Source organism: Leucopleurus acutus, assembly GCF_964270905.1.
Source record: "Leucopleurus acutus genome assembly, chromosome: 1".
Taxonomy (NCBI): Eukaryota; Metazoa; Chordata; class Mammalia; order Artiodactyla; family Delphinidae; genus Leucopleurus; species Leucopleurus acutus.
In genome coordinates this window covers 143,170,245-143,455,366 of record NC_139142.1, presented here as the reverse complement: position 1 = coordinate 143,455,366, position 285,122 = coordinate 143,170,245, and the positions used below count along the sequence as shown (strand labels likewise).

Here is a 285,122-nt window from a genome sequence, read left to right as displayed (position 1 = left end):
GAAGGCCTGTCACCTCCCACATTCTGGGTGCCCTGCTCCTTGTGATACAGTCCAAGAGGCCATCTACTCTGCTCACACAGAGCCAAGGTCACCTGGCCACCAGTGCTTGTCACAGGCACACACCTGGGGCTGAGCCTCATCCTGCCCTGAAGGTGTGCGGATCCACACACTGACTCTGGCCTGAAGCCCCATTAAATTCCACACGTTGGAGCCAGTGCCAGCCTCTTGACAGTTTCCTGGACCCTGATTGTCTCCGTCCACACGTTCCCACTCCCTCCTGACCTAGAGTCATGCACACATTTGGTCAGCGATGGGACAGAACCAAGGACAGAGCCCTTCAGCTCACCGTTAGAGACATGCCATGCCACGTGGGAACCCAGCAGCCGGCACACCCGTGAGACCGCGTCACTCAGAAAAATGCCCCCGGCTTCTAAGCTGGCTGCCAGGGCCCTGCCGCAGCAAAAGCACTACTGGGAGGTGGTCCAGCCAAATCAAACCTCCTGGACTTGAACTCACGTGCAGATGGAGAGATGGAAACACCCCCCGGAAAGACTGCCCCTCGATGGCCTTCCCACAGCCTCTCCCTTGGGGACACCATATCCACCCCCCATGGCCCACGCCAGCCCCGCTCTCCCAGCGGCCCAGAGCAGCTTCTTACCTCAGGTCAGGCAGGCGTTCGGGGAGTGCAGCTGCTGGGGGATCAGCCTGGTTTGACTCGGTCTCTCTCTGTGCCTGTGGGCACAGGAGCCTCAGGGCCTGTGGGAGCAGGAGGCTGTGGGAAAAGGAGATGGGCCGTCAGCCAGAGCGGAGCAGCAGAGGGCAGTTCTGGGGAGCAGCGGGGGGCCATGCACACATGGAGTCTGCTCCCACCCGGCTGGGCAATAAACACTCACACATCTCACACACACACACACACACACACACACACACACACTCTCCCTCTTGCTGACACACTCACACTTGCACACTCGCACGTGCCCTCACTCATTGGCACACTTGTGCTTATACACACTCACGTGCTCTCACATGTACACACACATGCACTTAATCTGACACACTCACATATCACTCACACACTGGCATTTACACACACATGCTCTCACTCACATGCACTCACATGCACTCACATGCACTCACATGCCACCATCTAGGGCAGGTGGGGCTCTGGGAATGATGGAGCTTCTGGCAGCAGGCAGAGAGGGGGGTGTCTGAACATGCCTCCTCCACCCACTGGCTCTGTGACCTTAGGAAAGTCAAGTCCCTGAGCCTCACTTCCCTCATCCGTAAAATGGGGATACCGTCCCTCCCGCCAGGACTGCTGGGAAGATACAAGCAGACAAGGGATGCACGGCCTGAGGCACAGCAGGTGCCCAGCCAACACCAGGGCCTGCCTCCCCCCCAGCCTGGCTCCAGGAAGCAGGCCCTGGGTCTGGCCCCTGAGGGCGGGCACAGCAGAGCACCAGGGGTGCCTCTCCCTGGGCCTGAGCCCCAGCTTCCTGGTTCCCAAGGATGCCCTCTGCTCCCAGCCACCCACCTCCCCTCCTTCCTTCCCCAGCCTCTTCTAGTTCATTCCTTCACCAAACACTCTCCAAGAGCAGCTCGGGTCCCTGTCCCCCCACCCTCCATGAGTGGAGGAAGACACTAGGGAGTCCTGTCTCCTTGGCAAGGGCCCAAGACACAGGCCTGGGGCTGGAAGTCCGAGGAGGCAGGTCGACTCCCAGCTTCCTCACTTGCTGGCTGTGTGGCCCTGGGCCAAGCTTCCCCCTCTGAGCCTTAGTTTCCTCAGCCTCTCAGAGCAAGACCCAAATCCCCCTCTCACATAAAGACCTAAATCCCTTTCTGAGCTATTGCCAAGAGGTTCCAACCCCATCAGCGATTCTCTAAGCGTGGGACACGCTGCTGGAGGCACATAAGGGGATTCTAGGTGGGATGTAGACAAACATTTTTATTTTCATAGGTGTGTGTTTATATTTCTGTGTATTTTTTTAAAAAATGACAAGTATATCACGGCTGTGATTTCATGGATGTGTGGCGTGGGGAGCGCTGGGTAATCCACCTTCAAACATGAGTCAACGCAAAGACAAGGGTTAAGAAAACGCGAGTGCAGGTAGCACCCAGAGGTGGCTGTAACCATGATGGTGAAAGGGAGACACAGAAAGTCGGCATCTAATAGGGTCTGGCTCCCAGCAGCCCTCATGAGGGTTAGCAGCTCCCTTCTTCCCTGACAGGCCAGGCAAGCCCCTCCGTTTCCTCTTAATTGCCCACATGGCACCAGAAAACACAGGCCTAAGTCCCCAGGGGGGTTCACAAGGCCTTCCAGATGGGATGGATGGACGCGTGGATGGAGGGGGCTTGGAGGTAGTTGCCATAACGTGGGCGGAAGATGGCAAAGGCCTCTGAGTCTCTCCCAAAGTCAACATTCCCTCAAGTCTAACACGCAAAGATGGAATTTCTAGCTACATGGTAGGTGAAGTTGGAGGGACTCTCTAAAGGCAAGTCTTCGCGTTTCATGGGCTGTAAACTTCTCCTCCAAGAAAGAGGCAGAGAATTGGGCGGGTTTCAGGGTCCACCTTGGCTTTCCTCTCCTGACAACAGAGCCACAAGCAGTGTGGACCCAATAAGAGAGGCCTGCCTAGCCCCACAGTTCACCAGCCCCAAATTATGCCCCCTGCTGCCAGCAGGTCCCCAGGGTGCCTCCCAATGGCTGCTGACCCTGGAGGACAGGACAGGACAGGACATAGTGATGCTAGCCTGGGACAGAGGGGTAGCCAGAGCCTGGGCAGTTCCTCAGGCCTGGGTCCTCCAAGCCAGGTCTATCCAGGCAGGGGTACCCTGAGTGGACGCCCAAGCTGGCTCCCAGTAGACTGGCACAAGTCAGCAAAGCCCTGTCCCGGGCAGGCCTCCGGACCACCTGGCTGGCAGCCCTGAGCCCATTTCCACCTGAGCTGGCAGGACAAAACATAGTCACAGCTCCTCTCCAAGCACCCAGCTGCCATGTTCCATGATAATGAATGGGCCTCCTGATCCCTTCTTCCCAAACCTTCCTGAAGCTCCCACTCTCCACGGTGGCATCACAAGGAGTTGCTATGGAAATGCAACCACAGGCAGAGCATGACAATGATTTGGGGCAGGGGAGGAGACACAGTGGGAGCCGTGAGCTCTCCTGGACACGAGGCCTGCCTGTGTGCTGAGTCCTAGAAAGGACATGAAATCCCAGCTGCAGGCCTCACAGCCCAGGGGGGTGATGGGGACCATGGCAGAGGTGGTGGTGGGGGGAGGTGCTTCCAACCTGCCCTCCTGGCTCCTTACCCCCTCAGTGGAGCCCAGGGAGCCCTGGGAATCAGATGCCTGCGTCTTCAACAGAATTAACACATGCCCCGGGGAATGTGAGACTTCCACAGAAACAGCTACTTCAGGATGCTGCTGAAGTGGCTTCAGTACTATGCGGGGCTGGCACCAGTAGGTGCTCAGCGAACACTGTGATCAAAGAGGATAGTACTGGCGTGTGTATATGCAAGTGTGTGTGTGTGTGTGTGTGTGTGTGTGTGTGTGTGTGTGTGTGTGTGTATAAGAGAGAGAGATAGAGACAAGTGCCTGCTCTGGTCAACACAGTCACAGAATCACAGAGCTTGAAAGGCCCATTGTACAGATGGAAAGACTGAGGCCCAGTGAGGGTCAGGGTCAACCCAGCAAGTCAGCCAAAAAGTCAAGTCCAGAACCCAGGTCTCCTCTTCCCCAGACCTGAACCCTCTACCTAATACCCCTGGTTTTTCATTCATTCATTCATTCTACTTTTGGTAAGCGCCTACTATGTGCTTGGTGACCGGGATAAAGAGATGTGAAGGACACCACCCCTGCCTGCCAGAAGCTCAGAGAGGAGAGAGGCCATCATAGTCAGGGGGAGGGGGCTGGGACAGAAGTCCAAGGGGCTGCAGGAGCCCAGGGAAGTTTACCTCAGAGATTTCAGTTATGTGCTTCTGAGTCGTGCTTCAAAGAGACCCCGACTTGTCTCCCAACTGCTCCCTCAGCCCAAGGCCCCCTACAGCCCCCACACAGAGGCCTGCAGTGTGGGGCAGTACTGAGCCCACCTGCCCTCCCCTCCAGGAGGTCATGGGCTATTCCCCATTAGCACCCCCCATCCCCAGAAATAAGGAAGCATGAGAAAAGTACCTTGCTACACAGAAGGAGCTCAAAGAAAGTTGGTGCCCTGGCTGCCCTTCTGCTCCCCCAGGCTCAGCATCCTCCTGCACTATTCACTCTTTCCTTGTTCATTCTTGCTTTCCTGGGCACCTCCCATGAGCCAGGCATAGCACTGGGCCTGGGGTGGAGCAGAGAACAAGTGAGCGCTAGTCATCAGCCATCACACTCGTGGAATTCAAGTCCCCATCTCTGTCAGCAGCGCACAAACTCTCTCCTGTAGTGGGTTTTTCGGAGGGCGTAGTACTGAGAGAGCAAGAGGGGACACCTTCCAGAGCTTGGCTTGGAAGACCTGCCAGCTCCGCTGTATCCCACACGGGCCACACCTCCCAGCAGCTGTTACATATGCCCACAACCAATTTCACACAGGCGGAAACCAAGACCCTGAGAGGTGGCCAGGTGGACCCCAGGTTGCTCAGCGCTGAGAAGGCAGGGGACAGGGAAAGAGCAGTGAGGACAGAAGGGAAAGGCCAGGTCCAGGGCTGTGGAAGTGGAGGAAGGGGCTGTCTGGGATGACTTCCTGGTGGAGGAGGGAGGGGAGTTAGCTCAGAGCCTTCTCTCAGCCTCCCAACAGGAAATGAGTTTCTGTGAGAAAGAGAACTGAGCCAGGGGCCGTTCTGCCAGCCTATGTGACTTGGGGCTGTGCTGGCAGGAGGAGGATGAGGGGGGCATGTTCCCTAACAGCCACTGTCCCATCCCAACCCACTGAGGGCTGCCACAGCCACCATCTCACATCCCTAATTACCGCTGCTCAATGGGGAACCAGCTGGGGATGGGAAAACAGTAGAGACACAGAAAGGGAGGAACAGAGCACACGAGAGACAGAGGCCCGAAGAAAGAGCAACTGTCTCCCCAAAGCCAGAGGACAGAGAGAGAGTCAGAGAGATGAAATGGATGCGCCGATGGGGCCATCCCTCCCTCCCCCAGAGCCAGTGCTGCAGCTGCCAGGAGGAGCCCATAAACCAGGGCTTTGCAAAGATTTCTCAGCAATAAAATTCTTATTTGAAATGAAACCTTACGCAGTGGGGGAAGCCTTCTATGCCAGACATTAAATCCAGAAGCCATAAAGTGAAAAGTTGATAAATCCGACTATATAAACACGTAAAAACATCTGTACAGCAAAGACACTATAAACAAAGTTAAAAGGCAAGTGAGACACTGGAAGAAAATATCACTAATATACAAAGAGCCCCTACAAATCAATAAGAAAAAAAGACAAAAGAAGAGAAAAATTGGCAGTGAATTAGAAATCCGTAGAGGAGGAACTAAATTGGCCAATAAACATATGAAAAGATGCTCTATCTCTATAGCAATCAGGGGAATGCAAATGAAAACAACACGATATCATTTTTTGCCCATCAGACTGGGAAAAATTAAAATGATTGATAACAACCAGTGCTGGCAAGGATGTGAGGAAATGAGCACTCATGGACCATCGGAAGGAGAGGGAATTGGCTCAACCTTTGGAAGTGTAACTTGGCAGTACTGAATAACGTTGTAAACCCACACACCCTACCACCCAGTAATCTCACTTCTAGGAGCTTCTCCTACAGAAATGACAGCATAGGCACTCACATATAAATATTCTAGGATGCTCATAGCTGCATTGCTGGTAAGAGTAAAAAAGAAATGGCCTAAATGTTTATCAATAAGGGACTGTTTAAACAAAATACAGCACATCCATACTAGGGAACACTCCACAGCCACGCAGCCCTTCGACAGAAGGAGGCACCTCTATGTATAACAATATGAACAAAAATCAAGCTGTATAATGCTATTTCAGAAGGAACCCATTTTTATAAAGAGCAGATTGTTGGTTTAGGCCCCAAAAGGCTGGAGGATAATATCCAGACAGTACAGCGATCGCCTCTTAGGTGCGGGACGAGGGGGCTTTCATGGTCTCCATTGCCTACAAGATGTGTTATTGAATTTTCAATAAAGAGTTAATTTTTTTCTTTAAATCCTGCCAGGAACCCAATATAAAATGCAGATCTGAGCAGATCTGCTGTGGTTGAAATGGGAGGGACCTATGCAGCCCCACCACCACCCCCATAGCCCCCAGGCCCCTTCAGGGACACCAGGGCTCTAGGACCAGTTTGAGAACCTCAGCTGGAGAATGTGGAGCCCATACCTTCACTCTCCCAAACCAAGGCCAGCGGGGCAGAGGGTGGCCCAAGTCACACAGGCAGTACAGACAGGTCGGGGCTAGAGGCCTCTGGCTCCTCGGCTGGGCTCCCAGGGCTGGGGCGGGAGGTTTCCCTAGGTGTCCAGGAAACCCTGGAACGTCACAGTCTTGGGAACCCTAGGCTGAGGCTCAGGGGAGCCCAGGCGGTGAGGGCAACACGGGAAGGGCCTTGGTAGAAAACTCCAGGGGAGGGGGCTTTGAGGTCCAGGTCTGAGCTCTCACAGGGCTCCTGTGCTAGGGAAGGAGAGGGAGGGAAAGAGGAGAAGGGAAAGCAACAGGGAAGCTGTGGTGTGCTTCCTTCTGTGCAGAGAGAGGCTGGGGCGAGCCCGTGGGTACAGGTAGAGGGCACTGCTGTGTGCAGGTGTGCGGTGCTCGCAGAGAGGGGGCTTGTGTGGGTCTGCAGCAGTGACTGTGAAGGGCGTGCGTGTCGTCGTGTCTACATCTAGAGTCTGTGTGTGTGTGTGTGTGTGTGTGTGTGTGGGCGTCTGGGCAGCCAGCAGGCCCGTAGAGAGGCCAGGAGCAGGTGGCAAATTCCAGAGACCCATCCCCAACTGGCCCTCAGCCTCATGCCCGACCCAGTGCCTCCCAATACTGCCCTACCCTCCAATGAGAGGAGGCATAAAGGACTCAAGTTTGTGGAAAGAATGAATGGGTTATCACAGCACTCAGGCCCCAGCCAGGCACCGGGTGGGGCCGCAAGAGCGTGGCCACGGGACTGACACGCCTAGCTTCCCATCCTAGGACAACGCGACAGGTCACATTAACCATGTCACCTGGGAATCGATTAAAGCAGAGCTCTTAACAGGGGTCCCCTGGGACGGGGAACTTAGGAGGTCTATGAACGCTGAAACTGCACAAAACTAGATGTGCATTTATGCATATGGTGCAGGCAGGGGAGGGTACATTGTTTCAGGTCGAGGGCCCTGGCTTGCATCAGATTCCCCAAGTGGCCCACAGACCAAAAGGACTCAGAACCATCGAGCAGGAAGGGAGCAAGGCTGGGCGTCCGAAGGACAGAGGTCTCAGGTGCTCGGCGTCTGCCTGTACGTCCATGGGGGGTGTTGGAAGGCAGGGGCTAGGACAGGTTCTGCGGCTCCAGGCCCCAGCCAGGACCCCCGCGAGAGTCCCATGGGGTAGATGCTAGCTCCAAGCAGGAACGAGAGCCGTCCAAGGTGAGCGGGGCTGCCTCGGCAACGGGGAAGCACCTCGTCGTGCAGGGGTGAGAGCACAGGCTGGACAGGCAGAGGTCAGGGTGAGCAAGTGGCGACCCTGAGTCTCATTCTCAGACTCTGCGGGCCTCAGTATCCCCATCTGACACCCCAGAGCTACACAAGGTGCACCCTGGGAGTCCATTCTGAGCATGTGAAAGGAAGGGCCAGGGCCATGCATGGGTGAGGCTCAGGCTGTAGGGCTGCGTGTACAGTCCTGCATTTGGGAGTCCTCCCCCCTGGTGTTGGCCTCAGACCCTCTTCCCTCCTGGGGTAGGGGGGCAGGCTGCCCCGGCTGCCCCACACTGCTGACTAGGTCTGCAGAGTCCAAGACCTTCTTGGGTGTCACCACCTCCCACATGACAGTGACCCCAGAAAGTACAGGAATAAGAGGTTTCATTACAATCCTGGACTGGGGCCAAGGGAGCCCAAGGGCTGGACAGAAGCACTGAGCAGGGCTGACAGCAAGGCCAAGGCATATGAGCTCAGTGGAGCCCGCCGAACTCTCTCTGAGCCCTCCAGGGGCCTCTCTCAGCCTGGCCTGGGGAAACTGAGGCACAGAGAGAGCCCTCTGTCCTGGGTCACACAGGGAGTTGGTGGCAGCTCTGGGCCAGCATCCCAGGCCTCCCGCCCCTGGCTGGGCTTACTCTGGGCACAAACGCAGCTCGTCCCCCTCAGGTGACTCAGTGCCTGTCTCAGCACCCCTACTCCTGCCAGAAAGAGGCAGCTGGCACTGGGGCTCCAACACACTGATTCACATGCAGGCCGGCAGGGCCCCCTGGATCCAAACACCCTGAGCCTCAGTTCCCCCCTCTCTAAAACACAGGTACAAAAACTCCTCTTGTGAGGATTAGAAGAGCACAGATGCACAGGCTGCTTAGGGGCACTTTCCAACCTCCCATCTCTGGGCCTCAGTTTCCCCATCTCTAAACAAGAGGGTTACTCTGAGTGATTCCCCAGGTCCCCAGAGCCTCTGAGGCTTCTGGAAGACTTGCCGGGGTGCCCAGTCCATACCCATGTCTGTGGGGAGACAGGCTGCAGGGGCAGAGACCAGGGCCTGTCCTCAAGGAACTCCTTGCTAGTTGGAAAGGGAGAAGTGTGGGGACTTCCCTGGTGGCACAGTGGTTAAGAATCCACCTGCCAGTGCAGGGGACATGGGTTTGATCCCTGGTCCAGGAAGATCCCACATGGCATGGAGCAACTAAGCCCGTGCACCACAACTACTGAACCTGTGCTCTAGAGCCCGCGAGCCACAACGACTGAGCCCATGTGCTGCCACTACTGAGCCCGTATGCCACAACTACTGAGCCTGCGTGCCACAACTACTGAAGCCTGAGCGCCTAGAGCCCATACTCCACAACAAAAGAAGCCACCACAATGAGAAGCCCGCGCACCACAATGAAGAGTAGACCCCGCTTGCCACGACTGGAGAAAGCCTGCGCGCAGCAATGAAGACCCAACGCAGCCAAAAATAAAAAATTTAAAAATTTAAAAAAAAAGAAAGTGAGAAGGGTGACTGTGGAGCAAAGACTACTTAGCAGAGCTGGGTGTGAAAGCGTCCATGGAAGAGCTCCCAAACATGCCTGCACACTGCCACAGTCTCCACCTCTCCCTTTTGCTTCACACCCAGCCTGCTCCACTCATTACCTGCCCATCCCCTTTAGACCCCTGCTCCAGGGGCCACAAGAAGCTTGAAAATAGAAAACCCATTGTGAGCTGGGCAGTAATCAAGGAAGGCTTTCTGGAGGAGACAGGACAAAAAGAATCAAGTTCACACAGGGTACCTTGAATACCCAGACGAGAAATCCAGACCCTGAGGAGCCACTGGCAGTTTCATATGGGCCCCCCCACCCTGGGCAGAGATGCCAGACCCCACCCCAGACTGGCCTCAGAGCTGTGTCCTCAGCAGAGGGCTTGAGGGGGTGGGGGACCTAGGCACCAGGCCCCCTCCACCCCTCCTCCACAGCCATGGACTCTGACTCCATCCCAGAGAAATCAGTCCTGGTCGGTGATGCCCAGCGGCCGCGGAGGCCTCATTGCAAACAGCTTTGCTGCTGGTGAATGCCGTCTGGCCAGTGAGGGCTCCCCGACTGATTAAGAGCTATGCCGGCCCGGGACTCATTCATATTCCGGTCTGGCTGCTGGCTTCAATATGGCTGAGAGACGCGAGGGCAGAGGCGGTCCTCCGAGAATGCCCGGCGATGATTCCACTCCGATTCCAATTTATTTTCTATCATTAATGCTTTTGAAAAGCCCCACATGCTCTGCAAACAGGGAAGGAGCACGGGGCTCGGGAGGGGAGGAGAGGAGAGGGCTGGGAGTGGATGGGGGCGCAACAGAGGTGGTGCGGGCAGCCGGCGAGGGGCCCTGAGACCTGGGTTCAAATCCGCACCCCATCTCCACCTGCCTAGAGAACCCTGGGGGTAAACCTGGCCTATACCTGGCAGTGGGGAACGGCCCCTGCTCTGCCTACCTCAGGGCACAGTTTCCAAGATCTTCTGAGGGGTCAGAGGTGAGCAGGCTTTATATATTGTGAAGGGCTGTACATCTTGAGGAACCGAGAGCGAAGGAAACCTGACTGACCATGGCAACAGAGGCCTATGAACTGGACGCCTGCCTCCCCAGCTACACTGGGGGACCCCCACCCCAGGGTGCAGGAAAGGCCTGGGCTGCCTCTCACCCCAGCACAAGCAGAGGAGATAAGGATTTGGGTCCCCTGTCCCCTGCCTTGTCTGTCTCAGACTCACACTGCCAGCCGCCCTACACCCCCTGCCCCCAACAGGCTTACCAGGACCAAAAGGCCCTAATCCCTCCCCCCCCCCCAACCCTGCAAGAAGAAGAGAGTTATAAGCTTCCCAGCTGAGCCACATAGAAGACTCTGATTACTTTTTCTTTCTTGACAGCTCTGTTTTCCCTGGAGCTTATAACTACCCTTGGGATCAAGTCCAAACTCCCCACCTCCATGCAAAGCTCTCCCAGGTAACTCAGGCCCATCTGGGCAGCCTCAACTCCTCCCTGGCCTGACCCCACCCTCAGTTCCAGCGCTGACCACCCCTGGTCTTCGCACATGTTATTTCCTGTCTGGAACTCCCTCCTCCTTGGCCACAGTTCAAACTCCTACTCCCTCTTCAAGATGCAGCCCAAGTTCTCCTCTATGCAGCTTTTCCCAGCTTCCCTGGCCAGCCCTGCTCTGTGCTTCTAAGTATCCTGTACCCACCTATGTTACAACTCAGCAATATGGTAATTATGTTTGTGTGGCAGCTCCCCTCCATTCAGCCAGTGGCCAGGGGCTGCGTCTGATTCATCCCCTGCATTCCCAGTGCTTGGCAAAGTGCCTGGCTCACAGTAGAGCCACTGATTCAGTCAACTGATCTTCATAGAGCACCTACTGTGTGTCAGGCTCTGTGCTGGGTGCGGGGGATGCAGCAACAAAGACAGAGCCCGTGCTTGTCCTCAAGTTCTTCCAGTGGATGTACTCAGGGTAATGTCTGTTGAATGAAGAGACATACGACCACCTTGTAAATGGGAAAACTGAGGCCCAGAGAGGCAAAATGCCCTGTCCAAGGGTGCCCCTGCCTCCTTGCCCACACCTCTTTCTACTCCATTTCTCTCCCAGAACCTTAGCAGCAGTGAGGAGGAACTCAAAACTAAAGGTTAGAATCAAAAAAAAAAAAAAGGAAGAAGAGAACGTGGTGGATTTTCCTCCTTTCTCAATAATGTAAAGAAAACTGCTTTTGCCAACTACGGCAGCTTAAAAGCAATTAGAGTTTTTGGAGGGGACTCTGGGCACGAGCAGAAGAGACAGAGTGAGCGCCCGGCACAGAATTTTTCCAGCATTCGTTTGTATCAAGCAAAAGGGGGAAAAAAAGTGTTAAAAGCAGCAATTTCTAGCAGCAGAGATGGTGGAGATAAAATATTTACAGCCTCCAAGGGAGGGGCCTGAGAGGGGCCAAAGACCCCCACTCCTACTTCTCTGGAGGCAGGAAAAGGGAGGGCAAAAAAATGGGAGACAAGGAGAGATGAGTCACCTCCCCACCGCTCCTGTCCCGACGGGAGCCGTGGGGCAAGGAGGGGAGAAGCCCCCAGATGCCCCTACTCTCTCACCCCTTCCCCACCATTCATGGCCCACAGCCACTAACCAGCCCCCAGACATCAGAGATCCATCCCTCCAATCCTCAGACCTGGCTCCGCTCAAAATCCAGAGAACATCACCACTCCGAGCTGGCATTTGAGGCCTGCACAGCCCAGGCCCCTCTCCAGCCTCTTCTCCAGATGCTCCCTACGGGGCACACTGCCCTGAATGTTTTCCGAGGACCCTCGCTCAGTCCCACCTCCAGGCCTTAGCCTGAGGAGGGACTATAAGGAGTGTGCACCCCTCCCCTCAGGGGAAGGTAAGTCAGGTTGGAGGGTGTAGACCCTGAGCAGATGACGGAGCCAAGGACACACAGCTCTAGACCACACGCTGGACTTCCAATCACGCCTCTCCCACTGAACTGTTCCTTCCCTACCTGGACCCTTCACTTGCCCCTTGTCCTCCTCTCTCCAAATACACAGCAGCCTCCAGCGGCATCTTCCTGAACCCTAACTTCCTCCGTCCCAGCTGCAGCACAGACTCCCCTCGTGTGGCACACAAATGACATAGTCTCTGTTAGAAGCAGACGTTCTTAGATTCAAATGTCAGCTCCTCCACTCACTAACCGTGTGACCTTTGCAAGTCCCTCAATCTCTCTAAGCCTCAGTTTCCTCATCTGATAAACGGGAATAGTAATAGTACATACCTCATGGGATTGTTTTTAGGATTAAATGAGGTAATGTATGTAAAGCACCTGGCACTATGACTAACATTTAGTAGGTGTTCAATGAACTCACCTCTGCCCTACTTCATGTTCAGTCCTCAAGTGTGACTCTCCAGGCCTCAAGATGGCCCATACAGTTGCACACAGCCTCCCGCACCATCTCGTCATCACCTGATAAATGCACAGAAGGCACACACCAGCTGAGAGCAGAGGGTGGAGGAGGTGCTGAAGGGCTCTGCACACTCAGAGGCCCAATCCCTCTGCACAGAGCCAGGGAGCCTCTCACTTTGCTTAGCTTAGGAAGGATTCCTCCAAGAACAGCAGGAGGCCTCAGTCAGAACCCTGAGAATTTGCCAAGCCAGGAGGAGGTGACTGGAGGCTCAGCCTTCCCTCCAGCCTGTGGCTGCAGCGCATCCCTCAGCCATCCTTCCAGCCCTACTGGACAAAGGCAAACACCAAGGCCCAGGGAACAGCAGCTAGTAGTAAATCCCAGAGCAGAAACCAAGTCTCGAAGACAGTGTGGTCCAGCAAAGCTGGGTAGTTCTGGTCTCAAATCCCAGTCCCACCGTTGACCAGCTGGGTGACCTCTCTAATCCTCAGTTTCCTCATCTGTAAAATGGAACCCATAAGGCCCACTTTGCAGGGCAGTTGTATGCACTAACAAGGGCAGCGCTCTTCCAACACCCTGCCGAGGTTCCAGCATGCAGTCAGTCAGCATGGGGACGTGTGCTTGTTCTGTCCCACCTGCTCCCTGGACTCCAGGCACGGTGCACTCCCTACCCCGCAGCACTGGGAGAGCAGAGGGAAGGCCTGGAGGTGGGGGCAACAGGACCTGCCCTATTTCCTGTGATCCTTCCCAGCCCATTGCCCACCCAGCAGGGGGCTAAAGGACCAGCCAACAGACAAGCCAACAGCCACGGCCAATCCTCCCTGCCCCACTCTCAGAGCAGAAGAGGTCCATTCCCTGCCTCATTTTATCCAGGAGAGGTAGTGGCATGTCCCAGGTCATACAGCCCCCATCAAGCCACTTGGTGGAAGTTGGGTGTCTTCCTCTCCTTCCCCAACTTCGGAGAATACACAGCCTCGATATAGGATCTGGCAGTGCCACAGGGCTGTAGACCAGGAATCAGAAGGTGTTTTGAGGTCTCTGTCTCTTGCTTCCCCTCCGATTGCCTTCCTCCCACGGGGCTCTCCTGGCCACTGCCCCTACTCCTGTCCTCAAGAAAGAAGCCCAGCAGTAGCCTGGCCCTAATCAGGGCTCTCCTCATTGTGGGGGCAGAGATGGGAGCACGTGAAGACCCTCTGAGCCCTGGATGGCTGAGCCTCAGGACACCCTACTGCAGCCTCCTCCCCAGCCTACATACCCATTCTCCCCACTGGTAAGTAACTGGGGCGGGCGGGTGTGCGTGTGTATGCTGACAGGATCACGGGTTCTAAGAACCTGGGGCCCACCCCCAGGGTGACTGATAGCCCTTCCCCAGCTGGGCCCGCCTCCACCCCTTTGCATCTAGGGGAGAACTGGTCTGTCTGAACCACAAGCCCACAAGGCCCAGGAGCTGGGGATCCTGGGACTGAGAAGCCGGATGCCTGACTTAATTGCCTAGGCTCTGCAGTGCTTTTCTTTTGAGACCCAAGATGCAGTTGGCCACTCCCTGTGCCTCAGTTTCCTTATCTGGAACCTAAAAGAATGAGATCATCTCTGAGCCTGCCTTCTCCTTCCCACATTCTCCAATTGCATACCTATGACCTCTGGGACCCTCACAGAGTCAAGAGGTGCTCCCAAGTCACCAACGGCACTAAGGGCAGAAAAAGGAGTCCCAAGCATTTGTGGGTGCCGGCGGGGGGGGGGCAGGATCACCCTGACCCCAAGGAGACAAGGAATCCCAGAGAGACCTGCACCTACCCTAGGCTGGCAGAGGACACCCATCCTCCCTCCCCAGGGAGGAAAGTGGGCCCAGGCAGGAGAGCGAACATGGCTCCTCAGTGAGGCTAGAGGCAGCCAGAGCCCTCTCTCCTTTCTGCACGTGCCCCAGCTCACCCCTCCGTGCCTCACCTCCCATCTCTGTTCTAGGCTACAGAAGATTTAGCCCAGCCCAGATCTCAGGCTCGGCCCCAAGCTGTCCCACATGCCCCCTGGACTCCAGGCACAGTGCCCTCCCTTCCCTGCAGCACATACAACCCCAGTTCCCCCAAAGCCCCTGGCTGCCCAAGTTAGAATCCTGAGCTCTCCCTCCAGGCAGCCCTCCCCATGCCTTCCCCACTGGCCTCCAAGGCGGCTGGTGGGGGCAGCCCTACTCCTTGTGCCAGCAGGGGCTCCCCTGGCCCTGCATGGCCAGAGCCTGATAACAGTCTCCTAAATTAAACAATAAACAAGAAGTTGTTCTAGATTTTCCTGACGCTGCAGTTCCTGAGTAATCCCCGTAGCAAACAAAAGGAAAAGAGCCCCAGTTACTCTAAAAGAGACTCACTTCCTGTTTCCAGGCGGAACCTCCAGCCTGAGCCAGAGGAACCCCCAGAGGGGGATTCTGCTCCAGCCACCGGCCCGGCTCCAGACCACTTACCCCCTCCCTTTCCCCCCACCGTCTCAGCCAATCATGGGTTGACACCCTGAGCGGCCTCCTAGATCCCATCTCTCCTCCCCTCCCGCTCTGCGCTATGTGACCTTGGACAGGGCAGGTCACCTCACAGCCCTCAGTCTCCGCATCTCTCAAGCATCCTCACCTCTCAAGGATAAAATGAAATATGTGACCACTTGAGGTTAGAGAGAAATTTTCTTGTATTTTTTAGAGATGGATGCTGGAATATTTAGGGGTGAAATGTCATGATGTCTATAATTTACTTTAAACTACTTCAGAAAGAAAAAGATAAAGCAAAATGTGGCAAAATGTCAACAACTGTTAAATCTAGGTGAGCGGGTATATGGGAGTTTCCTACACTATTCCCTCTATCTTTCTGTATGTTTGAAAATGTTCCTAACGAAAAGTTAAAAAAAAAAAAAAAAAACGTTGGTCACATGAACCAGAGCCCCACGAATAATGCCTCATGCTCCTGGCAGGCCTGAAAGGCAACTGGATCTCTTAAGTAGGTTAAACGTCCCCCCTGCCATCTCCTTTATGTGGTTTCCCTAGAAATCGCTTTTGCACAAATTCCGCTGAGTCCTAGCTCAACATTTAGAAGCCTTAGCACGTTCAGGAGCCAGACACAGTGCTTTACTGAAGCAACTGTTGTCGTCTTTTTTTTTTAATTTCGTTTATTTATTTATTTTATACAGCAGGTTCTATTTTTTTTTAATTTTTGAATTTTATTTTATTTGATTTTTATACAGCAGGTTCTTATTCGTTATCTATTTTATGCATATTATTGTATATATGTCAAGCCCAATCTCCCAATTCATCCCACCACCGCCAGCGACTGTTGTCTTCTGACCCACCACCTCCCTCCGGCCCACCACCTCCCTGTCCTTTCTGCAAAGCAGCCCTGGGCTAGAGATCGTGATGCTGGCTCCATCCTCATGTGGCCACTACCCTCTCTGAGCCTCTGAATGTCGCCCCCCACCCCGCTTAAGCACAAATGATAAGTCAGTGACTGCCTAGCCTTCTCATTCAAAGGCACAATGTTACCGCACAGAGACCGATATCCCCATTTAACAGATGGGAAAGCTGAGACTCAGGCCAGGAGAGACTGGAAGCAGAACACAGAAGGTGGGGACAAAGGGAGGGGGGAGTGAGCAAAAGCTCCCTGTCTGCCCCCTCCCCACTCCTCCCCATTCCTCTATCCCAACCCTGGCAGCACAAATCAGAGAGAGGATGGCCAGCACCTCCCTTTCTCTGGTTCCTATGTACAAGCTTCCTGGTCAGGAATAAATGGCCGTGATCACAATCTCCCAGCCAGGCCCAGCTGACCCACGCCGGCGTTGGCCAGGTCCACCTCTGCCGATAGATAATGGAAGAGTTAACAGTACCCCAAATAATCAATCGCTAATTGCGGAATGCCATGCAATTCATCAGGGAGAGCTACGTGTGGCCAGTGACTGGGCATCCCTGCCCTGGCCTGGTGGAGATGGAGAGGCAGAGGCAGAGAAGGCCTCGTCTGTCGCGAGCACCTCAGCAGAAAAGCCGCCCATAACTTGGAGCTTCACAAACAGGTGTCCTAGGCCCAGCTCACATCCCCAGGCGCAACGGAGAGGCGGAAGAGGCAGTGGCCGACGAGGCCCTGAGGGATGGGCCACATGCCCCTGGTCAGCTCATCTGGCCCCAGGTCCCCTGGAAGTGCCAGGTACCCAGTCCCTGTCACCAAGGCGTTCCCAGGCCATGAAGAGAGACCAACTGCCATGTATCACGGGCCTTGCACACAGTAGGCCTCACAGCAAACGTTTGCAAAATGTAAAGCAGATATGCTGCTCTCAGAGTTCTGAGGAAGGAGCAGCTACTCCCAGCTAGAGTGACCAGGAGGGGTTTCTAAACATGGCATTTGGGCTGAGTGTTGAAAAGTGGGTGGGATCTATGGGCAGAGACAGAGGAAGGAATCAGGCAGAGGGGACAGCAGAGCGAAACCCTGGAGGAAGGAAAGCCAGAGCGTGTGTGAAAAGGAGAGTGAGTGGCATTTGGCTGGAGCCTGGGTGCACAGAGGAATATGGAGGGAGATGGCTGGGAGAGAGAATCAGACAGTGCAAAACACTGAGGGGTCCAAACGCCAGTCTGAGGGAATAAGAAGCCCTTGAAGGGTGCTGAGTAGGAGCATGACAATGAGCATGTGTTTGGAGGGACCGTTAAATGCCATGGCGTCCACAGTTACTGCCAGGTCGCACGCCCTAAGAGGGCGGGGGCTGGTCTTATTCATCTCTGTCCCCATAGCAGCCAGCACAGCCAGGCCCAGAGGAAGCACCCAACACGTGAATCGCTGTATGATTACAGGACCGTCAGATGTGGGACTGGGGACTCCTGGACTCACAGCTGTGGAAGATGCTGTTTGTATAAAAATACATATTTATAGTAGAGTCTCAAACACAGCCTTTTGAGGCAGGCTGGGAGAGAATTATCTCCAGTTTACAAAGAGGGAAGCTGAGGCTCAAAGAGGGAAACAGTGACCTGGCCAAGGTCACACAGCTGGCAGAACCCAGTGCTCTCCCCACCCGGCCCAGAAGGCTGAGCCCTGCTTGCCTTGGCATGGCCCAAGGCTGCCTAAGATGGGCCCAAGGCCCATCCCCTCCTCATTCCCTGTCACCGCCACCGCTAACCTGTGCTGGCCAGACAGAGAAACGCAGCAAATGCTGCCCCATTGAGCATCCCGCATACTAACTCCAGCTGGGACTGGCTGCTGTCACCATGGCAGCCTGTCCCTGCACCTATAATATCAACAGGGCTAGGCAGGGAATCTCTAGAATCCCCAAGCTTGGTCTAGACAGACCTTGTTGAAGACAGACCCACTTCTCCCCAGCCTCCGCCCCTCAAAATTTGGGAAGCATACCAATGGAGCAAGAGTCCTGGACCAGGAATCCAGAGACAGGGTAAAGGCCAACTCACTGTGTGACTCTGGAGAATCACTTCCAAGCTTCCTCATCTGTGAAATGGGTCGGTGCTCTCTGCCTACTTTATAGAACTGCCATGAGGACTAAATGAGGAAGGGAGTATAAAAACTTATGGAAAACTAGAAAGCAAACTTTGTCCTGGAAAATAATAAGTCTCCTCTCTACTTCAGCCTGGAGATTGAACCTCCAACAGGACTCACTTCCCTCTCCCAGCAGAGGGCAAAACATGAGCTAACATTTACTGAGACTCTTCAGTGTATCAAGCTAGTGCACGGTTTACCTGTGTTATTTCAAAGTACACTAATGACACCCCTACAAGGCAGGTATCGTTCTCCCATAATAGATGAGGAAACTGAGGCTCAGAAAAGTGATTTGCCTGAACTCATCCCACTCAGAAGGAGCTGAGTCAGAATTCAAACTTGATTCCAGATGGCACCCAAGCCCAGGCCCTTTGATTGAGGGGTCCATTTCCACACCCCAAAATCTCAGAGCTACAGAATCAGTGCTCAGGGTTAGGCTGCATGTCCACACCTGAGCTGCATGTAACACACATATACTCCTGAGGCCTGAGACCCTGACATCAGATGTGCCGTGCCCACCCCATGGCCTGTGGACCAGCCGGGCCATCGGAGTGGCATGGGGAATGGGGGTGGGGATGGGGGTGGCTGGCACAGCTGGTCTTGAGCCAACTGGATCAGTCCTGGGCATGGAGCCGCCTGTCCGGCTGCCCTGGCAGATGGGTGTCAGAACTGGAACACCTGCCAAGGCTCCACCTCCATGTCCAAACCAACCTGGACACTGAGGTCCCATTTTGGCCCCCTCCCGTCCTGACCCTGGGGGCTGGCAGTGCCTACATAGATCCGGAAGGTCAGGGTGGCAGCCGCTATCTCTCCTTCAGCAGCTGGTGTCTCCCCTGATGTGGCCATATGGCCCCATACGCTCCCTGACAGCTGGACTGCCAAAGCAACTGCCTGAGGATGTCCTCTGCAGAGGCCCCGAGGCCCCAGCCTCCCCGCCCACCACTGCCCTGGCAGGCCACAGGCGCAGCCAGGAAAACCCCAGGCTGGAACGCCCTGCCCCCAACTTGCTTTATGACCTTGTGTAAGTCACTGCCCCTCTCTGGGCCTCAAACTCTTCCTCTGTCAAACAGTGATGCCGACCGCCCCTCTATGCCTTTCCTTTGTATTCCACTTCCAAGGTCACTAACTTCCACCCAAACTCACTCCAGGTACCCAGGGAGAAAAACGTATCCGTTTTATAGACATAGAAACTGAGGCCCAAGGGACCTCAGGGACTTGCTCAAGTGTGCACAGTGGGAGGGCCAGTAGTAAAGGCTCATTTTATGACTCCAGGATGCCTGCCATCTCTGTATGCCCAGGAGGTGGGAGTGGTGATCACCGAGGCCCTGCCCCACTCTGATGGCCTACATCACCCCACCTGGCTCCCCACCCAGTCCAAATTTCTCTCCATCCTCCATCAAAGGGGAACCACGCACGGCCACTTGGCTATCAGGGCGAAGGCTGACAAGGTGCCTGTCCCTGCTGCAGCCCGCAGCACCAGCCTGGATTCCCAAAGCAGCCTCAGAACTGCCTCCCTGCCTCCGGCTCTCCTGGCCAACCCCTCCCCCGACCACCAGAGGGAGAGGTTGAAATTGCAAATCTGATCGCGTCCCTCCAGAACTTCAACCCTACAACCCCTGAATACGGAATCAGCCCACACTCTTCAGTCGGGCACTCAAGATCCTCCTCCGTCTTGTGCCAATCTGCTCTGTGCCTGCTGTGCCCCTGCATAAACTACTCCATTGCAAACATGTTCCACCCATGCCTGGCGCCTCCCACCTCCGTGCCTTTGCTAACACTAAGCCATCTGCCTGGAAAGCCCTCACTTGGTCACATGCTCCATTCATTCACTTATTCAGCGTATTTACTGAGCATCTACCAAGTGCCAGAAACATCCCAACAGGTCAAATTGCAGCAGCCCTTCCGGTCCATCTGAAATAACCCCTTGCCAGCCTCCCTGCCCCATACCTCTGCAGGGGCCCAGCCCAGTCTGCCTCATATCCAGGGGTGTGGGTCAATGTCTGTGACCCCTTTCAGGGACAGCCCACCCAGGGAGGGGCCCAGGTTTGTCATCAGTACCCCCAGTACTCAGCCCAGGCCTCAAACCAGGAGATGCCCCCAATGTGGAGTGAGCCCCAAGTGAAGGGTTCCAGGCAGTAAAGAGCAAGGCCAAGCAAGACATGGTTCTTGGGAGCAGATGTCTGGGCCCTGGAAGTCCGCAGAAGAGACTCTGATTGGCCAGGGTGGCCCCCAGTTCCCTCAAAAGGAGGCCTGAGTGGTCAGGGGTAACTTTACCCTTTCAAGTCACCCAAGGGCCCAGCCCAATCAACAACTTATCACTGAATTTGTTATAATTTAAAAACACAGGGGCTTCCGTGGTGGCGCAGTGGTTGAGAGTCCACCTCCCGATGCAGGAGACACGGGTACATGCCCCGGTCCGGGAAGATCCCACATGCCGCGGAGCGGCTGGGCCCGTGAGCCATGGCCACTGAGCCTGCGTGTCCGGAGCCTGTGCTCCGCAATGGGAGGGGCCACAGCAGTGAGGGGCCCGCGTACCGCAAAAAAAAACACAAAAATGGCAGGGTCAGGGCCTGGCTGGACACGGAAATTAAGGGGGCCACACTGAGCACTACCCATTCCCAGTCAGGATGTTTAGGGAGGGGAGTGGCTGTCTTTAAAAAGACAGTGGGGGCTGCGAGCACCTGACTGGGATTTTCACCCCTAACAAAGAGATCTGGGGCCAAAGAGGTACCATGTTCTCTCCCTCTCCATGGCTTGAGGTCCCATATGGAGGGCTCATCCTGCTGGAGTCAGTTGGGGGCAGTGGGGGGCGGGGGGGGGGGTGCGAAGTAGACATCTGGCCATGCTCCAGCCACGTGGGTATCAACCAGGGCATCAGTCAGGTCAGCACACAGGAGGCAAAAGTCCAGACTCAGGGAGCCACACAGGGACAAAGGGGTAAAGAGGTGGGGAGAGAGAGAGAGAGAAATGACAGCTAAGAAAGACTGAGTCAGCTAGAGCTGGCAGAAAGGAAGGGGTAGAGGCAGAGAGAGTCTGCCCCAGAGTGAAGCCAGCAAAGAGGCTAAGGGAGCCGCCACAGGACCCAGCAGGCCACCACCACCACCCCCAGCCCCAGGATGAGCTTTGGTCACTCCTGGGCAGCAGCCTCCCCACCAGAGGACTTCAAGGGCCTGAGAGGCCCTGGGGATGAGTCCAGGCTGTCATCGGGACTGGGCTGGGGGGAATGATCACAGAAGCCTGCCTGGAGTCAACAGCTACTCCAGCTGCCTATGTCTCAAGTGGGCCATTTGGGAAGGAAGTGGTCCCAGTAGTCATCAGACCCCATCCCCGCCAATGCACATTTAGACCTCTGTGTGGAGAACCCATTCACCTGAGGGTGAGCTCTTTGCCCCACAAAGGGACTCCAGGGTAGAGATCCTGAGACAGTGGGAAGGGTTCCAGGGCCCAAACAGGAGGACCTAGAGTGCCAGGCTGGGGTTGGGAAACCACTCTGATTCCCAGAATGATACCGACATCCCAGTGCCAGAACCAGGTTTGCAAACCATCAAGCAGAGCCCAGGCAGACTCTGGCCCCAGATCCAGGAGGCAAAGATTAATGAGGCTGGGGTCAAGCCAGGGAGAATCAGGCTGAGAGTGGCTGCACCCACCTCCCTGCCCATCTGGAGAGGGTGTTGGTCACAGGCAGCAGGAGAGCTGCCCTGGGGAGATCTTCCAGCAGCAGGCCCCCAGAGCCCTGCTGCCCAGTCAATAAAGAGGGCTTGAGGGCCCTCCCTGGCCCCCTCCCCACCTCACCAAAGACCAGGTTTAAAGGATACCTTCACAGTGAAAGGGGCTGCCCTGAGACTGCAGTTCTCCTGTCTCCATCTCTGCCTCAAAATCCTCTTCTTACAAGGTGGCAGAGAGATTCCAGAAAGGGGAGTGGAAGTAGAAGTGAGGTCTAAGCCTGAAAACTGGTCAAATAAGATATTACCATACCCCAGAGACCCAGGTAGATACTGACTGGCCCAACATCACGATCCTTCACCCAGCATCTAGGTTGAGAACAAGACTTCTGACCCCACAGGCTCATACACTGAGTCCCAGGAAGGAGGGCACACGGACAAGGGCTGCTGGGGAACTCAGCTGCTCCAGCCCGGAATCCCAAGCCAAAAGGAAGGATTGGGAGCAATCAGAGAAGGCTTCCTAGAGGAGGAAGAACCTGCCTGGAAGCAGGGAGGATTTGATAATGCGGAGGGGCCTGCAGGGGGCCTGAATACTGACCCTTTCTTGGGCCTCTCACTCCTGGGGACACTGGCCTCCCTCCCTCTCGGGGCACCATCCTGACCACATCTCCCCATCCTAGCTTCTGCAGGGGCAGGGCTGGCATGGCCGGGTGGTGGGGGGTAGCTAGGAAGTTTCCTGAAGTAGTCAGCAGTGGACAGGAATGCGGGAGGAGATGCAAGAAGATGGAGGTGGGGACCGGGGTACAGCACAACCACAATCTCATCACACTGAGTGAGGCACGCAGGATCATAGCTCCAAGCAAAGCAGGGATAGGGGGCGGGGGCGGCACTATGCTGGAGCCCTAGAGGTTCCCCTTCCACTCCCTAGCCTCTTGGGAGCTCCTGCGGGCCAGGGCTGATGGGATGCACTTTGCCGGCAGTTCCCTTTTTCCAGCCGCCTGTCCCACGGAGCAGAAGGAGCAGACACACACACACACACACACACACACACACACACACGGGAACGTCTCCCAACTCTCCCCACCTCAAACCCGTGTCCTCAGCCTGGCTGCAAAGATGACCTCGCGGCCCTGGGACCTGGAAGCCGTGGCTGTGCCTGACCCTGGAGGGGTCCAGGGGTCCAGCGCCCGGAGCGGCTCTAGAGCGGCGCCGCGGGGCTGGACGGGTGTCCCAGAGAGCCGGCGGCTGCGCTGATGGGGTGGTGGAGATGCACCCCTTGGCCCGCCGGGCGGCACAACCCGCGCCCCCGCCCCATTCCTCCCTCTCTCCTCGAGAAAGAAAGGCCGGAGTTCCACCACTAAAGAGCCTCCATCCTCTCCCCCTACACGCAAAGTTGCTCCAAGTCGCCGGGGTTCCCGCGACACGCGAGGGTTAGGCGGGGCCGCCCAGCGGGCGAGAGCGCGGTCACGAACAGGGGTGCCGAGCGCGCCCCCCTGCAGCTCCGCGCGTGCACCCTCCCACAACGGGCGCGCACCCAACACCCCACCCCCAACCCGCGGCCCCTGAGGCTCCCGCCCAATCAGAGGCCGCGCACGCGGCGCTGCCGGCAGGCAGAGACACCCCCAGCTCCCTGGCCTGCGCCCCCGCGGCCCCCGCCCCGCCGCGGTCTCTCGGCCCGGCCACACTCACCGTCCCGGGCGCGCAGTCTGCGCGCAGCTCCTCTCCGGGGCCGCATTCCCCGGCTCCGTTTCCCTCCTGTTCCCGCTCCGGCTTGGGTTCCCGCTCCGCAGGGCTCGGCTCTGAGATGGTGGCCGCGGCAACGAGCGAGGCAGGGAGGGCGTGTGCGCGTGTGTGTGTATGTGTATGTGTGTGTGAGCGCGCGCGGTGTGTGTGCGTGTGCACGGGAGGGCCCCGCGCTCCCCGCTCCTGCCTCCTGCTCTCCACTCTGCGATACCAGCAGAAACCCTAACGCGCGCTCCCACCCTCCTGGGCGCTCACACTCGCGCACACACGCGCACACCCGGGCGCGCACACACCCCCGCCACCGCACACCCGGCTCCGCACTCGCGACTCTCGCCCTCCTGGGGCGCTCACAAAGGCCCCTGGCCCCGGCCTGCCGGAGCCCCCAGAGCGGGGCCTGAGGAGTGGCCCTGCGGTCCTACCGGGCTGGCCCCGCCTTAGGTCCTCCGGTGCTCCCAGAGGGGCCCCCTCGGGCGTCCCTGCTCCTTCACCCTGCCCTGCCGGGCCGCGGCCGTGCTCTAAGCCTGACCCCCGGCCGGGGAGCCCGACTCCGGCTTCCGGCGCTCCCACCCAGAGGCGCTGGCTCCCTCCACCTCGCCTCTCCGCCGCCTGCAGCCGCGTGCTCTCCCGCTCCTTTCTTTCCCCCTTTTCTGTCACTGCCTATCCTTTTATCTTCTCTCCTTTCTCCCACCTGCAGCCGCCCCTATCCCTGTCCTCAGTCTCTCCGGCTGCCTCTCTATCTTGCCGACGCCCTCTCCCGCGCCTCCTCCCCACCGCCCGGCGCTGCCCTCACATTCTCCGCATTACATGGGGTGCCGCCCGCCACTCGCCGGGCCCAAGGTGCGGACGCACTGTGGGCGGCGAGGGAACCCGCCGAGCCCGGGCCCCACCGCCCCCTCGGCTCTCCGCTTGCTCCTCGCTCCTCGCTGCGGCCTGGCGGGCGGCTACGTCCCGCGCTAGCCTCGGCTGTCGCTGATAGCTCCCATCTCGCCCGGGCTTAAAGGGATAGCGCACCGGGCTCGACCTGCCCCACCTGGGGGCGCCGAGGAGGGCGGCCTCCTGCGCCGGCACAGTGCGGGGCGGTGGCGCAGCCGGGGCGGTGCGGGCGGCGCCCTGTCCGCCGCTGTTGAGCCCAGCCCTCCCGGGCTGGAGGTGAGTCAAGGAGAGGGCGGTCGGGCCTGACCACGCCATCCAGGGGACGCTCCGTGCTTGTTGGCGGCTAAGCCTAGGGGCAGGCTGGAGGTGTGAGGCAGTGCAGGCTGGGCGCCCAGCACTGCGGGGCGGGGAGAGGAGGGATCAGGGAAGCAGCTGTCCGGATCTGAGCACAGGGTGAGGACACCTGTCATGCTAAGAGGACAGGGCTCACAGGATGGCCTCCCGCTCTTGCTGTGTGACCTTGGGCAAATGCCTGCCTCTCTCTGGCCTCAGTTTACACTTCCTTGGAAGGGCATTGGCTTCCATCGTCTCTGGGGCTCTGATTTGGTGGTAGATCCCTCCAAAAATGAGAGAGCAGGAGGTATGACGGAACTTCGCGGCGGGTGGGGGTGGAGGAGGTCCAGGAAAGCTCCTGGAGGAGTTGACACTGAAGCTAGATATTGAAGGATGAGTAGGAATTGACTGGGCAGAAAGGGCATCCCATGGTAAGAGAAGAGGATATACAAAGACCTGGAAGCGGGAAACAGGGAAAATGCGTGTGTTTGCGGGGAGGAGAATCTGTAAGAGCCTTGAATTGAGGAGTTTCAACTTTGTTCTGGGGCAGCAGTGGGGATGCCACTTAGTTAATCTAGGCAGAGGCCTCCCCATCCTCCAGCCATCACAGAGGCATTGCTAAGGGCTCCCCAAATCCAGGAGCTTTTGAAAGAGGCCTCCTCACCGCTCCTGTCTTCTCCTCTCCTCTCCTCTCCTCTTCTCTCCTCTTCACTCCACCCAGTCCCAACTTCACCCAATATCTCCAGCCAGGCGCAGCACAGCCTCCCCCTGCTGACCGGAGCTGGAAGTGGGAGAAGCCCAGGCCTCGCTGTAGTGGTGCTGTGAGTCCCAGAAGGGTCAGACTTTAGCACCCACCAACCAAGGTGCCCTGAAAAGACCCAAGCCTTTGTTGTCAGGCCATACCCAGTGCCAATTCCAGCTTCACTGTCCTCTTCTGTACAATGGGAAAAAAAATACTCAGCCACAAAGGAGGTTGGCGAAGAATTCATGAGAATTCACACACAAGAGTGACCCAGCACGCAGGAGGTATTCAGCAAATGTTCTTTTCCTTCTGCACACCTGGCCTTGGCTCTGGGGACCATCCCAAAGGCCCTTACTCTCTCCCTTTTCCCTTCTTCCCTGGCCATTTTCCTCCTGCCTTCCTACCAGACTTCCTGGGGGCCTCAAGGGAAATGAGCTCGCGGCTGTTGTCTGCTCTGGTTCAAAGCACCTCCTGAGGAGTCTTCCCAGGGCTTCCAGGTGGGCCCTAGGGAAGCCAAACAGAGACAGCCTTTCCCCAGAGTCCCTGACGTCCAAGCAAAGCAGCAGTCTACAACCCCATCCATTTCTCCCACTCTCCTATTCTGGGAGCCACACAGCCTTTGTGTTTGTGCTTGGGAATTTATGCCCCCAGTTTTGCTGTGCAACCTCAGATAGGCAGCACACCCTCTCTGAGCCTCAGCTTCTTCCCTAAGTATGGAGACATGCTGGTGTGCCCCACAGGGGCAATGAACATAAATCTAGGTCATTTATTTTCCCTCAGCAGGCCCAGGCCATGTCCCTCTATCCAGGAACTCTGCACAGAGGCAGGCAGGTACAGAAGATTCTTTGGGACCCCCTTATGTCCTGCCGTTGTGCTAGTGACCAGGAACTGTTACCACCTCTGCCTCCCAGCAGGCTTTACAGAGAGGCAAGGTATAAATATGAACAGACCCGCTTGGAGGAATCACTCTCCACTGCCAGAGCAGCAGAGGCCAGGGGCCAGCCCGCTGTGGGCAGCTCCAGGAAGGAGCTCCTTCACGAGAAGCTGAGAACTCGCTGCTTCCTGCCACAAGGGCTGAGTCAGTGCCTCTGCTGATGTCTGCTCAGGGCTCCTCTGCTGTTTTCAGCCAGGTCTGCAGGCCAGTGGGGGAGACCTTGGCAATGTCCCAGACCCAGTCACTAAGCCAAGTCCAGCCGGGGGCTAAGTGGCCCACATGGAGTCCCAGGAGGCAGTGGGCATTTCCTGCCTGCCTTCTCAGCCAATCCCTGGCTTCCTGGATCAGGCTGAAAAATAAATAGGGTCACTAAGGCGTTCAGAGGAATAGCCCATCCAGGCAGGCTGTCTCTGTGCTGTCTCTCATCCCATCTCCCCACCTCCAAGTCTTTTCCCACCTGTTCTACGGCCTCTTGGCTTCCACACACCCATCCACCTCTCAAGTCCTTGCATCCCTAAACAGCTTTCCTCAAGTACCCCCGCCCACTCCCATCTCCCTCCTCCTCTTTACTCTTAACCTACTATGTGTCAGGAGTTTTCATACATCGGTTCATCTTTACACTAATCCTGGTGTTATCATTCTCATTTCAGAGAAGAGAAAACCAAAGTTTAGTGTGCGGTTCCAGGATTTGAAGTGAGAGCCACTGTTCTTCATTCTTTCCATGAACATTTGTTGAGGGACTGCTCCATGCCAGCCTCTGTGCCAGGTGTGGCAAATACACATCAGAGGACTTAGAGTCTGGAGAAAGAAACAGACAGAGCTCAAACAGACAGAACTCTTTACATTGCAAAGAAATGTAAAATTACAACTAGGACAAGTGCCATGAAGATCTATGGGGCTGTTAGGTTGAGGCCCAGGCTGGTCTTGGGAGTCAGGAAAGGCATCCTGCAGGATGTGACATTTGACCTAGCACCAGAAGGTTGGGTAGACATTAACTTAGAGAAGTAATGAGCTCCAGAGAGAGGGACTAGCACGTGCAAAGGCCCTGTGGTGGGAGGAAGGAGAGAAAGCCCATGTGGCCAGAGCATAAGGAGAGGGAATTGGAGATGGGGCTTCATGGGGCCAGGACAACAGGTTCTGGTGGGCCCTGCAAGGAGTTGAAGGTTTAGCCTGATGGCTCTGGGCTGGCCCTGGAAGTTTGAAGCAGAGGACAGTGTCCCACTGTTCCTCCAACTGCTTCCCAGACCACCACCCAGCACCTTTGTACCCAGGGACCACTTCTACCGCCTTCTTCTGACGCCCCGGCCCTAGCACAAGGTGGGGCACGCTGGAGGCTCTTGGTAGCTGAGCTGGCAGCATGGTGGGGGGAGCAGGAGGCCTTGGTTCACCTTCACTGAGACTCCGACTGAGTGACTCTCAGCAGCCCCGCCCCTCTCTGTCCCTCATTTAACTGTAAGGCAGAGATTAAGACTGATTCCCTCTGCCATCTCTGGTTGATCTTGGGCTATAGCCCATAGCAAGGGAATGGAGAAGACACAACAGTCAAAATGACCCCACCTGAGCCAGATTCCAGGGCCTAGAGCCCCGCAGTGGGGACGGGGGTGGGGGCTGCTTGGGGCCTGCTGCTGGCCTAGTGCCTTCCCATCCCACCTCTCCCCCTGAGCTCACCCTCCCCAGCCCTTCCCAAATGAAGCACTCTAAGGGGCTTTCCTCCTCCCCTCCACCCCCAGCATGGCCCATGCCCTCACCCACTTCTCCCCCATCAGATGTCTGTTGGCCTGTAAGAGCTGAATTGGATTCTTTGGGCCTTTGGTTTTCCCATCTGTAAAAGGGTGTCATTCTTTACTCCTCCTGTCTCCCCGGGCAGGAGAGAGGATGAAGAAGTGAATTCTTGGTATAACCTCCATCTACTCCATCAGGGGCGCTGCTCCCTTGTCAAGCATCTTCCTGGGACCTTGAAGTCAACAGCACCGGGGGAAACAGACACAGCAGCGAACATTCTAAAACCTACTCCTGGCAGACCGTAGCCAGCTGCCCCTCCTTAAGGACACCACATACCTTCCAATAGGACTGCACCACCCTCATGAGTGCCACTGGACAGAGACCGGTCTGTGGGTCCCAGGTATAGATGGGAAAGTGAGGCTCCAGAGACAAGAGGCTGGCCCTGGTCATCGCAACAAGCCCTCCTGCCTTGCCTCACCCCAGCCACCTGGGGGGAGTTCAGGGAATGGGGACTCTGTGGAGTGCCACCTCCCCTCCCCCAGTGCTCCCTTGTGCGTCCAGACAGCAGCCGCAGGGGGGCTGCTTCAGAACTTGCTCCCTTCCTGGGCAGCACTGCCCTCTGCCCTGTGGGAGGCTCTCTTCTCTGAGTTGTAATAGCTGCTTCTGAGCTGGCCTTATCTTTTTAAGGGCCCATCCTAAGGATGCTGGGATGGCCCTGCAGGAACTGTCCCCAGGTCAGCAGGGACCAAGCCAGGTCAATCCACAGTTCTGTCACATCAGCTTTTTCTACAATAATCACACCTACCTATAACTGGGGAAGTACTTTGCTGTCCAGAAGACTATCCCGTGTGCCTTCTCAGCGAAGGCATGCTACAGCCTGGAGAAGTAGGAACAAGGATTATCCTCATTTTACAGATAAAGAAACTGAGGCATAGAGTTAAGGCCAGGATGGACATGGGGGACCTGCAGTCCAGCACAGTCACGTGACGGGGTGTCAGGAAAGGATGGTGCCAGGGGCAGCAGGAGTGGTGGCTATTGGAGATCTGGGCAGAGCGGTGACCCTGCCTACTACTGAGAGCTGGGGTTGGAATTGCAGTTTGAGAGGCCAGTGGGGCAGGGGGCAGTTTAGGGACCTGGGAGTGTGCACAGCTCAGGGGATAAACCTACACTTCAGCTCCCACTCACAGAGGACGTGCTCTGTGCCAGGCTCTGTGGGGCCCTGTCCTCAGGGAATTCACAGGCTGTGGGCAGACAGGCACCAGGACAGCCACATCCACAGAGGAAGGCCAGGTCTGGAGTGGGCACTGTGTTGGGGTGGCTGGCAGGATCACAGAACTGAGTGGGGAGCCCATGGGGCATGTCCCTGAGCCTCAGAGGAGAGGAGGGGCCTCCTGCACTTACCTGGGCTGGTGTCAACCAGATCTGGCTCTCCAAAAGTCTGTGGATTGGCTGCCCTTGAATGGTGCATAGGAATTCACTGGGCGTTGGAAGGGGGCCTGGGGAGGGGGAAGTGCAAGCAGGAGTCATCTCTGCGTCCTCAGCCCCCAGCAGTCCAGGCCTGGCTACTGCAGGGATTTAGGGAGTATGTGCTGGCCACTTGGATGGTGTTTGAATGAAAGAGGGAAGCCAGGGAAGGAGGGAGGGAGGAAAATAAGGAGAGAGGGAGGGAGGGAGGGAAGACTGCATGAGAACAGACAGAAAAATAAGGAAGCACCCACACTGTCGAGGGAGGGGCAGGATAGCAAGTGGGGTACACTGGGGCGAGGTGGCAGGGCAACAGGGCCAAGTCACCAAGGTCCTTGAATGCCATGGGAGGATAATTGAACTTTGAAGGATTTTGGGGGGAGGCAGACGATCAGATCTGAACTTGTGGACACTTCCTCCGGCTCCTGTGGGGAAGATGGATGGAGGGGGTAAAACTGGAGGTCAGAGCTGGAGAGGAGGCTATTGGGGTCCTCCAGGCAAGGAGATGGGGTGGGGTGGAGGGTAGATACTTAAGAACTGAAGGAGCAATACCTCGCGAGTGTCTGGGTGTGGAGGTGAGGAAAGGAGGGGCCCCCAAGGCCTTTCAACAGAGTCTACTGTGAGCTGACCCCTCCAGGCTTCATGACTTCGTTCCAGGGAACCCTCACACCGACCTCCCTCGATCGTCTGCCATGTGCAGGGGGCACAGACCCCCTTCAGGCTGAAGCACTTCTCCCTGCTGCTGGGACAGTTGAGGCTGGCTGGCCACAGATGAGCACCTGCCTCTCAGCTGAAGAGAGAGGCTCCCTGCCCAGGGCCTTGCCCCTCCATGGACAGCTGCATCCAACGACTGGTCAAGACAGGGGATAATGGCCCAACCCTCTTGTCCCAATTCAGGACAACCCCACAAAGAGAGCTCAGGTCCAGAGATTCCCATGGCTCTGTACTGTGAATGCATCGCAACCCAGCTTCCCCCTCTGCCCCATCCTGCTTCCCTCACTCCCTCCCCGCCAGGGGGCTTGACCCCAATAAACCTCTTGCATGCTAATCTTCCTAAATACGCTGGTATTAACATCCCCATTTCACCCACAAGGAAATTGAGGCTCAGAGATATAAAGTGACTTGTCCCTGGCTGCACAGCTGATAAGTGGCAGGTCAGAGGCTGGCTAGGGAGGGAAGAGGCCAGGGACCCTGGCTGGCTGAAGCAGGGAGACGGAGGTGGAGTCAGTCCCCAGGGAAGGCTGGTCCAGCCTGTAGGCCAACACTAGACCAGGAGGGACTTATTCCATCTGCCTCTCTCTCTCCATTCCACAGACGGGGAAAAGGAGATCAGAGAAGAGACAAGACTTACCCAGGCTCATAATGTCAGTTAATGATGGCCCTGGGAGTATTCCCTAGGGTTCTCCCTCTCAGACCAGCGTGGGTGTTTCCTTTGGACCACACTAATGTTCTCTTCCCACCTGCCTCCCTTCCCGAGCCCAGCACTAGGTCTCAGGCTCAGAGACGTGGCTGGATTGACCCTTACTCGATTTCCCAAGGCTGGAATGAGGTGCCTGCAGTTCCCCAGGCCTGCAGAGACCTTGGCAGCAGCCTGAGCTGCCCGGCCCTAGCGCGAAGTTGGGATGTACTGGGCTGGGCGGACTGGATCCGACTGGCACAGCAGAGCAAACAGACGAAACAGACGGGAAGGAAATCAGTTTGAGTGTTTGATTTCCATTTTTAATTTGCACAGAGAGTAACGCAGCCCATTTGACACTGCATACTCCCTGTGAGCTGCTAGCGTTCGCCATTGCTGCCACCGCTGCAGCTTGGTGTGCCCAGCGGCTCCCTGCCCTTCTGTCAGGCGAGCCAGTCCCTCGCATGGCGGAAGGGCCTTCTGCAAAGCAGGAAGGAAGGGTTTCCTCCGGGACCTCTGCCCCTTCTGGCCAGGAGAAAAGTGTCTGGTAAGCCCCTTCTGGGCAAGGTGGGAGGAGCCAAAGATGTGCTCCCTCCTGGGAGGAGACCAGTAGGCAACTGTTCCAAAGTCAGGGCTGGCAAATGAACTCTCGGGAGAGGTGACAGACCAGTTTGGGGGGAAAGGGAGATTCTGGGTGCACATCAGTTCACAAGTGCTAAGTAATTGCCCAGGCCACCTATATTCAAGGGCAACCCTGTACCTAGAGTCAAATCTGTCTTAAAACTAGGACAATCTCAGCTCTTGTGTTCTGAGACTTCACCAGTCAAAGCCCTGCTGCCTCTTTGTTGATTTGGAATTTAATCACATGCAGATGGGGAAACCTGGTCTGAATTGAAGAGACTAATTCCATCACACCCTCTTCCTGGCCCTTCCTTCTTCCCCCACTGGGCCTCATGCCCTGAGGGCATCATCCTATGGGGCTGAGAACAGAGACTGTAATGGGGCAGACCTGGTTGCAATCGTGCTCTGCCCGTTATTAGCTGTGTGACCTTGGGAAAGTCACATAATCTTTCTGAGCATGGCCTTCAAGGACCCCTTCAGACCTCATCCTCTCTTGGTATCTACAGAACACAACATTCCATGGCCTCCTCCAAGAAGCCCTCTCTGATTAAGGCTTCTATTTTCCTCACCGCTACTATTATTGGGTGCTGGCCCTGCCCCTGAGTATGAGCCCTTTGCAACCCCTCCTTGACCCTCAGTAGCTCAACTGTGTGCACTGCACACTCTGCATGGGGTGATGTGCTAGAAAGAACGTGACCTTTGATATAGACATCCCTGGTTCAAATCCAAGTTCACCTCCATGCTGGCTGCTTAGGCCCATCTCTTGAGCACCTCAGACTCAATGGATCCAAACTGAACTCATCATCCCTCCTCAAAGTCACCCTTGCCTCTTTTTCTTCCCTATCTCATTAAACAATACCCCTGTCAACCAACTGCTCAAGCCAGCGAGCTAGGAACCACTGAGACTCCTCCATCTGCTTATTCCCAGCATCCTATCTGCCCCAGGTCCTCCGTGCCCACCCTCCACTACCTACCCTCTGATGGGGCAGGCAGAGGGGAGGAGAGGGGTGCTCCGTGGTATTTACTCCGCTGCATGACAGGGCTGGGAGAGCCTTCAGGGAACAGTCAGTCCTCCCCTCTCGTTTTATTTTTTATTTTTATTTTTTTGCGGTACGCGGGCCTCTCACTGTTGTGGCCTCTCCCGTTGCGGAGCACAGGCTCCGGACGCACAGGCTCAGTGGCCATGGCTCACGGGCACAGCCGCTCTGCAGCATGTGGGACCTTCCCGGATCGGGGCACGAACCCGTGTCCCCTGCATCGGCAGGCGGACTCTCAACCACTGCGCCACCAGGGAAGCCCTCTCTCCTGTCATTTTATAGATGAGGACACTGAAACCCAAAAAGGAACAAAGACCTGCCCTGGGCCAGATGGTGAGTTGCCCACAGCAGAGCCACTTTGAGAAGTCAGATCTCCTCTGCAGCCCAGGTGTGCATCTCAGGGAGGTCATGGTCAAGGCCAGGCCCTGTAACAGTGGCAGAAGGGAACATGAAGCCCCTGAGGTCTCGGCCCACTTCCCCTCACACCCCAAACCCAAAGAGGCTGCAGGGGAGGCCTGAGGGGCTGGGGCTGTGTTCAAGTTCCCAAGCAGAATAAATAATCAACTACTGAGAAGCTCATGAAAACCAGACATCACTCCCTGGCGACTCTGCAGCCTGGACCCTGGAGTCCTGCTTGGAAGTGGCCACGGCAGCAAGCAAGAGGGGCCTTAGCCATGACCGGAACCAGTGGCCATTCTCTGTGTCCCCCTCCCCACACACCCAACTCTCACACTGCCTGAAATTCTACCACTGTGCCAGGCTCAAATGCAGATTAATGCGGTCTGGCCATTAGAAGAGCTGGTACAAGGGTGGGAGAGAGGGTCTGAAGAGAAGTCATCCCAGTTAGAGGTCCCTGAGAGGGAACCCAGGGTGGACAGGCTGTCCCCTTTTACTGAGCACCTTCTGCGTACTGGGCACTGTGCTGAGTGCTTCACAGGCCTCCTCCCTGCTGCTCCAAGGCCCCCTGCCTGTGACCCAAGCATCATTCAACCCCTCCCGACCTGTTTCCTCTCCTATAAAATAAAATTAGTAATAATAGCTACCTCCAGAGGCTACTGGATGATTAAATAAGAAAAGGTGTGTAAAGTGCTTCCTACATTGCTGGACATAAAGTAGATGCTAATTAAATGCTCATTATAAATGAGATAACTCCTGTGATAAGGCCAAGAATGGGCCCAGTTCATGCTGGTCGAATCTGAGCTGCTAAGAAGATAAATGTTTTACCACTTGCCACTGGAATGGGGCAGAGCTGTGGGTGGAGAGGGGGGCTGTCCAGGGCTATGGGACAAAGGAGTTGTCTAGGAACTCAGAGCATTAATGCTAAGACAAAGCATAGAGAAGGGGTAAGGCCACAGGAAATGGACCACTAGAGGCCAGAATCCACTTTTATCTTTTTTTTTTTTTTGTGGCCTCTCCCGTTGCGGAGCACAGGCTCCGGACGCGCAGGCTCAGCGGCCATGGCTCACGGGCCCAGCCGCTCCGCGCGGCATGTGGGATCCTCCCAGACCGGGGCACGAACCCGTGTCCCCTGCATCGGCAGGCAGATTCTCAACCACTGCACCACCAGGGAAGCCCCACTCTTATCTTTTTAAAAGCCTCTCTCTCTGAGGTTTGGGCCTGGATGGGCCGACTCCAAAGGTCCCCAAGTCTTTTGTATTGGACCAAGTGAGGCAGTCAAGGAGAAGGGATGAGAACTTCATCCACTGGGAGAGAGAGGGGAGTGGAAGAGACCCAAAATGAGACAGAGAAATTATGAAGACAGTCATGTGACAGCCACCAATACACAGCCCTTAGAGCACGTGTGCTTGGCCTTTGCCTACATTTTCTCAACTCATTCTCCAAACAACCATGTCAAGGGTATTGTTATGCCCATACACAGTTGAAGCTCCAAGAGGCTAATAATGACTTGCCCAAGGTCATTGCCTATAAGCCTTGGAGCCAAGATTTGAGCCTAGACCTTTCTGGTTTCTCAAGACCATGCTTAGAACCATGTGAAGAAGCATCAGGGAGGGAGCTGGTGCCAGCCTCTCCTCTGGGTTCCAGAGCCCCTGGCCCAGGGCAGTGGGGCCGCCCAGTTTCCAAACCAATGCTTCCTCAGGTCCTCCAACAGTTTACAAGCCCAGGAAATGTCTGCCTCTTCCCAATCTGATGCTGGAAGCAAAACTGGGAAGAACCTGGCCATGCACCAGAGCTGGGGCAGACATGCTTGAGGTTAAAAAATAATAATAACATTTTGCTGCACTAACTACATGCCAAGCACTGCTTTAAGTACTTTATATATTATGATTCATTCTATAGCACCCTTTGAAATAGGTGCTTTATCATCCCCATTTCACAGATGAGGAAACTGAAGCATAGAGAAGTTAACTAATGCCCCCAAGTTCACACAGCCTGGGAGAGACAGAGCCGAGATTTAATTTCAGGCAGTGACATTGCAGAGGCCGTAACTATAACCATCTACCATGCTGCCTATCAGAAGGGCGAAGTACTGCCCCCAAACCCACAGCAACCAGGATGGTGTTGGGGGTAGGATTCGACTCACAGCACTCTTATTTGCACACACTTTTTAGAGTGAAGAAAGTGAGACACCTGTGTCTTTGCAGACTCAGCATAGAGAAGCTAGCTGGGCTGTCCCTGCTTTTGCCTCCGTTCCAGAAGACACATCCACAGGCAGTCAGGCTGCGGGGAAACCTGAGGCCACCGACCCACTGAATGACTTAGGCAAGTCATGTTCCCAGGGCTCTAGTCCCCAGGTCCCACCCATATGATGATTTCCCAGGATGAGCCAGTTCTGAAAAGCCCAACTCCGCATTCCACGCACCTCCGGGGAGTTTGGGGCACTCTCCAGGGTCCTGAAATATCTCTCCTGCCTGTAATCAGGGAGTCTGGAGACCCCAAAGCAGCTGACTTGGTTCTCTGAACACGTTCTTAAAAACCAGGAAGGTACATCAACATTTTGGACATGGACTATTACCCTAAGCACATGTGGGGAGCTATTTCTGATTCATCACCACCACCACCAAGGACAATCCTTTTGTGAAGTCAATGAATTGATGCACCTCTCCCTCCTCCCTGTGCGTGGCTCCGTTTCCATTTGAATTTTCATGTAAAGGATGTGCCTCAATGAGGTAGGCTGGTCTGTAGCCCTGGAACTGAGGCGAGTGCAGCACGAGGTGTTTAGCCCAGGTGCTCGTGAATGCCATCGGCTGCCATCATCACCACCATAATCCTCATTTTCCCTGGGTAGACCCCTCTTCTGGGATAGCAGCCACACCCAGATGTGTACCTCCAGCTTGTGGCTCCAGAAAGCACACCTGGGGGGAAAGCAGTGGTCTCCATTGCTGCGTGCAGAAGATGGCCAGATGGCAACCTTTAGGGGAAGGAGGAGGAGGGCCTTCCTTTCAGAGGCTGCTCAGATCCTCTCTGTCCAAAGTTCCCCCTTGAGAGACCTGGAATATCCTTGTCCTACCTGTGCTTTCAAGTTAAGACTGGGTAAGGATCTGAGAGGGTCTCCCTCAGTCCCCCACCCACCATTCACAAGTCCTGATGGGGAAACCCCATGAAGTGACTCCAGGACCAGTTGATTATAGAGCCATCTTCCCCCTCCATACCCGCTTCTTTGGGCCCCAAGACTCCCCATCTCAGTGGAAAATCAGGCAGCCAGATTCTAGTAATTCTTCTTCTGCCTGAAGAAGGCAGGGGCCCTCCGCATTTAAGGAAGGGGCACAGATGCTGCGGAAAGAGCTGTGTCCCCACCACAAGGGTGGGGAGTGGGGAAAGAGAAGGACTTACTACCCTTTGCTCCCCCCTCCCACCTTCTACCAGTTAACCCAGCTTGGAAGGGGCAAGGTCTCAAGGCAGAGGCCCCTTACTCTTGTCCTCACGTTCAGCCCCAGCCAGCAAATACCCTGTTACTCAGTCTCTATTACAGAGCAACTCTGCAGGCTCCACTGCTGGGCCTGAGAACCCTCAAGTCCTCCTTTCAGCAGACACTTATTAAATACCTACTGTGTGCCTGACCTGTGCCAGGCAGTTCTCTTACACTTGACCCCATTTGATCCTATGACAACACATGCAAGTAGGTATTTTACAGATGAGAAAACTGAGGCTTAGAGAGGTTATTTTCCCAAAGTCACACAGCTGGGGAGGGGTGAATCAGGAACACCAGATTGCCCCTTTTCCAGTCTGATGAGAGTGGCTCTCCTAGCCCTGCCCCAAATGTTTGATCCCACAGAGCTGACTACAGCACAAACTTTTGCCTTAGAACAGGTGAGCTTCACTGAGGAATCAGAGGGGAAAGGAATGTCTAGCCTCGTTTACACCTGCTCTGGGAGAACCTGCCCAGCTGGCTCCCTCGGTCTTAGAAGGATACCCCATGTGGGCAACGGTCAAGATGATGAAGGAGGAAAAGTAGTCACTTCCAAGGCTCGACTCCTTCCTTGCTCCCCACCTGACAGGCCATCAGGCACTGCTGAGACTGAGGGGTGGGGAACAGAGGGGGTTGTGCACCGTGAGATCCAGGAGGCAGACGTGCCCTCCTCCCCCACCAGAATAGAGGCCCCTCATTTCTCGGGGCCACCGCAGAAGACCCCTTCTGAAATGCCAACATTTTCTGAAAGGGTCAGGGGTCACTACCCCCAGGGTCAGGCAGGTAACCAGAAACGGACCTTCTAAGGAAGGGCCAGGGAAGTGCAGGCTCTCCCTAAAAACCCCAACTACCCTATGTGGGCCTGCTGATTTTTCAAGAGAAGCCAAAAGCCAGACTTCCCGTGGAAACTGCCCGTTTTTTAAATATTGGCCACTAATTCAATTTTTTAAAGCACCCTAAGGGCCAAACATTTGCCATCTCTGGCTCATGCACTTCGATGCTCCCACTGACCGAGGCTTCAGGGGAGACCAGCACAGGGTGGCCCAGCAGTTCACAGAGCCCCTGCCCAGCCCCCTTCATCTGAGCCTTGGGGATCATGGTCCCCTATTTACAGCTGTAGAAACTGAGGCTCAGAGGGAAAAGAGTCCTTGGTGAGGCCAGGCCCTGACCCCAGCCGAGGCCCCCTTCTGCTCCCCAGGGCGGTGAGCTGACCCCTCGTGGTAGCCTAGGGAGCCCAGGCAGGCTCTTCTATGGGAGGAGACCAAGGCTCCACCCAGATGGAACTGCCCTGAGCACAGATGAGGACACCAGGCTGCTCTGAGGAGCAAGGCTCAGGAGCCTGGGGCAAAGGAGGCACAGATCTTATTCACCCCACCATCCCCAGTGGGCCCTTTTGATTGAGGTGCCAGAGCAGGGCCCCAGGGCCCAGAAGAGGTAAAACTGGGTGGCAAGAGGGCTGCCAGCAGCCCTGGTAGTGGGAAGGAATGATGGATTGGATTGGATTTTCTCCATTTGGAGGTGATGTTGGCTCCACCGTCCACTAGTCTCATCAGTATTTTTCATAGAGAAATCGCTACATTGGATGGGGTGGGGACTGAATGGGGACAAGGTTCAGGGGCCTGGGCCCCCAGGGAGCTAGAAGCCAGGCTTCTGATGGGGAGACCACAGGGGTGTGAGAAAATCCACAAGTCCAAGACAAGGAGGCACCAATGTCCTTTCTCGGCTTTTTACACACATGCACACGTGCGCCCAAGACTTGTGCATGGAAACACCAGCACATGCACACATATGTGTATATGGGCAGGTATACGTGCAAATGTTCTCACACATGCCTCCAAAGCCCTTGCTTAAACTGTGCTCCCCACCTAGGTTATCCTCCCCTTCTCTCTGAATCCTCCTGTATCATTTCTTGGGCCGCCTCCATGCCTAGTCTCTGGAGCCAGAGAGGCGTGTCTGGATCATGACTAAGGCCTGGGGGTAATGGGCCCTGGGTGTATGTCTGAGAGAAAGGGAAAGGGTCCTAGGGCGAGGAGAGCTCAGGGACCAGGACAGTGCCAGTGCTGGCAGCGGGGCAGGGAGGTGTCCCAACACTGCCAGGGTGGGAATGCTGAGGCTGCTGTCAGGCGACTGAGAAGGATCCACTGTTCATAGAAAAGGGCACCAAATCTGGGCCTGAAAATCTTCCTTTGGCATCCCGCTGGAAGTCCTCCAGGATTACCCCAGGCCGGGTGCTCTCTCCTTTTTCCTCTGAGCTCCGACAGCCCTGATGGTGGGCTGAACCCACTGGACACTCTGCTCAAGAAATCTTAAATCCATCTTCCCAGAGCACCCAACCTCCTGGATCAGCTCCAGACCCAGGACTGTACTTTTAAAACCCAAGCCCTTTGGTGGTGGGGAGGTAGCCTTCAGCACCTAGCAACAGAGAAACCCGGCTGAATGTGATTGGTCAGTTCCAGCTTACGGGAGGGAAAGTGTGAGCTGATTGGTTGGCGATGCTTATAAAAGGGAGACACCAGCGACCACGAAGGAGCAAGTCCATGCAAAGGTCCGTGGTAGGGCTTGGCTGTCCTACCGAGAGAGCCAGAGAGCCGGCCGGAAGGAAGAAGGAGGACAGTCTGCAGCTCAGAATTCCCCCTCCCACCCAAGCAGGCCATAGAGGAGCACTCCCATTGGAGGTAAGTGTCCAGTTTCAGATCCCAACCTTGGTGTTCCAGGAAGGTGGGCCCAATTCTCAGTCTGCTCACGGAGACTGGCAATAAAGCAAAAGTTTCTGGCACTCAGAGGGTTAAGCCTGAATTAACTAGAACAAACCTAAAAGCATTCCCCAGAGGGTCACAACACCTGTGTCCCCAGGCAAATTCCTGGAAGGTAGGCCAAGAGCTTCCAAGCTGGAGAGCCTTTGGGGATGAAGTAGCCCAGTTCCCATTACACAGATGAGGAAACTGAGGCCCAGAGGAAGCAGTGGGGGGTAAGAGGAGGATTTGTCCTTGGTCACACAGGTACTTAGAAGCGGAGCTGGGACTGGGACCCAGGTCTGCTGACTCTTGGTCTGTCCAGCAATCTTCCGTCTGGCCCACCCAAGCCTGTAGGTCCTTCATGAGGCCCAGCTATTGTGTACCTCCATGCTTTTGCATATGTCCCTGGAACGCCTTTCCCTCCATCTCTACCAGGCAAACCCCTACCCATCCTTCAGTTTTCAACTCAGGGATCACCTTGTCTAGGAAGCCTTCTCAGATGCCCCCTCTGTCCATCCTTGTGCTCCCATGGCTTCCTTCATGCTGCCTGTCATAGCTCTGGTCACGGTGGACTCCTACTGTCTGTTTACATGTTTGTCCCCTGACAAGGCTGTGGCCCCTCAAGGGCAGGGTCAATCTGCTCCATCCTCATGTTTCCACCACCCAGGCAGGGCCCAGGGTGCAGCTGGAAGTTGAGAATTAAATGTCTTTTCAAGAGAGGAATGAAAGACTTTGATGTTTTAATTTCAGTTTGCCTCCAACATGATTCCCATTTTCTATGTGCCCAGCCCTGTGCTTGGGAGGAGAGAAGGGGAGGGCAGAGGGCCAAGCCCTGCCCTCCAGAGCTCCCAGACTGGAGCCATAGAAGAAGATGTGTTAAGGCAGGGGTTCAGGCATGGTGTGCTCAGGGTTATTACTTAGAGGCCTGGGTGCCAGTAGTGGGAGTAGCACTAGGGCTACTAGGGCTGGGACCCTGTCTGCCCTTGCCTGGGTACCCATGCAACAGGTAGATCCAGGGGGAGGGCTGTCCCCTTCCTCAGGTCTTCCTGGTAGCTGTAGAGCTGTGAGACTGCTACCCCGAAGAGCTCTCAGGCCTCAACTGCACACCTCCAGGGGGCATTATTCATGTTGTTTTCCACTAATGGCACCCCCTGGAGCCCAACTCCATAGCCTATAATGTGAATGGTACCCCCTGGAGCTGGGTAGTGTGGTGGCTCTGGGCGCTCAGGCAGCCAAGCTGATGGTGGACCCCAGAGGGAGTCTTTAGTCTCACCTTTGCAGTATCCCTAGTGGTGGTCATGGGTGGGGGCTGACTAAAGACTGCCAGCTCAGATGCCCCTGTACAAGAGAGTCTGGACACTGTCAGCCCGGAGCCTCTCTTCCCAGCCCCTGCTCCCAGCCTCCCCCCTCAGCAGTCATCGACCAGCTGGCTGGACAGGCCCGTGGATGACATGTCTGCAGCATGTCATCCATGGCAGCCCGGCAGTTGAAAACCACAAGATGCCCATTTACTGCAGGGCAATATTTACATTTTCCAATACCAGGCAAAGAGGTGGGTAATGTAACAATATTGGGGGCATAAGTGCTGTCCCATACAACAGTGACACCATTAGAGGAGAACCCTCTGTGCGCCAGATACCATGTAGCGTCTCTGATTCTCACAAAAATCTTGGGAAAGAAGCATAATTACAGTAGAACCACTTCACATATGAGGAAACTGAGGCTCAAAGAGGCTCAGGGACTTACCAGGCCACACTGTCATGGCAGAGCTGAATTGAAGGGTGCCCTGCCTGATACCAGGGCTTTCCACCTGCCCCCTAGTAGCCCAGTCCCCAGTAACCTTCTGTCCTCAAGGGCTATAAAGGCAGCAGGAACTTATGTCTGAAGTGGCTTCGGCCAGTCCAGTGTGATGAGAGGGCTGCACTATAAGGGTCCCCTCCCCAAGGCTGTGGGCTATCCTTTCCTGTAGCAGATAAGAGCTGTCTTTGTACTGCATGCAAATATGGCTATATGTGCATGTGACTTTATGTATTGGTGCTACATGGAACAGTCATGTGCTCTGGTCCCAAACAAGCTGGCCTCAAATCTCACTCATTCACACAGTAGCCTGGACCCTGGGGAGTCATGTCCCAGCTCTGCCACTTACCATCTGTGTGACCTTAGTGGGCTACTTAACCTCTCTGTGCCTCTGAGTCTTCATCTGTACAATGGGGATGATAATAGCACCTTCCTCAGAGGTATATGAGTTTAATACAGTGCCTGGTGCATGGTAGGTGCCATATGGGTGCTGGCTACTATATTTTTTCAGCAAAGGCTTACTGAGCACCTACTATGTGCCTGGGAGTCTGATAGGTGCTAGGACCGCATCCTTATCCAGACAGGCACAATTCCCACCCTCAAGGGGATCTAGCAAGGTTCCTCAAGGCTGCCTCCTTCCACAAAGATGCACTTGCAGAAGGGACGGGTAATGATTGAGACAGAAGACGGGAGAGGTGGCATCAGGGACCCTGCTCTCTCTGGTTTTCCTCCTGCCCTTCTGGCTGCACCTCCTCCAGCTGCCCTTAGGCTCCCTGTCCTCCACCAGTCCCAGCTGTGGGGGGCTCCCAGGGCTCTGTGCTTTGCCTCTTCTCTCCCCACTGCCCACCCTCGCCAGCCCACCCACCCTCTCCCATCTCCACAGCCATGGCACCCACATCTCTTTAACCTGGCACACCCAGCTGCCTGCTCCACACCTCCACCTGGGGGTCCACCATGTCCAGATAACAAATCACCCTCCTCCCCCACCAGGTCTACCCTCTTTCTGGGTGCCCATCTTAGAACCTAGCCCTCCCAGCTACCCAGTCACCCAAACCAGTAGCCTGGAAGCCCCCTTGTCATCTCACGCTCCATCACCCCTTCATTCAACCACTAAATCCCATCAACTCTACCTCCTAAGTCACCATGAATCCATCCATTTCTCTCCAGCCCCACCAGAGTCCACCTCCCCCAGTAATAGGTGCTGTTGGTGCCTCACCCAGATCCGTTTCACCAGTGCATTTGCCCCCCAGCTGCTGTGAGTGCTGGCTGTTAACAGCTCACAGCTGCCCTTCTCTGGAGCATTGCCCTCCACCAAGGAAGACTGGCCTTATCAGGAAATGCTTGAAGGTTTGCAACCCACAGCCAATGGCTGACAGATCCAGGAACAAAAGCCCACTCCCCAGCCCCCTTGTCTCCTGACAAGTCTGACACTATTCAAGCTCCAGGGCTCCCCTGGGATCAGGCTGAGACCAGACTTCAGCTGACCCCCCTCATCCTTGCCTAGCTTCCTCCCCATCCTATCTCACTCTCTTGTGGGCATCACTTGAAAGAACTCATTTAATAAACCTCTAGACTCAGATCTCCTTCTCCTACTCTGCTTCTCAGGAACCCAATCTAAGAGACCGTCTCCTTGCTGGGCTAGTCAGAGTGACATAACCCAGCCCCTGGGGGAAAACTTGAAGGACAGGTGGGGGCCAGGCTGGTGTAGGGGACCATCGGGCCCTGGGAAGGGAAAGAAAATGAGCCCTGATTCTCCCCACCCATTCTGTATAGGCTGGCCTGAAGGAGCAGCTAGTACCCACCTGGCCTCCCAGACACTGTGATTAAGTTTTGTGCCAGAAGGAGAATGGGGAGCTAGTGCTTTCCCTCCTCCACTTTTCTTTTTACTTCTCTTGCTTTTTTTCAAAGGCTGAGCCCAAGTTAATCAGATAAATTCTTCCCCAGTTGCACCAACAATTTTTCTAAGGTTCAGTCTCCCCAGAGCAAATCATAATTACTCCAGACTGAGACATTAAAGCCAAGGGGAAGGAAGAGGGGGAGAAAAAAATGTTTTTAATTAAAAAATTAATTTTTCCAACAGACCCACTGATGGCTACCCGGCTGTGGTGCTTCACTACCCTGGAGACAATCCCCCTCCATCCGTCTTTTCCTCATTAAATCTCGAGGAGGGGGGTGGGCCTGGAGAGAGCAGCCCCTCCCTGAACAGAGCTTTCTCACCCTCCAGCTGAAGCATCCAACTCTCTGCCCTCTTGTAAAGTAAGTGGTTGGATTGCAGGAGTCTAGGTGGGAACAGCAGACCCAGAGTGCAGGCTTTGGAGTCAGACAGACATGGGTCCCTAATCAGTCCCTTAGGACATATGCAACCTGGCAGAGCTCCCCGGCACCTCCCTACTCAAGTGAGGTCCTCTGACCAGCAGCATCGACATCACCTGTTAGAAACCAGAATCTAGGACCCCTCCCCAGATCACCTGAATCCAAATCTGTGTTTTAATAAGATCCCTGGTGATTCATGTACAGACTACATCTTGTGAAGCACTGCTGGGACTTCCCTGGTGGCACAGTGGTTAAGCATCCGCGTGCCAATGCAGGGGACACGGGTTCCCTGGTCCAGGAAGATCCCACATGCCGCAGAGCAACTAAGCCCGTGCGCCACAACGACTGAGCCTGAGCTCTAGAGCCCGCAAGCCACAACCAGTGAGCCTGTCCGCCACAACTACTGAAGCCCGTGTACCTAGAGCCCGTGCTCCGGAGCAAGAGAAGCCACCGCAATGAGAAGCCCGCACACCACAACAAAGAGTAGCGCCCGCTCGCCACAACTAGAGAAAGCCTTCGTGCAGTGATGAAGACCCAACCCAGCCAAAAAATAAATTAAAAAAAAAAAAAGAAGAAGAGGAAGAAGCACTGCCGAGTGGCTCTGAGCCTCAGTCATTTCCTCTAGGAAATGGGCAGAATAAGGACCTCTGCCTTACAGCTTAGTTTGCAAGGATTATGAAGATGTAGAAGAAAACAGCTTGGCAAACCATAAAGCAGGAACCTCAAAAAACACTCACTACTTATTACCCTGAGCCACTTTGTTGTTTGCTGTCAAACCTCCTCACATCCAGTAGCATTCCAGGAACTTGATTTGGTGAGCCAGCGGCCTTCCTGCTCACTCGGGCACTTTGTTCCCTGTATCTGGGGCCCAACCAGGAGTCCCTTAAAGGAACTAAAGAGTTTGTAATCAGGGAACTCTCGACCAGAGGAAATGAAGTCACTCACTGTCAGAAGCATTATCTGGGTGCCTCCCCTACTCACAGCAAGCTAGGAGCTGCTGGGAGTGGGTAGGCTGGGGTGAGGGCAGCTCAAATCCCAATGTCATAAGGATGCAGGTATCCACTCTAGACAGATAACAATAGCCAGGGCCTCTGATTTTTACTTCGTCATTCCCTTCTGGGGTCTTTCCTGAAGACATAATCTCAAGTGTGGACAAAGCTTTATGCTATCAGATTACCTCTAATTAAGAGTAACTGGGGAGCTCTGCTACCCTTGTAGGGTGTGAGAGCTCCCCTTTCTGGTCTCCAACTCTATTGTAATTGAGGTTTCTGTTTATTAACTTTTTACAACATTTTACCTGAAAGTTTTGATTTTTCCCACTCTCAAGTGTCTCCATTCCTGGCGAGAACACCAGAATCACAAATAACTGCTGAACAGTCATCCACAGGAAGACACTGGAACTCACCAAAAAAGATACCCCACATCCAAAGACAAAGGAGAAGCAGCAGTGAGATGGTAGGAGGGGCACAATCACTATAAAATCAAATCCCATAACTGCTGGGTGGGTGACTCACAAACTGGAGAACACTTAGACCACAGAAGTCCACCCACTGGAGTGAAGGTTCTGAGCCCCACGTCAGGCTTCTGAACCTGGGGGTCCGGCAACGGGAGGAGGAATTCCTAGAGAATCAGACTTTGAAGGCTAGCAGGATTTGATTGCAGAACTTCGACAGAACTCGGGGAAACAGAGACTCCACCCTTGGAGGGCACACACAAAGTAGTGTGCGCGTCGGGGCCCAGGGGAAGGAGTAGTGACCCCATAGGAGACTGAACCAGACCTACCTGCTGCTGTTAGAGGATCTCCCGCAGAGGCGGGAGGTGGCTGTGGCTCATTGAGAGGACAAGGACACTGGCAGCAGAAGTTCTGGGAAATACTCCTTGGCATGAGCCCTCCCAGAGTCCGCCATTAGCCCCACCAACGGGCCCCGGTAGGCTCCAGTGTTGGGTCACCTCAGGCCAAACAACCAACAGGGAGGGAACCCAGCCCCACCCATCAGTAGTCAAGTGGATTAAAGTTTTACTGAGCTCTGCCCACCAGAGCAACACCCAGCTCTACCCACCACCAGTCCCTCCCAACAGGAAACTTGCACAAGCCTCTCAGAGAGCCCCATCCACCAGAGGGCAGACAGCAGAAGCAAGAACTACAATCCTGCAGCCTGTGGAACAAAAACCACATTCACAGAAAGACAGACAAGATGAAAAGTCAGAGGGCTATGTACCAGATGAAGGAACAAGATAAAACCCCAGAAAAACAACTAAACAAAGCAGAGATAGGCAACCTTCCAGAAAAAGAATTCAGAATAAAAAAAAAAAAAGAATTCAGAATAATGATAGTGAAGATGATCCAGGACCTCGGAAAAAGAATGGAGGCAAAGATCAAGAAGATGCAAGAAATGTTTAACAAAGACCTAGAAGAATTAAAGAACAAACAAACAGAGATGAACAATACAATAACTGAAATGAAAAATACACTAGAAGGAATCAATAGCAGAATAACTGAGGCAGAAGAACAGATAAGTGACCTGGAAGACAGAATGGTGGAATTCACTGCTGCGGAACAGAATAAAGAAAAAAGAATGAAAAGAAATGAAGACAGCCGAAGAGACCACTGGGACAACATTAAATGCAACAACATTCGCATTATCGGGGTCCCAGAAGGAGAAGAGAGAGAGAGAGGACCCGAGAAAATATTTGAAGAGATTATAGTCAAAAACTTCCCTAACGTGGGAAAGGAAATAGCCACCCAGTCCAGGAAGTGCAGACAGTCTCATACAGGATAAACCCAAGGAGAAACACGCCGAGACACATAGTAATCAAATTGGCAAAAATTAAAGAGAAAGAAAAATTATTGAAAGCAGCAAGGGAAAAATGACAAATAACATACAAGGGAACTCCCATAAGGTTAACAGATGATTTCTCAGTAGAAACTCTACAAGCCAGAAGGGAGTGGCATGGTATACTTAAAGTGATTAAAAGGAAGAACCTACAACCAAGATTACTCTACCCGGCAAGGATCTTATTCAGATTCGATGGAGAAATCAAAAGCTTTACAGACAAGCAAAAGCTAAGAGAATTCAGCACCACCAAACCAGCTCTACAACAAATGCTAAAGGAACTTCTCTAAGTGGGAAACACAAGAGAAGAAAAGGACCTACAAAAACAGACCCAAGGGCTTCCCTGGTAGCACAGTGACTGAGAGTCTGCCTGCCGATGCAGGGGACACGGGTTCGTGCCCCGGTCCGGGAAGATCCCACATGCCACGGGGCGGCTGGGCCCGTGAGCCATGGTTGCTGAGCCTGCGCATCCGGAGCCTGTGCTCCGCAACGGGAGAGGCCACAACAGTGAGAGGCCCGCATACCGCAAAAAAAAAAAAAAAAAAAAATTAAGAAAATGGTCATAGGAACATACATATCGATAATTACCTTAAACCTGAATGGATTAAATGCTCCAACCAAAAGACACAGGCTTGCTGAATGGATACAAAAACAAGACCCATCTATATGCTGTCTACAAGAGACCCACTTCAGACCTAGGGACACATACAGATTGAAAGTGAGGGGATGGAAAAAGATATTCCATGCAAATGGAAATCAAAAGAAAGCTGGAGTAGCAATACTCACATCAGATAAAATAGACTTTAAAATAAAGAATGTTACAAGAGACAAGGAAGGACACTACCTTGATTGATCAAGGGATCAATCCAAGAAGATATAACAATTATAAATATATATGCACCCAACATAGGAGCACCTCAATACATAAGGCAACTGCTAAAAGCTCTAAAAGAGGAAATCGACAGTAACACAATAATAGTGGGGGACTTACACCAATGAACATATCATCCAAACAGAAAATTAATAAGGAAACACAAGCTTTAAATGACACAATAGACCAGATAGATTTAATTGATATTTATAGGACATTCCATCCCAAAACAGCAGATTACACTTTCTTCTCAAGTGCACATGGAACATTCTCCAGGATAGATCACATCTTGGGTCACAAATCAAGCCTCAGTAAATTTAAGAAAATTGAAATCATTTTCAGACAACAACACTATGAGATTAGAAACCAATTACAGGGGAAAAAAACATAAAAAACACAAACACATGGAGGCTAAAGAATACATTACTAAATAACCAAGAGATCACTGAAGAAATCAAAGAGGAAATCAAAAAATACCTAGAGACAAATGACAATGAAAACATGACAATCCAAAACTTATGGGATGCAGCAAAAGCAGTTCTAACAGGGAAGCTTATAGCTATACAGGCCTACCTCAAGAAACAAGAAAAATCTCGAATAAACTATCTAACCTTACACCTAAAGGAACTAGAGAAAGAAGAACAAACAAAACCCAAAGTTAGCGAAAGGAAAGAAATCATAAAGATCAGAGCAGAGATAAATGAAATAGAAACAAAGAAATCAAGAGCAAAGATCAATAAAACTAAAAGCTGATTCTTTGAGAAGATAAACAAAATTGATAAACCATTAGCCAGACTCATCAAGAAAAAGAGGGAGAGGACTCAAATCAATAAAATTAGAAATGAAAAAGGAGAAGTTACAATAGACACCACAGAAATACAAAGCATCCTAAGAGAATACTACAAGCAACTCTATGCCAATAAAATGGACAACCTGGAAGAAATGGACAAATTCTTAGAAAGGTATAACCTTCCAAGACTGAACCAGGAAGAAATAGAAAATATGAACAGACCAATCACAAGTAATGAAATTGAAACTGTGATTTAAAATCTTCCAACAAACAAAAGTCCAGGACCAGATGGCTTTACAGGTGAATTCTATCAAACATTTAGAGAAGAGCTAACACCTATCCTTCTCAAACGCTTCCAAAAAATTGCAGAGGAAGGAACACTCCCAAACTCATTCTATGAGGCCACCATCACGCTGATACCAAAACCAGACAAAGAAACTACAAAAAAGGAAAATTATAGACCAATATCACTGATAAATATATATGCAAAAATCCTCAACAAAATACTAGCAAACCAAATCCAACAGCACATTAAAAGGATCATACACCAAGATCAAGTGGGATTTATCCCTGGGATGCAAGGATTCTTCAATATACGTAAATCAAGCAATGTGATACACCATATTAACAAATTGAAGAATAAAAACCATATGATCATCTCAATAAATGCAGAAAAAGCTTTTGACAAAATTGAACACCATTTATTAAAAACTCTCCAGAAAGTGGGCATAAAGGGAACCTACCTCAACATAATAAAGGCCATATACAACAAACCCACAGCAAACATCATTCTCAATGGTGAAAAACTGAAAGCATTCCCTCTAAGATCAGGAACAAGACAAGGAGGTCCACTCTCACCACTGTTATTCAACATAGTTTTGGAAGTCCTAGCCACAGCAATCAGAGAAGAAAAAGAAATAAAAGGAATACAAATTGGAAGAGAAGTAAAACTGTCACTGTTTGCAGATGACATGATACTATACATAGAGAATCCTAAAGATGCCTCCAGTAAACTACTAGAGCTAATCAATGAATCTGGTAAAGTTGCAGGATACAAAATTAATGCACAGAAATCTCTTGCATTCCTATATACTAATGATGAAAAATCTAAAAGAGAAATTAAGGAAACACTCCCATTTACCATTGTAACAAAAAAAATAAAAACCTAGGAATAAACCTACCTAGGGAGACAAAAGACCTGTATGCAGAAAACTATAAGACACTGATGAAAGATATTAAAGATGATACCAGGGCTTCCCTGGTGGTGCAGTGGTTGGGAGTCCGCCTGCCGATGCGGGGGACACAGGTTCATGCCCCAGTCCAGGAGGATCCCACATGCCACGGAGCGGCTGGGCTCGTGAGCCATGGCCACTGAGCCTGCACGTCCAGAGCCTGTGCTCCACAGCGGAAGAGGCCATGGCAGTGAGAGGCCCACATACGGCAAAAAAAAAAAAAAAAAAAGATGATACCAACAGATGGAAAGATATACCATGTTCTTGGATTGGAAGAATCAATATTGTGAAAATGACTATATTACCCAAAGCAATCTACAGATTCAATGCAATCCCTATCAAATTACCAATGGCATTTTTTACAGAACTAGAACAAAAAAATCTTAAAATTTGTATGGAGACACAAAAGACCCCGAATAGCCAAAGCAGTCTTGAGAAAAAAAAGTGGAGCTGGAGGAATCAGACTCCCTGACTTCAGACTATACTACAAAGCTACAGTCATCAAGACAATATGGTACCGGCACAAAAACAGAAATATAGATTAATGGAACAAGATAGAAAGCCCAGAGATAAACCCACGCACCTATGGTCAACTAACCTATGACAAAAGAGGCAAGGATATACAATGGAGAAAAGACAGTCTCTTCAATAAGTGTTGCTGGGAAAACTGGACAGCTACATGTAAAAGAATGAAATTAGAACACACCCTGACACCATACACAAAAATAAACTCAAAATGAATTAGAGACATAAATGTAAGACCAGACACTATAAAACTCTTAGAGGAAAACATAGGAAGAACACTCTTTGACATAAATCACAGCAAGATCTTTTCTGATCCATCTCCTAGAGTAATGGAAATAAAAACAAAAATAAACAAATGGGACCTAATGAAACTTCAAAGCTTTTGCACAGCAAAGGAAACCATAAACAAGATGAAAAGACAACCCTCAGAATGGGAGAAAATATTTGCAAACAGATCAACAGATCAACAAACAGATTAATCTCCAAAATATATAAACAGCTCATACAGCTCAATATTAAAAAAAAAACAACCCAATCCAAAAATGGGCAGAAGAGTTAAATAGACATTTCTCCAAAGGAGACATACAGATGGCCAAGAAGCACATGAAAAGCTTCTCAACATCACTAATTATTAGAGAAATGCAAATCAAAACTACAATGAGGGGGCTTCCCTGGTGGCGCAGTGGTTGAGAGTCCGCCTGCCGATGCAGGGGACATGGGTTTGTGCCCCAGTCCGGGAAGATCCCACATGCCACGGAGCAGCTGGGCCCGTGAGCCATGGCCGCTGAGCCTGCGCATCATCCGGAACCTGTGCTCTGCAACGGGAGAAGCCACAGCAGTGAGAGGCCCGCGTACTGCAAAAAAAAAAAAAAAAAAAAAAAAAGCCTACAATGAGGTATCACCTCACACCAGTTAGAATGGGCATCATCAGAAAATCTACAAACAGGAAATGGTGGAGAGGGTGTGGAGAAAAGGGAACCCTCTTGCACTGTTGGTGGGAATGTAAATTGATACAGCCACTATGGAGAACAGTATGGAGGTTCCTTAAAAAACCAAAAATAGAATTACCACATGACCCAGCAAACCCACTACTGGGCATATACCCAGAGAAAACCATAATTCAAAAAGACACATGCACCCCAGTGTTCATTGCAGCACTGTTTACAATAGCCAGGTCATGTAAGCAACCTAAATGCCCATCGACAGACGAATGGATAAAGAAGAAGTAGTGGTACATATATACAATGGAATATTACTCAGCCATAAAAAGGAACGAAATTGGGTCATTTGTAGAGACGTGGATGGATCTAGAGACTGTCATACAGAGTGAAGTAAGTCAGAAAGAGAAAAACAAATATCGTATATTAACACATATATGTGGAACCTAGAAAAATGGTACAGATGAACCGGTTTGCAGGGCGGAAATAGAGATACAGATGTAGAGAACAAACGTATGGACACCAAGTGGGGGAAAGTGGCAGACGTGGTGGTAGTGTGATGAATTGGAAGATTGGGATTGACATATATACACTAATATGTATAAAGTAGATAACTAATAAGAACCTGCTGTATAAAAAATAAAATAAAATTCAAAAAAAATAAAAAAGAGTAACTGGAAATAACACTGAAAGACTGAATAAATAATAGTAAGGACCTTTGAAATATTAAACTATTAATGACAAGAAGAAATGTTTATAATGTAATGTAGGATATAGAACAGCTATAAACCTATACCTATGTTTTAAAAAATTGTAAACATAAGTTTGTGTGTGTGCAAGTGTGTGTGTCTGGGCTTCTGGCCAGAGAATGCTGTAGTCCTGGTTTCCGGGGTCTCTATAAGCCCAAGTCCCCGTAGCCAGGGCATCCTGTAAGCCAGGCCCCGCCCCGGGAGAAGAGGACTGAGGGAGGAAGAGAAAATAACAGAGGCGAACGATCAGGGCCACAGCAGACAGAGCCAGACGTCAGGGCTTATCTCCAGCACCCACAGAGAACTGCAGAGACCAATAGAGGGAAAACAGAGAATGAGGCAGGCATGGACCACATTGCAGGGGTGTGAGGGGAAGGCTGAGGCCCCAAGATGGAGCTCACTCTAAGCCCTGGGATGCAGGGCAGAGCAGCTCCCAGTATACTCCAAGCGTGGCTCCTGGAGCTGGGGCCAAAGCTTCAGCATCAAGCCTTACAGTTACGTTAGCCCAGAATAGGCAGGAACTGACACCTTGTCACAATATCCAAAGGTCTTTGGCACTGGCAGTGTTTAGGGGGAAAGATGCTGGAGTTATAGTAATGTTGAAGTCTATCCAATAGCTAAAACGAGTGGAGCTTCAGTCAACATGCTTCTCTAAATTTGTGCTCTGTGGGTCTACCACTAACTCCCTCTACTTTTCTGCAAAACTTGAACAGTGACAGAGAAAATTTAAAAAGAAAAAATAATAAATAAGGCATAACCTAGGAAGGCCAGAGGAAGATGACCCAGCAAAGCCACATTCTGGCTCTGGGACTGGATTTGCAATACCTACAAAATCACCAAGGGATAAGAGCCTTAAGCAGGGTATAAAAGGAGGGTAAAACCAAAATTTTAGACAATAATAAAAAAATAATAATAAGACCTGGTTTGCACTTGGGACTTCAGGGGATTAAGGGAGCAACTGCAAAACCAACAGTTGTTAGGGACAAAAAGACAGAGAAAAACTTTGTTTTGAAAGTTACCACTTGTTTGGGTAACCCCATTATATCTGATGTTTTTCTTTTCAGGAGGTTTGATGATGGACTTTAAATACAGGCCTGAATGTTTTGACCAGGGAGTGGGGGTAGAAATCTTTGCCAAATACTTTTAGGCTTCCTACCTCATCCCCAACCTCTCAACACCCAGTGAAGTGGAAGGTGGGGCTATCACTGAGGGCCAGAGAGGCAGAGACTGTGGACAATGGCTAGTGGCACAGCCAGAAACAGAATCCATGTACCCCCCCCCCACAACCCCAGTTTTTCCCGTGTCTCCCCAGGCCACCTCCTAGGTGCAGGGGGTTGTGAAGTCCTTGAAGTCTCCTTCCTGGGGCTGATTCAAACCAACCTCACGCATATGACCTCATTCAAGATGCCAGAGGTGAGAAAACGCCAATGCCCCTGGGGGACACTGCCAAGCAGTCCAGCCTCCCCTCACTCTCACTTGGGGAGGACGACAGATCTTAGACCAGGAGAGCTCTGCACTGGAGCGCAGTCTCCAGCACCTGGTGTTTGAGGCTCACCTTTGCAGGCAGACAGCAGGGAGGGGCTGCCTTATAAGATCAAAGACAGCTTTTTCCAGATGGACAGAAGAAAAAGCTCTTGTGAAGAAAATCATCGTTCTTTGGATCTGCTTAAGGTGATGCCCAGCCGTTCTTTAGTTAATCTCTCCACCTACTTAGGAAGAAAGGTAAATCATTGACAGCTTCTCACTAGAATGACTTGGCCCAATATTGTGGTTATAAAACCTTAGGCTGGTAAATTCCCTCATCTGTGAAACGTCCTTCCCCAGAGAGCTACTGGAGCACGGCAGACATCCAGCGATCTGAGAGTGGGCACAATTAGATCCAGCCTGAGATGGGCCAGAGAGGCCTGCACTGCCACCCTTCTCCCTGCTTGGTCTGCTCCATGTTTATTGAATCAAGATGGCATCTGGTTCCCCCACAAGCTCTGACCTAATGGGTTGGACTCTAAGACAACCTTAAAGAGAGTCACCAACCACTGGCCTGGGGGCTAGTAACATGTTTCCCTGGAGGAGAAAGAAGGATGCCCTCATTGCCTGGGGTTCCTGTGGAGCGAAGGGAAGACAGAATCAGCGTGCCCACCCAATTCCTTCACACTGTCATGATCTTGGAAGAAAACACTCTGCAATTTGCTTTGAAATCTTAAAAAAAAACAAAAAAGGTAAGTCACAGGAACCTCAGAGAACAACTGGTCCAACCCCCTGACTGTTCTGAGAAGGAAACTAAGGCCCAAGGTCACACAAGGGGGATGAGGTGGACCTCAGTCCGCAGCCCCCAGGGTTGGCCTCCACTGCCTACAGCTCACATCCCCAAGACCCAAGCTGCAACGGGGACTGAATCTCGGCTGCCCAGAGGGGAAGTCTAAGGAGCAGGAGAGAGAGGAAAAGAAGGGGGAGGACAAAACACAAGGTGGCAGGAAGCCGTGTGAACTTGCTCAGCGCAGTTTTACTTGATCAATCGTAAGAGGGGCGCGGGAACGGGAGCGGGAGCCGCTGCTGGAAGCACAGGTCCCTGGAGTCCCATCACTCAGCGATATGATGGGTGGCCGGGGCTGGAAAAATGCTATGAGATTCCAGAGAGCTCAGTCTCATCCTGCTGGATTATAACCCTGTTATTGACACCCCTGAGGCTTGTTCTGTCTCCCTCGGCCCCAGGAGGGGATGCAGGCTGACCCAAGCCCAGGGCTGGGAGAGAGGGGAGGTAGGTGGCAGGAGAAACTGACTCCCCAGGGCCACACCTGCCATCAATGTCCCTTCTCCCTGAACCCCAATTCCTGTGTCCACTGAGGCCTCAGCCATTCACGGGCTGTGCCATGAGGGACAGTGGGAGGAAAAACTGGGGTCAGGCTTGAGGGTCCTGGAGCGCTGGGAGCACAGTCCTCACCTGCCAGAAGGTTAGCAGATAGCAGAGATAGTGCGGTTCAGCTGTTGATACTCAGAAGACAGAAAAGGCCACGGGGGTTTCAGAGGGGAAGACAAGCTTCCGGGGGGAGGTGCGGCTACACCGGGCTGGAAGGGTCATAATTCTTTTCCGGAACCATTGCCACAGGCTCCCACACATGGATCAGACAGCATCCTTAACAGCAGGCGCCCGCTGTCATTCTACATGAAACTCTCCCCAGCAGGCCAACGCTTCCAGGAGAAAGTCAAATCCCATCACATAACAATAATATTCAGCCATGACCAGAAATGAAATTCTGATACATGCTACAACATGGGTGACACTTGGAGTCGTTATGCCAAGTGAAATAAGCCAGACACAAAAGGACAGATATTGTATGATTCCACGTATAGGCTGTACCTAGAATAGGCAAATTAGTAGAGACAAAGTAGCATGGTGGCCGTCAGGGGCTGGAGGCAGAGGAGGGGGGTGGGGAATTACTGCTTAATGGTACAGAGTTTCTGTTTGGGAAAATGAAAAAGTTCTTGAAATGCATAGTGGTAATGGTTGCACTACATTGTGAATGTACTTAATGCCAATGACTTGTACACTTAAAAATGGTTAAAATGGTAAATAAACTTCATGTTATATATATTTTACTACAATTTTTTAAGAATCTTTACCCTTGAAACTAATGTTGTATGCGAATTATATCTCAATTTTTAAAAAATCCATCACACGCTGCCATGCAAGGCGCCTGCCACCTCTCCCTAATTTCAAGAGGGCATGGGACTTCCCTGGTGGCGCAGTGGTTGAGAGGCCACCTGCCAATGCAGGGGACACAGGTTTGAGCCCTGGTCCGGGAAGATCCCACATGTCACAGAGCAACTAAGCCCGTGTGCCACAACTACTGAAGCCCGCACGCCTAGAGCCTGTGCTCTGCAACAAGAGAAGCCACCGCAATGAGAAGCCCACACACCGCAACAAAGAGTAGCCCCTGCTCGCCGCAACTAGAGAAAGCCCGCGCGCAACAACAAAGACCCAATGCAGCCAAAAATAAAATATAATAAAATTTTAAAAAAAGAGAGCATGTGCCTAGAATGATGGGAGAACCAGAAGTCTTGCTGAGCACAGGTAAAGTCACCACAGGCACGTGGTTCACCCCCTGAATGACCCTCTGTCCTAGCCTCTGCAAACTGATGCCACCTCCTGTCGGCACCATGTCCTGTCCTGTCTCCGTGACTTTGCACATGCTGTTCCTTGGCCTAGAACTCCAGCTCCCCCTTCACTTCCTGGCTAATGCCAGCTGGTTCTTCAGGACTCTACGGATGTGACACCTCTCTGTGAATTCTCTCCCACCATGCTCGCTACACAAGCAGAGTTAGAGCCACCCTCCTCTGGGCATCCACATCTCCTTGGATGCCTGCATCAAGGAACCTAGGCCGACATGTGCTGAATTTGTGGACACATAAGATGATACCACCCTCTTGAAGTGAGGCTGGACAAGACAGCCCAAGACATCAGAGAGAAGACTTCAGTTTCACTTGCTGTAGGTATTCTTTTTTTTTTTTTGCGGTACACGGGCCTCTCACTGTTGTGGCCTCTCCCGTTGCGGAGCACAGGCTCCGGACGCGCAGGCTCAGCGGCCATGGCTCACAGGCCCAGCCGCTCCGCGGCATGTGGGATCCTCCCGGACCGGGGCACAAACCTGTGTCCCCTGCATCGGCAGGCGGGCTCTCAACCACTGCGCCATCAGGGAAGCCCTGCTGTAGGTATTCTTAATTAAAGCAACAACAATAAGCCACATCGCTGATCAGAGGTAGAATCTGGGTTACTTCCTAAGCACTTTCAATTTGAATGTAAGCAATGGCTTAAAAGCAGTAGATTCATTTCTAGGGTCAAGCTTAATATTAACTTCCCAAGAGAATGCAGTGATATTTTGGTCCACCAGCAACTGAGAAAAAAAAAAAGAAGATAAGGACTTAGAGAAAATCAGAAGAGCAGCTAAAAGCTGGAGCTACACATCTCTCTAGGAGAATTTTTAAGTGGCCCCAACTAGAAGAACTTAAAACATGGATATTAGCTTAAAACCTTTATGATCTATAAAAATGATAATCTACCAATCAAGATTTGATTTCCTATTCTATTTCGGTACAGAGGATACTGAATTTACATAAGTAAGATCACATTCACTAGACGGATGGATAGATAGATAAATAGAGACATGGAGACATAGAGACATAGACGTATATGTAACTAAAAACACTTAGATTATTTGAATCCTTGTAAATCCATGATGTGACTTGCACCCCTGCACATCTTATACATCAGCAAGTCCAGTACAGTGTCTATGTCCCTGTTTCCTCATCTAGACCGGGAACCACTTGAGGACAGGTCCCTTTGTTTGTGGTCCCAGCCCAACAGAGTTTGGCGCTTTGTAATTTAATGAGTTAGTCTTTATTTCTCCAACGCCCAGCACAGGATGTGGTTCTCAGCCAAAGCTTAGTGTGTGCTGGAAAAAAGGAAGGAAGGACCCGACCACTGACACAGTGTCCTCTACTGTAAAATGGCCCGCCTCCTGACATAAGCACATGGAGAAGCAGAAGTAGCTGCAGACAGAGAGCTGTGTGTCCCTGCTCACTAGTCCTTCCGCTGGGGAGGACAGCAGGAAGGTGAGGAGGCCCAGCAGAGTTGCCTCCGTCGCTGAGAGGCCAGAATGCCTGAGTTCTGGGGCCACAAAGGCTGAGGCAGGAGCCTCTTGGAACTCTCCATGAGCAGCTCAAAATCTGCAGTTTGGGATGATGAAATCCAAGTGAAATTTCAAGATGAGACTGTTCACAGTAGCAGTGTTTGTAAAAGCAAAAACCAAAAGAAACACAAACAAATAAAACCTGAACAATCCAAATGCTCTTTGAAAGGAAAATGGGTACATGGTGATAGAATCATTCTATGAAATACTGAACTGTAATAAAACGGGAGAAATCACAGCTACGTACAATCGTATGAATAAATCTTAGCAACATAATGTTGAGTGAAGAAGTAAATCTCAGAAGATCACATGTAACATGATGGATGCCTTTCTATAAGGTTCACAACTAAAATCAAAAACATATTTTCACTCATCACAAGGAAAAAAATTTTTCTATTTCTTTAATGTTGTAGCTGTATGAGATGATAGATGCTCACTAAACCTATTGTGGTCATCATTTCATGATGTACGTAAGTAAAATCATTATGCTCTACACCTTAAATTTATACAGCACTGTACGTCAATAATATCTCAATAAAAACAGAAGAAAAACAAAACCAAAAACCTATTATTTCGGTATACACAGGTATGTGATTTTGGTAACATTACCCAAGCTCGACAAAACTTGCAGTTCTTCCTTCTTTCTAGGTACCTGCCCTCTTGAAATTAGGGAGAGCCATGGGAAGAGCTTTGGCAGTGAAACATCACCGAAGTGTTCAGTGTCACTTTGGAGCAGAAACATCTAACTACGTGTGCTTAGTTCTTACTCTCTTCCCCTCCCAAAGCAAACCCCAGATCTTAGTGTTGAGTAGCAATCTCGGAGGATGGTGGCTGCACCGTGCCTGGGGCCCATGTCTGCAGTGGTCTCGGCCAGTCTACATTTATTTCTCAGCATGAGTGAGAAATAAACTTTTGTTGGGTAAAGCTACTGAGATTAGGGGTTATTTGTTACTGTGGCATAACCTAGTTTATCCTGACTGATACAATAATAAAATTATATTTAAAGTCAAGAGAATAATAAACACAAAATTCAGCATTGTAATTAACTCTGAGAGGGAGTCAGGAGAATAGGATAAGGTAGGAGCACAAGACAGGTGCAAATATTGTTAAGGCTATGGATCCTGGGTTGAGTTCTGAGCCCATACGTGTTCACTATATTGTTATAAACAAAAATATATCACTGTAAACTAATGACTTGATTAATTAAAGTGGCCCTACATGGGCCAATAATGAGTGTGTCATAACCAGGGTTTGTGATTACTCAGCTCTGTGTACCTGAGGTCCATTTAAAAAGGAAAAGAAAAGAAAAGAGAGTGTCGTTCAGATATGAGCTGGAAACCCAGCCACCGTACCTGTCGAAGGGCACTTGCCTCTCATCCTGTAGCAATGAACACCCACCAACGTGTGGAAGGAGGGCAGGGGACGAGCTCAAATGTGTGGCTTTTTCCCCTAATTCCCTGAGGTCCAGGGCCAGAGATGCCATTCCCCGCAGCCCCCCCTCCAGACTCCCCCAAGGAAACTGTCCGGCCAGCTGGTGGGGGAGGTGGGAGACAGGAGCATCACAGAGCCTTTGTTCCTGGCAGCTTATCAAATCCGCCCAAAGCCTCATTTCAATATATTTGCATGAAATGGTTTCATCCCAGAGTCTCCTCCTCCCTCTCCCCATCGCCGCCCCGCCCCCCCAGGGTGCTCGCAGGCCTGGCCTGGCTCAGTGTCCTCACAGGTCCCTGGACCAACACCAGGCCCCCTTTGATGATGTCACATTTACCAGGAAGAATTCTGCTTTTTCTGCACCCTGGGCATCATGAATCTTACATATTTTTTTCTCCCTCCACCATGATGCTAAAATCACTGCACTCGATGGGGAGCCATTGGGGAGTTTTCAGCAGAAGAGGATGTGGTGGGATTTGCGACTTGAAGGCTGCTCTAGTTACCAGGGAGGGACAAGGGCGGAGGCGGGGGGGACCGCTGGGGCAACAAACAAGGCATCCGAACTTGGGGTGGGGGGAGGGAGGCAGAGGTGTGGGAGGCCCCTGGGCAGACCCGAGAGCCACTCAGAAGGTGGAATCAGAGAGTCAGAGAGGCAAAGCCTGACTCCACGGTCCCTGGGGAGGAAAGAGGAGCAGGCCTGCCACCCACCTGCTCCCGACACCACTCGGGGTGTGGAGAGGGAGAGAAATATCCGGGGAAATGCCTGCATGAAGTTGTGGCCTCTGGAGGAGACTGGGCCGTAGGAGGAGGTGAGGCGGGGACAGACATTTATCTTTGAACTTTTAAAACTAGTTGTATATATTAATTTGACCCAAAAAAATCAACTGAAAAAAAAGCCCTTAGAGCCAGAGCTCCTCAGTCATGCTTTCTTACACATGTGAGGTTCCAGGAGTTCATAGTCCAAGAAATTATGCCAAGTTGGGTTATGTGGGTGCGGGTTTTTTCTGAAAAGGGGTCTATATGTTTTATTGAATTCTCAGAAGAGCCTGGTGACCTGGTAGTACTAATTAAAATTTACATAACACCATACTTCAGGCTCCGCACTATATATATGTGCATTTAATCTTCACAACAGTCCTGTGAGACAATCTACTGTCAGCCCCATTTTACATATGTAGGGACTGAGGCACAGGGAGACTAAGCAAGGTGCTGAGGTTTGCTCAGGTGAGATTTGAGTTTCCAGAGCGCCAGCCACTAACCTGGATCCAGTCTGGCTCTATACTGAACTTGCCCAGACGGACAAGTAAGGTCCCAGGACACAAGCGTTCACCCCAGGTCTGAGGTCAGACAAAGCTGGGCAGCCAGGGCACGTGGACCTCTGTGCTCCCAGCCCTTCTCATGATCGAGTTCAGGGGCAATAGGAAATCTGGGCCCCTCACTGTCATCCAGGCCCATGGCAGGAAAGGCAATTTTGTGCCAGGGTCATCTCAGGAGCAAACGTGGGGGAGGGAAGCCTCCTTCCAACACCCACTGGTACCCCTGCTGCTAATGGTCCCCCAGGCGCCACTGCAGAGGCCAGCCTAGCCTGGCCGACCCCCTGCAGGGACAGGGATCCTCCTTCCTCAATAACGAAGCCTTGTTGTCTCCCTGGCCTCTCCCCCACACCTCTGCCATCAGCCTCATCTGTGGCTGAGGACGAGCCCCAGGCTCTCCATGCTGGGTGGGCCCAGCACCTCTAGCCTCATTTTCCCTGTCTCTCCTCCCTGCTGTCTAGCCTGAGCAGGGGTTGGTCCCTGCCCACCAGGTCTTGTCCTCTGAAGCCTTGACTGGGTCTAGCCCCGCTCCCTCCTGGGAGTACGGGAGCCCCTCGGCCAGGCTGGAGCCCTCCCCCAGGGAACTGTGACAGAGGCAGGGCCTGGAGCAGAGGCAGGGTAAGAGGCTGCCAGCAGGGTGGGGCTGCCTCAGGAAGTAGCGAGGGCCCTGCCCTAGGAGACGTGTGAGCAGAGGCTAGACCCCCAGTCTCTGAGAGGGGCGTGGACCAGCGGTCGTGCCCAGATCTCCAATTCTCCCCTTCTAGGACTCTGTGGGGGGCATGGCGACACTTACAGGATGTCACAATAGCATGTCCAATGGACTCCAACCAGATGGACCTCAGAGCCTGCTCTACCTTGATTTCACAGAGGGACAGTGGCGTGTCCAAGGTGCCACAGCATCTTGAGGTGCACTAGGGGAAGGGCAGCCCTGGGGGGAGAGGGCTATGTTTGGAGGAGTGGCTGGTCCCTTGAACAGGAGGATCCGAGTAGCTTCCTGGAGGACAGAAGACATACACAAGGGTCCCTCAAGGTAGATGGGACATCTTCAAGCAAAGCGGATGGCTGGACTCAGACATCCTGATGGTGGGTCTCAGTGGGGACGCTGAGAGCTTGAATGCCGAGCCTAGCAGGAGAGTCCCCTGTCGACAGCCCCCCACCCCGCAGCCCACCTAGGACAGAACCCATCCCCGTGCACCATCTCAGCCTGACAGGGGGACTGCCCCAATTATCCTAACAGTGTGGCAGTCGGGGGGGCAGTTCTGGGCCTCCCCACACACCCTCAAGTCGGAGCTCTGTCTGCCCGCCACAGCCTTCCCAGAGCAGGGTCCTCGCTCTCACCAGCCCCACCCACCTCCGGGCCCGGCAGGCGGCGCCGACACCGGAGAGGTTGCCCCAGCTGCAGCTCCTGAGCTGATTTTTCCCGGTTCCGGTGGTGGCGTCAGCCAGGAGGGAGCGGGCTATTTTTAGCGGGTTCTCCGCAGCAGCGAGAGGGCTCAGAAGTGCCGGCGTGGTCGGTCCCACACCGTTCTCAGCTTTTAGCCCTTGCAGGGAATGATTCTCGCACCCAGCACGCTCTGATTACCAGGGTGACCTGAGCAGCTGCCAGACATCTCCTTGTGGGCTAAGCCCGCGGGCGGGAGACATGAGAGGAGCCAGGGCAGGCCTTCCCACCACTCTGGTGCCCGTCACATTCCAGGACCACGGGGGCAGAGGGTGGGGTGGGTGAGTGACTTCACTGGACTTCGTTGGCTTGATTGGCATAGTCTACCTGGTGCTTCACGGGGTGTGAGGAACATTCCAGGAGCCCACCTGCCTCCGCCCTTTGCAGAAGGACATGCCACGGAGGGGGTAGACGTAGGTCACCCCAGTGAAGCGGAGCTCTTTGAGAAGGGCCCCGCGCACTCCCCTTGACAGGGGTCAGACACTCAAATGTTTTCAGGGGGGTTCAGCGGGTGCCAGGAGTGAAATGATCTGCTTTGCATGTAAATCGTTTGTGCCATTCTTCAGTTCCACAGAGGGATGCATGCACACCGTGTGGATAGGTCTTCTCGTTTTTTTAAGAGAACTTTAAAATTCAAAATCTGTTGTGGAATCTCCCAGGTTTTAAATGTTGGCACCCAGGTCAAATTTTAAAAGAACATTGTGTGATTTAAACAAAACACATTCGGGAACCACACCTGATCCACAGGCCAGGAGATGGGAGCAGTGTTAACAGTGGGGGCAGCTTTCTAATGCCTCTCTTGCCCCAAAGCAAGATGTGTCCCCATGAGAGGCCCCTCCGTACCCGGGGGCGGAGCAGGCCTCAGGACCCCAGATCCCAAAGGACAAGGGCCCATCCAGCATTTTTCAAACAGTGATCCAGGGAAACTAGTTCCTAGAGCAGTTCAAAGATGTTCCTTATTTATGGGCAAACACTCTGGGAATCTCTGCCTTAATTAAAGAGAAACAGACTTCTTTACTACAGGACTTGTCTGATCCTTTAACATGCAACAAAGCGCCTGTGAATCTCTGGGAGCTGAAGCATATGCAGTGCTTCTCAAAATAGTTCCACGCGGACCCCGTTTTTGAGGCAGGCATACACGTTAACTCTGGAAAAACACTAGTGTTCTATGGAATATGGTTCTGGAAGTAGGGCTCACAACACTGACCTAGGCAGTCCACAAACAAACATCCTAGGGTGGCTGGAGCACAGGAAGGGTGTGGAGAGGGGCATCAGAGAAGCTGAGACCAGCAGGCACTGGTCAGGAGCATGGCTTTGTCCTCAGGGCAGTGGGAACCACCAAAGGGTTTAGACAAGGAGGGGTGTAGTTGGTGGACCGCTCTCACTGCATGGCGAGCAGACTGAAGAAGGGACGCCAGGCCGGAGGCAGGGAAGCTGGTGCAGAGGGGATGGGTCCCAGGGGTGTTTTGGAGGTGGAACACATTGTCAGGACTAGGTGGCTGGAAGGCTGTGGGGAGTGTAGGGGAGGGAGGAGGTGAAGACGAGGCCAGGCGATAAGCTAAATGGGCAGAGCCCAGACGGAGGCTCTGAGCCAAAGGAGGGGAGAACTTCAGAGCCCAGGCTGGGAATCAGTCCTCTCCCTGCTCGTCTCATCAGGGAGCCGGCTTCAGGTAAACTTCAGCCACCTGGGGTTCCCATGGCAACCGGGAGAGAGAATCAGCTGAGCATCTGGGCAAGCAGAAGGTGGGGAAGGGGTCAGGAAGGGTTTCTGGCCTGATCAGTGTGCTGTGGGCCCCAGGGGTTCAGAACCTGGTCACCCCGTCCCCCAGGCAGCTGGCAGTGGCCAAGGGGTGGCCAGGAGAGAAAAGCTCCTACCCCCCAAGGCTCCTGATCCCAGAGCCAAGTTAGGAGGGCTGTGCGGGCTCTTGCTGCTGCAGTAAACCCAGCCCCGCTCTGGGACCAGGCCTGTGTCCCTCATCTTTCAGCAGCCCTGGTTACTTCCTCTGAGAGAAAAGGCAGGGCGATTCCCATGACTGTGTTTCCTGCTGCCCTCACAGCCACGAGGCTAATTTTAGCCCTGACATCAGCTTGTAGCTTGGGCGCTGGGTCGGACAGGGCCATGTGTCTGCCCAGCTCAGAATGTAGGTCCCGGGAGCCCTACCCCCAAACGAGCCAAGCAGCTCAGCTACACAGCCCTTCTGACACTCCCACCTCCACCCCCAGCACCCACCTCCCGCTCCACACCCTCACCCACCCCCAGGCCTCCAGGAGCTGACCCTGCCCACTTTTCAGCTAACTCCCGAGGCTCTGGGCTCTCTCACCAACCGAGTTTAGACTGGTTGGCAGTCAGCTCCCCCAGTCCCCAAAGCAGAGCAAACATGCTACACCATCTATGTCGACAAAGATAGGATGCTTCCAGCAACGCCAGAACCACATGCTAACCGCATCCCACCTTGTGGCGCTGGTCACATATCACCCCCTCCGTGAAGCACCCCTACTCCTCAGTCAAAGCTAAATTCTCCCTCCTCTGTGCACCCCAAGCTCCCCGTGTCCCCATATGTCACTGTTTTGGGACACACTGACTCCCGCGTGAGACTCTAAGCCCCTGAGAGTAAGGACTGAGTCTTGTTCATCTCCGTCCCCCCATAAGCCCAGCACGGTGCTTGGCACACGGTAAGCATTACTGGAGCCCAGGTGGAGGGGGCCGGGGTGGGGGGCGTGAGTGTAACCTCTGAGCCAGGGAAGACAAGGCTGCTGAGCCCAGCTCAGCCACCAGTTTGCCCGGTGGTCGTGGTCCCCTGTCCCCCCTCCCTCCCTCCAAGGAAAACAGCATCACTCCCAGGTCTGATGGCTCCCTCTGGGTCACCCTGGAGCCTATGAATGTCTGACCTCTGAGGCCACGCTGTGGGCTGTTCACTGACCGCTGGCCTGGTGGGAAATAACCCAGACCAGACTGTCCCCCTAAGTAACTTGACCTGGGACCTTCCACATGATGCAGTCAGTTCACGGCAGAGGCAGAAGCAAAGAGCATGCGCCTAGAGTGGCCAGGATGTAGAGTCAGGACCATAATGGAGATGTAGGAGATGACGATGAGGAACAAGCAAGGAAGAGAAGGAAAGTTCCATCCCGGGCGCAGCCTCAGCCCTCCCTCCACTGATGCCCCCACCTCCCACTCAGTCCCGCCCACCCAGCCCCGCCCCAATCCCTGCTCTGTGCAGAGGCCCTGGGCCCTTCTGCCTGGCAGGTTCGTGAGGCTCATTCAGTGCCTGCAACCCCCCTAAATAGACTCCCCATGCAGCCCAGGTGGTGGGTGACGGTCCAGCTCCCTCTTGCCCGGGTGGGCTCTCGCTCAGGGCAGGGAAGCCCAACCTTACCCCTCCCTGGAGGAGAAGGCTCAGGGACGGTGGAAGGACCGCAGCAGGGAGAACACTGTGCCCTCCCACGGAGGTCAATGGCTTCTCTGCTGGGGGAAAGTGGGCTCCCGAACACGGCTATGGGCCCCAGCTCTAAGGAAAAGACACCCCTCAGCTGTACAGGCCACAGGGATCAGGGTCTCCAAGTCCATGCCACTGCTCTGGGAGGAGAGACAGGGAGTTTCCTCAGGGCCTCCACTTGCCAGCCCACAGAGAAGGGTCCAGCAAGCCAGCATCAGGCAAGGCCCATGACCTCTCCAGCAGGTGCCAGAGAGCTCCCTGCCCACGGGCCACGGCCTCTGCTGTCCAGTCCTGCTGCAAGGACCCTGATGCTTCACCTCCTAGGCCGGCAGCTACGGATGTGCTGGGCTGAGGCAGGATACCACTGGCCACGGGATCCTCCCCCTGGGTCTCAGTTGCCCCTTGGGTGAGCTCCTGAGGGCAGGACCCAGGGTGGCCCCTCTGTCTCCCAGTCTGGACCCTCTGTCTCCCAGTCTGGACATTCTCCCAGGCAGGGGTGGAGCTCTTCTGATTCTATCCAAGGGCACCAGGGCTGGGCACACGCCAGGCCTGACACAGATTTGTTCCCTCCCCCACCCTGAGCCAGGAGATGCTGGAGGAGGGGAAGGTGGAGAGGCCCCAAAGCCTGGGATACAGCAGGCCCAGGAATGACCACGCTGCCTTGCCTCACCCCCACCACGGGCAGCAGTCCCCGAGGAGCCCCTTCCCAGGTGGCAGCTGGCAGTCATATAGCCATCTCAGAAGTGCTCCTGGCAGCCAAACATAAGCGCCCGTGCCACCGTGAGTAGCACAGCTGATAAATTACCACTGAGGGCTGCACACACGCCCCTTCTCTATTTACATCCGCCTTGGTGCCTAAAACTGGATATTTATGCATTTTCAATATTCAGGGCAAACGCTCCAGCACTCAGCGCCGCGTGGCTGCAGCACATTACCCCGGCCCCGCCGAGACACTCCTCTTCCACCTGGTGTGCCAAACCACCTGGTGTGCTTCCAAGTACGGCCTAGACCCTGAGCCCCTGCACATCCCCCACCCCCATCTGCAGGCCTGTGTGTCCCAAGGGGAAGTGGAGGGAACAAAGGGCCAGGCCAGCCTCCCCGCGGGGCCCCAGGGGTCCCCTCCCCCACTTTACAAACCAGCAGCCAAGGCTCAGAGAGGTAGGGTGGCCTGGGCAAGGTCACACAGCATCTCCTCTAGGTCAGGGTTACACCCCCATGTCCCCAGGTGGAGTGGCTCCCTCGTCACCAAGGAAAGTGGCGGAGCTGGGCTGTCTCTCCCGCTCTCCCAATCCTTCTTTGCCTCCTTTACTTGAAGTCTGTCTCCTCTGGCTCTGACTCTCTCTCTAGATTCCTCTCTGTGTCTCTGCACCTGGCTGGCTCTCACCAGCTCAGTCTCAGCGTCTCTCACATCTGTCTCTGTCTCTCCTTAGTGTTCCCATCTCTTTCATCTCTGGTCCCTGTGTCTCTGTCTTCCTCCCACACACACCCCCGACAGGCACCCTTTCTCTTCCTCAGAGCCCCTGTCCACCCTGTCTGAGATCAGGGTGGGGGGGAGGCAGATGTACTGATGTCCAGGAGGGGCCTCCTTGGGCCATCGTGTCTCCCCCACACTGGCCCTGTGAAAGGGGAGCCTCCACGGCCCCTGAGCTGAGAGACCCACAGAGCAGAGTGGGGCTGAGGTGAGAGGTCCAGGGGGGCAGATTTCCACTCACTGGAAGCAAGTGAAAGATGGGCTGAGTTTCCCATCCCAGGATCTACAAGATTTATACATCAGCCCAAACACTTGACTTTAAAGGACCCATCTGGTTTGGTGATTGGGGCTGAGTGATGGGGTCCTGGGCCTGCCCTGAGCTGAAAGGGTTAATGCCCTGGGCCCTGAGGACTTCTCACACCTGCTCCCACCCCCCCTTCACCTGCACCCCTCCAGCTGCTCCTTTTGCTCTCTCTCTCTCTCTCTCTCTCTCTCTCTCCATCCATCCCTCTCTCCCTCTGTCAGGAATGATAAGAATTAATTAAATGTGTCCTCAGCTCCTGTCTGCTCACTTCCCCCAGGGAGTTAACCAGTCCCAGCACTTCAGGCCTTGTTAGATTCCAAGAAAAACATACCACTTGTGCATCTGTAACATGTACGTGTGCACATAGCTGTCCCTGCACACAAAAGTGCACGTCCCGTCTGCTGGCTCATCAACACGTACAAGACTGTGTACAGCTCCATATGCGCTCCTGAATGTGGAGACACGGCAGGATGTTGCTGTGAATACGCCTACGAGTCTCTTGGTGTGGCCGTGTGTCTACACCCTGAGTGGGCATGCACACGTGTGCATAGTATGTCTTCACATTCAGGTTCACTCTGTGTGTGGACAGGTCTCTACTGAGTCTCTGTGTTTGTACTGTGAGTCTGGTTAGACCTCATTACCATGCAAGTCTGTTTGGATGTAAACATGTATGTCTCTGTGTTCTCTGTGTGTGTGTGTGCGCACATCTAACAGTATGCATGCACTGGTGCATGAGCATGTTGGGGGGAGCACATGGGCCGTGTGTGTGCGGTGTACACACACCCATACACCCTGGCTGCCTTGCACTCACATCTCCTTCCTGGCTCCCCGGGAGCCGGCAGCCTTGTCCCCAGCAAGAGCCGTCTTGCCGCATCTCCGGGGTGATGATGGTGGCAGCAGTGGCAGTATAGGTGGCAGAAGCCCGAAGTTAGGAAGGGGGAGGTGGTGGAGGGGAAGACGCTCGCTAATGAGGCCACCTTCCTTGCCAGCCTGGGAGCTGGTGCCACTCATTATCGTCTCAGTAAGCAGCTCCCCTGGGAAGAGCTGCTGCCGGAGCCCTGCTCTCTCCCTCCCCTGGGATCCCTTTCCCCACCTCCCCACCAGTCGTAAGACACTGCAGGAGCCCTGGGCACCAAGAAGAAGGGCAGACAGAGAGGAAGGCCAGTGCCTGGTCCCACCAGGGGACCCAGAATGCCCGCCTGCCTGCCTTCCTGCTGCCAGGAAGCCCACCTTTCAGTGTACTCCTCTGTGTCAGGACCTGGTTTCCAAAACGCTTCTGGAAATCCAAATGTGCTCCTGGAGAAAGGAAAGCCTACGCACCCTGACCAGTCCCATCACAAACAATGAGCATGCTCCTGTAAAATAAGCACTAGGCGAGAGTCAGCTCGTCTGGCTGATAATCCCAGTGCTGTGTGACCTTGGGCAAGTGCCCATACCTCTCTGGCTCTTGGTTTTCTTGTCTGTAAAATAGGGGAAGAAGACTAGAGCCACTGTTCTCAAAGAATGGTGCATGCATCGTTGGTGAGATATAAGACTATTTTAGATAATACACAGAGATGGGCATCTGCTATTTTAACTATGTATTTATTTTCATGTATATACTCTCATGTATGTGTGTGTGTGTTTGTGTGTATTTAACTAGCACATCAGACCCCTGACTTCACAAACATTGCTTAAGACAAGGCTTAACACATTTAAATTTTTTGTTTTTTTAAAGAAAATGTTGGGGGTAGGAGTTTATTTATTTATTTTGGCTGTGTTGGGTCTTCGTTTCTGTGCGAGGGCTTGCTCTAGTTGTGGCAAGCGGGGGCCACTCTTCATCGCGGGGCGCAGGACTCTCACTATCACAGCCTCTCTTGTTGCGGAGCACAGGCTCCAGATGCGCAGGCTCAGTAGTTGTGGCTCACGGGCCTAGTTGCTCCGCAGCATGTGGGATCCTCCCAGACCAGGGCTCAAACCCGTGTCCCCTGCACTGGCAGGCAGATTCTCAACCACTGCACCACCAGGGAAGCCCCAACACATTTAAATTTTAAAAGTGAGCCAGTTTAAAGAAAAATATTAAGTAAATGAGAGGAAAGGCTAGCATCTGAGTATGACAAAGTCCTGGTGGAAGCTGACAAATGACTGTGGCCCTGGGCCAGAGCATCTCTGAGGCCCTTCCCTCTCTGAGAGGCAGTGGATTTAGGACCCCAGACCCCCGAGAATGAGAAATACACAGATTGGGCCCCGGTTCCCACCTCATCCTCATCATCACCAAGACAGACCATCACGAGGAATGGCAGGAGAAGCTGCTATGCAGTAAGTGGGGTGGTCCCTCCTGGCACAGGCCCCCATGAGAACTCATCCACACATGTGACCCCTTGGTGTGATTCAGGCCAGATCAGGCCGGGGCACAGGAATGGCTGAGACTGAAGGCAGAGGTAGCCGGGGTCTGGACAGAGAGGGCTCAGGCTGGGCCCGATGTGCCACGCAGAGTCGGCAGCCGCATCTCCCATAGAGGCTGGAGGGGAGGCTGTCTGAGCCCCCAGGCCGGTGAATGAGCTATTCTACCTGTGCTGCCCAGGGAGGAGCAGCCTGTCCCACAGCCTCAACGCCTCTGTCCTCCAAGTGGCCGAGTGTGAATCCCAGGAATTTACAGCCCAGCTTCCAGTGGGATTTATGAGTCTGCCTCAAGCCTGGCCTGCAGGGAGTGGCCGCCTGTCAGCCCCCATCGCCCCCCATGGCTGCTGATTGATGAGGATGTTTCCTGTCAAGAAAAACTCCCCTCTGTGTCAGGCAGCAGAGGGAAAGTTTCCCAGGCCCAAGGGCCAGCCCCTCGCCCCATACCTGTCCTCGATCTGGTCCCTTCTCCTTCCCTTACAGCCCACGCCTTCCCACGATCCCCGCAGCCCCACGCGCTGACACCCAAACAGGAGGTGCGCCCAAGGAGCCCAACTCCTGGGCCAGAGCTCCACCTTCCCAGACCTGCCACTTGCTCATCCCTTCCCAGTGCCCTTCAAAACAGATGCATCCCGGAGCCCAAGGCTAGAATGCCAAATTCCAGAATGAATTACCGAGGGAATCCAGCGCACACACACACACACACACACACACACACACACACATACTTCACAGATGAGGAACCAGAAGTCCAGAGAGGGATGGGCCTTGCCCAAAGTCACACAGCAGAACAGTGGTGTGGCTGAGACCTGAACCCACAAGACCCTGGACTAGTCATGTCCATGTCTGGTCACGGCTGACTGTCACACAGTCATGCAGATAGTTTTCATCTCCAGATAAGGACTCCTCCTCTCCAGAGAACTGACGGACCTGGGTTTGAATTTCTCCTCTGTCACTTTGGATCTGAAAGTCACCACTTCTCTGTGCCTGTTTCCTCACCTGAAAAATGGGGCTCAAGAATAATCCTGACCTCCTGGGGTCATTATGAGGTTCAAGTGATATAATACAGGTGAAGTCCCAGGACAGAGCTGGGACCCTGGCAGTGCTCACTAGGTGGTGGAGATTGTCCTCCTGCATTCCTGTTGTCTCAAAGGACCCCACTCCCTGATTTGCTAGGGGATGGGATAGGGTAGTTTAGGGCAGCTGGAGCAGGAGGAAAAGGAGAGGATGTATGTGGGGCTGCAGGGCAGGACTGAGGCCATTTCTTGCTGGGGGAAATCCTGGAAGGGTCCCTGGAAGAGGTGACTTCAAGCAGAGGACGCAGAGCTCTACCTCTCTTGCTCTGAGGCCACTTGGGGACTTCCTGAACACCACAGGGCTGAGGGGAAGCGCCCTGCCCTGGAAGCCAAGCCCAGCCCCAGCCCGAGCTGCTTCTCTGAGTGATCAGGGTCAAGTCTCTCCCCTCTCGAGGCATCTGCAAAACAGGTCCAGAGAGGACCGGAGAACACACTCTACAGGCATCTTCCAGCTCTGACCTTTATGCAAGCCCATCTAGACCCATCCCATGCAATACCTAAGTTTTACCACTGGGTGGAAGAAGAGAGCGCAACTGGAAGCCAGCCTCCCCGCAGCTGCCGCTGGTCACTCCCTCGCCCAGCACCAGATGTTCTTTGCTCCCCCACACCATCAGCTGGCTCTCCAGGGAACCAGAACTGAGTGATCACCCATATCCAGACATCTGCTTCTCCCCACAGCCCTGCAGTGCAGCCAGCATTCTCTACTTTTCAGATGGGGAAACTGAGACCAGAAGAGGGGAGGCCTTGTTCAAGGTCACACATCAGACATGGCAGAGCCAAATCTCTAACCCTTTTTCCCAGCCCCCCACAGCCGGCCCCCTAGCTGAGGCTGTATGAAGGGAGGACTGGAGTCAGGTAGACTTGGGCTGGAATCCTGGTGCCCCCACCCCTAGCTGTGCATCACTAGGCAGGTTCCCCACCCTCTCTGATCCTTGGCTTATGTAGGCGTCTGGCACATGGCAAGTGCTGAACACACGAAGCCACTGCTTTGTTTCCAGTATATTTTACACTCCACGAGAGCAGACACGTGTCTATCTTACTCACCTTGGTGTCCCCAGAGCTAGCATGGGGTGGATGTCCAGAGAATAGCTGCCTGGAGGCCCTCTCCCTCCTGGCCCTGTCTGACACTCAGTATAAGGGTCTAGCCTCTTCCCGTCCCTTCCACCATCCCGGATCAACCCCTTTCCTTCCCCTCCCCCCGCACCCTTGGCAGCCCACACCCACCCAGGCCCTGAGGTAGTGGCTCCTTCCCACCTGCTCACCTTTTCTCCCCGTGTCTCTCAGCCCCACTTTTCCCTGTCCCTGCCTCTCCCTCAGCCCCTGTCTCCTGCTGAGCCCCCGCTCTGCACCATACACTGTGTTTACAAGAAAACCATGACAGTTTTTTATTTCTCCCTTTTGTCTCCCTTCCTCCCCTGAAGGGAACGCGCTTCCACTCTCCCAGGAAAAAAGGAAGACTCCGGAAGAGAAAGAGCAAACAAAGGACAGTGGGGCCATGGGTGTCCCCAGCCCCACCCATGGGCCACACGCACACGCGCACACACAATCCTCCTCTTGTCCAGGCCTCCAAGAGCCATTCTGTTATTTGGGGGGTTAATTGAAAAATGTCGATCTTTATTGTAGAGGATAAACTAGGCAGAGGGACATGGGGAGCAAGAGGGAGAGAGAGACGAGAACCAGAGGGAGGCAGAAAGACTTAGAGAGGAGAAGAGTCAGATGGGAAAACGTGGACTCGGAGAGGAGAGAGGAGAAGCCAGAAGGAGCAGGTCGGTGGCAGACTCTTCCCCTACAGGGAGGCTGGCAAGGCAGCTTCTGACCCCACCGGGGATCCCGGGAGAGCCGGGCGGCAGGAGCTCCTATTCGAGCCCTCCTGTCCCTGGGCAGCCCCTGGAGTGGGGTCTCGGAGTGCTGGGGGCAGGGAGAAGGGGTCTGGCTTGGTCAGCGAGGACTCACAACCACATGCGCCCCATTCAGAGGTGGGACCCCCGCCTGGGACCCTGCTGAACTCCCTTCCCGAAGCCCCCCCCCCCACTCCACTCCCTCTGCACGGTGTCGGGGAGCGAAGGGTTCTCACGGTTTATCTACTCTGAATCTCCAGGGCAGTGGGCTCTGCAAGGGAGCCTGGGGGGACATGAGTACGTACGTGAGATAAGGAGGCGCCTGGAGAGAGGGGTGTGTGTGGTAGTAAATGTGCGTGGAGTATGCGTGTGTCTGTGTCTATGCCTTTCCCTGGGAATGTAATTTAAGGCCCGTGTTTGAGTGGGTTTAGTGTCAGGGTGTGTGTGTGGAGTAGGATGCGCGTGCCTGCGCGTGCACGTGTGAGCAGTTCTGTCAGGAGCCTCTGTGTCCTGTCCCCATGCGTATGTGGGTAAAGGACATGTGTTTGTGCACAACCCCTACCTGTGAGCCTGTGTGTGGTGTGGCAGTGTGTCCCTGCAGGCAGGGTCCCTCTTTTGCCCCTGGCCCAGGGCCATCATCCACCCAGCCTTTGGAGCCAGAGTGACAACTGGCCCTCAGAGTCCCTCCAGCAACAGCAGAATGACGGCGACCTGTCATCCACCCCGGCCAGTGTCCAGGAGGGTTATGTGACTTCAGTTTTACCATCAAGCCCTGGCAGGGGTGACCCACGGTGGCCAGGCCTCCCCCTGGCCCTGGGAAAGGAGGGCGGAAGCGCGGGTAGGTGCCCTGCCATGCACTGACCCTCACCCACCCTCCTATGTCTGCCCCCGCTTGGAGAGCGCTGCTTCCACCAAGCCACGCTCTGAATTCCTGGAGGGCGCAGCTGGGACTCCGAGGCACAGCCAGAGCCTGGCATAGGGCGGGAGCTTAGCAAATGTTTGTTGAACGAATGAATGATTGTGTCTGTGTGATCATGTGCCAGGCTCTGGGACCTAAGTACCTGAGGGCACAGGCTGAAGTCCTACAAGAATCAGACCAGGGCTTCCTGCCAGGTCAAGCATGGCCCCCGATTTGTTCAGAAGGGGCAGGGTCATCACCCGGCCAGGCCTGAGACGCCATGCCCACTGACCTTCTCCAAGTCATCTACATGGTCACCACCACAGGAGAGGCAAGGCCAAGAGATGGGGACTGCTTCGTCCAAAGGTCCGTCTCAAGCTAAATGACCCTGTCACTTCGTGGGCTGAGGACAAGGGAGGCCCCGTTTATCTTCTCTGGAGGCCACATCCCTTTCTTGGCGGGGCCATCTCTCTTCCAAACATCTTCATCCCCCAAAGATTCATACTGAATCCTCCAGCCTCCTCTCCTTCCCTTGGGACCTCAAACCAAGGGTTAGTTCTAGTTCTAGGGTTCACACCCAGCCCCTGCCCATAACTGGTGGCAGCTGGGGCCAGGCTGAAGGTCTGTCACAGACTGAGTCAAGGAGGCAAAAACTAGGATTTAGTCCTAATGTAAGTCAAGGGTCTCACCCCAGACTGCGCCCTCACTCTAATCACACTGCCAAACCTGGCCACACCCTGAGCCCTGACCCTGTCACACATTGAACCCTGACCCCGTCACACACTGAGCCCTAACCCTGATCACACACTGAGCCTGGACTTTTATTTAGAGACAGGCTATTAATTTGTCATAGAGCCAAAGCTGTTTCCCTGCCTCTGGGCCTCAGTTTTCTTCTCTCTTTAATGGAGGGCCTTGGGATGGGCTGAACGCTAAATCAGAAAACCCCTACTCAGAGGTTGGCCTGTAGCTTCCCTGACCTGGTGACACAAGAAAGCATCAGCCATGCCACCTGCCAACCTCCACCCCTACACAACACTTTCAGCCCAAGCTTCCCTAATGTTTGCAGCCGCCGTGATAAATGGCATTGTCAGCAAAATGACATCTTTCCAATCTGCTGCAAGACAGATGGGTCCCCAAGCTCACTTGCTGTCTCTTGAGCCTGCCCAGACCAGCCCTGTGGACAAGTGGGGAGGACAGGACAGACACAATATCCCAGGCATGGGGGCTGGGGCGGGAGGGGGAGGAAATTTCAGGCCCAGAGTCAGGTATGACCCCAGTGGGGTTTTCTACAAGCCCCTTTTTAAAATATTCAGTTGTTTGTTTCTTTTTGATATTCCAAAGATATTCTCTGCTCCTTTCTATCTGAAATTAGTTCTTCAATACCATTTTCATTTTCAATTAAAACCTGAATATTGCTCAAATTCGCAGTGATGAGTCACCAGACACTGGTTCCTAGTGGCCCTTTCCTCCTGCCTCCCTGCGCTTTGGGGAGAGTGGCTGCAGAAGGACATGCCTCTGCCTGAGACATCAGGCCTGGGGGACATTCAGCCTCCACTCCTCCTTCCCTAAGCCCCTCTCCCTCCACAGTTCCTGCCCTCCCTTCCCCACTTCCGCAGGCTGCAGAGCAGGTGTGGAATTCCTCCCCACATCTCCTGTGACCGGGGGAGCTGGGAGAGGGGCTGGTCCTAGGGCTGGGGACAAGTCGGAACAGGGGATCTGGATACCAAGAATTCAGGAAAGATGACTACCAGACCCTGAGACCCCAGCCTCCCCAGACACCGGCAGGAGAGCTGGCACCAGTCTGTCCAAAAGCGGCGGCGAAGCCAGAAGAGGTAGGGGCTGCGGGAACCGCCTGGACCCATGAGTGAGGCGATACTGCCCCCTCCTGGCTGGTTCATGTCTCCTCCTCTCCTCCTCCACGGGGCCCCTGACGGCTAGGCCGTTGAGGCTGGGGACACACAGGCAAATCTCCAAAGACAGCCTGTGACATGCAGACCCTCCTCCCAGCAGTCCCCCTGCGCTTTGCCTATTCCCTAGGCTGATCGCTAGCTTCCAGGCTCTGCCCATCTTGTCCAACTTTCTCTCACTGCCCAAGGAATTCTGAAAAGAGCACGTCTTATCTAGCCCCACTCACCAGCTATTCCTGCCCAGCTACAGCCCAGGCACCTGCCCTCTGAGCCTCCCCCGGTTCCCTGCCCCTGTACACTTTGGTCCCACCTGCACACCTTCCCTCTCATCTTTACCTCCACCAAGAATACCCTCCCTCCTACACACTGTCTCTGCTTGTCCTCTTGGGTTCCTCCCACAGGAAAACTGCCCTGTCCCCCCAGCCCAGCCAGAATGGCTCCTCCCTCCTGCTCCACTTGCCCTGCTCCTCTCTTGGGGGCTGACCACCGTCAGGGATCAGAATCAAACAGTTCGGAAGCTGGAGGGAACTTGGACATCCTCCAGGTCCACCGTCCCCCCTCACGGAGGCCCAGAGAGGTGAGGGAGTTGCACAAGTCCACACGGCACATTAGTGGCAGAGGCAGGCCTAGAACTCAGCTCCCCGGCGCCTCTGCCCAGGGCTCCTTGGAGGACACCTGGTGAGCCACAGCAGAACATCCCCCAGACAGGGACTCCTACTACACTGCCAGTATCCCCAGCCCCTCATCAGGGCCCAAAGAAAGCCACTGTGAGTGTTTGCAAAAAGAAGGAATAAATGAAAATATTTATCTAATGCCTTCTATGTGCTGGACACAGCAGGCATCATCTCTGCTACATAAAACCTTGCTAAGTTGCTCGATTTGGTATAGAAACATAACTTCTGGGGACGGGGGGTGGGGGTGAGTGCACCAGGAGGGGCCTCAGTCATGAATGTCAACAACCAGTGGGCACAGGTGGGGCGAGTGCTTGATGCCCATGGTGAAAGCAGGCGTGCGGGACTTGTGCACCGTGACCTGCTGGATGTCATGGGAGCCGGGGCCGGGCCGAGGTGTGTGGTCCAGCGGGTAGGCAAAGCGCCTGGCCATGCTGTACATGGGGCTGCGGTTCTGGTAGACAGACGGCTCAGGCCGGGCGTGCATGGCAGGTCCAGGGCCTCCTGCCACATCCTCCTTGTAGAACCAGTTCTTGTGCAAGGGGCTCAGGCTGTAGCAAGGAGCAGCTCTGTTGGCGGGCAGGTTGGGCCCCAGCAGGAGTGGCAGCTGGTACCGGTTGGGGCCCGGGTTGGGGTCCATCACTCTGTATGGGCACCGGTAACCAAAGGTGTACTTGGGAGCCCTGCGCTCCCCAGGCGGGTGGGTCTTCTCCAGGTGGTAATGGCAGGAGGCCAGGGTGGGGCTCAGGCCTGAAAGTGGATGAATGAAGGGGAGGGGTCTCAGGGCAGGAGCCAGGCTACATCTCCTGGTGTCCAACTAACGGGTCTAGGGAAGGAGCTGAGGTCTTGGTTAGCCTGGTATGACTTCTCTATAACCACCTTAGCATAGGGCAGGAATATCACCGCCCCTGTGTGGGACTAAGGGATGGAGGTGGGGAGGGACTTCGGCCATCCTGATATCAGGATTGTGACACTGTTTTCATAATATAAAAACCCCACGTATCATAAGAACATCACCCTTGGGCTGTCATTGTCCCTGTGACAGCACCAAGAAAACATCCTGAAATCACTACAGTCCGTGACCTCATTAGCATGACAATATTGCTACCGAGACATGAGCCCTTTGATGTTTTTATCATAACATCACCCTGCAACATACATGCATAAGGTTGGCCTCAAGACATTAAGTACTGTGACACAGACACTGTGACATCAGTGTCTTGATATGACATTGCAGGCAGAGGCCAAAATCCGCAGACACACCTGGCGAAGGGAGTCATCACCCCTTTGCCCCTGCTCCTGTCCCAAGCATGGACCCCCATCCTCCAACCTCCCAACCCCGACCTCCCTCTCCCGGCCCATCTTACGCAGGTTAGAGATGCGCTCCGCCATGGGAACCTGAGGGCAGCTGGACATTCCAAACCGAGTTATTTTAGGATCCAAGAAATAGCAAGGCCCAGGGTTGCATATGTCCATGATCCCTGCAAGGCAGCCAAGGAAAGGCCCAGTCAGCCCCAGAGGCCGCCCCAGGGTGAGTCTGGCCTGCCTCCAGGCAAGATCCCCCTCCCCCAAAAAAGATCGAAGGCTCCTTTCCAGTTCCTCGGGCTCTTGAGTGTTTCGGGGGCCTTGATTTCCTCATCCGTAAAATGGGGCTTTTAACACATGAACTTGTTCAGAGGAACAGATAAAATAACAGCTGCGCAGGAGTTTGGTCAGCCCCCACCCCGCCGGGGATTGGTGCCAAGGGGATAATAATAGGCATAGTGGCTACTGTTAGTATGAAGAAGGGACCCAGCCCTGGAAAGGGTGTTCCCCTGCTGAGGAGGGTGTGTCACCTCTGGGAGGGGCCGAGCTCTCTGACCCCTAGATACACGCCCCTGCCCACCTTCTCCTCTCACTGGCCTTGGCTATCATCCCCAGCTCTTCGATGGCCCTCTGCTCCCCACCTTCCAGGGGGTTCTAAGCCACCTGGGAAACTTTGAGGCCACCCCCCACCACCACTTTCCCTCCACTCACCAGCTATTCCTGCCCAGCGGCTATGGCAGTTGAACCCATGGCAGCCAGAGTGGAAGGGCCCCAGCCAGAGACCACACAGAAGGGAGACCCTTCCAGCTGGATGCAACAGGTCCCTTCGAAGCTCCCTCAGGAGGTCCAGTTGGGAAATGCCCAGAGTTGCCTTCAGAGGGATGGGTCACCTCGCACCCCTGCTGGCTTCCTTGTGGACCCAGCAGGCCACGTGGATGTCCCACTCAGGACAGGCCTGGGTTCCCAGGCCTCTGGCTACAGATCATGACTCCTCACCTCTCACCACAGCCCCAAACATCCAACAATAGTAATCCTACGCCCACGGGGATGATGGTGTGGTGGGCACTCACGCTTCTCCGAATGCAGGGTGTGCAGGGTGTAGGCTGGTTCCTGGAACATGGAGACGTCATGGTCTACGTAGCCCGTGCAGGATGGCCGGAGGTATTTAGCAGGCCCTGGACCTGTGAGCACCAACAGAGTGGCCCTCAGCCTGGGCCCACCAGATCAGAGGCAGGGGAAGCCCCAAATACAGGGTGCCTTAAGAACTCTGGGGTCTTTGCTCTCACTGATGTCACCCTGAGACAAAGACCACCATTGAGGTGCTTCCTTTGGGGAAAGTGTTCCCAGATAAAATGTGATTTCCCTTGGACAGGCAATGCATAATCAGAAAAGTAATAGTTACAAGTAACTGAGACCTTATTCTGTGCCGAGTACTATGCTAAGCATTTTCTGTGGGTTATTTCAGTTAAGCCTCTCGACAATTCTGTAAGACAGATACCCTTGTTTTTCCCATCTTATGGATGAGAGAATTGAGGCATAGAAATATCAATTTACCCAAAGTCACACAAGCCATTATTGTGAAAATTCTGAGACACCAGCCAACAGAGCCTAAACGTTTAATCACATACTAAACCACCTCCCACATAGAGCAACCATCAGTCATTAACAATGTAGTAAGAATTAGTTTGTCTGCCTTCAGTTGAGAGTAAGATTCAAGGGAAGTGAGGAAAGCTAGAGCTGGGCTAAAGATGACACAGAATCCCTAGCCTTTTTCCAAAACTGGTCTCACTTCAAACCCCTTCCTCCCACCTCTCCTCCCCCCTCCCCCGCCCAAAAAAATTCCCAGCAGCTAATACCGCCTGCAAAGTTTAGCTTGGAAGTGCTGATCTTCTGTGGCTTTGAGGAGAGTCTGCAAGGGCTTTGCAGGAGGCAGGACTGGAAGGCTAGGACACCTTCAGCAGCTCTGCAGAGAGACGAATGAGCCCAAGCCCAGGTCTCACCTTTAAGTGTTGCCAGGACAACAGGGGTCTGCTTTATCTCCTGCCCTGAGGGCACCTGCACCTTCTTCTCTGGCTGCTGCCCATAGAACACAGGGTTCCTGACCCCCTTGGGTAGTTTCATGTCTGGGGCCAAGCAGAGGGCAGTAGCAGCTGCTGAGAGACCCTAAGCAGTGGGCAAGGAGCTGGGCCTGGGTGGGGCCTGTGCCAGGGGCCCCTGCCCAAGCCCCTCTTTCCACTTTCTCTCCCTGAAGCCAGAGGCTGTGTGGAGGCTGGGAAGCAAGACCGTCCTCCTGCTTGTGCAGCTGAGGCCGTCTGGGGTACAGCCAGCTGCAGGGCTCGGCAGGCTGGAGCTGGGGATGACATCACTGCAGAACTTAGACTGTTTATTTCTTCCAGTTGCCGTGGCGCCCGAACTGTAGCGTAGAAATTCTACTCTGGCAGCTCAGCTGTGGAACCCTGAGAACTCGGCCCCCCTGTCCCTGCTCCCAACCTGGCTAAGTAGCCTGAGGGTCCCCAGAACCTTGGGGTAGGAAAGAAAAATGGAGAAGTGGAGTGACAGATCCAGCTCTTCACTCCTGGTGGGTGCCCTGAGGTTTCTGAAAGAGCGGACGGGTCATGGGTGAAGGGTTCTTGCCACCTGCACAGCCCCCTGGGGTGGTCCTCTGTTCCCTGTCCCTCCCACCTATCTCCCAGGCTCTGGTCACGCCCTCCCTTCTATCACAGTCTGTTTTTTCTTGGGAAAGTATCAAGCCAATTATTTCACACTAAGGTGTGACTGTCTGGTAGCTCCCCAGACTCCTATCCCACAGTGTCTTTAGGGATCCACCTCTAGCTCAAGGAATACCTGCCTGCTGCTGGCATTTCAGGCAGGCAATGGGGAGCAAATAAAGGAGGAGGGAGGGTGGTGCTGAGGCCTCAAGAAGCTACTTCCTGTGCCTGCGGTCAAGAGCACCCCCTGTGGGGGCGGAAGTGTGAGAGAAAACATTAAGGGATAGGGAATATACCCAGCTACCATATGATTGACGGATAAGCCCCAGGGCTGAGGAAATGCTAGACACTCCTTCACCCCGAAAAACCCCAGAGGCTCAGGGGCCCTGGGGCCTGCTTGCACCTAGCAGTTCATAGCTCAGACTAAGGGTTTGATCTAGAAGGGTTTCCATCTCGGGGAACAGATGACTGCTGGCTTTAGAGAGAGTGTCTGTCACAGCCCCGGTACACAGATAAGGAAACTGAAGACCAGAAAGGGGCAAAGACTTGCCCAAAGTTTCCCATTACATTAGTAGCAGAGACAGAACCAGAACACAAACCCCAGAGCTCTCTTTAGATCCTAGCCTCTGATCTAATGGAAACCAAACCATGCTCTGAACTCATTCCAACCAACAGGTGCAATGAGGACTCAGAGCAGACCAGCCAGGTGTGCTGGGTGCTCCAGAAACCCCTGGTGGGGCTGAAAGGCTTGGAACAGAAGGCAGGGCTCCCCCCTCCACCAGCGGCAGCAGATCTTTCCTGTGCCTCTCTCATAACCCGTGGGGCAGCCAAGCCTCTGATTTCTGGAGACGGAGGGCTGGGCAGGGCTGGGATTGGCCCAGCCTCAGCTGGCCTCGGGCCACAGGCAGTGCCTCTTCCTCACCTCCGTCACTGTCAGCTTTTCCTGGAGGAAGCTGCAGGCCTCCTGGGTCCAAGCCCTGACGGTCCCCTCTTGCTGATGGGGGCCAGATGTGGGGCTGGGCTCTTCACCTTCCTGGGCTGGGGGGAAGGTGGTGATCTACAAGTATTTCAGACCCAGGGAGCCTTCCTGGCACCCACACAAACACTGTTGCTGCCTGCCATCCTTGTACCTGGCTCTCTTAGGGAAACCGAGCCACTCTACACCCCGGAATGTCACAAGCCACGCCACTTCTGCTCCAAAAGCTCCCTTCCCTCCAACTTTAACAGAGACTTAGCTCACCCCTGGAGACAGCCTTCGGCTAGCTTCAAAGCTGCTGCTCTGTCCCTCAGAGCCCAAGGTGGAGCAAGTCCCTGGTTTCCTTGGTATCCACCCAGGCAGTGTCCCCTCCCTGACAAGAGCATCCAGGGTGCCCCGCTTCATCTCTCAGGGGCGCCATCTGTCTTGACGTGTTGACCTGGTGGCCCTGGCTCATGGCCTGCTTCCCCAGCCCCCAACTCCTGCTATTACCCAGTGACTTAGGCCTCCCCAGGGACCACCCACCATCCCTTGGCCTCCCAGGTCCCAGACCTCCTCATCTCCAAATGCCTCTGCTCCACTCCCTCTCAGCCACCCTCCCCAGCACATCCTGGGCTTCTCACCCTCCTCCCAGGAGCACCATTCCCTGTCCTTCCATTTCTCACCCTGTACAGATTGCCTGCTACCACTGAGGTCCCATTGGTGACCCTGCACCTCCTCCGCATCCTTCAGGTTACCCTCCTTGTCCCACTTCTTTGCTGGTAAATTCCAGCCCTGAGTCACCGTGTCTGCCTTGCCCTCCTGTACCAGGCAGCTAAAAGCTGCTGGGGGTAGCCTCATGACCCACAGACACTGGACTTTTGTCCATGCCGCCCAGTTGCCCATGTCCGCGCTGGTCAGTTTGCTCTCTCCCTCTCCCCAGAGATCATTCAGACATGGCTTATTCCCCTCTGTGTGCCTGGCCCTCCCTGCAGCCCCTGCTCTACCTCCTGCTCACAGAGAGAACAGAGGACATCAGACTGGCCTTGGACTCAAACCTTCCGTACTGTGCTGTCAGAACCAGCAGCTTCCATCTGCTGTCACCTGCTCCCACTTCCCTCCTGGGGCTTAGGAGGACCCACCAAGACCTCCTCCCATCTCCTCTGTGTCTCAAGAACATCTCACTGTTCATTGTCACCTTCTCCTTTCTTTAAAGGAGCCTCATCTGGCTCCTTGCTATCATGTTCTACATACTCTGCATCCCTTCCATCTATTAAGAACCATCCAACACAGGAAACTATATTCAATATCCTGTGATAAATCATAGTGGAAAAGAATATTTAAAAAAGAATGTCTCTATATGTATAACTGAGTCACTTTGCTGTACAGCAGAGACTGGTACAACATTGTAAATCAACTATACAACAATTAAATTTTTTTTAATTACTGCTATCGAAAAAAATAATTAAAATATTTTTTAAATTTAAAAAATAAAAACCATCTTCCTGGCCACACACACCTCTCCCCAGTCCACAGACAAACTTCCCCAAAGAGGCATTTTTCCTACAGTCTCATTCTCACCTCCCTTTCACTTTCTGACTCCCTGCAGGCTGGCTTCAAGCCCATCGCTGCACCTAAACTGTGACCTGCATGTGGAAGCTGCTGCCAATAGCCACCTCTCACCCTCACTGGACCGGCCTCTCAGCAGCCCTGGGCCACAATGACCGGCCACTGCCTCCTTCTTGCAGGACCTCTTCCTGGTTCCAAGATGTTCTGGTCTTCCTCCCATGTTCCCATTGCCCCTTCACAAGCTTTCTTCCTGGCTCTTCTTCCTCAGCCTGACCTTTCAGTGTTGGCATATGCTCATTAATTGCAAAGGGAAAAACAGTAACTTTACAGGGAGAATCTTGGCAGGCACCACCCCAGCCAAGGGATGTAAGTTAACATTATTGGGACTTCCCTGGTGGCACAGTGGTTAAGAATCCGCCTGGCAATTCAGGGGACACGGGTTCAAGCCCCGGTCCACGAAGATCCCACATGCCATGGAGCAACTAAGCCCGTGCGCCACAACTACTGAGCCCACGTGCCACAACTACTGAAGCCCGCATGCCTAGAGCCCATGCTCCACAATAAGAGAAGCCACCACAATGAGAAGCCTGCGCACCACAATGAAGAGTAGCCTCCACTCGATGCAACTAGAAAAAGCCCGCACACAGCAACAAAGACCCAACACGGCCAAAAATTAATTAATTAATTTTTTAAAAAGAGTTCTTTGTACATTAAAAAAAGAGGCCACACTGGTTTAAAATAAAGAGAGAATAAAAAGAGAAAAAAATCATCAACAATGGGACAGATAGATGCTGTGTACCTCCTGAGAGGATGCGCTGAGAAGGACACAGGATCACTTCTGGGGTGTTCCCACCAAGGGTACATAACCTGAATCTAATTGCAAAGAAACCAGATAAACTCGAATCAAGATTCATGTTCCAAAATAAAATAGGTCTGTACTTGCCAAAAATGGCAATATCATGAAAGACAAAGAAACACTGAAGAGCTTTTCCAGGTTAATAGAAACTCAATGTCGTTTGTATTCAAATGCAATGTAGGAGCCAGGAGTTTCTTTTGCTGTCAAGGATATTACTGGGGAAATTGGCAAAGCCAGAAAAAAACCTGTAGCTAGTTAAAAGTATTGTACCAATGTTAGTTTCCTGATCTGGGTTCTGAAAGAGAAGGTCCTTGTTCTCAGAAAATACATATTGAAGTATTTAAGGATAAGGGAGCATTATATCTGCAACTTACTCTCAAAAAATGCTTACAGGCAAAAAATATGTATATACGTAGAAAAGAATTTAAAGGTGATAAAACATTACCATTTGGGAAATCTAGGTGAAGAGTATGTGAAAAATATTTGTAATGGCCTTGCTACTTTTCTCTAAGTCTGAAACTATGTTAAAATAAAAATTTTTTAAGAAAAAAAATGTTGGTGTCTCAAAGTTCAGTCCTGCAGTCTTTTATTGATCACTCTCTCATATATCACAGCAACAAAACATGTATGCAAATTTGTTTAAAATTTGTTTCCTATAACCATAAATAATTATTAAATTAAAAAAAAAAAGTTCAGTCCTGGGCCTTCCTCTCCCATTTCGCCACCCTCCTCTCACTGGGAATTATCCCCACTTGTTGCTTCAATCCCATTATCTGTACCCCAACAATTCCCGAATATATATGTCTCTGGCTCAGATCTTCTTAGGAGTTTAGACTCCCATATCTGACAGCCTGCACAGTGTCACTTGAGATTCTCACAAACATCTAAAAGTCAATAAGCCCAGAGCTTTTCTCATGAGATGCTCCCTGTCCCCCATTTATCTCAATGAATAATGTTACCACCTATCCAAGCCAGAAATCTGGGCTTGTCCTGGACACCTCCCTTGTCCTTACTCCCCACATCCAACAATCACCAAGTCTTTTGGGGAGCCTGTGAGCTCCCAAAGGCAGGGCTCTGTCACTTACCCTTGTGTCTCCAGTCCCCAGCATAGTGCCCTGACATATGGTAAGTGCTTAAGAAAGGTTTGTGGAATGAATAAATGAGTTGATCCATTGATTGATCAAGGAAACATCATTCCTCCTCATGGGAACAGAGTCTTACTTTCTGAACCCAGACACAGACCCAGTCTGGCTGACTGGACTGCAATTTACATTCGTGGAGGTCTGTTTCAGTTATCTCTTGCTGTGTAACAAATTATCCTCAAAGCCTGAGAGCTTAAAATAGCAATACACATTTATTATCACACACAGCTTCAAGAGTTTAGGGGCCAGGAGTTTAGAAGTGGCTTAGTCGGATGGATCTGGCTCCAGGTCTCTCCAGAAGTAGCAGTCAAGATGTCAGTAGGAGCTGCAGTCATCCGGAAGTGTGACTGGGACCGGCACATCCACTTCCTAGACGGCTCACTCATGTGAATGGTGGGCTGGTGCTGACCATTGACAAAAGGTCTCGGTTCCTCTCCACAGGGGCCTTCCGCAGGCTGCTTAACTGTCCTCAGGCCACGGTGGCTGGCTTCCCCCAGAGCAAGGCAGAGGCCGCCATGTCTCTTGTGACCTGACCTTGGAAATCATACTCCTTCATTTCTGCAATGCCCTATTGGCCATTTGGGTCAGCCTTATTCCATGTGTGGGCAGTGACTCCACAAGGTTGTGAATGCCCAAAGGTGAGGACCATTGAGGGCCACATCTTGGAGGCTGGCTACCACAGGTTTGTCACTATACAAGGACACCTAGCCAATGGGGCCAATAGGAGCTGAAATTCAAGCTGTATGTTCTTGGGTGAAGTGGCTGAAGACAGCCCTGACAGCTTGCTCCAGCTGCCTCTTGGTCGTCAATCTTGCCTCCCCTTCAAAGGATTCCTGGAAGACGTGCAGAGAACACAAGCCTGGCCTCATCATAACCACCAGGCACTGCCCTTCATAGTTTATAAAGCCCCAGCACCTCTGTTGGAAGGCATCACCCAAGCATCATGGCGGTTCTACTGTTTACAAATGAGGGAAAAGGTGCCTGGAAGTGAAGAGACTTGCCTGAGGCCACACAGAAAAGGCTTGGCAGAACCAGGCTTCTGGCTCCTAACCCCACATTCTTTTCACTGCCCTGCCCAGTCGCCAGCTCAGACCCATGTCTCCTAAAGCCCACTGAAGCCTCATTCCCAGTTCTGAGCAGGTATTTCTAACCCTCCTTTTGGGAGCCCCACCCCGGCCCCCAAAGTACCTGTCCCACGCTAGACCCTGAGCAAGTATGTTCACAAATATTCCCTCCAAACGAGCACTATTCATTCCCCCTCCCAGAGGCTCTCTCTGCAGCCAGCTGAATGTCCATTGGTGGAGCAGAGCAGAGGGTAACAGCATGAACCGATATTTAGAAATAGCACAATCCCAGGAGGAGTCAGCTGCGGCCAGCTTTTCATAGCCACTGAAGCCACAGCCTTTGTGGATGTGGTGTGCAAGACGACTTCCTGCTCCCGGGAACAGAGGCTCTGAGAGGGTCCTCTACCACCCCCAGCCCCTGTCTCTCCAAGACAGCCTTCCCCTGGCCAGGGAAAGCCCTGCCACCGGCCACCCGACCACAGCCCACAGCCAGCTCCCGAGGGCAGCAAACATAACATTTCAGCTCCTGAATTGTGCAATTGTTGGGAGGAGCTGCCCCCATCCCTCCTGATCCTGGCTGCCTGCACTTGGAGGAGCCCCACGGATGCCGCCAGCCACGAGTGGGAGCAAGACCACGCCTAGCATAGGCCCTGGCCTGGGGCCACCACCGTGGAGCTCCTGGCCATGTGACCACAGGGCCACAGAATCGGGGCCAAAAAGCCCATGTCCCCTTGCACAGTAGTGGCCTGAGTGCTCTATGCTTCATGGCAGAGGTCACTTCCCTGAGGTTAGGACACAGCGTGAGCTGAGGCACTGTCCCATCTAGGACACAGCACCGGCCATTCACCAGCAAGCTGGCTTTGGCCACAAGCTCCCTGGGTGGGGCCCAGGCGGTCAGGGTGCAAAACACAGAGGCATTCAGATGCCAGGCCCTGGCCAAGGGCAGGACTGAGCCACGGCCGCTGCCAGAGCAGGCGCTCTTCGTCCAAGAGGCACGAGGATAAGAATGACCAGGAGGGCCTGGCCAGCACGCCTGGCTGAACTCTGCCAGCAGAGAAGCGGCAGAGTTGTCTGTTCTCCCAGAGGCTGATCACTTGGGGAAACTGAGGCAGCACACACCACAGGTCACTGTAGCTTCAGAAAAATTTGAATCCTCCTTCATCCCTGGGGCGTGGGCATCCTTCTTCAAGTGTGTTCTGAGTCTTCCTCTCCCCTATCCCAGGTACCCTTGTCCGGTGATTTGCTGGGAAGAAATCTGTCCAGGGGGCCAGGAGGCATTAACTCAACTACGTGTGCCCTGGGGGGCACTGGGAGAATACAGAGATCAGTACTCGAGGGAGTCCATGGAAAGGGAGGTCAGTGGTGAGAAGGAAGGCTGCGAGGGCTTCCCGGAGGAAGGTGAGATACGGCCACAGAGGCAAGGGCAGTCGGGGATGGTCACCAGGGACACCCGGCCAACCCAAGCCAGAGGAAGTCAGGGCAAAAGTCAGAAGGCAGAGGAAGAAGGCCTGAGGATGCTAGGGAGGCCCTGGTGGGCTCTACTCAGGACGGGGACTTGGTGGGGGCTTCAGCGGGGGCATGCCGAGGAGGTGGGGAGAGGACAGTTGAGGAGCAGGCACTGCCTGGCCTAACAGCCTTTGCTCTGAGACAGTAAGAGGAAGTCAGGGATCAGTTCCCAGGCAACAGGAGGCCTCAACTTTCTGCCGGTTTTCCTGGCATGAGGCTGCTCAGCACAGGTCGGGGGGTCAAGTTCTAGGCTATAGGCTGAACAAAGGCCAGGCCTATGTGCGCCGGTGCCCCAGCATCCCTTCTCCACTAGAGCCTCAGTTTTCTCATCAGTGAAAAGGGAACACTGTCCCCCAACACACACACTCCCCAGGGTTGCCAAAAAACCAGGTCAATGTTTTGTAAACTGAGAAGTCCCAGCAGAGAAGCCAGTGTGGGCTATTACTGCCGTGCTGGTTGCCATTATTTTTCCAGGCCTGTGTTTCTCTCCCCAGTTAGCAACCAGGCAGGGGGAGGCTGCAAGCTAATCCTGACCTGAATCTCAGCTGTGGGCGGGAATTCCGTCTGGAGGCTCCACAGACAGACCAATGACTCCTGGTAGCGGTGGGTAAATCTGTGTGGGTGGGGATCAGGGGAGGACGTGGGAGAAGATGGGGAGGGGGAAGGATGGGCAGATGGGGTGGGTAGAAAGCGCCACCCACATTTTTGATTCATAAGCAAAAGTCTTCTCCTCCTTTCTTTTTTCATTTCTAAAAAGAAATCTCTTTTCCTCCAAATGTTGTCTTCTCAGCAGCCTCCGCAACTCTGGGCCCACACTTGGCCAGTAATTAGCCCTTAACAAGGACCAGGTGCCTTGCTGACCTGGGGAGAAGGAAAAACAAGGGATAAGTGCAGAATCAATGGCTTTATTGCCACCGAGGCCAGCTGAGCATAACCCCGACCCAGGCTTCCTAGGGTGAACTGGATGGGAGTTGTTGCGTTTGCCAAAATCCCCACAGAACAGCAACAACTGGCTTCTTACTCAACCCCAGCATGCATTTATTGAGTATCTACTGTGTGCAGCTGCCTCTGGAAGCTAAATGCAAACTTTGAGACACATGGAGGATGTGTAGCAGGACTACAGGGCAAGGAGGAAAAAAGACAAGCATATACCTGCTGTATACCTCGGGCTGGGCACTTGAGGTACGTTAAAGGATTTAATCCTGGGACTTCCCTGGTGGCGCAGTGGTTAAGAATCCGCCTGTCAATGCAGGGGACACGGGTTCGAGCCCTGGTCCAGGAAGATCCCACATGCCGCGGAGCAACTAAGCCCATGAGCCACAACTACTGAGCCTGTGCTCTAGAGCCTGCAAGCCACAACTACTGAGCCCACGTGCCACAACTACCGAAGCCTGCATGCCTAGAGCCCGTGCTCCGCGACAAAGAAATGCCACCGCAGTGAGAAGCCAGCGCACCGCAACAAAAGAGTAGCCCCCGCTCGCCACAACTAGAGAAAGCCCACGCACAGCAACAAAGACCCAATGCGGCCAAAACTAAATAAATAAATTTATTTTTTAAAAAAAGCATTTAATCCTCACAAAGCCAATTTTACAGATGAGGAAACTGAACTACAGGGAAGTGAAGTGACTTGCTCAAGGTTGGACAGCTAAGCAGGAGAGCTGGGATTTGAACCCAGAGCCCTGGTTACCACTGTGCTGTGGTGGTAAGAGCCCTGGGCTTGGGGTCAAAGACCTGGCTCCACCTCTTTGCAGCTGTGTAGACTTGCTCAAGTCCCTTAATCTTCCTCAGCTTCAGTTTCTTCTATTGCAAAACGGGGCAAAATTTTGTTGCAAACTCTGAAGGGCCGTACCCATGATAGGACTGTCATCAGGCAAGGGGAGGGGCTGGGGAGACAGCAAGTGGTGGGATGGGGTTGGGGGGTGGGCTGAAGCAGGCAGGTGTGACAGAGAGATTCTGATGGAGGAAAGGAGGGGGAAACACTCCAGGGGTACTCTTCCACCCATTCACTGGACAGAGAAACCGAAGCCAGGCACCGCTGATGCTGGGGCTAGGCAGAGCGCAGGCAGAGCCTCTAGGTGCTGGACGCTCTGCGATAATATTGCCCTTTCTCCTGCTTGGGACAAGGCTGATATTGTTGCCTGGGAGGGAACCAAGAGGAGCAGGACCCCAGCCTGAAGCTGTTAGGTAGGCGCTAAATCCAGGGTCAGATTTCCAGGAGGCAGCCCAGGAAGTTGAAACAGCCAGATTCAGGAGTCAGGCGGCCTGGGGTTCTGGTCCCATGTGGCCAGGGACCTACTCTCCATCTGGCGGCCTTGCAAGAACCACTCCCAGCTCTGAGCCAGCTTCCTCCTCCATAAAGTGTGGGCAGGAGTGTTGTCACCCACCTTGCAGGATTAGTTAGAGGCAACTAAATGATACCAGGGAGTTGAGAATCCCTTCTGCCTTGTGGAAGACTCTAGAACATCTCTCCTTTAGAGACTGGGAAACTGAGGCCCTGTCAACGTTGCAATGCCAGTGGGCACAGAGCGGGGTAGAACCTCAGGCTGGTGCTTCTCTGTCCAAATGGCGTCCTGAAGAGACTTCAGAGGCAAAGCAGCCCAAAAGCTGTCTGTGGGGTGGAGGGCATCTGTCCTTCCTCCTAGGCCTGGCGTGAGGACGCCCCTGCCACAACCCAGGCGAGAGCAGAGGGCAGAGAAGTGACGGGACTAGCTCAGCTCACATCTCCTCCCGGCGGAGCTCTCCGGGAGCCCTTGCGCCAGAGCCCAGGAGGTCTGGGCTCCTCTGGGATTTTGTCCCAAATCTCTAACGTGGAGCCTGGGACTGATCGAGCTATAAGGGTCCCCTGACCCCTGGCGGGGAGGAGCAGCCCAGCACGGGCCCTTTAAGAAGACTAGGGGTGGGGGGCAGACAGGACAGCCCCGGCCTGAAACTGGAGCGCGCGCGCCGGTCGGCGCCTGCCCCGCCCCCGTGTTAAGTAGGCGGCGGGACGCCCGGAGCCCCAGCCCGCGCCAGTTCTCTCGACTCGAGACTCTGGCGTCCAAGCTCCGGGCTCCGAACTCCGCTCCTCGCCAGTCCCGCTGCCCAGCCCGCCGCGATGCGCTCCGGCCCGCGGCTCCTGCTCTCAGCCCCTGCCCTGACCCTGGCTCTGACCTTCGCTACGTTGGTGGGACCAGCATCCACAGGTGAGTGAGGGGCTTGAGACGCCGACCTAGACTGGCAAGAGCTGTGGAGGGTTTCTTAGGTAGAGGAAAGGGACAGGAGGACCCAGAGGGGGCCCCCAGACTGGGAAACGAGGGGACTGCACTTCTGCCACCCCAGGTTGGGGTCTCTGGCAGTACCACCCCACCCCCAGGGGATGCAGGACCCCCAGCCGTGGCTCTCGATCTAGGGGGTCATGTGGGCTCTGGTTATCTGAGGTTGGCCCCAGGGTCACTTCCCTAGGGTGTGGCTCTGTGCAGGATTGTTCTCTAGACCCAGTGGAGACACCCCAGTGCCGCCTGGGCTCCCTGTGCCCAGCAGGCTTCCTATGACTGAGTTGGTGCCCAAAGGACATGTAGTGACAGTGAGAAGCGAGTCCCCCACCTCAGACACCCAGGCAAGGAAGGGGGAGTGCTGCAAGGCGTGAAATGGGGAGGAAGCCACCCTGCCCGACCCTGTGTGGGGCCCCACAAGCACCCCAGCCTCCTGGGGCCTCCTCCAGCTACGCCCCAGCTCTGCTCCTGTTCCCCTTGTTCCTAGGTGCATTTTCTGTCTGGCCTCTTCACCACCACCTTCCTCCTGGCCTCCTCCTCCTCCTCCTGTCTTCTCTCTCCTCTCTCCTCACTGAGAAGGCCTAGTTAGTGACAGACAGGACCACCCACTCTTCAGCCTCCTAGAGGCAGGGCTGGTGCCCCTCAGATATCCTGTGCCCCTCAGACAGCTCTGGGCACCCCCCTGCCACACCTCCCTGTCCCAGGCATTGGTGCTTGCTTCCAGCAGAGACTGCCGTCTGAGAGGTGCTAGGATGTAACCGTCTCTATTGCAATGCCAGAAATCCCACCGTTATGGCATTCTTCCCTTAGTTAAGCCATGGTCTAGTTATGCCGTAAGAACTGTGGCCTCAGGACCCATCAGTCATTACTACCCATGTACGTATGAATCAGTGCTTCAGCCTACATCTTTCGGGACCATTCCCAAGAACAACTTTGAGCAGAAGAAGGGCCTGAGTCTCCCTTCCAGGGACCTAGGCCACACCCCTGTCCCCATTAGATGGCGAAGCCAGTTAGAATGGACAGTAATCATGAGGCACCCAAAAGGGAAATGAGTCAGGAGAGGACCCCCCAGTGGGGTGAGTCAGAGCTGGATCCCCAGGCTCCCTGTTCCTGTCCCCAGGGACCCCATCTTTCAAGGTCTCAGGGCCTGGGTTGTGGGCTGGGCCTCTAGAGGGATAGGAAGGGGGCATCTGAGCTGACTAGAGAGGTCTGCTTGCCCAGCCTCCAGCCAAGGGAGGGACTCCGATACCCACCTCCTTGGGCTTCAACTGAGAGCCATTCTCAAATACCTTCTCAGCATCAACAGTGTGCAGACATTGTGCTGGGCAGTCAGGAGTGCACAGAAATGCATAGGCTGGACTTGGACTCATTCAGGAGGCAGAAAAGCAAATTAAAACTCAAACAGCAATTCCGATCGTGTCTGCAAAGATCCAGATGAGGAGAATGGTGAAGAGAAATTCAGAGGCAAGCTGGGGTGGGGCAGAGGGTGATCCTTGAGCCAAGCCTTGGAGGGTGGGAAGGGGATCTGAACTCCAGGCGAGGGCTCGACGAGCAAAGGCTCTGAGGGCGGATGAGCAGAGGGAGGTTGAGATACGGAGTTCCAGCAGCCTGGCTGGAAGGTATATATATTTTGAGCACAAGCCAGGAAGAGCCATTGGGCTGGGGCACAGAAACCTGAGATGGCTAAATGCAGTCCACAGCCTGTACCCTATTGGCAGTGGGGAGCCGGCGAAGCTTCTAGAGAGGAGAGCAACATGGTGCCAGTGGGGTTTTATAGCATCAAGCTGACCCCAGCCCTTAGGAGGGATTTGGAAGCGGTGAGGGGGTGGGCGAGCTCGTATCCTGTCCCCCTCACAGGCAGAGCTCCCTCCAAGAGCCCACCTCTGTTTCCATGCCATGTCCCCCTCTGTCCCCCATCCTGGTCTCTGCAATAGAGACAGCCCCGACCGAGGAAGGTATCACTCCCACCCCTCCTGGACACCCATAGCCCCAAAGGCCCCCAAGTCTCAGGTACCAGAGTGAGGCACACTGGGATGCTTTCCCTGCACTCATCAACATTCCAGGGCATCCAGGTCATGGGACCTGAGAGTCAAGCACCTTTGGAGACCATCTGAGGCAACCTTCCAATTGTACAGACGAGGAAACTGAGGACCCAGGGAGGAAGCAAAGTGCTGTAACCCACAGAGAAGCCCAGCTGCCCAACAAGAGCCCCTAGGCGCACTTTGTGGGAGCTCCCCGCCTGCGTGGGCGGCTAAACTTGACCCCTGTGCCAGTGTGGATGCTAAGTGTGATGTCCAGCCGCTTCTAAGCCCTGTGGGAGGCCCAGCAGAACCACAGGCATTGGGGAGATTGGGTTTGAGCCGAGACTGGGTTTGAGCGGATGTGCTTCCAGCCAGGGGGTACAGCACAAGCAAAGCTGGGAGGCCAGAGTGAGCACAGAGCACGCAGTGCCGGTGGCTCCCGCACCTCCTCCCTGCCTGGCATAGCTGACTTTGAAAGGCAGAGGGTGAGGGGCTCACGTGGGACTCAGGCGGGAGTAGCTGGCAGAGAGGGTTCCTGTGTAATCTGGGTGAGGGCTCTGAACTGATGGGGGTGTCTTATAGAGCAGGGCTGGGGTGGGGACGGGGGAGCCTCAGGTGCAAGGAATTGAACCAGGGTAGATTCTGTTGCCTCTAAGGATGGTCTAGGGGAATGAGTGGTGCTGGAGACAGCCTCTCAGCCTTGTGTGTGTCTCTGTGTGTGCACGTACACTGCCCCAGCCCTCTAGAGCAGGGCAGGGGCCAGGGCCCTAGGCCCAGCGCCACCCCCCGCCCCCCGGACTCTGAAAAAGCTGTTCTAGACCAAGTATAACTGAGCCCCGCTCCCAACATCCACCCGCCTGCCCAGCCAGGACAACAAGAGACTTTCAGTGCTGCCCGCCTGGGGGGCCCAAGGAGGGGGCTGCGCCAGGTGGGCCAGGCGGCTGATGAAGGGCCAGAGGGGAGTGGGGTGTGAGGAACTGGGCGTGCTGCCAAGGAGGGGGCGGGCAGGGGAGGAGGAGTTGGAAATAGCCCTGACCACACTCACTGGCGCACACAGATGTGAGCCCGCGCAACCGTGAACACAACCAGCGGTGCTCGCAGACCTGGGCTGGGTGGGGCCTTCAGGGAAGGAGGTGAGGACAAGATGGGAACAGGGGCTGCTGAGCTGCGCTGGGGCTCCTATTCAGTGCCAAGAGCAAATAAACAAGGGGGCCTTTGGGTCTGAGACTTGAGCCTGTTCCCTTCCAGGTCCCTCCGCTCCTTTACCGCCTTGCCGCCAACTCCTGGCCCCATCCAGCTCCCCTTTTGCCTCCAACATGCCCCTGACCCAACGTGGGTCCAGTTCTGTAGAGCCTTCCAGAGTTACGACTCGTCCTCCAGGTGCAGGCGTAGGGTGTGTTTCAGAAGTATTGTATTACCATTATTACTGAGTGTGTATGAGTAATTTTTGAATGAACCGAATTTGTGTGAACAGTTTTGTACTTGGATTCTCCCTGGGGTAGGGGCTCCTGGCTCTCTGCTTCTCAGGAGGGCCCGTAACTCCAAACAGGGGAGAGGATGGAGCTCTCTTATAACAGAGCTCCTACCTCCCGAGACACCCCGTGGGGGGCACTAACCATGTTATCCTGCAGCTTCACAGCAGCCCTATAAGTCAAGAAACATTCCCCATTTTACAGATGAGGAAACTGAGGCTCTGAGAACGAGAAGGACTGGCCTCAGGTCCCTCTTGGGGTACACAGGCCATGGTGTTCTCACCCCAACCACAGCCGCCTTTCCCAGATCAGGCCAGGTGGGCGGCCACCGACCAGTGGACTCAGGCCCCCCAGCAGAGGAGAGAGACGGGTCCTCAGGAGAGAGACAGGTCCCTGAGGACCCCAGATCTCTGTTCCCATCTCTGCAGACCCCTCCAGTAAGTGACCCCTACCTTTCCAGACCCTCCCCACTTCCTCACAGCATAAGCAGATCTTCTTCAAGGAAGCCCACCACTCCTCCACCGACAGCTGGGGTGGCAAATGAAGCCCCATCTGTCTCAGATGTAGGGTGGTAGCTCTGGGGCTGCCGTCAAGGTGGCTTGGTGGCACGGCTCACTCATCTTCTGGACAGTGCCTCTCCTGTTGACCATTCCTTCCTCCCACTAAGCTCCTGCCCACGCCCGTGCCGCTCCCCGCCTGCAGAAGAGCCGGCCCCGCCAGCTCTGACGTGCATTAGCCAGGCCTCCCGCCACTGCTCATGCTAAACCGTTTCCGTGTGTGTGTCTCTTGCGGTTTAAGTGTCATGGTGGGTCAGTAAGGCAGCCTCCCCTCCCGGACCTCACTGCAGAGACTCCCCAGCCCAGGCCAGCCCCCCATGGTTCATAGGGAAACCAGGGCCCAGAGAGGGACAGCTATTTTCTCAGAGTCACACAGCAAATCCTTAGCAGGGTAGGGGGTAGACCTCTCTGCTGTTTGTCCTTGTACCCTGGTTTGGGTGTGGCCTTCCCCTCAGGACCAGCAGCTCCCCGAGGGCAGACCTCCCATCTGCTTTTCTCTGAGGTCTCCACTATCTTGCTGCACCCAGGACTGGGCCCACAAGGGGCACAGAGATCACTGAGCCAACCAGGGGTTTTCAGACTGTGTCCACGGTGCTCCGGGGCTTTACATTCCCATATCTGGGAATACGGGATGCTCGCACCGCTCCGATCCCTGCACAGCAGTCTCATGAACACGTGTTTACAGATCGGTGTTTTACGTAGGATACAGTTTTGATAAAGTGATCTGTGGCTTAAAAGAAAGGCTTGAAAACCAATTAATTGCTTTGAGTTAAAACGTACTGAGAGCAGGGGAGAGTCAGGTCACATACAAGAAAGGACTTCCTGGCTTTCAAAGAATACGGATCAAGATTGACATCAATGGCCCCTGGGAGGTGTCCTTCCCCAGGTGGAGCAAAGTCTGGGGACTCGAAGGCAGGGAGCAGAAGGTAGTCCCAGCTTCCTCCCAGCCAGCCCTGGGGACCTGGCCTCTCCTGCCCCAGCATCCCATTCCTGTCCCTCTCGGAACCAAATGGGACACTCGTGAGTATCCAGGTAGACAGCAGCCTCATGGGGCCACCTGCCTGCAGGCCCAGAGACACCATGGCTGTGGCTGGGCCCTCTCTGCCCCCAGGAGCTCAGCCTCCACATTCAAGGTGATGCTGTGTCCCACAGGCTGGCAGATGAACTAGACCATCAGATAATAGTCCATAATCCCTGGCACCCTTCCACCTTTGCCCAAGCTATTCCTTGCAACGGCTCTTCTTTTCTTCTCTCCATCCTTCAAGGTCCACCTCCAGCATCACCACCCCTGGGAGGCTTTTCCAACCATTGATTGTTCAGGCCTACAGCCTGGTCTGCCCCCCTTCTGGGGCCCTGCCCTCCATCTCTGTGAGATTACAGGCCTTTCTCCCCCTACCTTCATCTGGCCCCTGCCCCTGTTCTGTGACCTCCATCAGCGTGACACCCAGTAGGTTTACGTACATGGGTGTGCAGACACACACTTGCAAACACACACACACACATAGTGTTCTCAGAAGCCTGGCTCAGGGCCTAGCAAAGAGAGTGTCCATCCCGGAGCCAGAAGCTTGGGGGAAGCCCCCAACTCAGGACACACAGCCCCCAGCTCCACCACCAGGCCGGGGCCTCTAGCCTGCGCCATCCTTCTCTCTGGGAAGATGGAGAGGGGGTGGAGGAAAGGAGACCAACTTCCGTTCCCACCTAAGAGCAGCCCCCACCCCCGCATTCAGCTATAAATATCAATGGGCCCAGGATGCTGATTCCCACGACACCAGCCCTCCCTGCCCCTTCCCTTGTGTGCAGTGACTGGGGCAAGTCCAGCTCTCCTACAGCTGGAGGCCAGCCAGGCAGGCCTCCAGCCCAGACACACACACACACACACACACACACACACACTTCTCACCGTGGTGAGGGCAGGAACGAATCACCCTTTTTGGGCGTCTTGGAGCAGCTGAGAGTAAGCTTCCCTCCCGCCCCTCAGTCCTGACTCAGGCCCCACCTCTCCCTCCTCTGAGTCCTCAGCTCCTGGAACCTCTACAGGGCTGGGGGAGACCGGAGGCCAGGCTCACGGTGGTAAAGAACATGGTGTTAGAGAGCTTAGAATTTAATTCCAGCCTCAATACCGGCGACCTGGCCTTTCTGAGCCTCAGTTTTCTCCTCTCTGAAATGGGATAAATAATTCCTACCTCCTGTGTGTGTTGGGGATTAAAGCCCTTTGCTTGGAGTAAATGGTCAGTAAATGCCTGGTCCTGAGGTTGCTGTTATCCTCTTATTCCCATCTTCTTCTGGAGTGGGGCAGGCCCAGCAATGGTGGCGGGGGACGGGTGGGGGCTGGTTCCTGCTTAGGAATCTTTGAGAAAGTTTCCAAAGCAGGGGATTAGAGAGGGTCTGTGTGGGATGAAGTGACACGGAAAGGGGGAGGCAGGCTCCCAGGGGACCTGTCAAGCCAGCCTCTGCCCGCCAGCCCAGGACCCTTCAGAAAGGGGGGTGGGGATGGGTCCTGCATCTGACTGACTCACTGGGCTGAGGTCCACACACCTCTCCTGTGTGAGGAGAAGCAGGACAGCCCCTTGCAGCCCCACCCCAAAGCCTAACGGTCCCTTGGATGGAGATGGATGAGCCAGGACGTAGCACAATCAATCTGTTGAACGGATGACCAAATGAAACTCAGACCCTGTCCCAAGAGCGGATGGGTGGGGACGGAGAGAAGGAGCAGGGCTCGGGACCTTTTACAGGATGGGGAGCCTAGAAGCCTGTCTTTTCCCTGCTCTCTGCCCACCCTTCAGGGGCCCCTCTGGAGGTAGGGGCTGGAGGCCAGGGCCCAGTGATGTGAGACGGCTCCCATGAAGCTCCCTGGGGCTATTACCACCACTCATTAAGCAGTAGTGGCTGCATCGTGAGGAGCAGGATCCAGAATGAAGGACTGAGGGATTCTGTCTCTCCTGGGCTGCTTGGACCCATCAGGGGTATTGGTGACGCCTGAGTCCATGTATGCGTAAGATCAGAGTTGGTGGAGGAGAGGGGAAGTGAGTCTCGGGAAATGGCTACAGAGTGGGGTGAGCAGCCTTGGGGAGTGCCAACGGGAGGGACACTGGATAAAAAGCCTGGGCCCCCAAGTCAAGATCCCAGTGTGGGGGCATCCTCGACTTTCACCCCCAGAGAGGTAACCTTCTGAACAGACTGTTGGGCAAAGACTGGTCAGCTCCCCAGATGTGTGCCAATAGAATCCAGGCTCCTGCCCCCGGCTGAGGCTCTATCTCTGGACATCTGGTACCCATGTGCTTCCGGACACTCATCTGGAGCCCAGCTGAGCCTCGCCAGGGGCAGGTACTCAAATGGGAGCCCATCCTTCCAACTGTTGACAGCCCCGGGATAGAAGAGATATTGTAGGGACATGAGCCAAATGTGTAATGGCAGCCCTTGGGATACCTGGCCCTGCTGTGTGGCCTTGAGCAGACCTCTGTCCGTCTCTGGGCCTCTGGGTAGGATCTTCATTCTCCAAGGTCAGCTCTAAGCCTCTTGGGAAAAGGACAAAGATCTCTGCTTCTATCCAGAGACAGCCGGCTGCTTATCTGGGTCCACACAGCAAGGCAGGCTAGGCTCAGAACGGGACTGAGAGGCGGCCCAGCCTGCCAGAGCTCTCTGGCATCAAGAAACCGTTTTCCTAAGTTGGCACGGAGCCCTGGGGCTCTCCTGGGATGAGAGCAGCGGCTCCTCTCCACCCCCAGTTCCCCTCTTCCACCCCCACCCCCGGCCCCAGCCCCACCCTACCAAAAATAAACCCAGTCACCCCATCTTGTACCAGCCAGACCCACCCAGCCCCTCCAGAGCCAGTTGAGTCACTGCTCAAAGCTGCTCCTTTTTTTAACTGTCTGAGTCACCCGCTGTGGCTGTAGCTGCATGACACATGCCCCAGGCTGTAGCCATCCCACAGCCCCCAACGGCACAACCAAGGGAGGGGAGGGGTCTGAATAGAGGCTGGCAGCAGGTGTGAGCCCAGGCCATAGCCTCAGCCTGTAACTCCTCCAGGCCCGGGGAATTCACCTCCTAGCAAGTCAGAGCCCAGACCTGTCCCCAGCAGTCCTGGAATTGCCCTGCCCGCTCTGTCCAGGACAGTCCTTCCACGATCTTGGTGACAAAGCCCGTGTGCATCAGCTCTGCCCCCACAGCTTTGCTTTGCCTCCAAACGGACCTGGGCCTCCCAGCATTAGATTGCCGGGAACAGAGGGTCTCCAGGTCCTGGGGGTGGGAGGAGGATGCAAGGCCTGGCCTTCTTGGGTACAGGCCACAGAGATGCCTAATTCTTGCCCTTTCTCGCCTGGATCCAACTGACCAGTCTGCCCAGAGCACTGTGAAGACGTTCTGTGGGACGGAACCCCCCACTTCAGATCTCCCCTTGCTTCCTCTATCTCCCCTCTATTCAGGGCGTCCGCTGGGCTGCAGATCTCTCTCCCCGGACCCCTGCCTGTCTCTGTGTCCTCACCAAGGCTGTCTCTCCATCTCTCTCTCCCCATCCCTGCGTCTCTCTCTCTGGCTGCCCTGTTCTCTTTCCTTTACCCAGCGCGCTGGCAGGCGGCACCCGCACCCCCAGAGGTCCTTCTCTGCCTCCTGTGCCTTGCAGACATGTAACACACCCTCACCTCCACCCATTCCCACAAAGGACTCTGGGCCCCAGGGACCAATTCTGAGAGAAAATTTCCATCCTCCTCACCCAAGTCCCCTCCTTCCCCTGCCCCAAAGAGCAGGCTACATCCTGTCCCAGGGAATGTCAGGATCCCACAGGCACTGCCTTGGGGGCTGAGAAAGGGGGGCAGGGGGCCTGGGAACGGCTCCACCCCCGGCGCCTGCCTGAGCGGGAGCTGCGCAGCCTCAGACCCCATCCGTCTCCTGTCTGTGGCTGTGGCCTCCAGCTATAAATAGGTGTTCTGATTCTATTTTCTTTAAAAAAACAAGCACCAGACTGTCACCACAGGCCCAGAAAAGCTCTCCCTGGCTGGGGCAGTGCCCCACTCCACCCCAGCCATTGTGTCCAGCCTCACCCCACCCCCGGCTGCAGGCACCGGGGCCCTGCAGGGCAGAGGAGGACTGAAGGAAGCTTGGAGGTAAGACACGTGGGGGGCAGAGCTAGGGCAAGCCCCCAGGTGCAGCCCCTCGCTGCTGGGTCAGCCAGGGAATGTGGCACCCCCCCCGCCCTGTTGGGCCCCTCCCTCCTATCTTGCCATCTCCCGTCACCAGTCTTGTCCCTTTGAGGCTCACAGTGTTAACAGAGAGAGGTGACAGTCACACAACTCCCCAAGCCACGGTTGAGTCTCTTTGCACCCCAAATGCGGAGAAGGAGCTATGGGGAAGGGTGGGGGAGGACTTCTCCCCTGAAGGGGCATGAGGGCATTTCACAGGCAAAAAGGAAAGAAGAGCTTGCTGGGCAGAAGGCCCAGCCTAAGCGAAGGCCAGAATGGGGACCTGTTAGGTGCCCAGGGTCTGGTGAGGCTGGCACGTGGAGTGTTCAAAGGAGTGAACAGGAAAGCCTGGCGGGGCAGGGGCAAGGTCACCCAGCACCTTCAGTGCCACACCAGAGGGCAGGGGCTCGAAGGCATCCAGGCAAGGGAGGAGGATGGAGCACCTCAGTTTAGGTTAACTGTGACTGCACCTAGCAAAGGGAGGCAGCAAGGGATGGTGGCCATGTGTCCTGTGGGATGGCACAGAGAAGCAAGAGGGGGAGACAGACCTGAAGGACAAGTCATGGAGCCGAACGGAGGGAACGTTCATTCATGGTCAGGAAGAGGGAGAGGGTCAGAGCAACTCTCAGGTTTCTGCCCAGCGGTGGGTGCGTGTGGGGCCTTCACTGGGTGGTGAGCAGGTTGGAGGAGAGATGATACTGAGTCTGGCTTGAGCGGGTGGGCTTGGGTTTGGGGGTTCCTATAGGTGTTCCCGGTGTAGACGTCTAGGGGGCATTGACAAGCAGGCCCAGAGCCCTGGAGACTTGGTGCTTGAGACAGAGATATGGGCACGACAGCAAAGAGGCAGTGCCTGAGGTCAGGGGAGAAGAGGTCGGCTGGAGAGAGGGTGGCAGAGGTGGGGCACAGCTCAGTGAGTGCTGACGGACTGAAGGGGTCTGCGGAGTTGTCAGATGGGGGTACTAGGCAAGGAACTATTCCAAGAGGAGTCAGGCCTGCCCAGCAGTGGAGCAGGGGCCAGGGGGTCTGGGGATCTCTGGCAGAAGCTGGTTAGCACAGAGGCCACCAGCAAGGACACTGTGGTGTCCTGGTCCACCCTCCTAGGCCAGGCACAGCACCAGTGCCAGGAACGTGCTCCTCTGCTTCGCTGCTGTGAGACAGCAATGCTGTTAGAAAATCCCTCCTATGGGGCAAATGTCACCACCATTTGATCCTTGCATTCCCTTAGGTGCTCATGTTTCATCTGTTGGTACCTGTGTATGGGCCTCCTGGATGGCAGATGCGCTGGTCCGGAGATGCAGGCCCTGGGTCCTGTCCTCAAGAGCCTCCAGTCTAGCCAGGCCTGTGGCCTCTCAGGCCAGAGGTGGCTGTGCTGTACCCACTGTAGTGATCACACCTCCCCACCAGCCCCTTCCTGCTGGGCTGGGCTGGCCAGGGGCCAGGGGTGTGTGTGTGTGTGTGTGTGTGTGTTGGGGGGCTGATCCCTGACCCAAGCCTCTGCTACCCCCAGTCTCCTGGATGTGGGACTTCTGTCTGTGGGGTCATCCCACCCCTCTTTCCTATATTTCAGATGGGGGAACTGAGGCACAGATGGCTGTGGCTTCGCCAAGGCACACAGCCCGTTGAGCACAATCTGTGCCAAATTCGTCCAGGCTTCTGTCCAAACCCACAGTCATTGCTTCCACTGTCCCCCATCCCAGCTCACACACTCACTGTCTCCAAGGCCAGCCTGCCAGGCTGGGGGAAGCCCTGAGACACCTCCCCAGCAGCCCTGCCCTTAGCGGTTTCTCATCCCATAGCGATGGGGAGACTTGGAGATGAGCAACAGGCGTCCCACCTCTGGCTTCTGCCCAAGAGAGGGGCTGGCCCATCAGAGAGCAGGCTTCTCACCCTGGGCAGAGCCCACACCCCTGCCTCTCCACCCTCATCTCTCACCTCCAAGACCCCCATGGGCATGGGTAGCACTATCAGAGGTTTCTGGAATGCGCTATCTGCAGCCAGCCTTGAAGAAGGTCCCTCCCTGATCCAGTGGCCCCAGACCAGATCCCATCCAGCCACACTGGGAAAGGCCAGCTGCCAAACCACCCATCGAAAGCAGATGCTTTCCCCTCCCTTCCTCACTCCCCCCCACCTCCAACCCCCCCCCCCCCCGACCCTGAGACAGGGGGCTGAGGACCGAGGACCGAGGACCGGAAAGGAAGGGGAAAAAGTGTGTCTTCCCAGGCAGGAGGCCAGCTCTCACACCCTCCTCCCACTGGGGCCAGCCACAGATGCTCCACTTCCGATTCACAGGCAGCAACAAAACCCACCCCCACCCTCCCGCCTTCTGTGTGCACACCCCCCTCCCTGAACCCACAGCACTCTGGAGCCACACCCACAGGGGCTCGAATCCCAGCCTTGCAGCTGCTCATCAAACAGATAACTGCTGTCTTTGCCCCTCAGTTTCCTCACCCGTAAAATGGGAGCAGCTTCACAAGGACCCGGTTGCAGTGGGGGACTGCAGACCCATGCCAGGCGAGGGTCCTTCGCTCTGTTTCTTCCCTGCCAGGACCCCTACCTCAGCCTGGGCCCACTGAGATGAGGATCCCACCTTGCTTCTGGGGCCAAGAAAGCCAGAAGGAACGGGATGTGGAAAAGGGCATAGACATCCACTCAGCTGCCCCATAAGGAGGAAAATTATAAGGCAAGGAAAGGCCGCTCGGAATTGCTCCATGCCACAGCAGCCCCACCCTGGGGAGCAGCAGGGCCTCCACAAAGACTCCATTGAGGGCCCCGCTTCCTCCACGCCCCTGCCCTCCAGCCTGGGTGGACTCTGGGCTGCTTCTTCCAGCAAAACCTCTCATTTTACCTTCCACTTCCTCTGTGCCCCACGTGGCCCCAGGGTTGGAACATGTGGCTGGGATCCCAGGACACCAACCCTGCCCCTGTCGACGTCTGTGGACCAAGCTCAGCACCTCCCACCCCAACCCGTTCCCTGCTTCCTCTCCAGGGGTACTCACCTTCCAGAGGGGATCCCTGAATTGGAAGTGTTCCCCAGTGTATGCCACTCAGCATGGGTGGCCTCCGGATGCCTGGTTAGAGGACCAGTAGCTGAGACCAGTGACCAGAGTCAGGGCTCAGCCAATAGCCAAGGAAACTGTTGTCCTGCCCTGGCCTCCTTGGCCTTGCAAGGAACCAGAAAGGCAACCAAAGACGTCAAGTACCCCGAGAGTGAGTCTCAGGGCTCAAGAGTTCTTGGAGCGAGGAGGGATGGGGCCACCTTGACCCCAGCGAGGTCTTCGTAATGTTGAGATGGGGAGGTGGTCAGACAGGGCCTGGCGTTCCTGCTCTCTGCTGAGACAGCTTTTGTCTCCCAAGAGGAAGGCTGCTTCTTTAAGTCCCATGTGATTTTGAACTAACCTACCGTTGTTCCTATGGCTGTGGCTCACAGGGCAGGAGAGGAGCAGGCGGTCGGTAGACCTCTGGGTTATTCCCCAGTCTGGAATCAGCGGGTAGGAGAGCCAGCGCGGTGAGCACAGTGGGTCTGCAGGTGTGTGAGCCTCTCGCAGGCAACCAGCCCTGGCAGGTAGTGAGTCACCTAGCCTTGGCTCTATGACCCCTGTGTCACCACCAAGGGCAGGTTATGTTGCCCCTTTGGTCTGACCTGAAGTCATCCCCGTCACTTTCCCCCGTTACCTTCAGTGGTAACAGGCTTGGTGGAAGGTCATAGCTCGGTTTGGGAGGGCTGAGCCTTGGGGGGGACTATGGAACATGCTGAGGGAGGGGCAGACACCTGAATAGATGCCGTGACCGCTTCTCCCTTGCCCCAGAGCCCAGGGAGGCAGGCGTGGCCAGGGAGTCATGGTCCAGTACCCAGAGCCAGACTGGGCCCACCGCACCAGATCCTCACCTGCCCACGCTCACCTCGACCCGCTGTGACACGTGGCGCTGCCCTACACTCAGGCCCACACGCAGCCCACTGTGTCCGTTCAGGAGTCTGCAGTGCTCTGTGGGGCTGAGTTCTCATCTCAGAATATTTGCTTTCCCAGCCCTGAAATGGGCAGGAGCAGTCAGCCTCACCGGCAGTCCTGGGAGCTGAAGCTCTGGTTCTAAATCAGAGGGAACTTTGCACCCCACCCTCCTCAGGGGTCCCCTGGCTTGGCGGCAGAGTGCTGGTAAAGAAAAGGCAAGTCCCTTGGAGGCGTGAGAGGAGGGGATCAGGCCTGAGGTCCAGAGGGCCTGGGTGATGGGAGCAGAGCCCCGGGCCCATCCCTGCTCTCACACAGGGCCGGCATTCAGCCCCCAGGTGGGCCACTCACACACATACACACACACACACACACACACACACACACACACACACACACACACACACACACACACACACACACACACACACACGAGGGGAGACAGAGAGCCCTTCATCCCTGCCTTGGCCCTCCCGGAACATCCCACCCCGCAGCTCCCCGTCAGACTCCCTCAGGGGGACCCTCCCAGCCTCACCACTGCCTACCCAGGGCCGGGATCTGGAACCAGCATCTGTCACCCCTGGTGCCAAACCCCAAGAGGCTACGGTGGAAAAGCCCAGCTTCGCCCCTCCGTCCGCAGCTGGCTGGTGGGGCGCCCCTCCTCACTCTCCTGGACCCTGCGCACAGCAGCAGGCTCACTGCCGACATCCTGCCTTTTCTGTCTCTCTTGGTTTCCCTCCCCCATCTCCTTCCTCAGGCCTCCGTCTGGATCCCTGAGTTCAGTCTTTGTGGAGGAGGGGGTCTTTATTTCTCATTCTCACTTTTACTGTCTTTCTCAGGCTTTCTGTATCTCCCAGGTTAGTTCTCCTCTTCCATCCCCGTCGCTACGTTATTATATTTGTGCGTGAATGAATGAATGAATAATGGTTCCAAGTCTCTCCCCATCCGTCTCTCACCTCCTGCTCCGCCTTGGTACCACTGGATGTACCTTCCCCACATCCTCATGTCCAGGTCTCCCACCACCCACCCTTGACTGTGGGGCCGGGCACTTTCCACCGGCCATCCTGCCGGCAGCTCTGGGCTCCCAAACTTTCTCCCTTATAAAGTCAGGCAGGAGCAGACACCCAGGAATGCTGCCGCTGCCCGTGACGCATGCCGGCTCTGGGGCCGCCTGGCTGCTCCCAGGCAACCAGGAATGTGGTGGGAGGGAGCGCACAGAGATTGACTGCCTGGGGTGGGGTGCCCAGGCAGGCAGGGCTCCAACAGGTGGCAAGGCCAGGAGCTGCAGGCTTTCTGCTTCTCTCTGTCAGATTGCTTCTCCCCTGGAGCCTCAGTTTGTCTGTCTGGTAAGTGGAAGCCAAGTACCCTACTGCAGACAAGGGCCACAGAGAACTCTGATGTTGTGGAGCCCATCACCAAGAAGTGCGGGTCCCGGGGCGGGGGAGGCAAGTCTGCCTCTCTGGACTGTTCTGGGGCAAGGGCGGTACTCCCAGTTACAGCCGGGATGGGACAGAGGGAAGAGGGGGGCCAAAGACCAAGAGAGGGAGAGAAGAGGAAAAGCAGAGGCAGAGACAAGGGAGATGTGGGACAGAGACGGGGAGAGAGACAGACTGGCCAGCCCCAGGGGTTCTGAGGACCCAGAAGGAGCAGGGTCTGCAGCAGCCCCGAGACTGGAAAGGCACTCATGCTTGAGACCCTGCCCCTGGCCAGCCTGGGAGGGAGTGGGGAGCCTGAGAGAGACTGAGAGGCCAAACCCGCTGATAGGCAGAGGGTTGAGCGCCATGATGGAAGTAAGCCTCATGTTTGGGGTCCCTCAGGGACAGGGACCAGGTCCCCATTCATAAACATCCTAGGAGTGGCCCAGGGAGCCAGGAGATGCCAGCATAACCCATGCTGTGCCAGAGGGTGGCTTGTTGGGGGACCTTGGCCTAGGCTTCATCCCCCTGTGTGAGAAAGGGCCACAGTGGGGACAGATACAGACTCTTTCTGTGCCCCCAGCCCTCCTCTCAGGAAGAGGGATGGAGCGCCCACCCTGGGCCCAGACAGCAGCGCCCTGTTTGTGGGCAGGAAGGGTGGGAAGCTGTGGGATTCTCCACCTTCAGCAAACCTCTCGGGCGGATGGGTGCCGGGTGGGAGGGGCTGCAACCCTCCAGGAACACACTGCCCCTTTCATGGAGCCAGGCACAGCCAAAGTCATGGCGGGCGGGCACCGAGGGGCAGGACAGGCCTGGGCACAATCACTGCTCTGTCCTGGCAGCTCCCAGCCCACACGCATACACATGCACAAGCACACAGCCTTATGCAAACCCAAAATACACTCCCAGCAGCCACCCACACACTTGCACACACATGCAAGCACACATCTACACCCCCCTGTACATTCAGCTGTGTATCCTCTTCCAGGCAGAGAAACCCATACCTGTGGCACTCGTCCTGACCCTCCTACTTGTCCCCCAGACCCTTTGGGGCATCCGGCCCCCCCATGCCAAAGGCCTGGAGCCACCCAAGCAGTCCACACCATTAACCCTCCGCACAGTCACGTTTGAGAGCAGACCCAGACCAGAAAGGGACCTCCAGGACTAATCCCCACAGACAGGAGGAGGAAAGAATGGGAAGGAGTGCCCATTTTACAGAATGGTGACACTGAGGCCTGAGTTGGGCCCCTTCTTCTGGCCCAGAGGGCAGCACACACAGCTGCTGCAGGCCTGAACTGGTGTTTTGATGAATCATGGGTCTTCTTGGCCCAGGAGAGTCAAGGACAGTTCTCCAGGCAGTAATGATGCCTCCTCTCCTCCCCTCACTGCCCTGGCAGCCCTCTCAGGCTGCTGAGCCTGGTGTGGCCCATGCTTCTTTTCTCTCTACGCCTCTGTCTTCAACATTTCCAGAACCTGTATATCCCTGCCAGTCTCTTGTCCTTGCTTCCCTCTGAGACTGCCCATTTCCCTCCCTCTCTGCTCCTCTACACAACCCTCACCGCCCCCAGGAAGCCCTCCGGGATTGACTCCAAGCTCATGACTTCTTTATGCTGCATCCCCTCTCCATTCGAAGTCCCTCTCCAACTGTCCCCCTGCCCCCAGCCCAGAAAAGGGACTCTGGGTTCTTACAACTGCAGCCCATCAGAGACAGTAAGAGAGGCAGCAGAAGGAGACCAGGAGGTGGGGGGAGTGGCACTGTCAGAGTTTCCAAAATCCTGGCCAGCAAGGCCTCAGAGGCCTCCGTTGGGGCGAGGGGGCTGCCCGGCCTGTGCGCTCCCAGCAGCACAAGGCAGCTTGTGTGAGCCCTTTCCCGCCTGGCCCCGCAGGAAACAGCAGGGCTCAGCCCCTCAATGGGCCCATTCAGCCCCCAGCTCTCTGGAAAGAACCTCTGCTTCCTGTCACCCTCCCACTCTGGCCTGGAGAACCAGGCCTAACAGGCTGCTACCCTCCCCTGCTGGGAGGGTGCTGGAGGCAGGTGGTTCAGTAGTTAGAGACAGCCAGCGACTTAAGTTCCTGCCTGCTCCTCTGCTTGACGGTGCCCTGACAGGTTGACATCCACCTTTAGCAAAAGGGAGTGTGGGTGCGGGCTTGTGCTCGCTCCCGCACAGGGGAAGCAGTGGGCCCCCAACTCCTGCGTGGCAGGCAGGTAAATGTTTAGCAACAGACTCTCCTGGAGACAGGGAGCCCTGATTTGCAGTGTTTGCCTCTTTCCGTGGTATAAATATTCTCACTGGGCAACGTCACCTGGCTTGCAAAATTCCTGAAAATGTAACAATCAGCTCTTGCCAGCCGTCCTGAGTTCCTACGTGCCACCGTGGGGGCCCCACCCTCCGGGGCCACCCGCCCCTACTCTTCGGCTGCGGCTGCCCTCAGCTTAGCGTGCTGCGTTTTGTCCTTAAGAATCGATGATCTTGCAGATAAGGCACCCCCATAGGTGCCTGCCAGCTGCCAGTTCCCTGGTCTGTCCCTCACGGGCACCGAGGTGTCCTGGGCCTGCTGGGCTGTGTCCGCCTGGATGGTTTTGCAGTTCTCCTTTGATTCCTTTAGCTTCCCAGACAAGGCTCTGGTGTTGCCAGCAAGTGCTGGCCAGAGGGGATAAGTAGAAGGGATTTCAGCTCAACCCCGGGGGGAAGAGCGTCATCCTTCTTGGACATCCCTCCATCCCTCCAGGCTGTGTTGGCTGCCCTTAGGACATACAAGTCTGGGACTCCAGTGGTTGATGCTACTTCTTCAGGTACATGTCAGCTGGCTCAGGCTGCCCGGGGACCAGCATGTGTATGGCTGGTGCCAGATCATTCCTATCACGGCCATCAGCCTTTACTCACTCTCACCGGATTTAAGGGAAGCCCAAGGGGGGGTGAATCATCTCTGTAACCCATTCCCGTCTCCCCAGCCCTGGATGTCAAGTGGGGAGAGTCAACGTTATATTTGGCACTAAACTCCACAAAAGGAATGGACCAGAAATTGTGGCATCAGGTTAGAGGCCAAGGGAGGCTAATTTGGGGAAACTGCCTGGAGGGGGTGACAACTTAAAAAGAGGAGGTGTCCCTACCCAGGGACCCCTGACCCTGGGAAACCCCAAATATGACCGTCTGTCTTGGGAGGCCCTCTGGCCTGCCCATCAGGCCGTCATCCCCTCCCAGGCCTTGTCTTCAGCCTCAGACCGAGGCTTGAAGAACTCAGCCTTGTCATCCCTGGCTTCCTGGCCATGGTGGAAATAAAGGGGCCAGATCTGACCGCTCACCGGGGACCTTTAATAGCTAAGCAGCAGGAAGCGATACAGGGTGATGGAGGAAGTTTGGCCCATTTTGGGTCCGGCACTGCACGTGGTCTCCGTCTAGCCTCAGAGCCTTTGCTCTTTGATGGACTCAGGCCAACAAGCTGCCCCCCCTGACCCCCAAAGACGGCTGGGAGCATGGCCCAAGAGAGGTGCAGGGATGGATGGGTTGCCTGACTTACCACCACCAGAGCCCAGCTGTGGTCCCAGCCAACCCAGGGGCTAAACCATATGGGCGCTTAGAAGGAATTTGAGCAGAGATCAGTTTGGGTAGAGGTGGTGGTTCTCCTAGAGCTTCATTCCTGGGGGTTTTGACCATCGAGCCAGGTGATCAGGCCAGTGACCATTTCCCTTTGAGCCAGACCCAGGATGGAGATTCCTCTGGGGCCCAGGGGAAGAGAGCCAGAGCTGCCAGAGGCCTCTGGCCCCAGAAACCTCCGAGGAAGAGACCTGAGATGCTTGAAATGCTGGGTCTGGCCTCCTTCAGAGCCAGGGTCTGGGCTGGACACAAGGTGAGGCCGTGCCTTCTGGTGCCAGGACCAAGCAGGTGCTGGGACCAGCTGAGGTCATGGGAGAGCGCCACATAGAAGAACCGTGAGGGTGTACCAGCATGCAATGCCCTCCCTGCAGCCCACCCGTCCACCCTGCAGCACCTCTCCTCCAGGCAAGGGGCTAAGCTTCACCACAGCTCTCTCTGTCACACAGCCTCCTTCTTCGGAGAGAACCACCTGGAGGTTCCTGTGGCCATGTCTCTGACTGACATAGACCTACAGCTGGAGTTTTCTACGTCCCAGCCCGAAGCCCTGCTTCTCCTGGCGGCAGGCCCGGCTGACTACCTCCTCCTGCAGCTCCACTCTGGACGCCTGCAGGTCAGTGACATCTCCCTGCTGGATTCCTTCTCTAGCTTTGAGTGGCCCCCAACCGGCTGTGTGACCTTGTGGAAGTCACTTTTGCCTTGAGGTCTCAAGTTCCCCACTGTGAGATGGACAGAAGCATCCCAGAAGGTGTGACTTCCTCGTGAACCAGCTCTGCCCTCCTGCCCTCTAGCCACACTTCTCACCACGACCCCTGGCTGGTCCTTTGTGTCCTGACCACCCTGGCTGCTTTCAGCTCCCTGCCACCTTGTGGTCTCTCACTTTGGCTCACTATACTCCCTCTGCCTGGTGCAAGCCTCGCTCGTTCCCTGCACCTGCCTAACTCCAGCCTCTCCTTGAAGTCTCAGCATGGGCATCCCTTCCTCACCTGGACTGGGTCCCCTCTCCTGGGTTCCAGCACCCCCGTGCGCTCCTCTGGCGTAGCACCACTCACCCCGATTCACCACGGTCTGTCGATGATGGAACGACCAGTACTGCCACAGCTTCCTCAGTTTTCTGTTTCATCCTTCAAGTCACCACAAGCTTTATTGGCAAAGAGTCTTCTGGCTCTCTCTTGAGGCTTCCCCCTAACCATGAAGAGTTTGAGAACATGAGGTCTTAGTCCAAATTTGGAGGGGAGCCGTCTGCTTCCACACCCCAGGGGAGAGAGGCCTCTGGTCCTCTGAATCCCTCAGCTGCTTTCAGTCCATCTGATGCTGCCATTGCTTCTCACTGCCACAAGGTGTCACTGTTGAACACGGCCTGGTACAACCTAGCACTGATGCTCTTCCTCCCTGCCAGGTATATCGATGGCACACCCCTAGAAAGGTGCTCCATACGTGGACTCTCAAGGCCATACGTTCTTAGTGCTCTGCTCTTTCAGTTTCCATACCACCCATTTTACCATCTGGTTGTGGGAACACCACACCAGAGCCAGCTGTGGTGTCAGTGTCCTGGGGACAGAACCATGTCTCTCTTCTCTCCCCAAGGACCTCCCCTTGGACAGGTCAAAACACAGAGCATCTGATTGGGCTCCCCATTTCTGAACAGTGAGCCTGGCTGCCTCAGTGACCCCACGGTGTTTTGGTCTACTTAGGGGGACTCATCAGGGGATTCCCAGGTGCCCATTGTGCCAGGGGAAGAATCTTCCGTATTCCAAGGTGATTTTTCTAGCACCTCTCACCCAAGGAAAGAGGGGAGACATGAAAGAATCTAGGCTGAATCTCTAGGAAAGCATCTTGCTGTATGACAGGACTGTGTGGGCAGGGACCACATCGGATTCACATCGGGGTCCCCTGAGCCCATCCAGGCCTGGCACAGAGATCACTTTGGTGAGTGTTTGGGGGATGCGTAAAGAGATGGCAGGAAAGGGAGAGGAGTGGCGTGAGAAGCCTTTGTCCTAGGCCCTCTGCTCTGGGGACCCCAAGTGTGGGGGACCAGTTATGCTTTTACTGCAGAAGTGATGGATTCAGTGTGCCTCCCCCATCCCCCATTCCCCCGTCTCTCCTCAGGTCAGATTTATCCTGGGCCAGGAGGAGGTGAGGATGCAGACCCTGGCAGAGACACTGCTGAGCGACTCCATTCCCCACACTGTGGGGCTGACCGTGTCAGACAGCTGGGCCTCCTTGTCAGTCGATGGGCTCCTGAATGCCTCCGCCCAAGTCCAGCAGGCCCCCCTGGAGGTCCCCTATGGGCTCTTCCTGGGGGGCACCGGGAGCCTTGGCCTGCCCTACCTGAGCAGAGCCAGCCGACCCCTGCGGGGTTGCCTCCACACAGCCACCCTCAATGGCCGCAACCTCCTTCAGCCACTGACCCCAGACGTGCCTGAGGGCTGTGCTGAGGAGTTCTCTGCCGGTGATGACGTGGCCATGGGCTTCTCTGGGCCCCACTCACTGGCTGCCTTCCCTGCCTGGGGCACTCGGGATGAAGGCACCCTGGAGTTTACACTCACCACACGGAGCCGGCAGGCGCCCCTGGCCTTCCAGGCAGGCGGCCGGCATGGGGACTTCATCTACGTGGACATATTTGAGGGCCACCTGCGGGCTGTGGTGGAGAAGGGCCAGGGCACTGTATTGCTCCACAACAGTGTGCCTGTGGCCGATGGGCAGCCCCACGAGGTCAGTGTCCATGTGGACGCTCACAGGCTGGAAATCTCCGTGGACCAGTACCCCACACGTACTTCCAACCGTGGGGTCCTTAGCTACCTAGAGCCACGAGGCAGTCTCCTCCTGGGGGGGCTGGATGCAGAGGCCTCTCGCCATCTCCAGGAGCACCGCCTGGGCCTGGCTGTCAACGTCTCCCTGCTGGGCTGCCTGGAGGATCTCACCATCAATGGTCAGAGACGGGGGCTCCGGGAAGCCTTGCTGACTCGCAGCATGGAGGCTGGCTGCAGGCTGGAGGAGGAGGAGGAGGATGCCTACGGCCCATACGAAGCTTTCTCCACCCTGGCACCTGAGGCTTGGCCGGCCATGGAGCTGCCTGAGCCCTGCGCCCCTGAACCAGGGCTGCCTCCGATCTTTGCCAATTTCACCCAGCTGCTGACCGTCCGCCCGCTGGTGGTGGCCGAGGGCGGCACAGCCTGGCTGGAGTGGCGGCACGTGCAGCCCACGCTGGATCTGAGCGAGGCCGAGCTGCGCAAATCCCAGGTGCTGTTCAGCGTGAGCCGCGGGGCCCGCCACGGCGAGCTGGAGCTGGACATCCCGGGTGCCCAGGCACGGAAGATGTTCACCCTCCTGGACGTGGTGAACCGCAAGGCCCGCTTCGTCCACGATGGCTCCGAGGACACCTCTGACCAGCTTGTGCTTGAGGTGTCGGTGACAGCTCGGGGGCCCGTGCCCTCCTGCCTTCGGAGGGGCCAAACGTACATCCTGCCCATTCAGATAAACCCCGTCAACGACCCGCCCCGCGTCATCTTCCCGCATGGCAGCCACATGGTGATCCTGGAACACACTCAGAAGCTGCTGGGGCCGGAGGTCTTCCAGGCCGATGACCCAGACTCCGCCTGCGAGGGCCTCACCTTCCAGCTCCTCGGTGTCCCCGCCGGCCTCCCTGTGGAGCGCCAAGACCAGCCTGGGGAGCCAGCGACCGAGTTCTCCTGCCGGGAGCTGGAGGCGGGCAGCCTAGTGTACGTCCACCGCGGCGGGCCCGCCCCGGACCTGACGTTCCGGGTCAGCGACGGGCTGCAAGCCAGCCCCCCGGTCACGCTGAAGGTGGTGGCCATCCGGCCGGCCATTCAGGTCCGCCACAACACGGGGCTGCGCCTGGCCCAGGGTTCCACTGCACCTGTCTTGCCCTCCAACCTGTCGGTTGAGACCAATGCTGTGGGGCAGGATGTAAGCGTGCTGTTCCGACTCACCGGGGCCCTGCAGTTTGGGGAGCTGCAGAAGCAGGGGGCGGGCGGGGCGGAGGGCACCGAGTGGCGGGCCACACAGGCCTTCCACCAGCGGGACGTGGAGCAGGGCCGCGTGAGGTACCTGAGCACCGACCCGCAGCACCGTGCCGAGGACACCGTGGAGAACGTGGCCCTGGAGGTGCAGGTGGGCCAGGAGACCCTGAGCAATCTGTCCTTCCCAGTAACAGTCCAGAGAGCCACGGTGTGGCTGCTGCGGCTGGAGCCTCTGCACCCCCAGAACGCCCAGCAGGAGGCCATCACCACAGCCCACCTGGAAGCCACCCTGGAGGAGGCAGGCCCGAACCCCACCGCCTTCCACTATGAGGTGGTTCAGGCCCCCAGGAAGGGTAATCTTCAGCTGCAGGGCCTGCGGCTATCGGACGGTCAGAGCTTCACCCAGGATGACCTGCAGGCTGGCCGGTTGACTTATGGGGCCACAGCACGTGCCTCAGAGGCAGTCGAGGACTCCTTCCGTTTCCGGGTCACAGCCCCACCACACTTCTCCCCACTCTACACCTTCCCCATCCACATCGGTGGTGATCCGGACGCCCCTGTCCTCACCAACGTGCTCCTCTCGGTGCCCGAGGGTGGCGAGGGCGTCCTCTCTGCCGATCACCTCTTTGTCAAGAGTCTCAACAGTGCCAGCTACCTCTATGAGGTCATGGAGCGGCCCCGCCACGGCAGGTTGGTGTGGCAGGGGGCACGGGACAGTGTCACCGTGGTGACATCCTTCACCAATGAGGACCTGCTGCACGGCCGGCTGGTCTACCAGCATGACGACTCTGAGACCACGGAAGATGACATCCCCTTTGTGGCTACCCGCCAGGGCGAGGGCAGTGGTGACGTGGCCTGGGAGGAGGTACGGGGTGTCTTCCGGGTGGCCATCCAGCCCGTGAACGACCACGCCCCTGTGCAGACCGTCAGCCGCGTCTTCCACGTGGCCCGCGGTGGGCAGCGGCTGCTGACCACCGATGACATGGCCTTCAGCGATGCTGACTCCGGCTTCGCTGATGCTCAGCTGGTGCTGACCCGCAAGGACCTCCTCTTCGGCAGCATCGTGGCTGTAGATGAGCCCACTCGGCCCATCTACCGCTTCACCCAGGAGGACCTCAGGAAGAGGCGGGTCCTGTTCGTGCACTCGGGAGCCGACCGCGGCTGGATCCAGCTGCAGGTGTCCGACGGGCAGCACCAGGCCACAGCGCTGCTCGAAGTTCAGGCCTCAGAGCCCTACCTCCGTGTGGCCAACGGCTCCAGCCTTGTGGTCCCTCAAGGAGGCCAGGGCACCATTGACACAGCTGTGCTCCACCTGGACACCAACCTAGATATCCGCGGTGGGGATGAGGTCCACTACCATGTCACAGCTGGCCCACGCTGGGGGCTGCTGCTCCGGGCTGGCCAGCCAGTCACAACCTTCTCCCAGCAGGACCTGCTGGATGGGGCCATTCTCTACAGCCACAACGGCAGCCTCAGCCCCCGTGATACCCTGGGCTTCTCTGTGGAGGCAGGGCCTGTGCACACAGATGCCGCCCTACAAGTGACCATTGCCCTAGAGGGGCCGCTGGCCCCACTGCACCTGGTCCAGAACAAGAAGATCTATGTCTTCCAGGGGGAGGCGGCTGAGATCAGAAGAGACCAGCTGGAGGTAAAGGGCTGAGGGCGTGAGCAGGGGTATGGGCCAGGTGAAGGGGATCCTTCCCTCCAGCCTTCATGCCACGCGTGCTTGGATGGTTTGGGATGTGCCTGTGGTGGCTTCTGGGCCAGTGTGTGTATGTGCCTTAGGTAGGTAACTGTACATGTGCACGTTGGGTGCCTGAGGGTTTCTGGGGTGTTTGTTGTACATACAGCTGCCTATGGGTTACGTGTTCCTCCACATGTCATGTGCACACATGTACATGCTGTGGCCAACCATTCAAATTCCTGGGCCCCACCCAGACCATAGACTCTGATGTGGAGCCTGAGAATCTGTATTCGAACAAGAGTAGGCTCTCTGGAGGATTTTAACAGGTACAAACTTTGAGGACTATAGGCCTTGACGACAGGCTTGGTTGCCCCCACCGCCCAGCTCCCATGTCCTCAGTTCTTTTTTTTTTTTAATATTTATTTATTTATTTTTATTTTTAGCTGCATTGGGTCTTAGTTGAGGCATGCAGGGCCTTTGCTGCGGCTTGCAGGCTTAGTTGCCCTGAGGCATGTGGGATCTTAATTCCCCCGACCAGGGATCAAACCCACGTCCTCTGCATTGGAAGGTGGATTCTTAACCACTGGACCACCAGGGAAGTTCCCCATGTCCTCAGTTCTTTCCCCAGACCAGACCTCGGGGTCTGGACAGGGCTGCTGACCACCCAGGAACCTCACAGAGCAACCACAGGCCATCCAGCAGACCCATTGCCTTGCTGTGCAACCTCACACCAGTTGCTTGCCCTCTCTGGGCCTTATTCTCTTACACTGCCAACTTCTGAGCCTCTTGTGGTTCTGGCTGTCTGGACTTTAGGGCAGACTGTGACTAAACATGTCTGTGGTCGGGAAGTCTTCTGCCGGGAGAAGGCAGCATTTGAGCCAGGCTTTGAAGAGTCAGGGATTTAACAGCAGAGAATGAGGGGACAGTATTCCAGGCAGAGGGACAGAACAGGAATGTGAGTTTGGGGGTGGTGTATAGCCTTTTATGGCTGGACCATCAGATGAGGAAGCACCTTCCCTCCAGGCCCTAGACTGGACTAGGGTCTGCAAGCTGCCTGGGGCCTGTACTGTAGGAGTCTGTGTCGCTGAGAAGGATGGGGCGCCCTCTTGTGGCAGTAGCATGGCAGGGGGAGTCAGTGTGTGTGTGTGTGTGTGTGTGTGTGTGTGTGCACGTGTGTGCGACATATATGTGTCTCTGTCCAAATATTTGTGTGTGGTGAGACTGTGTGTCCGTGTCACTGAATCTGAGGATGTGTGATTGTGTACGTCGCCGAGGGAGTGTGTACCTCAGAGGCTTCAACAGCCTCCTTCTGTGACCCCTCTCCTAACCAGGCAGCCCAGGAGGCAGTGCCACCGGCAGACATTGTGTTCTCAGTGAAGACCCCACCGCGCTCTGGCCACCTGGTGATGTTGTCCCACGGCGCCACGGCAGCCGAGCTGCCCAGCCTGGACCCTGTGCACAGCTTCTCTCAGGAGGCGGTGGACGCGGGCAGGGTCCTGTACCTGCACTCCCGCCCTGAGGCCTGGAGTGATGTCTTCTCCCTGGATGTGTCCTCAGGCCTGGGTGCGCCCCTCGAGGGCATCCACGTGGAGCTGGAGGTGCTGCCCGCTGCCATCCCACTGGAGGCGCTGAACTTCAGCGTCCCCGAGGGCGGCACCCGCACGCTGGCCCCTCCACTGCTCCGCATCACTGGGCCCTACTTCCCCACGCTGCCGGGCCTTGACCTGCAGGTGCTGGAGCCACCCCAGCATGGGGTCCTGAAGAGAGAGGAAGGACCTCAAGACAGGACCCTCAGCACCTTCTCCTGGAGAGAGGTATGGTCAGGGAGGCCCAGGGTGCAGCCCAGCTCTGGGGGCAGAGTCTGGGGGTATGCACAGATAGGAGGCAGGAGCCCGCATTTACAGAGCACCTCATCTCACCCTCCCTCACTGGCAGAGAGAGATGAATGTCCCCATTTCCTCCACTCCTTCATTCCTTTGCTCTGGGAGAAATGATTGTCCCCATTGCCACCTGCAGAAACGGAAGCTCTGGAGGAGTCAATCTCCTCCTGCACCCAAAGGCAGGGCATGAAACGTGCTGGGCCTGAGACCCACCATGGGTCTCAGGCCTGCTGGGGCCTGACCTCTAGCCCTGGGCCTGCCTGCAGGTGGAACAGCAGCTGATTCTCTATGTGCATGACGGGAGCGAGACGCTGGCAGACAGTTTCGTCCTAGTGGCTAATGCCTCAGAGATGGACCGCCAGAGCCGTCCCGTGACCTTCACCATCACCATCCTGCCTGTCAACGACCAACCCCCCATCCTCACCACAAACACAGGCCTGCAGGTGAGAGCATTCTAGGACCACCTCCCACCTCCCCTCACAGAGAGAGGCCAGCACATAGCTCCCCATCTGTGAGCCTCAGTTTCCTCCTCTGTAAAATGGGGATCCTGCCACATGCCTCACTAGGTTATTGGGAAGAGAGAAGAGCAACTGCACTGAAAATAGAACACAGGTGTGGGGCTTTGTTTCTGGACACTTATAAGTGCAATAGACAGCCTTGTGAATGGACATGCTTGGTCCTGCTGTTCCCTGGACTCACCCTCATCAGGAAGCTTTTTCCATGGCTCAGGACCAGGACTCCTGAAGAAAGCTCTTTCAGACCCTTAAGGGTGGATTCCAACTGCTCTCTACTCCCACCGCCAGCAAGTGAAGGCCACCGCTTGGCTGGCCGATCCCCTGCCTCTTACGCTACTGCAGAATAGTGGTGCTGCCATCCAGCAGAGGTGGAAGTTGAGGCCCAGAAAGGTGACGAGACTTCTCCAGGGTCACAGTAGAAGTCACTGGTGGAACAGAAAGGGTGTGGCTTGACCAGGGCCGCACAGCAGGGTAGCAAATGGGCAGGGTGTTGAATGCTGACTTCTAGAGTGTGGACCCTGGGTCAGCAGCAGCCATGGAAGGTTTCAAAAGAAGGCTGACTTGGGCTGTCTGTGACATGGGGCTCTGGGAATCTTTGGTCGTGTAGGATGTGCCTGTGGAGAGCAGCCCCGTGGTGGGGAGGCCAGCAGAGGTTAGGTTTCGGGCTAAGGGCTGCCCTGGAACCACAGTCAGATGGTGCTGTGTAGCACTTCAGCCACCAGGTGGTGCTGTCCACCGTGTTTGTGCCAGGAGCCCTGTGCTGAAGCCTGGCATCTATGCCTTGCCGCCTTCTTTCCAGAGCTCTGGCTGAGGTCAGCCTTGGGCTGGGGGAGGGAATCCCAGGGGCTCAGTTTTCCAGGTATGGGAGCCCCTCCCCAGTACTGCTCATAAGTTGCTGACGCAGCAGGACCTGTAACAGGACCCTTGGAACAGGAACAGGATCCTGCCCTGCTCGCAGGTGGGAGGCTTGAGGGGGGCTCCCCTTCACTCTGAGCGTGGGGTGGGGCTGCCTGCCCCCAGGAAGCCTTCACCCACCTGCCTGGGGGCTCGTGATTGCACTGGAAACACCTGGGCCCCCATCCCAGTGCTGCAAGACACTGGCCTCTCCAGCTCACCAAGCCTCCCACCCCATCCCTCACCAGGAAAGGAAGCCCATTTCTAAGTATCCTGGGCAGACAAAAATCACGATTCCCATCGTGTGCCAGCCCCTGCCCAGACTCACCATGGAGGGTCTGAAGGGAAACCCCTGCCCTGCCAGTGAGCCACATTGAGCAGCACTTTGGGTCAGGGTTGGGGATCTCTGGGGAGGGGGTGAGAGCTGGGGTCTTCTTGGGGTTCATGAGCTGGCCTTGACGGACAAGCAGGACTAGAGCAGATGGAGAGCAGGGAGCCTGGGCGTGGGAGCCCTGGGCCAACAGGGGAAGATGAATGAGGTGGAGGGCCCTTTGCGCAGGGGAGCCCAGATGGCAGTGTGGTTGGAGCCCTGATGGTGGCCCCAGGGCCAGGGAGGAAAGAAGTGGGTAAGCTTGGTGGGGGCAGAACCTTCGCACGCTTGTATCCCCAGATGTGGGAGGGGGCCACTGTGCCCATCCCTCCGGAGGCCCTTAGGGGCACAGACAGCGACTCAGGCCCCGAGGACCTGGTCTACACCCTTGAGGAGCCCAGCAACGGACAGGTGGTGCTGCGGACAGCGCCGGGCGCCGAGGTCCACAGCTTCACCCAGGCCCAGCTCGACGGCGGGCTCGTGCTGTTCTCACACAGAGGTGGGTGCCGAGAGGTGGGGGTGCCCCGAGGATGGGCACCGGCGTGGGCCAGCGAGACCCAACTCCACGTTTGTCCTAGGAGCCCCAGACGGAGGCTTCCGCTTCATCCTATCTGATGGCGAGCATACTTCCACTGGACACTTCTTCCGGGTGACGGCCCAGAAGCAGCTGCTCCTCTCACTGGAGGGCAGCCGGACGCTGACCATCTGCCCAGGTGGGTGTGCCACGCCAGGGGCAGGCTGCCTCCCCAGCAGTCACAGGCCTTGCCCTGCCTCCTGGTCAGAGACTGACCGTCCCCTTTTGCCTCTCACAGGGTCCGTCCAGCCACTCAGCAGCCAGAGCTTGAGAGCCAGTTCCAGCACAGGCATCGACCCCCACCACCTGTTCTACCGTGTGGTACGGGGGCCCCGGCTTGGCCGGCTATTCCACACCCAGCAGGGCAGCACCGGGGAGGCCCTGGAGAATTTCACTCAGGCAGAGGTAAGGACCACTCTCTACAGCCACCGCTTAGACTCCATCCAGCGTCAAGTGGCCCACTCTGCCCCTGGACACACATGTAGACACGGGTACCAGCTCCAGCCTCGTTGGCAGCCACTCCCTGGGGCTGCCGTGGTCCAGGTTCTGCATGCCCCGCCCTCCAGGAGCTACCAGGCTGGTAGGGCAGATGGGGCTTAGCGTTCCAGGGGCAGGAAGAAGGATGCGGGGAGTCAGGGCTATAGGGTCCCAGGGCAGGGATCAGGTTCTGGGGCTTGGCTTCCAGAAGGAACTGCTGTTGGACCCTAGGGGGCTGGAAAAGGCACACTGCATAGGGGACCCTAGACAATCCAGTGGCTGGTGAGGGGCAGTGTTTGGTCTGGAGGGAATAGAGTTTGAGATAAAGGCAGCTGTTGGGCTTGTGGGCAGAGGTGTGAGCCTGGGGCTCAGGTCAAGAGCCAGCCAGAAGCAGAGTGGGTCCTGAAAGCAGACGAGTGGACAGAAGCAGCCGAGTAAGTCAAGCTGGGAGTGGAGCTGACATCCATCCGTCGTGGCAGCTTCAGGACACAGCTATCCCAGAGCACAGCAGAGGCCACCAGTGAAAACTAGAACTCTCAGCCATGGGAAGAGGCAGACCTCTAGGCTGCCTCTGCTGGCATCACAGAGCTCTCTGTGCTAACTGTGCCAGTGGGGCCAGCAGCCATCGCTTAAATTAAGGCCCCTTCTAAGTGCAGGAGGTACCAAGCATTCCAGGGCAGCCTTGGATCTCCCTGAAGGCCGGAGTGCGGTGGGGGTGGTCTTTCAGGCATGGGGAAGGAAGTAACCAGGGTGGGAAGATTTCTCAGGTCGCCGACATCAACATCCCCCAGGCCTGGGTTCTCTGTTCTCCCAGCTTCTGCCATGGCTCCCTTCCTGCCCCTCCCCACAATGAAATATTGAGCAGGCTGCAGCAGCTGTGCACCTGAATCCCTGGGAGGCTTTGTCATCGGATGCCCAGGAAGGGGGAGGGAACAGGATGAGCCCTTCAGGCCCCTCCCCCACCCTGCAGTGCTTCCCGCACACCCCAGCAATCTGAAGGACTGAATTGAATGGCCACCAGGGGGCCAGGCTGGCAGCGCCCCCCGGGGAAGCTGGGAGGAGGCTTCGTGGCAGACACACCCTCTCCCCTTGGAGAAGTGGGCAGGGCAGGACTGGGTGGTATCTGACAGTGCCACTGTGCCACAATACTCTGAGCTGGGTAGGGCAGGGACCAGGTGTCCCCATTTTACAGATAAGGAAACTGAGGCTCACGAAGGTCAGGGGACTCTATTTAGAGCCCATGGCTAGTAAGAAGCAAAACCAGGGCTATGCCTTCGGACTGCTAGTCCAAGATTCTTTGACCAAAGGACACTACTGATTCCCAGAGGTCAGGGACCCCTCCCCACCTTGCCTGTGACTTACTTCATCCCCAGCCAGACACCTCCCACCCACAAGTAGCTCCTGTACGCAGGCATCCAGGCTGTCACCCCCACTCCTGAGGGTCTCCGTTTCCTTCCTGCCCACCCGTCAGCCTGAGCCAGAGGTTACAGCTGGCAGTCCTTGCGGGCCACAGCTGGCCCACAGATGTGTTTTATTTGGCCTGCACATGCATTTAATATTTTAAAATTAGGGGAATCACACACACCAAAAAAAAAACAAAACCCTGATTTCCGTTTCTTAAAAGGCCTGTGTTCCCTCTTCCGGCCATCAGCTGAAGAGCAGCTACCCCTTTGACTGGGCTCTGCTCCCCTTCTCGACCATGCAGGACTCCCCACTTCACCACAACCCCGCTGCTCCTAGAATCTCCTGCACACCGTGACCCCAGTCGGCTTCCATCTCACTATTGCATAAGTCTTGTTTTTCTGAGAGAAGGAAAATAGTTCCCTGTGTCTCCTAAAAGGGGAAAACAGAAGATAAGCCAAGAGGACACATTGGGATTAGAAGGGGGAGGGAACGGATTTCTTGATGGAAGTGGAGACTATCCCTTGGTGTTTAACAGCGGACGGCCCTAGAGAACACTGGGTGTGGCTGGAGTGGAGTTGCCATGGGAGGAGTTGGAGGAGGTGAGGTCATGGGTAACGGGGTCACATGGGGTCTTTGAAGCCAAATGGTGGTGAGCCATTTCACTGTCTGAGCAAGAGAGACAGAACCTGACTTTCGTTTTTAAAGACTCACTCTGATTTTTGCATGAAGGACAAACTGTAGAGGGGGGTGGAGCAGGGGCCAAAGCCAGGACACAGTTAAGAGGCTCTTGTGGTAATCCAGACCAGAGATGATGGTGTGTGAGGGGAGGAGAGGAATCAGGGGTGACCCCAGGGTGTGGGGCCTGAGCCACTGGAAGAACAGAGCTGTGCCCTCTGGAGTGGGAAGGCTGGGAGAGGCGGGGCAGGTCAGGGATTGTCTGAGACATGCTGAGTTTGAGATGTCCCTCGGACATCCTCGAGGAGCTGCCCAGGAAGCAGGTGGCTACGAGCCTGGAGTTCAGGAGAGCACAGCCCGGGCTGGAGATACCAATAAGGGGGTCATCTCATGGCTGGCATTTGAGGACATGAGACCCACCAAGAGCACATGGGCAGTGCCTGTAGACAGAGTCTCAAGGCCAAGCCACAGACATTGCGGAGAAGGGGAGGGACCAGCCAGAGCATCTGTGAAGAAGCGACTAGTGAGGTTGGAGGAAAACCAAGGGAGCAGAACTTCCTGGAAGCCATCGGGTGGGCTGGGGGAAGGAATGCTCAATTGTGTCCAGTGCCTCTGAGAACCAGCCGCCGGGTCCAGCAACACAGAGGCCGTCGTGCCCTTGGTGATAACAGGAGTGGAAGCCTGGGTGGAGTGCACTCGAGACAGCACGGGGGAGAGTATAGACTATTCTTTTTGGATTTTTGCAGCAAAGGAGAGCAAAGGTGCGGAAGGTGGGACAGCAAATGTTGGTGTAAAAAGTGAAGTCGAGAAGTTTCTTCTTTACGGTGGGCGGATAGCATAGTTGCGTAAGGATGGGAGTAATCCGTTTGGGGGGAAATGGATGCCATGAGAGAAAGACAGGAATTGGTAGAAGCAGTGTCTTCACTAAGGAAGAGGGTAAGCGATTTCATGCAAAAGAGGAAAGACCTGCTGTCGAGAGAAGCACGGATAGAGCATTGCTTTTCCCAGGGGCTCAGAGGTTTGAGGTGACTTGCCCAAGGTGGCAGAGCTGGGATTTGACACGGGCATCTGGCTCTAGAGCCTGGCTCTTCAGTGTCACGTGACTGTTTTCTGGCGACCCACTGAGTTGGTGAGGGAGAGCATGGGCTACAGACATAGAGCGAGGCACAGTGGGGAGATCCTCCAGGGAGGCTGGGCTCCGAGGGGCTGTCAGGGAGACCCAAGTGCCCAGTGCTCCTGGGCACCATGGGCTGGACCTGCCTCTCGTCCCAGTAATGGGCTCTCCCTGCAGGTATATGCTGGGAATGTTCTGTATGAGCACGAGATGCCCCCCGAGCCCTTCTGGGAGGCCCATGATGCCCTGGAGCTCCAGCTGTCCTCACCACCTGTCCCTGACATGGCCGCCACCCTTGCTGTGACTGTGTCTTTTGAAGCTACCTGTCCCCAGCGCCCCAGCCGCCTCTGGAAGAACAAAGGTGAACAGCATGGTGGGATGGCAACGTTGGGGGGGCTGGACACTGGGAGAGGCCCAGATAGGAGGGGACACAAGGCCAAGGTCAGCAGCTCATGTCAACTCCCAGGACCTTGTAAATTATAGGGAGGGTGGGCAGGTGGGGAGGCTTTGAGGTCAGAAGGAGGGACACGATCCTGGTCCTCCTGGGACCCTGAGCCCCAACCTGGGGTACCCGGTCTGAGGAGGGAGGGACAAACCTGGCCTTGGGGACCCTAATCTGAGGGTCCATGGCTCTCCCCTCAGTGGACGGGACCTTCATAGCCTGTGTCCCACCCCCAGGTCTCTGGGTCTCGGAAGGCCAGCGGGCCGAGATCACCACAGCCGCCCTCGATGCCTCCAACTTCCTGGCCAGCGTTCCGGCCCCCCGGCGCTCGGAGCACGATGTGCTCTTCCAGGTCACACAGTTCCCCCAGCGGGGCCAGCTGTGGGTGTCCGAGGAGCCCCTCCACATCGGGCGGCCCCACTTCCTGCAGTCTGAGCTGGCCGCAGGACAGCTTGTATACTCCCACGGCGGCGGGGGCACCCAGCAGGACGGCTTCCACTTCCGTGCCCACCTCCAGGGGCCCGCGGGGGCCTCCGTGGCGGGACCCCAAACCTCAGAGGCTTTCGCCATCACAGTGCGGGATGTGAACGAGCGGCCGCCGCAGCCGCAGACCTCCGTCCCGCTCCGGCTCACCCGGGGCTCCCGCAGCCCCATCTCCCGGGCCCAGCTGAGCGTGGTGGACCCAGACTCGGCTCCGGGGGAGATCGAGTACCAGGTGCAGCGGGCCCCCCACAATGGCTTCCTGAGCCTGGCAGGGGCCAGCCCGGGGCCTGTGACCTGCTTCACTCAGGCCGACGTGGATGCAGGGCGGCTGGCCTTTGTGGCCAATGGGAGCAGCATGGCGGGCATCTTCCAGCTGAGTGTGTCTGACGGGGCCAGCCCGCCCCTGCCCATGTCCCTGGCCGTGGACGTCTTGCCCTCGGCCATTGAGGTGCAGCTGCGGGCACCCCTAGAGGTGCCCCAAGCTTCAGGGCGCGCCTCCCTGAGCCGGCAGCAGCTCCGGGTGGTTTCCGATCGGGAGGAGGCAGACGCAGCCTACCGCCTCACCCAGGGGCCCCGGCATGGGCATCTCCTGGTGCACGGGCAGCCTGCCACGGCCTTCAGCCAGTTCCAGGTAGACCAGGGCGAAGTGCTCTTTGCTTTCACCAGCTTCTCCTCCTCTCACGACCAATTCAGCATCCTGGCACTGGCCAGGGGTGCCAACGCATCCGCCACGGTGAATGTCACCGTGAGGGCTCTGCTGCATGTGTGGACAGGTGGACCGTGGCCCCAGGGTGCCACCCTACGCCTGGACCCCACTGTCTTAGATGCGGGCGAGCTGGCCAACCGCACAGGCAGTGTGCCGCGTTTCCGGCTCCTGGCGGGACCCCGGCACGGCCGCGTGGTCCGCCTGCCCCGGACCAGGACAGAGCCCAGGGGCGGCCAGCTTGTGGAGCAGTTCACCCAGCAGGACCTTGAGGACGGGAGGCTGGGGCTGGAGGTGGGCAGGCCGGAGGGTAGCTCTCCTGGACCTGCAGGCGACAGTCTCACTCTGGAGCTGTGGGCCAGGGGTGTCCCTCCTGCCGTGGCCTCACTGGACTTTGCCACGGAGCCTTACAACGCAGCCCGGCCCTACAGAGTGGCCCTGCTCAGTCTGCCTGCTCGGACAGAAGCAGGGGAGCCAGGGAGCAGCACGCCCACTGGTGAGCCAGGCCTGGCGGCCTCCAGCCCCACGCCCACTGTGGCCAGGGGGCGCTTCCTGGGCTTTCTCGAGGCCAACATGTTCAGCATCATCGTCCCCGTGTGCCTGGTCCTCCTGCTCCTGGCACTCATCGTGCCTCTGCTCTTCTACCTCCGCAAACGCAACAAGATGGGCAAGCACAACGTCCAGGTGCTGACTGCCAAGCCCCGAAATGGCCTGGCCGGCGACACGGAGACCTTCCGCAAGGTGGAGCCAGGCCAGGCCATCCCCCTCACAGCGGTGCCTGGCCAGGGGGCCCCGCCGGGGGGGCAGCCTGACCCAGAGCTGCTGCAGTTCTGCCGGACATCCAACCCTGCCCTCAAGAACGGCCAGTACTGGGTGTGAGGCCTGGCCTGGGCCCAGATGCTGATGGGGCCAGAGACAGGCTTGCTCAGGCCCCGGCCCCAGAGAGCCCTGGGGACACCAGGGGTGGAGGGTGCTGAGAGGAAGCCCCAGGGGTCCGGGACCAAGTGGAGTCAAGAGCTGCAACCTCCCCAGCTCACTCTGAGCCAGGAGAACTGCAAGGGGCCAAGGGCAGAGGCAGGCTTGGAGTCAGTCCCCTGCCCTGGAGCTAGTGTGGGCTGTCAAAACCAGAGCCACTTCCTAGATGGTCAGGACTCTGGGTCCTGGGTCTGTGACCTTGGGTAAGTCACACCTGACCCAGGCTGCTAAGAAGGCAAGGAGAAGAAAGGGAAGGGAGGGACAGATGGGGATTCCTGGCTTTTCCGCTCCAAGCCAGGCCTCCCCTCATCTCTGCCCCAGGACTGAGAGGAAAACTCTTTCCCTTGGTTTTTTAGGGAGATGGTATTTCCTGGAGCAGAGGGCAGGAGGAGAGAGTCCTCCCACTCTCTAGAAGGCATAAGCCAGTGGAATAATGTATCCAGGGTGTAAGGTGGAGGGGTTGCTCTGGGATGGGTTTATTTAAGGGGCATTGCAAGGAAGCTATTTAGCAAGGTGCTGAGCTAGCCCAGACTGCTGGAGCCCCTGGGGTGAGGAATAGAGGAGGGTCTGAGGCCAGCTCATTCCCAGGGCCCCGCCTTGATGGGCTGATGGCTAGACAAGCATGGGTCTGTGGCCCCAGAGTGGGCTGGGCTGGGGAGCGGGCAGGGTCTCAGGCCATGGGCCCCCGCGGTGCCTGTGCTCCCCTGAGGACTGGGGCGGGTACTTGGGGACACTCGGCTCCATGGGGCCTGGATAAACGGTGCTTCTGGACAAGAGGTTCTGGACAGCCGTGTGTTGTTTGTCTGACCATGCACTGGGCCCTTGGCCACACGAGCCTGCACTCCACCAGTGTAGGCCATCCCGCCAGACCACAGCCACCAGGAGAGATGGGGCCCGAATTCCCACCTGTGGCCGCACCGCGCGGCTTGCAGGATCTCAGTTCCCTGACCAGGGATTGAACCCCGGGCCACAGCAGTGAAAGCCTGGAATCCTAACCACTAGGCCACCAGGGTCTGTTCCTCTCCATTCATCTCTCAAGAGGTTGGAGCAGCAAAGATGAGGAGGGAGGGGGACTTGGGGATCCCAAGGCTGGGGGCAGAGGGGCACCACCAGAGGTGCCTTCCCTCAGCTCCCTGGAGATTTTCACAAGGAAGATTTCTGCTGGTCTTTACCCTTCCAACAAGAGGACCAGGAGTGCTGCTTCTCAAAGGCAGAGCAGGCAGCATGGGTTCTGAAAGTCAGCTGTCCCCGTACCTGGCCCGAGAGTCCATCATGTGGTCAGCGATGGATCTGAAACACAGCATCCTCGGAAGGCCCTCGAGTTGCCGAGGAGCCACCACTCTCTGGTCCTTTCCCTCTAGAGGGCTTCCCTGGGTCATGGGCAATGGAGACAGATTCTGGGTCCCAGGGAATACCCCAAGCCCCGGAAGCAGGTTGACGTCCTCAGAAGAAAAGCAGCTGGAGAGCTGTCTGTGCTCTGGGGGGAGGGGGGAGGGGTGGCTGAGGCCTGAGCACAGCTGCACTGGGGGTGGAGAGCACCGGCCAGCTGAGCGGCATCACCTATCCCTTGTGCTCGACATCTGTAACACCTGAACCGAGAGTTAGGGCAAGAGAGGAGATTCCCTCTCCCCGTGGTGCTGCCCCTGGACCACCCCTCCCCACAATGCCTTTCGCATTTCAGCATCCAGCCTCCTAGAGCCTCCCCCACGCTCAGAAGTTTCGGGGAGGAAACCCAGCATCCTGGTAGATCCCTGCCAGAAGGGCCCCCAGAGAACCAAGAGGGGATTGAGGAAGAGGAGAAGAGGCTTGTCCAGAGTCTTACACAGCAAGGCAACCAGAGAGTAGACCAGACCCCTGAGGCACAGCCAACTCCTGTTGCCACACTGAAAGCCTCCCCCTCGTGGAACGTGGCCAGGACCCACGTTCTGGGTCCTGGAGGGCTCTGCAGAGATCCCTCCATACCCAGAGCTCGCGATCCTGGCCCCAGCTTCCTTTACAAGCCTGGTCTCTCCAGCACACCCCAGGCCAGCCTCAACCAGAGGCCCTGCCCAGGGCATCTCCACGCCACACCCCACACTCTGCCCAGCTTCTCCCGGGAGCTCAAGGCCGCATCCTCAGGGCCCTGATATCTGGGGCCGGTCTCCACCCAGGGCGACGACCAGTTTCCCGGGGAGAGTAAGCCGAGAAGAGGGTGACAGACCTGCCAGGCAGGATCTGGCCTCAGCTCAGGTTTCTCCAGAGGCCTGATGACACCCTCTCTGTTCACATGGCCTGGCCTGGCCTGTCCCCGGTGACCTGGCGCGGGCTGACACTGATCCGGCCCCCCCAAGCCTGGGCTGGACAGTGGGCGGGACCTGGGAGAGGGTCTTTCACTGGGACACCAACCTCAGAACCCATTCTAAATGCGGGGCCTCAATTTATTAGGTAAATACCTTGCAGATTTCAGATATACACCCCAGGCTTAAGGAGGTTGCTACCCACCTTACAAAATAACTCACCATTCGTTCCTTTAAGGAGCTGGTTCCTCCCAGGCACTGAGGATAGGAGCCAACCTATGCACAAGTGCTCAGGAATGTCCAGGAAACTCTGACCCTCTTACACACACACACACACACACACACACACACACACACACACACGTGCTCACAGCTGTGCACTTACAGACCTTCAGAAACAACACAGAGATACATACTTTCCTGTGTCATTCATAGGCGCACACACACAGGTGCACATACAAACCTCAGAGTTAAGTGCTCCTTGCCTACGGCCTTCCCACAGTCCCAGGAGTTGGCCACATTGAGCCAAGGGCCAGGATGTCCTGCCCATCACCAGACCCAAGTTGACATCAGCAGAGCTGGGAAGTGACCCCAGAGTAAGAAGGATGGTGAAGGGGGTGTGGGGAACAGAGTAGGGGTTGCCAGAGGAGCCCAGATCCCCAGGTCCCCAGCTTGGAAACCCTGCCCACCACCCTAAATGGTTTAGCCTCATGGGTGCTAAAGATGGGGTTCCTTTTGAGCCCCTCTCCTCATGCTATGAGCTGGCCCTTTAAGTGGAGTTGCTATGGCAGCTGTGGAACAATTGTCCTCCAATAGGAAGCAAGAGGAATGGTCCTCCTCCTCCTACGCCCCCTCCCAACCAACCACTTCTGACCAGTGGGAACTGCCAGCGGTGCTAGCATCTTCCTCTGGGCCCTGAAGATTCCAGATTTTAAACGGATAGAGGTACCTGGGCAGCCCCCCAAGAATTCTCTCTTCGGGTCTCCTGTTCTCCTGGGTTTTGGGGGGTTTTGGGGGGGGGGTTTGCTGTCAGTGGCTTTTATTGGAGTTGGGCACGGTTCCTGCCCTCGTGGGGCTCACAGTCTGGTGGGAGGGACGGGTGTGCAGACAGGAAGTTACGACACAGGGCAGTTTGGCATGGAGCAAGCATGGGGCTCTGTGTGAGCAGCTGTCCCTACTCTTATCCAAGAGGAACACAGGGAGTTCATGCAGCGCCATCAGTCATCTAACCACCATGATAACACAGCTGCCCTTCCTGTCCTGAGGGCTCCTCCGGCCGGGCACCACACCTTTGGTCACTGGGTCCTGATGCTGCTGCCACTGGATGTGTTAGGGGTATACATAGCATCCAGGCTATCCTCCGAAGGGTGCTGCAGCACCTGGGGTTGGCAGCAGTGGGGAGCTCATACTGCCCGGGGCCGAGGAGTCAGAGTTTGCAGAACTTGGAGGCCACGCTGTGCTCGCTGGAGAGATGGGGTACACGGATGATGTCACAAGTGAGGGAGCCCCGCAAGTGAGTGGAGCCAAGATGGAGGCCAGACGTGCTGGACCCCTCTCTCTACAGCCCCTGTCCCATCCCGGGTCCTCTCATAGTTAATGCCATCCCTGGGTAGTTACCGCTAGGATTAGTCAGGCATTTTTGGCAAGGGCATTTGGTGCCAAAAATGCTGTGGGAGATGCAGATAGAAATTTACCTGGCCCTTCCTGAAGAACCCCAGACATGCCAATGAGTAACTACCACACCATGTACACCCTAACCCAGCGGCATGAGCTCGCTGGTGCGGGGAAGCCCAGAGTAGGAGGGCAGCTGGCTCTGGCTGCTTCCTTCTCTCCTTACAGAGTGTCGGGCCTTTCCGTGGAAGGAGCAGCAGGGGCTAACGTCAAGCATGACCAACCTACCTCCTGCTCACATTTCCATTCTCAGTGCAATGAGGTACAGTATTTAACTGATAGCTGCTGTCCTCATAAAACATGCCAACTCCTCAGAGAGCCCCCTGTGGCCACCAGGATAACTGGTGGGCTGTGCTTCACATTTCAGATGTCCTAAGAGCCCCTAAAGACAGGAGCAGCCCTTGGTTACGTCAACCAGTGGCCAAGAAGGAATTTTCTACCCAAACTCAGCCTCAGCTGGGAGCTGGAAGAGCTCCCCGGGTCCCCAACACGGCGACTGCCAGCTCTGGCAGCCCAGAGCCTAGAGCTAAACCCAAGGCTTCCTTCTGATGCCTTGTAAGTTCACAGAGGGCTCAAGTGTCAGTCCTGAAGCCCAAATTAGACGGGTTGTCTAAGTCCTTGAAGCAGAGGAGGGTGAGGCCAGCAGCCAGGTCCGATCCAGTGGGGAGGGTCTGCAGGGAGTTGTCCACTCCCACCCTTACCTCCCAAAGACAGGTCCCTGGACAGTGCAGCAGCTCCCTGCGCCCTGCCTTCTGCAATCCAGCTGGTCTTTCCCTCCCGGGCCCCTCCCTGCCTGCAGAGGGAGGGACTAAGGGAGGGGTCCAGCCAAGGTCACTAGTCAGTGCATTGGGTCTCCCCCAGGGCAGAGCAACAGCAGCAGAGGAGTGGAGAAGCTGCTGTCCGGCCCAGGCCTGATCAAGAAGGGAAGACGGGCCTCCCAGAGCTCTCTATCCTGCAGAGGGTGTGGAGCAAGAGAGGCTGGACGGAGGCTGCCAAGCTGTCCCTTCTGCCCCCCAAAACAAATGCTGGCTGTGACCCCCAGCCTATGTGCTGCCCTGGTACTGGGAGTGCCTTTGGGGCACCCAACTCCCCTCCCCTCCAAGGTTGCTGAGGCCCCCAAGCCTGGCGAAGGCCTCAGCCCTCTGCACCTTGTAGTAAACATAGTTCAGGGCCTCCCTGGTGGCGCAGTGGTTGAGAGTCCGCCTGCCAATGCAGGGGACACGGGTTCGTGCCCCGGTCCAGGAAGATCCCACATGCCGCGGAGCGGCTGGGCCCGTGAGCCATGGCCGCTGAGCCTGTGCGTCCAGAGCCTGTGCTCCGCAACGGGAGAGACCACAACGGTAAGAAGCCCGCGTACCGCAAAAAAAAAAAAAAAAAAAAAAAAGTAAAATAAAATGAAAAAACATAGTTCAATGCTGTGTGCTCCCTTGGGTCAGTGTCCAGCCAGCCCAGTGCTAGGCATGGAGAGATGACTGGGAAACACCTATTGCCAGAATGTATCCCCTTCTTTCCCGCAGGCCTGGAAGGTCTCTAACCACCAGTCCCACCCAGACTTCCTTTCCCGGCTTCTCTCATCCCCCAGGAGGGCAGGCGAGGCTCCCTACTGCTGCTCTGGCCCCCATCCAGAGCCCAGGCAGACGTCAAGTTTCTAAGGAGCCTGTTTGACTCTGTCCCTTCTCGCTTCTCTGTCTCTCCACGCCCACCCATGGCTCCCTCCCATCCAGACACCTGGGGTCTATCTGCTCCGAACCTCATGGGCAGAACATTTTGACCACATCAAATGTGGAAGCCCACCACAGAGTCAAAGTGGATTAAATAGGGCAGGAGCGGGGAGACCTCCCAGAACCCCTCCTACTCAGATTCTCCCTGCTTCTCCAGCCCCTTCTCAGAACGCCCTGTGCCAGCTGGTTTAACCACCTGATCCCAGCCTCTGTGGGCAAGGAGTAGAGCAGAGCCAAGGGTGGCCCCCCTCTCCCCTACCCACGGGACCCCCTGCACTCAACTTGGGAGCTTGGAGTCCCAACCTTAGAGGAGTGACTTGCCACCATCACACAGCAATTCACCGGCAGAGCTGGGCCTCCTGGAGGCTCAGAACCCCTCCAGATGCCAAGGATGTGTCTCTCAGCAGTGGGATTCCTGGCACCCGGAAAGGCATCGGGGCAAGTGCAGGTGGGCCAGGGCTGCCAGACATATTGGCCAGGACAGAGACCTCCAAGAACCAGAGAGCGGCAAGGGGAGCCCTGCTAGGTCTTGTTGGGGAAGGTGGAGTCTGTTGTAAAGGGCTGTTGAGCAAGCAGGAGGGTAGGCGAGGCTGGCAGAGCCTGGGCACTCCTGGAAGGCGGTGACTCAGGCCGGAAGGGCCCTTTCTGAGTCAGCCCTGCTAAAAGGTTGCCTTGTGGGGGTGGCACCTGGACAGGTGGCTGGCGCAGGGCCTGGGGACTCCAAGAAGGTTCCAGGTCTCAGCACCTTAGCCCTTGCGCCCCATGATCTGCCCTGAGAACCTCAGAGTCTGGCGACAGAACACATGAACTGAAGGAGGGAGGGCAGAGGCCGTGACTGCGTCTGCCCAATGAACTTGTACAAGTCCACCCACCTGTTTGAACTCATGATGGGATAATTGACCCTAGAGAGGATGGAGCCAGGCCTGGGGGAGCAGGCTGCCTGCTTTCTGCCTAGAACCCCACTTCTTCATTTCTGCCCCATTTCCTGTCCCTACTGGCAGCCATGGGATGTGGCTAGCTAGAGGCCCAGGCCAGCGCCCACTCCTCTGCCTGAGTTAGGACCTATCAAAACAGAGCAACTGGGGGCTTCCCTGGTGGCACAGTGGTTGAGAGTCCGCCTGCCGATGCAGGGGACACGGGTTCGTGCCCCGGTCCAGGAGGATCCCACATGCTGCAGAGCAACTAAGCCCATGCGCCACAACTACTGAGCCAGCATGCCACAACTACTGAAGCCCGCGCGCCTAGAGCCTGTGTTCCGCAACGAGAAGCCACCGCAATGAGAAGTCCGCGCACCGCAATGAAGAGTTGCCCCGCTCACCGCAACTAGAGAAAGCCCGCGCGCAGCAACGAAGACCCAATGCAGCCAAAAATAAATAAATAAACGAATTTATTTTTTAAAAAGCAGAGCAACTGCCCAAGGCTTCTTCTTTATAGCTTCTTCTTTATAGCTTTGCTATAGCAAAGCTCTTAGAACAGCACCAGGCACATAGTAAACACTCAGTAAACGTTGACCATTGTGACGAGTTGCTGTTATAAGAGCAGCTGTTACTGAACAGCCTAGCGTGGGTCTGGTATGTTGTAGGTGCTTCACAAATGTTCAAAGTTGGGGTTATTGTTATTTTTATAATTTATTGCAGGCATCACGGTGCCTGGCGCATAGTAGGTGCTGAACAAATGTTCAGTCTTCCTGGAAGGCCAAATGCAAGCATCCCCCAGGTGGAGAAGAGGGACATGGAGACACTCTGCTTTGCTGGCTTGGGCAGGGAGAGTGAGGTGTACAGCAAGGGGTCAAGTTTTGGGTAGGAGAAGCCAGCAGCCCCACTCTGACCTCCTCCCTTCACCCCCGCCCCACTGATTCAGAGGACCTCCCTGAGGCTGTAGGGGGCGACCATCTGGCTACCTTGGAAGAGGCTTGGCTCCAGGGACCCAAGAGGGAGGAGGCCCACTGGAACCTGCCTGCCCGGGGGGAGGAGGGCAGGGTGGTGGGGTGAACTCAGGGGGGTCCAGAGCTCCAGGGCCTCCTGGAAGAGGAGCCTAGGCTGTGCCCTGAAGAACAGGGAGTGCTGAGGCTAAGGCAGAGCTTGTGGAGGGAAGAAGATGATGCAGAGCCTGAGCGAGGAGGCGATGGACCCTGGGGCAGACAGGGCTCTGGGGACCAGACTGAGGGACACTCCTGTGGAAGCCGGGTCTGAGTGGAAGCAGCCCCCAGGAGTAAACTGGTGCTAGGCTGGAAGCACTTCTTCCCACTGCCCACCTCCCAGGGTCAACCCCTTACAGTGCAGAACTGGGGTGGGGAATGGGGGGCTCTGAGCCCTGGACCAGAACTCGGCACCCAGTTGCCCCCAGTTTGAGTGGCCTCAGTTGCCCAACTACCCAGGAGTCACCCGAGGAGCCTTAGGAGTTGGCCAGGATGGGATACCACTACCCCTCATACATGCCTACTCAACACCCCACCCAGCTGATGCCCAACAGGGCAGGTCGCACTGCCAGGGAGGAAGGGGGCTGCCTGCTCTGCCGGCTGGGAACAGCACAGCCTCCTGCTATGCTGTGTGTGGAGAACAGGGAGGGGCTCTCCGGGCCACCTTGGCCTGGAACCCAGCCCTCCAGAGCGGGGGTGGGGGGGCGGGGTCTGATGCGTATCCCCTTCCCACCCTTTCACACCCCATGCCTTGCTGGGAAAGAGGGAAATGCTCCCCAGAGCGAGTCACTGGGTCCTGGGCGGTGTGGTAGATGACTCCAGGGAGGAAGCATGCATTCAGCCACCAGCTGCCGCGGCAACACACACGTATGCACACACACACGCATATTCAAGGGACTGCCACATGCGGCCACGCACACAGGCACGTGCAGATTCACTCCCTGACAGCAGCCGACCTGTGCAAACCAGAACCCACACACAGCCCCTCCCCAGAGACCTGAGACACAGCCGTGTAGACATCCCGGGTCACTGGCTATGAGCCAGGCACCGTGCTGGGCACTGGGAATAGAGCACCGGGCAAGACAGAGTACCACCAGCTCCCTGGTAGGCTGCCCTCTAACAAACAGAAACATTTAAAATCTAACTCTTGCACTGAAGTATTTGCACAGGAGGTTGTGTGGTGCTAGAGTTTCCTGGAAGCAAGTGTTATGGGGGAGTAAGATACTGGCCCAGGATTGGTAAGTGTTGAAGCTGAGGTGTGGACACACAGGGATCCGTTATATTAGCTTCTCTATTTTTGTATATGTTTGAAACTCTCCAAAATAAAAAGTTAAATACATACACATATATAATTGGCAATTGATAGAAAGTAAAATGAAGAAAAATAAGGCAGGGTAAAGGGACAGAAGGCAAGAACTAAGAAGTTAAGGAAGGCTTCTCCAAGGAGGTGACATTTTAAGAAAAGACTTGAATCGACTGAGGTTCAAACCACACAGACATCTGGGCGGAAGAACATTCCAGACAGAGGGGACCAACAAAGGCAAAGGCCCTGAGGTGCAACAAGCTTGGCATATGTAAGAAATAGCAGTAAGTCTGGAATTCTGTGACCTAAAGGAACAGGGTTCCAAAGTGAGATCAGAGGCCCTCGTGGGCTGAGGTAGGAGTTTGGAATCTGGCCTAAGAATGGCAGGGTGTCCTGGAGGTTGAAAGCACAGGACAGACATGATTTGATTTAGAATATGGTCTTAAAAGATCACTCTGGCTCCTGTTAGACCATCAGGGAACGGGAGAGAGCAGAAGAAAGCTTGGAGACTGCTGCAGTAGTCCAGGCAGGCGTGGCGGTGGTTTGAGCCTCACGGTGAGATGGTGAGACAGGTCAGATGTGGGATCTCTTTTGAGGAGCTAACAGGGCTTTGCTCACAGCTGGCTATGGAGCGAGAGATAGAGAGGAGCTAAGCATGATTCCAAAGCAGGACCAGAGCTTCGAGGTCAGGGGTGTCGCCTTTTCCAGGCAGGGACATGGAAAGTCATGTGCAGCCAGATGACTGCAAGCAAAGAGCGTCCCCGTGGGGACCTACACACGGGCACAGGAGCGCACACCGGCCGGCCCCCAGCGAACACACAGGAGGATGCACACACTCCGGGACACCAGGCACAGGCACAGACACATCGCCCCACCTCGGCCTGCCCCACGTGGAAGCCCCAGGACCAGAGCCCACACCCTCCCCAACTCAGCCTCGGCACTCGCAGGATCCCCAGTCCTAGCATTTCCCTCCCAGCTCTCACTCCCATCCCCCATATTGGCCCCTTGAACACGGAGGCTCCTGACTCACTCTCTTCCTTCCCCAGAATCCTGCCTCTGACCCCAGCTCCCTGCCCTTGGCCTCCTCTGTCCAGCCGCCTCCACCGCAGCCAGATCCTGCTCGCACACCCCAGCCTGAGGCCCTACAGAAAATTAGCATCGCATATTTGCTCGATGCTTTCTATGGGCCAAGCCCTCCGCCCTTCCACCTGCTGCCTTGAAGGCACGCAGCCCCCTCCACCCAACGCCCACCAGCTACCCCCACCGCCCCTCTCCCCTCAATGCCCGGCACTCCTGCAGTCGCTCTGCAGCAGGACGGTTGCCCCCACCCTGCCCAGCCTGCCAGCCTTGGAAGGGTGGCCTGGTGCAGTGGGAACAGCACAGCTCTGTGTCCAGGCAGGATCAGCCCTACCACTGAGCAGCTGCACGATCTCACACAGGTGACTCAGTGCCCCTGAGTCTCCGTGTGCTGTAAAATATTGGCAGTAGCTCTCGCCTTCCAGACCGTTGTGACCAGTGACTAACTCATGGGAGGTACTTAGCCCAGTGCCCAGCACAGAGCAGCACACGGTCGCTGTTGCGCACTCGGGCCCAGCCCTGACATCCACCCCCCGTGTGGCCTCAGAGGGCTCATCCAATCAGTTTTCTCACTCATTTAGTCGGGTAACAATATTCTTGGCCCTGCCTCTCTCAAGTGCTGCTCAGAGGCTGGTAATCCCAGCTACTCCCTACTGGGCACTTGCTATGTGCTCGTATAACCCTCCTAACAGCCATCTGGAACTCCTGTTATAAATGGAGAAACGGAAGCATGGAACAGTTAAGAAACATCCCTAAAACAAGCAGGTGTAGAGAGGATTTGCACTCAGGCGCAGCCACTCGGGTCCTGCCTCTGAGGGTGGAGGGAAAGGGGCTTTGCTGTCTGGGGGGCAGCAAAGGCTGTCTGCTGGAGCCTCATTCTACCCTCACTCAGAGCACTGCTTCCAAAATGGCAACAAAGGGAATAAGGTCAGCCTGGAAGAGGCTCCAGGTGCCTCCAGGCTCCAGCCAGCCTCCAGCTCCTACCTCAGGCATCAGCCATTTGCCTCCCAACACGGGTGGCCCAGGCCTGCGTACCACTCACAACGGCTCGGTTACTCTACACGTCCCTCACTGGGCCCCATTTCCTGGCCTGCAAAATGATGTTGATAATCTCTTGCATACAGGGTGGTTGTGCAATACTGGCCATCCAGTGTCCACCACAGTGCCACTTGCACTGGGGGAGGTAGAAGCCCCAGCGGCTGGAGATCCAGGGGGATTGGAGACTTGGACCCCTTCCCAGGTAGAACCAGACCCCAGGAGACACAGGGTTACACAGGGTAAGCAGCCTCCCAGAGCGCCTTGTGCTTGAGCGTGCGGTGGAGGCTGTGGAATGATTGTGCCAGCCCCTTGAGGTTCCCTGAGGCCCACAGGGGCAATTGAGGGAATCTGGAGTGCCCCAAACTGAGAAAGGGCCAGACCCACAGAGGCTTAAGGGTGGGGATCAAAGGAGCAGGTGGTGGGAAGGCAGGAGGTAGGGGAAAATGACCAAAGGGTCCAATGCTAACCTAGGACCATGGTGGGCACCACAGGCCCAGTGCCAGGGTCCAGGAGCCCTGCGAGAACCCACAACAATGTTTGCAGCCAAGGGGTAAAAAAAGTAGCAGAACACCAAAAGGCAAAAGAAAGAAAAGACAAAAATCAAAATGAAGAAAATTTAATTAAATTATCTACAAGACATTGTCAAGTAATTAACAGAACCCAGCTCAAGTAGGTATATGTGAACGACCTTTAATGTGGAATGCCGGCAAATTTTCGTGAGTGATAGGATGAGGGAATTCAGCTTCTAAAATTCAAGGGGCCAGGGGCCTGCGTAGGGTCTTCAAATGTACCATCCCCAAAACTTACATGCCTCCCTGGGGAAGGGAGGGGTCCCCAAATTGATGTCAGATTACTTTTCTGTCAGGTGGGTTAATGAGAAAGCAAAAGAGAAAGTCAGGTCAGTCACAGGAAAGTGAAGTGATGTTCCTCGCACACGTTCATTTGTAATCGGAGACCCTGAGTCACTGCGGACGCCACTGTGCAATGCTGCCCTCAGCCTCTTCACCCCTGGGGGGCTGGCGGGACTCACCGGACCCTCAAAGCCCCTGCACATTTCAGCAGTTGGTTTGCCAGCCTCCCATTCTTTCACAACTCTGGAGCGAAGATCTGCTACCCCTTCTTCCTCCAGACCTACGTGAGTTAATCAAGGTGACTTTAGGGAATGAAGCCAGAGAGCTGGGCTCAAGTCCAGCCCCACCTCGGCCCCACCGTGTGATCCTAAGCAGTTCCCATCCTCCCTCGGGCCAAGCCTCAGTCTCTCTGTCTGTGAAATGGAATAATAATGCCTACCAGGGCTGCCATGCGGACCAAGGAGGCCGCAGCTGTGTGAGACACTGCTTTTTAAACAGATTGGACTGCATCGGGACTTGACTCACAAAACAAAACCAAAGGAAAAAAGCTTTGTTGAACCCGGGAGTGGGGTTTCACAATCGACCCTTCTGAGCTATGTCTGGGGAGGTGAATTTTTATGTTTCCTCATGGTCTTTTCGCCAGGGTTCACCATCTCCTCTTGCCCCAAACAGCGTAAGGAGGTACCAGAGCCGCAGTGGTGGGGAAGCAGATTGGGGTGGGTTGGGGGTGGGTGAGGGAGCCAAGCTGGCTTGGCTCCTGGAGGACTGAGTCAGCGGGCAGGCAGGCAGGGCGGGCCCAGTCCTCGAAGGCTTGGGGAGGAGATGGTGCAGGAATGTTCCTCCCGCCCAGGCCTGGGCCCTGCCCACCACATTCTGGCTCCTGCTCTCTGATGCTGCAGCCTCAGCTCTGGCTCCGAAGATGGGAGATGCTTAGAGCTTTGTTGAGTAGGTTCAGCCAGGGGCCTTCAGAGGCAGTCTGGCCCTGGGGACTGACCCAGGGGTGGGCAAGGCCAGGCCAGAGCCTGATGGGAATTGGGCTCTGACCCTAGAGCAGACCCCCGCCCCACTGGGTGATGCAGCCAAACGCCACCGCTCCCTAAACCCCAAGTTTCCCGTCTCTGCAATGAGGAACTGAACTTGGTGGTGTCAGATGAGGGATGATCGCGGCTGGCTCCCCCAGGAGGCGGTGCAGGTGGAGTCCAAGAGCATCTACATCTGTGACACACTGGCCATGTGCATGTGTGACTTCACGGCCGCGTGTGTCTGAGTGTGTGTGTCGCTATGTGAGTGTATGACCGTGCACAGTACTATGGTATGGCTGTGAGTGACGACGTGGCTGAGACTGACAACATGTATGTGGGCGTGGACGAGCGTGGACGTGGCTGTGAAGGTGTGACAGTCTGTGGCACTGTGGCTGGGAGTGCAGTTGTGCAAGCACATGACCGTGCATACGTGTGTGAGTGTGGAGCCTGGTGTGACCTGTGTGCCGCACGCAGGTTGTGTGGCTCTGTCTGCTTTGGGTTGGGCAACTGCGTCTGTGACCAGGCCTGGCTCTGCTACAGCCGTGGCACAGCTGTGGCATGGTGGTTCATGGCACTCCTGTGTCCAGGAAGCAATAGGATGCAGAATCTGAGGGCTGCCTCCATCCCCAACCCCCATATGTGGCCACAAAGCAGACTCCTTTCCTGGGCTGGGCCAAGACTGGGGATCAGAGGTCCCCCACCCCCCAGCTCCAGGTCCTGGTAGTTGCCCAGGGCAGAAAGAGAAGCCTTGTTTTCCACCCGCCTCAGGGAGGAAACTGGAGGCAGCTGGGCTCAGCTCAGTCTGGAACATCTGCCTGGCATGAGACTGAGGCCAGCCCGCAGGCCCAGCCACCACCAGGATACCCCCACACACACACTGGTCCCCAGTCCCCTGCCGAAAGAGGCTCCGGCCAGCCCAGACAAATCTCAAATTCCCCCAACACTCAAACCCACACAGAGATAGAAAGAAACCAGAGAGAAGGGCTGTGACGTCCTCACTTCCCATCACATGTATGTCTGTCCCTGCCTAGAGCCCTCAGGATGCCTGGAGGAGGACTGGCCCATCCCCAGACTTCACGTTCTGATGCTTTTCCTAGGCACAAGCCCCTCCTGAGAAAAGCGTCAGACCAACCTCTCACCCGGAGGATGGAAGGCATGGGAGGTGGCCCCCCGCTCAAGAAAGAGACACAAGAGGGCAATACTATTCCCAGGGCAAGAAGAGTGAACAGGGGACTTTCCAGGCACTGTGTGTTGAGAAGAGCATTCCCACCGCCCCAGAGCTGACTGGGCCTGGGAAGGAGACCCCCACCGCTCTGCCCATGGTCAGAGCGCTCACTGCAGAAGGCCGCAGTGAGGTTGGAGTGGGGAAGAGGTTAAGGGTGGGAAGGTCCTCGTATGTGTTGGAAAATGAACGAAGGAGGGCAGGGAGGAGAGAAAGGAAAATTCCACAGAAAGTCCCAAATCTGACCTAATTTTGACCCAGGGCCAGGGGCCCATTCCAGAAGTTCCTCTGAGGACTCTCTGCCCTGAACAGGGAGCCTCTGCTGCCCCTTCCCCACTGCACCTGCCACCCCTTACTCTACCTCACTGCCATGAGCTCCTCTGCCCCCAGCCCGGCCAAAGCCTCCCCTGATGTCCAGACCCCAGCAGCCCTCCCTCCACCAAGTCCCCATTGCCCCAAGAGAACCGCGGCCCCCCAGCCCTCCTCTTTCCCGTGTGCAAACAGATTCCTGTTCATCCTGCCTGGGACACCCCCAAGGGCACGGCTGGGGGGTCCACCTCAGTTTCCAACTGGGCAGCCACAGCAGGCCTGGGCAGCCTGGACTGGACGGCTTGGGGAAGGACACAGGTTCTGAGACCCACCCCCTCCCCTGGACTGGGGCTTTCCTGGGGGCAAGGCTGGGACATGCCCTCCCGGGGAGAGGAACCCCCTATCGATTAGACTGTCCCTTCCTCACGTGACCTTCAGTCCTAGATCACAGAGCAGCAGAGCCAAACCCCTGGCAAGACTCCACCCATTTGAGAGATGAGGACAGTGAGGTCTGGGAAGGGTATGCATCCAGCTGGGGTCCAGGGCCACCCAGAGGTACCCAGCTAGCTCCTGCCTCCAGCACCGTCCTCCCCCCAGCTTCTGAGGTTCTGGGGTAAATGTTGTGCCCATCACGACCTCAGAATCTGGTCCAATCGCTCCCAGGGACAATTAGGGCTGTATCCTTCCCCACCCCCTCATCCCCCGCTGGGATCCAAATAAGGAGTCATATTTTTGTTATCTTAACTGTAAAAGGTTTATCAAGAAAACAAGAAAGAAAGAAGATTGAAGCAGCAGCAGCCAGGAACAGCCATGACCTCCTGGGGGGGGCCAGCAGTGGCACCTGTCAGTTCCCCCAACCCACTGCTGGACCACGCGCTGGCCTGGGGGTGTGGGGGGAGCCCCCTCGAGGATGTAAACATGGGTGGGAGACAGCACAATCCCACCAGGACCTGAACCGGCATCACAGTGAGGCTGGCTGTGGGCAGGTGGGCCGAGGGTCCCTGGGGTGGTGGGTAAGTTGGCCCCTGGGAGCCTGAGGCCCAAGCCTGCTTGGAGTGTGGGAGCTATTGCTGGTGAACTCAAATACCCGGTAACTTCTGGTTGTCCCCTCCAGAAAGGTGCCACCAGGGTCCTGGGATCCGAGGCTTGTCTTAGCACCTTGAGCCCAGGGCAAAGATGCTGCATGGTCCCCTAACCAAGGGGTGAGGGAGCTCAGCTGGTGAAGGGGAGTCAGGAGGGAGTTGGCCTGCAGCCCCTCCTGTGGGCGGGGGGGGGGGGCGGGGACAGGGGCATGGGAGCAAGGCAGATCCCTCCCCTCTGTCACACAAGGGGACACCACTGAGGGGTGCACCAGACTTGCTTGGGAGGGGCTTCCCTGGTGGCGCAGTGGTTGGGAGTCCGCCTGCCGATGCGGGGGGCGCGGGTTCGTGCCCCTGTCCGGGAGGATCCCGTGTGCCGCGGAGTGGCTAGGCCCGTGAGCCGTGGCCGCTGGGCCTGCGCGTCCGGGGCCTGTGCTCCGTGGCAGGAGAGGCCACGGCAGTGAGGGGCACGTGTACCACAAAAACAAACAAATAAACAAAAAACTTGCTTGGGAAAGGTAGAGGAGAGAAGACGGGGTCTTTCCATGCCTCCACAGCCTCGCCCATGCTGTTCTTCTCCTCTGAATGCCCTCCCCACCTACTGTCCCCACTTACTGTCCAGCAGGTCCTTGTCATTCTTCAAGACACTACGCCATGGAGTCATCCCTAACTGGCAGAACGAGTGGTCCCTTCTGCGAGCTATTTACCATCAATCTTTCTGTACTGCCCCTGCCTGTTTCTGGGTCTGACCCCCACCTCAACTGGGGACTCCCCAAGAGCAGGCGTGTCGCAGCCCTGGATGCCCAGTGTCTGACCCGGGGCCGCAGCAGGCCTGCGCGTCTGCTGAATGAACGAGGGGATGGTGGCCAGGTGAGCGAGCGCTATAGGCTCTAGGGGAGGCTAAGACCCTGGCCTGACCTCAAGTGACTGACCAGCAGCCCAGGCCTTGGCCTGGAGGGCTTCTGGCCCCATCCTCACCCCTGCTGTGCCCCTATCTCTAAGGGGTGGGGGACTTCCCCAGGGATATCCATGACTCCTCCAAAGCCCACCCCTGACCAGCCAGGCACTGCTGGTGTGGGAAGGTCTGGAGGGCAGCATGCATCGCAGCCACCAGGCCCCAGGGGCGGGGAGAGGACCAGGGACACGTGGTCAGAGGCTGTCATACATGTGCAGCGTCTTCTCCAGCTGCTGGCCTACCCGCTGGTAGAAGAGGATCTGCTGGCGCAGGTAGTTCTGCATCATGTGCTTGAAGTCGAGCTCGCGGCGCTGGTGGAAGTGGTTCATCTCAGCCTGCAGGGCGAAGCCCACCACGCGGCAGCGCCTGCGAATGCCATCTGCCTCGTCCTGTGCCATGCGGCCCTCGTCACTCATGCGCTGGCTCTCCTTCACCTTGGCGAAGGCACCTGGCACGGGCAGAGCAGAGGACAAGGACAAGTTAGGGCTCCGGTCTCCCCAGTTCGCTCCCTAACCCCACGGTGAGACCCGGGTCCAGGCAGACAATACCCTCATCGGCTGAACTCAGGCTTCACTCTTGGACTCCACAGAGTCCAGACCCATGGTCCAGCCGCCTGGGTGTCTCCACCAGGATGTCCACCAAACCCTCACCTTCAGCACATCCTAAACCAGATGCACCATCTTCCCTCCAAACCTGTGGCGACGCCAGCAGCCCACACCTGACCTGCCCTGCCAGCTGATTGATTTCTAGGACCAGGCCGTCCCCACCCACCACAGGCCTCGTCACCCCTCACGCTGGCTCCCCATTCACCTCCAACATCACCTCCTCCAGGAAGCCTTCCCTGCAGCCCCAGTACATCAGGTGCCTCCCAGTGCTCTCAGGTGTCCTGGGCTTCCCTCTGCCACAGCTCTTACCACCCTGTGGTTTCTCTGACCGCTTCCTTCTGGGCTGTGAGCTCAATGTCTCTAGCATCCAGAACAAAGCCTAGCCCACAGCAGATCCTGGTGTGTGTCTGCTAAGCTGATTCAACCTCACTGGACTGCTGCCATAGGCCCCTCATGGGTCTCCCCACCTCAGTCTCAGCCTCTGAGAGGTTCTCCATACCCACAGCTCCAAGCCTCCCCTGGCTTCCTTCTGCCTGCAGAGCGAGGTCCCCCATTCTCCTGGCCTGTGAGGCCCTCTGGGAGTTGACCCCTGCACCCGTTCCACGCTGACCCCACGTTCATCAAATTCAGCTTTCTTTCCTACCTTCCTATCTCTGCCCCCTGGATCCCTATGCATAATGCAAGGCTCTGACAGGGTGCCGCTTCTACACGGAGCATCCCCCAGGCAGACCGCCTCCCTGTCTCAGCTCACCAGGGCTCTCCCCACCCCCATCACCCAGCCGATTCTAAAACAGAGCCTCAAAAGCCACCTGGAGTTTTCCTTTGTGTGTGTCTCCCCACATATAGGCCCTGCTCCCTCCTCACCCCAGCCCCCAGGGGACTAGAGGAAGCCATTATAATAACCAGGTGACAGATGGGGGTGGGGTCAGGGGATGAACCTGGGGAAGGGACCCAATTTGGAAGAATGGGAATGAATCAACAAGCACTTGGTGAAAGAATGTCAGCTCTGAATTAACAGCACTCGACTGATTCCATGCTGAAGCCGGTGAGGGCAGTTGCTGAGGCGGTGAGGCAGTCTCCCTGCGCCTGGCAGGTACTCCTCGCAGGGCTGTAGGGAATCCACTGTGTGAAGAAGATTAAGGAGGTGGGAGGGGTTGGCACGGAGGACAGCGCACTCCCCGAGCGCTTCAAAAGCATCCACTGCACACGAGTAACACGCTCGTTTTTCATGTTTCCCACCTCTCCCTTAAGGAGGTCTCTCGTGGACCTTTGAAACGTATTCCTTTTACTCCAAGTTGTTCAAATGCATCCAGGACGCGTTTATGGAGCGTCTACCACAGGCTGGAAGTAACTCTGAACGCCTTTAGAAGGAGCAGCACCTATATTAGACGGCAAGTGTGTGGCTAACTGGCAAAGAGCGGCATTTCGGGCGGACAGACTCAAACTTGGAGCGTTTCCAGGGCTGCTCACACAGCACCTAAAGGAACTCTGCAGTCCCCAGCCCCAGCCCACTCAGTCCTTTTGCCACCTTCCTTGAAGCACTTCTCGCCTCCTGTTCCACACCGACTGCCCAGGTCTGGGCAGCAGGAGAGGGATCACCCCAAGGCCCAAGAGGAGGACCCCTTGAGAGGCTTCGGAGCTGGAGTGGCCCTAGAGACTAGCTGTCCAACACCCACATCCACCCCTCACTCTCCACCCCCACACTGTGCAGAGGAAACTCAGGACCCGGCAGGAGGGCACTTGCCGAGGGGCTCGCAGCCTCTTTCCTGCTCCAAAAGCGGGGGATGCCTGGCCCAGAGGCATCCCTGCACAGCTGGGGGTAGACACCACTTCTACTGCAAGGAGCCTAGGCCAGGTCCCCCAGGCATATGTGTGGGGCATCCAGACAATGGACTTAGGAATTTGAGAAGGTCCCAAGGGGTAAAAAGAACCATAAGAAGCAAAGTAAGAAAGAGCAGGACAAAGAAACTAGAGTCAGGCTTCAGCAAAGGGCACCTACTAGCCTGGATTCCACCTTCCTGAGAACGTCTGGGTGCGTTGGGGGTGGACTTGCATTTAAGAAAGCTTTTCTTGCCCATGGGCTTAGAGGAAGGAAACTGAGGCCCAGATAATAGGAATGAATCTATTGCAATTGCTAGGTATCCGCAGACAGGCAGGGAGCCAGAGATGGGGGGCAAAGGCTGTGGGGGAAGGGGGAGGCCCCACCCTGCTCCCTGTCACCCCTCCACCCTGTGACTCCGATGTGGGACTGGGACCAGCTAACACTAATGCACCCCAGAGACAGACTGGGACTCAGGGCTCAGGCCTGTCTCCCGTCACCTGACACATTCCACCTAGGACTCAACCTGAAAACTGAGGGCCCAGGGGCACCTCCTAACCTGGCAGTTGTCCTGTAGGCTGGGTCCCAGGAACAGGGAAAGGAGGGTTGGAGCTTCAGAGCCCCAGGGTCCCAGCCATATCCCCTAAACTGTCACCTTAATCTATCTTGTCCCTACCTCTTGGAGGTAGTTACCACCCACCCTAGGTTGAGGACAGGAGGTCTGAGTCCTAGTCCCACTGTGTCACCTCCAACAAGGGCTACAGGTCTCCCCACTGTCAAATGGGACATGTTGGACTAGATGTGATGCTGCTGACAATTGCTCACAGCGGAATAGCGCTTTAGAGTTTCCACATCAGTAAAATGGGATGATAATAGTACCCACCCTATAGTTATATCTGAGTTTAACTGAACTAATATGTTTAAAGTACTTAGGATGGCGCCTGACAGAGTAAGAGCTCCCCTCGCAACTATGTGCGAACCGCTTTTCAGTCCCAGCCAAGACCCAGCTAGTGGTGGCTCCTAGTGATACAATTCTTTGTTCATCAGCGCCTAGGAGGGGAGGCAGAGGGAGAGCTAGATGATGGCCCAGAGCATAGAGGCTGGACCCACCTATTCCCCCAGGCAAGAACTTGGTCCTGCAAAAGGGCCACTTTGCCTTGGCCAACCTGAGAGCTCCATGGCCCCTCCACGCATGCTCTGTGGTCCAGGGCCTGCCTCCAGCCTGCGGAGGATGCCAGCTCAGTTGGTGCTAGAACACCCAACCCCCTCCCTGCTTCCTCCCCTTCTGGCTTGTCTACCCCAGGCACCCATCCCTTAGGGAGTTCCCTCCGCTATCTGTCTGGCACAGTAGAAACAGCCTGGCTGTGGAGTCAGAGACACCTGGGCTCCAGTTCCTGCTCTGATTGTCATTCCTCCTCACTGTCCCTCATCTGAAAACGGACGGAACCACACCAGTCTCCGCAGCTTGTGATGAGTCTTAGGACCGAGCCCTGCCCTGGCTGGCTCTCAGGCAGGGGCCCTGGACAGTCACTGTTGCCCCTTGTTGTCCCAGGGTAACTATTACTAAGGCTCTCTTTCACCCCCAAGATTGCCCTGGTTTGGATGGTAAATTACATGGTTGCCCTTCTCTTAGGAGACCCCTAAAGTGAGCTCCAGGGGCTGGGCCAGTGGGCAGACAGGCTGCACCTCAGTGCCAACCAGGTTCCATGGCCCATTTTCCTAAGTTTTCTGAGGAGAGGAAACTCTTTCAGGGTCACCTCAGAGGCAACATTCATCCAGATCCTGGTCTCCTGACCTCTCCTAGGCCTCCCATCTCCTTCCTTCCAAGGCCGGTCCCACATGCTTGCCATCTTTCAGATGTATGAACAGGCTGGACAGAATCCTGGGGACCCAGGGCCCAATTTTCTTTCTCCTTCCTCTGTGAAAGGGCTCCATCCACAGGGCCAACATGGGATCCCCCCTCCCCCATCAGGCTGTGGTTTCCCCAATTCTGTCTCAGCCAGATTCCAAGCCCCCCTCCCTAACTTGCCCCACCACGGGCCTAGGAGTGGCAGTGCAGGGCCCAGAAGGGGGAAGAGTAAGCCCAAAAGAACTTGGCTTATTGGGGAGGGGTCCTCCAGGTCTGGGAAGGTGGGGCAGCCTCTGCCTGAGGTTGAACACATCACCCCAGGCCCCTCACCTTAGAAACACCTCCAGTGGAAACTCAGAAGTGGCCTCTCTCAGCTCTGTCTCCCTGCCCCAGGGTCAGAAAGGCCAGTCTGGCTTTACTCCCTCCTGCTTCAGTGGGAGCCTGGGAGTATGAGTATGGGGTTGCCTTCCTGCCCCCTGCTCTGCCCTGGGTGAGGGTCCCCAGACACTGCATGGGGGCAGCTGTTTAATCACTATGTCCCTGCTTCCCCCCATCCTGCTGCCCACACAGGTACATGCCATCCAAGGAGCTGGTTGAACCAGCTTTCCCAGGCCGTAGCACAGCAGTGAGCGTGGCTCCACTTCCGCACAGGGTGACGCCTGCCCCAGTGGGCCCCAGCCACCAGCCCTGCCCAATCCCTGCCCAGAGCTCAGAGCCAGATCTAAGGCATCACTCTGTCCTCGACCAGACCCTCCCCAGGAGTCTCTCCCCTACCCACCCCTTTGAAGGCCTAAGAGCTCACTGTGTCTGCCCTCCCTTATCTTACAGATCGGGAAACTAACTCCCAGAGAGGGGAAAGCACTTCCCAGGGACACACAGCAAACTGGGGGCAGAGCCAAGACCAGAACTCAGGCCTCATGTCTCCTGAAGCTGAAAGAAGGGAAGGAGGAAGAGAGGAATGTGGAGAAAAGAAAAAAACGGCAGAGAGGAGAAGGAGGAAGAGAAAGTGAGGGGAGAAAGGAGGCTGGGAGCTGGAGAAGTTCTAGAAGTTAACCTCCTGGTAAAGGAGAACGAGGAGGGTTTACTCCAGACTCTCCTGGGGACCAGGTAGTGTGGTGGTGTTTGCTGTCCCCCAGGCAGTCCAGAGGCCTGCCTCCTGGCCTCACCCAGAGGAAAACTCCCCACCAAGCCAGGCCTGACCTCAGGGCCTAGGGGCCTGGGAGCCAGCCCCACGCCCTGCAGACGTTCTTCCTTAGTTACCAAGCAGCCCTGGGGAGGACCACACCTCTCTCCTGCCCTGCCTGTAGTCCCCAAGACTCAGCCACCTGCCGGGTCAGCTCCTGACTCACTGCTCAGGCAAGAAGAGAAGCCAGGCTGGGGAAGGGGGAATTGGATGGACCATGGGGGTAGTGCCCTGGACCCCCGCTTCCTCCCCCAACCCAGCCCGGCTGCCCCTAGGTGACCCGGCTATGAGTCACTTCCCTGGAAGTTCCTTGACAGCCCCACAGTAACAAGGACCCATCCTGTCCCTCCCGTAGGGAGGGGGCCGTGAGAACTGAACACATGGCTGGGCTTGGCAGGTGGCCGAGATGGATGTGTCCTTGGGGAGGTGCAGGAGGAAGGGGCAGCCCCAGCTGGGCCATGGACTCCTTGTGCAAGCACCATTCTGTGGACGCAGCTTCTTCATCTGCAAAATAGGGGCAGCCACCCTCCAGAACACAGATAGGGAGGGAGCTCACAGATAGGATATGCAGCGGTGAGAACAGCCTCTGCAGCTGCAAAGGCAGGGAGGCAAGCTTGTGACAAGTGGGAAGACAGGCTACACTCTGTGCTCCTGTTATCTGGGTCTGTGTCCATGACCCCTTGCGGGCTCCTCAAGGGCAAGTCCTGGGTCCCAGTCAGCTCCGTGTTCCCAGACCCCAGCCTATTATCTTGAAGGGCTCAAAGCATGATGGGTAAATGAGTAAATGAGACAGAAACAGAGAAAACGAATGAATGAATGAATGAACGAACAGACAACAAGAAGGTAAGCAGTGAACTCCATGAGGACAGGGATCAGACCTGCCCATAATAATATCCCTGCACCTAGAATAGCACCTGCCACGTGGTAGGTGCTCGACACACTTGTTGAACGTATGAATGAGACACAGACAGAAATTCTAGCTGCACCATTCTGCTCGGTCTAGGCCATCTTCATACCCCCAGTGCCCAGCAGAGTGCAGATGCTGTAAGGATCTCCAGTCCACACTGGCTCTTACCTTTCTGCAGGTGGATGATGTCGGGGAAGTTGGAGAGCAGGCCCTGGTAGAGAGACAGCGTGTCGAGCATCTGGAAGAGGTCGTTCTTGGGCTGCTCGGCAAACATCTCACCCACGGCTTCATAGGTACGGCCCGTGTGAGAAATGGCGCTGTTGAGGGCTTCGGAGCTGAAGGGGGGGTCCATCTGGAAGGCATGACTGATGGCCTGGAAGGCATTGCCCAGCTTCTGGAATTCCTTGCGGAAGCCCCCCACATGCTTGCGCACCAGCTCCGATGCTACGGTGCTGAGCTGCAGGACGCTGTCGTCCATCTTCTTGCTGAAGGCTTTGAAGGTGTCCACACGGTCCTCCACATCCTGCAGGTCCTGGTGCTCCGTGGGGATCTGGAAGGTGAGCAGGAAGCTGGCGCCCACCATCTCATCCTTCTCGGCCCGGCGTTTGCCCATCTTCCACTGCTTGGCATCCAGGCAGCTAAGGAAATGTTGGAAGCCCTCGTATTGGGACAGCACGGGGTGGCTAGTCATGTGGTCCATCCAGAGGATGAGCCGCCGCTTCCGCTTCTCAATGAAGTCCTCCTCGAAGCGGCCTGTGGCCTGCTTCTCTGGCAGGTGGGGCACCGAGATGACAGTGAACTTGTGCAGCAGGCGGTTGTAGAGCCAGTCGAAGTGTTTGTAGCGCCTGTAGACAGGTGAGCGAGCGTGTGTGGGTGTGAGCTTGTAGGAGATGTAGCTTTTGATGCCCTTGAATTTGGTCTGTTTGGTGGGGTCCTCCACGGAGCAGGCAAATGGGTGGGGGTTGGCCTTCCACTGGGGGCCGCGAGGGCCCATTTCAATGGAGTATGTCTCAGCGATCTTGGCCATCATGGGCACGTCACCCAGGATGAAGGCCTCCACGCCAGAGCGCACAAAGCACGAGAAGCGGTTGAGGTTGCGTCCCACCACGCTGCCTCGCTTGGCAGATGCCAGGCTGTCCTGCCGCTCCAGGGGTGGCTTGGGCCGGAAGGCCGTGTGTTGGTTGGGGTAGGCACCAGGGTAGGAGAGGTTGAGTTGGGGGTGCCCATTGGTGCCCAGCCCACCAGCCCGTGGCTCCTCCACCACTGTGCATCCATCATCCCAGTCATCCCAGTCATCATCATCGTCCTCCTCGAAACTACCCTGGTTTGAGAGGAAGCCACTGCCCCCCCCACTCCAGGAAGGGTCTGCCACGCTGGAGCCGTCGTATAAGCTCACCTGAGTGCCCAGAGAGCCTGCAGGACTGCTGGAGTAGTCGGCATGGTTGGAGCTGGTGCCAGAACGGATGATCTCCACGTAAGAGGCAGGGAAGAGCCCTGTCTCACCGCGGCTGTTCTGGCCCTGCAGCCATCCATCCAGTGAGGTCTCGCTGAAAACAACCAGGTCCTCATCCTGCTGGATGCTGATTTCCTCCTTGTTCTCGCTGCGGAAGTCATAGAGGGCTCGGCCTTTTAGTGCCATGTCTGGGCCAGTGGTAGAGAAAGATGAGGACAGAGTCCTGCCCAGAACTGGGGACACTTGCTAGGGTGTCCAAGAATGCACTAGCAACTCAAGGTCTGCCACAGCCCTCAGTCTCTCAGCCCCTACGGCGGGGTCTCAGCACCCACAGATGGTGTCCAGCCTCCCTCTCTTCAAAGCAATGTCCACGGCCCAGAAACAGGTCTCCCTGCACATGCCTGTGAGCAGGGAGAGCTCATGTCCATGGTCTTCCTCCCTTCCTTCCTCAGCCCCTAAAAGGGAGAGTCTCTCTTCCTCCCACTCCCAGAAGAAAAGTCAAGTGACTCGGAGAAGTCAGCTCTGAGAGGGCAAGAATTTGACACTCTCCACTGGAACAATGTTCTAAAATAGAAGAGAATCACTCAGAAACCACCGTCCCAGAAACCCCAGCAGCTCTGGCTCCCAGCTCCTTCTGGCTCCACAGGCCTTGGGAGGCTCTCACATTCCTCTGTAGATCTGCTCCTTCCTCCTTCCTCCTCCTCTTCCTGGGCCACTGGGTTTTCAAAAATCCAGAAAATCCAAGAGGGGCAAGGAGAAAAGCAGCAGCCTCCTGAATCGAATCCAAGGGTGGATGTGTCCGGCTTCACAACGAGCCAGGCCGGGAAAACAAGGACTGAGGCTTACACAACAGGCCGCCAACGCTTCGACCCCGGCGGCCCAGCCCGGCCCGTCCCCCAGCCCCCAGCCGGCTGGGGCGCCCTCTCCCCGCCCCCAAGTGACCGGCCCCCGCCCCGGGTAAAGGAGGGGACGCGACGACGCGCTCGGGCGACTTCTGGCCACTAGCTGAGTGGCCTCTTTTGTTTGCCTAATTTCTCAGCAGTTTCTGAGCCTGAAGCTGACCCAGATCTGAGTCCAAGGACCTCCGGCCAAAGGTAACCCCGCGGTAACCGGTCCCCGCACGCGGGACGTGGACCCCCACCCTTCGCGTGCACGCACACACTCAACAGGAGTTTGAAGAGTGAGCTCTGGAGAGCAGATGGCCCGGCCGACTGTCCGTCCTCCGCTCTGCCCCGCGGGGTCCCGCCGGTGGGCGGCGGGCTGCGCCCCCAGCCCGCCTTCCTCTCCAGCGTTCGCAGCCCCTCTGCGCCGCCAGTGAGAAGCCAGCTCCAAAACAACAACAAAAAAGGCGATTCCGGGAGGTGGCGTCCCGAGGAAGGAAGGAATAGCCGACGGGGGGGAGGTGAGGCGGGGGGGAGGTGAGGGGTGGGGAGAGGGAGGGAGAAGGACAAGCAGGCTGGGGAATTGGGCGAACTCCACAGCACTTCCGTGCGTCCTGGCTGGCCGCGGACTGCCCGGCTCCGCCCTCCCACTGGCCTGGGGCGCAGGAGCCGGGGCTCCCGCCTACTCCTCGCTTTTCCTTCTGGCAGTCACCCTCACTCACTTGCGCTGAGATCTGGATGCGAGAGAGAAAGGAGACGGTCGGGGAATAGGGCCAGCCCGTCCGCCCTGGCTGGGAGACACCTCTCACCCCGAGGGGCTTAAGCGCCGAGGGACGGAGCTCTGCGGCCGCCGCCTCGCCTCCTCGCCTCCTGGGCTCCGTCACCCTCCTGCCTTTTCCGCGACGCAAGTGAGGCAAACTCCTAAAGTTTGTGAAGTGCGGTGCTTACAAGGAGGGCGCCAGAGCCGGGACCCCGGAGAGAGGGTGGAGGAAGTGCGTGGAGACCCGCAGACGCCCCCCTCTCGTTCCCCTGCCCCCCCACCCCAGCTCCTGGGAGGGGAACGGGGCCGTGGCGCCGCCCGGGGATTGCTCTCTGGAGGGGGCCCCAGAGCCAGCGGCGCCCTCATGGAAGAAGCCTGAGAAGGTTTGGATCGTTTAGATACGGGCTGCTGCGGGTCCTAGTACCCTAGCCAGACAAGGCCAGGAGCACCCCTGTCTTGGGCGACTTCCTTCGGGGCGGGGGAAGACAAGACTCTACATCTGTAGCGACGGTAACAAGACCCGGCAGGATCGGGTTCCGTGTCGCTTCGTGCGGCGGCCGGCGGAGACTGGATGTCCTGTCTTTGCCGGCAGCACCCAGGAGAGAGGAGTGGTCGGGGTAGGGTTCCGGGAAGAGGTAAAGGGGACTTGACCCTGAGCATTGATTCTGCCAGGCACTGTGCTGGGCACTGGAGATTACAGTACAACAAGGCAGTCGGAGAGTTTGACACCCTCTTGTAGATGACAAGTCCACCCTCTTGTTCTTCATTCATTCGTTCTGTCTCTCATTCATTCAACCTTCCACTCAAGGAAACATTAACTGAGTATTCTGTACCAGGCCCCTTGGTTTACAAAGACGAATAAGGCATTGTCCTTACCTACCAGAAGCTCAGATGTGTCAGGACAAGTAAAGAGATGTTCCCTGCCCGGTGAGACCAGTGCCATGAAATGTGAATGGGAGGGCACCTATTCCAGCCTGGGTTGAGCAAGGATCAAGGAGGGCTTTCTGGAGGAGGAGGTACCTAAGGTGAAGCAAAGGCTTTGGGCCCTACTCCCCTTCCTGGCTAAGCCCTGGAGCCTTGTCTACCGCTCTAACTAGAACTTCCTTCCCCCTCATTCTCATTCCTCCCACTTGTTGCAGATGAACTGGAACAAGGTAGCACTAAAAAGGTGGGCACCTTAGGCTGTTTTGAGGGGTGTAATTTGCATGCCTCTGGCTCCAAAAACCAATTTCACTGGTGCAGTGAGTAGATCCAATTCCCTAGGCAGAGCTGGCATTTGGCCGGGATACAGGCTTATGTCCTAACCCCGGAAGCCCAGGTATTAACTTACACAGCGAAATTCAACTGTCAGACCCAAATATTTGTATCAATAGATCAAGGCAGTTTGGGCTGCTTCTTAGGAAGCCCAGTTACCAGAAGTTTAGGGCAGGGAACCTGGAAACCCCAGGAGGGGAAGAAAGGATGGTATAAGTCTCTCAGCCAAGAAGCCTTGAGATCTTGTCCCCCGCCATAGGGGCAGTCTTGATTCTAAGGACTCAGTTCAGCCTAGTATCTTCAGGACCAGAGCCTGAATATGTTTCCCCAGCTGCTTTGGGGCACCCCTTTTCTTTGATCTTCTGTTCGCAGAGCCTCTCTCCAAGCTGGATTTAAGAGTAGCAGCTACTGCCTTCGTGCTTGCTGAGTGCTAGACTCCTGTAAACATTGTACCTTTATTAGCTCACTTAATACAATTGATGGGATCTCTGCTCACCCAGCTAGGGGCCTAGTGTAGCCCCACCCCACTGAGGGGCCCACAGCCACCACCCTGGTGGTCTTTAGTTGGTTCCCAAATACTTCAGTCACATATTTATGCATATTTACACCTTGGATTTACTCTCATATCTGTTCAGGGGCGGAGGGAGGGTGGTTTCTATCTCACAGTGGCCACCTTATTTCCAGGTTCTTGGGGGAAACTCATTCTGCAGCTTCACAGAGATTTCCAGAACCTATATCTTCTATTTCCAACCCTCTTCAAATCTCTGGGTAACAGGGCCCGCAGTTACTTATCTCAGGCAACTGCACTAACTTTTGTGGTTCCCTACACCCTGCCCATGCCTTTGGAAAAAGTCCCTTTATTAAATTCTCCTCACATTACTCTAATTGGAGTGTTTTCTCTCTTTCCTGATGGGACCCTGATTTGGACACAGGAAACAGCATCCATCCCCCATCCAGATAGCTAACTTTCCTCCTTTAGGAAAGGAATCAGCAAGGGAGAACTGTGGCCAGTGGTTTCCAGGCTGACTCCACTGGTGGCAGCGTGGTGGACACACTGGACTATTACTATAGCGATGCAGACAAGAGATGATGAGGACCTGAGGTAGGGCAGGGGTAATGGGCTGGGGAGAAGTAAATTTGAGATTCTATGGGGGTAGAACAGACTGGAATGACAACCAACAAGATGTAGGTATTGAGGGAAAAGTCAACCCACATCTTTAGAACATAGATTCTCAACTCCACTTTCCCCACCAGCTATTTCCCCATTTATGTGCTCACCTTTGCAGCAAATTCCTCAAAATAGCCATCTCTATTAGCTGCTTGCAACATCTTTCCTCCCTTTCTCTTCTTAAACCCCTCTAGCCATTCTTTCCCCCTCACACTCCACTGAAACTATGCTTATCAAAGTCATCAGTGACCTAATGGCTATTCTCAGCCCTCCTCTTAGCCTCTCAGTAGCATTTGACCAGGTTGATCACTACTTTCCCCTGGATACACTGTCTTCACTTGCACTGGGGAGACCATACTCTCCCGGTTTCCCTTCTACTACACTGGTTCATCCGCTTCTCTCCAATAATTCTTTTCTTTTGTTAAGATTTATTTATTGGATGCTTTTGGGGTCTTCGCAGACCAGGGCTCGAACCCCTGTCCCCCGCATTGGCAGGAGGATTCTTAACCACTGCGCCACCAGGGCAGCCCCTCTCCAATAATTCTTAACACTAGAGTGACTATTAGTTAAGTGGTCGTCTTGTCTTTTTCTCTCTATATTCACTTCTTTGACGATCTCACCCAGGCTCATGGCATCCAACACCATCTTTCTACCAATAATACCCCAAATTTTAAATCACCAGCCCAGGCCTTTCTCTAAAATACCAGATTTAGGGAATTCCCTGGTGGTCCAGTGGTTAGGACTCCGCACTTCCATTGCAGGGGGCACGGGTTCAGTCGGGGAACTAAGATCCTGCATGCTGCAAGGTTTGGCCAAAAATAAAAAAGTAAAAATAAAAAATAAAATACCAGACTCACATATCTTTCTCCTTGACATCTCCCTTTGAATGTCTAATAGACATCTCCAACCGAACATGTCCAAAATTGAATTTCTAATCTTGCCCCCCAAATCTGACCTATTTGGCAGCCTTCCCCATCTCAGGTGATGAGTACTTTCTTCCACTTGCTTAGGTCCAAAACTGGAGCCATCCTTTGACCCTCTCCTTATTCTGGGACTCCTCTCTCATTGGCATCTCACAGCTGCTTTCCTGGTCCCAGCTACCACCTTTCTTGCGTGCACCACCACAACAGCTTCCTAATGGCCTCTATGTTTCCAGCCCTGCCTCCTGAGAATATGTCTATTCTCAACACAGCAGTCAGAGCGATCCTTTTAAAACATGTTAGATGTCAATTCTCGGCTCAAGACCCTTCAGTGTCCTCATCTCACTTAACCTAAAAACCAAAGTCCTTAAAAGAGCCTATGGGGCCTCTGTTATCTGAGCCCCCTTTCCTCACCCCCTAGAGCACTCTGCTCCAACCAAGATGGCTTTGTTATTCTTCTTCTGATATGCCAGGCACATTCCTGTCTTAAGGCATTTGCACTCACTGTTTCCTCTTCCTGAAATGTTCTTCCCCTACATATCCACATGGCTAACCCCCTATGAAATATCACCTTCTCAGTAAGACCTACCCTGACATGCCTTGCTTAAAATTACAGCCCATCCTCATCCCAAGCTCTCCTATATCCTGCTCAGTTTTGTTTCATGACACTTATCACCTGCTAACATATATAGTTTACTTATTATGTTTATTGTCTGGGGAGAAGGAAGTTAACCAAGAGTCCTCCTGCAGACACATTGAGCAAGGGCTGAAGACAGAAGGGAGTGAGGCTGGGGGAGTATGAAGGGTGGGGATAAAGTGCAAACTGGGAAAAGGTATTTGCACCATAGATAACTGATTAAGGATTAATATCCAGAACATACAAAGTACACCTTCAAATCAATTAGAAAAAAGCAAACCGTCTGTATTAGTTTCCTATTGCAGCTGTAACAAATTACCACAAACTTAGTGGCTTAAAATAACACAAATTTATTATCTTACAGTATTGGAGACCAGAAATCCAAACTGGATCTCACTCGGCTCAAATCAAGGTGTCAGCAAGGGCTGTGTTCCTTCTGGAGGCTCTAAGTAAAATTCCATTTCCTTGCCTTTTCCAGCTTCTAGAGGTTGCCCACACTCCTTTGCTCATGGCCCCCATTCATCTTCAAAGCCAGCAATCACACCTCAGACTTCTGTATGTATCACCACATCTCCCTGACTCTTCTGCCTCCCTTTTTCACTTGTAAGGACACTTGTGATTACATGAGACTCACCCAGTTAATCCAGGACAATGTCATGGTCTCAAGATCTTTAATTTAATCACATCTGCAAAATCCCTTTTTTCATGTAAGGTAACATTCATAGGTTCTGGGTGAACATCTTTGGGGGGCCATTATTCTACTTACCCCATAATCCAATAGAACAATACACAAAAGAAACAAAGAGGCATTCTATAGAGGAGGAAACACATATGAAACCTTTATTCATCAGGAAATGCAAATTAAAATCACAGTTAAATACCATCACACACTCATCAGATTGGCAAATATTTTAAAAATCTAACAACCAAGTGTTGTCAAGAATGAGGAGCAAAGGGAACTCCCATGCACTGTCAAAGGAATATAAACTGGTACAGCCCCTTTGGAAAACAATTTGGCAATATCTAGTAAAGCTCAACATGCACTTTACATGTTCATGCATACTTTACATGCATACTTTACAACTGAGCAATTCAACTTCAAGATGTATACTATTCAACAGAAGCTACTACATATGTGCAACAGGAAACCTACAAGAATTTTAATAGTAGCACTGCTAAAAATATTCCCTCCAAAAAAATCCAACAGGAGATGGATTAATAAATTAGATAGAACCAAACAATGGAATATAATGCAACAGTTAAAAAAAAAAACAGCTGCTACAGATAAAAAACTCCACACGATGTGATGTCTTCTAAGCAATACTTCTCAAATGTCAGTGTGCATGCAAATTACCTGGGGGTCTGGTTAAATGCAGATTCTGATTCTGTAGGTCAGAAATGGGGCCTGAAATTCTGCATTTCCAACAGCTCTCTGCTGATCCATGGACTACACTTTGAGTAAGAAGGTTCTCAGTATTTAGGGATGCATTTACAATGATAAAACTATTTTCCTTTTTAAATTTTTTTAAATTAAAAAATTTTTTCTTTTTAAACAAAAGGTAAAAATAAACACTCAATTCAGGAGAGTAGATACCTTTACCTCTCACTGGGGGCGTGGCTGGAATATGTAGATGAAGTGGTCCTGGTGATGCTTTCTTAAACTGGCTCTTGGGTCCACAAGTATTCATTATACTTTGTATCTTACATATAGTATATTCCATATATCAAATATTATATTTTAAAACAACAATGAGAAGCGTACAAAAATAAAACAAAATGATAGGCGAAGAAGCTAGGTGGCGTCAAAGTCTTGGGCAAATAAAGAAGTTAGTCCTGTAGCGCTACACTAAGTTAAAACAGATATAACTAGCAGAAAAAGTGTTAACTAAATACTCGGCACCAGAAATGCACCCTGTCAAGCTAATTCGTTTGAGCCCGGATTAAAGGGTCAGCACTTGTACTATCCAAGCTTTTCAAACTTACTGGGTTTTATGAATCACCTGGCATTCTTGTTAACAATACAGATTTCCAGGTGACTCCGGTGTAGATCCCGATTCTGTGGGTGTAGGAAGCAGCCTGGGAATCGGCATTTCATAGGTTCGGTGGCGCCTAGCCCCACTTGGCAGGGAGAAACCGTTCCGCCCGCCTGCTAATGGACCTGGCGCTAGTGGGCGGTGGGCATACCCGATCAGCCCCGGCCAGCTCGGGAAAGCCCGCCACGAGGTGGGAGGACCCCCCCCCCGCCACGGTCAGCACAGTAAATTCAACCAAACTAGCGCGACAGTCACCCCCCTTTCCCGGAACTGGCCTCTTAAGCCAGTTTCAGAGAGGCACTGAATGGCAGAAATCTAAATGAAAGGAAATAATTACGGCACTAGGTGATTAATTCTAGGCGACTTAAAACTGCGCAGACTCGTCTTTGGGCCCTCCCCTCTCGTCCCAGGTGTCTACCAGCGCTCTTTCCCCGCCTCCCTCAGAGAACGCGAAGAAGAGAAGAATCGCGAGATACGGACGCGGGGCGTGGCCCCACCCTGACCAGTGGAAACAGAGGGCGTAGCACTGAGCCTTTCTTTTATTGGCCCAGGGTCCCCAGGCCCGGTCTAGCAGTGCTGAGGCGGAAGTCGCGCGGGCGCGGGAACGCGCGCTGAGCCACGGGTCCTGCAGCATCCAAGCCGCAGTCATGGTGCGGAAGCTTAAGTTCCACGAGCAGAAGCTGCTGAAGCAGGTGGACTTCCTGAACTGGGAGGTCACCGATCACAACTTGCACGAGCTGCGCGTGTTGCGGCGTTATCGGGTGCAACGGCGCGAGGACTACACGCGCTACAACCAGCTGAGCCGTGCTGTGCGCGAGCTGGCGCGGCGCCTGCGGGACCTGCCGGAGCGCGACCCGTTTCGCGTGCGCTCCTCGGCCGCACTGCTGGACAAACTGTATGCTCTCGGCCTAATCCCCACGCGCGGGTCTCTGGAGCTCTGCGATTTCGTCACGGCCTCGTCCTTCTGCCGCCGCCGCCTGCCCACCGTGCTCCTTAAGCTGCGCATGGCGCAGCACCTCCAGGCCGCCGTGGCATTCGTGGAGCAGGGTCACGTGCGCGTGGGCCCCGACGTGGTCACCGACCCCGCCTTCCTTGTCACGCGCAGCATGGAGGACTTCGTCACCTGGGTTGACTCGTCCAAGATCAAGCGGCACGTGCTGGAGTACAATGAGGAGCGTGATGACTTCGATCTGGAAGCCTAGCGGGTCTTCCCTCGCCAGGACTGAATTTTATTGATGGGGAAGCTGAGACCTGATGCCTGAGAATCTGTGAAGGCGCCCTCCCCAAGAGTGTGTCAGCCAAGAACTTGGCTCCTCAGCTACAGGCCCTCACAGAGCCAAAGGGTACGCCCTTTTTCCACAAAATTTTCTTAGCCTTTGGACAATTGGTAATTAAATGACTGCCTTAAGAGACAATGGGAAGCGGTTTTGCGCTGCCCTGGGGAATTGTTACATTCTTGTACCTGAAACATTGTAGTGTGAAAGCAATGATTTTTGGCGGGGGGGGGGGGTGGCTACCCCCGCCCCCAGCTTTCCTTTCATTTCTTTCTAGCAGGACAGTTTAGTTTAATTTGTATTTAACCGGAATTCTTGCGCTTGTTCGTGATTAAACTGTGTACAGATGTTGGAGAGTGTGGTCTCAAGTTTTCATAAAGTGGATGAGATTTTAGTGTTCAGAGTCCTTTCTCTTGTTTAAAAGAATGCTCTCCTAATGCCAATAAATGGCCTAACTGCTCTTTAAGTGCAAATTTCTGTCTGGGTTTCTCACATAGGGTCACATCTGTAAGTCTCCCTGGTTCAGGAATCCAGAGAAGACTAGAGACAGCAGCGATCTGCCTGTGGGTGAAGCCTGCAGCAGAGCCTGCGTGTGGAGGTTGCAGAATGTTGTACAGGGCTGGGCAAATTTGTCAGTTTACCAATCCCTTCCTCGGAATGAGTGTTTTGGCAGAGCTCTTCCCCACAGGACTTCCTGTTGATATTCCAGCCCCAGGAAATACCATATTAGAGGGCTGAAGTGTTTGCTTGCCTAAGGAAATAATCACCCTGTAGCTTGGCCATCTAGCGGTTAGAAGTGGCCCAGGAGGTTCCTGGAAACTTCTTATGAATGGAGCCCTCAGGAGGCCCCAGGGCTGCCTTCCCGGAGCAGCACCTGCACAGCCTCTGCCCATCACAGCCCGCCATGGCTCCCTGCCCAGCCTTTAATTTAGACAGAGATTAATTCTAATTCCCCAATTGGAATGGGTTTTACTGAAAGAAGCAAAGGATGGGTTGGGAGTCAGGGAGCCTAGCCTGATGACAGAGGAAGAATGTGAAGCAAGATCTGCTCTAATCCACTCCCCTCACTGGAAGGGAGAGTAGGGAGACTACCTCATTTATCCAAGACTTCTACAAGGAGAATAATAGAATGCCAAGACCAATGGATTGCTTTTATGTGTGCCTTCTCCATTTCCCCAGGTGTAAGGCAGCATCTGGTGAAGAAACAAGGGAAGGTGACACTGGGGATGACAGTAATAGCAAATGCTTCTACTGTATGTCAGGCACTAAATGCGTTACATATCTTAATCCATTTAATCCAACAATCCAATGACGTGGGGAGCCCAATTCTCTACTTTTCAGATGAGGGAACAGAGGCAGAGATGGGTCAAACTGCCCCAGATTGTATAGTCAAGAAGTGGTAGAGCTGGGATGCTCCTTTAAGAGTCGTGTGAACATTGGCACAGCCGGCCCAAGGGATACATCAGGATTTAGAGAGAATCCCTGAATCAGTTTCTAAGCCAGCAGAGAAGCAGCAGCACTAGCCAATGTTGTTGGTCCCCAACAGGGTGCTGTGTAAAGGTTTGAACAAGGAGCAGACACTGAGCTGCTAAGCCTTGGCTAACATTCATTGAGGCCCTGCTTGTGCTAGGCTGCCCATTTACTCTTCCCAAAAACCCTGACAGGTAGGTGGTGTTATTCCCACCTTTTCAGTTTGGCAAACAGATTTGGGACAAGAACTTGTCCAAGACTGTGGTTCAAGTCCAGGCTCATGCAACTCCAAAGACCATGTTTTTTTTCAGTGCCATTCCTTTAGGAGAGGAAAGAGAGAGAATCCCATTCATCAGCTCTGGTGGCTGGGCATAATCTTTGCCCATTTGAGGAGGGATCCCAGGATTAGGGATCTCATCGGGGGAGAGTCTGGTGGCTCTAGAAAGCAGGAACCCCCTGCTGCCCTCCAGCTCTCACAAGGCCCCACAGGGCAAGACAGGTAAACTGGTCCCTTTGGTGTAGTTGAATCCTGCCCTTATTACCCAAGTAGATACAACTTCAAAGTTCGCTTGAAGGAAACTGGGTTTAGGAACTTAGGAGTAAAATTCAAGATTCTTCAGAAAAGCTATTCCTTTTCTCCTTTGGGGGAAAATGAAAAAGAAATGACTTACCAGAACCTGTAACCAGAAACTTTGGGCTTTAAAAAAAATAATAAAATTGGGGACATCCCTGACGGTCCAGTGGTTAAGACTCTGCGCTTCCAATGCAGGGGGCGCGGGTTTGATCCCTGGTCAGGGAACTAAGATCCCGCATGCCGCACAGGGCAACCAAAAGGAATAAAAAATAAAACTGCAAGACAAGCGATTCAGAAGGAGGCTAAAGCCGGACTGCCAGGTCTGGATTGGGGCTTCTGTGCCTAACCTGCTGTGTAACATTGATTATTTTACTTAGCCTCTCTGTGCCTCCATTTTCCTTGTCACAGATATATGGTAATAGAGGGTGGGAGGAAAGAATGCAAAATTATTGTTTAATGGGTCCAGAGTTTCTATTTGGGGCAATGAAAAAAATTTGGAAATAGTGGTGGTGATTGCACAACATTGTGAATATAATTAATACCACTGAATTGTACACTTAAAAATGGCTAAAATGACAAATTTTATGTTTTTTATATATATATATATATATATATATATTTACCACAGTTTTTAAAAAGTGAAAAAAAGGGGAGTGGGTAATAATAGTACTGACATTAAAAATTATAGAGAGGGACTTCCCTGGTGGCACAGTGGTTAAAAATCCGTTCACTACCTGGTCCAGGAAGATCCCACATGCCGCGGAGCAACCAAGCCCATCTGACACAACTACTGAGTCCACATGCCACAACTACTGAAGCCTGCGCGCCTAGAGGCTGTGCTCTGCAGCAAGAGAAGCCACCGCAATGAGAAGCCCGTGCACTGCAACGAAGAGTAGCCCCCGCTTGCTGCAACTAGAGAAAGCCTGCACACAGCAACAAAAGACCCAACGCAGCCAAAAATTAATTAATTAATCAATTAAAAATTATAGAGAGAAGTAAATGGCATAATTCCTACAAAGCCCTTAGAGAAGCTCCTTGCATGTGGTAAAACCCCAAAGCTGAGCTCCCCACTTGCTATCTCTCCCCAGGCCCCAGAAGAAGTACAGGGAGCTAAACATTTTACAGCAACAAAAAAGCCTAATGGATTACAACAATGTAAACACAGTGGGCAGCAGGGCAAATTGGTACCTTTCAGGAGAGCAGTTTTACAACATGTATCAAGAACCTTAGAAACATACATTATATACCCTTTGACCTAGAACTGCCACTTTCAAGAATTCAGCTTAAATTAATTATGGATATTTGCAAAAAATTAACTACAAGGATCTTCATCACTGTGTTTATAATATAATATAACAGAGAAAAATTGAAAATGTATCCACAAGGGACTGATTAAATTACTAGATAGCCTTATGATGAAGCTCAACTACTAAAAATTATTGTAGCAAGATAGTTAATGACTCAAAAAGTTAACAGTTAAATAAAACATAAAACAGTGCCAATAGGGGCTTCCCTGGTGGCGCAGTGGTTAAGAATCTGCCTGCCAATGCAGGGGATGCGGGTTCGTGCCCCGGTCCGAGAGGATCCCACATGCCGCAGAGCGGCTGGGCCCGTGAGCCATGGCCGCTGAGCCTGCGCGTCCGGAGCCTGTGCTCCGCAACGGGAGAGGCCACAACAGTGAGAGGCCTGCGGTACCGCAAAAAATAAAATAAATAAATAAATAAATAATGGTGTGTAACAAACCCAACCCAAAACTCAAGAGCTAAAACAATACGCATTTATTTAGCTCATGAATTTGCAGGTCAGCTGGGCACTTCAGATCTTTGCTGGGCTCACGTAGAGTTTGTGATTGAATGTGTGCTGGATTAATGACTCTGCTGACCTTGACTGTGCTTGCCCTCAAGTCTGGGGGTAGGCTGGCTGGCTGTCAGCTGGTCTAGGATGCCTTGGCTGGGGTGTAACTGTGGCAACTTGGCTGGGATGCATTTGTCTCATCCTTCAGCAGCAGCAATTAACCTGCATGACATTTTAATATTACTCTCAAGTTGCCTGTGGTGGGTATGACTACCCAAGAGAGTGGCTCAGGCACAATGGAAAACTAGCTATATCACCACCATGGCCCCCAGGATGAGGCCCTGCATACAGTAGGTAATTAATAACTGCTTCAAATTCGGCCTCTTTGTTGTGACCAGCTAGGCTGGGATCAAGGTGAGGCAAGGGAGGTACCTAGGGCACTTGTCAGACCCCAAGAATGAGCACCTCCTTAAATTTTGCACCCTAGGTCCTAGAACTGTATACTTCATATTGGGACTTGAACCCATGTGCCGGGACTCGAACCCAGCCAAAACCCACGGTCTTCCAACTGAGATCACACACCTGGTTTCAGGACTTAATGAAGCTCAGGCTTTTGATGTCTCATGGCAGAAAGAATTCAGTGAGAGACAAAGTGATAGGTGAGAAGTGGATTTATTTAGAGAGAAACACTCCACAGTCAGAGTGTGGGCCATCTCAGAAGGTGAGAAAAGGCACCAAGGTATGGGTTGTCAGTTTTTATAGGGGTGGGTAATTTCTTTTTTTTTAATTTAATTTTATTTATTTTTTTATACAGCAGGTTCTTATTAGTTATCCATTTTATACATATTAGTGTATACATGTCAATCCCAATCTCCCAATTCATCCCACCACCACCACCCCCCACTCCCCTGCCACTTTCATAGGGGTGGGTAATTTCATAGGCTAAGGAGTGGGAGGAGTATTCCAACTATCTCAGGAAGGGGCGGGGATTTCCAGGAATTGGGCCACCTCCACTTTTTGATCCTTATGGTGGGTCTTGGAACTGTCACAGCGCCTGTGGGGTGCCATTTAGCTTGCTGATGTGTTACAGTGAGCATATACTGAGGCTCAAGGTCTAGTGCAGGTCGACTTGTCTGCCATGTTGGACCCATTTGGTTCTAATCAGATTATGTCATGTCCTCGGGCTATGTCATTCTTTCAAAGGTTGTGCCCTGCCCCCTTGCCTCCTGTTTCACTCCATTTGCCTCTCCTTAGCTCCAGCCCTGGTGATAGGCATGGTGCTCTCAAAGCAAGGGAGAAATGAGTACAGAGGAGGCACGGTCCCTATCCTGAGAGGACAGAGGCTACAGTAAGCTGGCTACTTACATCTCTGGGTTCAGCTCTGGGCTCGGCCAGCCCAGCCAGGCCTCATGCTGTGTTTCCCAAGGTCTGGTCATTCTGAACCATTATCACACCATTTGCCATAGCCGCTTCCCACTAGTATTATAGTATAGTAAAGAATTTAACATTGCCCCAAAAGGTCATCACCATTTCTTCTGGGAGGTAATCCCTAAACCTTTGGAATGTCATGTCTGTTAGGAGTGTCTTTGTTTGCCTGGGGTCCTTGGAGCAGTCAGATAACTGACAATGTGGCTAAGGGTAGGGCTCTGAGCCACACTCACAATGTGGTGGAGGGTGGGAACTTTGGGGCAGCAGCTGGGCTTCTTGAGGGGGCTGAAAACTGCCCCCAGGTGGACACTTAACCATCTCTGTGCAATGGAGCCCCAATAAAGACTCTGGCCCAGAGATCTTCTCTGGGTGGCAGCACTCCATGCATATAGTCATCCACGGATGCTGGCAGAGGAATGCTGTCCTGACCCCACAGGGAGAGGACGATGGAAGCTTTTCAGTCTGGGCTTCTTCCCTTGGGTGACTTTAATCAGATCTTTTCCCTTTCCCATAACTGAGAATAACAACTTTCAGTGAGTCTTTCTAGTGAGTTATCAAAGCTGAGGGTGGTTTGGGGAACCCTGTGAATTTGCAAGTGCTGTCAGAAATGAGGACAATCTTATGTTGACTGAACCCCCCTACTTTGCATTTGGCTAACTCTCACAACTATTATTTTCTCAATCATTTTCTTTACGTTATCTTTCTTTTCTTTCAACTTAAGTTTACTTTAAAAGGAGACTGCCCAGGGAAAAGCTTTAAGGATGTTAATCTTCTAGAATCGCACATTCAGGTCTAAGAGAGAAGGCAAGACAAATCACCTTGATGCCTTTGGACTTAAAAGTGAATCGAAGATATATTCTACACCAGTGAAATTACAGAATAAAAGCACTGAAGTCATAGCAGGTGGATGTCAACTGAAGAATGTCGCTCACCATCTGGCTCTACAAGGATTGAGTCATTAGTCACTGCGATCGCTGACCTTCAACACACCCTAAAAGGAGTTCAGAGTGGCGATGAGGCATGAGGCACTCCGTGCTCTGGGAAAACTGGCAGAACAGGCCTTCAGATAGTTAGATATTTTCAGGAGAAAATTTTATGAAACTAATTTCTTGCACTTTCCCTCATTTAGAAAAACACTAAAAGCATTAACTAAGGTATTTGTTCCTTGTGACTAGCAGTAGCCTTCTACCAAGATGTGTGCTTAATTGCATGTACCCCTTCTCCAAAATCACATATGTGCTGCCCACCCCTGCCACTACCTTTTAGGAGCAATTCCTTGGAGTTATCTGAGAGGCTGTCTGCTTGGCTACAGTCCTAAATCCCCAAATAAAACAAACTCAGCTCTCACGTTGTGCATTTTTATTTCAGTCAACATAGGTTAACATATCAATATTTCCCCATTAACAAATACCTACTAATACCTGCTCGAAATGAAGGATACATTCCACAGGAGATAACTATAGGCTTTTTTTTAAATTCAAATATAGTTGATTCACAATGTCGTGTTAATTTCAATAAGCTTTTAATATTAAAATGTCTCCAGAGAACTTCCTGACAAACTAGCCAGGCCATTTTCATGAAAATAGGAAAATGAATAAGCATATATCGAATAAGAAAGCAGCTTCAAGGTAACATTGATTTTTTTAATTATAATCAAAGAAAAATACACTTCAAGCATTTTCCATTTCTTTTTTTATTGAGATAACACATACATAAAATTTTAACCGTTTAAGTGTACAGTTCAGTGGCATTAAGGACATTCACACTGTTGTGTAACCGTCACCACCATCCATCTCCAGAACTTTTTCATCATCCCCAACTGAAACTCTGTACCCATTAAACAATATCTCCCCATTTCCCCTCCCCGCAGCCCCTGGCAATCACCCTTCTACTTGAAGGGTGAACATCTACTATGAACATTACTACTCTAGGTATGTAAAGAAAAACTCTTCTGTGTCTCTTCTCTACTCTACTACAACGCTACTCACAGAATACTTACTTCACTTCTGACACTTCCGGTCACCAAATGTGTGTGGCGTTTTTCACACATCAAGCAGTTCTGCAACACAACTGGTTGTCTACAATTCAATTCAGTTCTGACACTATCTATCTAGAGATAATGTCAGATCCCACAGGACTGCATCTCCCCTCCCCAATTGAAACCGCTAAGTGTCGTTTCGGGGGGCTCTGAAGAGCTCCGGTCCTTTATGTCTCAGCACAGAAAGAATTCAGCGAGAGACAAAGTGATGGATAAGACGTGATTTATTAGAATAGGATGCTTGTGAAGCTTACAAGCGGGTGGGTGGGTGCCATGCCCTGAGAACATAGTGAGCTACAGTTTTATAATCAAAGGAAAATTGGGGAGGGGGAAAAGACCATTTTCTTCCTCATTCTTGAGTAGACATCAAACTTCCATCATCAGCTTCTCCTCCAGGTTGGGCAGGGGAGTTTTCTTGTCCCTACATGGTCAGGCTAGGACTGTCATGGCACTATGGAAAAATTATTTCAAGTCTCAGTACTATGAGGGTCTTTCACTTTGAAATGTCACCTTTCCATAAATTATTGATTTTTATGTGTGCAGAGAGCATGTCTTAGGGGTCATTCACTTACTGAGCTCACTTGGCAGGATGTGGGTCTCATGCCACCACTGTTTTATTGTTTGGGGGCATGTCTCATGCTTCTGTTGCATGGTTTGTTGCTAAGCAAGCCTACTTGGTTTTGTGGTTAAGCAAACCTGCTTTTCTGAATGATCATTAACTTACAGGGGTCTCCCAAGCTTTTTTCTTTACTTACAATCCCTAGTGGAGTTAACTATTTAATTACCTATTTTGTCCCTTTACTCTGCCCCATCACAATTTCAGGTACCAATTAAAAATCTAGGTTATTATGCATGCTTTTGGATGGGCTGGCTATAAATCAGAGGTTCCCATGACCCCCCTTCCTGGTTAATTTGCTAGAGCCGTTCACAGAACTCAGGAAAACGGCCTACTTATTAGATTGCCAGTTTATTATAAAAGGATGTGGGATTTCCCTGGTGGCGCAGTGGTTAAGAATCCGCCTGCCAATGCAGGGCACACGGGTTCGATCCCTGGTCTGGGAAGATTCCACATGCTGCGGAGCAACTAAGCCCGTGTGCCTCAAATACTGAGCCTGCGCTCTAGAGCCCATGAGCCACAACTACTGAGCCGGCATGCTGCAACTACTGAAGCCTGCGCGCCTAGATCCCGTGCTCCGCAACAAGAGAAGCCGCAGCAATAAAAAGCCCATGCACCGCAAGGATGAGTAGCTCCCGCCGCAACTAGAGAAAGCCTGCACACAGCAACGAAGACCAAATGCAGCCAAAAATCAATCAATCAATAAATAGAATTTTAAAAATAAATAAACAAATAAAAGGATATAACTCAGGAACAGCCAAATAGAAGAGAAGCATAGGGCAAGGTATGGGGGCAGGGGCACTGAGCTTCCATGACCTCTTTAGGTATGCCACCCTCCCAGCACCTCCACATTTTCAGCAGCTCAGGTGCTTTCCAAACCTGGTTGGTAGTTTTAAGATTTTTAATGGAGGCTTCATTACATAGGCATAATTGAGGATTATGATTAAGTCAACCTCCAGCCCCTCTCCCTCCCTGGAGGTGAGGGGAGGTCATTAGACTAAAAGTTAAAACCCTCTGGGACTTCCCTGGCGGTCCAGTGGTTGACTCCCCTTCAAATGCAGGGGGCGTGGGTTTGATTCCTGGTCAGGGACTAAGATCCCACGTGCTGCCAAAAAAAAAAAAATATTAAAACCCTCCAATCTCACATTGGTTCCCCTTGCAACCAGCCCATCCTTAGGGGCTTTCTAAAAATTACCTCACTAACTTAAATTCAGGTGTGGCTGAAAGGGAGCTTGCTACAAATAGCAAAAGACATCTTTATCACTCTACTCATATAGGAAATCCCAAGGGTTTTAGGAGCTCTGTGCCAGAAACAGGAATAAAACCAAATGCATATTTCTTACTAGAAATCACAGTATAACAAATTACCTCATATAAGTGGAATCATACAATATTTGTCTTTTGTGACTGGCTTATTTAGCAACATGTCCTCAATCCACATTGTAAGATGTCTCAGAATTTTCTTCCTTTTTAAGGCTGAATAATATTCCATAGTATGTAGTATGCATACACCACATTTTGTTTATCCATTTATCTCTCTATGGACACTTGAATGCTTTCACCTTTCGGCTATTGTGAATAATGTTGCTATGAACCTGTGTGTACAAATATCTTTTTGAGTCTCTGCTTTGAATTACTTGTGGTATATACCCAGAAGTGGAATTTTTGGGTCACATGGTAATTTTATGCTTAATTTTTTGAGGAACCACCATACGGTTTTCCATAGTGGCCACACCATTTTATATTCCCACCAGCAATGCATATGGGTTCCAATTTCTCCACATCCTCACCAATACTGAGTTTTGTTTTGTTTGTTTGTTTTTAATAATAGCCATCCTAATGGGTGTGAAGTGGTATCTTACTGTAGTTTTGATTTGTCTTTCCCTAATGATTAGTGATGAGCATCTTTTTATGAGCTATTGGCCATTTGTATATCTTCTTTGGAGAAATGTCTATTCAAGGGACTTCTCTGGTGGTCCAGTGGCTAAGACTCTGTGCTCCCAGTGCAGAGAGTTGGGGTTCAGCCTTGGTCAGCATCCCATATGCTAAAACTAAAGATCCTGCCTGCCACAACAAGGACCTGATGCAGCCAAATAAATAAATAAATAAATAATGTTTAAATGTCTATCCAAATAAAAAATTAAAATAAACAAAAATAAAAAAGTCTATCCAAGTCCTTTTATTTTTTTAAATTTTTTATAATTTATTTTTTTATTATTTATTTTTGGCTGCATTGAGTCTTCGTTGCTGCATGCAGGCTTTCTCTAGTTGCAGCTAGCGGAAGCTACTCCTCGTTGCAGTGCACGGGCTTATCACTGCAGTGGCTTCTCTTGTTTCAGGACATGGGCTCTAGGTGCGCGGGCTTCAGTAGTTGTGGCGCGCGGGCTTCAGTAGCTGTGGCGCACGGACTTAGTTGCTCCGTGGTATGTGGGATCTTCCTGGACCAGGGCATGAACCCGTGTCCCCTGCATTGGCAGGCGGATTCTTAACCACTGCGCCACCAGGGAAGTCCCTCTATTCACTCTTGATAGTGTCCATTTTTGTTGTTGTTGTTTTTGGGTTTTTTGTTTGCTTGCTTTGGCCACGCCAAGCGGCGTGCGAGACCTTAGTTCCCCAACCAGGCCTCAAACCTGGGCCCCCGGCAGTGAAAGCACAGAGTCCTAACCACTGGACTGCCAGGAACTCCTGACAGTGTCCCTTCATGCACAAAAATTTTTAATTTTGATGAAGCCCAATTTATCTACTTTTTTCTTTTGTTGCCTGTGCTTTTGGTGTCATAACCAAGATATCATTGGCAAATTCAATGTCATAAAGATTTTCCCTTGTGTTTTCTTCTACGTTATAGTTTCAGTCCTAGTTTTTTTTTCAGTTCTACTTATTTCTTTTTTTTTTTAATTAATTAATTAATTTATTTATTTATTTTTGGCTGCGTTGGGTCTTCGTTGTTGTGCGCGGGCTTTCTCTAGTTGAGGCGAGCGGGGGCTACTCTTCGTTGCAGTGCGTGGGCTTCTCATTGTGGTGGATTCTCTTGTTGCAGAGCATGGGCTCTAGGCACACGGGCTTCAGTAGTTGTGGCTCGCGGGCTCTAGAGCGCAGGCTCAGTAGTTGTGGCACACGGGCTTTGTTGCTCTGTGGCATGTGGGAACTTCCCAGACCAGGGCTCGAACCCGTGTCCCCTGCATTGGCAGGCGGATTCTTAACCACTGCACCACCAGGGAAGCTCTAGTTATTTCTTAATATTACTTTTATTTGAGAATAGTTTTAGATTTACAGAAAAACTGGGATGATAGTACAGTGTTCCCATGTATCCCACATCCAGTTTCCTTTATTATTAACATCTCGGGTCAGTATGGTACATTTGTCACAGTTAATGAACCAGTAGTGACACACTATTATAAACTAAAGTCCATATTTTATTTATTCAGATTTCCTCATTTTTTACCCAATATCTTTTTTCTGTTCTGGGATCCTATCCAGGATACATTATATTTAGCTGCCATGTCTCCTTAGGCTTTTCTTAGCTTTTGCAGTTTCTCAAACTTGCCTTTATTTTATTTTTTTAATAAATTTATTTATTTTATTTATTTTTGTCTGCGTTGGTCTTTGCTGCTGCACGCAGGCTTTCTCTAGTTGCGGCAAGCGAGGACTACTCTTCATTGTGGTGCGCAGGTTTCTCATTGCAGTGACTCCTCTTGTTGCAGAGCATGGGCTCTAGGTGCGTCGGCTTCAGTAGTTGTGGCACATGGGCTCAGTAGTTGTGACCTGCAGGCTCTAGAGCACAGTCTCAGTAGTTGTGGCACACGGGCTTAGTTGCTCCGCGGCATGTGGGATCTTCCCAGACCAGGGCTTGAACCCGTGTCCCCAGCATTGGCAGGCGGATTCCTAACCACTGGGCCACCAGGGAAGTCCAAACTTGCCTTGATTTTGATGAAGTAGATAGTTTTGAGGAGTTGATAGTTTCAGGCAATTTGAACATTGTCCTTCAGTTGGACTTGGGCATTTTGTGGGTTTTCATCCTTATCTGAGGTCAGGGCCCTGCCTCCTGGGTGTATCTGTGTTGACACTGTTTGTTCTCTCAAGGTTTTTCTTTTCTTTCCTTTTCTTTTTTTCTTTTTCTATTTTTTGGCCACACTGTGTGGCATGTGGGATCTTAGTTCCCGGACCAGGGATCGAACCCATGCCCCCTGCAGTGGCAGCACAGTGTCTTAACCACTGGACCGCCAGGGAAGTCCCTCTGAAGGTTTTTCATTGGAGCTGCTAGCTGAAGCTCACAGCTGTGGCTCTGCTTTAATCTGTAGTTAGGGCTGAATTGAAGAATGTGGATTTTATCATTTTCTCTTTCCACAAAACTTTTTGTATCACTACCGTAAATGGAAAAGCAGTTGCATTTGGAGCAAACAGGTAAAAATAAACACAAAGGAAACAATAGTGTTATTCATTATTAGCTGGCTACAGTTGCTGGCCGAAAGCACTAAACCCAGGATAGGCTGTTCCTGACTGGGTGCCTCTACTCACCACGCTTCGTGCTATCTCATGGAGTCCTCACAATAACCCCTGTGGGTACTATTATTACGACCATTTTATAGATGAGGAAACTGAAGTTCAGGGACAATAACTTGCCCAAGTCACAGAGTTAGTAAGTGATGGAGGCAGTTTGAACATAGGTCCCTCTGTCTCCAAGTTCCACACACCTATGGCTTAGAGCAGTGATTCTCAAACTTGAGCGGACATCGGAATTACCAGGAGAGCTTGCGAAAACAGATACTGCCCATCCCCTCTGAGTTTCTGATTCAAGAGATCTGGAATGGGCCTGAGAATTTGCTTTTTTTTTTTTTTTTTTGGCCACGCTGCACAGCTTGTGGGAACCTCGGCAGTGAAAGCTTGGAGTCTTAACCACTGGACTGCAAGGAAATTCCAGAATTTGCATTTCGAACAAGGTCCCAGGTGATGTTGGTGCTGCTGGTCGGGGTGTCACACTATGAGAAGCATGAGCCTTGTGCCTATAGCCCAGCCCTTGGCACAGAGCAACCACCACTGAAATGTTAGATCATCTGCCAACAGCTGAGGGGCAGAGGTTGGACCAGCTGCAGGGAAGGGTGGGCAAAAAAGAAAGTGAAGTGGAGTCTTAGCTCTGCAGATGACTGGCCCCGTGACTTGGGGCACATCCCTCTCCTGCTCTGAGCCTCACTCCATCTCCTCTCTGTAATAAGAGGAGGCTGAATCAGATGGCCTCTAATTTCTGCCCTGAAAGTTTCTGATTTGGAGGACAGGAAATAAAAAAAGTGCAGTCTGCACTTACAAAGAGACAGAGAAGAAATTAGAGGTGCTTTGCCTGGCCCAGCATCCCCACCCCTGACTCAGGATGAAAGCTGTGCAAGTTTGGTCTTAGCATCTGAGAATGGGCTCCAACTACCTGGCCCTGGGGAAGTTTCCAGAGGATAGCCCTCCTCCTGCCCCCATCTGGGGCTGTGACTCTTCCCAGCACAGAGGGGCAATGTAGAGATAAGCCAGGTCACCGATTCAGCTCACCAGCTGAAAATCAGAAGTGAAACTAGACCTCTTAAAATATAGAACAGGCAATGTCCAATAGGGTAAAGATTAGGACTTTGGAATCAATAGGGCCTGGATTAAAATCCTGGCCCCATCACCTTCTGGATAAGCTGCTTCAAGCCCTTTAATCTGGGCAAGCAGTTTTATCTGCAGGGAAGAGATTCTCTTGGGCTCACCTAGAGGTTGATTTATTGATTTTTTTATGATGTAAGTAAATCAGTAAGGGAAAGGTTATCTTGGTTTTATGTTTGTTTGTTTGTTTTCGGCTGCACCATGTGGCATGCGGAACTTCCCTGACCAGGGATGGAACTTGTGTCCTCCACAGTGGAAGCATGGAGTCTTAACCACCGGACCACCAGGGAAGTCGGGGAAAAGTTGTCTTGTAATAAGAAGTTAAATACTAACAAAACAACATTTTTGAGGACTTGGTCTGTTTCAGGTATTATTCTAATCCTCCGACGTGGATTGACTCCCTTAACTAACTATAACAATCTTATGAGGTAGATACTAGTATTAGCCACATTTTACAGAGGGGGAAACTGAGGCATATGGAGGTGAAATAACTCCACCCAGGCCACAGAGCCAGCATGTAGCTGAGTCAGGATTTAGACCCAAGCCATCTAGCTCCAGAGCCTAAAACCCTAATCATTCTGATGTGCTTCCTGCAACCCAGAGCTGAGCCCCAGGGACCTTGTAGTGATGGAGAAGAGGTTTGCCACCTCCCAGAGCTTTAGAGTCTCCTGTGACTGCAGTTTCTGCCTCCTGGCATATGTGAGTCCCACTGATACATGACTTTGTCACCCTCTCAGGTCAGCTTCTCCTTCCTGCCACAAATGGCTGAAGAAGCCCTCTCCTACAGGTGTCTCCAAGTGGGCGGTGAGAAGCATTGGTCCTCAAGATGACTTAGATGGTGGCCTGGGTGAGTTATTTCACCTCCATAATCTCAGTTTCCCCCTCTAGGCCTTAAATAATAACAAATTACATGGGAGAAAGCTATTCCCTTTTCAGTTCCAATAACCTCAAGGGGAAAGTCTTCACTGGGGGCTAGACTTGCACATGTGTATAATTCTTGCTGACTTCCCCCTTTTAAGAACAATAAGTCCTCTTGGTTTTCTTTCCAGACTGTATCCCAAATCCCACCCTTCCTACCACGTCCACTGCCACAACCTGAGTGCAAGTGCTGCTTACTGGCCTCCTGACCTCCATGCTTGCTTAGCTAAATTCAGTTCTCTACCCAGTAGCCAGTGTGCTCTCTCTACAGCTCAAATTCAGTTATGTCACAACTGTTTAAAAACCTTCATCTGCAATGGAGGTAAAATCCAAACTACTCATTTTGGCCTACAGGCCTCTGTATCCCACCTGCCTCAGTGACCCCATCTCCCTCTGTTCCCCCTCCTCCTGGCCTTCTGTCTACCACTCACACAAAGCCTCTCTTTATACCCACTAGAAATGGTTGGTCCCCCCGTCCTTGTAACTGGCTCCTTCTCATCATTTAGGCCTAGATTCAAATGTCACCTCCTGGGAGAGGAGTTCCCCAACACTGTAACTTCAGCAGCTCCACCTGTCTCATTCTCTACCCAGCCACCTGAGCTCCCTGGTACTAGTCTGCACTCAGCTACAGCATCTATCTTTTGTCTTTCCTACCACAGTTGGGCTGTAAGCTCCTGAAAGGCAGGGACCAACTCAGTCTTGGTCATTTTGGTATCTCTTGGGCCTGGCACAGTACCTGACCAACGGCAGGCATTAAACACACATTTGTTAATTGACTGAGAGTGACACTCAGGGCTCCTGGCAAGAGCCTCCTCTTGAGAAAAGGGGGGACACCTTCCTGCCCTCAAAGTCCTGTTTTCTAGATAGAGATTCCCCTGCCTGTAGGTGCTTACGAGATTTTGGGGGGTACACAAATTCCACCTTACTTATTTTTTTTTTTTTTTTGGCCCTGCAGCACAGCATGCAAGATCTTTGTTCCCCAAGCAGGGATTGAACCAGAGTCTTAACCAGTGGACCGCCAGGGAAGTCCCCAAATTCCACCTTAAATAACATTAAATCATAGCGTGAGAAAGTGGATCTTCTGTTCTCTGTGAATTTTTCTGATTACATAAAAGAAAAATTCTGTTAGTGTTACTCCTTATCAGTTTTCCAACACTTGCTAATCTCTGATTTTTACAAAGTCCAGAGTCTTACAGTTTTCTACAGACATCAGTATGTAGCTAGATTATAACATTATACTATTTTCACTATAGAGTTCATAGATGCTTTCTATTAAAGTGGGAAGTGATTTAAGGTAATGTTATGGTGTTCCTCTTTCAAATAAATGTATTAGGCTTTTTAAAAAAGTAAATTGGTTTAAAGACATCAAATATAGGTATATGTGTATGTGGCCAAGGTTGTGAAGGTGGAGTGCCAATGGCTACAGTTGGAGAATCACTGTTCCAGGTAGAGCAGCCCTTTATGGAACACTAACTGGCCCCAAATGAGCCCCTGGGCTGAGTGACATTTAGTTGGTTTTTTAGTGATATGGGAAGTTATTCAGCTGGTGTGAATGAGGGGCTGGAGCCTTTCTCCTGGACCTCAGTGCATGAATTTGTCCATCTCAGTCTATCCTCCAGCGTAGGGCCTTTGTTCTTTTCTGTGACTTCTGTGGTCGTGGGTAGAGAATGGTGGTTCTGAGACACAAAATACTTAATATCCTGGTGTCAAAGTTTCCTAGTGAAGTCAGGTCCTGGGCTCTTCTTTGTCAGTCTCATAATCAGCTTTTATTTGTCGATGCACCAAATAACCTAGTGCACAGCCTGACCACTGAAAGTTAGAGCTCACCTATGTAAATTCTGAAGTAAAAAAAAAGAAAAATTGGTCTTCCACAGCCCCAAGCACCCCCTACCCTCCCTGTCAATCTGACCTCCAAATGGACAGAGTCATGTACATAAAATATGCAACAAGTCCACACCTTGGACTCAAAATGTGCCAACTTTGTGTACATTGTTTCTGTAGTGTGGTATTGTAATATCCAACTTCTCTGTAAGTCAGACATGCAGCAAACTTAAATATTTGGCTCAAAAGCCGTGTAACTTTGGCCAAGTTGCTTAACCTCTCTGAGCTTTAGTCTCTACTTCCTTGTGCTATTTTAAGATTAAATAAGATAATTCATGCAAAGCACGGGGTCTGCCTCAATGTAAGCATTCAATAAATGGCTATTCACAGTTTTATTTTGCATCTCTTCAATCTTAGCCCACAAAGGCTGCTCTCCAGTTTTATTAAGTTCCTAAATCTCGGCGCTTCCCTCCACCCTTTGCACCAATTCATTCCTTCACCAGAGCCGTGCCTTGTGCCGGATGCAGGAATCAAACCAGGTCCCTACTCATTGCCAAGCCCACAGCCGAGAAGGAAAGAGAAACTCCTAAAGCGAGCAAATGGCTGTAATCGAGGTTTCTTTCCAGTGTTCTAAGGGGCGAATGGGTAGGGGACGACTAATTGTCTGAGACTTAGTGGTGGGTGTATGTGTGGGCGGGGGAGGGAGTCATTCAGGCAGCGCTTTCCCGTATAAAGCATGGTCACGGGAGAGGGAGCGGACTGTTGCTGCACTCCTAAGGACTGTGCGTATCTGGGGGAGGCGGCAGGATCCAGGGCCTGGAGGGCCTTGAACGCCCGGCCACGAGACCGGGGTTCTAGCTATTGGCGAAAGTAACCCGGAAAAGCTTCTGCCCAGGAGTGAGGCTTCGGCCCGGCCAAGTCACCTTGCAGGAGGGTAGCAACACAAAAGCAGAAGGAGGACTCCCGCCCGGGCGGACTGGAAAAACCCCGGTAGTTGAGGGCGGAAGTAACCGCAAGCCCGTGACAGAACCGCGGAAGAACTCCCGGCGTTCTCTACGTCCTGAGGAGCCGGAAACTCCCAGCGCTAGGTGGGTGAGCCCGGCGGCACGGCGGCGGCCAAGGGAGCGGGGCAGGCTCTCTAAAGGCAGCTGATTGGTCGGCCCCCGGCGGCGGCGTTGGCGGCTGCGCGTGGAATTGTCACCTCGGCCTGGTGAGTCGTCGGTTCTAGCTTGGGCCCCGCCGGCTCCCGAACTGCCCCTGGGCGCCCGGCTGTAACTCTCTGTGGCCGGCTGCACACTCCCGGCTTCCCGAGACATGACCTGGAGGGGCAGAGCGAGGCCGGGGCCTCTCCTTGGGCGCGCTTCCACTCTTCAGTTCCAGGCTGTCGGGCCAGGACCCCTCAGGGATTTTCTTTTTGGGGGAGGGGCGAATCATGCAAGGCCTAGATGACCCCATCCATAGAGAAAAGCTGTGCGCGCCTGTAGCTGGGAGGGCGGCCGAGTGGAGTTCAGTTCCCCCGGCCGCATTGAAGCCCGGTGGGAGACGCTGAGGAGGCCTAGATCCTGGCTGGGGGATTCGAGGCGGGTCGCCCCCGGAGGGGGAGGAGGAGGGAGAGGAGGAAGAGGCAGTAGCGGGGGACAATTGGAGTCTGGAGCTCGGGGGAGGGGCCTGGGTGGGTCGGAAATGGGATACAGGTGGAGTTTGAGGCCGCCAGGTCAGAACCCTTGGAGTCATCATCCTCCGAAGAATGGGTTGAAAGAGCAGGAGCCAGCCAAGGACAGCCATACAGGGAGGTACAGCCAGCCGCCCCAGTATCCAAGGCATCAATTTTAAGAAGGATTTTATGCTTCTTGGCAGAGCATGAACCCACACCGAGATAAAGCACGATGAGGCCTAATAAATGTATTTTAGATTGGGTCATTACTTTGGTAAGACGAAGACATAATGAATTTTTAAAAGATTTTATTATGGAAGTGTTCAAACTTACACAAAAGTATAGAAAAATACAGAAAATAGCATACCATTTAGGATCCTAAGTACTCATCACGCAGCCTCAACTACGAATGGCCACCCCGGTTGCATAACATACATGTTAAGACACGCCTCAAATCCACACATAATATGCTAATCTTAAGTTTTAAAAAGGTGGGGTTTTTTGTTTTTGTTTCTGTTTTTTTCGTGTTTAATGGGTATAAAGGTTCCATTTTGCAAGAATAATAGAGTTCTAGGAAATTGCACAGCAATGTGAATGTAATTAACACAACTGGAGTGTACATTTAAAAATGGTTAAGTGGGGCTTCCCTGGTGGCGCAGTGGTTGAGAGTCCGCCTGCCGATGCAGGGGACACGGGTTCGTGCCCCGGTCCGGGAAGATCCCACATGCCGCGGAGCGGCTGGGCCCATGAGCCATGGCCGCTGAGCCTGCACGTCCGGAGCCTGTGCTCCTCAACGGGAGAGGCCACAACTGTGAGAGGCCCGCGTACCACAAAAAAAAAAAAAAAAAATGGTTAAGTGGTAAACTTTATGTCATGCGTTTTTAACCACACACACAAAAAAAGTTCCTTTCAAATTAGAAAAAAGAAATCTAGGGAATTCCCTGCCGGTCCAGTGGTTAGGACTCGGCGCTTTCACTCTGGGGGCTTGATCCCTGGTCTGGGAACTAATATCCCGAAAGCCGCATGGTGCGGGCATTAAAAAAAAAAAATCTAATGCCGTAAATTAAGAAAGAAAATCTGAATTCACATGTGCAATGGAAAATAACTCTTTGCCAAGTAGAGGCCCATAGAGTTGTATTTTTAACTGTGGAGGCTCTGCAATGAACCTGTTGGTTTTGAGGCTCAGAGCATTGGGACCTGGACTGGGGTGGAGTGTAAGCACTGGTGGTACCCTCTGGTTTATACTAGAACTTGAAGGGTTGGGCCAGCCCAGGTGTGTGAATAAAATTTCTCCCAAATGTTCCTCTTTTCTTGCAGTCCGAGGCACACTTTTTTTTTTTTTTTCTTCCGGCCGTGGCGGCTTGTGAGATCTTAGTTCCCCCACCAGGGATTGAACCTGGGCCCTTGGCAGTGAAAGTACAGAGTCCTAACCAATGGACTGCCAGGGAATTCCTTGAGGTGCACATTTCATCTTTAGGTGAGCTCCTGTGCTACCTCATACCTTCATTCATGGAAGGGTGAGTGAAGTGTGAATTCACATCTTTCTCTCTACTCCCGTTCTTTAGGGTGGCCCTTGGTAGTCTGTCTCCAATATGATTTACTCTCTGTCTCCCAAGTGTACCACATGTCTGTCCTTCACATTTTCTAGAGCAGCTGGTGTTAACTGGGAGGCAGCCTTCCATATTTTAGCTCTTTTCGAAATGAGTCCTGCATAGGTAGCCCTGAAACCTTCCTTCTGCCCACCCCAAACAAGCAAATAAACAAAACAAGCTATAAAGCAAGAAAGTAACTGCCAGGTTTGGGTTTTGGGCTCCTCTTGTCTTCCTCCCTGGGCTCCAGAACCAGTACTTCTCCTGGAACTAAATTTTCTTGATATGAGTTGGCATTTATTGGAGAACTAAACAGCCAATCAGATAAAACTTGCATCAGAAAATTACATATTTTATTTATTTATTTAAGTTTATTTATTTTTGGCTGCCTTGGGTCTTCGTTGCTGTGTGTGGGCTTTCTCTAGTTGCGGTGAGGGGGGGCTACTCTTCCTTGTGGTGCACGGGCTTCTCATTGCAGTGGCTTCTCTTGTTGTGGAGCACGGGCTCCAGGCGCGCGGGCTTCAGTAGTTGTGGCTCGTGGGCTCTAGAGCGCAGGCTCAGTAGTTGCGGTGCATGGACTTAGTTGCTCCGCGGCACATGGGATCTTCCCGGACCAGGGCTCGAACCCGTGTCCCCTGCGTTGGCAGGTGGATTCTTAACCATTGTGCCACCAGGGAAGCCCTACATTAAAAAAAAAAAATGTTAAAAAAGAAAATTACATTAGTTATTGAGTAACAGCTTTTTAGAAATATTCAGGAAAAAAATTAGATGATCGATTACTTCACTGCATGTCAATGATTGTAAGAAGGAATTAATGACAGGGTCCCTGGTGAATGATGACAAAGAGCAAAAGTTAGATTCAATCACAAGGTGAATTTGATTGATGTTGAAGTTTATACACTCAGAGGTATCAAAATGCTCATTATTAAAATATCTGTGAGAAAAACATTACTGCTCATATGTAACTCACTTACCCTTTAACATCTTTTTTTTTCCCATAGAAATAATTGTGATTTTGGATTAAGTGAGGTTTTTTAGGAATGTAGCCATCATGTTACACCATAACTGCCTGTACCCGAAAGGTGATACAAAACGATTGAACAATTTTCTGATGTTTTCCTTTGTAGGGAAGATGGAAGAGCTGAGTCAAGCCCTGGCTAGTAGCTTTTCTGTGTCTCAAGATCTGAACAGCACAGCTGCCCCACACCCCCGCCTGTCCCAGTACAAGTCCAAGTACAGTTCCTTGGAGCAGAGTGAGCGGCGCCGCCGGTTACTGGAACTGCAGAAATCGTAAGGGATACTTTAACTCCTTGGCTTCTCTCTGTAGGCTGGGAGCTGTGAACCATTCAGGAGGCTCCAGGCTTGTCTCTACAGAGCCACCTTCAAAGTGGACCCTTTGTAGGTTGTTCTTCTTGCCCACAAGGTTGGGAGGGGTAAATCCTGGCAGAGGTAGACATCCTTTACACCCAGAGCTTGGGAAAAATGAGGGAGTAGGGAGAGACTGAAGTTTGAAAGCAAAAGCTCAACTCTCTGGTTAAATTTTTCTTTTCTTTTTTCCTGGCAGTGGTACTGAGCTTTGTAGCTTAGGGACTTGTGAAAGCCACTCCCATACTTCCACTCCCCACATTCCCTGTGTGCCTTCTCCTGCAGTCTGACTCCTGGCTTTGGTGTGGGCTTCCTGTCTTCCTTCAGCCCAGATGTTTCTGTGGAGCCCTTGGGAATTCAAGACAAATAATTCCACAGGGAATCTGAGGAAATGTCTTCCATACACTTCGGTCTCAATACCAAGATGAGCAAACAGGGAAAGAGATTGATTGCAGGATAGGAGTGTTTGAGGATGGGCTGCTCTGAAGGCAGGGCCTATCCTTTTATTCTCAGTGCAACACAGGCCTCTTCTGGTTAAGGAATTAAGGATTAGGAGGAATTATCGACAGCTGCATTTTGCCCACTGCTTCATCACTAGATGTGTTTAGCAGAGATGGTTCCCTGTGGCCTCTGGGTTGCTTGCAGATTACATTCTCAGATCACGCATTCCCCTGATCCCCAGTTTTTAAAAATTGTGATTAATTTGGAATAGGTAATATGTTCGTATGGTTCAAAATTCACAATACATAAAAGAGTACATGGAGAAGGGACTTCCCTGGTGGTGCGGTGGTTAAGAATCCGCCTGCCAATGCAGGGGACATGGGTTTGAGCCCTGATCCAGGAAGATCCCACATGCCGCGGAGCAGCTAAGCCTGTGCACCACAGCTACTGAAGCCCGTGTGCCTAGAGCCTGTGTTCCGCAACAAGAAAAGCCACCACAATGAGAAGCCCCCGCTCACCACAACCAGAGAAAGCCCGCATGCAGCAACGAAGACCCAACACAGCCATAAATAAATAAATAAGTGTTTTTAAAAAAGAGTATGTGGTGAAAAGTCTCCCTCCAAAATGTCAAGTTCCTCTCTCTCTTTTTTTTTTGGCCACGCTGAGCAGCTTGCAGGATCTTAGTTCCCCAACCAGGGATTGAACCTGGGCCCACGGCAGTGAAAGTGCCGAGTCCTAACCACAGGACCGCTAGGGAATTCCCAACATCTTATAGTACACTTGTTACAACTAATGAACAAATGTTGATACATTATTATTAACTAAAATCCATACTTCTTTACTCAGATTTCCTTAGTTTTTTCTAAGTGGCCTTTTTTGAAAGTTAGGAACTGCAAAAAGGTCTGGCTGTTCCTCAGAAAGTCCCAGAAGCTGTCCTTGTCTCAAACTTCTCACTGCATCTCGGTGTTTCCTCTCTGCAATCCCTGGGAGCCTTCAGATGGTATATCTGCCAGGCAGGGAAGTGTCAGCTCTCACCTGGGGTGGAGATGGGAGTCTAGGGTGGGATGGGTAGGAGTAGGATCAGCCACTAGCGAACCCTGAGAATTCCTTTAAATATTGTACCTTGCCTATTCTTAGGAAACTGAGGAAAGCTGAGTGTGTTCAGAGGGGGTTTCCTATTTAGGATCTGTGAGGAGGTGGTCACTAGTTAAGGCTTACAAAGGAAATTTTGTCATCTCTTACCCCACCACAATTCCCAAGTTGCTCTTGAATTTGGAGACTTTGAATTACATCTGTCACATTTCAGGGTGTCTTCCTATAAGACGTAAAGACCTGTCCTTATGCCTTTTCTTTTCTCAGAAAGCGGCTGGATTATGTGAACCATGCCAGAAGACTCGCTGAAGATGACTGGACAGGGATGGAGAGTGAGGAAGAAGAAGAAAAGAAAGATGATGAGGAAATGGACGTTGACACTGGCAAGAAGTTACCAAAACGCTATGCTAATCAAGTGAGTGCTCCAGAGAAGATTAGGCGCAGCTGGTCCTGCTCCCTTTACTGTGCAGTCAAAGCTCTTTACTTGCCCTAAAGAGGAGGATGAGGCAGGAAGAAGGAATAGCATCTGCAACGAAAGTGCTGATGTACATAAAAGTTATGAGATGAAAAGAGATGACTTACAGTTTTGTGTGCTGACAGGGGTCACTGATAGAGTCTGGGTAGTGGGTTTGGGAATCATTACCCCATGCTGTTAGCAAAGGCTTCCGGCCTGCTGCATTTAAAGCCCCTGAGCTACTGATATGCTAGCGGACGCCATTCTTCACTAGTCGTTATACAGCTGTTTTGGATCAGGCCTGCCCAGCCCAGCACTGTCCCCCACGCCATCTCCCAAGCTGGTAGTCTTTCCCAAGTGGTGGACTAACATGCCAGCCTTGGGTCTTCACACTCAGGTGGTAGGAGCTTGGAGGTCCTTGAATACTGGGAGCCTGCCCAGCCACCCCAGGCCAGCCAGTTGGCCTAGGTGAGGTTGAGGCCATGAAACAACAGATCACTATAACAGACTTGACTAAGTGGCCTGTTGATTCCGGAGAGGAAATCAGTGTGGCTTGTGGCTCCATAGGTGAAGCAGGCATGGAGACTGTCCAGTGCTCTAGGCAACCCAGTTATTCTCCAGAAGGGAGGGCATGCGTCTGAGTGGGGCTGGGGGTCTACCCTGCTATTGTATACTTCTCTCTATAACCCAAGTGTCTTGTCACTTCAGAATCCTCTCCCACCTTAAGAATATGGTTCCTGAGTGCACACACTCCCATCCTCTTTCTCTGCCTCAAATATAGCACAGACATCTTCTATGACAAAGTACAATTTAGTTCTGTTGAGCAAACATTGTGTTTTTGTTGTTTTTTAAATTTTTTGGCCATGCTGCGCAGCATGCGGTATCTTAGTTCCCTGACCAGGGATCGAACCAATGCCCTCTGCAGTGGAAGCACAGAGTCTTAACTACTGCACCACTAGGGAAGTCCCGAGCAAGCATTGTTTTGTTTTGTTTTTGTTTAAAACAGAATGTTGGCTTTTTTTTTTTTTCTTTTTTTTTTTTTTTTTGCGGTACACGGGCCTTTCACTGTTGTGGCCTCTCCTGTTGTGGAACACAGGCTCCGGACGCGCAGGCTCAGTGGCCATGGCTCACAGACCTAGCCACTCCACGGCATGTGGGATCTTCCCGGACCAGGGCACGAACCCATGTCCCCTGCATCAGCAGGTGGACTCTCAACCACTGCGCCACCAGGGAAGCCCCAGAATGTTGGCTTTTTAAAAAATATTTATTTATTTATCTATCTGTCTATCTGCGCCGGGTCTCAGTTGCGGTACGCAGGATCTTTGTTGCTGCATGTGGGATCTTTAGTTGTGGCATGCAGGATCTAGTTCCCTGACCAGGGATCGAACCCCGGACCCCCTGCATTGGGAGTGCGGAGTCTTAGCCACTGGATCACCAGAAAAGTCCCCCCCAAGCAAGCATTGTTGAAGGCCCTGTTCTACGTTAAGCTAGGCTATTCTCAGGGGAAGATAGACGTGGGCCAGAAATAGCCCATGCACTCCTCTAATAAGTGTAGATTATGGTTTTTGCAATAAGAAAGTGAAATTAACTTCCAACAGAGAAGGAAGCAGGGTTGTGAAATCAGGAAAAACTTAATGAAAGAGGAGACAGTTTGGAAACATGGGTAGGACAGGTGGAGGTACAGAGCATTTCAGGGCATTCCAGGCCGCAGGATCAGGCTGAGCAAGAGGTGGGAGAGGTGGGAGAAGGTGGGAGAGGTGGGAGAAGAATATATGATGTGTTCAGGAGGGGTGTGCAGAGTGTGTGTGAGGATGGAGCAACATAGGGTAGGGGGAAGAGTATAGCAGAAATATGTACAAGGTTTTAGACTCTGGGTCTAGATTGTGAGGAACCACTGAGACTTTTTGAGCCAGGGGCAGAGGTGGGACTTCATGTGATGACTACCACATCAGTGTAGAAAGGCCTGGAAGAGAGAGACTGTGGTAGGGGGCTTAGGTTTGCTAAAAGATCTGATGAGTGCTAAGGGCAGTGGAAGTGGGAAGGAAAAGAGGTCATGAGTATGAGAGATGTTGCCAGGTGGAATGAACAGAATTTATGGCTAGGAGAGGCAATATGAGAAGCGGGTAAGGGTTTAAGCTCAGGTCGCATGGACTGACCTCAAAGTCAGGCTCTGTGTTGACCATGGGCAAGTTACTTAACCAGTCTAAGTCTCTAGTTTCTTATCCGTAAAATGGGACATCGTAATAGTACCTATCTCGTAGGATTGTTAGAAGGATTAAATGAAATAGTGTACCTTAAATACCTAGCCCAGAGCCCATAATGAATGCCCCACAGTATTAGCTGCTACTGCTATTTTTTTAAACAGCCATTTTGAGATACAATTCACATAACATACAATTCACCCATTTACAGTGTACAATTCAGTATTTTTTTAGTAATTCACAGAGTTGTGCAACCATCACCACTATCTAATTCTAGAATATTTTCACACCCATTAGCAGTCACTCCCCATTTCCCCTTCCCTCCAGGCCCTAGCAATCACTGATCTACTTTCTGTCTCTATGGATTTGTCTATTTTGGGCATTTCGTATAAATGGAATCATATGAGTTACATCCTTTTGCTTCTGGCTTCTTTCACTTAGAAGGTTTTCAAGATTCATTTATGTTGTAGCATGTGTTAGAACTTCATTCCTTTTCATGTCTTTTCAAATAATATTCTGTTGTATAGATATACCACATTTTGTTTATCCATTCATCAGTTGATGGCCTTTTGAGTTGTTTCCACTTTGGGGCTATTATGAATATTGCTGCTATGAACATTTATTTACATGTTTTTGCATGGACATATGTTTTCATTTCTCTTGGGTATATACCTGGGAGTGGAGTTACTAGGCCATATGATAACTCTGCAGCTATCAGACTGTTTTTCAGAGTGAATACACCATTTTACATTCCCACCAGCAATGTTTGAGAGTTTGTTTCTCCACATCTTTGCCAATACTCGTTATTGTCCGTCCTTTTGAATATAACCATCCTAGTGGGTGTGAAGTGGTGTTTCATGGTTTTGATTTTTATTTCCCTAGTAACTAATGATATTGAGCTTCTTTTCATGTGTTTATTAGCCATTCGTATATCTTTGGAGAAATGTCTATTCAAATCCTTTGCCTGTTTAAAAATTGGGCTATTTGTCTTTTATTATTGAGTTATAAGAGTTCTTTATATATTCTAGATACAAGTTCCTTATGAGATACATGATTTGCAAATATTTCTCATTCTGTGGGTTGTCTTTTCACTTTCTTGATGATGTTTTTGGCAGCACAGAAGTTTTGCATTTTGATGTAGTCTAATTTATCTATCTTTTGTTTCGTCATTTGTGCTTTTGGTGTTGTATTACTATTATTCTTTGAGAGAGTGTTGATTATGCCTTGGGTTTAATTGAATAACAGAGAGGAAGGTGATGATATTAACAGGGCACAGAATGCAGAAGGGGAAGGGTGGGTGTTTCAGGGATGGGAGGTACTTGAGCAACAGAAGCCAGTGAATTCTGTTTCGGCTATGTTGAGTTTAAGGTACAGAGAGGACCAACACAGAAAGAGATAGCAAATGGACAGCTGGAAATATAGGTTTGGAGGAAAGGAAAGAAGTCTGGAGATGAAAAAGAAGAGAATTAGGGGACTTCCCTGGTGGCGCAGTGGGTAAGAACCTGCCTGCCAATGCAGGGGACACGGCTTCGAGCCCTGGTCAAGGAAGATCCCACATGCCATGGAGCAACTAAGCACATGCGCCACAACTACTGGGCCTGCGCTCTAGAGCCCGCAAGCCACAACTACTGAGCCCGTGTGCCACAACTACTGAAGCCCGTGCATCTAGAGCCTGTGCTCCACAACAAGAGAAGCCACTGCAATGAGAAGCCCGTGCACCGCAATGAAGAGTAGCCCCCACTCGCCACAACTAGAGAAAGCCCGCACATAGCAACAAAGACCCAACGCAGCCAAAACAAAAAAAAGAGAGAGAATTACGAGGCATCATCTTAGAAATGACAAGTGAAGTAGATGAGTTCCACCCCCACGGGGGGAACAGCATCTAAGAGAAAAGAAAAGGGGGACCTAAAACAGCCCCCTGAAGATTATCTATATGTTTTGGGGGAGTATGTGGAGGAATGTTTGGAGGAAAAACAGAAAAGTACTGTCATGGGACCAAGGGAGCATGTGTCAAGGAGGAGGATGTGACTGGCAGCATTACACCAGGAGTAGAGGAAGGAGGGGGAGGTGAGGGAATAGAGGTACTTGGCTGCAAGGAGGTCAGGTGGGGCTGTGAGGTAGCAAATCTGGACTGCGGGTGTCAGAGTGGGTGGGAAGGCAGCAGCAAGAAATACGAAGTGGTTGGAGGGTGGGAGGGAGGGAGACACAAGAGGGAAGAGATATGGGAACATATGTATATGTATAACTGATTCACCTTGTTATAAAGCAGAAACTAACACACCATTGTAAAGCAGTTATACCCCAATAAAGATGTTTAAAAAAAAAAAAGAAATACGAAGTAGTTGAAAAAAGAGAGAACGTGGAATATCTTAATAGAAATGTAGAGTGATAAAAGGTTTTCATTTTTGCCTTGGTTTTGAGGATTAGGGGTTAAGTATTTTGTGGCCTAAGGGGAAGGAGAGATGGGAGAGATGAGAGATTCAGTGGGAAGTATTAATTGATAGGCTAAAGTCTTGTATAGATGGGAGGGACTAGTGATGAATGGAAGAGTAAATTTTTTCAAATTCATTTCACCACAGCCCTTTTTTTTAAAAAAATTTAAGGTAGATTTCCTAACATCCTTTAGTATAGTATTTGGGTCACTAGTTTGGGAAATGATCTAGTTTAGAGCATCTCAAGGTCAGGGACTTGATTCATCTCTGAAGTATAGCCCCTGGAACATAATGGTTGTGATAATGGTAGGTGGGTGGACAAAGTAAGGAAAGATAGAGGGTCCCATCCCCCCATACAGGGGGTGAAGTAGTAAGAATGGATATGGATGCAGATAATGAAGGTGAGAAGTGGAAGTTCACAGTGAGCAGGAGATGAGTTGACTACTAAGAGCTAGTGGGGTGGAGGTCCCACTGTCACCCTTTTCTGTTCTCATTCTTTTACATGTATTTTTATTATATATATAGGACGTGAATTCTTTGTCATTGTAAACATGGGAGTAGCACAGCCCTGTTGATTTTTAACACCATTTTTTGTGTTCCCAGTTAATGCTCTCAGAGTGGTTAATTGACGTCCCTTCAGATTTGGGTCAGGAATGGATTGTGGTCGTGTGCCCTGTTGGAAAAAGAGCCCTTATTGTGGCCTCCAGGGTGAGTAGCTACTCCTGCCCCCGGCACCAGCATGCCTGGCCTGTGGCGGGAGGGGTTCTCTGCACACTCTGTGTTCCTCATCTGCCACAGCAGCTGTCCCTGCCATGGGGATTGAAACGCTTTCCTGCAGGAGGGATTTGATGAGAGCCATCTTTGGGCTGATGGCACCCCTGCAGAATGTGGAAGCAGGAGGGTGAGGAGACCTTGATGCCTGACAAGAATGGTAATTGTCCACACAGGGCTCTACCAGTGCCTACACCAAGAGTGGCTACTGCGTCAGCAGCTTTTCTTCCCTTCTGCCAGGAGGCAACAGGCGAAACTCAGCAACAACAAAAGGTACCTACATACAATTTACTGTTTATTAACTTTTATAATCAGTGCTTGGTTAGTTGCTTAGTTAGTTGTTTTAAAGACCCACTTTAAAAGCATACTTTTGAAACTGCGCACAGGTAATATCCTGCCCACTGGGCTCTCCCTCAAGGTCAGGCCTCCTCAGTAGCAGAATAGTTGCAACTTGTGAGACCTGCTGGGCAATAAACCCCTAAATTAAAGTCAATGCACCTTTCCCATGGACTTCCATCACAAGATGACAGGTGCAGTTTTCTGGGGAAAGGACCCCCAGAAGGCCAAATGTAATGTACTGTTGCTGTGGCTTCCTGCCGAATTCCCTTTTCGCCTTTCTCAGTGTCCTAATCTTAGCTTATTCCTCCCACCTGGGCCCAACCAGGGAGACTAAGGTCACGAAAGTTTGCCCCGGGGTCATTCAGCGAGGAGTTGGCAGAGCTGCCAGAACCGTTCTCTCACCTCTGTCTGCCCAGGCTCTGCTGGTGGTTATTCCTGTCCTCTGTTCTGAGCCCTCTATTGGCTTTTTTTACTCGAGCCTGAAATGCGCTCCCACCTCCCCTCTACCCTGTTATTTTAGTCCTCTGATCCCAAAAGATTGTTCATATCCCATCTCTTCCATGAAGCATTTTCTGGAACTCTCGTTTTTCTTAGTTTGTGCTGTATAATTCAGGTCTTGGTTCTTTCCTCTGTAATCATCTTATCTCCTTAACTGGATTGTAACTTCCTTAAAGGCAGGGATTACTTATAGTTAATATTCCCCACAGAACACAGTGCCTGTGTTAGGAACTCAAAAAGTAATTGTAAACTAAAATGGAAGATTACTTCCCTTCAAACTTGAGCTTCTCTAAGGTGAGTAAATGTCCCAGTTTTTCTAAAGGTTCAGAGTTCACACTTGGCATTGCCTTGATCCTTCTTGTGCTGTCATACCTCAGGTCACCCCTAGACTGTGCCAGGTAGCCAGAAAAGGCTGTGAAGAACTTTGTCCTGTAGTGCTGGTGCTTGCAGTGAGCACTGAGGATTGTTGGATTCGGTTCCCAAGCCCCTAAGATGGGGCTCCCCAGATTGTGGTGGAGGGAACCTTGATGGGAAGGGGTACCCTGTACTGACTTTCTACTTTGCGTCTCCAGACTACACCATTCTGGACTGCATTTACAGTGAGGTGAACCAGACCTACTACGTTCTGGACGTGATGTGCTGGCGGGGACACCCTTTTTATGACTGCCAGGTAAGGACTGATACTCCCCTCATGTCTTCTCCTGTTTTCTCCTCTCCTCCCAGGAAAGTGGCTCAGCATGTGTGTTTAGTACGTGACCAACTTCTTGGTGTGTACAGGATGTGGTATATCAAGAACATTGTCTAATGTTCCTTGCATCTTTGGGTGTGTTTAAATTAGCTTCATTTATAAAAAGAGGTAGGAGGAACTAAGGGAAGCATAGCAATTCTTGAGGGGAGGAAGGAGAAACAGAGTGTAGGGTAGGCTGGGACTTCGTAGAAGCTGTACCCGCCCCCTCCCCTCTCTCCAGAGTGTGGGAGGCTTGCTGGCAGGGAAGGTTGCAGGTGAAGGGGATGCTGCCTTGTGCAGGCGGCACAAGGAAGAGAAGGTGGAATGTTAAGCACCATCAAATAGACTTCTGTCACCTCCACTCTTCACCAACCACATCTTGACCCTGAAAATGTCAGGGCCTCCTTGGTATGACCGTAAGGCCTCGAATCTCTGAGGGGTTAGCTTTGGAAGGAGATTTTCCAAATGAGGAGAGGCCCCGCCACCCAATATTCTCCCCTTAGGTTTCACCTGTCCACAACATTTTTCTCAGATTGGTGATTTTTTCGAGTGACAGACGCAGTCATCAGAGAGAGGCTAGGTCACCCCACAGGGTCCATCTCTGCTCCTATGCTCCCCATCGTTGTCCCAGTTTTAAAGTGGTGGGTTTTTTATGCTCCTCGTCAATTAGTTTATCATAGTGGTTCTCAGAATGTTGAATGTGTGGCCTCAGAAAGTTGTTAGTAATGCAAATTCTTAGACCTACTGAATCAGAAACTCTGGGGATGGTACTTACGTTTTAATAAACCTCCAGGCGATCCTCATGCAGGCCCACGTGTCCGAATCACAGGTTATCACCACAGGCTGCTTCGTTCTGTAGCCATTACCCCAAGCTAGGTTTCCAAATTGTGCTAGGTGCTGGTACTTCAGAATTCTAGCATGCATCTCATTCAAAAAATAATAGCCAAGGGACTTCCCTGGCGGTCCAGTTTAAGACTCTGCACTTCCAATGCAGGGGCCATGGGTTCAATCCCCAGTCAGGGAACTAAGTTCACACATGCTGCACGGTGTGGCCAAAAGATAAAAAAACAAAAACAACAACAAAAAAATAGCCAAGACCTGCATTGCTAAGCACTTTGTGAGCATGATCTCATTGAACCCCTTACAACTCTAAAAAGTAAGTATGTACTATTGTTATTACTCCTCATCATTTAGATATGAAAGCTGAGAGCCACAGATGTTAAGTACCTTGCCCAAATGCAGAGCCAAGCCTAAAACTCAGAACTCAAAAATTCAATTGAGGGACTTCCCTGGTGGTGCAGTGTTAAGAATCTGCCTGCCAGTGCAGGGGACACAGGTTCAAGCCCTGGTCTGGGAAGATCCCACATGCCGCAGAGCAACTAAGCCCATGCACCACAACTACTGAGCCTGTGCTCTAGAGCCCACGAACCACAACTGCTGAAGCCCACACGCCTAGAGCCCATGCTCCGCAACAAGAGAAGCCACCGCAATGAGAAGCCCGCGCACCACAGTGAAGAGTAGCCCCCGCTCATCGTAACTAGAAAAAACCCACGGGCAGCAACAAAGACCCAGTGCAACCAAAAATAAATAAATAAATAAATTTATTTTTTAAAAAAAGAGAGAGAAAGGCCGCGCAGCAACGAAGACCCAATGTGGCCAAAAATTAATTAATTAATTTTTAAAAATTAAAAACTAAAAATTCAATCAGGAACATATTTTCCTATAATTCTGTTGAAGGATGTTTCATAACATGCATTTACAACCTACAAATTTGATAACTAAAGCCACCTGTATTTTGACAATATAAAGAAAAGATTGTGGGTTTTTTATTTTTGGTTTTGGAAATTAAAAAAAAAGAAAGAAAAGTCCCTAAATAACAACAGAAGCATATGTATCAGTAATTTAGATCAATAGTAATTTGGAATAAAGTAGTTTATGTGAAGCTACAGCTATAAAGTAGTTTCTAATCCTTAGGTAAAATAAAACAGGGGTTAACATAATGTGCTTTGGAGTTGGTGAGTCCTGGTCCCATAGTATTTCTGTGTGCACCTGGGTGAGTGATGTAATCTCTCTGAGCCTCAGAGTCCTCACCTGTAAAATGGAGATAATAATAATACAATTCTCAGAGGATGGTTGAGGATTAATACGATTATGTATGTAAGGTCCTTAGCATGGAGCCTGAGACATAGTAGGCCTTCAGTGATAAATGTTGGCATTACTACTATTAATAATTCTATTGGATTTTAAGGAAAAAACATTTAAAGATTTTATGAACATCTTCCTGACCTTACGGCAGTGTTTTAAGGGAAATGAGGGTGAGAGAAGGGCTTAGGTCTTCATAAATCAGGTGGCTGTTTTTTTCCCAGTTTTATTGAAATAAAACTGACATGCAACACTGTAAGTTTAAGGTGTATAGCACAATGATTTGACTTACATATATTTTGCAATAGTTACCTGAGCAAGTTTAGTTAACACCCACCATCTCATATAGATACCAAAAAGAAAAGAAAAGAAAAAAATAAATGTTTTTTTTCCCTTGCCATGAGAACTCTTAGGATCTACTCTCGACAACTGTCATGTATATACCAGACAACAGAGTTAACTATTGTCATTGTGTTGTACTTCCATCCCTAGTACTTATTTATCTTATAACTGGAAGTTTGTACCTTTTGACCATCAGGTACCTTTTTAGAATGGGGTGTTTTTGTTCGTATTAGAGTTTGAGGGGAGCAGTTTTTAATCTTTCCCTTTCTCTTCTCTGGCAGACTGATTTCCGATTCTACTGGATGCATTCAAAGTTACCAGAAGAAGGACTGGGAGAGAAAACCAAGCTCAATCCCGTAAGGCCTGGTGTTAGGATTGCAGAGTTCTTTATGGGGATTGGTTTGGATTGGTCTGTTATCTAAATATAATCATTATGAATGAAATTATCTTTTTTTTTTTCTTTTTGAGGCAGCATGGCATAGTGGGAAAAGTATGGACTTAACAGTTATCTAGATTCCAGTTTTCGCTTTAACAATTGCCAGGTTAAGTTAATATCTTTACTTGGCCTTAGTTTCTTCATCTCTTTAATAGGGTTAATAATACCTACTTTACAGGGTTGTTCTAAGAACCAAATTATATAAATATACAAGTCTTTCTAGCATAATACTTACGGTGAGCACTCAATAAACAGTGGTTGGTATAAAATGCTAATAACTGTTTTTATTAATAACACTATTTAGAATTCTCCAACTGTAGCCTGCATCAGCAGCCTCTGGAGGCTTGGTAAAATGTAGGCTCCTGGGCCTCACCCCCAGAATTTCTGATTCAGTAGGCCTGGGGTAAAGCCTGAGAATTTGCATTTCTAACAAGTTCTCCAGTGAAACTGATACTGCTGGTCCATGGACCACACTTTGAGAACCTCTGCCTTTGCATCTGAGCTAAGAGTGACCTCATCTAGTCAGTCCCCTCTGTTTATAGATTAGTATATAGGCTCAGAGAAGGGACTGCCTTCCCCAAGGTCCCATAGCCCAGGATGATAACCCAAATGTCTTGGCTCTTCGCTCAGTGATTAAATATGGGACAGTTGTTTTCATTGCATTTTATTAGTTAAGCCCTGTAGACTGGCATTTGCTTGGGTTGCTTACAGCATTTTTAAAAGCAACTGAATAACCAGTTACAGGACAATAAATGGGACCAGTACTTCCAGTGATGTTATCAATAAGGTCCTAGAAGAACATGCACTGAGGAAAGGGAACATGGGTACTGCTTTCTCTGAGATGCTGTTCTGTGTGTGCTACATGTACTATCTCATTGTATCTGCATAACAATCCTATGAAGTAGATATTTTATTATCCCTTTTTACAGATGGGAAAATGGAGGCATATGGAAATTAAATGATTGACAGAGCTGGGATTCAAACCTAGGCAATCTGACTCAGAGGTTGTCATAGTCCTAATCACTTTGGTATACTGCTTAAGTGTAAAAACTTTTGCTGGTGTGAAAGGGGCTTCACCAGTCCTTCATTAGGGGCAACTGTCATAGAGCTGGGAGAATAACATAGAATCCCTAAACCTAGCACAGGGCAGTGGTTCTCAGTCCTGACTGCATGAATCAACTGGAGAGCTTAAAAAAAAAAAAGACTGGATCCCACCCCAGAGCAGTTCAGTCAGAATCTCGGGGTGGTGCTTGGGCATGAGTAATTTTTAAGAGTTTCCCAGATGGTTCTCCTGTATAAAGCAAGGTTGAGAACTCCTGACCTAGTAATTCAGAGGATAAGTAGAGGGGAGTGGGTAGGGAAGGATGAGACTGAAAACTTCTCTTCTTTGATACAGCTGTTCAGTTGCTGGAACCAATATTGTTTGTAACATGTACTAATTCTTTGTTCTAATTTATGTTTTAGTTTAAATTTGTGGGGCTAAAGAATTTCCCTTGTACCCCTGAGAGCCTGTGTAAGGTGCTGTCTATGGATTTCCCTTTTGAGGTAACAAAACCATTGTTTTAATTGCTCTGATCTGATTGTAAGACACAGGGAAACTTGGTTATACAGTCTTAAGAGAGCCTCTGACTTTGCTGTGTCAAAGCATCAGAAAAGGGCTAAATGCTGACTCTTGGAAAAGGATGTGCTCGTGGCCCTTCATAGCCTCAGTGCCACCCTGCCAGATAAGTCAGAATGCCAGAGCTGGAAGGGCCCTTGAAAGGACAGCTCATCTAACTCCCTCATTTTACAGATGGAGAAACTGAGGCCCAGAGAGGGGTGAGGCTTCCATTCCTAGGTCCTTCTTGTGTGCCTCTTTCTGCTACAAGCCAGAGAACGAGGCCCCTTGTTTGACTGCCACAGCTGGGGCTTCTGTGACTGACAGACTGCAGGGCTGTGAATTCCTAATCCTTCCTTTCTCCGAACAGCAAATGGTCCCCAGGGATGGCAGTGCTTGCTGAGCAGTGGCATGGCAGTGGGGCGACCAACTTGTCCAAGGTTGCCCAGGACTTCCCTGGTTTTAGTGCTGAAAGTCTCACCTCTCCAGAATCTCCTCAGTCCTGGGCAGTCTTTTGTCATCCTCAGAACCTGCAGTTACCCTACAAGCAGACTTCCTTTGCCCATGATACCCTTTAAAATTCTGCCTGGTCACCTGCAAGTATTCGCTTGAACTGGATATAATTTTGCTAAAAGGATCACAGCTTCCCAAATGATGAAATGGCAAAGGCTGAGTTGCCTTCATTTCTGGGAGTCAGTTAAGAAGGTGGTAAGAACACCATCTTTGTTTATAACCCTTATGCCCCAGTGACAATAAATGCTTTTTAGAGATGAGTCACTGAATCACAGAAAAGAACATATGGGACTGTGGGAGGTCTTCCCGTTGAGAAAAACTGAGTTTCCCAGAACATAGCTCACAGACAATTTAGGGGGAGGTTTAGGCAGCCAGCAATGGCTGGGGAGCAGGGCTTCTTGACAGGCTGTTTCCCCCGCACTCAGCAGTCCAGCATCTTGGAGGGGCTTGTCCAGTCCCCCGGCTTTGTTCCCGGTGTGGAGCACATCCCCCACTACAGAGACCTCCGGGTGGTGCAAAGTGAATGGGATTTGAGGAGAGAAGACCTGGGTTCAAGCTGAATTTCTGCTTCATACTCACTGTGTGTTTGAGGGAGGCTCCAGAACTCCCTGAGTCTGAGCGGCTTCATCTCCCAGACACTTCCATGATGGGTAAGAGGGTGAAATACTAGGTAGGAAAGCACGCTGTAAACGGGAAAGTACTTTTTATGTTTTTATTTTCTAAAATTTAGTTTTCTAGGCCATGTCTTCTTTTAGAGAAATTCATGTGTGAGAAACAAAGACTCTTTTTCTTCTGGCAGTGACCCAGAAAAAAAGAGCTGGACCACAAGAGCTACCCCAGTGCATATAGGTCTCCTACAAACATGTGGCCCCAGAAGTCATTCTGATCCCTGGTTTTCTTTCTTGTAGGTAGATGGGCTTCTCTTCTACCACAAGCAGACCCACTATACCCCTGGAAGCACTCCTCTGGTGGGCTGGCTGCGCCCCTACATGGTGTCAGATGTTCTTGGCGTAGCTGTGCCAGCTGGCCCGCTGACTGCCAAGCCAGAATATGCTGGGTACCAGCTCCAGCAGATTATTGAGCACAAGAGGAGCCAGAAGGAGGGAATAAAGAAGATACTCACACACAAGTCCTCTGAGAATGGACGCTATGAGTTGGAGCACCTGTCTACCCCCAAGCTGAAGAGCCCTCCCCATAGCCCCAAGCACCCAGGGAGCCTCATGGATAACTAGAGAGGGCAGCGTCCTTTGGGAGTCACAGGATGGGGGTTGGTCCCAGAAGGAAGGCTGGGGAGGAGGACAGTGACGAGAACAAGATGACTTCATTTTAGAGCAGACTTTCCAAAGCCACTCCAGCTGGAAACAGCTTATCTCCTATCTGAAGTGCTGGCTTTAACAGTTGGGGGAGGTTTCCAGATTGGGTAGTCTTTGCATTTGAGCAGCAACTCCTGTGAAAATGTATTTCAGATCCACAATGTAAATATATGTAATTCTTACGGAAGAAGTTGTTTGTGATTGTTAAACTTTATTTATTTTATTTTTGTGTGTGTGTGATTCTTAAACTTTAGATAGTCAGGAATCTCCCCCACCTCTACCCCTTCAGGCCCCCTAAACCGTGACTGTTCAAGTCTTGGCCCATTTCACTCTGTTTTTAGCACTTAAGCATTCTGCTGAGTTTCCAGTTGCTGCTGTTGGTAACGTCATTTTCTCAAAGGTCTTACCAGGAACTGCAGTTCTTGGTATTTGAATATGTTCCCTCTTCTGAGAAGACAAGTGTGATTTTCTTTGGTTTAGACACAGCCAGAGATAAAATGCAAATGGAGTTCATTCACTACTTCAGCCAACATTTGAGCACCTTCCAGAAGATAAGCCTTGTGCTTATGTAGAGTGGGTTATGGTGAGGGACCATACTTCATCCCTGCCCTTGAGGAGCTCACGATCCAGTGAGAAAATAAACCCACCAGCATCTAGAGTGGGTCCAGATGGTGGGATGATTGCTTTAGTGCAGAAAGGGGCATAGAGCATGGGGTGTGGGGGGATGCTGGGAAGAGCAGAGGGAGGTTTCACAGAGGAGTTCAAAGCTGGGCTGAGGCTCAGAGGAGGGACAGAAATGTGCTCTGCAGACAAGGAGGGCAGGAGTTGCTCACAGAGGCAGGAGGGTGTGCAGATGCACCCCTCCAGAGCTGGGAAGGACTTGCTCTGGGACCTGAAGTCGGTTCAGCATGGCTCAGTTGTCAAGTAGGGCTGGAAAGCTATGGGAAAGGAGGCTGGAAAGAGATGGGTCTGATCATAAATGGCCTGTGTGTTATACAGAGGTTTTGGGTTTTATGTATGGATGAAAGGGAGCTGATGAAGTGCTTTGAGCAGGCAGGATCCATTCAGATTTGTGAACTAGAGCTCTTTGGCAGCTGTGGGAGTGGAAGATGGCATCTAACACCAACCAGTTTCTGCTCTGTGTTCAGGAAATGTGTCCCATTTCCCGTGGCCTCAATCTGCTCCCCATACTACTTTCCACTTTTCTAGGACTTCTCTTACAAGACAAAAGGACTTCACTGTTCCACTCCAGCAGTACTAGTATCCTGTGGACAAAATTTCAGAGGGATCCAGGGCAGATCTTGTCTGACACGCAGTTGTTTCTTTGTGTTGATTAGTTCTGGGAACAGATCCGGGCAGAAGTTGTGGTTAAGCAGAGCCTCATTACACAAATTCAGAACACCATTGGAACTAGCCTCAGTGTTGGGCTCTTAAAGAGCTGCTCGGGCTGACTCTGTAAAATTGGTGAAGGAAGAAACCCCTTCCTCCCCTACCCAATGATGACCCAGCTGGCTGCAGATTTAAGTGTGCCTATATCAATAAGCTCTTTCCTGAATTTAGGTCAACTCTGCAATAGAAACATTGTGTTCCTCTTGCCAAAAAGCTTGTTGTAGGCTGCTTAAAGGTTTAGTCTCTTCTGAATGCTCTAGTCTGCTCCCAGCAGCCAACTGTATCATTTCAGGAGATGTGCATGCTAGTATCAGTAGAGACTTGTCCGGGCTCTGCCCAGAAATAATCGGTCTGGAAGGACTACTTCCCCAAAGAACGCTCTCTGGGGACAGATGCATGAAGCAAAGAACATATTAGCCAAACTTATCACCATGCACGACTTGATACTGCTGAATGGTAGCTTGAAGGCTGTATCTCAGGGGAGTGCCCTTATATTTTTAACTGAGGAGCCAGTATTATTTATCATCACTGAATAGAATATGTCTCTTGGTCATATTTCTCTGCGAATTATAAAGTTACCTCCTGCCACCTGTTTCAAATATGGTTGTGTTACAGGTTTCTGGGATTGGATATTGGTTATTTTAATGTTAACTCATAACTTAGATTGTAGAGGAAATGGAGAAGAAAGAGGTGGGACCTAAGGACATGGTGACTCACTAGCTGTGAAAGGTAAGAAATGGACAGGAATCATCAGAATGATTCCTAGGTTCCTAACTTGGGTGACTAAATGCTATTAACAAGGACAAGAATCCCAGGAAGAACATAATTGAGGGGGACTGGGGGGAAAGATAATGAGTTCAGTTTGGGACATGCTGAGTTTGAAGTGACTGGGAGACTGACTGGTAAGTAGTTAGGCCTTAATTCAAGTCTTCATCATTTCTTTTCTGCAGCACTGCCAGAGGCTCTTACTCTGCCACCAGTTTCCCTGCCACTAGTCTTCCCCCCCCCCCCCAACAGCTCCAATCCATCCCTGTCACAACTGGCAGAGTGATCCTTTCTAAAAATGCACATCTGATCATGTTACTTCAAGGACTTCCCTTCGCCTACAGGGCACATGTGAAGCTTCTTGGCCTGCTATGCAAGTTTCTTCATGACCTGGCCTTAGTGTATCCGTCTAGTCTCATAAAATACCTTGCTTCCTTTTCTGCCTCCTTTCTAGTGATGCTGCTTTATAGTTCGCAGTACAAACACACGTGTTTCATATTTTTTCCCCCCAAAACCATCCCTTCTCACTCTGATTTTATCCACCTGGTGAATATACCTACTCATCTGTTGAATAAACAGATACCTGTTTGAAACTTTACCTCTGCAGGTAGAATTGGCCGTTCTCATCTTTGTGCCCTCCCCATCCCACTACACATCTCTTTCCCAAAGTTACAGAGAGTCCCCAAGACTGCTCTTTGGTTTGATAATTCACCAGAAGGACTCACACATTCACTGAAAACTGTTTTATCACAGTTACAGTTTATCACAGTGAAATGAAACAGATTTCAGTCAGCCAAGGGAAGAAATGCATGGAGCAGAGTCCAGGAAAGTTTCAAACATGGATCTTCCAGTTGTCTTCTCCCAGTGGAGTCATGGACAGCTTTAAACTTCCTACTAACTGTGTGACAAAACTCATGGAGTATTGTCAACCAGAAAATCTCACCTGAGCCTTGGTGTCCAAAGTTTTTTATTGGACTTGGTCACACAGACCTGGTTGGCCAACCTCAATCTCCAGCCCTTCCTGGGGTCTAGCTGATAACATGTGGTCCAAAGTCCCCCTCCCTCCTAGTCACATTACTGGATTATCTAGTGTGGCAAAAGACCCCCATGCAAACAAAGACACCTTTATTAGGCAGGACATTCCAAGGGCTTAGAGGTTCCTTACCAGGAACAAAGGGCAAAGGTCAGCCTCTCTTTGGGCAAGATTAAATTCTTTTTTTTTTTTTTTTTTTTTTTTGCAGTACCTAGGCCTCTCACTGTTGTGGCCTCTTCCGTTGCGGAGCACAGGCTCCGGATGCGCATGCTCAGCGGCCATGGCTCACGGGCCCAGCCGCTCCACTGCATGTGGGATCTTCCTGGACCGGGGCACGAACCCGCGTCCCCTGCATCGGTAGGCGGACTCTCAACCACTGCGCCACCAGGGAAGCCCCAAGGTTAAATTCTTTATTTCACACTTCCTCTATTAGATTGTAAGCACTTTGAGGTCAGGGACCTTGTCTTATTTATCTTTAGGTCGCTGGTGCCTGGCATCATGCCTGCTACTTGTTGTACCAATATATGTTTGCTGAGTGAATGAAATGATGAACTGGAATGAGAATGCAGTCTGGAGGGAAGCCCCTCCACTCTCTGCTGCCCAGGTTAGTGACCCTGGAGAGAAGACTGAGTGGAGGTGTGTGGCAGGCTGCTAAAAGTTGTTTGGATACGTTTCAGACTTCTAAGAAAAAGAACTATATTTAATTCTGTGAATGTGATTAAAAGGATAGCCAAAAACCTTCTCACTACGTACATTGGAAGAGGGAAAGAAATGATCTTCCTAGCTATAGACTTCCTTTCTAATAAAGAAATGAGTAAAAAACCCATAATATGTATTTTTTAAGCAAATGCGGTCTTTTGTTTTATGCCTTCAGATATGTAGGGCAGGAAAAGTTGACAAAAAGCCTTGAGGTTTTAGCCAGAGTATGACTGGTTGCTTTGGTAAAATAAGCTGATTTTTGAGTCCCATGTTATGTTAGGATTCTGTTATTATACCCAATCTTTACATCAAAGAAGGACCAGATTAATCTGTGGACTTAATTTATCCATTCTGCTCTGGCCTCCCCATCAACACAGGTAAGTCAAAGAGAGTGAGAGTAAAGTAACTCAGTTGGTACCTCTCTCCTGTATTGAATGTTTTCCCCGTGAGCAATTAAGTACCCAAGGTAACCAAACCTGTTTGGTACTCTTTGGCAAGAATTGTACCTTGTTTGCTGGAAAAGGATGGGTGCATTCTTTCAGCAAACATTGATTGAGCACCAGCTATTCTGAACTATATATTATGCTAGGTTCTGAAGAGAGGGCGATGAATAAGACATGGCCTCTGCCCTCAAGGAACTCATGGTCTAGTGGGAAAGACAGACAAACAAGCAAATAATTACAATTCAGAGTGTTAGGTAAACTCTAGACAACAGGTATCAAGTAATGAAGTAACAACAGGTATCAAGAATAGTGACTGATTAACCTGTGATCTGGGAGTAGTAAATAGGGGTGTCAGATGAGAAAATTGTTTGTGTGAGGAAGAAGCCAGATCATATTTTAGTTTAGAGAAAAAGAAAAGAACAGAAAAAGCAGAGAATAGCAGTAGGTAAATACCAGGCCCTAAAGTATTGGGTAATGGGGGAAATGTTATCTACAAGGGACAAGATTTTTCACCTTCCTTACATAGCTTACTTCAGCCATCCTAGTGATTATAGCTTTGGCCTATGAGTAAACAAGAAAAAATTTTCACCCTAGACATCGGTTAGTACTTTGACCTTACTTATTCTGTATCTGTCTTTTAGACATGTCTCTTTCATAGGCAGTAGGTATTTTGGAGCAATTTCTGAGAGAAGCTTTAGATTTCAGAAGTAAAGGTGTTTTGGGGGAAAGGTTACAAAATTCTAATCACAGCTTTGGAAGTATCTCTATTCCTAGATCCAAACAAATATGAAAAAAGGCAGGAGAGGGACTTCCCTGGTAGCGCAATTGTTGAGAATCTGCCTGCCAATATAGGGGAAATGGGTTTGATCCCTGGTCCAGGAAGATCCCACATGCCCCAGAGCAACCAAGCCTGTGTGCCACAACTACTGAGCCTGCGCTCTAGAGCCCACGAGCCACAACTACTGAAGCCCACGCACCTAGAGCCCGTGCTCTGCAACAAGAGAAACCAAGAGAAACAAGAGAAGCCCTCGCACCTCAATGAAGAGTAGCGCCCGCTTGCTGCAACTAGAGAAAGCCCGCACCCAGGAACGAAGACCCAATGCAGCCAAAAAGAAAAAAAAAAAGGCATACGACAATGGTAAGACAGAGGTCTCAGAGTTAAGGTGGCTGTCTTTTTTTTTTTTGTAATATTTATTTATTTATTTGGCTGCACCGGGTTGGGGATGAAACCCAGGCCCCCTGCATTGGGAGTGTGGAGTCTTAACCACTGGACCACCAGGGAAGTCCCAAGGTGGTTGTCTTTTTTTTTTTAAGAGAATTTTTTTTAATTAATTTATTTTATTTTTGGCTGTGTTGAGTCTTCGTTGCTGCCCGTGGGCTTTCTCTAGTTGCAGCGAGCAGGGGCTACTCTTAGTTGCAGTATGCCGGCTTCTCATTGCGGTGGCTTCTCTTGTTGCGGAGTGCGGACTCTAGAGCACACGCTTCAGTAGTTGTGGCATGCAGGCTTCGTTGCTCCGTGGCATGTGGGATCTACCTGGAGCAGGGCTTGAACCCGTGTCCCCTGCATTGGCAGGCGGATTCTTAACCTCTGTGCCGCCAGGAAAGTCTGGTTATCTTCTTGATTCAGTCATTCAATACATATTTATGAAGAATCTGTGTACTAGATTCTAGGCTCTAGGCACTGAGGGTACAGGGGCCTACAGATGTGGTTCCCGCCTTCCTGGCTAAGCAGGCAGACTCTAGGCCAATGACATGGAAACACGTACACAATTACAAATTGTGATCAACTCTCTTTTAAAAAAAACAAGATGGTGCTAGGAGAGAGAGTAACAAGGAGCAGTTCAGGGAGTAGTCAAGGAAGATCTTGCTGAGGAAGTGACTTTTGAGCTGAGACCTTAAGGATGAGTCAGATTTGTCTGGTGAAGGAGGTGGGAGGAAGGGGAGGATAAGCTTTCTAGACAGAGACCTGAAACCTATGCTTTAAAAGCAAAAAACAAAAGTTCAACCCATAACACCCCTCCCCCAAAGGGTCCCTCTTTGTAATTTATTTTCCATTTTCAGATTTCAGTTCATGTTAATTTAATAAAAATGTGATTGTCTGTCACCTATACTCCCCCAACCCTACCCTAGCCTTCCTTCTGAGGTCCTGCAGCCAAGCATTCAAAAGTCCAGGGCTATGTCAACACATATGGATCTACCTTATATATATATTTTGAAGATCAAAACTTCAGCTATCTCATACTGTGATGGAGAGATTAGATGAATGAAACTCATTTAGAACAGTGGCTGGCACCTGGTAAGGATACAATGAGTGGAACTTATTAGTTCAGTGTATGTGTGTACCATGATTTATTTACTGAGTTTCTTATTGATGGGCCATTATATTGTTTCCAATCTTTTGTATTACAAATTGTTTTACAGTCTCTAAGATCTGATTGAGCAGGATGACAGTATCATTCTTGATTTTGTTAGTTCAAGCCTGCAGTTAAAGGCAAGACTTTGTATTCTGATTCTCCTAAGTTTTGCCACTCAGAGCAAATCCAGCCAGCCGCCTTGCACTTGGTTTTGTTCCCCACGCCTCTGCTCAAAAACTTCCAAACATTGTCCTGTTTGGACTGTGATAGGCAACAGTTCCAGAAAACTGTTCCCTTACACACCCACACGCCCACACACACAGCTGTGCCTCTGAAAACTCCGCTGAGTTCTCTCTCCTAGCTCATTCTGTTAAACTTCTCTCTTTTAAAATTTTCCTCACCCCATACCTGCACAAGGAGTCAGAATGCTTGGATTCAAGTTCTAGTTCAATACTAATTAATTAGCTGTGCGACACCAACCACTGGCGTCCTGAGGATCACTGGGCAAAACAAATGTAAAAATGTAAATAGTGGGTTGAGAGACTCCATCCTCTTCTGTGTCCACTCAGTGGTTTGTACTACTCAGGTTCTGCAATTTCTTACTCTAGCTTAGTCCTAGAGCCATTTGCCTGCTTAGGGAGAAAAACTAGATTTGTTACTATTTAAAAAATTTTTGGAAAAGTTTATACATCCACGTGCAAAATTTAAACATACATACACACAATGTTGTTAGAAGCCAAGATAGTGGTAACTCGAGTAATGACTGGGAGGGGACATAAGGAGGGCTTTGGAAAGTTGGGAATTTCTTGATCTGTGTGCTGGTTACGTGGGTGTGTTTAGTTTATGAAATTCACCATGCTGTACACATATTTTCATCTTTCTGTATGTATATTATATGTTGTTGACTTTAAAAAAATTCACAACGTGAGAGTTGCAAGTTAAGTTTTATTTGGGGCAAAATGAGGACCACAGCTGGGGAGACAGCATTTCAGATAGCTCTGAGAAACTGCTTCAAAGAGGCAGGGGGGAAGGTCAGTATATATGTGATTTTGGTGAAGGGGGAGTACATGCAATTAAGCACATATTTTTTACAGAAGATTTCTGCTAGTCTCGTACAGGTTACTGCTAGTCACGAGGAGCAGACGTCACCACGAAGGATTTTAGTGCTTTTCTAGATATGAGGAGATACAAGAATTGGGCTCATAAAATTGGCTCTTGAAAATATCTAACTATCTGAAGACCTGTTCTGCCAGTTTTTCCCAGAGCACAGAGTGCCTCATGTCTGCTCTCCACCTGAACTCCTTTCAAGGGGTGTTGAAAGTCAGCAGCTGCAGCAGCACATGATTTAATCCTTGTAGAGGTAGATGGCAAGTGCCAATGGAAAATGCCAATTTGTAGTTGACAATGTCAATAAAAAGCTTTAAAAAAACCTTAAAGGGACTTTCCTGGTGGTGCAGTGGTTAAGAATCCCCCTGCCAATGCAGGGGACACAGGTTCGATCCCTGGTCCAGGAAGGTCCCACATGCTCCGGAGCAACTAAGCCCATGTGCCACAACTAATGAGCCTATGCTCTAGCGCCCGCAAGCCACAACTGCTAAGCCCACACGCCACAACTACTGAAGCCCCCACGCCTAGAGCCCATGCTCCACAACAAGAGAGGCCACCGCAATGAGAAGCCCGCGCACCGCAATTAAGAGTAGCCCCTGCTCGCCGCAACTAGAGAACGCCCACGCACAGCAATGAAGACCCAACGCAGCCAAAAATAAATAAACACACAAAAAACCCTTAAAATGTATAATTGACCATATAGGGAAAAGTCTCCCTCTTCCCTTCTGTTCCTTAGAATCTCAGTTCCCCTCCTGGGAGACAGCCACTGCTATCTTTCTTGTGTATCCTCTCAAAGCTTTTCTATGTATAAATAAATTTACAAATACACATTTTTTTCTTTATACAAATGACAGCATATTATACACACTATTTGGGTCTTGCTTTTTTTCCCTTAATAACATAGCTCAGGGATCATTCCATTCCTTACATGTGGAAGAGACCACTGTCTTGTTCATTGTTGTAAACTTAGTGCAGACCCCAGTGCCTGGCATATAAACATACTTGCTAAATAGTCTTCCAGAGGAGCATCTGGTTACAATACTGAAACTGTAACTCCTGTATGGGGTAATGAACTCAACCTAGAGTCAGCCTTATTGGTGCAAAGGATAAAGTAACCCACCTGAGACAGAAACAGTACCAACCACCAGGGGTTTCTTCTCTAACCAAGTGCAGCCTGAAGTTTCTATTGCAATGGTGCAGAAATGAGGTGAGGTCAGAGGTTGCTTTTAAAGTCCTAGAAGGAGCATCAGAACTCAGGACATCTTCCTCAGTTGTCTGAAGACCTCTCCTGTGGGCCTAGCTCTGTGCGCTCTCCAGGTTTCAGCCTTTGGCAGTAGTTGTGGCACTCACTTGTTAGCTGGGTCTCTTTTAGAGTATTTATTTTTGGTCTGGAATGATGCAAAAACATGCCAGACCCAGCCCTGCCTTCCCAGTGCCCCCTCTACTCCCAAACTGACTCCCGTAAGACCCCCAAGCTCTTTGCCGCGCTCGCCTTAGTGAAAATCAAAGGCTTGCAAATGCTGCATGATTCCTGAAAGAGGTTCGAAATCTGATGCTGTTTTTCTGAGAGACTAAAATTAGCCATAGGTGATGGATTACAGGATACCGCGGGCCAGGGTCTGCTCCTTCCACCTGCGCATCCTGGACTTAGTAAGCAACCTTTTCAGGGTCTTTCAGTCAGGAAGTGACGTGGGAATAGATGAGGATTGCGGGTTCCTCACAAGTAAGTGGTAGTAGCAAGTAACCCCAGGCCAGGTGTCCGTGGGCAGCTAGTTTTCAAACATATGCATTTTTCCCTCCTCCACGGAGCTTAACCTCTTGAAACTCTTCCTTTTTTTCGCTCCACGCTCCTCCAGTCGCCGAAGCCCCTCCCCCGCCCTGGTTCCTCTGGGTCTCCCCTCCCCCCGCCGGCCTCCCCCGCCCCCTCCTCTTGGCGTCCCCCTCCTCTAGCTCCGCTGCCCCCGCCCCCGGGCTCCTCTCTGTCTCCCCCTCCCGGGCTGCGTCCGAGCTCTGCCGGGCCCTTTTCGTCGCCTGTCTGTGAATGAGACGCTCAGTTTCTCAATGGAGCCGCGGGGGGCTCGGGCGGCCGCAGTGCGGCCGCAGCACTGGCCTTGAGCCGGGAGGGGGGCGCGTTTCCCTCGCTCCCTCCCTCCCCCCCGTCACCGCGGCTTTTGAGGAACGGGGCTGAGAGGCTGCAGCGCAGGTCGCAGGGCCCCGCATCCCCGAGGACTCCTGCAGGAGCCGGAGTGCCGCCGAGGAAGCTGGACGCCGAGGAGGCCGGGGGCCTTCCGAAAATTTCCTCCGCGGCCCTTCGTTCTGGGCTTAGAAAGTTCTCGATTTCACGTTTCCTTTTTTTAATCCCGATTAGCTCCTCGCCTGCACTATTTTTTTTTTTTTTTCCGGGAGAGGTGGGGGAGTGTGAGGAACGGAACGAAGAAAATAAAAAAGGATTTCCGCCCAGAAGAGAGCGACAGTTCTGAGAGCTTTTTCTTAAGGAAACAGAAGCGGCGTTTGCGGCCGCTGCGGGCGCCGGGCCCCGCCGGCCTAGCTATGCGCGAGCCGGCCCCGGGCTGCTGAGGCGCGGGCACGCGGAAGCGGAGGCCCACCGCACCGGGCTCCCCGCGCTCCCGGGCGACTTCTGTTCGCCGGCGGGAGTGGCGGCGGCGACGGCGGTGGTGGGATGGAGCCCACGACCGCGCCCCAGCCCGACATGGCGCCGGAGCTGACCCCGGAGGAGGAGCAGGTAAGCGGGGCTGCGGCCGCGGCGGTGGGTGTGTCCGGACACCTCAGGCCTAGCCCGGCTGTGCTCTTCGCGGCCGGGGGTCCGCGGTGGCCTCCAAGCCCCCGGCCCCGGCGGCCGCGCCCCAGGCCGTCATCCCCCGAAGCCGGGGGGCGCTGCTGGTCGCTGCTCTCGCTCCCGGCCTCTTCTGTCTGCTGCTTACCGGTCGCATATTGCCCCCTCCCCTATTCCGGTGATGATTAAAGTTTCTCGAATTGGGGGCCTCCCTTTACCTCTGCCAACATCTCCCCGCCCCCGACGTTTGCAGAACACCTACTTTGCCTCCGGCCCTGCCATCCCTGTACGCGTTTTGCTTCATTCCGTGAGGGTTTGTGGTTTTTTAAGGGTAGGAAAAGCCCCACTTTGGGGGCCGGATTCCTGCGGGGACTGTCTCCCCTCCCCAGGACAGTGATAGGCACTGGGTCCATAGATGCCCTAGATTTTCACACGAGCCCCTCGGGCTTCTTAGAGGGCTGTGGCCTACTTGGACAGATTCTGGAAGATCCAGGCCTTCTCAGGCTCCCGAAGTCCCTAGCCTTGACCGCCCTCTTTAGCTCTCTGCCGCTGGGCGCATCCCCTCACCCCCACTTCCCTCCCCTCATCTCATCTCACTGTCTCCATCTTTCTGAAGCCTGCATTGAGCTCCATTGTCCCTTAAAGCTTAAGACTTTCAGTTCCCAGAAGGAAGTGGTTTGTCATGTCATTTGGGGGGCTTGGGTAAGGGAAGAGCTCAGGGCCTTTATAACTTTCCCTCGCCCACATTCCTGTTGGGGAGACATGGACCACTCCTGAGGATGGTAGGAAAGTCTTGTTAGCTGAGATTGGAACCCTAAAGTCTTTTCGCTGTCTCTTCCTTGGCACTGCCCACACCCATGCTCAAATAAATATAGCCATTGTCTGATTTGTTTAAAAACAAAACAAACAAACAAAAAACCCCTAAAATAAGAGAAAGGTGCACTATGCTGGTAACCCATTTCAAGCTTGCCAGCCCTTGCTCCCAAAGGACCACATTTGGTAGTACAGTCTCTAGTGTGGAGACAGTCTGGTTTTACAAACTAATATTGGTTAATGGGCTTAAGACCTGATTTTTAAAAAACCCTTGACTTTTCTCCTTGTTTGTGGAGATGACATTTTTCATATTTGGCTTCAGACCAGTCTTTTCTTTTGACGCCTAGAGATAAAATCAGCATGGGGAAAAAAAAATCTGCTGCTCTGTATAAGCAGTAGTAATATCCTGGTAACTGAAATTAATGTTAATAAAATGCTAGTCAGGGCCTAGTGCAAGCAGGTGGCCAAGGAACCCACCTTGCCAAAATTAGGGAAATACTATCAGTACTTCAGCACTAAGGTGTGATGGTGTTCGGTTGATTTTAAAGGGGCAAAACTCTTTCACTTCTTTTTCTAGGGCTAGTCAGATTTGAAGTTTTTATGTTTCTAAGACTTGAGGGAATCAGTATTCCACTATGAAAATGCCATGTGAGTGTGAACTAAAAAATTAAAACTGAGAAAAGTAAATATTAAAGTATTCATAGTATTGATAAAGTATTAGCTTTACTCTGTATATGTATGTGTGTATGCATATATACAACTGTGTTTAGTAAAAATCTTTTACATCGAATGAATGTGATGAGAATTAACAAGGACTGGATGGAAATAGTAAAATATATATATATTACGATCAAGAAGTTATGTGGGTTTTTTTTAACCATATGTTTTCCTACAAAATACCAAGGTTTCTACAGGCACTTCAAAATGTTGAAACACAAACATAAAAGCATAATTCCAATTGTGGTAATGCCAGATAAAATTTCATATTTTAGTTTAATATCACATGAGAGTACTCTTTTTGTTTTTTGATAGTACTCTTAACTGTTAAGATTTCTTTAAAATATCTAAATTAAACAGCAACAAATGCATGTTAGTCTTATCAAAGTAGTTGTCATGGGAAATGACATATTCATTCCATAATGCTGCCTCATTGTTCAAACCAGTTTTAGAACTCATTTGGAGTTGATTTCAAAGCTTATGGCAGAATCTTTGAAATATCTTCAGTGTTGGAAAAATCTTGTACATTTGAGAGTCAGTTTGATTTTTGGAAATAGAAAAAAATCTTTTGGAATCCTATTTCATGGGTAAAGTAGGGGATCAAACTGGATAACACAGTTTCAGACCCTTTGTGCGCTGTGTAAACTGCTTTAAAGATGTTTCTGGAGCAGATCCCTCTCAAATGGTAACCTCTTTCTGTACAGTCATGCAAATCATAAACCCAAAAGTTTTCTTGGATACTTTGTTCTCCCTCAGCCCCTGTGTATTATATACATCATCAGGTTTTCCTGAATATCTCCTGAACTCTTTGACTTCTTCCACCACCACCACCATTATCATCATCCTAGTCCAAGCACTGTCATATCCTGACAGAATTTTTGTTTCCTACTTGATCCATCTGCATTCCTTAGCTCTTATTCGAGAAACCAAAGGCAAACTGCAAATCTGATTGCATCTTCCCTTTGGCCTACCTGCCACCAAAATAAGCATTCATAAAACCCTCAGTGGCTTTTCATCACTCTTGGGATTGACAGCTCTTGAATGATTGTTACAGCTCTTGAATATGGTCTACAATGCCTCAGCCCTTGTGCGGTTTAGATCCCTAGCTAATTCTCACACTTCATCTTTGCTCCAGGCACACTGGCCCTTTGGTCCTGCATTCTTGCCTGTTTCCTTCTGTTACAGGGTCTTTGCACAAGTTGCTTTCCTCTCTCTGGAAATACCCTCCACTGTTAACTCCCTCTTCATCCTTCAGCTCCCAGCTTTCACTTCCTCGGGAAGGTGTTCCTTGATCTCCCCAATTAGGTTAGATCTGCTGCTGGCTCTCAGAGTACCATGTACCGTCCTTTATATCACTTATCACAAGTTTACACTATTTGTATGATTGTATGACTGGAAGCTCCGTGAGGCTTGGAACTGTGTCTGCATTTGCTCACCATCATACACACATTGCCAGTCATAATGACTTGCACTCAATGGACGTTCAGGAAGTACTTGTGGGATGAAAAGTAGTTCTCTATGTGATTTGTACATAGACAACGTCGTCTCCTTTCAGAGTGGCTTATACAAATAAGGACGGGGGCTTCCCTGGTGGTGCAGTGGTTAAGAATCCGCCTTCCAATGCAGGGGACACGGGTTTGAGCCCTGGTCCGGGAAGATCCCACATGCCGCGGAGCAACTAAGCCCATGTACCACGACTACTGAGTCTGCATTCTAGAGCCCATGAGCCTGTGTGCTACAACTACTGAAGCCCGCGCGCCTAGAGCCTGTGCTCCACAACAAGAGAAGCCACTGCAGTGAGAAGCCCGCGCACCGCAACAAAGACTAGCCCCCACGCGCCGCAACTAGAGAAAGTCTGCACGCAGCAATGAAGACCCAATGCAGCCAAAAATAAATAAATAAAATAATTAATTAAAAAAATAAAGATGTTCCTTATTTTTATATATGTTTTGAAGGTCATCATTATTACTTCATAGTTTCATTTCCTATCTAGGCATGTGCTGAACTGATATTATACCAAGTCCTTTGTAACTTACGATGTTTCTTGCCTTTATGTTTTCAGTTCTCAATATTATAAAGCCTACAGTTGAGTTACAAGAAAAATGTATGCTTTGCCTTTAACAAGTTTACATGAATAACAACAGAGTAATAATAGTAATTGTTTCCTGTGCTCCTGCTTTGAGTCAGGCTCTGTGCTGGGCATTTCACATACAGCTAATCCTCATAAGATTGGAATAATTATCTCATTTTGCAAACGAGGAAACTCAGACTGAGAGGAGGAAATTGCCCAAGTTCACATAGCTAGCAAGTGATGGAGCCAAGATTTCCACCCAGCTCTAGGTTATTCTGCCTCCACTGCAAATGTTCCCTCTATTACACTAACTACCTTACATCTCATGAAGCAATTAACCAGTTTAATAAGATGCCTACATGGGTGTATGTTAGCTAATTTTGTGGGGTTTGGTATTGATATGTGTGTTTGGTTTTGAAGATGCTTTTTTAAAAAATAAATTATTTATTTATGGCTGTGTTGGGTCTTCATTGCTGTGTGCAGGTTTCTCTAGGTGCGGCGAGCAGGGGCTACTCTTCGTTGCAGTGTGCGGGTTTCTCATTTCAGTGGCTTCTCTCGTTGCCGAGCATGGGCTCTGGAGCGCAGGCTCAGTAGTTGTGGCGCATGCGCTTAGTTGCTCCGCGGCATGTGGGATCTTCCCAGACCTGGGCTCGAACCTGTATCCCTTGCATTGGCAGGCAGATTCTTAACCACTGCGCAACCAGGGAAGCCCTGATGATGCTTCTTAAAATATAATTTAAAAAATGCAGACAGGAAAAAATTTGGAAAACCTTTACTCAGACCTGTTTATTGCTAGCAGAAACATATTGTACAGCCTGTGCAAGAAATTATTTTATTATTATTATTTTAATATATTTTTTGCATTTGCTTTATTTATTTATTTATTTTTGGCTGCGTTGGTTTTCGTTGCTGCACGGGCTTTCTCTAGTTGCGGCGAGTGGGAAGAACTCTTCGTTGCGGTACGCGGGCTTCTCACTGAGGTGGCTTCTCTTGTTGCGGAGCACGGGCTCTAGAGCGCAGGCTCAGTAGTTGTGGTGCACGGGCTTAGTTGCTCCGCGGCATGTGGGATCTTCCCAGACCAGGGCTCAAACCCGTGTCCCCTGCACTGGCAGGCGGATTCTTAACCACTGCGCCACCAGGGAAGCCCTGTGCAAGAAATTATGATGGAAATTACTCTTGGAAAAAATTTTTTCCTTAAGATAGAGTTGGCAACTCTGTTTTGAGGTATGGTCACAATAAAAATTTATTTTTTAAAATGTGTCCTTTTTCTTTTGTATAAGAGAGAGAACTATTCTTAGAGCCAAATATGAAGAATATTATTTCTCCAAACTGTAAAAACCAAGGTGTTTTTGTGTCAGGAATACATTCTTTTTTTGATATTTTTATGTGTAAATATAAAAGCCTTTCTTAATAGGTTGGCAAAATTGTAAATTTGCCAGTGTGAAGGGTAATTTCTACATTTCAGTACTAATCTTCATTCTTATTATGTTATTGTCTTAATTTTATTTTTCCAAAGCATACACTCACATTTGTAACTTGACCTGAAGTTGGTAATTTTATCAAATTTACTAAATTATAATTAACTTGACCACCAGGGATAGTTAAGGGTGTCTTATTCAACTGTTCTATGTCCATGTAACCTACAGAAAGTGGGGCACCTTCGGTTACGTCTATTTGGGGTAAGTTGTGAGGAGAACACCCTCTTTGCAATAAACCATAACAGAAAGACTTTTAGCGCGGATTATAAAGCTATTTGATGGAATATCCAAGGAATTATAGCCTTTTAGGGTCTTTTGGGTTTTCATGGATTTCCCAGTAATGACCGATAGGACAGAATAGTAGAGTAGTTTTCTAAAGTAGTTATGCTTTTATTCATATCTTCATTTTAGATGGTTTTAATATCTTACATAGTATTTCTATCACATTAAAAATAATTCATGAGTTTTTAAAAGTTGTTGCAACAAATAATCTACTAGTATTGATTTTCAAAGTCTCCAAAGAAAATTTTTATTTTAGAGTTCATGTTGTGTAGAGCTTATAGCATTGTTGTAAAGATTAATAAGCTAGTGCACATAGATAGTAATGTATTACATAGTAAGCACTCAGTTAAGTTAGCCATTATCATGATATTCTCCGTCTTTGAATAGTGAAAGATTTTAGAGCCAAGTTAGCTTAAACCAATCCCAAGAGGGGAAAATATTCATGCTGGGGACCATCGCTTAGCATGGATTTTTATGAATGCCAGAAAATAATCATCTTGCAACTTCATAGTATAGTTTTCAAAAACCTATTTTAATTCTGTGCTGTGGTTTGTATTCTTATAACGGGATTTTCTAAATTTAAAAATTTAACTGCCTTGCAGTGGATTTCAGAGATTTTTGGAATTTTTCCCAAGGGCAGGGGTTTTGTCCTGGTTCTTGTGGCCAAGAACTTCCCTTTTCCCACAGCCTCACATGTCCTGTGCTAAATGTCATCTGTCCCCGTGGAAGTAACCATACGTCAAAGACCAAATGATTCATAATGTTGAGGCCTTCCACAGAGGGGAAGGAGAGGAGGGATAGATGAAGAAGACTCATTCTTTTCATTATTGCCAGTAACTAAAGATATTGTAATTAGCAATTAGGTGAAATCTCATTTGGATGTGAGAATTTTATTCTCTTAAAACTTCTGAGCGTATCAAGGGTCTTGGGCTTTAGGTTTGAATGTTAAAGAGACCTGGAGGTTTTCTCCAAGGAACCTGACCTCTAATACTTACTAATGAATTGAAAAGTAAGACAGACACTCTAAAAAGGAGCTGAACTGTTTTACAGAGGTAAAAGTTAAAACTCATTGTAGATCAGTACATCTGAGTCTCATTTTATGACTTGTATACCTTTTTTGTGTTGGAAAAGACATACTAATGTGGGAATACTCCAACTTTGATTTCTACATATTAAGACCCATTTTATAGTAGAATGGCTGGTCCACTGCAGTGTCAAGATTAGATGTCATAACCCCTAACTCTGGTTATTTGTTCAGATACTTGGAAGTTCAGTGAAATTTCAGGCATTTCTCACCAGTTTTATCATTCTGCTTTGATGTCTCAGACAATTAGGGGTACTTTCTTTTTTCAAGTCAATCACTATCTTCCCCCACCACCCCACCCTATGCCTCCACATAAGAGATCCTTGGTTGGCCTTTCTGGACACTGGAATAGTCACTGTTGTTTTTTTTTAAATGAAATTTAAAAAAAATTTTTTTTAGTTTATTTTTTGCTGCGTCGGGTCTTTATTGCTGTGCGTGGGCTTTCTCTAGTTGCAGCGAGCAGGGGCTACTCTTCGTTGCAGTGTGTGGGCTTCTCATTGTGGTGGCTTCTCTTGTTGAAGAGCACGGGCTCTAGGCACGCGGGCTTCAGTAGTTGCAGCAGGCGGGCTCAGTAGTTGTAGCTTGCGGGCTCTGGAGCCCAGGCTCAGTAGTTGTGGTGAACAGGCCTAGTTGCTCCACAGCACGTGGGATCTTCCCAGACCAGGGATAGAATCCAAGTCCCCTGCATTGTCAGGTAGATTCTTAACCACTGCGCCACCAGGGAAGTCCCCTAATCACTGTTTTCTATTCCTCTTCCTCTGGAGTAGGGCCAGATATTCCTAGAACAGGTAGTTTAGCCTGCACTGTTTAGTGCTGAAGGACCTGTACTTACTGGAATGAGCCCTTTCATATATGATTTTGAAAAGGCTCATTAGAACCTAAATGAGATGGCCTGGGGATGCGGGCTGGGAGTGGGAGGCTGGGAAGCTTCAGAGCGCATGGGAAGAGTTGTTTGTTTATTAAGGATTGGTTATCTCTTAGGTCCAGACTATAAAATGATGAAACCAAAACGGTAGATTAGAGGTGACTTTTTCTTTAATTTCTGCTTCTGAGGGAAGTATTCCATTTTTTCTCTGGGAAAGACAGTTTCTGTTATATGTACTGGTTTCCTCTGGAATACCAAATCCATTCAAAACACACATGCACACTTCTTGTCTTTTTATCCAGCATGGGTGGCACAGATCTGACTAGCCTAATAGAATTATTATGAAACCAGAATTTATTCTCAGAATTGATGGGTAGATTCTAAAGAGCCATCCATGACTTTAGTACTGAAGTGTTTGGGGACATTAATCCATTAATTACTTTTTCATTGCTTGAACAACTGGCTAATCTTTACCTTTGCATTTGTTTTTCTATACCTCATTATTACACAATAGACATCATTATTAAAATCAGTCTTTTTTAAAATAGGTTTTTTATATTCTCTACAATGACCATATGTTTCTTTTATAATTAAAACGAATAACTTTTTGTGGAAAGTGCTGCATGCTCTATACAGGTTTAGTATTATACTTATATATAATTATATATTATAAACTGGTGAGATCACAGTATTTAAGATTAATGCAAATCTGGCCCTTTTCTAAACAGAGCTATTTACAAGTGAAATCTGGGCCTTTGGGGAGATGATGGCAATAAGTCTTAGGTAAATTTCAGGAATCCCCCCCCCCCCCCCCCCCCCCCCCCCCCCCCCCGCTTGCTTTGTGGCTCCAGGCATTTTAATTAATATTTTTGAGTCTGTTTTGTGTTCTTTCCTTAAGGTGCTTTTAGGAGACCTGCTGAATTTAAGTAAAATCTCTTATGGTTACAAAATGCTCAGTAGATATCTGCGATAATAGTATTCTTGACCTCTATGCTACAGGAGACAATTTTTTTCAGATAAGAATAGGAGGAAAAATTAAGAATCCTACTTTGTAGCAGTGAAATAGAAGATTTCTAGGTAGTCTAAGACTTCTGACAGTTGCCATGAACAAATACTGTATCTAGAAGGTGGTAGTGAGGCTACCTGTGCTCATTTTTTTGTTTGTTTGTTTTTAATTTATTTTGTTTATTTATTTTTGGCTGTGTTGGGTCCTCTTTGGGTCCAGGCGAATTCTTAACCCCTGGGCCATCAGGGAAGTCCCTATCTGTGCTCATTTTATGCTGTTAACGCTTAGTGAACTATCCATTGGTTCATTTGTTTATTTATTCTTCTAGGTTATAGATTTCTTCTTTAGGTGCACTGATTAGCATCTTTTCTTTTCAGATAAAACTTCAAATGGTCATCTGATGATCTAAAAATGACTCATATTTAGAGTGAAAAGAGTGACAGTTTATATCCTCTTCCATATCTTATTTGAACAGCCTTTGTGAAAAAAATTCTCGTTCCACTGTTTATCTCAGTGGTTCTCAACCAGGGTGATTTTAAAACACACCCCCACCCAACATTTGTCAATGACTAGAGATACATTTGATTGTCACGGTTGGGGGGTGCTACTGGGATCTAGTGGGTAGAGGCCAATAATGCTGCCAAACATCTTATAATGGTGGGCATACAGCCTACCACAACCAAAAGTTAACTGGCCCAAAATGTCAATAGTGCCAAGATTGAAAGACCCTAGTTTATAACTGAAGAATTTTGTAGTTCTTAGGGACAGAGTTATAAATTCTTACTTTTTAATTCAAGGTAAGTCTTTGTTTCACACATTAACTATTCAAATTCTGTGTCCCCAAATACTGGTTTCTGCAATTGACTTCACATACTGAAAAACTCCAGTCTAAAACATAATTATTTTGCAGCATAACCATCACAGAAGATAAAATGAGACGGTTCCACAGCCTTTGCAGGGGTTTTCAGAGATGGGGAGATTTTGTATGACAAGCAGAACACTACTGAGTCCTGCCATGGAATGATGATAATGGGAATTGTAATTTTTGTTTTCCCTTCCAAATATTTCTGTGTTGCTACCAAGTGTCTCTGTTCCTCCAGTGAATGAGGTGATTATTCTGTATCAATCTCTCTTCCTTTTCATGTTAACGTCTACTAAGAGGAAGGTTTAACAGATCATAAACAGAAATACAATTTGTTCATTCAGGAGTCATTTATTGTCTGTTGCTGTGTGCTAGGTTCTTGTTCAGCATGGATTGAGGGCTCTCTGTCCTTAAGGAATTGCCCTCCAGTTCTCTGTAGGCAGTTCTTGAATTGTGGGGTACCCACCAAGGAGGAGAACCTCTTATCTACAGTGAGGACAGGGACTCAATCTTATACATCCTTAGTGTACATTGTGAGAGTTCAAAATATGTTTGCTGAAGAATGAGTGCAACTGTATACATTGAAATTATTTATTCCTCACATACCCATAAAGTATTATTTTGTTTAGGATGATTATCTTCCTGACATAGGAATGATGTTCAGAGGCTTTCAGTAATCCACCGAGGAGGCAACACTGGAACTCAAACTCTTCTGATTAAATGTGCTCTCTCTAGTAGACTTCATCTCTCTTAACCACGTGTTTCTATGTATGACACACCTATATACATATACACCAGAAACGGCTCTTTCTTGGCGTTTGTGGGTTAAAAGTTCCTGGTTTCAGCCATTCACAAGTTTCTCTACAGAGATGTGCCTAAATTGTTCCTAGCTGCTTATTGTACATTTATGAAAAATTATATGCTTTAATGGGGTCAGTGAACTTGAAGTTTCATATAGGTCTCTGGCTGTACCTCTCAGAATGTTGTAGATCTGCTCTTTGCCTTTATAAAACCAGTCTTTAGTTTTCTATAGGTAGAGTTTAATCTTTCAGATATTATTATCAGCATAATGGGGAAGTATATATGGTATATTTGCCTACCAGTAATTAGGATTAGACTACAGCTCTTTAAATTGTTTTGTCCATGACACCTTCAGTTTGCCCATGTTTTTGTCTGTACTTCAGCTACTACTAGATTTCCCTTCTTAACTCTCGCCAAGTGTAAAAGTTGAGGATGAAAATTTTTCCAAAAAAAGGATTTTTTTCTCCTTTTTACTTTCTATACTTACAAATTTTCTCTTTCTTAGATTTGTAAAGGAAGAAAAAGAGTTACTAAGAGAGAGACCTGAAACCTTGAACATGAACATGAGCAAAAGAAAACAGATTTATTTGGGAATGGCCATTTGTCTCATTGACTTTAGCTCTTCTGTCCCAGGAAACTCCAGAAGTGAAGAGAAAACACTATTTCTGGCTAGGTCAGGGATATAGCTAGTAAGATTAAAATATACAGAATTTTCCATCATACTTTTGTTTTCAAAAATAAATCTTTTTAGATTAGGATTCTAAATGTTTTAGAGAAACCATCTGACATTTCTCGTACTGAATGCTGGTATACCATTTTGTTTATAGGAAAAACTCAGCATTGTTATGGAATTAAGTTAACAGAAACATTTTTAAAAAATTGAAAACCATCCATCTTTTTTCTTTTTCCTTTAAGCACCCAAAGCATCATTTTCTTTCGTAGTTGATATCAAGCTAGGGAAATGTTAGCTTTGGAGGTGATTTTGTCAGAAAATTAGAAACAACTAGAAACTTGTGTTTTGAATGAAATTGCTAAGACCATTTGAACATGGAAACTAGTCAGAACCTCTAATTGTTGTCATGCTGTCCTTACAGCGCTACAAGTAATTGTAAAAGCCCACGTCAAACTCATGATAATAATAGTGGCTAAGCACTAATTAGGATGGCTATAATTTTAAAAAAAAGAGAGAGAGAAAGAAAATAATAAATGTTGGCATTGCTGGTGGGAATGTAAAATGGTACAGCCACAGTGGAAAACAGTCTGATGGTTTCTCAAAAGATTAAACATAGAACTACCATATGACGCAGCAATTTTGTTTGTAGGTATATATCCAAAAGAATTAAAAGCAGGGAATTCCCTGGCGGTCCAGTGGTTAGGACTCCACACTTCCACTCTGGGGGCGCAGGTTCGATCCCTGGTCGGGGAGCTGAGATCCTGCATGCCATGCAGCGCAGCCAAAAACAAACAAAAAACAAAGTTATAAAAGAATTAAAAGCAGGCATTCAAATACATACATGTACATGCATGTCATAGCAACCCGAGTGGCCAATGATAGATGCATAGCTAAGCAAAATGTACTATATACATACAATGGAATATTATTCAGCTTTAAAAAGGAATGAAATTTTGATATATGATACAATATGGATGGGCCTTGAAAACATTCGGATTACTGAAGTAAGCCAGACACAGAAGACAAATGTATGAGGTACCTAGATAGCCAAATTCATGGAGACAGAGAGTAGAATACCAGGGGCTGGGAGGAGATGGAAAGGAGGAGTTATTGTTTGATGGGTACACAGTTTTTGTTGAGGGTGATGGAAAAGTTTTGGGTATAGATAGTGGTGATGGTTACCCAACTTTGTGAATGCATTTAATGCCACTGAATTGTATACTTATGAATGGTAAAAATTATAAGTATTTTGTATATTTTACCACAGTAAAAAAATAATGGCTAAGCACTATTCAGAGTGCTTTACGGGTTTTAGTTCATTTAGTGAATAATGCGGCTGGTGAGTCAAAGGAAAGAGAATAGGTGTTACTTCCATTTCTCCTCTGGCTGCTGATCTTGAGCCTAGAATCTCTTACATAAGTACCATTTATTGGTTACAGGATGTATCTATGTTAATGATTTGTTAGAATGTGAATTGTCATCTGTTTGAACTCTGGAATATTTCACCTGTGAGATCCAGTTGAGGTTTACTCTGTAGGAGAAAAAGGAGTTTTCTGTGTAGGACAAAGCACTGAGTGTTATGATGCAAACGAACCCATATATGTATAGTGTCCTCATCTCCCCCCGTCCCCCGTCCCAGAACTATACTGGGAATGTCTTGAAATATTGTTGATCTAGAGCAGTGGTTCTCAATGTGTAGTCTCCAGACCAGAAACATGGGCATGCCCTCGGAGCTTGTTAAAAGTGCACATATTCAAGTGCATCCCAGACCTACTGAATCAGAAACTCTAGAGGTGAGGTCCAACAATATGCATTTTAACAAGTCTCCAAATGCACGTTCAAGTTTGAGAACTAGTAGTCCAGAGAATAACCAGGGTGCTGTTGTGCTTGTCGGGAAACCATCTGGAAGTGAGTTTAGACACTTAGGCTCACTTCAGAAAGGGAAGGCCTGGATTTACTAATTGGCCGTGGAACTCTAGGTATTAGAGCTAGTCTGAACTGGATGAAACCTGCAGGAATCATCTGATTCTGTACTAGAACTGTGCTGTTCCAAGGGAGAGGAACAGTAAGGCAAGGTTCTCAAAGACTAGCATTTACCATGATTTCTCTGATCCAAAGAAAGAGCAGAGGGCTTCCCTGGTGGTGCAGTGGTTAAGAATCCGCCTGCCAATGCAGGGGACATGGGTGTGAGCCCTGGTCCGGGAAAATCCCACATGCTGTGGAGCAACTAAGCCCTTGTGCCACAACTACTGAGCCTGCACTCTAGAGCCCACGAGTCACAACTACTGAGCCCACACGCCACAACTACTGAAGCCTGCGTGCCTAGAGCCTGTGCTCTGCAACAAGAGAAGCTGCCTCAATGAGAAGCCCATGCACCGCAATGAAGAGTAGCCCCCACTCACTGCAACTAGAGAAAGCCTGTGTGCAGCAACGAAGACCCAACACAGCCAAAAAATAAATAAAATAAATAAGTAAATAAATAAATAATAACAAAGAGCAGAGCCCTTATCTACTTGAGAAATAGAAATGGAACCAGGATGTCTGCAAAATAAGGCATTGAGACACTTGATGTCCACTGCTGATGGCATTACCTAGAGAGATGCTTGGCTTCCAAGGGAGTATTGAATGAAAGAAGACACAGGCTGTTCTGACTCAGCCAAGAAAACCTGCCAGCTTTGACAAGGCCAGTCCATAGGAAAGCTCGTGTTACTCCAATGTCAGTTGCCCTTAGAATCTGGACCTAGGAGTTACCAGATTTTACTGTCTGAGTTCTGCCTGGGAGCTGAGCCCAGTTCTGTTCAGAGTTGAAAATGGGGCACTGCAGTGAGGACAGCCAGGTTGTAGGCAGCTTTTCCAGGCTTCATTCTTTGTAGGTTTGCAAATGGCCTCTGAGGTACAGTAAGCTGATCTACTTGTACTATTTTATGAGCATGAATAGGTTTGTCCTTTAGTTTATCTGAGAGGCCTCCTTGGATTTGGAAGTATTGATGCAGTGAGTTTGAGATGGCTGAGGTCTGAAATGACTGATGTTGCCTAATTGCAATCTCCCAGCCAGCTGTATGCCTTTGAGGGAGTAATGAAGCTCTAGGTCATGGTCCCAGTTTCCTGAATGTGTGACACTCAGGATTTGGTCACCTGAGGCATAAGTTGGGCTTGGCCTCAGGAAGAAAACAGGAGGGCCAGTTAAATTTGGGGTCGATTAGCAATAGCAGGTCTAATCTGCAGGCCAGGGCCAGATTAGCCTCAGGTCTGACGTGCTGAATCCTAAAGTGTTGGACTAGAAGTCCTCAAGTCACTCCTGTCAGATCCATTTGACATTGGCAAAATTGAGCTTGACGTGTGGGAGAGGGAGAGGAGAGGGGGAGGGAGGGAAAGAGGGAGATGAAGATGGAGGGGAGGAGGTATTGGGGGGTGGTGTGTTAGTTATTAGGGAGCAAAGCAGGTGAGAGGTAGCTTCATTGTGTGGAGTGGGAGGGAATATAGAACCAGGAAAGAAGGAACTAGCTACTATGTTTTCAAAGCATCTCACCATTCTCATCTTTTCCTGGACTGATTCTGATTTGCCAGTGACCTTAAAGTTTAGCATCAGAACTGAAGACAGTATTACAAATGAAGTCTGATAGGCCCCTTGTTTTGGGCACCGTGCTTCTGTAATGTGCTCCAAATTCAAAATAATTTTTGGCAGTTTTAGTAAACTGTTGACTCATAGATTCAAGTCAGCTAAGATTCCTAAGTTTTTTCTTTTTTTTTTTTTTTTTTTTTTTGTGGTACGCAGGGCTCGCACTGTCGTGGCCTCTCCCATTGCGGAGCACAGGCTCCGGATGCGCAGGCTTAGCGGCCATGGCTCACGGGCCTAGCCGCTCCATGGCATGTGGGATTTTCCCAGACTGGGGCACGAACCCGTGTCCCCTGCATCGGCAGGCGGACTCTCAACCACTGCGCCACCAGGGAAGCCCCCTAAGTCATTTCTTATGTGCTTCTGTTAAATTTCATCTGGTGCCTCTACAATTGATTTTCTTGCACTTATCCTTAAATATCATTTTGTTAGATTTAATGTTCATTACTATTTGTTGAGCTTTATGAGCCAAAAACTTTACAAATATTATGTTTTCTCCCCTCTTACACCAATTCTATGGGGGTATTACTCCCATTTTAAAGGTGTAGAAATTAAGGCTCAAAGAAGTAACTTGCTTGCATTCTAAACAATAAGTGGTAGAACCTGGTATTCAAACCCTTGTCTGTCTGACTCCAAAGCCTCACCTTTGAGTACCATTCTAGCCCATTGTTCTGTTCTGTTTTGATCTTTTAGATCTGTGTTCTCTTTTACAATATATTTGTTCTCTTAGTTTATCTCTCCTCTTACATTGTCATCGTGACCCAGTGGCCTTATCTAAGTCATTTATAGCAATGGGACCAGGCCAGGGATGGATGCAGAGCAAATCAAGGGAAAGAGTGTGAGCTTTAGAGTCAGACTTGGTTTTGGAATCTTGGTTGTATCATCACGAGTAGTGTGAGTTGGCAAGGTCCTTAACTTGTCTCGGCCTCCATTTCTTCATATATAAAATGTCTTAATACCTGCTGTTGGAAAGATTGAATAAAACATGGATGCAGAGTGCTTGACTTATGGCCTGGCAAGCATACTGTAGGCTCTCAATAAACATTAGTCTATTTGTCTCCCTCCTTTCAGGGAATTCCTTTAAAATCTTTTTTTTTTTTTTTTTAATATTCTTTGGGTATGTTTGTGTATTGTTTCCCGCAGGGTATCGTCTGCCCCACTGTGGCAGCACACTTGGCCATAGGAAGGAGTGGTTAAGAACTGTACCATAAATTTCTCTGTGATTATGAGTAAGTAGCTTAATCTCTTTCTGCCTTAGTTTCATCATATATAAAATGTACGTGATACTAGTACCTACCATAAAGAATTGTTATGAGGATTAAATAACTTAATATATGTGAAATCCTTGGAACAGTGCCTGGCAGATCGTGCTGTTTATAATCTTTGCTACTGTGAATATCTGCAAATTACAGGTAATAATGCCTACTTTGTAGGGTTATTATGAGAATTAAATGAGGTAAGTAGTCAGCTGCTTGACATTTTGACTGGCCAATATACATAAATTAATAGAAGGATATCTTATTGTCCACAAAGATGCCATGAAATGCTCATCAAATGCCTTGCTGAAAGTAGGTCTGTTCTGTGTTTCAGTGATTTTCAAACTTCATCATGCACAGGAATCATCTGGGATCTTGTTAACATGCAGATTCTGATTAAACAGGTTTGTGATGAGGCCTGTGGTCTGCATTTCTGACTTCCTAGGTTGATGCCACTGCTACTGTAAAGTAAGACTGCTGAAGTAAGACTTCACTTTGAGTAGCACTGCTGTATATATAGTACATTCCTTTACTTTTCAGTCTAATGTATTCTTTCTTGAAAGACTTGTTTTCAGTAAATCACTTCTGGTGATCAGTATTCCCCTTCCTAAAAGCTCAAAACCCACTTTTTTTTGTTTGTTTTTGGGTTTTTTTTGGCCACGCCACTCAGCTTGCGGGACCTTAGTTCCCCGACCAGGGATCGAACCTGGGCCCTGGAAGTGAAAGTGCTGACCCCTAACCACTGGACCGCCGGGGAATTCCCTCAAAACCCGCCTTTTTAAAAAAGGAATCTATTGGCCAGGGCTAGGTGTATATGTATGTGAAAGAAAGATCAGTTGTGCAGTTTGCCAAGAATTGATGTCAAAATTGTCAGGGACTGGGAACTTTTGTAGCCCTCGGTAGATGCCCCCTCTTGAAGTTAGGACTATGTTTGCTCATTCTCAGGCTTTGACACCTTTCTTGTCTTTTAAGTTCTATAGCAGATGTTCATCAGGTTCCTATGGAGTTCCCAGGATTGTCAGGTTTTGTAGGTCTGGAGGCTTGAACCGATTTGGAATAATTATGGGCTCTATTATTTTGAACTTCAGCTCTTGCTTTCCACAAGGCTTGTTCTTCCCCTCTTCAGGTTGGAGGTTGTATTTTTTTTTTTTTTTTTTGCGGTACGCGGGCCCCCCACTGTTGTGGCCTCTCCCGTTGTGGAGCACAGGCTCCGGACGCGCAGGCTCAGCGGCCATGGCTCACGGGCCCAGCCGCTCCGCGGCACGTGGGATCTTCCTGGACCGGGTCATGAACCCGTGTCCCCTGCATCGGCAGGCAGTCTCTCAACCACTGCGCCACCAGGGAAGCCCGAAGGTTGTACTTTTTGATAGAGAAATAAAAGAAGCAGGAGTTGATCTAGACAGTTCTCACAAAGCTCTTTTTGTTATCTTTAGTTTACAGGCCTTGGCTCATTCTGGGCTGTGACTTTCCCAGCACTTTTCCTTTAGGTCAGAACCACCACTCTATTATTATTATTATTTTTTTTACTGTGCCCTCTTCCTTTATACATATGTGTGTTTGTGGGAGTGCTTTTAACATCTGTACTCCTTGGAGAATGCTATGCAACCATACTACTGGTTTCTTTAGCTTGTTCTCATTTTAAATTTGAATTGGCAGGAAGGGAGTGGGATGAACTGAGAGATTGGGATTGACATATATACACTAATATGTATAAAATAGATAACTAATAAGAGCCTGCTGTCTAGCACAGGGAACTCTACTCCACTTCAGTGTACAGTAGAAACTGACACAACATTGTAAAACAACTATACCCCAATTAAAAAAAAAGCAATAGGTTATATCATATCCAATTTAAGTGTAAGCCAGATTGCTCCCACCCCCCAAAAAGAAAAAAAAAATAAATTTGAATTGGTATAATTCATAATTAATTGCACAATTTATTGTCAGAATCTTGCTTTTGAGGATTTCTTTAAAAAAATACCAACAACTGCCTTCTCTTTAGAGTTTTAGATTATGAGATTTACTTTTGTGAAATCTACATTTTGAAAGCAATATAAAGCACAATGGATAAAAATGTGAGCTTTCTAGAGTCAGAAAACCTGGATTCTGAGTCAGGTTCCACCAATTTTTTTGTTTGGGGGCCTTGGGCATGTTACTTAACAGTTGGAAATCTTAGTTTTCTCAACTGTAATATGGGGATAATGAGAGTATCCACCTCCTAGGGCCACTGAGAGGACTTGACCATCCCTGTAAAACTAAGTGTCTGGCGGTTAGAGCTCAATACCCAATAAATATTTTCTGTTGTTAATAGCTAATTTTGTTAACGGTCTGGTGTTATTTACTGATGTGTAGTAAGGTTTACATAATGCCTTCCCAGATAGCCAGTTATTGGATCCTGTGAAGTAGGCGGGTATTATCCTTTTTTGGTTGAGGAAATTATGGGGTGAAAAATTTTGACTGACTTGAGGGCACATAGCTGTGGCAGAATTAGGTCTTTAATACAGGATTGCTGGTGCCACATCTAGGACTTGCTCCCTTTACGGCAGCCTTCTGACAGCACTCAGCTGTTGGCTATCAACCTTTTTTCTCTTTTTTTTTCCTTTTTTATTGAAGTATAATTGACATACAATATTATGTTATTTTCAGGGGTACAGCACAGTGATTTGACATTTACATATATTACAAAAACTGAGGAACAGCCAGATGGAAGAGATGCATAGGGCAAGGTATGTGGGAAGGGGTGCAGAACTTCCATGTCCTCTCCAGGCCCAGGTGCGCCACTCTCCCCAGATCTCTGTGTGTTCACCAACCCAGAAGCTCCTTGGTTATCACACTTTCAAAGATTACATGGTTACTTTCTCTTTGAGACCCTTTCAGTTTTTCAACTAGTTTATGTTCTTGATCTGAATTAAGGCCAGTATAGTAGTTCCCCCATCCTTTTATTTTTTTAGATTATTTATTTACTTATTTAATTTATTTTTGACTGCATCAGGTCTTAGTTGAGGCATGCAGGATCTTCGTTGAGGCATGCAGGATTTTTCGTTGCGGTGCGTGGGCTTCTCTCTAGTTGTGGCGTGCAGGTTTTCTCTTCTATAGTTGTGATGTGCAAGCTCCAGGGCACGTGGGCTCTGTACTTGCGGCGCGGGTTCCAGAGTGCGTGGGCTCTGTAGTTTGCGGCATGCAGGCTCTCTAGTTGAGGCGTGCGAGCTCAGTAGTTGTGGTGCGCAGGCTTTAGTTGCCCTGCGGCATATGGGATCTTAGTTCCCTGACCAGGGATCGAACCCACTTCCCCCTCGTTGTTAGACAGATTTTTTACCACTGGACCACCAGGGAAGTCCCCCCTCATCCTTTTAGAATGAAACTGTCAGCAAGATTTTATTAGATTTTCAGTCCCTACCCCCTTTTAAGATAAATTTGATATCCAACTAATGATGAGGTACCTGAAGTTTCCTATCTCTAACATCATCATTACCAGGCCAATTTGGGGATCTGAACCAAGAAACTAATCTATATTCTCCATTATCGAGCAGGCTGAAGTGTACTCCAGCAGCTGTATCATGTCCATTACTCTCTTTTATCCTCATTCAGAAATTCTTTAGTGTGGTTTATAGATTTCTACTGGGAATATCATTTTGAGACACACTGCCATCCCACTTCCCCCTTTAAGATTTGAATGAGATTTGCCCATCATTGGCATACGGCATTCACAAATTCATTAAACTCAGATTTTTGTGGATAGGGACCATGTCTTATTTATTTCATAAAAGTCATGAACTTTAACTGATTTTGGATATCTCTATTATAGATGTCTTTTTAAAAAAAATAATAAACTTCCTTTATTCCTTTGCTTTTTCTCTTTCCTTCAGTCCTTTTTATTTTATCTTATTTATTTATTTTTTGGCTGTGCTGTGTGGCTTGCAGGATCTTAGTTCCCCAACCAGGGATCGAACCCGTCTGTGCCCCCTGCAATGGAAGTGCAGAGACCTAACCACTGGACCACCAGGGAATTCCCTAGATGTCTTCAGTTAAGATATTGGCAACTTAATTTTCAGATATTTTCTTTTGTGGCTTAATAGTTACCTCTCCCATTGCTTTTCTTATGTCATTCCTGATGTTCTTTCCCAGTTTTATCTGGGAATTTTTCTCTCTTTATTTTCAATTTTAAGCTCTCATAATCAGATTGGCAAGTATTCAGACAAACATGTTCTTCCTACTCCCTGTCAACAACACTCTTTTAGCAGGCTGAGAGCCCATCATCATTCGTATATTTACTCATCAGTATGGAGCCATATGCTGTGCTTGGTGCTGAGTATGCATTTGTGAGCATGGAAGACTTGGCTCTTGCACCTCTCTAAACTTATAGGCTAATGGGAGCAGGTAGACAATAACATAAGCTTTTATAACACTGTGTGCCTGGGTGGAAGACAGTAAAAACTTCCGGATGAAGAAGTGGGATTTAGACTGATCTAAAGGGCGAATAGGAGTAAGCCAGGGTTGGGAGGAAGGGAAGGAGAAGAATGTTCCAGCAGGATCTGGAAGGTCAACTCCAATTTATTGACAGTCATAAACATTCCTCCTTTCTTTCTGAAGTCTCAGCCATCAATTGGAAGCAGAGAGAAAAATTGTTACTAAAGGCCTCCCCCACCCCTAGGTTCTCCAAATCCTTTAGATTTTTTTTCCCTAGAAAGACTTTCCAGGGTTCTTCTGGTTGTGTGGTTCACGCCCTTATTAACCAGCTGGAATGGGTAGCAGCTGGCAAGCTGCCTTTGGGTTCTTCCTTATAGGGAGTGACCAATTATGCACCCTCCCCCCGCCACTCCCCCCAACCCCTGTCTCCTTCTGGGAAGCTGGATGACTTTGCACTTGCTGATGGTGAGGAGCTTCCTGTTTATTCTCCAGATTTCTGTTTTTTTCTATGTTTCTATTCTGTGTTATATTCTTCTGCCCCTCAGCCTCTTGACATGAATTTTCTCCTGTGACAATTTAGAAATGTTTACTTCCTTATTTTCTTGTTGAATTATTTCCTCCATTGTCTCTGGGAGTTCTTCATCCTCTTTGATAACCTTTGTCTGGAGAGTGGTATTTAAGCCTGAGAATAGAGATGCCAGCTTATGTTTAGTAAACATGCTGTTGGCAAAAAACCTCCAGCAGGAAAGCGAGTGTGGCACAATTGCCCCACTGCAAGGGCCTTGGAGCATCCCCTGTTTAGTGCTAAAGCTCCTAAAAGCAGCTATAATCCTTTACCCCTTTGTAGAGCTCCCTAACTCATTATCTTTGGTCTTGATAGGAAGACTGTAGAGTATCAACAGACTCATCATTTGGTGGCATAGTTTAAAGTACCCCGCCACCCCCGTCACGTGGCTTGTGGGATCTTAGTTCCCCGACCAGGGATTGAACCTGGGCCCCAGCAGTGAAAGCACTGAGTCCTAACCACTGGACTGCCAAGGAATTCCCTAAAGTACTTTTTTAAACATTATGTTCAGATGTCCTTATTATATATATATTTTAAAGACTATATAAAATTGGTACATTTTATTTTGGGGGTGGATAATATAGTCACATGATTTAAACTTAAAAAGGTACAGAGGAGAATTTGGTAAATATTCTCCTTCTTGCCATGTCTCTCAGCCACCTAGTTCTCTGAGGCAACCAACGTTACCAGTTTCTTGTATATCCTTCCAGAGTAATTTTGTGCATAGACAAAGACACGACTTAGTATATATGTCATAATATATATGTCAGATAACATATCTGCTGATGAGATGAATGATGTGTATCCTGTATTTCTCAAGGCCACTTAGTGAGTGGGAAGACTGGAATTTGAAAAGTTTTGAATTCAAACCTCAAAACCTCAGCTATGCCATTTATTAGTTGAGTGACCTTGGGCAGTTTGCTTAGACTCTGTATGCTTTGATTTCTTTATGTGGTTAATAATGCTCAGTGTGCCAAGGCTGTTGAGTATGATGTATGTACAGTTCTTCCTCTGGTGCATGTCAAAATGCTTCACAAATGGTTGCTACCTTTGCTGTTTCTTGCTGGACCACACTCTTTGGCCTGTGTGAACTGGGAGGGGCAAAGTCTTGCTCTAAAAAATGAATGGATTGAATTGCCTTTACTGTAATATGTGATCAATGCTCTCTACTTATGAAGGGAACCATGAGCCAAGGGAGATAGAAATAGCACTTTGAAAAGAATAGAACATTTTTTGCTCCCCAGGTATTGGAGAACAGCTATTCCTGGTCTGGGGTCTTCACACTTGGCTGGTGGAGTGCTGATAAACCCTAGGACTTCACTTCCCCTGGTAGGAAGTTATTAACACTGAGGAGCTTTTCATGTTTAATGGCTGAATTAGCTCCGGCCCTTCAGTATTGCTTGAAGCTTTGGACTCTTATGGGAAGTTTCACTTGGTCAGTCCTATTTTGGGTTTCCTGCTATTCAGTTCCCATTGTTATGTTAATCCTTTAATAGCAGTTAGCTTTCATTCTTTTTGGTTCTTGCACAATGCTTGATGTAATAGATGGAAGAGTCTCGAATTTCAGAACCAGTCCCATGTGGTTTCATCAGGAGGATGGTGTTAAGCCTTCCTTCATGGTTATCTGGACTCAGCATTCTTTTAAAAATTATTATTTATTCTTTTTTATTTTTGGGTGCTTTGGGTTTTCCTTGCTGCGCGCGGGCTATTCTCTGGTTGTAGCCGGTGGAGGCAACTCTTCCTTGAGGTGCAACTCTTCCTTGAGGGCTTCTCATTGCGGCGGCTTCTCTTGTTGTGGAGCACAGGCTCTAGGCGCGCGGGCTTCAGTAGTTGTGGCACGTGGGCTCAGTAGTTGTGGTTTGTAGGCTCTAGAGCACAGGCTCAGTAGTTGTGGCGCATGGGCCCAGTTGTTCCACAGTAAGTGGGATCTTCCCGGACTAGGGATTGAACCTGTGTCCCCTGCATTGGCAGGTGGATTCTTAACCACTGCGCCACCAGGGAAGGTCCCTAGTTTGCTCATTTTTAAACAAAATCATAATGGGTGTTGAATTTTATTCAGTGCATTTTCAGCATCTGTTGAGACGGTTATATACGTTTTCTTCTTTAGTATCTGGTAATATAGAAAATTGTGTTGGTAGATGTCCCTAGGTTAAACTGTCTTTTCATTCCTAGGATAAGCCCTCTTTGGTTATGATGTATTTGTCCTCTGTTAAACTACTCTTTCTACAACATCAGAGTTATCTGGACCATGAAGGTTTAATAGAATATGGCATAAAAACCATCTGAGCCTGTAGGTATTTTTGTGTGTGTGTGTGTAGGGGATATTTGACAACTCTTGTTTTTTCATTCACATTTCTTTGATGCTCAGTGGTCACTAGTACTTCTAAAAGTGAATCTTAAAAGTTCCTTGGTTTTTCCTCCTCTGCCCTCTAAATGTTAATGTTCTTTAGAGTTCTGTTGTTCATTATTCATTCATACATATTTATTAGATATTATTAGAGATATTTATTAATGCCAGGCACAGTGCTAGGAACTTCCCTCCCTGCTGCTAGATTTTTTCCTTCTAGTCTGGCTTCCCCACTGCTGGCAGAGTCATTTTTAGCTGGGAGAGGAAGACTAAATGTATTTCATACCTTCTCTTAAAAATCTCTGTTAAGGGACTTCCCTGGTGGTGCAGTGGTTAAGAATCTGCCTGCCAGTGCAGGGGACATGGGTTTGAGCCCTGGTCCGGGAAGATCCCACATGCCGCGGAGCATCTAAGCCCGTGTGCCACAACTGCTGAGCCCACACGCTGCACTACTGAAGCCTACGTGCCTAGAGCCTGTGCTCCGCAACAAAGGGATGCCACCGCAATGAGAAGACCCTGTACCGCAACGAAGAGTAGCCCCTGCTCGTTGCAACTAGAGAAAGCCCGCGTGCAGAAACGAAGACCCAACACAGCCAGAAAAAAAAAAAGTCTCTGTTGAGTCCTTCATGTGTATAGGATCATGGGCCTTTCCTGTGTGGCTCAGCCTCCATGTCAGCTCATATCCCACCATTCTCTGTCATATACACTGGACACACTGGCTACACTGTATCCCCCAGTAATCCCTGTTCTTTCATGACTCTGCCTTTACACATTTTGTTTTCTCTAAAGAGAATTCTTGTCTCTTCCTGGCAAATTTCTATTCATCCTTCAAGGCACTCTTTTAAAAAGATTTGTTGTTGGCCAGAAAGTGCTGAGCGGAGTGTGCGGCCGGCTCGCCTCAGCGCTGTGGGGGACACGTACACAGCCATCTGCGGTCGCCCAGAGGTATCTGCACATGTTGTCCACAGACAAGAGCGAGAGGACAAGGAAACCTCCCCGCGCCTTCGACCCAGCGCTGCTGGAGTTCCTGGTGTGCCCGCTCTCCAAGAAGCTGCTCAGATATGAAGCATCGACAAATGAATTGGTTAACGAAGAGTTAGGAATAGCCTATCCAATTATTGATGGGATTCCTAATATGATACCACAGGCAGCCAGGATGACACATCAAAATAAGAAGCAAGAAGAAATGGAGCAGCATTAGATCATACTTAAAAATAACAGCACACACAACTAAATTTTCTAAATACCATCCACCTTTTAAAAAGTCGGAGTGATGGGTAATAAGTGGAGGAAAAGAATGTTTCTGTCTCTTCCTGCGTTGACTGTCCTTATTCCATTGGTCTCTTTAGCAGGACTGTTATACTCGTCCTCTGTGGAAGAAAACTTCCCACAGGGCTGCACTAGCACAACCAGCCTGTGCTTTTACAGTCTGCTCTTGCCGATTACCATACCCGTTTATGTGTTCTTCCACCTTTGGACTTGGATGGGTATTAAACTCTTCAGGCATAATTAATACAACCAGAGCCAAGATGGTGTATCCTCGTGATATGCTTGAGTGTCTGTCTCTGAAAGCCCAACTACATGGAAATACTGGACACCCACCTAATTTGCACGAAAGATGCTTTGCCTGGCTTCTGTCAGAGGTTTAGGACTAGGGGAGGCTTAAGCTGCAGAGGCTTCTTTATTGTACTTTGGTCTTCCCTTGTTTTTTGAAGGTTCTCATTTATACCTGGGGTATCAGAAGAAACATTTCAACAAAGTGTCTTGTTGGAAGTTAATAGCCCCAGACATCATCTGATGGCTTTATTTCTTATCCCATTCATAATTAAAAGTTACTAATTTGAAATTTTATATGTTTATTTTACATTCAGAGTCTGGTAAAGTCACATGTTAAGGATGACTGAAGTAATTCTAGAGGAGCTCTGTTGGAGTAGTTGTAGAGAAATGCATTTGAACTAATGTGGTATAAAACTGTAATAAAATGGAAATTTCATGTATTTGCCAAAAAAAAAAAGATTTGTTTTTAATTCTCGTAGAGAGTTTGAATCCCATAGTACTCTGTTCATAGATCTGTCTTAGAACTTATCAAATTATATGATGCTGATCCATTTATACATGTCTCCATGTTTAAATGACTGTAACCTGCTCAGAATGGGTCTTTCTCTCTCTAAATTATGTCTCCTCAACAGCTACTGTACTGCTTAGCATAGAGTAGGCCCTCAACAAATACTTGTGAATGCTTGACTGACTACGTGAGTGGATGCCTGAAAGAGCTCTGCTGTGCTCTTGCCTTGAAGGGGGATACTACTGCTACTAGTCATGGAAGGTTGCCAGAGAGGAAACAAGTCTCTGCACTAAAACAATGTCTACTTGAATAGTCCCTCTTTCTTCTTCCCTTCCCTCAAGATGCGTGTGTGTGTGGGGGGGGGGGGGGTGTGGTTGTGGGGACATAAACTTAGAAAAGTATATATCTATTAGTATTTTTCTGTTGACTTTAACTTTTAAATTATTATTTTTTTAAAATTTATTTATTTATTTATTTTTGGCTGTGTTGGTTTCTCGTTGCTGTTCGCGGGCTTTCTGTAGTTGCGGCAAGCGGGGGCTACTCTTCATTGCGATGCGTGGGCTTCTCATTGCAGTGGCTTCTCTTGTTGCGGAGCACGGGCTCTAGGTGTGCCAGCTTCAGTAGTTGTGGCTCGTGGGCTCTAGAGCGCAGGCTCAGTAGTTGTGGCGCGTTGGCTTAGTTGCTCTGCGGCATGTGGGATCTTCCCAGACCAGGGCTCGAACCTGTGTTCCCTGCACTGGCAGGCGGATTCTTAACCACTGCGCCACCAGGGAAGTCCACATTTAAATGATTAAAACATGAAAACAGCTGGGATTTTTTGGTTGACCTTTTCCTTTTTTTTTTTTAATTAAACAAACATTTTTAAATATAGTAATAAGTCAATAAGGGAACTGAACCAGATTCAGGATTGAAATAATGCAGTCTTTTTTAAAAAAACATTTATTTATTTATTTGGCTGCGTCGGGTCTTAGTTACAGCATGTGGGATCTTCATTGCAGCATGCAGGATGTTTCGTTGTGACACATGGTCTTCTCTCTAGTTGTGGCGCGTGGGCTCAGTACTTGCAGTGCGTGGGCTTAGTTGCCCCAAGGCATGTGGGATCTTAGTTCCCCGACCAGGGATCGAACCCACATCCCCTGCATGGGAAGGTGGATTCTTAATCACTGGACCACCAGGGAAGTCCTGAAATAGTGCAGTCTTCCATGAAGATATCAAAGCCATATTTTTCACCTCAACCTCCAACATTTCATGTAGGTTAAGGATGTCCCTCAAGCATCTCTAAGCCCTCCGTCCCCCAGCTTCTAACTCACGGTGTTCTGCATGGTGACCTGTGTAGGACCACCAATGCTTATACACAGTGGACCACCTTAGACTCTCAGGAGGCCTGGCCCAGCCTGCAGAGACTGACGGCAGCCCACCCTCAGCCGTTCAGTCCTAGAGGCACCCGCTGGCTGACCGCTTCCTTTTTTTTTTTTTTGACAGATTTTCTTACATTATTTCATAACAGAAGTTATGAAATAAAATCAGAAAGTTTTTCTTAAAACTTTTTCCTTCCAAGATGCAGTAAAACCCTATTTAAGAAAGCACTGGGGACTTCCCTGGTGGCGCAGTGGTTAAGAATCCACCTGCCAATGCAGGGGACATGAGTTCGAGCCCTGGTCTGGAAAGATCCCACACGTCGAAGAGCAACTAAGTCCGTGTGCCATGACTACTGAGCCTGCGCTCTAGAGCCTGCAAGCCACAACTACTGAAGCCCACACGCCTAGAGCCCATGTGCCATGACTACTGAGGCTGCGCTCTAGAGCCTGCAAGCCACAACTACTGAAGCCCACACACCTAGAGCCTGTGCTCTGCAACAAGAGAAGCCACTGCAATGAGAAGCCTGTGCACCTCAACGAAGAGTAGCCCCTGCTCGCCGCAACTAGAGAAAGCCCACGCGCAGCAACGAAGACCCAATGCGGCCAAAAATAAATAAATTAATTAATTAAAAAAAGAAAGCACTGGCTCTTACATGTAAGGCTTACATATGTTGGGTTCTATTATCAATGAAACATTAATTCATTTAAACCTCAACGTTCCTATGAGCAGGGTACTCATCACTTTTAACAGATAAGGAAACAGCACAGAGCTAGTAAGTTGTAGAGCTGGGATCGAGCAGAGTGGTTACTCCAGCAGTTAGAAGTGCTGAATTTAATATTGCTCCACCTCTAGCTTCATTTAAAGTTTGGGTGCCCAAACAGCACCACTGTTATAGTGATTTGAATTAGTAGCAGAGTTACTAAGGTTTAAGGGTGGCAGTCTTGGGGGAGAATACTTTGCTAGGGACTCAGTACTTCAAAATTGATTTGTCAAATTTACTCCCAAACCTTCCCCTCCCCTTTTTTCTGACTACAAAAGTAACGCATGTTTATTGTAAGGAAAAACTGGGGAAATACAGGAAAACACCAAGATTTCAGAGTGTTCATCTTAACACTTAGTGGTGGTAATAACTACTGCAAACATTTTCATATTTTTATGTATTCAGACTTTAAGAAATGAAAATGAGATTCTGTTGTTACCTATTTGTTAATGATCTGTGTTAATGTTTAATGAGCATTTTTTCATCTTAATGTTACATTCTGTGTACTACCATTGTTTCACCAATTTATATTTTGAGGTGATTTGTACTGTTTTGTTAATTATCCTTATTGATGAAAATGTTCACAGATCTAGGTTATTTTTCTGGGAGTGGAATCGCGGGGTCAAAGAATATGCTGTTTTTTATAGTCTTTTAGTGACTGCTTGAGTGCCTTTGCAGAACCCTCACCAACACTAGGTAGTAGCAATGAGCGGGGTGGGAGGGAACCTTGGCTGGTTTTGGTTACATTTCCATGATTACTAATGAGGTTGAATATTTTCTGTAACTTTATTGGCCAGTTGAGTTTCTTTGAAGAATTGCTTATCCATCCTTTACTTGTTATTAATTATTCATTCAAGTATTTTTGCTGAGTGCCAAGCACTGTTGTAAACCTCAGATATAAGGCAATAAAATAATAATAAAAGAAAAAGAAAGCAAGCACTGGCTCTTTTATTTATTTTAGGCTGCATCGAGTCTTAGTTGTGGCACGCGGAATCTTCTTTGAGGCACCCGCGTGCCTTTTTTCGTTGTGGTGCTTGGGCTCTTTGTTGTGGTGCGTGGACTTCTCTCTAGTTGTGGCCTGTAGTTCTCTAGTTGTGGCCCACAGGTTCCAGAGCATGAGGGCTCTGTAATTTGCAGCACGTGGGCTCTAGTTGAGGCACGCGAGTTCAGTAGTTGTGATATGTGGGCTTTAGTTGTCCCCCTGGTGTATGGGATCTTAGTTCCCTAACCAGGGATCGAACCCGTGTCCCCTGCATTGGAAGGCGGATTCTTTACCACTGGACCACCAGGAAAGTCCCAGCACTGGCTCTTTTTTTTTTTTTTAATTTTATTTATTTTATTTTTGGCTGCGTTGGATCTTTGTTGCTGTGTATGGGCTTTCTCCAGTTGCGGCGATCGGGGGCTACTCTTTGTTGCGGTGTGCGGGCTTCTCATTGTGGTGGCTTCTCTTGTTGAGGAGCATGGGCTCTAGGCACGCAGGCTCAGTAGTTGTGGCGCACGGGCTTAGTTGCTCTGTGGCATGTGGGATCTTCCCAGACCAGGGCTTGAACCCATGTCCCCTCCATTGGCAGGCGGATTCTTAACCACTGCACCACCAGGAAAGCCCCTGGCTCTTTTTTAAATTAATTAATTAATTAAAAAATAATTTTATTTTTGGCTGTGTTGGGTCTTCATTGCTGCACACAGGCTTTCTCTAGTAGTGGGGAGCGGGGGCTACTCTTCATTGCAGTGCGCGGGCTTCTCATCGTGGTGGCTTCTCTTGTTGCAGCGCATGGGCTCTAGGCACGCGGGCTTCAGTAGTTGCGGCACATGCAGGCTCTGTAGTTGTGGCTCGCAGGCTCCAGAGCGCAGGCTCAGTAGTTGTGGCACACGGGCTTAGTTGCTCCGCAGCATGTGAGATTCTCCTGGACCAGGGATTGAACCTGTGTCCCCTGCATTGGCAGGCAGATTCTTAACCACTGCAACCACCAGGGAAGTCCCAAGAGCGTAGTTTTTAGGTTGAAAATTCAGCAAACTTCACCTTGCTGCCTTATAGCAAGCTAGTGTATTTTAGCTCAGATTCTGTTTCCTGGCAGATTGATGTGGACTAAAGGGATTACTAGACATTACAAGAAAATTCACAATGAAGGAAAGGTGGGAAAACAGGCATAAGAGGAAGGTAATTTACTAATGCATCTGTCACTGAAATTAATGGGGAAATGGCATATTTGCTGAAATACGGAGGTAACCTCACATTTGTTAAAAGGCAGACACTGAGTCTTATATTGAATCACTTTCCTTATTTAGGTATTCAGTGCAGGGTGACTGATTGCATTTTTTGCATGGTGTTTGTCCTGAGCAAAATTGTTCCTGTATTATGATGAGAAATACTCTCAAGTCAGTTTGATGCTGTTAAAAAGGATTAGTGCTCAGGATGGCAGTGTTAATCTCCAGAGCTGCCAGTGTAGGGACAAAAGCATTGAGAGTTGGGAGCAAGGGTATAAATACTTCTTTTTGTTTGTTTGTTTGTTTTTACATCTTTATTGGAGTATAATTGCTTTACGATGGTGTGTTAGTTTCTGCTTTATAACAAAGTGAATCAGTTATACATATACATATGTTCCCATATCTCTTCCCTCTTGCATCTCCCTCCCTCCCACCCTGCCTATCCCACCCCTCCAGGCGGTCACAAAGCACCAAGCTGATCTCCCTGTGCTATGGGGTATAAATACTTCTGGACCTAGCTTTCCCTATGTTGCCACAGAGCCCTGAATGAGGATAAGTTGATCCTTTAGAGACTTTTGTATTACAGTTTAACACATATTGGAAGTTTCTAATTTAAATTTATGCTTTTGGATAAAATGGATTAGAGAGATTGAATTGCTACAGGCTAAAGAGAAACAACAAAGGTCACTTGATTTTGAGGAACTCTCTGTTGAAAGAAGTTTTAGTGTGAAATGACTGGAGTTAAGAAAAAAAGAGAATGGGCTTCCCTGGTGGCGCAGTGGTTAAGAATCCACCTGCCAATGCAGGGGACATGGGTTCGAGCCCTGGCCCAGGAAGATCCCACATGCTGTGGAGCAACAAATCCTGTGCGCCACAACTACTGAGCCTGTGCTCTAGAGCGCGCGAGCCACAACTACTGAAGCCTGTGCGCCTAGAGCCCGTGCTCTGCAACAAGAGAAGCCACTGCAATGAGAGGCCCACGCACCTCAACAAAGAGTAGCCACCTCTCGCTGCAACTAGAGAAAGCCCGCGAACAGCAACGAAGACCCAATGCAGCCAAAAATAAATAAATAAAATAAATTTTAAAAAAAAGAAGAAGAAAGAATGAACATCCATTCAGAGACTGCCTACCAAGTGCCAGGTAGTGTGGTGAATGCTTCTTATCTGTTGTCTTGTTCAAGCCTTATCTTTTTATGAAGAAATAGAGGCTCAGAGAGGTTAAGTGACTTGCCCAGATCATACAGGAGTGAGTGAGAGGATGGGTTCTTTCTGACTCCCAAACCCACTACACTGCTAGACTTGTTTCTTGGTGGTTAGATGGCTGACATCCCAGGACTTTATTTCAAGAATAGGTTTCACTCTTGCCCACATTGTCTTGGAATACAGGATTTTAGGTACTAACTGTGGAACCAAGGGTGCCAGCCCATTCTTCTGGACCTTTTGGGTTGCTAGCCCCTTGCCTAGAGTTCATCTGAAAATTATAGCTGCTCTTGGGAGCTTAATATAACATGAAGATTATGTTGTTGGTTTTATTCTCTCCTATACCATACAACACCAGTAGATAGTGTCCAGGGTGTAATCACTTAACTGACAGATTTCTCAGCCATTTTATAGTGGTTCTCTGGTTTCTTAGTCAAGAAACTTGTTTTTATCAATTTAAACATGATTGTGGGAGAAGTATGTAATTACAGTAAGCTTTGACTATGCTGTAACAAATCTTACCCATACCTAACAAGCTGGTTGAGGAGGGTTGTAAGTGATAATGTTAGTTTTTCTGTACATCAGTTCGGACCTTTTCCCAAAGGAAGACCAAAGCTGTTTGAACTGTGACCACGCCTTTGTTGCCAGGTGTGAACAACTTGTGATTACTCATAAGCCTAGATAGCTTCAAATTATTCACCTTGATCTGAAGTATTTTGTAAGCTGTGACTTAACCATTTGGCTCATTCTTTCTTTCACCAGGAAATACACTGAATATTAATTTCAGGAATTTCAGTGATCCCTTCTGAAGAGTGTATCGCTCATTAAAATATCTGGGGCTTGTTTTTCTGGTAACAAACAGAACCACAAATTGGTCTGTACTTCGTGGCTGTGCCAAACCCTTGTGTAGACGGAGGGAGAGACCTGATGAACTGTTTAGAGAGGGGCTGTGGAAGATGAGACCATCTTTCTAGCTTGTCTAAGAGGTTCATCTCTTTGACCAGAGGAATGGGCATGCAGGAGAGAGAGAATGAGGCTGAACATAGCAGGCGATGTATGAGTGTATTTGTATCCGTAAATATCACATCACTGTTTATAGTACACTGGACTCTCTTCATGCAAGGCCTAGTCCTGCCAAATCTGGAGGAATTGTTCCCATGCTTAAAGCCAAGAACAACATCCTGACCAGCGGGGGACAGAGGTCAGCTCAAGGCAGCAGCTCTTGGGAGCTACAGGACATTAAGAATCTTGAAGGAACTGAGTTTAATGAGAAGGAAGCCAATATGTACCTGGAAGGAAGTGTGTGAAACCTGTGTGACTCTTGTTGGGGTGTGGCTTATTTATGAGAAATGAAAAATCATCTTAATAGTTGGATTTCATATCACCTCCTGGTCATTTAACTATATTTCCCCCTCCCACCTGCATATTGTTTTGTCTTTTGATTGTTTTTATTAGAAAAAGGGGAAAAAGATATTCTGTTATTCTGGTGTTTTACTCTACAGGCAGCTTCAGAGATGCCCAGGAGAGAGCTGGCTTGAGAAGATGATATGTTAATTAAACAAATAGCCTTTACAAAATCTCCTAGGACCTTCCGGACTTGCCGCACTTTTGTTTCTGGGATCTTTCTGTGCCGGCTTCTTTTCCCTTCCGTCTTTCCTCATTCTGATGCTGGCCACTCACCCCACAGAGGCAACTCCAACTGTTTTCTGGTGGAGCATTCTAAGTTTGTCCTGTTGTCTTCTCTGGGACTCATTTCTCTGGTCTGACTGTAACTGGTTCTGGGCCAAAGTGATCGTCTGAAAGCTTTTCTTCATAGCCTTTATTTCTTGGCTCTCTTTATGCACTTTGCCTGATTAGTTTTGCTGGTTCTCTCCTTTTCCAGTTGATGTGAAGTATGTTGCCTCAGTTGGAGGGTTCTAAAGCTCAGGTGCAGCCCCAGGCCTCTTAGATTTTACCCTGGTTTGTAAAGTGCCTTTATCCTTTCCTAGAAATTGGGGGAATGAATCAGGTGCTCTGTTATATGAGGTATTGCTGACCCTCCTGGGATTCTAGTTTGCTAGTTATTTAAACACGTATGTAGCAATTTGGATTGTATTTGCAAGGTAGGACTTGTTGCCAAGACTCTGAAGTAGGTCATTCCTGTTACCCTTTCTCCCCTGTTTTTTTTTTTTTTTTGGCCACACCATGTGGCATGTGGAACTTCCCAGACCAGGGATCAAACCCATGCCCCCTGCAGTGGAAGCGTGGAGTCTTAACCAGTGGACCACCAGGGAAGTCCTCTCCCCTGTTTTTGAATTGAAAAATTAGAGACTGGGACTTCCCTGGTGGTTCAGTGGGTAAGACTCCCTGCTCCCAATACAGGGGGCCTGGGTTCAATCCCTGGTCGGGGAACTAGATCCCGCATGCATGCCGCAACTAAGAGTTCGCATGCCACAACTAAGAGTTCATGTGCTGCAACTGAGAAGCCCCCATGCCACAACTAAAAAAAGATCCCGTGTACTGCAACTAAGACCCGGTGCAGCCAAAATAAATAAATAAACAAATATTTTTAAAAAGTAAAGAAAAATTAGAGACCATGGTCACATAGTAGGTTGATCTTACACCTCTTGAAACAAACCTCGTTTTTGTATTCCTTATATGTAGCACAGATATTAACAAATAGTTAAATACACAATAGTTTATTTTTTAAAAAATATTTATTTATTTTGGCCGCGCCGGATCTTCATTGCAACAGGCGAGATCTTCATTGCGGCATGTGGACTCTTAGTTGTGGCATGCACGTGGGATCTAGTTCTCTGACCAGGGATCGAACCCAGGCCCTCTGCACTGGGAACACAGAGTCCTACTGACTGGACCACCAGGGAAGTCCCCACAATAGTTTAATAAATACATCTTAACTGAGGGGTTGGTTGGTTGATCAATTAAATTTCAGAATTCTCATCAAGTTGATCACATTTTGGACCAATAAGTGAGAAACGTTTCTGATTGGAAGGGAAAAAATAGCCGTGCAGAAAACGTTTAGCAATTTAGAAAATGCATGCAAAAAAATCCTATTCTAAAATGAAGACACAGAAGGGTGGTTTGGTTAGAGCGGAGACTGGTTAAAATGTAAGGAGAAATAGGGTGAGAGAGGATAAAAGAGCATGGATTAATCAAGAGATAGGAATAATTATGGAAATAGGCATCTTGTCAGCTTGGGATTAAACAGTAAAAATGAAAATTCCCACTCCTCCCCCAGTAGTAGGTTCTCTACCCTCACACACCTCTCCCAAACCACTATCCAGAGGAGCTGTTAATGACCCTCTGGGCACTGGTGTCCAGTTTTGGGGGCTGCCATATGAAGCACAAAGAGGTCCTGTGGGGTCAGTCAGTGCAAAGAGCAGTTGGCCTTTACATTTGTTAAATTCTTCTAATCATTTTGCTGCTCTCAACAGTATTGCTAATTTCAGAACTAAAACCATTTTCTGATTGTTTTACTTTGTGTGACTGGCTCACGGGACCAAGACAGCAGCTGAGACTGCTATACTACACTGTGCGTTAGGCAATAACTCTTCAGAGGGCCCATCCACTTTTTTTTTTAGCCTTAAAAAAAAACAACAACAAAAAACAAACTCTGCTGGGTTTTTTTTTTTTTTTTTTTTTTGCTTTGGGGCCAGTAATTTGCATCATATTTGGGAGCCTTGATCTTCCCTTCATTATTTCTTCATACATTCCTGTGCTAAGCCCTGCTCTCTGGACCTGGCTCTGGCTTCTGGCCTCATTGAGTTGTATGAAATTTAACAATTTCTGGTTTCAGATCTGTTTCCAACTTTTGTTTTCCCTGTTCCGTCTAGTAAATTTTGGGTTCAAACTTGCTTGGGGAAAGTTTATTTCTTTTCTTGCTTATTTTTTTGTTTCTGTAAATATATTCTCTAGTAACTATCTTTACTTTCTTTGTCAAACAGGCCACCAAGCAGTTTCTTGAAGAGATTAACAAGTGGACAGTTCAGTACAACGTTTCCCCCCTCTCTTGGAATGTGGCCGTCAAGTTCCTCATGGCCCGGAAGTTTGATGTGCTCCGTGCCATAGAGTTGTTTCACTCCTACAGAGTATGTACCTCAGGGATGGACCTGCCATGTGGCACCTGGGTTCTCTATGTTGCTGTTGTTTCTGCCACAGTCTACACAAACAGTGGTTCTCCCCACTCCCATTAAAAAAAAGTGGATCGGTATCTAAGAGCCCTACCTTGGAGTGAGAAAATCCTTCTGAAGATACTTAGAAGCTCCCTAAATAAATTTAAAAAAAAAAAAAAAAAAGGAGACTGAGATAAGAGGCACTAGGATTAATTTACGAGTTTAAAACTAAAGCTCACTTACACCCATTTTGTGGGTCATCTTGTTCAATATTCATTCATTTATTCAGCAGATATTTATTGTATATCTACTATGTTCCCAGTGCAGAGATTACTATTTAGAAAGAGAGTAAATAAACAATTATAGAAACGTTATGATACGACAGTACTGGGTTCTGTGGAAAGCACATTTAATTAAGAGGGTCAAGGAAGCTTTCCTGAAGGAAATGACTTCTAAATTAAGAGTAGAAGAATGAGTAGGAATCAGACAGTAGGGGAGTATGGCAGAGAGAACAGCAAGTTCAGATGCCTAGTGGCAAGAGACAAATTGAGCTGATCAGAAATGCTGAGTGTGAGAAGGGGGCATGGCAAGAGATTGAGCAGCAGGTAAACAAGGCCAGATCAGAGAGTATCTGCTTTTTCTTAAGGGCAGAGAAATTCATTGAAGGTATAAACAACAGAATGCCTTGATCAGATTTGCTTTCTGAAAGATTATTTTCACTGTGATTTAGAGGATGGACCAGAAGGGCTATACTGGAGACAGACCAATTATAAGGCTGTTGTACTTACTAGGAGAGAGATGATTGTGGTGTCATTAAATGTAGTGTCAGGGAGATAGAGAAAAAGTGGTCAGATTCTAGAAGTAAAATTGATAGGACAGAGTTGTTTATTAAACGAGTGTGAGGAAAGGGAAGTGGAAAATTCCAGGTCTCTGACTTGGGTGGCAGGGTGGTAAATGGTGGTGGCATTCACTAATTAAGAGACACTGAATGGGTACAGGTACATGGAGAGAGTAGGTCATGAGTTCAGTTTGGCCGTGTTAAGGTTAAAGTGCCAATGGGATATCCAAATAGACATGTCCTCTAAGCAGTTGGGATGTGAGTCTAGGGTTGGGAAAAGAAGGCTGGACCGGAAGTAGTGATTTCAGAGTGACCAAAGTAGAATATTGGAGGTGAATATTGGAGCCATGAGAATCGGTGAGGTCATCCTGGGAGAGTGTGAGGAATAGGGAGATGTGTAGGGCAGAACCTCATTTCAGACTTTTTGCTTTCTTTGGTCCAGTGTTGTTTTTTAAAGTTAAGTTTGAATGCTTTATGTAAGGCACGCACTCTCCTGTGATTCCAGCACTCATACTGTCTTCACTTGCTGCCTTGCCTCTGAAGGCGTTTGAATTTGATTTTAGGGATGAATTGGGGAAGAATATAAACAAAGACCTAGTTTGTTTTATTCACCAGAGTGTTCTTAGCACTTAGCTGAGTGCCTGGCACATAATAGTTGCTCAACAAATACTGACAGAATGAATGAATGAGTCAGTGAGTGAAATGAGTGAACAAATGAATGAAAAAAAGCCCACAAGAGACTTAGAAGGAGTAGCTGAAGAAATAGAAAAACCAAGAGAGTATTTTTTTTTTTTTAGTCAGAAATAGAGAATGTTTCAGGAAAAAGAGAATGTGAGTAGTCACCCTTGTCATGTAGAAGGAGGACTGAAAATGCCCATTGGATTGAGCAGGAGCTCTGGATGGTATAGTTAGTTTGAGAGGAAACGAGAGTGCAGTGGAATGAGTGTGAGGGAACTGAGGATGAGTTTAAAGAATCTGGCTGTGAAGATGAATTAAAATGAGGTCATGGTAGCTGTTGTTGGAGAGTATATTGAGGGGAGGGATGGCTCCTATTTAAGACAGGAGAGGCCTAAGCCTGGAGGATGTGTTAGGATATCTGTTTCCAGACAGTTTGGGGTGCATATTTTAATATCAGTGCTGCTGCATGTTTAAGAACTTTGACCTTGCACTGTAATGATTGATACATAGTGGTTGGTCTTCAGGGTTAGGATTCTCACTGATTCAAAAAAAAAACCTAAGCCCGAAGGGGCTGATAAGCTGGCATTGGACAAGAATTCTGACAACACTCAGTTGGCCTAGAGGGAGGTTACAAAGGAATTCATGATTCAGTAAGCTGATTTCCAAAATCCCTTATCTCTGAGATTTGGTGGTTACATAAAGCTGTCATGGGTGTACAGTATTTTTATATTAATTCATCTTGCTTTTTTTATTTTCAGGAAACACGAAGGAAGGAGGGCATTGTGAAGCTGAAACCTCATGAGGAACCTCTCCGTTCTGAGATCCTTAGTGGAAAATTCACCATCTTAGTGAGTATTAATGAACCCCTCTTGTAGTATCTTGTTATTTTCTTGTGTAGCTGTTCTCTTTGGACTTTGTTCCTAGATATCTTATCCTGAATCAGAGAGTCTCAACAGTGGAGAGCAGATGTGAAGTTTGGCATAAAATTATTCTAGTAATAATTGAAATAATTGAAAATCAGTTGTACAGTACATTTAGAAAAGTTTCTTCACTGGTCCATTAAGGTTAGTTAAGGCCTTTGGGATGGGTATAAAATGTGTCAGAGGCCCATCCTTCCTTATTTAATGCAAGCTCTCTCCACTTAGAGACCACAGCCTTTCCAGTAAGTATCCAGCAGTACTTTTAAGGCAGAGTATAGAAACCATTGTTATATTCTATGGATTTCTCCTGTTGCTTATTTCTTTGCTATCCTGCCTGGGAAAATTAGCTAGGCAGCCAGTGTAGACCATTGTTTAATTTCTCTGTAATTGAAGAGTTAAGAGAATGTGGTTTTTTCCTACCACAGGGGGAAGGAATCCAGGGGGTGCTGAGAATCAGACATGGGATGATAAAAAGCTTTCTTCCTTTTCTGGAGCAATTGATGCAAGTTAGAGAAGTATTATCAGCATCTATTCTCTTCATAACAAACCTTTGTGCAGGATAAGAGGGCTTCATGATTTCTGTGATTTTCTATTTGATTTCTAAATATTTCTTGTTTTGTTTGCTCTAGAATGTTCGGGACCCAACAGGAGCCTCCATTGCCCTCTTCACTGCCAGATTACATCATCCCCACAAGTCAGTCCAACATGTGGTACTTCAGGCTCTGTTTTACTTGCTAGACAGAGCTGTGGATAGGTGAGCATGGAAATTATCTTTTGGGTGTTCTACATCCAGATGGGAAAGTGACACTGTTTGATTTGATTAAACTCAGCAGTGCATTCTCTATGCTCCTAGGATGTACCCTGGGCAGTGGTATGAATGGAAAACATTCCATGTCTTTAGGGCTTGGCATGTTTCCAGGTACTATGCAGATGATGGGTATTCTGCATCTTGACCTGCTTGGCTGTATTTCAGGGTAACAGAAGCTGAGAAAGCTAGTTAACTAGCAATTCTTAGTGTATTGAGAATGACGTTATTGAAAGGGAGTGAAGGTGAGATGACCTGTGCTGGTTCTTTCCGATCATTCTCCCCTGATGTTGAAGACCCTGTGGGACCTCAGTTTCTTTGTCTGTAAAACAGGAATAATGCAGAGGATTTTGAGACTCAACATTCAGGAGAGAGGAGTCCAAGAGTATAAGTTAAGCAAAATCATTTTTATAAATAGGTGCATAAGCCAAAAGAACCAACTCAGGTCATGTCTCCCTCCCTGCTCTTAGGTAAGTAGTATCATCACTGTTCTATAGACAGAGAAACTGAAGCCCCAAGAAGTTTTGTGGCTCTCTTACAGTCATCACATATTGATCCAGCTGGTCTAAGATCCTGGTTTCTTCACTCTTGGTCAGAGCTGTTTGTACCCTACTATGTTGTCTTCCTCTTTTACTTTCTTTTTTCCCTGGTGCTTGCCATTTACAGTTTGTTATTGCTCTCAATGTCATTGGCTGGTCCTCTGGGTTAGATGTGATATATCGAGGGCTAAGACCAGAGATAATGAGAGACAACTGTGCACTTCAGTCATACTTCTGGACTTAGAGGATGGGAATAGCCAAAGGATTGTCTGAAGTGGGGCTCTTTGTCTAGTTCACTTGTTGCTGCCTTGTTAATGTTAATACTTTCATATACTTAGCTTCTGCTGGTGGTGTTCGGTGAGAGATATATCCAAACCACACACACAGCATTATTCTGAAAAAGAGAAGTTACTAAGGAGAGAGGGCCAGCGGTCAGCAGCCAGTCAGAAATGTGGAATTTCTCAGTTCTTCTTTCTTATGCTTGGTCTTCAGGCATAATTTCTAGAGTATAGTTCCCTTTGAAATGTTTCTTTAGCTCAGGGGAATGAATGGAAGACTCTTTTACCAGAAAATTTAGCATTGCCTTCCTCTTTGAGCAGCTTAGAGAGTCGGAGCTCTTGTGTAGGCATGACAGTGGCCAAAGCTTGCTTTTTCTAGTGTGAGTATTGAATCCCATAGGAATACCACACAGGTAAATGTAATTAAAACTTTGTTCTCGTGATGTGCATCCCTTTCTTAAAAACCCTCAGTGACTCCTCATTATTCAGAGGGTGCATGTAAGGTAAGTAAATGTGAACCTTTTTTTTTTTTTTTTTTTTTTTGTGGTACGCGGGCCTCTCACTGTTGTGGTCTCTCCCGTTGCGGAGCACAGGCTCCGGACGCGCAGGCTCAGCGGCCATGGCTCACGGGCCTAGCCGCTCCGCGGCATGTGGGATCTTCCCGGACCAGGGCACGAACCCGCGTCGCCTGCATCGGCAGGCGGACTCTCAACCACTGCGCCACCAGGGAAGCCCAGTGTGAACCCTTTTTTTTCTGAATGAAATATTCTCACTAATGAATAGAAATTCTTGTTTTCCTTTGTTACTGTGAACCAGAATGGAAGAGGAGGAAACCCTTCCTCTTCACTTAATCTTCCCCTTTCTTTAAGGCCCAACTTCTGTGACTGGTTCCCTCACCACTCCAACTTGTCATAAAATTCTTTTTACTCTGACTTTAATCGCAGTTATTATTAATACCAATCATTTCATATTTAATTATACATGGCCTTATGATGTCATTTGTCTTATATGAATGTTTTTTTCATCTACCGGTAGATGGTAAGCTCCAGGAGGGCAGGGAACCTTCTTTTCAACATTATATAATGGGAAATTCCCAAATCTCCATGGTGGAGAGGAAGTGGTGTCATCAACTTTCACATGCCTTTCATTCATCTTCTTCAAAGTGATCTATAACCAATCTTGTTTCATTGAAAGCCCCTCACCCACCCCTTTACCCTAGATTATTTTGAAACAAATGTCAGGGACTGTGGTAATCTTGGTGTGCCCAGTAACATCCTAGCTTGGGAATCAAACTCAATAGGGTAGGGAAGCAATTATTCTTAGTAGGGAACTAGCGCTATTATTGTAAACCTCATCTTCTGTACCCAGAAAAGTGAAAATGCTATTGCATTTGTATTTATTTCATGTGCCTTCAAAGGATGAGCAATTTCAGGTCTATGAATATAGAACCTGCATCATTATGCACCATAGCTTCTTTTTATTAAATTCTATTTCCCCTGGCACTGACTTCTCTTTGTTTTAGTGTCCTGCCGCAGGCTGGAGCTGTGAGGGGAAAACCTGTAATTCTTTGAGTTTGGCCCCTGTTGAGCTTGTGGAGAAAAGGGAAGTCTCTAGATCTGGATAGTCTACTCAATGACTGTGCCACTCATTGAACAGAATCTGATCTTGGTGAATCAGTCTCTCTGGGGTCATGAAAAAAGGAGACAAGATTTAGCACTCACTTTATCATGTTGAGGACCATTTGAAATTAAGTCTGCTGGAGAAACTTGGGTCTACTTCAGAGATTTTTTAAATTAATTTATTTTTGGCTGCATTGGGTTTTCCTTGCTGCGTGCAGGCTTTTTCTAGTTGCGGAGAGTGGTGGATACTCTTCGTTGCGGTACGTGGGCTTCTCATTGCGTTGGCTTCTCTTGTTGCGGAGCACAGACTCTAGGCATGCGGGCGTCCGTAGTTGTGGCTCGCGGGCTCTAGAGCGCAGACTCAGTAGTTGTGGCACACGGGCTTCATTACTCCGCGGCATGTGGGAACTTCCCGGACCAGGGCTTGAACCCTTGTCCCCTGCATTGGCAGGCGGATTCTTAACCACTGCGCCACCAGGGAAGCCCTACTTAAGAGATTTTTGAAATGCTGCTTCATGGGTAGGTGCTTCCGCCTTGTATTCTGTTGAAAGGATGAAGATACGGAGGCTTCCAGGAGGTGATGCAAAAAAAAATACAGATACAAAATAGCATTGAGACTTCTGATTTCAAGAATGTGTTTTGTGTCAAAAAGTTTTCTCAATTGTAAATAAATGTGAAAACTGTTGCTATCATCAGTGAGTAGTCCAATCAAATAATTTATTCTGAACAACCATTTAGGTGTACAGATCAGGAGCAGTAAGGATCGGGCTTGGTGGAAGAGTGCAGCTTTGAGAAATCTTTAGGAATTAAGAAGATGGGATTGAGTGATACTTTTTGTATCTTCACATGTTCCTAACCTCAATCTGGGAATAGGCTCACCACCTCTTAATCTACTTTTTAACATGCCTTCCAAAGGCCATTTGTGGGTTTATTCTCTTCCTCCATTAAAGTCATAAGAGACAGATACACCATCATTGATTTTAGAATTTTGCTTTACAGTTTTCTATGGGCCTAAAGTATTTTTTTAGTGATGGGCTCTAGCCCAGTGAATTACAAATCTGTGACCATTTATTATGTATCTGTTTGCAAGGACTGTGCTGGGGACTGTTGAGGGTTATGAGGTAAACTTTTGTTTGGGCCCTCTAGGAGAGACTCAGATGGCTACACAAGGTGGGAGTACATTAAGAGCCACAAGAAAAATCCACAGAAAGATTTATGGGACTTCAAGTGGGTGAAGGATGGTAGTACATTTGGTGACAATTATCAGGGGCACCTTCATAGAAGAGGAAACTTTTGAGTTGAACATAGAATGGTATAGAATTTGGATAGGCAGATTCAGAGATATAGGAGGAAACAGTTCAAATTTTGATAACCTAGATGCTCTGGAACATTCTCAGCCTGTGAGTTTGGTACTTGATGAATCTGGATAAATATGCATCAATAAGTATAATTCCAATTCCAACATGTGGGGTATTCCCTCCATACCACCAAGCAATTCTCCCCCATAAACTGGGTGTTCTGCAGTTCATCTCAACTCTGACACTATGTACCTGGAGATAGCCTCAGATCACACAGGTTAAAGACTCAGTCCTAAAAGACTGTCCCCTGCCCCCTTCAGACTCCAGTGGCAAGTCCAGGTTGTCACCTCTGCTTCTGACCATAGATCAGAGGTTCCAATGCCCCCTCCTTGGGTTCGATTAATTTGCTAGAACGGTTCACAGACTCAAATGTTATACTTTAATAGGTTACCAATTTATTATAAGAGGGTATAACTCAGGAACAGCCAGATGGAAGAGGTGCATAGAGGGCAAGGTATGGGGAAAGGGGCATGGAGCTTCCATTCCCGGTCTGAGAGAGCTACACTCCCTGCACCTGCATGTGTTCATCAACTTGGAAATTCTCCAAATGTAATCCTTTTGGTATTTTGTGGAGGCTTCATTCATTACAAGGCATGATTGATTAAATCATTGGCCATTGGTGACTGAGCTCAATCTCCAGCCCCACAAGCCTTCCTGAGTGTGTGTGGGGGGGATGGGACTGGAAGTCCCAACTCCCAACCCTTTCTAGTCACGTGGTTGGTTCCTCTGACAACCAGCCCCCATCCTTAGATGATCTAAGGGCATTCTAAAAGTCACCTCATTAATATAGCAATGGATGCCTTCCTCGCGCTCCTGGAAATTCTAAGTTTTAGGAAGTTTGCCAGGAAACAGGGTCAAAGACCAAATATATATTTCTTATTATAAATTCTTCTTGTAAGGCCAGTCACAAAAGTTCAGGCCAGTTCAGGAAGGCAATTATTTCAGTCCCAGATGTGTCCCACACTCTCTGTGTCTTTGTTTTGACCCAGGTTTTCAATTTGCCTCATCCATCTTATTACTTATAAATGTTTTCATTCAATGGTTGCTTTACAGCTTTGAAACTCAGAGGAATGGACTGGTGTTTATCTATGACATGTGCGGTTCTAATTATGCCAACTTTGAGCTGGATCTTGGCAAGAAAGTCCTAAACTTGCTGAAGGTAAGGCTGTGAAATGGCCCTTTCAACCCCCCTTCAATGGTTAGGGTGATTTTTTTCTATTCTTTATGAGATTTAGGAATGATGTAAACTTCAGACATTGTGTTCAGTTTAAAGGTCACCTGTAAATGATGACCAATATCTGCTTCCTCAGAACAAGAAACAATCTTAAAAGTAAAGTGGGAGGAATTAAAATAAAATACACAGGAACACTGAGTCATAAAGGTGGGATGTCTCTTTCCGGGAGTTTTTTTTTTTTGCGGTACGTGGGCGTCTCACTGTTGTGGCCTCTCCCGTTGCGGAGCACAGGCTCCGGACGCGCAGGCTCAGTGGCCATGGCTCACGGGCCTAGCCGCTCCGCGGCATGTGGGATCTTCCCGGACCGGGGCACGAACCCGTGTCCCCTGCATCAACAGGTGGACTCTCAACCACTGTGCCACCAGGGAAGCCCTCTTTCCGGGAGTTTTGTAGAATAAGAATTAATGAAGCCTAGGTATGGCCATTGTCTATGAAAAATGTCACCTAACCAGTAACTTGCAGACTTTTTGTCTCAACCTAGTCAGAAATATGTTTTACATTGCAACTTAGTATACAATAATATCAATATATGTACACTAACTATACATATACATGTAAAGTTATATACGTAGATAGGTTCTTAATCTCTTACCTCAAACTCTTAGGTCCAGAGATATTATTTAATATTTTGAACTTTAAAAGATAATATGGTCTGTATGTCACTTTAATATCAAATATTTCTGCAATGAAATGTATTATTCATATCATAACCTTTGGAGAAGAACAAAGGTTATAAATAGCTTATGGGATTTCAGGTCAGATTTTGCTGTCCCATGAATTTTTGCACCAAACTTACAAAAGAAACTAGTGGCTTTCAGAGCTGTTTAGATTTCAGAATTTGAGCATACAGGTGTATGTATGTGTGTGTACATATTTATAAAACAAAAAGTTTCACAAAACAAGCTTTACTTTCACTCTGTACAATCATTTTGATTATTCTGTTCTATAACATTTTAAAAATGTTAGTCATAACCTACTAAATTGATTTCAGGACCCACTGAGTGACAACCTGCAGTTGGAAAAACATTGATCGAGGAGTCTGTGTAGTCTTTTTTTTTTTGGCCAAACTGTGTGGCATGTGGGATCTTAGTTCCCCCACCACGTATTGAACCCATGCCCCCTGCATTGGCAGCGCAGAGTCTTAACCACTGGACCACCAGGGAAGTCCTGTAGGAGTCTGTGCAGTCTTTGTTCCAGGACCTCACTTGGGAGTACTGTGGAACTAGATGTTTAGAAGTGTTTATTTACTATTACAGCTTTACAACAGAAATTATATAAAGAGAGTACTATATTGCATGTTGTTTTCTGGGACTTCACTTGTGATTGTATTACTAAAATTCCTATTGTGGCATTTAGCTTTGATTCATTCCTTTTTATTGATGGGTGAAGGATTTATACCTTTTAATTCCTCATCCATTGATGAATACACCAGTTTATTTATACACTTCTTTTGATGGCTCTTTGGGTCATTTTCTGATTTTTGCTATTGTGAACAATGCTGCTATGAACATTTTTATACATGTCGTCTGGTGCATGTGTGCAAGAATATCTCTAGGGCAGTGTTTCTCAACCATTTTTTCATTATTGCCTCACTAAGGAGTCTTTTTTAGACTCCCCCCACCCCCAGTTGTTGTTCTTCTAATGAAATTTTAATACCACAGATATAATGTATGTATCTTGATGTACTGAATGTATTAAATATATATATCTTGATGTACTGAACATATATCTATGCTTTATGCACAAAAAGAGTGTGTATGTTTGGGTTGTTTTTCCCATTCCCCACTCTCCTCAGAACTAATTTCACCCCCTTGGGTGTGATATCACCTCTATTGAAAATGCATGCTCTAGGGGAATTCCCTGGTGGTCCAGTGATTAGGACTCCGCACTTCCACTGCTGGGGGCCCGAGTTTGATCCCTGGTTGGGGAACTAGATCCCACATGCATACCGCAACTAAGAGTGCACATGCTGCAATTAAGAAGCCCGCATGCCACAACTATGAACCCACATGCCGCAACAAAGGATCCTGCATGCCAAAACTAAGACCTGGTGCAGCCAAAATAAATAAATAAATATTAAAAAAAGAAAGAAAAGAAAATGTATGCTCTAGAGTATACATCTAGGAGTAGAATTACTGGGTCATAAGGTCTGGGAAGATTCAGTTTTATAAGATAGTGTTTAATTGTTTTCCTAAGTGGTTGTACCCACCTGCTATGTGTAAAATTTCCACATCCTCTCCAATACATGATAATGTCACACTTCTTAATTTTTCCCAATCGAGTGGGTATAAAATGGTATCTTGTGGTATAACTTACCTCTCTCTTATTAGTGAGATTAAGTATCCCTTCATATATTTATTGGCCATAGATGTTTTCTTCTGCTGCAAAATGCCTGTTTATGGCTTTTACCTATTTTCCTATCATCCATTTATGTAGTTTTGTACTAATCTATTTCTCTGTGTGTGTGTATATGTATATACATATACTGTCTCAGTTTATAGCTCGTTTTTTCACTTTTTATACAGTCCTTTTGACTAACATAAGTTCTTAGTTTTAGTATGATTAAATGAGTCTGTATTTTATTTTCTGCTTAATATGTTTTGCATTGTAAATCCTTCCCTATTCCAAAGTCAGAAAAAATATATTAGCTATTTTATTTTATTTTACTGCTGTACCACTGACTCCACCATGTGTATTAATGTTTTTAGTGATTTTTTTTATTGTGGTAAAATATACATAAAAAAATTTACCATTTTAACCATTTTAAGTGTACAATTCAGTAGCATTAAGTACATTCACAATGCAACCCATCACCACTGTCCATTTTCAAAACTATTCATCATCCCAAACAGAAACTCTGTGCCCATTAATCAGTATATCCCCACCCTGCCCCACAGCCCCTGGTAACCTTTATTCTACTTTCTGTCGCTATGAATTTGTCTATTCTAGGTCTTCATGTAAGTGGAATCATGCAGCATTTGTCCTTTGTGTCTGATCACTTAGCATAATATTTTTAAGATTCATCCATATTGTAACATGTATCAGAATTTCATTCCTTTTTAAGGCTGAATAATATTTTATTGTATGTATATACCATGTGTTGTTAATCCATTCATCTGTCAAACAGTTGGGTTCTTTCCACTTTTTGGCTATTGTGAATAATGGTGCTATGAACATTGGTGTTACAGCATCTGTTTCAGTCCTTGCTTTCAGTTCTTTTGTGTATATGCCTAGAAGTGGAATTGTTGGATCATGTGGTAGTTCTATGTTTAACTTTTTGAGAAGCTATTTTCTTTTAAAAATTTAAAATTTTGTTTTTGCCATTTAAGACCTTAATCCATCTGGAGTTGATTTTTGAGTATGGTATGAGATGTAGGAATCTGACTTTTTTTTCCATATGGATAGCTAATTTTTTTTCCAGTTTTGCATACTAAATAGTCCCTCCTTTCCACAAAATAGGCTTTCTGTTTCAGTTTTAACAGAGTCACAATAACCTGGTAAGTTAATATATCACAGACAGTTTAATCATCTAACCATCTTTCTGTATTATTCATATTGTTTTCAGGTTTAAATACTACTATTATGATCATTTAAGCTTTTTCTTTTAAATTATTTTAAGAAGGTATTTCTAAGACATGGATTATTTGGCTAAAGATTATGAATATTCTTAATCTCTCTTATACATTACTAGGTTACCCTCCATAAAAGTGGAAAAAAATTTACACTGTCACCAAGAAATATGGGTATCTATTTCCTTCAGCCATCCCAGTACTGCATTCCATAAATTTTCTCTTTTTTTCTTTTTTTTAACATCTTTATTGGAGTATAATTGCTTTACAATGGTGTGTTAGTTTCTGCTTTATAGCAAAGTGAATCAGCTGTACATATACATATATCCCCATATCTCTTCCCTCTTGCGTCTCCCTCCCACCCTCACTATCCCACCCCTCTAGGTGGTCACAGGGCACCGAGCTGATCTCGCTGAGCTATGTGGCTGCTTCCCACTAGCTATCTGTTTTACATTTGTTAGTGTATATATGTCCATGCCACTCTCTCACTTTGTCCCAGCTTACCCTTCCCCCTCCCCGTGTCCTCAAGCCCATTCTCTATGTCTGCATCTTTTTTTTTTCATGTCAGACGGGTAATGTGCCACAAGGTTGGAAGGAGGCACATGTCACACAAGCGTGTGAACACCCAATCATCACACTTATGAACTACAAAAGGATCGATGTCTGCATCTTTATTCCTATCCTGCCCCTAGGTTTTTCAGAACCTTTTTTTGGATTCCATATATATGTGTTAGCATACAGTATTTATTTTTCTTTTTCTGACTTACTTCACTCTGTGTGACAGACTCTAGGTCCATCCACCTCACTACAAATAACTCAATTTCGTTTCTTTGTATGGCTGAGTAATATTCCATTGTATATATGTGCCACATCTTCTTTATCCATTCATCTGTCGATAGACACTTAGGTTGCTTCCATGTCCTGGCTATTGTAACTAGAGCTGCAATGAACATTGTGGTATGTGACTCTTTTTGAATTATGGTTTTCTCAGGATATATGCCCAGTAATGGGGTGGCTGGGTCGTATGGTAGTTCTATTTTTAGTTTCTTAAGGAACCTCCATACTGTTCTCCATAGTGGCTGTACCAATTTACATTCCCACCAACAGTGCAAGAGGGTTCCCTTTTCTCCGTACCCTCTCCAGCATTTATTGTTTGTAGATTTTTTGATGGCCATTCTGACTGGTGTGAGGTGTTACCTCATTGTAGTTTTGATTTGCATTTCTCTAAAGATAAATGATGTTGAACATCCTTTCATGTGTTTGTTGGCAGTCTGTATATCTTCTTTGTTGGCAGTCTGTATATCTTGGAGAAATGCCTGTTTAGGTCTTCTGCCCATTTTTGGATTGGGTTGTTTGTTATTTTGATACTGAGCTACATGAGCTGCTTATAAATTTTAGAGATTAATCCTTTGTCAGTTACTTCATTTGCAAATATTTTCTCCCACTCTGAGGGTTGTCTTTTCATCTTGTTTATGTTTTCCTTTGCTGTGCAAAAGCTTTTAAGTTTCATAAGGTCCCATTTGTTTATTGTTGTTTTTATTTCCATTCTCTAGGAGGTGGGTCAAAAAGGATCTTGCTGTGATTTATGTCATAGAGTGTTCTGCTTATGTTTTCCTCTTAGAGTTTTATAGTGTCTGGTCTTACATTTAGGTCTCTAATCCATTTTGAGTTTATTTTTGTGTATGGTGTTAGGGAGTGTTCTAATTTCACTCTTTTATATGCAGCTGTCCAGTTTTCCCAGCACCACTTATGGAAGAGGCTGGCTTTTCTCCATTGTATATTCTTGCCTCCTTTATCAAAAATAAGGTGACCATATGTGCATGGGTTTATCTCTGGGCTTTCTATCCTGTTCCATTGATCTAAATTTCTTGTTTTTGTGCCAGTACCATATTGTCTTGATTTACTGTAGCTTTGTAGTATAGTCTGAAGTCAGGGAGCCTGATTCCTCCAGCTCCGTTTTTCTTTCTCAAGATTGCATTGGCTATTCGGCATCTTTTGTGTTTCCATACAAATTGTGAAATTTTTTGTTCTAGTTCTGTGAAAAATGCCATTGGTAGTTTGATAAGGATTGCATTGAATTTGTAGCTTGCTTTGGGTAGTATAGTTATTTTCACAATGTTGAGTCTTCCAATCCAAGAACATGGTACATCTCTCCATCTGTTTGTATCATTTTTAATTTCTTTCATCAGTGTCTTATAGTTTTCTGCATACAGGTCTTTTGTCTCCTTAGGTAGGTTTATTCCTAGGCATTTTATTCTTTTTGTTGCAATGGTAAATGGGAGTGTTTCCTTAATTTCTGTTTCTGATCTTTCGTTCTTAGTGTATAGGAATGGAAGAGATTTCTGTGCATTAATTTTGTATCCTGCTACTTTACCAAATTCATTGATTAGCTCTAGTAGTTTTCTGGTAGCATCTTTAGGATTCTCTACGTACAGTATCATGTCATCTGCAAACAGTGACAGCTTTACTTCTTCTTTTCCGATTTGGATTCCTTTTATTTCTTTTTCTTCTCTGATTGCTGTGGCTAAAACTTCCAAAACTATGTTGAATAATAGTGGTGAGAGTGGACAACCTTGTCTTCTTCCTGATCTTAGAGGAAATGGTTTCAGTTTTTCACCGTAGAGAACAATGTTGGCTATGGGTTTGTCATATATAGCCTTTATTATGTTCAGGTAAGTTCCCTCTATGCCTACTTTCTGAAGGGTTTTTATCATAAATGGGTGTTGGATTTTGTCAAAAGCTTTTTCTGCATCTGTTGAGACCATCATTTGCTTTTTCTCCTTCAATTTGTTGATATGGTTTATCACACTGATTGATTTGCGTATATTGAAGAATCCTTGCATTCCTGAGGTAAACCCCACTTGATCATGGTGTATGATCCTTTTAATGTGCTGTTGGATTCTGTTTGCTACTGTTTTGTTGAGGATTTTTGCCTCTATGTTCATCAGTGATATTGGCCTGTAGTTTTCTTTCTTTGTGACATCTTTGTCTGGTTTTGGTATCAGGGTGATGGTGGCCTCGTAGAATGAGTTTGGGAGTGTTCCTCCCTCTGCTATATTTTGGAAGAGTTTGAGAAGGATAGGTGTTAGCTCTTCTCTAAATGTTTGATAGAATTTGCCTGTGAAGCCATCTGGTCCTAGGCTTTTGTTTGTTGGAAGATTTTTAATCACAGTCTCAATTTCAGTGCTTGTGATTGGTCTGTTTATATTTTATATTTCTTCCCGGTTCAGTCTCGGAAGGTTGTGCTTTTCTAAGAATTTGTCCATTTCTTCCAGGTTGTTCATTTTATTGGCATATAGTTGCTTGTAGTAATCTCTCATGATCCTTTGTATTTCTGCAGTGTCAGTGGTTACTTCTCCTTTTCCATTTCTAATTCTATTGATTTGAGTCCTTTCCCTTTTTTCTTGATGAGTCTGGTTAATGGTTTATCAATTTTGTTTATCTTCTCAAAGAACCAGCTTTTAGTTTTATTGATCTTTGCTATTGTTTCCTTCATGTCTTTTTCATTTATTTCTGCTCTGATCTTTATGATTTCTTTCCTTCTGCTAACTTTGGGATTTTTTTTGTTCTTCTTTCTCTAATTGCTTTAGGTGTAAGGTTAGTTTGTTTATTTGAGATATTTCTTGTTTCTTGTATTGCTATAAACTTCCCTCTTAGATCTGCTTTTTCTGCATCCCATGGGTTTTGGTTTGTTGTGTTTTCATTGTCATTTGTTTCTAGGTATTTTTAAATATCTTCTTTGATTTCTTCAGTTATCTCTTGGTTATTTAGTAGTGTACTGTGTAGCCTCCATGTGTTTGTATTTTTTACAGATTTTTTTCCTGTAATTGATATCCAGTCTCATAGAGTTGTGGTCGGAAAAGATACTTGATGCGATTTCAGTTTTCCTAAATTTACCAAGACTTGATTTGTGACCCAAGATACGATCTATCCTGGAGAATGTTCCATGAGCACTTGAGAAGAAAGTGTATTGTGTTGTTTTTGGATGGAATGTCCTATAAATGTCAATTAAGTCCATCTTGTTTAATGTATCATTTAAAGCTTGTGTTTCCTTATTTATTTTTATTTTGGATGATCTGTCCATTGGTGAAAGTGGGGTGTTAACGTCCCCTACTGTGATTGTGTTACTGTTGATTTCCCCTTTTATGACTGTTAGCATTTGCCTTATGTATTGAGGTGCTCCTATGTTGGGTGCATAAATATTTACAATTGTTATATCTTCTTCTTGGATTGATCCCTTGATCATTATGTACTGTCCTTCTTTGTCTCTTGTAATAGTCTTTATTTTAAAGTCTCTTTTGTCTGATAAGAGAATTGCTACTCCAGCTTTCTTTTGATTTTCCATTTGCATGGAATATCTTTTTCCATCCCCTCACTTTCAGTCTGTATGTGTCCCTAGGTCTGAAGTGGGTCTCTTGTAGACAGCATATTTATGGGTCTTGTTTCTGTATCTATTCAGCCAGTCTGTGTCTTTTGGTTGGAGCATTTAATCCATTTACATTTAAGGTAGTTATCAATATGTATGTTCCTGTTACCATTTTCTTAATTGTTTTGGGTTTGTTATTGTAGGTCTTTACCTTCTCTTGTGTTTCCTGCCTAGAGAAGCTCCTTTAGCTTTTTTTGTAAAGCTGGTTTGGTGGTGCTGAATTCTCTTAGCTTTTGCTTGTCTGTAAAGGTTTTAACTTCTCTGTCGAATCTGAATGAGATCCTTGCTGCCTAGAGTAATCTTGGTTGTAAGTTTTTCTCTTTCATCACTTTAAATATGTCCTGCCACTCCCTTCTGGCTTGCAGAGTTCCTGCTGAAAGATCAGCTGTTACCTAATGGGGATTCCCTTGTGTGTTATTTGTTTTTTTTCCCTTGCTGCTTTTAATATTCTTTCTTTGTATTTAATTTTTGATAGTTTGATTAATATGTGTCTTGGCATGTTTCTCCTTGGATTTATACTGTATGGGACTCTCTGTGCTTCCTGGGCTTGATTGAATATTTCCTTTCCTATACTAGGGGAGTTTTCAACTATAATCTGTTCAAATATTTTCTCAGTCCCTTTCTTTTTCTCCTCTTCTTCTGGGATCCCTATAATTCGAATGTTGGTGTGTTTAATGTTGTCCCAGAGGTCTCTGAGACTGTCCTCAATTCTTTTCATTCTTTTTTCTTCATTCTGCTCTGTGGTAGTTATTTCCACTATTTTATCTTCCAGGTCACTTATCCGTTCTTCCGCCTCTGTTATTCTGCTATTGATTCCTTCTAGAGAATTTTTTTTTTTTCCTTCTAGAGAATTTTAAATTTCATTTATTGTGTTGTTCATCATTGTTTGTTGGCTCTTTAGTTCTTTTAGGTCCTTGTTAAACATTTCTTGTATTTTCTCCATTCTATTTCCAGGATTTTTGATCATCTTTACTGTCATTATTGTGAAGTCTTTTTCAGGTAAACTGCCTATTTCCTCTTCATTTGTTTGGTCTGTAGGGTTTTTAACTTGCTCCTTCATCTGCTGTGTGTTTCTCTGTCTTCTCATTTTGCTTAACTTACTGTGTTTGGGATCTCCTTTTCACAGGCTGCAGGTTCGTAGTTCCCGTTGTTTTTGGTGTGTGCCCCCAGTGGCTAAGGTTGTTTCGGTGGGTTGTGTAGACTTCCTGGTGGAGGGGACTGGTGCCTGTGTTCTGGTGGGTGAGGCTGGATCTTGTCTTTCTGGTTGGCGGGACTGCGTCCGGTACTGTGTTTTGGGGTGTCTATGACCTTATTATGATTTTAGGCAGCCTCTCTGCTAATGGGTGGGATTGTGTTCCTGTCTTGTTAGTTGTTTGGCATAGGGTGTCCAGCACTGTAGCTTGCTGGTCGTTGAGTGGAGCTGGGTCTTAGCATTTAGATGGAGATCTCTGGGAGAGCTTTCGCCGTTTGATATTACATGGAGCCAGGAGGTCTCTGGTGGACAAGTGTCCTGAACTCGGCTCTCCTACCTCAGAGGCACAGGCCTGACACCCGGCCGGAGCACCAAGACCTGGTCAGGGCACGCGGTACGGCCTCATCCAGGGGCACTTGCGGGCAGGTAGGGCACACCCGATTGGTGCAGTCACCGAGAGGGCGAGTCCGCCTGCCCGCCTGCCGGTCCCGTCCCCTTCCCTCTGACTGCCTGAGCGGGTGCAGTCTCGCTTCCTCCAGACGGAGTCTGGGAACCCCACCCCCTTTGCTCTTTTTTTGAATTTAGAAGTTCTAAAATAATAACATCCTTTTTTCTGTTGTTTGAACTCCTTTAAATAATAACATTGTAGTATCTTTTTTTTTTCCAAATGTTCTTTTGCTGTTAATGTGTCCTCCTTTATCTGGTTCAAAATAATGAAACTACTATGGATGTTTTGTTGTTGTTTTGCTATATAAATTCAAAGAGAATGAAATAAAAGTTTGGTTGCCTTAAAATCCATATCATGTTTTTCTTAGTGACTTACTGCTCTGTCATTGGGAGCAGGTAAAATTTTAAATATAGTCCCCTAACATCCTCATTCTCATGAAAGTTGTAAGTAGAAGTTTAATGCACAGTCTCATACTTCAGATTTTAAAAAATTAATTAATTAATTAATTTAATTTTGGCTGCGTTGGGTCTTTGTTGCTGTGCGTGGGCTTTCTCTAGTTGTGGCGAGTGGGGGCTACTCTTTGTTGTGGTATGCGGGCTGCTCATAGCGGTGGCTTCTCTTGTTGCGGAACATGGGCTGTAGGCACACGGGCTTCAGTAGTTCTGGCACACGGGCTCTAAAGTGCAGGCTCAGTAGTTGTGGCGCACAGGCTTAGCTGCTCCGCAGCATGTGGGATCTTCCCAGAGCAGGGCTTGAGCCCATGGCCCCTGCATTGGCAGGTGGATTGTTAACCACTGTGCCACCAGGGAAGTCCTTACCCATTTTTCTATTGAAGTGTTTGTCTCATTGATTTACAAGACTTGTTATTAAGAATATTAAGAGTATTGTTAAGTATGTGTTACCAGCATTTTTGCAGTTTATAATTTGTTCAACTTTATGGTGTCTTCTGTCATACTACTATGTTTTCTTAATTTTTCATTATCGTTTTAATATACTATATTACATGTAGTATATTTAATAATATATCATATTATATATGGTACATAATATTATGGACAAAATAATTTGTTTTCAAATAGCTGTCCTGGCAACATTTGTTAACTAATACATTTATTTCCCTACTCATTTGGGATAACACCTTTATCTTATACTTAATTTCCATATGGTAAGTATGTCTATTTCTGGACTCCCTGTTCTGTTGATCTAGGCATCAAGACCAACATATTCACTTTTTAATTTATTGTAGCCTTATAATAAAGTTTAATATCTTATACAATAAGCTTCCCTGTATTCTTTTATTTCTAAAAGTTGTTTTGACCTTTTTGCACTTTTATTCTTTTACATGCACTTTCATGTGTTTTTATTTAAATTTTTACTGATATATAACATGCATACTAAAAACAAACTTTATAACTAGTTTTTATAAATTATAAAAGCAATTAAGAAGTAATTCAAGGAAAAGTCTCTGACCACTCCCTCACACACCCCAGTGCCATTCCCCAGAGATAACATTAACAGAGATGCATTATTCAAAATTATAAATCTGATGAGAAAATATTTTTAAAAATCATCATCTTTTGATTAGATGAATGTTAGAGTCATTCAGTCAAGTTCTGGAAGATAAAACACTTTGGGATTTAATTTGGATATAATGAATTAATTGGAGAATTGACATCTTTACAGCATCATCTTCTCCTGTCCAGGAATGCTATGTTTTGTTTTATGGATTTTTTTAAACTCTTTTGTTATGTCTTTCAATAAGATTTTAAAATTATGTGTCTTGCATGTTTCTTATGACGTATATTCCTAGGCTAAAAAAATGTATACCTATATATGTATGTATAAACGTAGCAGACACCAAGGATAAATCATCTTTTTTGTATGACCAGTGACTTACAGGGGGAGAGAGACAGGGAAAGAGATGGTGCTTGTGTGCACAAGTGCTATTATAAACCAGAGGCTTTTTACCATTATACTTTTATGCTGATTATTATTTATAGGGTGGCTAATTTTTTCATATTTATCTTTTATACTTTAAAATACTATTATAATTTATATTTATCTTTTGTACTTTAAAATGCTATTATAATACTTTAAAATACTATTATAGGGACTTCCCTGGTGGCGCAGTGGTTAAGAATCCGCCTGCCAATGCAGGGGACACAGGTTTGAGCCCTGGTCCGGGAAGATCCCACATGCTGCAGAGCAACTGGGCCTGTGCGCCGTGGCGGCTGGGCCTGCGCTCTGGAGCCCGTGAGCCACAACTACTGAGCCCGTGTGCCACAACTACTGAAGCCTGTGCGCCTAGAGCCTGTGCTCCACAACAAGAGAAGCCACTGCAATGATTAGCCTGTGCACCACAACGAAGAGTTGCCCCCGCTCACTGCAACTAGAGAAAGCCTCCACGCAGCAACAAAGACCTAACACAGCCAAAAAAACAAAAATACTATTATAGTGGTGACTCCCCTGGTGGTCCAATGGTTAAGGATCTGACTTCCGCTGCAGGGGACGTGGGTTCAATCCCTGGTGGGAGAGCTAAGATCCCATGTGCCACAGGGCAACTAAGCCTGCATGCCACTAGAGAGCCCGCGTGCCACAACTACTGAGCCTGTGCACTCTGGAGCCCGCACAGCACAACTAGAGACGGCTGCGTGCCACAATGAAGAAACAGAGCAGCCAAAAATAAATAAATAATTTTTTTTTTTTTTTTTTTTTTGCGATACGCGGGCCTCTCACTGTTGCGGCCTCTCACGTTGCGGAGCACAGGCTCCGGACGCGCAGGCTCAGCGGCCATGGCTCACGGGCCCAGCCACTCTGCGGCATGTGGGATCTTCCCAGACCGGGGCACGAACCCATGTCCCCTGCATTGGCAGGCGGACTCTCAACCGCTGCGCCACCAGGGAAGCCCAGTAAAAATATTTTTTAAAACTACTATTATAATATAACTGGGAATAATTTCTTTCCAGTTAGAATACCAGTATTATTCAGTATCCCTGCCTATGAGAAGTGCTGAAATATTGAGAAACTAAATGAAACTAAGAGCTATGGATTAAGAAGGAATAATTTTTCATTCTTATGCCTTGTGCAGATCAGGGTGTCTCTTTTCTTTTAGACCTCATTTGCCCTTGTGCCCGCTAGATTATATTGATTGATTGAATGAATGAATACGTAAATAGATGAAGAGATGAGTGGAAAATCAATGATTATAAACACACAGATATCAGAATAAAGGAAAGATTATGAGAAATGTTTCATGTTCATTTTATTCGTGATCTAGTTGTTCCTTAAAGTTTTAATAATCAGAACTTAAGGATGCACACATGTATGCTGACAAGAAAAATCAGAGTAGTTTTGATCCATAAAGCTTATATTGACAACATAACATTGTTACTTTTATTTTTTATTTTATTTATTTGCTTCACAAATAAGATTTTCTCTGAAAATGCAGCATTGGGCTGACAATAAAAATCATAGAGAACTCATGTGATCAGGGAAATATAATCACGGGAAAAAATGGTAAGGAGATATCCATCTGTTATCAAAGTTTCCTTTGAGATTCCTCTTTCAGATCTGCTGGAAGACTTGAGAATCTTTAGGGTATCTCTTACTAATGTAACTACAAGTCCTGAAGTCTTTCTCTGTCATTAAATGGGTCCAGATCAAATAACTCAAAGCCCATGCATTTAAATGTGCAGATTCCAGCACACTCACCTATAATTCTGAGGTGTCCCAGGCCAAACTTTTGTTCTTCTCTGTTTCTCCATAACATGATTACTTTTAAAGGTAAATCAGCTTTTAATTTCTTTCTTTCTTTTTAAAAAATTTTTATTGGAGTTTAGTTGATTTACAATGTTGTGTTAGTTTCAGATGTACAAATCAGTTATATTGATATATCTACGTATGTACACTCTTTTTTTTTTTTGGTATTCATTTCCCATATAGGCCATTACAGAGTATAGAGTTCCCTGTGCTATACAGCAGGTTCTTATTATCTATTTTCTATATAGTAGTGTGTATATATCAATACCAATCTCCCAATTTATCCCTCTCCCCGCTTCATCCCCTGGTAACCATAAGGTTGTTTTCTACATCCGTGACTCTACTTCTGTTTTGTAAATAAGTTCATTTGTACACTTTTTGTAGATTCCACATATAAGCAATATATGATATTTGTCTTTTTGTGTCTGACTTACTTCACTCAGTATGACAATCTCTAGGTTCATCCATGTTGCTGCAAATGGCATTATTTTGGTTTTTTTATGGCTGAGTAATATTCCATTATATATATATATCTATATATATATATCTATATATACACACACCACATCTTCTTTATCCATTCCTCTGTTGATGGGCATTTAGGTTGCTTCCATTTCTTTCTTTTTAACCACTTTTTCTCTAGCTACTAAGTGAAACCTGAATTAAGCTATAGACTCCCCCTGCTGGGTAAGAATGGTGAGAAGAGCAAAAAACCTAAACTTTGTACTTGAACAGTCAAAGGTCCCATTAGGCACTGTTGCAGTGCCCTAACTGGTATTTTTAAATCCTTGTATTGTTCTCCGCAGGGAGCTTTTCCAGCTCGTTTGAAGAAAGTGCTGATTGTGGGAGCACCCATATGGTTCCGAGTGCCCTATTCCATCATCAGCCTCCTTCTGAAGGACAAAGTCCGGGAGAGGGTAAAGGAAGCTAACTTAATTTTATTTGGGGGTGGGATAGATACATTTCCATCTCTACTGCTGAAACCTGCCAATTAATTTTCTACCTTCAAAAAACCTTCCTGGCTTGTTTCTCTTTCTGCTTCTGTTAGTGTGTTCACTTATATTCTCTGCTTTATTCTTTACTCAGCCCAGTATAGGCTGCCTTTTTTACTGTACAAGTTCCTTGGAGTTAGGACCTGGACATAGTTTGGGCACTTCCCCTGTATGTAGCACCTTGCATGCAGATAGTATCGAAGGAATGTGTCCCATGAGTGACTCAGAGATAGCTACTACTTCCAAAATTTAGTCCTGTGGCTCTACAGGCTTTTAATATTTAACAACTTCTAATATAATTACATCAGTTGAACTGGTGTTTGAATTTGTTCAACTGGAAATATTCAGTCCCCTTGACCACCACGGTGGTGGAGGAGACTCTCAATCTCTCTTTTACTTTATTCCTGGCATTTTCTCTTAAAACAGCTTGTTGCTTCCCAACTTCAAAAGCATTGTCTAAAATTATCTTGATTCTATTATCATCCACTGAGTATTCCAGGATGGAAAGATTATGGTTTCAGTCATTTACTCATTCATTTCTCACCCTTGAAAGAAAGGGTATATGAAACATTGGCATAATAGAATAAGATAATAATGTTGTAAAATATTATCAGAGGGTTTTTTTTTTAGTATGAGATTATACGAATAATAACAATACAGATCTTTGTAGCTGAGGCGACTTGGGTTGGAGAGGGGAAACTAAAGATGTTTGATTCTGTGGAAGCTACTTAGTGACCTAGTGACCCCAGAGTAGGAGATGTCTTTCCTAAGATAACTCTTTGAGAGGACTCCTTAGGCAAGTTCTTAACACTTGAATTATATACAAGTATATACATGCATGTATGAACTCAGACTATATTGAGCACCTTTACAGTCCAGGCTCTGGGCCCTGGGAATTAAAAGTTGAGTAAGATAGCCCTTATTCCTGAGGAGCTTATGGTCCTGAAAGGGGACACAGACATGTTCAGAGAACTGTGGCTCTGAGAAACATAGAGGAGAATGTTATCTCAGACTGTCAGGGAGGGCTTCACAGAAGAGGTTGAGCTATAAGCTCGTCCTTGAAGAGGCCAAAGAGGAAAAGAGGGCATTCCAGGAAGCAGCATTCCAGGAAGAGGCAACAGCAAGCAAGGCAAACATTCCCAGTCCACACAGATTCCAAAAAGAACCAACTAGGCTAATTTGGTCCAGTATGGCTGTGTCCAAGCAGAGAGAGGAATTAAGTATTACAATTACTTCTCTAGCATTTTTCCTGGGCTACCCAGCCTCTGGGAGGCTGGTCTTGTCTTGCTTTCACAGAAACCTATCTTTGAGAATGTCCATACCAAGCTGTGAGTAAAACACAAGCCAGCAGGCTTAGAATTGATTGCCTTAGTATGGGGTTGACAAAAATAACCACTTCCCATGCATTCTTAGTAGTCAAAAAGGCGAATACCCACATGAGATGGTACTGGAAAGCCTTGTAAATAGTATAAAGCCTTGGTTCACTATACCTACGTTTATATAAGGTTTATAACAGGGCCCCTAATTCCAGGAATGAATTTGCTATACATTGTGGGAAGTCAAACCTTTTCTGGGAAATTCGTAGGACTTCATTCCCAAGCAGATGAAATTCAGTCTACTCCTTTTCTAAGTTTACCAGGTATTTCAAGCAAATCTCATATCATTCTCCAAAGCACTTTTGTTCTTTATCTTTTTGTTCCCCTCCCTCCCCACATACTCACGTGGTTCTTTCTGGCTTTCCAGATTCAGATATTAAAGACATCTGAAGTCACCCAGCACCTGCCCAGGGAGTGCCTTCCAGAAAACCTGGGTGGGTACGTCAAAATTGACCTCGCCACTTGGAATTTCCAGTTTCTATCCCAGATGAACGGCCACCCAGATCCCTTCGATGAGATCATCCTGTTCTCCCTCCCTCCGACCTTAGACTGGGACTCAGTGCATGTCCCAGGTCCCCATGCCATGACCATCCAAGAGTTGATGGACTATGTTAGCACCAGGCAAAAGCGGGGGATATATGAGGAGTATGAAGACATCCGTCGTGAGAACCCTGTTGGCACTTTCCACTGTTCCATGTAAGTAGGAAAGGTTTGGGCCAGCGATCACTTTCCAGGATGCTGTGGCACGCATTGGTACCCCTCCTTCCACACCTCACTTCCTTAACAGAGGCTTTTCCTTGTGTTAGGAGCCTCACTCTCACTTAGATGATAGTTTCTCTCATCCAGAAAGAGGCACCTCTTGGTGCTTGTTTCCAACAGTGTATGCTGTGAAATTTCTGAAGGTCTTTGGTCCCAGTGGAGGAACTGTGTACTAATGGATACATTTTTTGATATTTCCCTGATATGCAAGTGTTTTTAGGAAAAAAACAAAAATGTAGGCTCAAAATGTAGGCTGTCGATTTGATCTCTGGTCCTTTCATTTGGGCAGTTTCTCCCTACAGCGTTTATAGTATTACATTACTTTCTGAGGAGGGGTACTGGTCCATTTAAGATAATCCACAGTCAGTAAGAGAAAAGCGTTGCCTCTTAGGAATTCAGCCTTGTGGGATTTTCCTTCTACCTGAATTCTGTAACTGGTTTATAACCACTTGATAACTATTGTTGGCAATAGAGCATGGATCATTTCCCTTACTGCTGCTGTCATTTATCTTACCATGTTTTCATTGGCTGTTGCAAAAGCTTCTTTTTCTCCAAGTTTTGAGACTGTTTGTTGAAAATTAAGGAAGCTCAGGGACTTCCCTGGCGGTCCAGTGGTTAGGACTTTGCCTTCCAATGCAGGGGGTGCAGGTTCGTTCCCTGGTCAGGTAGCTAAGATCCCATATGCCTCGCAGCCAAAAATCCAAACGTAAAACAGAAGCAATATTGTACCAAATTCAATAAAGACTTTAAAAATGGTCCACATCAAAAAAAAAAAAAAATCTTAAAAAAAAAAAAAGAAAATTAAGGAAGCTCTCCCCAGTGGGTCCCAGGCTCAAGTTCCAGCTTAGCCAGAAATACCCTCTGTAACTTACCCAAGTTATTTCTCTTCTGTGCACCTCAGTTTTCCTGTGTGTAGTATTTGATATTAGACTCACTGATATCTACTTACTCTTTTGTAGCTTAAATGTTTTAGGAATCCGTGATTCTCTGAGTACCTCTTTCCCCTTGTAATTCCTGTCCAGCTTAGTCAGTGTGCTGTAAAGAAGGTATGCAGGGAGTGAGGAAAGAGGGAAAAGGAGAAGAAAAAGAGGGAAAATAATGAGTTAGGAAACAAATAAGGGAAGTAAGAGAGAAGAAGCAATTGAGAAAAAAAAAATCAATAAGCAGAACAAGAATGCAAAGGAAAATAAGAAATAAAAAAGAGAGAGAGAAAGCAGAGTATATATCATGTGGGGAGAGTATTCTTCTCTCCCACACAGCTCTGTTTCACCCCTACCAGCTCAAGACCCTTGTATGTATCCAGTCTTTTTCCCAGCCAGTGCAGAGGATGCACACTTGTCCTGGGTATTTCTGACCCTGCTCTGGGTGCTTCTACTGAGGGGTCCTTGAGGTGTCATTTCTACAATGGTTCCCCTTCCCCACATTAAAAAAGTGGGTTTGGATTGTGCTCCTTGCATCACCCAAGCCAGCTGTCGTGTTATAATCAGAGAATATGTCCTAGTCCTATGGAAGGACTTCCCAATCTTGCCTCTTTATTTATTGAATCAATGAAAACGTCCCACTTCAGGAACTAGAAACCAGAATCCTCAACATCTTCAGGCCCCTGTCTTACACCAAGTTCCAGTAGAACTACTTACACAGAACAAACTGTTTCCCATGGAATTCTAGATTAAGAAGTAGATAGAGTATTCACTGCTGTCCAGGATGCCCGTGGACCAAGAGACTTTCTTTCCCTTTTTTTTCCTCCCCTATACCATCCTTTCAAAGGATTTTTAAAAATTCAACTTTAAATTTTAACTTTATTATGAGATGATTGTAGATTCACATGCATTTATAAGAAATAATAGAGATCATGTGTACCCTTTCCACAGCTATCCCACGGTAACATCTCCCAGAAGTTTAATATAATATCACAACCAGGATATTGATACAATCCACCAATCTCATTCAGATTTCCCCAGTTTCAGTGTGTGTGTATGTATTTAGTTCTTTACAGTTTTTATCACACAGGTAAGTTTGTATATACATAACTGCAGTCAAGATACAGAATTCCATAACCACATACCTCCATTCCACCCCTCCCCATCCCTAGCCCCTGCAACCACTAATCAATTCTCCATTACTATAATTTTATCATTTTAAGAATGTTATTATATAAATGGAATCATGCTATGTGTAAACTTTTGGGATTGCCTTTTTTCACTCAGTAGAATTCTTGGGAGATTCACCCAAGTTGTTATTTGTATCAAGTTTGTTCCTTTTTATTGCTGAGTAATATTCCATGGTATGGATGAACCACAGTACAAACTGTTAACCAATTAACCATTTACCTGTTGAAGGACATCTGGGTTGTTTCCAGTTTCTATTACAATTAAAGCTGCTCTGAACATTTGTGTCGAGGTTTTGTGTGAAAATAGGTTTCTATTTCTCTGGGATAAATGTCCAAGAGTGGGATTGATAGGTCATATGGTAACTATGTGTTTAGTTTTATGAAAAACTGCCCAGCTCTTTTCCAGAGTGGCTGTACCCTTCTGCATTCCTCCCAGCAATATATGAATGATGCATTTTCTTTGCATCCTCACCATTGTTCAGTGTTGTCACTGTTTTTTATTTTAGCTGTTCTGATAGGTGTGTGATGAGATCCCTAAATTAAAATTAGAATTGTGGTTTTAATGTACATTTTCCTACTATCTAATGATATTGAGCATCTTTTCATGTGCTTCTTTGCCGTCTGTATATTCTCTTTGTAAAATGTCTTTTGCCCATTTTCTATTTGGATTATTTTTTAAACTGGCGAATATTTTCTTCCAGTCTGTAGCTTTTTTTTTCATCCTCTTCTGGGTCTCTTGTGAAGCAGAAGTTTATTTTGATGAAGTTCCTTTAACAGTTATTCCTTGTATGGATCATGCTCTTGGTGTCAAGTCTAAGAACACATTGCCTAGCCCTAGAATCCAAAGATTTTTCTACGTTTTTTTTCCTAAAATTTTTATAAGTTTATGTTTTACATTTAATTTAAGTCTGTGATCCATTTTGAATGAACTTTAGTGTAAGGTGTAAGGTTTAGGTTGATGTTCAAATTTTTTTCCCTATAGGTATCTAATTACTCCAGCACTGTTGGTTGAAAAGAGTATTCCTTTTATTGAATTGTTCTTGGAACTTTGTAAAATATCAGCTGGGCTTATTTGTGTGGGAAGAAGGATTTTTTTTTTTTAAATCCACAGAGTACTCAAACTGTGTTTAATAAATTTATTTATTTATTTTTGGCTGCGTTGGGTCTTCATTGCGGCATGCAGGCTTTCTCTAGTTGCAGCAAGCGGGGACTATTCTTCGTTGTGGAGCGCAGGCTTCTCATTGTGGTGGCTTCTCTTGTTGTAGAACATGGGCTCTGGGTGTGTGGGCTTCAGTAGTTGTGGCATGCAGGCTCAGTAGTTGTGGCTTGCGGGCTCTAGAGTGCAGGCTCAGTAGTTGCGGTGCACAGGCTTAGTTGCTCCGTGGTATGTGGGATCTTCCTGGACCAGGGCTCGAACCTGTGTCCCCTGCATTGGCAGGTGGATTCTCAACTACTGCACCACCAGGGAAGCCCGGCAGGTGGATTCTTAACCCTGGTGCCACCAGGGAAGTCCGGGAATTTTTTTTTTTAAATATGAAAAAGAACAGAGCATAACATGACAAACAATTATTTCCTATCACCCCATTAGTACTGACAGTGTTTAGCATTTTGTTGGATTTGCTTCATCTTTTTTATTGTATAAAAGAATTAATTGTAAAGTTGAAATCCTTCTAATCCTCACCATCAGTTCTCCTCATTCCCTAGAAGCAGTCACTAGTATGAATGTGGTATGTTTCCTACCAGATCATTTTGTTTATACTGTTACATATACATTCATACCTATGAACAATATAGAGTATTACTTTATATGTGTGGTCTTTATAAGTTTTTTTTTTGCTTTTAATCAATATGTATGCAAATGATTTTTTCAAAACCAAATAGTACCAAAAAGAAAAAGTAATGAATGACAACAATCTCCTGACTTGCACTCAGTTCCACTTGCATTGTCATCCATTTTCAACTCTTGTAGCTGTTTTTTTTTTTCTTTATTTTAGTTTGTTTCATTTCCTTCAGGTCTCCAGGAAACCTAGAGAAGAACCGCTATGGGGATGTACCCTGCCTGGACCAAACTAGAGTGAAGCTGACAAAACGAAGCGGCCACGCTCAGGTAGAAAGATAAATGCCATCCTTTTAGGAGCACTGAGGGAAATTTAAGCCTCTTCCAAAGTGAAACTTACTAATACTGTAGTAGAAAGAACATGGACTCTAAGCCAGAGAGAGAAGGTTTGAGTTTTATTTTTTTAAACTCTATATATATATATATATATTTTTAAATTTATTTATTTATTTTTGGCTACGTTGGGTCTTCGTTGCCGCGCGTGGGCTTTCTCTAGTTGCGGTGAGCAGGGGCTGCTCTGTTGCGGTGCACAGGCTTCTCATTGCAGTGGCTTATCTTCTTGCAGAGCAGGGGCTCTAGGTGCGCGGGCTTCAGTAGTTGTGGCACGAGGGCTCAGTAGTTGTGGCTCGCGGGCTTAGTTGCTCTGCAGCATGTGGGATCTTCCTGGACCAGGGCTGGAACCCATGTCACCTGCATTGGCAGGCGGATTCTTAACCACTGCGCCACCAGAGCAGCCTCAAGGTTTTAGTTTTAGGCTACATACTAGTTATTAGCATACACAAGTCCCTATGTGCCCATCTCACAGTACTAAGTAGAAATTAAATGAAATATTTTATGTACATGCTGATAGCACAAAGTTTGGCATATTACTGTAGGTGCTTGATAAATGTTCAATTATTTTGCCTTTTACTCCTAATAAAGTCATAGTCATGTCATCCACCATACTGGTGAGTGTATATGCGTCAATACCAGGCGACTCTCGTTATAAGTGACCTCTAGGACTTCCCTGGTGGTCCAGTGATTAAGACTCCACGCTCCCAATGCAGGGGGCCTGGGTTCGATCCCTGGTCGGGGAACTAGATCCTGCATACCGCAACTAAGACCCAGGGCAACCAAATAAATAAATATTAAAAAAAAAAAAAAAGAAAGAAATCCAACTCTTAAAAGAAAAAAGTGACCTCTGATTTTTCCATCTAGAAGATCTGACAAAAATTTTGGACAACTAGTGTATACATAAATATATAGGGATAGAGATAAATTGGTCAGATGCCTCTATTATTTAATGTATTAATTTGATCATGTCTGTGCATATTAAAAATCTCATGTACTTAGTAGAGATATTTAGTGAAAAGTTATTCAAACTTTTCACATACACCTTTAACATCAGTTTCTTTGTCCTCATTTGAGCTACTTTTTGAGTCAATCGAACACAGTTTTCCAGAACACGTCATTTTTATTTCCTTTTTTAAGTGCCTAGTATTGTCACTGGAAAGTTTATTCTAAGTCAGAAAAGTCTATTAGCATAACATTAGCACAGTTTTTTCTTTTCATTCATCCTGTATCTCATGCATCCTCTGTAGCATTATCATTTACTTATACCTTTTTAAAGTCCTCTTTATTATAACTTGTTTACAGCAGCATCCAACACTTAAGAATTTTGAGGTCAACAATTAAATAGGTGTTACATTTCTTCTTTTTCCTTCCGATACAACAGTTCTGTCTGGTGACCTCTGTACACATCAAAAAACAGCATTGATTGAGGTTGCTGTTCACTATTTAAAAGGAGTTTAAATAGTGCCCCTTAACATGACACAGTATAGGGACTTGTTATATCCCCCCTTTTTTCTGGAGGATAATTCTTAGGAACATCATTGCCTTATATTTGGGTATGTATGGTACATGAGTCAGTACCCTAGGATCATGGTTTTAATCTCTTTTGACCCTAGTGTTTCAAGCACATAAACTGAATTCATAATCCTGTCTAGGATCCTTACAGAGGGTTTTCCTGCAGTGGCATTAGCTAAGAGTCTGGCTGACTGAAGGCAAATTCACCAGTATTATTAAGATCATCTTAGTTGAGTTGGGGCTCTGGAGTCAGAGATAATCTGAATGTATGTCTTGTTGACTACTTTGTCTCTAAGACCTAGAACAGTGACTGGCATGTATCAGACATTCAGTAAATTATTTGTGAATGAATGAGTGAATCCCAGTGTACCAGGAGACTATTCTAGTCATCCTGTAATTAATCTGAAGTTCATCGCTTGAGTTATAGTCCCTCTCATTACTACAAATATTGGTATAGCCTTTATTTCCACAATAAGTGGAGGATTCAGGTTTATTAGTGAATTGTTCAACAGATTTCACCTGGAATTACAAAGCCGTTAGTCCAGTTTCAGTTGAACCTGGCCCATAACATAATGTGCATGCTGTGTTTCTTCCTACTATTTCAGTTTGCCCCTAAGTCTATACTTTATCTCTGAGGTCATTTTCAGTTTTTAATATGTAATGATTCTTCTGATATTGCTGATTTTAATTCCCAGTGCTCTCAGAGACAAGGATGCTAAGAGCTGGTATCCTTAGTTATAAAGAAATGTCTCCTTTAAATAGGTGGCATTTCTTTTCAAAGCATGAAGGTAGCTCCAAGAGTAACAGCTCATATATTACTTATATAATATGTTGATTGGCATGTACCAGGTAAATCCTTCGTACTTTTCTATGCCTTCTCACCTGGGTCCTGCAGTGTATACCATTTGAATGTGCCAGGCTGAACAGGGGATGGGCTTTGGCTGACTATGGGTGGGCCCTGGATTGAGAAGCCTGGTTGGGGTGAGTGAGACTTTTAGCTTTCTGGGTCTGCTGCAGATGATCCATTAGCTCAGTGAAGGTGTCCAAGTCAGGGTAGAACACTAGTAGTATGAGGTCAATACCAGTTGCTGTGGGAGAAGAACAGAGCAGGAAACTCTTGAATAAATAATTAGGGGGAGGATAAGTTGGTAGACTGACTATCTAATGGACATATATCCAAATAACATGGGTTTGACCATGAGATGGAGATGTTTTTTTTTTTTCGGCCGAGCCGTGTAGCTTGCAGGATCTTAGTTCCCCTACCAGGGATTGAACCCGGGCCTACGGCAGTGAAAGCACCAAGTCCTAACCACTGGACCGCCAGGGAACTCCCTGGAGATGTTTTCTTAGGGTGGCTTTGTGGTACTGACAGTTCAGACTGTCCTCCAAGTGTTGGAACCCAGTGGAGAAAGGGTTGATGGGGAGTCATTCCCATCTCTCTAGAGTGGAGTGGAGTATGGATTTTCCCTAGTTTGCTGTTGAAGCTTTTTTACTTTTGTCCTCCTGTAACCCTCCATATCCTATTTAATTTCCCTGATGGCTAATGATGTAAATAAGACCAAGGACATTGGGAGGTGGGAAAAGGCCCGCAGAAGAGAGTGAGTCAGGAGCTATTCATTGAGACTCTTCTGAATGTGTGTGGCTTTTTGCTTTGTGTTAATTTAGGCAGTAATGGAGCCCGTTTGGCCCATGCTGTTGATGGTCCTAGCTGTGAGGTATAGCTTTCTTCCTTCTCCAGTCACACTTTCCCTTTTGTGTGTCACCGCATGGACAGGTGTTCCCGCTTATGTTGCTTGGCTTGCCTGCCTTTTGGTTTTGGTTCTGAGCTGTAGTGCTACAAGTCCTAATGAACTCCTTTTTTGTAAATAACAGCTTTACTGAGATATAATCCACATACCATACAGTTCACTCATTAAAAGTGTACAAGTCATTGGTTTTTAATATATTCTCAGAGTCATGCAATTATCACCCCAATCAACTTTAGAACATTTTATCACCTAAAGAAGAAACTCGCCTTGGTAGTCACTCCCCATTTCCCCCAAACCCACCTACTTTTTGTCCACTCTTTTTGCCCATTGTGGACATTTCACATAGATAGAATCATACAATATATGGCCCTTTGTGTCTGGTTTCTCTCAGCGTGTTTTCAAGGTTCATACATGTTGTAGCATGTATCAGTATTTCACTCCTTTTTATTGCTAAATAATATTCCATTGTATGATATATACCACATTTTATTTACCCATTCATTAGTTGATAAACAATTGAATTGTTTCCATTTTTTGGCTATTATGAATGATGCTGCTGTGAATATTTGTTTATGAGGTTTTTTTGTTTACATCTGTGTCTTCATTTCCCTTGGGAGTGGAATTCCTGGGTCATATGGTAGCTCTGTGTTTAACCTTTTGAGGAAGTGCCAGACGGTTTTCCAAAGTGACTGCACCATTTTACATTACCACTAGCAGTGTATGAGGGTTCCAGTTTCTCTGCATCTTTGCCAATATTTGTTATTATATTTTACCTGTAGCCATTCTAGTGAGTGTGAAGTGGTATATCTCAGTGTGGTTTTGATTTGCATTTCCCTGATGACTAATGATGTTGAGCAACTTTTCACGTTGCTCATTGGCCATTTATATATCATCTTGGAAAAATGGCTATTCTGATTCTTTGCCCATTTTAAAACTGAGTTGTCTTTTTACTATTTATTTGTGGGAGTTCTTTATATAGTCTAGATACAAATCCCTTATCAAATGTGTGCATTCTGTGGGTGGGTTTTTCACTTTCTTTTTTTCTTTTTTTAAATATTTATTTATTTTGGCTGCACTGGGTCTTAGTTGTGACATGCGGGATCTTTAGTTGCTGCGTGCATATGGGATCTAGTTCCCTGACCAGGGCTCGAACCCAGGCTCCCTGCATTGGGAGCGCAGAGTCTCAGCCACTGGACCACCTGGGAAATCCCCTGTTTTTTCACTTTCTTGATGGTGTCCTTTGAAGCACAAAAGTTTTCAGTTTTAATGTAGTTCAATTTATCTGTTTTTTCTTTTGTTGCTTGTGCTTTTGGTGTCATATCTAAGGAGGCTTTGCCTAACCCAAGGTCACAAATATTTAATCCTATGTTTTCTTCTAAGAGTTTTATAGTTTTAGCTCTTACATTAGGTCTGTGATCCATTTGGAGTTAGGTTTTTTGTTTGTTTGTTTTTGTTTTTTGGGGGGTTTTTTTGGCCTCGCTGTGCGGCTTGCAGAACCTTAGTTCCATGACCAGGGAGTGAACACAGACCATAGCAGTGAAAGCACTGAGTCCTAACCACTGGACCGCCACGGAATTTCCTGAGTGAGTTTTTGTATATGATGTGAGGAAGGGGTAAGCTTCATTTTTTTCTGCATGTGGATATACACTTGTCCCAGTAACATTTGTGGAAGTGAGGTTTTGAATTGGTCCTTTCACTCCTCGTTTTCTGCGTGACAAAAAGAGAAAATTCATACCTTGAGTTTTATTTACTTAGTACATCATTTTCCTACCCAAATGGTATATCCCACACAGCTGCAACGATATTTCCTTTTTATCATTAGACAGATTACATCAATGCCAGTTTCATGGATGGCTACAAACAGAAGAATGCTTACATTGGGACACAAGGTAAGTAGTCTGCCCCTCACAAATTGGTTTTGTGTCATCTACCTGTGATTGTTGGCATCAGATGATAGCATAATTTTTAAAGGAAATGGTAGCTTGAGGTGATGTTGCAGCCACTAGATCCTGGCCTTTCATAAAGATTGAGGGTTACTGAGGAAGGCAGATGAGAGGTGTAGAGTTTCTGTACCAGATGTGCCTGGAAACTCACTGCATAGAGATAAACTAGAGATTTGAACACACAACATCACTACAAGTTTTTGGACTGTGTCTTAGTGTTGCCAACCCAAGGGAATGGGACATCAGAGTTCACTGGGCAGTGAGATGCTCTTTATGTCAAGTAGGACATTAAGGAATGGCAATGGAACTTCCCAGAGATTGAGTTCAGTCTATGAATGGGTGTTGCTGGCTTAAGAGGCTTTTGCTGGTCCCTGTACCATCACAGAGCACGCCAGCAGTCTCTGACATGGATAGTCTTTGCTAGGTCTGACAGTGAAGTATTGGGCGCTCTAGGAGGATTTCAGATGGAGCCTCTGTTAATATTCTTGTGGGCCCTAGTACTACTCCTGACCTGTTTTTTGCCATCTCAAGGAGAATACCAGGTTTTCTTCAAAGAGGGTGGTGAGAAATCACAACATAGGAGGACATGACAGGCCATCATATGGAATTAAGGCCCTTTGACCGTTGTGGAATATGGCCAGCAAGAGATCTGGCGGATACCTCCTTAACCAAGTGATCACACTTAATATCACCAATAATGGACAAATAGATATTATATGCCTCCTGTTGTGGTATAGTGAGAACTACACAACATAACCTGTGTTGTATGTTGCCAGTTTTTTGGGGTTTTTAAAATAAATTTATTTATTTTTTAAAATTTTGGCTGCATTGGGTCTTTGTTGCTGCGTGCAGGCTTTCTCTAGTTGCAGCTAGTGGGGGATACTCTTCGTTGTGGAGCACGGGCTCTACACGCGCGGGCTTTAGTTGTGGCATGTGGGCTCAGTAGCTGTGGCTCGTGGGCTGTAGAGCGCAGGCTCCATAGCTGTGGCGCCCGGGCTTAGTTGCTCCGCAGCATGTGGGATCTTCCTAGACCAGGGCTTGAACCCCTGTCCCCTGCATTAGCAGGCGGATTCTTAACCACTGTGCCACCAGGGAAGTCCTGTTGCCAGTTTTTAAGTCTGAATCTAATAATGAGAGACAAACCTGACAAATCCAGATTGTGGAACATACTAGAGACCTGGGTTAGACTTTTCAAAGTTAATGCCATGGGGAAAAAAAAAGACAGGGAACTGTTCTGGATTAAAGGAGACTAAAGAGACATTGATAACCAAAGGCAGTGTGTCATCCATACTTGCAAACTCAATTTGGAAAAAAATTTGTTAAGGACAAACTATTGGGACAGTTGGAGACTGTGTATTAGATAATATTATTGTATTAATGTTTAATTGCTGCAGTGTGATAATGGTATTGTTCTACAGGAGAATGTTCTTGTTCTTCTAAATACGTGTTCAAGTATTTAGGAGTGAAATGTCATAATGTCTGAAACTTAAATAGTTCAGTAAAAGAGAAAATATGTGTGTGTATATATAGAGAAGCAGGCTTTGCAAAACGATAGCCAAAAATGATAGCTTTCGAGCTAAAGAATGTATGAGTACGTTGTACCGTTCTTTCAACTTTTTTTTTTTTTTTTTTGATTTATTTTTGGCTGTGTTGGGTCTTCGTTGCTGCGCACGGGCTTTCTCTAGTTGTGGCGAGCGAGGGCTACTCTTCGTGGTGGTGAGCAGGCTTCTCATGGCGGTGGCTTCTCTTGTTGTGGAGCATGGGCTCTAGGCGCGCAAGCTTCAGTAGTTGGGGCACGTGGGCTCAGTAGTTGTGGCTCGCGGGCTCTAGAGCGCACGCTCAGTAGTTGTGGCGCACGGGCTTAGTTGCTCCAAGGCATGTGGGATCTTCCCAGACCAGGGATCGAACCCGTGTCCCTTGCATTGGCAGGCAGATTCTTAACCACTGTGCCACCAGGGAAGCCCCTCAACTTTTTGTAGGTTTCAGATTTTTCAAAATAGAAGTTGAGGGAGAAGAAAAGGGAAAAGGACCTTTGGATTCTTGGTATATTGTAATTGGTCTGATGGTCACAGATTTATTGTTTGTCCCTTAGGAGGGACTACTCTCTCCAACAAGTCCTTTCAAGACCCTAGGAACAAATAAGAGAACTATCAGGAAAGATTTTGGGCAGGTATAGATTAGGATGTGATCTGCCTGAGAGTAGGACTTTGTTGAGGAGGATGACCGTGGCATGGATGGGCTTATGGAGGGTAAGGATTGACTCTAAGGGTCTCAGAATGCTCCTCTCTCCAGGTTTAGAAGGCAAGGGCACTTCTTAGAGTTGCTAGTTCTGCAGAATCCAGGGATTGAATCCTTTAGGCTGGCTCTGAAGGCCCTGTGCAGGAGAAGCAGCTCATCCAGGAGTATGAGAAAGAGGATTTCTTGAGTTAAACACTGATCATCTTCAGAAGGCATCAGCACTCTGTTAGGACTGGAAAATGGGATCCTGTGATGTTGAGAAGGCTGGTTTGGTTTGTCTGGTTAACCTTCTTGGCTGTGTTCAGTATTCTGATTTTTATTCATAATATTTCTAATAATATCTGTCATTTATTGAAAGTATCTATTATATATTAGATATATAATCACCATCTAATTATTATAGACACTCTGCAAGGAAGGTTTATTAATCCACGAACAAACAAGCCCAAAGAGATTAGGTGACCTTGGGTCACACAGCTAGTAAGTGACACAGACAGGATTGGGCACATGTCTGTTTGATTCAAAAGTCCTTGCAAGCCAGGTTAGTGGATTGTTTCATCCATGTCAGCATAAACTGCTGACTTTATTTCTTCGCAGAAGTCTACTGTTAAAGAATCTAACCTGGGAAGTGTAACTTTCCCTTTTAAATCTCTCTTTTATGCCTTTGAGGAAATTATGACCCTTCTCCATCTAGCCTTGAGTCTAAGTGGTATTATCAGGTGCTCTGATTGGCAACACCAATTTTGCCAGTGGTTTGAATGTGGAAAATAAAGTATATGAGAGCTGCTGTGATGCAGTATAGTGCGATGTGAACAAGGCTAAGAGTCAGAGGTGGGGAAAGGGTGTTTTTATTATCTTCTTGACATGCATGCTATGGTAATGCCATGTCCATTGTAGAAAATGAAGATGAAAATCACTCATAACCCAGAGACCCAGAGAAAATGTTAACATTTTGCAGCATCTCCTTCTAAACCTCATTCTGTGCGTACAAATAGATATGGACATATAAACTATCTAACAAAATGGGCTTTTTCTGTACATTATCTCTTTTTTCTGTTGATGGTTGTCTTGTGGATACCTTTCCATAGCAAAAATACAAATCTTATAATATCACCTTTATGGACTGCTTAAATTTGGGGGTATGCCAAAATTTAACATCCTCTCTTGTTAGACATTTAGCTTGTTTCCAAGACTTCACATGCTCCTGGGAGTGTCCACTTCTGCAAAGAGGGAATTCTAGTATCATAAAATGTTAGTGCTTCCTAAGAGACTTCAGCAAAAATGGTAGTGCAATTAGCAGATTTCCACGACAAAATCAGCCCTTGGTAGTGCCCTGCTTCCCTGAAAGCAAAGGAGAAAAAAGCACTGGGGAAGTACAAGGAATTATCCTCAGTTGTTACTCACTTGATTGAAAGGGAGTTATTGGCTCACAGGCATCTTCAACGTTCCTGCTGAGTGCCCAGCCCTGTACAGATTCTAACTCTAAAAGGAGTAGTTGATGACATAGCCCTTGCCCTCAGCACCATGTTTGCCTGAGATATGATTACTTCTCACAAAGTAAAATGACTGATGTAAGACCATATACATTAAATGGTTAAGATGTTTTGATCCAGATGTGCCATCAAGAGCTGAGATGAGAGGAAGCCCTACAAGGAATGTGGTGTTGGGGCTTCCCTGGTGGCGCAGTGGTTAAGAATCCGCCTGCCAACGCAGGGGACACGGGTTTGAGCCTGGTCCGGGAAGATCCCACATGCCGCGGAGCAGCTAAGCCTGTGAGCCACAGCTACTGAGCCATGCGCCACAACTACTGAAGCCCGCGCGCCTAGAGCCCGTGCTCTGCAACAAGAAAAGCCACCGCAATGAGAAGCCCACGCACTGCAACGAAGAGTAGCCCCCACTTGCCACAACTAGAAGAAAGCCCACGTGCAGCAACGAAGACCCAACACAGCCATAAATAAATAAATAAATAATTTTTTAAAAAAAGGAATGTGGTGTTAAGAAAAAGCTTTAAGGAAGAGGCAGCACTTGAAAATGGGTAGAGTGTTGATCATTTTGCAGTGTATAGAAATATCGAAAAACATATAAATCCCTGTATGTTGTACACTGGGAACTAACGTAGTGTTGTAGGCCAATTATACTTTGAAAACAAACTCATAGAAAAAGAGATCATATTTATGGTTACCAGGGGTTGGGGGGAGGGGGAAATTGGATGAAGGCAGTCAGAAGGTACAAATTTATTGATATAAGCTGAATAAGTACTAGGGATGTAATGCGCAGTGTGATAAATATAATTAACACTGCTGTGTGTTATACGTGAAAGCTGTTAAGAAAGTAGAACCTAAGAGTTCTCATCACAAGGAAAAAAGTTTTTTTTTTTCCTTTTAAATTTTGTATTTATATGAGATGATGGATGTTCACTAAACTTATTGTGGTAATCATTTCATGATATAAATAAGTCAAATCATTATGCTCTCTATACCTTAAACTTACACAGTGCTGTTTGCCAATTATAGCTCAATAAAACCGGAAGAAAAAAAAACAGAAAATGGGTAGAAAGTCCAATGGCAATGGAGGTGAGAGAATGTGAACAAAGGAATAGAGGCAGAAGTGCGATTGTGTGTCTATATTGTGATGAAGCAATTTTTTAGAAAGATTAAACTGGCAAGGGTATCCAGAATAGACTGGAAGAAAAATTCCTATTCAGAAAAGTAAACCAAGATGGTACTACAGGAACTCAGACAAAAGATGATATGGTCTTTGTGGCAGTGAATTTCGGCAGGATGACCAGGATAGGGGCAAAAGGGTAAAAACCAAAAACATTCCAAAGGCAAAAAAAATCTAGGACTTGGTGTCTGTTTCTGGGAGATGAAAGAAATGGGTAAGTCAGAGTTGACTCCAACTTTTTGAGACTGAGTCATTTAAGAATGCCAGTACTGTTAACAGAGTTGAGAAAGTAGAGAGAGAAAGCTAATTTTGAAGGAGGAGACTGAATTGCAAACATGCGGGGTCTGAGGAGATGGATGAGGGGACATGGAAGGGGAATGGTTTAGTAGGCAACTGGTGATTATAGGCTTAGGTGAGGTGAAAGCAGCTAGAGACATGTGCACAGTTGACACTCTCAGTCTGGATGTGATAGCTGAAGCCCTGTTGATGAGGCTCTAAGAGGATATGTAGCAATGCTTCTCAAACTGTAGCCTACCTACAATTTTACCTGGGAATCTTGTTAAAATGCAGATTGTGCATTTCTAATACTCTCCCATACGATGCTGGTGCTGCTTGCCCAAGGACCACCCTGAATAGCAGGGATATAGTCAAAAAGGCAGGGAGCCAGCGTATGTGCTTTGGAGTTAGTAGTTGGGAAAAAACAGAAGAGCCTAAGAAGGAAAGAAGAGCTTCCCAGGGTCACGTTCCTTGTCTTCTACTTTCATTGTAGGCCCTTTGGAGAATACCTATCGTGATTTCTGGCTCATGGTATGGGAGCAAAAAGTCTTGGTGATTGTCATGACCACCCGGTGAGTTCATCCCTTTTCTACCCATTGCACTTCCCCCCCTCCCCCATCCCCAAGCATGGGTGATTCTAGAGGGGAGTTTAGCTCTTAGAAACAATGAGGATTAGGAAAGCCATGGCAAAGAGTTTGAGATGTCTTAGCTTTTTTCTTAGCTGACCCAGAGTTAACAGAGCCAGGGTATGGTGGAGATTGATAGATCTAACTTGTCGAAGCTTTAATCCATGGCTCTGGTGACCCTGTGCCAGTTACAGCCTATCCTGAGGTCCTGGCCTTAACTACTAGAGGAAACATTGGGAAACATGGAGCAATTTACTTTTAGTCTGCTCCCTACTTCCAAAGGTCAGCCGTCTTCCTGGCTTCTGAATTACCAGTTCCCCTTAGTTCTCCCTTTCCCTGCTACTTTTGACCATTTTTCTTCTTGTTCATATTTCCACCTGTAGGAGATCTTGAAAAAAAGAGATGTGAAACATAATAGGTCAGGCAGGAAGCTCCTGACGAAAGGAATATTTTTGAAATTTTTGTGTACGTATCTGCCAAAACTTTAGGAATTAATATTTCATGAGTATCTTCATTATCATTATGATAATTATAACCCATTTCAGATGAGGAGAAAAAAATTAATGAGAATGTTTGCTCAGGTCCCTTCCTCATGGCACTGTTACAAGCCACCTTTGATTTGGAGGGGAGGTAGTGGAAGAAGTACCACCTTGGAGTACCTTGGAGCCACTGAAGAGTAGTGAGGTGGACTTTAGGCCTTTACATAAACCTCCTGTTGGCATCCCAGGAACTGTGCCTTTCCCACTCCTCTATCAGCCAAGGGCTCTCACTGGGGAAGAGAATGAACAGTAACTGAGATATAGGGCAGGGAGTTCGACCTGGCCCACCATATTTTCTCTACTGTCTTTCTTTGTACACCCAGTATTTATGCCAGATATGTGAGGAGTACCAAGAGGTATCAGGAAAGGGACCAAATGGATGTAGCTGGTGCTCAGTAAATGTCCACTGAATGAGTACATGCAGAAAATTTAGCTGTTGTTACATCTGTTTAGAATGAAGGTTTCCTTTTTCTGCCAAGAAGCAAGGGGATAGATTAGACAGAAGCAATGCAAGAGATGACATTTCTGCCTAAGGGTACAGCAGATCATGGGTAGAGCAGAGTTGTTGCTGTGGAGAAGAAGGATGGAAGGCTTATCTTTCTCTGTGTGTCTTCAGCTTTGAGGAGGGCGGCAGGAGAAAGTGTGGCCAATACTGGCCTTTAGAAAAAGACTCTCGGATCCGATTTGGCTTCCTCACAGTGACCAATCTAGGCGTGGAGAATATGAACCATTATAAGAAAACAACGCTAGAAATTCACAACACAGAGGTAAATTTTATTTTCTCACTCTTTTGAAGCTGGGGGAAAACCTTTACTGTAAAGAAAATCTCCAAAGGGAATAGGCAGGATTCCAGGGAGCTTATAAGTTACTTCCATTCTTCTGGAAACAAGATCAGGATATTCGACTCAGAGCCAGAATAGCCATATTGTCTCAACACAACAGTGGCATTACTTAGGAATGAAACTTTTTATAACGTAAGAAATCTGGATCATATAATATAGGAATTCTGCCCTCTCCAGACATTTAATCTTTCCTTTGTGTTCATAGGGAAGCAATTGTGGAGAAAGTTGAGGGTGATAGGAACCTTGGTGATAGCAATTCCAGAGGGTTGAGAATCTGGAAAAGCCAAAGGTAGTCAGAGGCAAGGAGAAATGACCTCATTAACTTTTGCTTCTTTTTTCATCCAAGGAACGGCAGAAACGCCACGTGACCCACTTTCAGTTCCTGAGTTGGCCAGATTATGGTGTCCCTTCCTCGGCAGCTTCCCTTATTGATTTCTTGAGAGCCGTCAGGAACCAGCAAAGGCTGGCCGTCAGCAGCATGGGAGCACGCTCCAAAGGGCAGTGCCCTGAGCCACCCATTGTGGTCCATTGCAGTGCAGGCATTGGCAGGACAGGTAATGCACCTGATGCAGCTCTTGGAGCATCCAGAGGCACTAAGGGTGGGGGAGGAATAACAAAGCTCTTAGTTGCCAGAATGTGAGTATTTGATCCATTGGTGGTGAATTACCATGAAAAATTCCTCTTTAATGTCCTTTTAGTATCCCTAGTGTTAGGTGTACTGGCCAGAATATATACTTCACAAGCCAAGTCCTCTAGGGGTTTGATGCTTTATACATCCCATCAGCATGATTATCTTCTGATCCCATCACTGTCACCTGGGTGTCCCAGAGAGCTTCAGCTGGGCTGTTGCTTTCTTCCCATACCCTTCCCTGGGGAGCTTTCCACCCTGGACCGTGCTCTCCATTCTGGAACCAGTTAGCAGCTTTTGCCTTAAGGGGATGTACATTGCAGGGACTGTTGGCCTTCTAGTTCAGAGGTCCCTTTGGGAGAAAGGAAGAATAGGTTTGTGATAGGTCTCTGTGGAGAAGTTGTGGATTCTGAAAATTCGGGCCCAGGTGTGGGAGTGCTGTCATTCTGTCTGTCTGGGATTGAAGCAAGAAGTCCCTCTGGGGCTTCCCTGGTGGCGCAGTGGTTGAGAGTCTGCCTGCCGATGCAGGGGACACGGGTTCATGCCCCAGTCCGGGAGGATCCCACATGCCGTGGAGCGGCTGGGCCCGTGAGCCGTGGCCGCTGAGCCTGCACGTCCAGAGCCTGTGCTCCGCAACGGGAGAGGCCACAACAGTGAGAGGCCTGCGTACTGCAAAAAAAAAAAAAAAGAAGTCCCTCTGTCACCTTCCCACCTACTCTTCCTATTACCCCCATATATGTCCTGAGAGACAAGAGGCCTTCTCATTTCTCTGGCCTTCAACACTCCCTGTGACCTCCTCCTTGATCGCTTTCAGGCCTAAGGCCAACTGGCCTCCTGCCATGAGGCACCTTGCCATTGAATTCATTCATCCAATCCTGCCTGGGTTATTTGGTAGAGGGAGGGAAAGAGGAGAGGTAGATCAGGTATGACCACTTCCTTCCTTCCTTCAGGTACCTTCTGTTCATTGGACATCTGCCTGGCACAGCTGGAGGAGCTTGGCACCCTAAATGTGTTCCAGACGGTGTCCCGCATGAGGACCCAGAGGGCCTTCAGCATCCAGACCCCTGAGCAGTACTATTTCTGCTACAAGGCAATCCTGGAGTTTGCAGAGAGGGAGGGCATGGTGCCCTCCAGCCACAACCTCCTGGCCATGGAGGGTCAGTAACTGTCCCACGAGCCTCCTATCTGCTGCCCAGACTTCCTTAAACTACCCTGGACACCGCTGAGCCTATAGGTTGCCATCAGTTACACTGAAGCCATGGACCAACCTCTTTCTCGTGTCTCCCGGCGCACGCGTGCACGCAAGGCAGCCTTTCCCTTTGGCTAGATAGATGTGGTGAAATTGCCACCAGAAAGGGCCAGCAGCAATGTGTTCTTAATTCCTAGCACCTGCTATCGAACTGTGCCTTATTAAAACCAAATTGTGGCTATCGATTTTTGCCAGGGGCCCCGAGGTAAGTGGGGAAGGAACCTCCCTCCCCCCTTCCCCAATGCCATTCTCCTTCTCAAGGTCTCTTTCCATTCCTTCCCTTTGCTAGGATTTCATGGGGAGGTTTGGTGAGCATCCGCCTCCTTCCCAGAGAGCTTGACCAAGTTACATATTCTAGAGAACGTCCTGAGTGCCAAGCACGTTTATACCTAGGGCGTGTATTCCAGTCTTTTCTGTCATTCTCTGTGTGTGCGTGTGTGTATGTGCACTTATGTGTATGAGTCCATACGTACGTGTGTATATAATATATACTGTATGTGATAATATGGTCGTATTCTATAAATACATATACACAGAGATACTCCTTTGTAGAAGTTCCTGGGGCTTCTTGTTGCAGTTCAGGACTCCTCGCTTTTTGGATCCTACTGTTTATCCTGGACGAGCTGGGGTTGGGGATCATGTTGCCTGTTGTCAGACCGCAGAGTGGTGGAAGAGGACACACACACACATCCACTTTCCATGCTCCTGCCACAGGCCCTCATCCTTATATAATGACTTATCTCTCTCCAGGATGCTGCCTGTTGGAGCCAAGAATACTGGTTTGTGGTGACACTGGTTTAATTCAGCATGGATTGCCCTTATCTAATGGTTTTTCCTCCGTTTACTTTGCCAATTTTGGGAATAGACCGCCACTGTGACTCCAGACCCTCTCTCCCCTCTCCCTGTCCCTTGGGGATTGGGATCTGGGCAGAGATGAATTCGCTGAGCAGCCAGAGCCAAAAGCAATCGGTACGCAGTCTTAGAAGGAGAGAGAGGGGGCCCACGTGTGAGAGAGAAGAAACTACACACCATGAGACTCCCTCCCTGAGAGAATGAGCTGGGGCCCCTTTTTCTTTTGCTAGAGTGTTCTTTTTCTTATGCAGCTTGGCCCTGTCCACTCATATGCCCATCTCTTTCTTGCCTCTAGCCTGCCAGACCCTGGAGCTCAAGCTGGGTGGGTTCTGTGTCAATCAAAAGCTTAACCCCTGTCTGGGTGAAGCAGTCCCCTGCAATCACTGTTTTCCCCCTATTCATTCAACCTGTCCCTGTCTGCTCCCGGCCTACCTAGCCTGATACGCCAGGGATGGAATCAAGACTCCCAGCATTCCACATTCCCAAGAAAATCCCAGGAACCCCTAAAACTTCTTCCCCTATCACAGATGAGGTTGGCAGCTGATCAGACCTCAATAATTTTATACTGTAATAAGCTTTTTGAATGTATATATTCTTATTTTTACAATCTTTTCATTTTGTATTTAACGTCAATGGACTGAGTCAGATTCAGAAAATAATTGTAATGTTCATATTCGATATCTTACAGCGATACAGTTTTGTATTTACATATAAATATACCGACATGATCAAATCCTTTTAGCTTCATCAATTTAGTAGCAGTCTGGGGCTGGGAAGGTGAGGAGGGGCTCCAAGAGCTGGTCTGGGAGGGATGGGGAGGCAGGGAGGAACCCAAGGCCTCATAGCCTTTCAGTTCTGAGAGCTGCCCATCTTGCCCAAGGCCATGGCCCAGCTCTGGGCAGACAAAGGGAACCAGCACCAGTTGACTGCTTGCCAAGTGCCAATCGCTGTGTTTGGTGCTTTCCCCCCCATTACCTCATTTAAACCTCACAACAATCCAGTGAGATGTTACTCTCCCTGCCTTCTGTTTCTGTGTAGATGAGAAAGGTAAGGTACAGAGGGTTACAGTGAAGGTAAGGTTTAGCAGGTCCAGCTCTAGAACTGGAGCTCAGGCTGGTCTGCTTACAGAGCTTTGGCCTCTTTACTGCATTGCTATCTCAAAGATCGAGATAGTGTTTTCTCTTTGGAAATGAGTTTTTTTAATGTTCTATTCAAGGTATAGACAGTTCTTAACTTCCAGGTAGTTGATCTTGACTAGATCTGTATGTAATAGACAAGAAGGGTTTCTGACAGAGTTGGTGACTGATTCTCCCAGATAGGACCTCCTGGTACAGGTCCTCAAGTCTGCAGGGTACCAGAGGGGTCATTCTCCCAGGGAAACCCCATACATTTGGTTACACTGGTACCTTTGTGGGAAGATCTTGAGTCATTTGCATCTCTCTCTCAGAGTAGAACCAGAAGCTTTGTCCACGTAGGACCACTCCCCATGCTGTGTAGCTCCTCCCTGTTGGCCAGTGACACCTGTGCAGTTGGAGCAGTTCTGGCATGGGGTGTTCTTAATAAAAGTGACAGCAGCTGACATTTACTGGTTGCTTAACTCTGTTCCAGGTACTGTTCAAAGTGCTTTCTCGGTATTATCTCATTCACCCTCAAACCAAACTTGAGGTAGGTATTATTTCCTGAGGCACAGGAAAATTAATTTGCCACAGCAAGAACTCGGACCGTCTGACTCAGACCTCTAAGGATCCATCTCCTGATCTTCTAACAAAATATTCTTGAGTTTCTTACCTTAATCAAGAGCTGACGTATAGTGCAAAAATTAAGCCAGACCTTTCTTTGGATATTCCCTTGGGGACAAGCAAGCATAATAGGTAAACAGAGATACATGAAATCTGGGAAATCAGAGAGGTTAGGGGTTTGGGGAAGTATATAGGAAACAAGATTAATGATAAAAGATTTGGAGGAGGTGGCCTTGAACTGTCATTTATTTGAAGAGACTGTAGCCCAACTGCTGTTAAATTCAGAAGTTATGCATGAGTTCTTCATTGCACATCTAAGGATTGGTGAGGTTATCACTTGCGAGGGCTCCATACAAATGCAGTTTCCTGGGTCCTGCCCAATAGGTGGTTGAGTGAGCGGCAGGATGAGCCAGGTTTTTGAACCATTGTTTTAGTCCATGCCCCTGACTCTAAGGAAGGTTAGCGAATTGATGTCTCCTAAATCTGAGAGAAAGAGACTAATAGCTTCCCCCCCACTGCTGTAGTCTGCTTGTAGCCTTTACCCTTGGGAAGATAATTAATACTCAGTGTGCGCCTACCTGTGTTGGGTGTTAAAGGAGATAAAGGGGAAGAGAGAGAAGGAGCCCTGAATCTGTCCAGGAAGTCAAGGCTGTCACATAGGAGATTTGGTGAACAAAGCAAGAGAACCCACAATGAAATGCTGGATTGCACAGTTGAGAACGTAAGATGAAGAAAGTGTTCAGGGGAGAGAGAATATTGTGGGTAACTCAGGCTTCTGCTTCTGATTTGACTATTTTTTCACTTAATTTACTCCCTCTAGGCTTAGTCCCTTCATTCTGCCCATCCCTGTTAGCTAGGATGGGACTCCTGAGGTGAAGGGTACCCTCGCATCCTCAGCCTGGGAGGTTCACCATTGTCAATCTCCATGTCACAGTGTGCAGGCAAATGACAGAATGCGACTGGTTCTTGGGA

The 285,122-nt window shown here is 49.7% G+C and overlaps 8 protein-coding genes across 9 annotated transcripts; 6 read left to right on the top strand and 2 right to left on the bottom strand.

Annotated features, from left to right (window-relative positions):
• Positions 1-75,287: 75,287 nt before the first annotated feature.
• Positions 75,288-78,445, bottom strand: CIMAP1C (ciliary microtubule associated protein 1C; the record flags this gene model as incomplete). Its single annotated transcript, XM_082833910.1, has 4 exons — positions 75,288-75,769; positions 76,387-76,500; positions 77,395-77,505; positions 78,325-78,445. 4 exons carry the CDS (start codon positions 78,443-78,445, stop codon positions 75,288-75,290), a joined length of 828 nt encoding a protein of 275 aa, XP_082690036.1.
• A 10,773-nt stretch (positions 78,446-89,218) lies between these two features.
• On the top strand, positions 89,219-123,628 carry CSPG4 (chondroitin sulfate proteoglycan 4; the record flags this gene model as incomplete). Its single annotated transcript, XM_082839979.1, has 10 exons — positions 89,219-89,306; positions 108,001-108,164; positions 109,661-113,182; positions 114,550-115,032; positions 115,365-115,541; positions 117,178-117,376; positions 117,456-117,590; positions 117,690-117,856; positions 121,299-121,482; positions 121,800-123,628. The coding sequence occupies 10 exons, from the start codon at positions 89,219-89,221 to the stop codon at positions 123,626-123,628; spliced, it is 6,948 nt and encodes a 2,315-aa protein (XP_082696105.1).
• A 16,732-nt stretch (positions 123,629-140,360) lies between these two features.
• SNX33 (sorting nexin 33) lies at positions 140,361-148,769 on the bottom strand (the record flags this gene model as incomplete). 2 transcript variants are annotated; one of them, XM_082846772.1, is made up of 3 exons in its annotated part: positions 146,963-148,769; positions 146,698-146,740; positions 140,361-140,614 (listed from the first exon to the last, which is right to left on the bottom strand). In XM_082846772.1, the coding sequence occupies exons 1-3, from the start codon at positions 148,166-148,168 to the stop codon at positions 140,361-140,363; spliced, it is 1,503 nt and encodes a 500-aa protein (XP_082702898.1). In that variant the 5' UTR covers positions 148,169-148,769. The 2 variants fall into 2 exon arrangements, with proteins under 2 accessions (XP_082702898.1, XP_082702897.1); XM_082846771.1 differs by having other exon boundaries at positions 146,698-148,769.
• A 7,453-nt stretch (positions 148,770-156,222) lies between these two features.
• On the top strand, positions 156,223-157,342 carry IMP3 (IMP U3 small nucleolar ribonucleoprotein 3). The gene has a single exon (XM_082837918.1). It carries the CDS (start codon positions 156,283-156,285, stop codon positions 156,835-156,837), a length of 555 nt encoding a protein of 184 aa, XP_082694044.1. The 5' UTR covers positions 156,223-156,282; the 3' UTR covers positions 156,838-157,342.
• Positions 157,343-174,289: 16,947 nt separating this feature from the next.
• Positions 174,290-193,277, top strand: SNUPN (snurportin 1). Its single transcript, XM_082845348.1, has 9 exons — positions 174,290-174,400; positions 177,561-177,723; positions 179,599-179,746; positions 185,022-185,126; positions 185,366-185,462; positions 186,599-186,696; positions 189,519-189,593; positions 191,138-191,218; positions 192,692-193,277. The coding sequence occupies exons 2-9, from the start codon at positions 177,566-177,568 to the stop codon at positions 193,013-193,015; spliced, it is 1,086 nt and encodes a 361-aa protein (XP_082701474.1). The 5' UTR covers positions 174,290-174,400; positions 177,561-177,565; the 3' UTR covers positions 193,016-193,277.
• Positions 193,278-203,109: 9,832 nt separating this feature from the next.
• PTPN9 (protein tyrosine phosphatase non-receptor type 9) lies at positions 203,110-283,121 on the top strand. Its single transcript, XM_082855092.1, has 13 exons — positions 203,110-203,629; positions 238,057-238,200; positions 240,499-240,588; positions 241,290-241,414; positions 246,313-246,418; positions 260,694-260,804; positions 262,623-262,951; positions 267,138-267,231; positions 272,377-272,443; positions 278,169-278,247; positions 279,457-279,607; positions 280,029-280,236; positions 281,261-283,121. Exons 1-13 carry the CDS (start codon positions 203,567-203,569, stop codon positions 281,473-281,475), a joined length of 1,782 nt encoding a protein of 593 aa, XP_082711218.1. The 5' UTR covers positions 203,110-203,566; the 3' UTR covers positions 281,476-283,121.
• LOC309960497 (protein preY, mitochondrial-like) lies at positions 215,663-227,743 on the top strand (the record flags this gene model as incomplete). Its single annotated transcript, XM_082837331.1, has 2 exons — positions 215,663-215,671; positions 227,389-227,743. The coding sequence occupies 2 exons, from the start codon at positions 215,663-215,665 to the stop codon at positions 227,722-227,724; spliced, it is 345 nt and encodes a 114-aa protein (XP_082693457.1). The 3' UTR covers positions 227,725-227,743.
• LOC309972275 (phosphatidylinositol N-acetylglucosaminyltransferase subunit Y-like) lies at positions 227,821-228,197 on the top strand (the record flags this gene model as incomplete). Its single annotated transcript, XM_082855899.1, has 1 exon — positions 227,821-228,197. One exon carries the CDS (start codon positions 227,821-227,823, stop codon positions 228,034-228,036), a length of 216 nt encoding a protein of 71 aa, XP_082712025.1. The 3' UTR covers positions 228,037-228,197.
• Positions 283,122-285,122: the final 2,001 nt, after the last annotated feature.

Bases quoted from the DNA above. Each gene is read 5' to 3' on its own strand.
- IMP3 (XM_082837918.1), top strand. From the start codon at position 156,283: ATGGTGCGGAAGCTTAAGTTCCACGAGCAGAAGCTGCTGAAGCAGGTG.
- SNUPN (XM_082845348.1), top strand. From the start codon at position 177,566: ATGGAAGAGCTGAGTCAAGCCCTGGCTAGTAGCTTTTCTGTGTCTCAA. The intron at 185,127-185,365 runs GTGAGTAGCTAC...TTGTCCACACAG, and splicing joins CCCTTATTGTGGCCTCCAGG to GGCTCTACCAGTGCCTACAC. The intron at 191,219-192,691 runs GTAACAAAACCA...TCTTTCTTGTAG, and splicing joins CTATGGATTTCCCTTTTGAG to GTAGATGGGCTTCTCTTCTA.
- PTPN9 (XM_082855092.1), top strand. From the start codon at position 203,567: ATGGAGCCCACGACCGCGCCCCAGCCCGACATGGCGCCGGAGCTGACC. The intron at 262,952-267,137 runs GTAAGTAGGAAA...CATTTCCTTCAG, and splicing joins GGCACTTTCCACTGTTCCAT to GTCTCCAGGAAACCTAGAGA. The intron at 280,237-281,260 runs GTAATGCACCTG...TCCTTCCTTCAG, and splicing joins TGCAGGCATTGGCAGGACAG to GTACCTTCTGTTCATTGGAC.